Genomic DNA, 263567 nt, shown 5'->3' with positions numbered 1-263567 from the left:
ACACAAACCCAAACAAGCATACATTCCACGTACGGTTTGGGCCCAAGATGCCGGAAGCGTTAGGCATCGGACTGATTCTGTGCCGAATGCAACTTTGTGCCCGCGGATCTCGATTCATCCGGCGATGACAGAATCGATGTTACTGATGATCTCGTCTCCGCTGCATCAGAACGTGGAGACAACGGCAAATCTGCAGATACATCGGCCGTGGATGAGCAAAGTGAAGCAAGGCAAAGAAAACGAACCGAAGAACCAGCAACAACATAAAACGAACAAAGCAACACTAGGCGGGCTGATGCGGCGGATGGTTGGTTTGGATGGCGGATGAGTGGTGATTGCGATGGACGATGGAAACATGGGAAGCAAATATTTACTCACAACCAATCAAAGCGAACGAAATGCAATCGTCCTCATCGTCGATCGTTACGTTCCGGGCCATTCGTTGGTTGTGTTCCGGGCACTTCGGGCACGTTCGCTGCAGCGCTTTTTGCTGTGTCCACCACTAGGTACATCACCCGGCGAGCCTGTTGGCAATAATAAAATAATGAAAACTTCATAAATAGTGGGTAATTTATCTAAATCCCTACGGAACCAGCACCCAGGACAACGCGCATCGCCCCAATCGGGAATGCCTGAGAACGACAACCGCGGGTTCTCGTCCGGATTCTGCCGGCATGCCGCAACCATTCGCGAAGAGATATGAAAATTAAATGTAACAAATAAGAAACACGACAGCAGGCAATCGACAAACCGTTTGTCCGTCCCTATTGCACTAGCTTGCCCCATCGGGAGAGTTGGCCCGGGAGATAATTTACCCTAGGAGCGATGTCGAGCGTATGATTGGTTTGCACGATCAATGCGCATGATTAGCAAACATTGAAACAGACAGACAGAGGGACAAGTAAGAGGCAGTGACAGGGGTTGGTTAACAAATAATTTTTAACTTCACAAAACATAATAAGAAGAAATGGTGCATAATACGCACACCACACACACACTCTGCAACGTATTAATTTCTCAACACCGAAATGCATCCACCGTTTCTCGTGAGGTTCATTAATTTTGTGCCTTTCCCGAGCCCCCAAAATCATCATGCATAATCATGTTGATTCTTCACCCCGGACACTGCACCAATGTGCCAATTTCTCATCAACCGATCATCATCGACCGGCAGAACAACTCACTTCAGTTTTATTTCCGCACCCTACATGGGGCTTTTTGCCGTAGCCTATCGCCATCGTCCCAAAAACGAAACATCCCGCCATCGCCAGTTCATTGCCCTGGACTGGAACAACGGACTAACGAAACATTTTGGCAATAGCTCCTGTGCTGGGGGGAGCCCACCGGCCAAAAGGAGACCGGCATACAAAATGGACGGTGATGGATCTCATCCGTCAAAGTGCATCCAGACACACACATACACACGGTACAGTGCGTCACCAGGATTGCAGGATCAACCCCTGGATGCGTTCACTGCGAACGTTTCGGATGTGTATTTATTATCTTTCTTTTCGTGCGAGTTGTTGAGTCGTTGTTATTGTGGTGTAGCTGAGCTCTTTACGTCCAAACCGGCAGCACAGCAGCGAAAAGCGGTTTGCAGCTTGAAGTTCGGGATGTGATGGTTTGTTACGTGTTTTGCTCATCCTCGCTTTAGCCTCAACCTTTGCCAATACCAGACACACACACACACACACACACACACAGCCACCACACGGCGACGATCCACTTTTGCGTGCCCTTCGCACAAATGCTGCCGTTGAACTTGAAGCGAAAAACGCATATTTAATCAAATATTCATTTATTCATTTCACGAAATGATGCACTTTTCTCTGCGATCGGAGAGTGCACGGGAGACTTGTTTTTTGCGCACACACCGTCTGCCATCTTTCTTTTATTTACCTGCTCTGATACCCCACAGAAACTGAGTACGTTATTATCACTACGTACTGTGCTGTGTCATTCAGCGAAGGTATCCACCTTCACCGCATGCACTTGTTGCTGTTTACGTACTATCGGTGCAGCGGTTCAGCGCGTCCGCACGATGCTAACATTGAACGGTGACGTACGTGTGTGACAGGATCAGGCAGTCCGATTGACGGTTTTTGGAACTGCGAACTCATCGAACCGCGGCCCACGGCACAGTCTCGCAGGTCTCGCAGGAAGCGAACCGATGTTATCGATCGCATGGAAAACATGATGCCTGGATAACCCCCATTCCCAGGCAACCTGGCAAGGGATGGTGCCGAACAGCGAGTGGAGAGAGAAGAGAAAGAAAAGCCATCGAAGGGTTGGTGGGTTTGATCTGGTTTCTAAGCCGGTTTCGGTATGCGATTAACCTTTTGCAATGTGTTTTTTTTAGCGTTGTTACCATTTTCAGCCCAAACGATTACTGTTCGTGATGGATTTATGTACACGTTGCCGTGCGCATAATCATGAATTTCCCATGCTAATTGCAGGGAGTTAGATTATCTGTTTTTGTTTTATATCATGCACTGGGTATTGAGTGTGAAAACATTAAAATGAGATGAAAATGCAAACAATTTCGATTCCGAGATGAAAATTGCAAATTAAAACATTGGTCGCTAAATAAAGCAGATAAACTCAATCGATGGGTATTACTATAGTTCAATTTTAAATCAACCGTATAATGTAAACTGAAAGTAGAAAAAAGCATATAACTAAATAGAAAAAAGTTAGACAATGTAGAAATTGAAACCAAATAGGCAAGAAACGAAAGCTGTGCAGTAAAAGAAGAAAAATCGAAAAAAACAATTAAATAAAGCAGATAAAATAAGATTAATGATAATACCAAACTACTAAACTAAACTAACGTGCAATACAAAAATTACAATCATTTGATAAATCGAAAAAAAAACAAAAAAAGGAAACGAGAAGAAAGAACAAAAAATACGATAATAACAAAAACACAAAAAACAACAATATAAAATACAATGCAGTTAAACGATAAGTCAAAGAGTAATGTACAAATAAAAAAAGAATAAAATCGAAATTTGAAAAACAAGCAGCCAAAGATAAGTATTTGAAAAATCAAGCATATTACACAGGAACATAAATGAAAAAGTGAAACATACACCAACAATTGAAACATAGCAAGAGGAGAATTGCAACTAAATATAAACAATTAAATGATCCAGTCAACCAAACATTATTGAAATGAAATTCGTGTCAAAGCACCAATTATTTATTATTAAGTGGTTTGTTTAGTAACGCATGCGATAATGGCTAATACATTTTCTAATACATTTCATCTTGTTTTCTCAATTAGTTTTCGCTCCACGCATCACCTATCGATGGGGAGCAGTCAGCAGTGAACGCAGCAAAAGTGGCAGCATTCTATTCGTACCGTTCGGACGAATTAATTGGCAGTGGTCGTGAACTATTTGCCGAATCATTCAGACACATTTGCACGGTGGGTTTCGTGGGCCTGTCGCATCTTAAAATGTGCCCACTCATGGCGCCCAGCATCGGTCGGACAGCTCATCCTGAGCGTGTAGGGCACAGTGCATTCAAGGGACAGGTAGTAGCGGTAGTAGTCGCAGTAGTAGCCCCAGCACTCATCCCTATGCTTGACGTGAAACGCAACATTTACATGTTAACTATCGACTTTAGATGATAATCGATTAAGCTCGTGCGAGCCGGACAGCGGACGGCAGCGGACAGCAAATTACTTAGTCGTCGTCCCTACGGTCCCTAACTGCCCGACATCCAGCACAGTGTCCACAGTGCACGCGGTATGCATCGTTTGCCATTTGCCCCGGAGGGCCAAATTTGCGCGAATGGCAATTTGTTTGCACACTCGCACGATCTCGTCCCCTGGCTGCCTGGCGTGGCGCAGCTTTTTGCTGGACCGAACTGGACCGAAGCGTCCCTTTTATGCTGTCGCTTGGGACAGTAGAAGAAAAAGCACACGGTGTACGGCAAAACCCGCGGAAGCCGTACACACACACACGCATGGGTAGGGCTTTTGCACGGCGTTTTGTTACATTGCCTGCGGTCACACTAAACCACAATGCCCGAGCCCCACACATTCTCGGTCGTTGTGAAAAAAAACGAGAGCGCCTGGGTTGTCCGTTTTCGTGCACCTGTCCCTCCGGTCCGCGCTGCCCATTGCCCAAGCCCGGCAATCGGTCAATAAAAGGTAAAATGTCTTATTAAATGATTCACGCTTTTTTCCCACCTTTCTTTCCTCTTGCTGTCGCACTCTCTCGCTCGATCCGTTTTGCGATCCCGTTCGTACTGCGGTTCGTACACTTTGGGGCTCTCGGGCCACCTGCACCACACAACCGAGGGGGGTTCGGGGATGCGCCGGCCGACGCTAAATTGACACCCTCGTTTAGGTGTGCGAAACGATCCCGGCCCACGATCTGCGCGAGCTGGCGACGGTTTTTGCCCCGTGGGCAATCGCGCACGGAAGGTTCACCGCGGTGCGCCAGTGTGGTGGGCTCAATTATTGATGCACCATCCGGTCGCTCTCCGGTGCTCGGTTCGTTCCGTTTGCGCACGGCTATCGGTTGCGTTTTGATTTTTTGCTTCCAACCCATAATGTGTATGTGTGTGTGTGTGTGTCGCATAGGTTGTCCATTTTTGACAGCAATTTGTTCACCACCGGGTCTCACTTAATGAAGGATGGAAGCTTGGGAAAAGCCGTCGGGCTCCATTGGCTTGATCAGCCAGGCGGTACCGGTGGCATTTTTCCGTGTAGTGATTTCGCATGTGTATTCTTGTCGCGCGCATCATGAAGATGGAGAACAGGACAGAAATGAGGGAGAGGGGAGGGGGAAGCCATCGCTAACCCTGGGGGGCTGTTAAGTTGATAATTTGTGGGTAATTCAATTAAAATGCAATCTCGTCCTCGGGTGACGTTCAATTAAGACCGGTACCCACGATACCCGCTAATCAAGCGCAGGGTCCAAGCGCTACACGAAACGACACATCAATGTGTTCATTAGAAAGGCAATCATGGGGCGGCATAATGGGTGTCGCACTTTAGCGATGCATTGCTGGGCGTTTTTTTTTTCGCTTCCTTTATGTTTACTGATGATGTTATCATCTGCATACGCAGGTTGCCGAAGGTAGCCGGTACGGTCGGTCTGATTGCCAGGCTGACTGGGACATTAACACGTCATATCGTTAAGCGAACAGTGATCATTATTGGTTTTAATGTGCTCTGATTCGCTTATCGATTAAAATTCGATGGTACGGTTTTCGAGCGCCCAGTTGCGAAGCAACATGTTTGTGTAAATTGTTTTGCAGTTCAAAATTTGGTCTCTTTAATTTGGAGCCGTAGGAAAATACGTTATTAAATTTATTGCTTTAAACGTGATATTGTTCGTTAATGTGTGTGCGATAAACGAATGATTGACAGATCTATGTCATATATTAATTAAACAAACAGTTTTTGTTGCGCTTTTTGTTGTTAATGATAAGTCCCACCTCGATCGGATACACCTTTGAAGTCTTTGCCGAATTTTAATATTCTTGTAGTGTTCGCAACTCAACTGCATCATATCTTGTCAGTTCCACTCGGTCTTCATGACTGAAATTTCACATCTCATCAGATCTGATCTCATCTGCTCTGCGGAATCAATAACGATTGATCTCCGAACTGTAACTGCTGGTCCCACACGACAGGACCGACAAAATTCATCCCCGTCAATAGGGACTAACTATCCGGCTACATGGTTAAATAGAACTAGAAAGTCAGATAATATTAGTAATGTAAGGCAGGAATGACCTAGTAGATCATTATGCCAAGCAGTAGAGTCATAATTCGGACTGTTTTCTTGGCTTTTTTTCCTGGAGTGCAAATGACTGTGTCGATGGCAAAGGGGTTGATTTCAAATTAAAACAAATTTCTTTTATTTTTGTTTATTTAGGATTTTTTTTACAGAAGATTATCGTGCGTGTGTTTTAAATTATTCGATAATACTGATCTTCATAACACTTGTTACAATATTATTTAAACCAGTTTCCACGTAGATACTTGTGGTAAGTTAATAGCCGATAGTATTGTGAAAAAGTTTGGAAAAAATTGTGCTCTTTTATTAACTTTATAACCTAGTATGACAAAGTGCATTTGATTGAGGAGACAGAATATTCCGATCGGCTAGAAATCAATCCGTACAAAATCCCAGCAAACCCCTCTTATTTCCCAATTTCCCTTTGATGTTATTTAGGTAGTATTTCAAATTCAATCAAAAAAACTATTTCATTTCATAATAAAAGGAATAAAAACTGTTTCGAATTGAAACTAAAGAAAGGTACATGACATGCAATCAAATGAGGATCCTCACTCCATTATCTTGGCATTAAAGGCTCATATAGGAGGTGAATAAAAAAAAACTATTCATTAAACAAAGCAAACAACACTATCGCACAGCTTTGTATCAAATTTTCCGACCAATGTTACCCGAGCCGAACCGTCCGGTCTAGGTTAAACGATGGGCTCCGTTGGCTTTTCCCGTAATCCACCCATTAGAAACTGCCACATTTTAAAGCAGGAAAATCGTATGATTAAATTACATCCAGCGACACCCATATGTAAGGGCCGCAAGCACACAACTCATCCCTAAGTGTCCGTTTGTTCGTTCCACAACTTCGGAAGGCGGAAGTCCCGTTCCCGTACAACCCCTCTGCCCGTTTAATCCCATCATTAATCTCTGCACACATCCGGACGCAGGAGTGTAGTGCGTAATTGTTATCATGTCCTCAACGCACCTAGAAATGAGTTTGGCAAACAAACCGGCGGTACAGGAAGTGTTCCGAAAAAAAAACCGCACATGTGACCTCCCAGCACTCGGGACCCTAAATTAATCCCCTATTGTTTGTTGCGCAACCCCTTGGTTGTGTCAAATCGTCGGCACCCCCTTGCACCGGGAATGTACCATCCGGTACATGTACCAGCCCCAGGGTCAGAAAATGCACTTGTTCATCTTCACACACAGGCTGAATCCGGTGTACGAGCCGAGAGGGCGATCGTGAACACTTTGCAACCCAACCTGCCTGATAGTGTGTGCAGTAGCTCGAAAAAAGTGAAACTCTTTCCCTTTGCAAAATGCGCAAAACAAAACAAAAAAGAGCCCACATTCAATTCGAGTCTGATTCTATTTCCATCGCAAGTGTTTGTTCCCCGTTCGGCCTTTGTAGATTCATGGGGAAGGTTTTTAAATATTCATCAAGTGCACACAAAAAATACAACGCGCTTTTGATAGGCGAATCAAAAAAAATCCCTGACTACCGAGAGGGAAACGTGGCGTAAGCCGCACTCACTTTCATCAGATGCGCGCACCCTTGCGCCAGATGCGCCCAAAAAAAAACCTTCCAAATTCGGTGAAATATGAAATCTAGATCATTCGCGCATCATACAGTAAATTCCATTCGGATCAGCATTCGGAGAGGTGCGCGTCAATGTACGGGCGGCACAACAGCGAAGGTGATGCGGTTTGGAAGTTGTTGTGCGTAAAATCTCATCAAAGCCACACGAATCGTTCCGATAGGAAGGGCACTTTTCATTTCTTACACACGCGCACGGCCCGCCGGTTTCTACGCGTTGGCCGCCACCCTTTTACGCAAACGCCATTGATTGATAGATTGATTGATCGGATTTTATTTGGCGCTCGGTGGCTTTTGGTTCGGGCGCTACCGGGCGTCCCTTCACCGTCCTGCCGGCTGTGGTTGCGCGCGAAAACTCATCTTCTCAGGCGGCCACGTGCGGGTTTTGTGGTTTTTGAGGTGCGCGTTGCCTGCAACCGCGGCCGATGGTTTAGCGCTATTCGTATGTATTCGCCTGCGAACGGCACCGGGCGGGGAATTAGTTTTCGATTAGCTGCGCGTGAGGCCACGTAAGCTTTCCGCATTGCTTTCGGCTGCGTTTCGGGTGGTGATTTATGTAATATAGGTTAGGAGGATCGATTAAACGGTAGCGCACTCTGTTCGCGTGAGGGAAGCGGATTAAAGCGGTGATTTGAGTACCGAATCCGTTGCGCTTCGGGGGTGCCGCCGGAAAAAGCGGGATGCGGCTTACAGCCGGGATCTATCCAGCAACCAGAACGCCCCAGGGCGGAATGGATGGCCGAGGCCACCGAAAAGAGGAAATAAGTGGTCCAGTTTCAATGTGCGCAAAAGCACCCGGATGAAGGTTTTCGGTGCAGGAAGGCAAATCGCCGACCGTTAAGAGGCAGACAAAATACGAACAACGCAAAATCCAACTGCCGAAACGCCACAACGAAAGCGGAAAGGAATCGTTTTCTTCCGCTCGTCCAACTTACCCAAGCAAAGCAGAAAATCTCTGTCTGGATGAAATGAAAAGAGAAAATAAAACCAACTTCCAAGCGAATGAAACGACCTGCCCGGGGATGCTGGGATTAAAATCTCGGATGAAGAATGCCGGGCGTTTTGGATGCAAATGCCCCCGGGGGTGCCCGCGAACTGGACCTCGCCCACTAATTGCTTGCCGTCCCAGCACCGGTGGTAGTGCTGGGGGAGAAAAGGGCAACCCAAAAGGAAAATCCGGCAACAACCCGGTTGGAAAAACTGGAGCAAACGAACGACCTGCTGATCTTAATTTTCCCATAAATCTCCACATCCGATCGGCTCGAGTTATCCGGTTTCGATTGATGCTTGAACGGACTTGGTGTGTGTGATCGCGATCACGATCACTAAACAGTCTTGCACTATCCGAATTACCAAAGGGCTCTAGACATCGGGATGATCGATGGACCATGATTCAACATTCCCAAAACTCTGCGTTATCATAACGACTACATCACCAACGGTGTGCTACAAAGGGGAAAGAGATACAGGGTAAGACACAGGTGGACGAGAGGTACCAATTACGCGCTTACCATTGTGCTGGTAAGCGAGGATTTATTAGTGCGTTAGACAACAAAAAAGTGCCGAGGCAACACACAACATAGCAACAGATCGCTGCAAAGCAACAGAAAAAAAACAGGGGAAATGAAATTAAAAGTCACCATCCACTGTCTCGGGAAGGAGCAACGCTGAAAACAGAAACCTCTTAAAAGGCGTCGCGGGATCATTATCCTTCTTTTTACCTGCTTCTGAGGGTTTCTCGCTTCCTCGCTCATTTCAGTTACTGCGTCACGGAAGCGGTAATGAAGACGCTTCCCACATACTATCACCCTGGCGGGAAACGATCAATAATGGTCGATTGAACGCGGGCACGAACGTCGCGGTGAACGATGAATCGAACGAACTGGAACGGACACCAAGTGAAATCGAGTAGCGTCGGGATGCGCGGGATTGCGTTCCTTTCTTCTGGCAGCTGAAATGAAGCTGGACCTGGTGGTGTGTTGTGCACCGGAACGTGTCTAGCTTTTCCTGGTGCGTTGCATTCCTTTTTGGAGGCCGTGGCGGGGCAAGCTGATACCCCGGGCCGGAAGATGACTGTGCCTTCGACGATGATCGAAAGTCAAGCCACCTAATCTAACACTGCCACTTAGAACCCTTGTTTTTTTTCGCCTATCTTCCGAACCGGTCGGAAAAAATTAAAATTCGAAACGCTTATTATGATTAATTTGAATGATTCGGTCCGTTCGCCGTGTGTGCGAGTTGTTCACATGCCCCGAAAGGGTAAAAAGCAAAGAAAAACAACACACACACACAAGAACGTGCTAGCTTCCTTGGTTCAGTTTGGTGTCTATAGGAAGAAGTCTATTTCACGCTAGGAAAGAGCAGCACGCATTCTAAAGACGTTTTGCCGTCAACCATTTTGGCACGATGTAATGCGCTTCTCAACTGCGCGTGTTTCTTATTGTCGCGTACAGTTTTGTTCTCGCGCTGTGTTTATTGATGAGAACGGGATCCGAACTCATCTGTATGCAACTCGAACTCTGTTCCCGTTTAGAATGGATGCTTTCACACTCCGGCGCGGGTTAAGGATCATCATGCAACGTTCGTTAAGTGCGATGGCGGAAAAAGCTTTCTTTGTCGCCTTTGTGCCTTTTGGTGGGGTCATGTTCTAAGGCAAACGGTTAAATGAACTGGATAAATCGCACCGCGTACACACAAATGGCACGTTTTGGGTTCGTTGGCGACGTGGGTTTAGTAATCGCGTGGAGTTGTAGAGGGCGCTCGTATCGGTAGCCAATTTAGTAGACACAATTTTCTGGAAGTGAAGAAATTGTAGGTACAAAATCCCATCCGGATGAATCCCCCCCCTACGCAGGATTGACTATTCTTCTTCTTATTTATCGGCATAACAACCTCAAGAGATGAAGGTCTGCCATTTTTGGCTCTCTGTGACTTTATTTACCCGTAGCTCGCGAGTCGGTCCTGCGTACGGGGGATTGGTCCGGATGGGATTTTGGTACGGTCCGTTCGTGTGAAGACTGGCGCCGCTACCATCATGCCACGGGGCCACCCCATGGACTGACTATCCAGCTACGGGTAAATGCAGTCAAAGGAGACCAAGACTTTTTGAGGTTGTTGTGCTGATTAAGAAGAAGAAGAATCTCTAAGGCTCTGACTCAGAACAAGGATTTGAATGTATTGTGAATTTATTTATTTTTTTCAAAAATTATTTTTGTTATCTTATTTCATTCATCTGTTTTTTTTAAATAAATCTAAATTAATTAGTTAATTTGTTCGCCGTACATTGACCAAGGTTTGGCTATCAATAGGAGAGCTTATGTAACACACATCGCATTTAACAAAAATCCCCATGATATCTCATTGTACCACCTCCATGCTGCAAACAACAACAGAAGTCATCTTTTACGACCACCTCGACACATCTAACAACAATCGCCGCTCCTGGACAAAGTAACCGCCACCGTGGGCATTAGAGCCCGCTGCGCACATATGCGCAACTGGCCGGGGGGCTGGCCCAATGTAATTGCATATTGGACCCATTTTCCATAGTGTTAGCTTTTCGTTTTCTCATCATTTCATCATTCCCGCTTCTGGTCTGCTATGCCCCCCCAAGTTCGTGCCGCCACCGGTGGCGTCCCGCTGCCATGCGGCATTATGTCCGCATAACGATTTAATCTAGATAAGTAAAGGATCATTCTACGGAATTACTCACCATCGGTACCGTACCGTTACAGCACAGCACAAAACGCTAATGTAACACCGAACAGCAACATCCCCACAGGAGAGGTTACACCGAAAGATCACGAGAAAGCAGCCCAGAGTTCCTCCGACAGCATTGTTGTTTTTTTTGTGTGTGCTTTCCTGCCAGCCGACTTGGTTCGGTTCGGTGGGCGATTAATTTTCTCGTTGTTGCATCAACAAGCGGCGACGAAGATGACGATACTGCCGCCACGGTTGTGAAAATCAATTTCCTAGCAAATTCCATCCTTCACTAATTCGCTGCTCGTAAAACTACGATGCATTCTGGGCCGCTTTTCCCACCAAACACCCCAGCCGTTCGCATCGAGATCGGCACGTCCAACCAGTTGCTGTTGCATTGCCGAACCGCTGTTGCATCGGGTTGCGCGGGTTGCGCGGGTGTACCGAGGGACGGGGTTCGCCGCTGTTGCGCATTCGGTTCACGTTTTCGACACCCGGCCGCATGCAACGCGCGGCACTGTTGTTGCGGAAGGTTCGGGAGATTTATCTGCTCTATCGGGACACGACCGAGAATGAAAATTTGTTCTACTTTGAAGGCTTCGACGGAACCTGGCGGGATGAGTAGCGTTAAAATGTTGCTAAAGAGTTCGTGGAACCGTTGAGGATGATGCACGGGGGGATTTGTTTCTTAGGAAAGGCTTTAATTTAAAGACGAGATAAGAAACGTGAGAAGGCTCGAACGGTTGTGTTTTCAGATACTGGGTTGTACAGTAGACCTACTAAGCATTTTATGCGTTTGTATTGATAGTTACTTAATAAACAATTTTGATGAGCTGGAATTGATAATATTTTATTCCTCCAAAATGTCTAGACTGATAGATCCAATGGTCAATTAATTGATCTACGAAACTTCAACAACAAAGTATCACATTTTCCTAAGCTATTTCTTCAATAAGCCAAATTATTCTTCTTTAAATATTCCTCAATCATTCAATCCTTTCAAATAGTAATATTTAGAACAAGAATGTTGCTACATTCTATGTCACTCGTTTAAACGAACCTTCTCTACTGAGCCTCAAAACCAAAGCGGAGCAGCAAATGTTTTAACAATATGAACTTCAAAGCAGCCGTGACGATTTCCCATCGCGGTAGAATAATTCACGCACAATAACCATAGATCAGCAATTTAACATAATTGCTTTTCCACTTCCCCACTCAACTTCCCCCTCACCAAAACTCCTTTTCAAACTCCTACGCTCATCACCGATCCGCGCGATCGCACACAACCCGATCGTTGTTTCTCACCGTACCGAATCCGCGCGACGTAGGCGGGTAACAATGTCCTCGGTAGAAATAAGGTTTCCCTCCGCACCACCTGCGACACCACCGGACCACGTAGCACGTTGCCCATAAATCATCCATTTTTATCACACCACACCGGCCACAGCCAAGCTAGCGCTTCATCCCCTTCCCGCCGTCGAAATGCTTCTGACCGTCGTGCATCAAGATTCGCCATATTTGATGCCGAAGCCAATTAGAAAGTTTTCTCTGTCATCAACCGCGGCATTTTAACATTGATTTTATTTTATCTTTCTCTCCCTCTGTCCCTGTGTCTGTGGTGTCTTGTGTCTTTTATTTCCCTCCCATATGCATACGAATTACTCCCGCATGTGCGATCGTAAGGTGACGCTGGGCAAGAAATGGTGCGGCAAACTCCCAAAATATAATACAACCGATCTGTCTCATCCCGGCACGTTCGGATTCGGGGCCCGTGTTGCCGGTTTCATCTTAGCAGCAGCACCAGACCGGACCTGGTACGGTTGCTAAATTTTCAACCAACCGCGTTACCCTACTGATTACTTTCGTAAGCAGGCGTGAATGAGTTTATTGACAAGCTGTCCGTGCTGGCCTGCACGGATTGATGGGATTAAGGAAACGAACGGCCAAACACAACCAACAGCAACAAAAAGCATACAGAGCCATCGTCTGTGCATGCCAGATAGTACGTTCAACTTGGTATTGCTTCTTTTTTTTGCCTGCCGGCAACTAATTGTGGACAGATATTTTTATTTCCCTGCTAGACAACGACCCAGCGACCTTAACCCCACCGGTACAGTGAGCCGGCTCGGCGCGATGAATTGCGGTGTGAAATGCCTACGCGAGTTCTCGGGTCACGGAAGGCGATCGGAGGTGCGATTTTATGGTTGGAACTCCATTCCCGGTTCTGCTGCAAGTACATGTGGTAGCGCGATGGCATCAAAAGATGCTCGCGCCAAGAATCCAAAACGGTTGAGTTTGAACCCCGGGACAGAAACAAGCGCCCTCTGTCATGTGTTGCTGGATGCCGGTGCCGTAAGCATCTCATTTCCCTGAACTGAACGAACCGACTTTAGGATGGAAATTGATTTGAATAGGTTCTCGACCGGACAGCTGAGTAGGCTTCTGGACGAACGGAACCGGCCAGCAGCGAGGACACACCGGTGACGCAGCTCGGTGGAACCTGTCCATCCAAGAAGACGGCCCAAAAGCGGAATCGTGGAAAATAAGTGATCAATAAAAGTAATAAAACCTCCGAACAGGAACAACAGTTCCTTCAGGGCGAGGTGACACGATCGATCTGGCGGCGAATAGTGGAGCCCCACCAGTTGCTATTATTAGTGCCACGGGCGGATTTTTTCTCCTCTCCTGAGCCCCCCTCTGGCAATTGATCACTGTGTGACTGTGGAAAATGGGTGCACATTCTTGCACGGTTCGCGGCTCGGCTAACTCTTAGGTCGAGAATGCTCCAAACGTCCCGAACCACTCGTGATGGTTGGCCGAAAAATTGAATTCCAAACGGGCAAAGATTACTCGCCCCAAAATGCCCTGTCCCGATGCAAAGTACCCGGGGTCAGATTGATCGAAACCAAACCGCTCGCACCCGATCGAGGCCGGTGGTTGAGTAAACAGGACGTAAATTTAAATCAATTTTACTTGTTACCAGCGATGACACGGCATTATCATAGTCCCACGTTATTCTGCAACTGACCGATCCGCGGCTGGTTGGTCCCCGCTATTGTGCTGGACTACTTCTCCGCTGTTGTTTGTTTTTCTCTGTTTTGTTTTCCCCGCACTCGGAAGCACCAAGAACCTTAGCAGGAAGACCCAGAGCCGAAGCCAGAGCGGGAAAGATGGTGCCTTTGGCCGGTTCCCGGATTGGGACCCCTAAGCAGCCCGAACCGTGCTGAGGATGCTTAGACATCCCTGGTGCCTTCGGTGCCTCAAAAAACAACAGACCTGTCACTTACCTGCCTGCCCGGTCTAACAATGCTCGAATGCGCTGCCGTGCCCGTCAGCGTCGTGTTGTGGGTTCTTGCTCTGTTATTATCATTTTAATATAATAAATAATTAACATTTTAGTTGATCAACCTTCGTCGGACACCACGATTCGTGGTGGGCTAGCGGTGGAATCCGGCAGAAATTCTCACACCGCAATGCCGTGGAATGGGAGGAGATGTGAGAAGATCTCGAAATCCCTGGTGGACACCATGTATCAGCTCTATATGTTAATGAGCATCGAATGGCCACAACTGACCGGGCATGCACAAAACCACACACACACACGCGCACACCAAATGAAAAGACGCTCAGCTCGATTGATCAACGAGGACCACTTTTGTTATTCATTTCGCGGTCTCCACCTCAAACCCCCCGATTGTGTCATTCGTCCGGTTGGAAGTGATTGTGGCGACGGCATCCCGAGGTTCTTCTGCTGTTGCTCGCTGAGACTACACGCGGAAACTCACCCGCAACCGGCAACGGTCAGTTTGATTGGTTACCGAACAACGACGACAACGACTTGCGCCGATGATTGGGTCTGTGTAGTTGGAGTTTTCGGGAGATGCTCCACATTCGCACGGGCCATCATCGTACGTTTAACGGCTGTTTATGCGCAGGTGGTTCGTTCTGGATCGCTTTGGCCCGCGCGGGGAAGTGGCGGACTCCTTCGAGAATCTCGAGTCTCAAATTGATTAATTTGCATTTTGTGAGGTTAGGCTCAACCGGAGAGGGGCTTTTTTTTTGCTCTGCCGTGGTTGCTTTGATTGATTGATCTGACAGTGGGTCCCGAGATCGTGTTTAGCGATATCGATTCCAGTGGTCTGATGTATATGTTCTAGCTGCACAACAGCTTCTTACCTTCCGCTTCCAGACGGATGATGATGCGTACGCACACACACACCCCAACACAAGCGTTGTCCGCTCAATCCTGTCATTGGACTGGTAACTGAACCCATCACGGCTTCCGTCACGCCACATACTTACCCAACAACCACGGTTTTTGGTGAAGCGTATAAATTTCAATTTTTCCTCACCAGATAACAACCCCAACCGGCAGTACAACGAAAAAAAAACGACACACGAGAGAAGAAATCTTCCTCAACCGCGTAATTATCCCAATCGAATTTGACTTATTTCACTTCACTTTTCTGTGCGGACTTCCTGCGACACAACCCGCACACCTTGGGTGCGGACACCACCGAACGACTGGGAACGGCTTGGCCGAAGAGATGTGTGCATAAATATGTGGCCGGTGGTAGTTTGTTGCGCGAATGTGCACAGTCACGGCACCTTGAAGCGGAGCGGTACCATTGCTAGCGCTCCACTGCCCTCTGGCCTTCGGCGTTGTGACAGCGTTGCGAATGCCCGGCAATGCGTGCCCGACAGAACTTCTTGCCGGGTCGGGTGCCAAACAGAGCGAGAGAGAGGAACGGTGCTACGCGTCTAATAAGTGGCTAGGCATCTGTACGGTGCGGTTCGTGTAATATTCTTCCGTCAAGAACTGGGAAAGGCACCCATACGGGGTATCGAAGAAACGGAGGCATCATCCCGGGACCGGGCAAGTCACTGCCGCCGATCTATTGTGATTTCCTTGTCTCGAGAGCACCTTTGGTACCCTCTAGTTACGCCTAACCGACCCGACACACCGATTCCCCTTCCCACCACCCGTGTTCGGTGAGACGCATGTTTTAATTGGGAAAAATTAGTCGAACAATCGGTACCAAATCGGCTATGGGAATAATTTATAGCCTGCCGCAGAAGAGCCCACAGGCTCTCCACCAGATTGGGTCGCTTTAAGTTCGCATTGTTCTATTAGTACGGCGTCGTGCTTTAGGCTTCAATCATATTTCCCTTGGGTACATGAATCTTTTTTTTGCCGTACAGTTCCGCTCGGTTCTTCTTGAGGGCTTCTTTGTAAGGGGCGATTTGAATCTGGCCCGCACGTACCAGAAGATTTTTACGGCTCATTACACCTCCCGAGAACTGTCCACGTTGTGCTAGAACCCGTGCGAGCTTCATGTGACCGGTCCCAAACGGACCAACCCATTGGAATGTTTCACCTTCTTCCCAACGGAAAAATCCTTTCCCCTTCGCATTCCTTTCGCGCGTGAAAAGTTCACCACCAACACGCCGCGGAACGGCCATCGACATCGTGCGTTTCGAACCGTCCCATCCTTTCCGTCACATACCGAAGACTTTCTTGGTGTGGTTGTGTAATTTTTTTGTCTGTCTCTCAACCCACACACAAAATGATCGTGGAAATTACGTGGAACGCACCGACCCATCGGTTGTGTGCAATGCGTTCTAGGAGGTGTTATTATTGATAATTCACCGGTTTCTGTTTCTGTTCCCCGACCGTCGACGGTGGTAACGTTTCGAGCCTTTCTTTCTATTTAATTTGATGAGTCGTGAATCCGTGCCAATCGTTGCCTAATGAAGGGAACGGAAAAATCGGCCCATCCCCACCCGGGGCTCAAGAGGGTGCTTGGGAGAATTGCTAATTATCGCTACCGTGCCGCCGCACTGTGCGAGACAGCCCGGGTTTTGGAAGGAAGGAATAATTTCTATGATTGGGCAATGCCGGGGTTGGGTTGACTGTCATTTGGGAAGGGAAAAAATAAACTGTCATCGATCGTAATTCGTCAAAAAGATCATACCGATGAACCGTACCGTATTGCGCAGGGGCATCGCTGTTCCATTTGTTTCCTTCCCCAATTCGTTCGGTTTTGTCGATACATTCCGGTAGCAATCCTTGGATTGAAATGATTGACTACCACAATCCTTAATTACTAGACAAACTACCGAAGGGCAACAGGCGAGTTCCGCGCCGGAGAGGCAGGCAAGCTAATTAAAACTTAATGAAACCATAACTCAGCGATCGGTTCACGAAAGATTGTTGTTAATAAATAATAACACGGATCAGTGAGTCATCGATGGGTTGTGGCAACTGCGTGTACCGGCACGGCTTTAGAACGGCCATTTCCGAAGCGTCTTCGTGGCGCTGTACCGCCGACGAGGGTGATGATGAAATGAGAAGATAAATCTTTCAACAACCAACCGTCCGAACCATCCGCACCCTGGGAGGAATCCGATCCGGGTGGAAAATGAACAGGAAACGGTCGGAAACATTGAAAAGAAATTAAATGAAAGCAAATACCAACCTGCATGCATAGGCAGTGGAAGTGGAAAGGGCAGGAAAAACATATACCGACCTATGCCAGCGTTCTTGTCGTGTGTCAATGGACGAAACGAGAAGCCATAATTTTTGCAACCAAGATCGAATATCCTTTCTGGCGCCTGGTTGTAGAGTTGGGCTTGAGGTCAGTACGATCGGGTTTGATCGCACCTGGCCATAGAGAGCGATTATTTAAAATTTCAACCTTTTGTTACGCGGGTGATTTAGTTGCTAAAAGTTACATTAAATGATAACATTTTTTTATACTTCAAGAAGTATTTGTAATGACCAATAAGAGTTTCGTTTTAAATGATCGAAAAAAGAAATTAAATCAAATGAGTATTTATTTATTTTTCAGCGGTATTTATGATCTAAAATGTCAGGCAAAATAACTAAAAAAAATAAAAATAAATAAAATGTTTTAAATAACACGAGTTGTTAATTTTAGATTGCCCTTTGTTATACTACCTCTTAGTTGGTCAATTTTGGTCGATTGTATTGTGATTTGTAATGTGCACAGTTCGGATTAATTCGAGTCGAAATATTGAGCATCATTACTGTCACAAATAAGCATTTTAAGAAATTCGAGAGAGATTAAATTTGTGGGGAAATGATAAAATACGACTGGAAGTATATATTTTACAAAATTGGATTAAATTGAAAAAACACATTTCAAAGCAAAATAAAATTAGGACAAGGAAAATGTTGTACTTTAAATTTCTCTTAAATCCCAAAATGGACTATAAAAATTTATTAACACCTCATTAAAGGACATTTAAAGGATTACAAAGTTTCATGTCGTTTTGAATTAAGTTAAGTGGATAACCATCCCTCGGATGTAATCGGTTGATTTAAACCTAAGGCTTCTTTACACAGGAAATTAGGCCAAAAATGTTACTAAGCATAATTTACAAATAAAAAAAAACATTTGTTACGTTGTGTCTTAGAAGCAGTGTACAAAGTTATTGAACCATTTACCAACTTAACGGTCATTGCGATTTCCATGCGAAAAAAAACACACACACACTACCAGCACTTGAATAGGACAATTTCACACTTCTCACGATGACGCTGTCCATCGGGTAAGCTTTTGTACGCAGTTTGATGAAGAACGGTCGTTAGAGCCTTTTGCCAGCCTGTATACCTAAAATGGCTACTCCGTTTAATGCGGCCACTAACAAAACCATACCTTCAGAACGACACACTTCGCGTCCGCGGCACCCGGGCGATTGATTGGGTACACAACATTGTACAACCAGCTATGATCCGTGTAATGCGCACCTTTTCCCGTTCAACATGAACTGCAGGCACACTACGGGCGAAGCATAAAACGCCATCACTGTCGGGGCAAAATAAATAATCCTTCTGCTGCGAACCTCCCCGGTGCTTGGCAGCCACCGCGCTGCTACTACGGAACACGATCACAACCCTCTCCCCTTCTTCACGGTATGTTATAGCAAACAGGGTGCATACGAAACAAAACAAAAAACTGCATCAGATCGCGCCATGCATCCAGAGCCGTGCCATCCAAGACCGCCAGTTCGCACCGATTGGGAGCGTTTGAAGATTTATTGTAAAACAAAACGCATTCGCACGTCCATTGCACGTTTCTTTACACCCATCATCGTCTTCGTCGTCATCACACGAGTCGGTAGGGAAATGCACGAGAGCGTGGAAGAAATTATGAAAAACGACCCCAAAGCTTTACATTGGCTGTTTTTATTTTCTTCCCCCGATGGACGCGCGGGAAGTGTGGATGGGTGGCGAATGCGAATGCGCTGAGTGCATTTTCTTATTTTTGCATACATCATGCAGTGTGTGTCGGTAGATTCGAGCCGGGCGAGAATGGTAAACGCTGTACGTGTGTGGGGCGGACCCGAGCGAGGTAACATATGGTAACGTGCCGGCTTCCCATGGTTTTGGCCCCGATCGCTTTCAATCACGAATTGAACATTAAAGGTAGCCAACGTACCACTAATCGATCGACTACTACAGGAGTGTTTAGAAGAAATTATGCTTCGATGGGATCGTCGTTGGCGTTTGATTCTCCGTTGGCTGGAGTCGTGTCGATGTGCAGCCGCTCTAGGTTTGCTTCTCGCCATTTGTTCCGCGGCAGATAAACGGACCGGATCGATTCCAGCGGCAGGTTAAGGAGTTCGGGTAAATGGTGTAACCGAAAAATAAAAAAAAAAACCGGGCGGACCAAATGATTGCCATTCGGTCGTATGATCAAGCGCTGTTGTGAACCATTGCACGGACGAACCGTTTTGGGGGTCTCTCCCTTGCTCTGTGGGTTAGAAGCGATGACCCTGCTTAGAACGGCCTGGGTAATCGAGTTTGGCGGGTGATAATTAGAAGCTGCACAGCACAGCTGCATAAAGTTCATACGAAGGCTTCGGTTGTGGTTTGAGTGATTTGTTGGACGACCAAAAAAAACCAGAAACCTTGGTCGACAGTTGGCAAACGGGTGAAGCTTTGTGATCCTTTGTGTAAGGAGGTTGCAGGCAAGGGATTGAACTTTCCGCTAAATGCTGTTTGCAAAACCGTTGGTAGAGGTGGAGTTTAATTTGGGTGGTGAACAATTTTAACCCAACATTGGAATGTATGAAGCGAATTGCTGATTGAAGAGAGCTACAGTACCCAAATGTGGTTTGAATTGTATCCAGCTACGAATAGATCATAAGAATGATCTTTCAACAATTACAAGGTACGTAGATTCTTCTATAGAATGTACTACATCTCTTTGGAATTCTCTCAGTGCTTGTAACACACCACTACCAAAACACTTGTTGTTTTATTCCTCTGCCAGAGCCCTTCAAGCCGCTCGAAAATAAACACGTAGAATGAAGATGTTCATACAGTCTAGGTGAGTAATAACCAATAGGTTAAGAGACCAGACTTTAATGGTTGATATTAAAGGTGTTCAAAAACTCAATGATAAGTAGTAAACAAAAGGAATGTATTGAATTCCTAGATTTTTATTGAAATTAACACTACAAACAGGGAACTTCGACGCTACGATCACTTAAATAATAAATTTAAAAACTAAAAGTGATTTAAGAGGTTGAGCTCTAATGGCCTCCTGTTGTTTGGGTCTTGTTGATTTATTTCATCCCTTTTGTATTTTGATAATAGCAATTCTATAGATACATTTCTAACCCATTTTCACGCATTATATGATCGTCGTCGACATGTCAAGATTGATTAGTTTATAACATAGTTTAACATGAATCGTTGTGATTTATTGATGATTGATATCTATTATGATATATTAACTGCAACTCTAGCCTGTTACATCTTCATAAATCATTTCACTTACCAATGAAAGCAAGAATAGGTTACTAATCATAATAACGCTAGAAATTACAAAGGCATTCATCGACTATCTACATGAATTGCGAGAAACGCCATGATTTCGTTTTGTATGGCATAAATCCTTCTCAACACCTTTCACGCGGCAAAGTTTTACATTCTTTTAATGAAACTAACAACACAAAACAACAAAACTCAGGTATGTTGACAGTACCCTGCTTGATCCATGCACGGGCCGATCAACATGGTCTCTTCGGTTCCCATTTCACCCGGGGTGTATTACGCGAACTGCATTCGAGCTGCAATTAATTAGTGTGCTTAACTCGCTGTTGCAAACGCACAAAGCAGAACCGGCCGAAAAATGCGCTGACCATCTCCCCAACTGTGGACAGAATGAAATAAAAAAAAACACCACCCAACAAAAAACCAAAAACGGGTACTGTTTCAGACCTCCGAAGATGCGGTCGCACAGAGTTGTGTGCAGTGGAGAAGGTGTTCTTTTTTTCTGGGGGTCACTTTACGCTCCACCCTGCGTTTGCCATCGCATACAGGGACACGGAAAGGGACTCGATTTCCAAGAAATTTGTCCGCACTCATTATTTTCCACCCGGAACCGTCGCCGATCGTACTGGCCCGTGTACGTGACGTGTTGGGATATGGTAATTAATTTTCATTCTACAAAAGCGCGGCTGCTTTGCTCATCAAAGCGCAAGAACACCCGAGGAATCGGTGAATATCCTCGGACTGGGACGCTTTAATGTTTGCCATTCCTTTCCTTTCGGCGTTGCTTCACCGGTTTTGCACCGGGTGAAATTTGACAATTTTTGATCCTAATCTCGGAAATGAAACACGTTTCTCCTGTGTCTCACAGCCAAGGTGTATGTCCGTTCGGCTTAAGGGTGCTCGGGGTATTTGTTACTTGAAGCTGAACGTTTGGTTTTAAGTGTATTTCCTTCCCCCCTTTTTTTGGGACTGCGTTCGTTTTTGGGGTAGCATTCCTTGGATGAGATGCGAAAGGGGGTGGTTTCAGGGGATGGTGTTTAGCCCTGGCAACGAAAACCTCATACTGTGCAATACCACCGTAGATGAGAAATGGCACAAACACACACACACACACACACACATATACATTTACCGATGAAGTCCAGCGCCGTTTGGTCCGGAAACGGCACCATTCCTACCGTACTGACCCTTACCAGCGCTGTTGCATTCATCATGTCTTCTCAAAACCACCACCCTCTTTCAGTTCCCCTCCCTCAAACCCTCCCTTGCGAGGGTGTGCGTGTGTGGAAGGGAGTGATGTATGTAAAAACTTTATTACACAAATTTTTATACACTCCCAAGGAAAAGTGTAATTGCTTGTTATCTACCGTTTCTTGTGTCCCTTTCAACGTTTGTGCTGCCCTTTTCGTTCGTAGCGAGTGCAACGGTGCGGTGCAGGTTGCAGAATCGCGGACCGAGATCGAGGTGCCCGGGCTTCCCTGATGGTGAAGCTGAACCATACGTCCGAGGGGGTTGCCACCCTGGTTCGGTTTGGTGTGCTGGTAGAGTTATTATTAAAATTATACGTTCACTGGATGCATTTCCAGCGCAGAAGGGCCACAGCGAATCGTTTTGAGTGAGGCGCACGCGAAGTTTTGCAGTGTTTCTGTCTCGCCCCATACCAACCCGGCTGAAGATCGCATCGTAATGAACGCTCGCGAGCCGATCGATCGTTCCGAAGGCTCTCTCGGAAGGGTTTTTTTTCTTATGTTTCTGTTCTACGTTTCCGTACATCCTTGCTCCCATTCCTGCGAGAAGGAGCGAGAAGAAAGAAACCATCCCAGCTTCCCCCCATTTCATTCCAAACCCGGCACGGATCTGCTTGGTACAAATGAAATCTTTCAATAATCCGATTAAAATATAATAATCATACTTCGACGCGGTGCTGCATCGTGATCGCTTCCTCGCGTTCCCGTAACTACTCGCTTTCGCGTGCAACGCGAGCCTAAAGGTTGTGATTCTGCACCCTCACAATCTACGAGCAGATCCTTCCACTTTGCTGTTGCCTGTTTCTCGTTCGACACCGACCCGACCGATCGTAAACTGACCGCGCTGGATTTTTACCAGTACTGTACTGGGGACTGGGCGATGGAAAACCCATCCCACTCTGGCACTGGCCATACCCGTTTTCGGCCTTTTACCCCTTTGCTGTATATACGATCAACGGCCCCAACTCGATTGCACCTGGGTTTGCAACTTGCAACGAGCTGAACCACGGAACCGTTTGCTAGAAATGCATCATCGGGCACCGGCACCGGAGTCATTGGAATCTTGTTCGATCGATTCCATTACTGTTCACCGGTTGCTGCTGCCGTTTGGTTGCCGACGGTCTGATGATGTTGTTGCTGAGAAGAGGTCTAGTTCTGTTATTTATGATCGGTTTTTTTTGCCCCGCGAGGGCAGCCGTTTTGTAGTTGTGTTCCTTTTGCACTGTAAGTGTAATTCTTGTTTTTACTGCTCTGCAGCGACTTCGTCTTCGCACCGTGCTCGAAACAGAACTAATGAAATATCACGTAAAAAGTGAACCGTTTTCCCCCTTGTTCCATCCCGTTCGGGTGTGTTCAACGCTCGTGCAACAGCACGTTCACCTCTGTGGGTCAACCTCATCAGTTGGTGTGATTGGGGAAGGTAAAGTCTCCACCCGCTTCACTGATGATAGTTTACACGATTCACGTCTTCGAGCAAAGCGATTTGCGGGGTGCCTTTATATTGTGTGCTGCTGAATCCACTGCCGAGTGACATCCTGCCGATGAGATGAGAACAAACTCAACAAAAGAGTCGCCGGGTAAAACCCCTACTCCTAAAAAACGCATTGCATCGATCTCGGCATGGGTTGGGTCCATGGGTTTCAACCTTTCACTTTCAATGAGATCGAATGTAGATGAAGCTTTCAACGATATTGAGATCACGCAAAAGCCAACCCAACAGTTCCAGAATTCGTCCGAAAGTCGCCCGAACGATGTCAGTTGCAGTTACTTGGGTGAAGTTGCAGGACACACGCGTATACCTTGGATGATTACATTCACAGGGATTGCATGATTTTACTTTCACGCATCGTTGCCAGGATGAGTTTTTTTATCTCTCTCTTTCTCTCTCACACACACACACACACACACACACATTGTCTCCCTGTCTCTTTCTCTTACTCTCGCTTTCGAAGAGAAAATACCGAAGGGATTCGAAGGGGTTGCTATATCAAGTTGGGCCCAATTCCGGATTCTCTTCAAGTTGATCTGCAATGTGTTGAGGTAGATCTGGAATCCTTCATACTTTCCGAACCTCGTTCAACGCACACATTTGTAACACTTTCAGTATATCAGTCAAGATATCTTAGCAACTGAATTGATTCCAACTATTAAAAGTTTTATAAAATGAAGTCCAGTTGTCCAGAAGTCCAGATCGACCTTATCACATTCTAGTTCAACTTGAACAAAATCCAGACAGAGACTCTTCAACGCAAAAATAAAACCCTGTAATACCAACGGATATTGTAGTCCTTCATATTACATCAACGTACCGCTCACTATCAGACGAATGGGCCGGTTAACTATAAACGGAAAGTTCGCTTTGAATCCGTACGAAGTAGTTGTTACTACTTTCGGAAAACGTTATCTGATCGTAATCGCCACTTTACGTCGTAGCAGCAGCAAAAACTGTCTCAGAGGGTGTTCCAATTTTATTACACCACTACACCGTCTCCCTTTCGGCGCATCGAAACCAACTCCAACACCGAAAAACGAAGAAAAACCCATCAAAACATCCGAAAATCCATGAAAATGTGTATGCATCGATGCACGCCACCTTGCTGTACAAATTTGTAGCATGCAATCGTGTATTAACCAGCGATCGTTAAACGAGGAAAACAGTCCGTTTATGTGTCTTTTTTCCCCTTTAAGTATGCACTTGAATACCCTCACCCCCGCTGCTAATGCCAGCCGAAGTCGAAGTTATTAGCAGTGAATGCAAATTGAGCCTACCCTTACCGACGTGACGATACCCACCCGAGCTGGAAGGATTCTCGATGCAGAACGACCCCACGCAAATGGGAAGTATTTATTCCCTTTTTTTGTGTCTTCTTGTTTTATTTGGCCTTCCCGCAGTGGAGGGGCTTGTGTTGAGAGGGTGCAGGAATCGTGCGGAAGGTCAGTGGCCAAATGAGGATTATAAATCCCCGATCGTCTCGGGTGGTACTGTCGAAAGAGCAGCACTTTTTTGTTGTTGCAAGTTTTCAGATGAGATCAGCCTTTTTTTTTTGTTATTACCAATTCCTTTCCCATTCGGTTTGCTCCAGTTGCGGAGCCCGACGATGATGGGGCGCGCCACGTAATGAGCCGGTTTCCCGCAGTGATCGGCACGCTTATCATTCACCGATCACGACCGCAGGGGTGACGTAGATGCGAGGGCACTTTCCGGCGCTCTACCCAGGTTACAGTACCGTCAGCACGTCGGGATCGGCAACGGTGGACGGAACGACGACGCCCAGCGTAGAACAAATTCATTAATTCCACAATTAATGTAATGCAGTTGGCATCCTGTCGCGCCAGTGCGAGTGTGCGTGTGTGTTGTGCTGCACCATGTAACAGTGCTCTCCCTCCCAGCTTAAGATGCAACAGACAGCGGGAAGATAGAAGTCCCTTTCTCCCGGTTGCCAGCTGCTGCTAACACTCCTGTTGCGACGGTTCGTACAGGTGCAGGGTTCGAACCTTGAAAACTGTGCGCATAGACGAGGTTCGGAGACGGAGACAGGGAGACACCAGGCAGTAGCATTGATAAGGCGGCATCGACACAAAATACTAATTAGGTGAGGCAGGATCGATCGGTCCCGAGCGTGTAGCACACATTCCGGTCGAAAACGTCATTCGATTTTCTCCCGAACTGCATACAAGCGAGTCTGTATTATTGATGTGTGTGGAGATTTTTTTTTTTACAATCCTTCTCTGCCGCAGCCGGAAATGCAACGGAACGGAAAGTATAAATGAAACGCAAACTCACATACACACACACACACATACAATAAATGCATCAAGTGCAATTCACGAACAGGAAAAATCGATGCAGCCTATCACGGCAAAAATGCCAATCGAAGTCGCAGTGCGAATCGCGAACTGCCGAACCGATTGTACCGATGATAACGATCTTCGATCAATCATTTCGATTCACCGTGTGTTCTTGCCAAATCGTTCCTTCCCGAGCAGAGGGTTCTCTGCAACTGCCTGAATTCTGCAGCCTCTGGGTGTGTGTGTGTGTGTGCGTTTGTCAACCGTGTTAGTCGGATGAAACAGGAAACAGGAGACGGAATCGTTCACAAATGTATGTTAATTAATTCGATTGCAGGGAAAAATCATTAATGTCTCTTTAATATGGTTAATAATAATCATTTAATAACAATCCGATTCCCGTTTAATTTTGTACAGCGCGCGTGTGTACGCTTCGGGCTTGTCGTCTCGTGGCCACGAGACACTCACGGTCCTGGTCGGTCGTCGCGAATGTAAATTCTTCGCTTCGAACGTTTCAGCATTCAGCGACGAACGCTTTATACGAAAATGAATACCTTTCAAACGTTCAACCATCGGTCGGGATGGCGTTTCTTTTGCTTTCATTTGTGCGCGAGGATGCGTCAACGATCGTGATTCGTTGCGTTTGAGGGTACCTGCATCTAAGCCTGTGCCAATGTGCACCGGGACGATGCAGTCTCTGCTTGGTCATGGTTGCAAACATTTTGGTATCTGGTTTATTTCGAGTTTTACAAGCGTGTTTTGCTCCGTTTTAACGTTTGCACAGAAGGATAGGTTCCGGATGTCTCTTCTGGAGTGCATGTAAAGGAACCTGTTTGGAATGCACCGGATGCTTGTACACCGCTGTGTATTACAGTGTTCTTCACTCATCTTCTCTCGAGACCGCTCTGGTACACTAATATTTCAAACGGTTAACCCAAGAGCCAAGATTTGTGGACTATAAGCAATATTTTTTAATGATTAAACTGTGTCCTTAAACACATTTTTTAAAAGATATTTTAAGAAATACAGCCAAGTTCCTGTAGCTAAGACAGTGAGTTTGTTTCGTTAATAGCATTTAAGTCTCCAGTGTAAACATGTATTAATTAATTTATTGTTGTGTATTATATCCCACAAAATTAGTGTGAAATGTTATTAAAACATTCCTCTTTGTCATTTCCAGCAATTCTGCATTGGAACAGGTCTGGCACGAAACAACCACTTTACAGGTGTCTATTCAGTGCGGAGCTAACATACACAACAGCGAACGCGTGCAGACGGAACGGTCTAGGTGGGGCAAGACGAGCATCATCATCAACGTAGACAGTGACGACAACGATTGCAACTGCATCATCCGCAAGGCAAATCAAAGCAACAACGCAACAGAAAAACAACAACAAAAACCGTAACTGCATCCCCTACCCGACCCGGGCATTGGTCCGCGGGTCGGTCCTGGCACAGGTCAGCGTCTGCAAGTGTGTAGAAGTATAAGAAATGATAAAAAAAAACCAACACGCAAGAACGCTGCCGGCAAGGTAGGCCAGTTTTCCACCGAGCACGCAGTTTCGTTTGCGACTGTAGACGTGAGAGGCGAGGGCACCGAGGGCAGATTGGTGGCCTGCGAAATGGTTCACAAGAATCGTGTGGATGGTAGTCGAAAGCGGTGAACGACGGGAGAACGCACGTTCGTTGCCGCAGGAGTTGCAGTTGCGCGTCGTCTGCGGGACCTGCTGCTACTGCCAGACTTGGGAAGGTGGATTTACGGATGCATATAATGCAGGAATTCGTATTGCCGCTCGCATGAATGAAGGCATGCGAACGGTGCTCACCACTGATGGAGCCCCAGTGGGTTGTGGAATTTAGCACAATGACAATGTTCTCTATTGCGTAATAGTTACGATCGATCGATTGTCACATGATGGGCGGTCTGTGGCGCGTGTGAACTAACCGGTCTATCACACAAGGATCGAACACTCGGAGCCCAATGATCTACGAGCCTTCCGAGCCAGCCCGCTCGCTGGCATTGTGTTCTGAGATGTAACGTATTTTTACCACACAAAAATAAATAAAAAATAAATGATGATACCTGCAGATATCCTTCAAACGAGAGTATGCACCGCGTTCCTGGATTATTACTGAAATGTTGAGCAATATTTTACAATCAGCCCGTCGAGCGAGCGGTATCGATCGATTCCTCTGCGCAATTATGATTGCTCGCACGCAGAAAAAAAACCCGATGAAGTTACTATGTTGTTGGTTATTCTCTGACCATGTTTGCATGTTGCTGCTGGCTGCCTTCAAACGAACGGACGGCACAAAGCAACAAACGATTGGCGAAAAGTGGCGCGAGAATATCAGCATTTTTAAACCTTCTTCAACCACCTTCGAGCAGTGTTGTAAAACATAAAGCCGAAGCAGAAGATCAAAATATTGCATATAACATACACACACACGCACGCACCGAAGCACATGGAGTTGCATCGTTGCATCGAAATAATCCACTGCAGCAGGGTACAGGCAGTACACAGTCTAAATCAACCCCCGTCCGGTGGCATTTCTTCCATAGCGTGTTTTGGAGCGGTGGACTGCTTAATGTGAGGCGTCGTGCAGAGCATTTTCATTTTTCGGAAGATCAACCTCCATTGTAACTGCATCGGCACGAGAAACGGAATGTATCGGCCTGAAGGAAGTGGAAGTAACGCCCGAAAACCCATTTCCGACAGACACCCCCTTCTGAGCGTAAGCGCATTTTAGAATCATCATCGCTTCTGATGAGCTTTTATAGCGTTTATGATTTTAATTTATTTTAGAACCATTCCCGTACAACCCGTTCACCAGACCGTTCACCAGACCGGACGGGTGTGTGTGTACGTATTACGAAGGATCATGGATCATTGATCGGATCGGAAAAGGAGCAGAGCAGAAACCGAAAATTGGAAGAATGCACAAAACAAAACAACGCCAATGCATTTCGGGCTTCGTTTATCCCGGGTGGATGGAGTTTTTTATCGCTCCCTTCTGAATGTCGAAGTCCTGTTGGCCTTTAGCTTTCCGCACCGAAAAGTAAGAAATTTCGACTGATTACAGGCGAAAATTAATAACGCAATCATCAGTCATGTCGGAACTTCAAGGATAGCCAATGAGTAAGTGCGCACATTCTAACAACATTGTAGCGATCATTTTTTACTGGCACATCCTTTTTTTTACCACAACCGTGCCGGTTGAAACAAGAACTTTTGAAAGTATTAAAACTGCTTCGAACTCAATTGATCTAGTCCGCACTTGTTGCAAAGATTAATGTGAGTTCCCGTGTTTGTGTTTGTTGCAAAATTTGAACGATTTATCTCCCTTTTAGCCAGCGCTTCCACAATTAACAGTCCGTAATTCTTTTGCAACCAATCTGTGCTCAGAGATCGGCAAAATGTCACCGCTTACAGGAGTTTTCGCCAAGTCCGCTTGTTTTGCAAGCTCGCATCGAAGTATTGATTTAAAAATAAAACTAGACACATCATCGCGAACACCAGCCCCACCGATCGGATGATTACCTTGAAAACATAATTATTGAATGGATCGTGGACGCCGTTTCATTGAAAAGTTCGATACGCAATCCGACTGACGTACAGCGCCGTTCGGTTTCTAGCCATCTGGGGGGCGACAAAAAAATCCCTGGTCGTTGCCAATTCTCAAACGACGCAAGCAAAACCGGATGCGGTTGCCAGTTTTTTCCTACGCGCATCGCAACTTTCCGACGCAGGGCTGCGGCATTCAATTGGAATGTAAACTGATAAAGTCCTTTTTTTAGCTCTTGTTTCTCCCTTTCTCACACGTACCACCAACCCGATCGGATTCATTTTCAAGCAGCATCGTAACCACGCGCAGATATCGGCCCGTGAAGGGTAGATTGTTTTCTCTCGTTCTCGCTTCATATTATCCTGCATCCCGTACCAGGGCCAGGTTCTGCTGGTTGTCGGGCGCGATTGCCGCCATCTCGATTCGTTTATCATTCGCAAGTGCAATCGATCGACGGCCCCACCGCTTTATGCTAGTATGCAACGTTTAACAACATATACATACAATCAATCTGATTGTGATCTTGAAGAAAACCGATCGCCGGACCATGCCGACTGCCGTTGCGCATTTCGATATCCTGTGGAGTGTGTGTCCCTACCTTACACCCAGCCTGGAGGGCACTGCCCTGGGCCGGTCTTCTTTGCCGTGAGAGGAAACACACAAAAAAAAGAGTCTCACACAAACATTACAACACCGAAACGGTCAGCCCTAAACAGTCGCAGGCACGGGTAAACATATTGACAACACATTAATTACGGCGCAACATTCGCGATCGGCTAGGATAGTGGCGTTATCGGGTTGCAGGTTGAAGGACTCTGCACAAGGTACTCGTGAAATTGAGCTTTCCTCAACACGTGCGTGCAGATTTGCAACAGAAAACAGCGGGATAGAATGCAGAGGTTGAAGATTTTTGGAAGATCGACTTTTACTTACACACCTTTACCAAAATCGTGTATCCTTAAGGATAATAAAAAATAGGTTTAATAAAAAAAACCTTATTGAGAAAAGCGTATAAGCAAAACTTTATACACAAACTTGAAATAATGAATCTTTTGTATAATATCAGAATAAGAACTAATCACAACTTCACTTGCCTGAAGGATGACTCATTGATGTATCGATAATTACTATTTTCATCCAATTTCCTCTATCTCTCTCTTCTTTGGCTGACATATCGTACCCAATGTCCAGATATACAAAGCCCGTACTATACGATAGGTCGCGCAATTAATCGCTTTGATAAATGTCCACCAACGGTCGTGCGAATCCACACCGTCAGCAAACCGAACCGATTTACGAATGCACATAATTGTATTGCTTCAGCTCACGGTAGAAGGTTTTGCCTGCTGACGAGGACAACCGCCGAGGGTCCTGTTCGGCTTATCATCCGCCCAAGATCAGACTCCTTCAACCGAATGCAACCGGTCAGGGCGGGCGTGTTAATAGGAACGAAACCAACGGGGCTATCCATAAAACAATCACAACACACACAGCTACGCGCATTTCCAGCAAGAACCTCCAATAAAAACCATGGAAACAAACGGAAGCAAAATTAATGAGATGCACCAGAGTGAGCAGCAGCCGAGCAAAAAGCACCCCAAAAATGCGACCAAATTCTTTATCATACCGCTTTATCAAATCGTTATCGGCGCCGGGATTGGAATCAGTGCCAACAAAAAAAAAACCATGAACGCAATCGCAGAAACAGAAAAGCGAAGATGGAACCCCCCGTCTGCTGAGTCCATCTTTGCATCAGCGCCAAATGCACTTTGGCCCGCAAGGAGAGTAGTGCCCTTTTGCCAGCGGCCAGCTTCGTCCGTTCCGTGTGCGAACTGTGCGAAGAGCAGAAAACCAACCAGGCAAAAGAAAACCAGGACGCCCGAAAGTGAGCCCGCGAGAACGCTTGCAGCTCGGACGAGGTTAAACAGGCTCGCCGTGGTGTATCTTCAACCGGCTGGAAGGGAACTGGCCGGAATACTGGTTGGCAAAAGGAAAACGGGTTTTCTCCTAGAGGTCTGCGTGTGAACAAAACACACACCGGTATTTATGGCCGCAGCCGGTGTATTATTTCCACCGGGGCCATAAATATGTGCGCGCTCACGGGCACTAGCCTGTTCCGTTTTATAAGAATCAGAATTCCGTTTGCCGATGGTGCCTCTGATGCTGCTGCAAGTATGCTTCCTCGGGAGCCCAATCTCAGTTGGTAACTCGCGTTTCGCTCTTTCCGTGCTTCGCTCTATCCACTCCACGTCATCCTTTGTGTTTGCTACTCTGCAGCAGCATGCAGCAGCCAGCTGCTGGGTGCGAGGATCATCTGCGGCTAAGGTACCGCGATCGTGGAATCGGATGTAAAAGGCAAATCACAAACGCGATGCTCAGTGCTCTCCCATTTCCCATTCCCAGGGCGAGATGGGCAGAACAAGGAAGCATTAAACACTGTAAACGACCGTTGTGGACGCACACGAAGCAATAGATAAACTGTATCCGAGTTGATTTGATTTGATTTAACGTTGGTTCTAAATCGTAGAGTAGGGTTCCTTTCGAGCGAATTAGCAAAGCGCTCGTCTACACTAACCAGATCGATGTGTTTCCAGCGCCTCCTCGATCGGTTCATCGTTTCAACTTATCCTTTGACGATCGCGGTAAGAAAACTCCACGGAAAGAAGCTGTCAGCAACGATCTTTAAGCGAGATTTCTCTCTCTCTCTCTCTCTCTCTCCTCGTCGCGATTGCTCTCCGTGTTTGATCGATGTCGAAGATATTCTCCATCTCGCAGGCCTGTGTTTTGAAAGATACTGCGTGGAAATCAATCGCACGGGGGATAAAGTTTTTGTTTTGCGCGTTATCCAATGTGTGCTCTTTCTGTTGCATCATGATCGCTCTTTCATTCCTGTACAGCATCTTTCAGTGCTCGGTTTCTGCCCCAAACCTTCTGCTCCCCCCTCTAAGACACAGATCCAGAGCACCGGAGTTTTGGGGTTTGGATGTTATTAAGGGGTTTATAAACGAATTAAAAGCCTTCTGCCCCGAACGCGACCTCACGGTCTGCGAGTGAGAATCTATACTTATTGATGATTTTGCTTTCGATTCCTGGCTTTTATTGGTTTTAATTTCATTAGAACGCCGGCATTCCCGTACCGTGCTGCCGTCGTTCACCTTGCCGCGCGTTTTTTTCTTGCACCGTTTTATCTTTGTTTCCTTCCATGGTTTCTTGGCTCAATTCGAGAGTTCGGAATGTAGGCTTTGGTTATGTTGTTTCTGTTCTTCGCCAAGGAAATTTCAGATCCTCAGCATCCGCTATTCCTTTCAGGTCCTGGTTCACCAACGACGGCAGCAAGTGTTAATTTTAGTGCTTCTACGCACCATTTGCCACCACCAGCAATTCGTTGCTAGAAGTGCTCGTGTGAACGGGATCGTCTCACCGTAACCCTAACCACCGTTAAACCTTCCCGACTTTTTGCCCGTTGACGATCCTTGATCGATGACCAAATGCTTCCACATTCGAACCGCGCTCTAGGTGGCGTGTATCGCCACCAAACGTGCATACGTTCTCAGCTCTCTAACGCGCATCTCATTGCACCCGTATCCCTGATTATGACTGTTTTAGTTCACACGCCAACCGTTGTTCGGTGATTGAACAGTATCGACACGGTATCAATATCCGCAAAAATTACTTACCCAGAACACATGCAAGAACGCGCGCGATCTTCAAGCGCAGCAAAACATTGGTCGGCACGTCCCGAGGGTCTCGCGCAAGATCGTATGAAACGCTCAGCCAACCACACCGACCGGTAGAAAATTACGGGTTACGGGTCAAACAATTAATATTGGAAATAAATTGCGATTATACCGTATCACACTGAAATGGCCGGTACGAAGGAATGGGCAATATAAAAGGAGCACGTTGTTTTGCTAGGTCATTTCAGTTGGAACTGTAAAGCCTTTCGGTTCACCATTTCGCTTCACCAAGAAGGTGAGAAGGAGCGCCATAAAAAAAGGGGCTTCATCGGTGGATTCTGATGAGCGAAATGCACTCTCGGAATGTGCGGCTTAGCGATGATAATAAAAGCGTTGCGAGTGTTCGACACGGTTGCAATTCCCACCGGGAATGTTGGACGGTGCCCAAAAAGTGTTTACCGCGGTTACTCCCTTGCGGGGGTTTCTTTCTCACAAACACGATAGCGCTAGCAGATCGTAAGTGCAGCTAGATTTGGTACGGTATGATTGAGTTTACAACGGTCATACTATTTGAACTCATTGATTAGGTGCACTACGAGTGGGTCAACTGGGTAAAGCATAGAAATGGCATTGGGAAAAGGAAGGAATGTAAAATAACGCGAAAAATCCGATCTCTGGTCAATTCTATTGCAAAAGGGCGAGTTGGGAAAAGCAACTTAAACTAAAACTCCCGCCATAGGTTACGGGAAACCGTACTGGGAAGGTGGTAAGTATCCACCAACCAACAATCGGACCGATCGGAACATTGGCCACAGCTTCAATCACGTTTTCGAGTGGTGGCGTTGCTGGAGAAGATCTACGACACCATCGCGTTACATCGTGTGTGCACGACCGCCTGCCGGTCCGCCACGGACCATTGCAATTCCGCTCCACCGTCCACCAACGATAGCAACCGAGCGAATGAGCAAGCTTTTGCCATATGGTACACCATTGGCGCCTGTGATGATATTTCGACCCAAAGCCCCAGGGAACGTGTTGCACCCGTAAAGAACACTACACCGGCGACCTCCGCTTTCCGAGCTGCTGCACGAGATAAGCAAGACAAGTGCAACAACATCCAGCTCGTTCGATGTCATCCACTTCTTAGCTTCTGGCCACTCCTCCCGTTCTCCACACCGATGCACCAACCGATGCGCGACGGTCGGGAATTTCGGGCACGGGCAAGCAAAGATCCCAAAATCGCGCAGGTCAGATCAAACTCCAATTGTGGTGAATAGCGGAGCGCATTTTTTCGCCCGCCACCATGTGCACCCGTATCGTCTTCCGATGCGACAGGAAATAAAAACAGAACAAAACTCAGCCCCATGTAACGTCACAAGTGAATCGTGATGAAAATCCGATATGAATCGTGTTACGCTGCGAACATTTTTCTCCTGCTCCATTTCACCGCACTGTGGGATGGTTCGGCTTCGGTTTCGGCATTGAACTATAGGTAAGCGATAACTGATTTGGTTGATTGGTTTAATAAAGTTCAATTCCAATTTGAGTGTTACTGAGCGAAGATACCAGTCTGTGGTAGTGGTTAGTAGTGTTAAGGGAATCCGATTCAGATTCACGGATCTGAACGAAGCTTTGAACTTAATGAACGCATCTGAATCGCTACTCTGAAGATTTATGAGTCTGCAGAGATTCATACATCCTCACAGATTCATTAATCCTCAAAGATTAATAAATCCTCAGAGATTCATTAAGATTCCATGAACTCTTATAGATTCTTGAATCTCCTCGGAATCATGAGCTTAAGCCTATTTTATTTTTTTCATTCTTTCAACAATCATTAATCTCTGTGGATTTAGAAACCATTTGAATGATTCATTTGATTCTTCTCAAACGATTAAACAATATGCCATCAGGTCTTTGAACTCATTTTTCAACGAGTTCAATACATCAAGATTGTTATTTAAAAAGACAAATCTTGAGGTTAGCTTAGACAATAATAATATTTCCTCTAAATATTATTTTGTATTTCCAAACTACGTACATTTATCACGAAATCCTTCACGCTTTAAATACCCAAAAAAAGGCATTCTTACATTCCTCTGCAATGCTTTTTCCCGTATCCCGCACAATCTGTACTGTCGTGCAGCTGCAGAATGTTCATCTGTTTCAGCTTTTATCTTACGACAAGATTGTGTCACTTCTTCGCATGGTCCACGATTCGCTTCATCCATTCGATTCTTTTGCTCGCCATCAGTCAATGCACCGTAGGTCAGCAAAGGAAGGGCTAAGGCACGGAGAGTCGTACCAACGTGGCACGGAATATTAATAACAAATATTTAGTTGTAAAATGGCACAATAGATAAAGGATGCCACCGGCATCAACACACGATCGACGGATCGTGTTTTTGAAATCCCGCACAGGACACGCTGTGAGTATGTGGAAGATCTTCGCCAAACTCCTCTCTCATCCCACTGTTTATCGGGCCCAGCATATATGCGTGGTTTCACAGTGGTTGGCATCGCTTCATTCAGTCCCACTGCGCCTTGTGCATCGTGCAATGAATGGGCAGAGCTGGCAGGGTTAGCAAATCCTCGAGGGTGAGGTTTTGGAAGCACACTTTGACTACTCACCACACAACCCCCAGACGCTCACCCGGCGATAGGGGGAGGAAGGCACGAAAATAAAACTAATGTAATTACGGTGTTTAAGATTACCGCTGCCCGATACTGGCGAATAATATTCGTCGTCTACGTCGTCGACACACTCGGGAATGAAACATCGTGGTTAAGATTAGTGCGAGTTAGTTTGAGACATTAAAAATGTGCCCGGCCGTGGTATCGCAGCACCGGAAAGGAAGCAACAACAACAAAAAAAACTGATCACGAGCATAAGGTGTTGATCTTTACCCACCTCGGCCTATCACCCTCCAAACGAAAAAAGAACCCCCTGGAGCATTCGGTATCGGGATCAATTTTCGCCTTATCCTAAGCTGGCGAGGGAAAAACAAGCAAATGAAAAGGTGCGAAACTGTAGCCCTTTCACGGCGCTCGCACCGATACTGTCATAGCGAGAACTGTGTGCGGGTATGCAATGGTAGGAATATCGTGCCCAGCCTGTCTAGGGTAGAAGTTCGAGATTGGTAGCTTTCCTTGCGTGAAAATTTTCTCAAGAAATGAGTTCTTTCGATTAGGGTCAACAGTTTTCCTTAAGAAGAAAACCCAACCTAGCCCCCATTGCTATCCCCCACTAGCGTAGCTATATTTGCGTACACCAACGAATAGAAGTTGACCATCCGTTTAGAAGTACGTCGATTCCCGTCATACACCATTCTGAAGAGCCCCCTCTGGACCCTTATACCTTATCGCCATTCGCACACGCTCTGGGTGATGCTTGTTCTGCGACGAATTTTATGCTAGCATTCTTGATACCCTCAGGTACGCTCCGGTATCAAGCGTTGGCAGAGCATTTTACGCGTTCGTTCCGTGCCTTACCTGTTCGAGCGGGGACTACCACGCGAGATTTCACTTTACCGCCAGGCACTTATGCTAATTGATGGAACGCCGGTTGCAGAAACAAAACCCAACTAGCGTGGAGAGCGATGGAAAAGAAAGAACAGCCGTATCGGGTGCGAAAAAAAGGGTCATTGGAACATCTCACGCGCCGCGGTTCACCGAACTTCACCCGCAGCCGAGTGCGGGTACAATGCGAATGACCCTTCGGCCCTCGAGGCAGGATGGCAATTGGGTGAACTGTTTTTTTTTTTTGGGTGGAGTTGAGGAATTTTTACACCACCCCCAAGCGCCAACCAAGCGGGTGGCGAAGGTTTACCTTCCCGTTAGCGGTTCATTTGCGTCCGCGTGTGAGATGAACGACCGAAAGCACGTTCCGTTACGCTCGCGGGGTTGTGTGTTGCGTGGCCCACCCCGAACCCAGCATAGCTAAAGTCCTTGTGGGAAAGGCGAAATCCGATCCAATCTACGGCCCCGAAAAACGCGCGTATTAATGTAAATAAAAGTAATTGTCGGGCGACCCGGGTACCCAGGGGTTTATTTCTTCGCTTTTTTCGGGGTGAAATATGACTTGCCCTGGTTTTATTTTCACATGAACAAGAAGCATATTTCTTGTTTTGGCTTGTTTTTTTTCCTTCCTTTAGTAGCCACAGCTCTAGAGAAAGAGCTCGGTTTAAATTGTAACAATAATAATATGTCGCTCTTTGCTTGTATTTCGCTTAAAACTTTTCACAACTACCACCTACGGTTTTCATCACCTTTCACAAAGCGACCGGCATGACGAAATTTAAAACGAGTTATCAAACTTACACACAGGCTCTCGCTCACACATCGAGTGAAATATCTTTCGGCACTGGAGCACGAGTTTACCGAAATAAGATCACTTTCGTGCACAATCCCATCGACAAACAAAAAAAGAACGAGTTGCCCACTGTGAAGTTATTTTCGAATATCATGTGCAAGCATGAGCAGTTCCGGGGATGACCATGTGGTACCCGGTTAATGGTGGATCGATCCCAGACCCCTCGAAATATTGCATGCATGCAATCGAATTCGGCTGGGAAATAGATAAAAAAAGACAACCTCGAACCTGTTTCTTTTCCTTTATTGCCCGATGCAAGGCGGGCCCAAGCTGTGAATATCGAATTTGGAGCAGGAATATTACACACAATTCACACATAAGCGCGTGTACGGTCGAAGATTGACAAAAGCCAGACAAAAGTCGATTCCACCCAACCGTTCCAGCCCCCCTCCATACAAGGGGGATCGGTGGATCGTAATTGAACTGCACCGTTTGTACCGTTTTTACCCCATCCGCAGTGAGAGTGGAGGAGTCGCTTGGAGAATTACGATAAAGAACCCAAATTGCTTTAAATGTATGAGAGAGAGTAAGAAATAAACCCCAAATAAACAACCCCATAACGGAGTCAATCCGAAAAGGCACTCGAACCACGGAACGCTTATTGAGGCTCGATGCAATAAAAATCACACAGATCATAATAAAATCATAATCGTAAAATTGTTTCAAAGTGTATAAAGTCACTGTGCGGCCGCATCCTTCGTCTGTATTGCGGTTGTGCTTTTTTTTCGTTTACCTCTTTCAGTTGTTGTTGCTCCTTTTCCCTTTCCTTTACACGATCGCAATGCCGGTGTGTCGAAAATAAGCGAAAGGGACTTTAAATCGAGCACCGAAAAACTTGTGCCAGCGTATTTCGGCTAGCGTTCCACTGGTTACAGTACACATAAAGTTAAAACACCTCACCCCGTGTAGATGAAAAAGTTTATTTAAAAAAAAGGAACAGTAATCACGAGACAGCCACCCATTGGGCAAATGGGTGACCACCCGAGAGAGGAAGGAAAAAAAACACCAACAATCCAGTGAAGTACAAATGAAAGTAGATTTGATTTTATCCCTGTGCCCAAAAGTGCCCAATCCCACAAACATACATGTTTTAAGAAATTATTTCATTTTAAGTATCCGAATTTGGGGGTTTTGATATCGAAATGAAGCTATCGAGCACATCAGGACTGTCTGCAATGATTTGCTGGGTAAATATGTCTTAATTTTATTTGTGCATTTGCACAACTGCTTTAATTATGTTACTGCTCCAGTTTCTTTTTAAATACCCCTCTCCCAATAAAAAAAAAAACCTGATGCAAATGTTTCAATAGCATGACTAATGGAAAAGATAGCAGTGCGAAACCTTACCCGCCGGTAAGTAACCGATCGCAAGCAGCCCGTTCAGGAATGTTTTATCATACTTTTCGTTTGACTCACTTCAAGGAGCTTCAGGAACGGCACCAGCACCACCACAACAATCCGAAGTTCAAACAAATCTTCAGCCAAACTCCGGTGAAGGAACCCGGAGAGAAGGGAAGACCGCGTTGTTGCTGCCCAGCGGATGAAGCATTAAAGACGTCTACCGCAGCGCGGCTTAATGGTGAAAGAAATAAACCTGCGAGCGAAAGAAAGCACGAAATGAGAGTAAATGAAGTAATCGATTTTTTCGTCGCGTGGATGTTTGCGTTGTGTTGTGGTTATACTTTTGTTTGTCTCTCCGTTTTGGTGAGCTCCCCTCAAAATAAACCCTGTCCTCACGCCCCGCTTTGTACCTGTTGGTCGACACAAATCGACAAACTGGACACAGCCGGAGCAAAACGCTACCATTTGGAATTCGCTTGTAGCGATAAAGGTAGAACCTTCCCGCGAGGACACGTTTCACAAGAACTTCCTCAGGGTGTGTTTTACCGCATCGCAGTTCTGAAGTTTCATAGGAGGGAGGGTTTTGGGTGGGGATAACATTATCCCCCTTTGCCAGGAGCCAGGGAGACATGCTAGTGGCACATACACTCACAGATTACCAATTGCCGTGATTTTCCTCACGACCTTCCCGTAAGCGATCTCCTCAAGAAATTGCCCATAAGGAAAATCTCCTCTCGGGACAAACGAAAATAAACTTACCACCACCGGTGTGCTTGAAGGGCAGAAATAAAAACGCTCGCAGAACTGGATTTTCGTTGGTTCGCAGGATTTTTGCACTACGAAATCTCGTCTCATTCACTCGACGGCGACGTGGTGGACGGTGCAGGAGGATGTAGTAATACAGGCGGATGATTCGTGACGGAACGGTTCCTCCCGAACCGCGGAATTGGATTGGAGGAAGGACGGGAAAGGGACGCAATGACCGTTGTGTGCCGTTTGATGGGAAGCAATCCCGCGATACTTGGCGATCCTCAAAACCGATCATCTTTCGCAAAGCGAACCGGCAACAGCAGCAACAACATCAACCTCGCGCTTTGAAGCCGTCCGAACGGACGCTTGCTTCCCTTTACGATCGGGCACGGGCAGGGGTTTTTCGCAGCGAGCGAGGTTATCTGGCGTTTGTTTTTTCTTTGCCGTTTATCTGGGCCCTTTTTCTTTCACCTACCCGTGGCTCGACGCCACCTTCGGTCAGGTTGGCGTTATCGCGCGTTCTCTCCCCCCCGCCAGCCGAAGTTCGTGCAGTTTAATTTTGTGTGCCCTTCTTTTTATTTGCGTGCTGCTGGTGTGCAGTTTTGTTGCGCTTTTTTGTGTTTTTGTGTGGATTCGATTTATTAAATGCTTACCTTTCGCCTTGCAAAAGTGCAATCGGTCGGGTTTCTCGGACCTGGAGCTTGTGCAAAGATGATGAATCGTTCTAAAGCGATTTTGCGAACAACAAAGCATAAAAAACAACAACCGAACCTCAAAACTGGATTTTTACTGCGCAGCTTGGTGTGTGTTTTCGGTACGTTTGAAACACCGTTTTGATTTTGAGAAGATGTATTTAAACATGCTTTTTTTCCTAAAGGAAAAACTCCCTTCACCTTCAGGCTGGTGGATTGCGGAATGGTTTCTGGGTGCTACGCTTCCGAACGCTTTCGTGCCGTATCGCAATCATAATTTTCTTTTCGTTTCGCCATAAGAAACCTGTTCCCCAAAGCCAGCCGAAGGATGATCCCGGTGATGATTTGAGTTGGTGCTGGGTTTGGTTCCTTCCTTTAATTTTTCGTTGCTCCATCTCTGGTGTGTTGTTTTTTTCCCTACCACTGCCAAAACAAACGAAGGATTTGGAGCTTCTGCAGTCAGGCCAGCCGGTGTTGCTTGGCGCTGGTCACTTCTACTTCTATCTATCAATAACCTCGCCTAATAACAGCCAATAAGAACGTTGAATGCCTTCGGGCGATACAGTGGAGCCACCAGTTGATGCCAACAACCAGCGAAAAACCCGAAAAACAAAACCAAGCATGGGACGTCCTCGCCAACGGGAACACTAATTTCAACCTACCGAAACCATTCGAACTGCTTCCGTGGAGGATTATTAGCCACTGTAGCGCAGATTATCTCCAGACGCTTGCCAGGACGAGTCGTACAAATTGGGGAGCAAAAGTAAAAGCAAAAGGGCAACTAAAACGCCCAATCCGCCACAGCTAGACAGGTCGTTTCCAACATTTTCTCAATGAATTCATTCGCACCTGAGGAGCATGCTCACATCCAACGAACAGGAAAATGAGCCATATTACATGCAAATCGTTGTCTGTCCTTAAACGTACCCATGAATGGAATAGCGTGACCGATGCCTACTGGAAGCTGAAATAGCAACCGGCCGGTTTTAAAATTAAATCCTACGCAAAGCTACCACTTCCGGTTGAGCTGCTAACGGAGCCGTTCTGACCGAGCGGCAGACAGACAGAAGGTAAAGATTTATTTATCCGCTTACCGATCGATTGATTGGCTGGAAAGTGAACATGGCGAGTGTTCTCGGTGCTGCAGCTTCACATCTGTCCACTTGTCACTAGTCAATCATAAATATATCGCAGACGGAACTTCACCTTCTACTTCCGCCAGCGAATTCGACATGTGCAATGGTGCGAACCAAAGCTGTTGCAGTTTTGAAAGCTAATTTACATCCCTTCCGGGTTTTGTTTGTTCAAGAAGGGTGTTGCAGGATGCAAGTGTTTCTCATTGTGTGGGTTTTAAATGTTTCCCCAAAGGCACTTGATTAATACCGGAACCAGAATGCATGAATGATCTAATAATTTCCACCGCATAACAGTCAACCGTCACCCGGATTAAACTTACCCCCTGGAAGAGTAGATTTATGGTTAGGTGTGTGTGGTTTGCATCACCATCGCAACGAAGGGAGTGTGCGTGCTAATAAAAATGTTCCGGCACATTTGACCGCGATCACCGCGACGAATCTAGTTACCATTGATTTCGGAACAGGGATTAAAGGGACTCGTTGCGGACATTCGCCGGACCGAAGGGTGGTGTAATGGTTGTTCAAAAGATTAAAGAGAGCAGGGCAGGTTTCGGAGGGTGTAGAAAATATATACATTCATGTTTGTAGGTCAGGAAAAACAAATCTCCCGCACTCGCCGCTTTATGCCTCAGGGCAAAGGAAGCGCGCGATTGTGAATGGGGTGGAAAATTCATCCCTTTGGTTATGGTGAACTGTGAGGAAAATCACCCCAAGAAATATGTCCTTTCATTTTGCCCGAGCGAGAGCGAATCGACGGTTGATTTTGTAAACAAGCGAGAAAGCAAGAGTGAACGCAAACGAAAGAACGGGACAAGCAGATGTACGTGCCGAGAGCAATGCTCACGCTTGTACAGGGCCGTCAAACGAAATCATCGGATGGCATCTGTTTTAGCTTCCCGCAAACTGTAGTCTAACCTGTGCCACAAATACGAGTATATCAGGGGTTTTGGATACTTTTTATTATTTAAAAATTCTTTAATAACTAATTTACCATTTTTATATAAATTGAATATAAATACAAAAAAAAAATATAATTCCAAAAACCCTTATTAAAAACAACAAAACATAGCATCCGTTTATTCAATAGTTGAGAGCAATGTTTAGTGCATTTCGTTTTACCACATGGGTAGGTAAATATTTCATTTTATAATAAGATTGGAATTATTTACCCAATTTGAAGGTGATTGTGACAAAACACGGGATTTTTTTTCATGTTGATGTTTTTGAGTTTCTAAAAACCATGTCCGAACACATAACGAAATAGCATCATTACATCTGTGTAACATCCAACCAACCATCGGAGTTGGCTGCAGGCAACGGGAGAGAGTTCGTGTTTGACATACCTGCGCTTCACACAACACGTTTTTCTCACTCTAACCGCCCCGAGCATCAGTTTCGCCGCGGGTTGTTTTTCGCTCCGCATTTGTCGTTGTTCCGTCGAAGCGAAGGGTGCGTGTTTCGTGTCCAGCGTGTTTCCCGTCGTAGCGTAGCGCGTCAAGTGCACTCTGAAAAGATCGCATCCGCTAGCATTGGTTAGCTCGCTCGATACATCGTCTGATTCGGAGCGGTGCCGTGAGCCTTTTGCCGGGTGAAAAATCCAATGAGTACAATCGGTAAGCGTAAGGTTCCAATGCCACGGTTAGGGCCTCTACGGAGACAAATAACCGCAACCAAATTGTGTGTGACAAATCGTAACAAACAGTAAGCCGGCTTACTTAAACGTGATGCAAACCGCGCCTAACCGTAGTGCATCGTGTGACAATAATCGTTCCTTCATGATACATTCGTTTGAATTGGAATACTTCTTTGCCGGTGAGTGCATTTAAGAAAAAAAAACGAGTGATATTTCCCTGCGTGAAATTAAAGTGTTACAAGCAAGCAATTGCTTATGATTTTGGTCGATATCTTTAGAAAATTGTTTGAAAATTGTGCACAGTGTTTCTCACAAACGTAGCAAAAGAACCAGGCTATAAATTCAACAAAATAAAATCATAGCAAACCGTGGTGATAGCACCGATCCAACGAGAAGTGATAAAGTAGTGGATTAATTGCTTGATCGAGCATCTTCGATCGCGCAGCAAGCAAACGTGTTGCAGTGTTCGGAAACAAAAGGAAGAAGACCTTCTGGCCCCGGAGGGCCATGCAGGAAACCGGCACAACCAACATATTGTCCATGTGTGTTTTATAGTGCGTGTTCGTGTGTGTATGTGTGCATGTGCGTTGTGTTTATGTTTGTGGCAGCTCGTCCGCTAGTGGCCGAGTGTCTGAAGATAAAAAAGCAGGCCAACGTAGGCCACGAGATTTGCCGACGGCAAATTGGGGATACCGAACGCGCAAACGCGGCTGTGAGACGATCGTGATTTGATTTCCGCGCATCAGGTTCGCTTCCGCGGCACACTAATCCGGGTTCCCTACCCTTCGGGCGTTGATTATTATTTGCCTCGCCGCGTGGGGCGCGATTAGACGCACCGGCGTTACCAGCTCGCGATACGAATGCAAAACACTCACGTGTGCCTGTAACGAGGAAAACTAATTACTTCACGTGATCATTTTTCCCAACCCGAAGGTACCGCACAGGCTGGCTGCAAAGAAAATCGTGTCATTTCAAACCGCTGAAGGTTGGTTAATTGGGTGTTGCGTTTGCGTGTGCCGATTCTGTGTGTGTGTTTGCTTTTCCCTGGAAGAAGGCATCCGATTTTGGGCGTATAACAAACAGAATCGCCAGCGTTCGTGGTGATACACGGTGGAATAATTCATGATGACTAGTGCGCTAGTGAGCAAATGTGACCCGGAATGTTTCGCTCGGTGACGGTGCGATTGTGAAAGGCCATTTCATTCCTGTGTACACGCAGTGTCTGCCAAGTGCATGGTTTTATAGCTCGTTTTTTTTATTTCGGCTCGGTGCATTTCATCAGTGTAACGCACCCAGATCTTTAAAAGCGATCCCAACCCCCCGAAATATGACGGGGCTGTGGCTGTAGCGTGTGAAAGTGAATTTGTGCAGTGCAGTGTACGGGTGTGTTTGTGTGCGGTGCCAGTGATGAAAGATCTTGCCACACTCGATGTCCTTGCAAGCACATTCGTAGCAGTAACTATAGCCACCGGTGATACGCTCTCACTGGACAGGAATTCTATTCGACTAAAACACACCTCGACACGGGCGGTCGACAATTGCAGTTGCGCCTGATAAGCAGCGGCCGCCGACGCGTCCGTAGCGTGGCGTCCTAGGTACGCGCAGCGAAGCAAAACAACTATCCCGAGCGCGCAAGCATACGCCAGCGAAGCCGCGCAGGAAAGGCGAAAAGATGGGAATCGGCGACCTCCGCTCGTGGACCAGCGTCGTCGTCGTAATTCTCACCCTGATCTCAATGGTAAGCCAAAGCCCCAGTAAACGTCAATGTTTCGTATGCGACTTTTGTCCCCGTTTTTTTTCATTCCGAAGCCCGGCGATGTCCGGTGATCATCCCGTTAGCTTCGATCCGATCGGCAAAGGGAACGTCGGATCCCACGGTCACCGTATCGCGGGCTCTCTCTCGGCAGGTTCGTCACTTGTGGCATCGTTCGTGTTTAGCGTTTTGTTTCACGTCTTTCCTACTCGGTGCGGCGTTCGGCGACAGCGCCGAAGGAATGAAAACATCGATCGCATACTTTTAAACAAATCCCCTTTCACATTACCATCCCTCCCCTTGGGCCCTCCCAATCAGTTCCCTCCCCGTCCCCGGGCACGGTGCGAGGATAAGAAAGTAAAATTTTCAAACACCATTCGGAATTGTTGATTTGCTCCCGTCCTGCGCGTGTGTGTAACCAGTGCGGCTGAACAGTTACGGAGGCACGGATTCTCACTTCCCCGGTTTGCCAGCTGTTCGCTCCGCGCTTCGCGGCTCTGTAGCAAACCAATCTTATCAATATTTAATTCAGGTTTTATCCTCGTATTACACCTTCTTTCAAACCCGTGTTTCGTCTGTCGGTTCGATGATGAATGCGCATGGGCGCGTTTAGCGTTTTGGGGTACGCTAGTGACGTTCGCTACAACTCCGATTTCCCGTTCACTGGTTTCCGATGGCCGTTTCGCGTACCATATACGCCCGGGCAGCCCTATTTGAATATTAATGAAGTGTGAGAGAGTGATTTGGAGCGAAAAATCGCAAAATTGGTTCCTCGGGCTCGAGTAGCCCTGGTTCGGATGATGATGGCCGGCATTATCCATTCCCTCGGCTAATGGGTCTTGGATTTGGGATGGTAAATGGGAAGAGTTGAGAGCTGATATGTTTCGTCCACCTTCCCCCAGGTGGGTGAATGGGAGATAGCCAAAGGCATGCAACAATTGAGCAACAGTTGCAAGCATTAAATTGAATTACTGGTTACTGGTTCGACAATTTTCACTCGATATGTGCGGTGTGGAGTTACCGCCGAGTCAGCGATCGGTGGTGGGCGTAAAAGAAGCGGTTTCATTAAATTAATCATAGTCATATGCCACGGAATGGCCGTACGCTGGTGCATAATATCCAATCGTCTAGTCGAATGGAAACCCCGTGTAGCGAAGATAATTAATTAGATTAATTTTAGATTGCATCAATTAGGAGAGCTTCCATTTCATCGGAGTTCTGAAAAACGTAGACATAAACCGATTCTTCAACAAACCGTTTACTGGTTCTAGTACACTAATGACTCCGTATTGGTTACATTTTGCATAGTAATAGAAATTCATCAACGGAAAAGATTAACATCATTTATGCTACGATATCATTTCGTTCCAATTTTAACAATATTTCGATAAAAATATCCCCACAAACACTGTCGCCGTCGCCATCGCGCACCGGAATCAATATAAAGCAAACTGCACGATTATAGTCCACCATTCATCCTTTCAATCAGCACATTTCCCAATCGTGTGACTATTTTGTTGATACGATGTGATGACATCGACATTGGATTCTTTTTCTTCTCAACGTGCCTACCATTCGAGTTCCCCGCCGACCTTCTTCCCGCGGAAACAGTCAATTAATCCCAGCTGGAGTCGTACCGGGCTGGCGCGAGGGCTTTAAATACCAGATGACGAGAGAGTTACTGACTAGCTCGCACAAGCAAACAAAAAATTACCTCCACAACAAACAACATCAAAAGCAGAAACAATAAGCCTTCGGACATCACCACGGACCGCGGGGAAACGTTTTCCGAACGATTCAACGAACGATTTTGGCGGGTGATTTATCGTGATGGGACTGCGGTCACAAACGACAACGATTGTGGCCGAAGGCTGTCCATCTATATTTAACGATTGGTACATGCAAAAGCATCTAACTTTGAAGGAGGAAGTGCTTTCGGATCAAATTTCGTTGTGTGGTTTTTTGGTCGCTTTGTTTATGTTTCAGTTACACCTTAAGATGCTGTGGCTCTTTTAGCAAACAAATCTCACGTCATCGCGCTTAGAAGCTGTATAAATCATTTCCACATCGCAGCGGCACCGTTTGGCGCGACTTTGGCAAGAAGGTTTTAACCTCGTTAAAGGTGTATCGAACAAAACCCATTAATTAGCTGCCCCGATTAGCTACTGACCCGAATTAGCTGCTGACGCTAATGCAGCGATTATCAAATTAACACCGGCTCATGCTTAATCGCGCTGGGGACGATCTTCATAATTTAACATTAGCGCAGAAATGAACCACTCACTAATACAAACAGTTTACCGTGAGTGGTTGTTTTGCGATTGTGTACTGCAGTTCCGTTCATGGGATATACTTCTGTCAACCGGGATGACTTACGGCACACACAATCACCCCGGGTCAGTTGGCAAACCACCATCACGTTCAGACGTGTTCTGGTTCACACACATACAGCCTTCAATGGCTGTCCATGCTAAAAACGGCAGATCGTCTTTAAACGAATCCGATCAAATCGCGATTGGAAGATCGCGGGTCCGGGGTGCAACACAAATACAGAACCAAAACAAGCTCCCAGATAAATAATGAATAATTTCCTAATTAGTGGTTCGTATCTCGCTCTCCTCATGTTCGCGCAACGGATTGCGAGCCTCGGATCCCGGGTCTCGGACCCCGGAATCGAACGCCAAAGCATCGGACGGGAGTTTGTCGAGGTCGCGCGGCTTGCGTTTCTTGCGAGATTTCCAATTAAAAGCAGACCACCACCGCGTGTCCCGTGAATCTATCGATACGCGTTCCTTGCCCTACGCTCACCTTTGCGCTCTTTCCTACCGGGATGTAGCGAGATGATGATGATTTCCTGTCCTGTCCCTATACCTTGGTCGGATAAGCAATTGGTCGAATCGAAGCGGCCGTTGTGCTGCTCTCGTAATGTTTGTTTTTTTTTTCTCCTCTCACTGACACCCTTATGCCACGCACCTTTAACGGGCACTTTTCTGGGTTTCCAATACGGCAGCACTGCTTCTAATACGAAACGCCGGACAGATTCTTCCTAGAAAATGACATCAGCCCAAGCCTCAGACGGCCTGTAAAAACCGTACCACAGGTTAGGACACTAAAGTTCGATGGATAAAATAATAAAATAGCTCTATTAATTGTCCCTCAGCGAGTGTCATCCCCGTCCGGGTCTGGTTAGTAGGAACGGTGGGATCGAAACAAAATGCCGATCCCCGAACCATTGACCTGGAAGGCGACAGCTAAAAACAAAACGAGATGGTGGTCTGGCAGAAGACCCCAAAACCTAACACACACACACACCCTCAACCACACTTGCACAGCGCACCGTTTCGGGTGGTTCCGAGCCAAACAGATTCCGACCCATTATTCCGGTCGTCCGGCTGATGGGCTTAAGAGAGGCATTGATTAATAGCGTCCTATCGGCGATCGGTGAGGAAGAGTTTGGAAATGTCTTTTCCCGCGTCATCGCAAACCACCAGGGAACGGGTTTCGGTACGGGCGGTAACTTGGCGTGGTGGGGCACGGGATGAGCGATATCGATTTCACTCGCGATTCGTGTGTTTTCCTTCGGAGTTTAAGGTTGCTTTTTTTTTTGGTGGACAGAGATTCATTTGTTTGATGGTTGGAGTTTTTTGTGTGGTTGTATACCATGTCACCAACAGCACCACCGCATCACGAGGAGCCTACTGGGCCGTCCTGTTTGCTTACCCGCATTTTCGTTACGAGGCACTAAATATCTTATCAGCGCGCGGTGATCTTGAAAATGAAACGAAAATTTTGTCGATCTTTACGGAGGTTGGGTACAATGTTGGACAAAGTGGTTTTTCTTCGTTCTCATCTCGTCTTCATCGTGCAAACCGTATCTTGGAGGCCTCTGCGTTAAGTCATTCGGCTGTGCCCGTCCTCACAAATAAGCGCCCAAGCTCGCTTTTCTTTTGTTTCTTTATTTAACTCGTTATACGGTGTTTTTTTTGTTTCTCAACTGTGCTAAAGAGGTAAAATATTGATTGCGATGGTAATCGACGCCGATGGTCCGATAGTGGCGACGACGCTGATCGAATGAAACGCCACCGGACCGCCGTGATCGATGGATCAGGCGGAATCGGTGATATTGTCGCCGTCTGCTGTCACACTGCGGGGCAACATCGAAATGCTGAAATTTACGCACTTCCCGTTCAATCATCCCATAAAGCATAGGGCTCAGCATTTCAAGGTTCCTCGCTTGTACCATCGCGCCGTCATGATATCGTTTGTTTTACTTTTTGGCACAGAAATTAGGAAATATATTTCGGTCGTTTGACCAGTCTGCCCCGTGTGTTTTTCTTCAACACCTTTTTGGTGCTATTTTCCAATTCCATTCTCTTCCTTCGTTGTCCGTTAACGGGCCCCGGCAAATTCGTTTAAACCGGCCCGAAAATGAGAGCTCCATGAATATTATCACCCCTGCGGCATCGTCTAACTCTTTTGTGCTAAGTAACAAGACTTATACTTCACTTCCGCGCTCCTGATCTGATTACACAGATACCAAACACTCAATAACAACAACAGCAACACACAAAAAACGTAAATAAATAGGCAACCTTCGAGCACGGGATTCACGGGATGGTTACATTGGGCTGTATCAATGCATTGTGAGCATTATAGCCCACGATCGAGATCACACCAGACTGGCGTACGCTGGTGCTCTGCGTTCTCTTTATTATGGGGCTTTTTTTTTCAACCATATCTTCTTCCGTCGTTGCTGTGGTGGTGAGTAAAGATTATAATTTTATAATGAGATCATGCTCGAACAGCACCATTGATTCATTATTCGGCCACTAATTGAATTGGTGAATTATCATCTTTGCCCGATATATACCATGGCAGCAAAAGAATAGCATCGATCGAACTGGATTGTGGGTTTGATGCGAGGGCTGTTCCGGTACCGGAGGGCTTGCGTTTTGTGATGCTCGCCCCAGCACGGTGCGCAGCTTGTTCAAAGTTCCGAATGAAGCAAACCGGAGCGTGTTGTTTCGTTTCGTTGTTTTGCCCCTTTTTTCCTGCGCCCAATGTTATGCTTTCTTGTGATGGTGCTGTTGGTGTGTTAAATCTTAGAAAAAGGTACGAACAAAACTGTTGACTCATTACCCCAGCGAAGCACCACCTAGATGAATCTGAGTGTGAGTGAGCTTTGCGTACGAATTGTTTATCCTGTCCTGTTTGGATGAATGAGCAAGAAAAGCAAAAAGAATTTTCTCATAAAGTATCTAAGTTTCCACTCCCCTTTACATTCCAAAGACGCAAAAAATGTTAGAAACCTTCGGGATTCTTCAACAAGCAAAACTCCATTTTTGGCCATATTTTCTCTTGGTCTACCATCGTGCGGCAAGTTTCCTTTGGTTGGTCCTTTGCCAATAACAACAGCAGGATTTTGCGCCACTAACTTAATTTTTCGCGATGTTCTGTCTTGAAATGACTTCTCCCTTGATGGAAACAAAACCCAACGCGAAAAGAAACAAGGAAAGGGACAGGATTTTATATGTTCGTTTCTGCCTGAATCTCCTGCGGATGGAGGACTAAATAAAAAAAAACCCGTTGCGGGATCCTTCTTTGGTCTGAAGTCAGATGATTGCCTCGCCTTCGCGCGATTTCGCTTTCACACCGAAACCTCTCGTACGAGCAGTGTGTTTGTGTGTATCGGGTTTAATTTTATCTTAATTAGAATCTTCGTTCTACTTTTTTCCTCGATCTTCGTTCGTTTTGTATGCCTCCTTTCGGCACTGAGCCGCAATCGATCGCGTTCTTCTAGAGGCATATTCCCATTCTTGACTCAAAGAAGGAAGTGGCTGCAAGACCTTGAATGTGATTGCTTAATGAAACGGATCATCCCAATCGAATCAATTGTACCGGTTGGAAGTAGACAAAATAAACTTTACCAATAACTTTAACACTTGGTGATTTTGAAGGTCCTAACAATGAAATTGAATTCACCAACTTCAATGCAAAATTGAAGTGCAAATTACTGCCCCACGAAGATATCTGAGTGACGAAATCTCCCCAATCTGAGTGACTCATGCGCATTCGAATTGGTGGGTGATTAGTTATCAAAATAAATCACACACGCACGGACCGATCACTCAGCCTTTGATCATTCATCCGTCTGCCGATCGATGAATGTTGGCCGGACTCGCTCTTTAACTCACTGATGTTTTCGTTTACATTTTTTTGTGTTACGATTTGTTTGGCTGTTTTATGGCTGTATAAACAACGCAGGCTTCAAACTGCCTCGATGCCGAAAGGCGTTGTAAAGATATAAAATTTCATTTAATTAGATGCAATTTTGAATCGCTCGTGTGTCGATTGCTTGGCCGGCATGACGCACCCGAGTGGATACGAAACATGAACATAACTCGCGCCAAACTATGCAAAAGGTTGCGATGGGGACAAGCAACAAAAAAAACAACCTCAATGTGTGCATACCTATTTTTTATTAGTTCTCTCCGGTGTCCTTCTCTTTCTGGCTCACAGCATCGTGGCTCGTGTTTGTCCTATGCAAAGTGCATCTCATCCCGATCATCTTCCACGCCGCGGTACGATGGTAGGTGGATAGCGTATCATCCTGATCGATGATGTCTACAGTTGTGCGGATGTCTCTAGTTTGATTGCCCCGGCGAGATATTGGACAATATAGTTTTTTTTTTATTTTGTTGAATCCCCTTCTCGTTTCGTTGTTTCTCGAGTTCACATGGCAAAACGGGCCGAATGAAATTGTCGAAAAGCGAAACTACAAATAGCCAAGCGATCACATCACGGCGCAGAATATTTTATGGCCCAACCATGCGAAAGCGGCCTCCGATGCGCCAATTCGTTCGCCGAGCAGGGAAAATATTGATAGAATCAATATGCAAAGTAGATGTGCGCTAATTTTTGAACCAATCCGTACGAACGCCGGGTTGGTTCCCGATGCTCCAGGACCAACCGCACACCGAGCTTATGTGTCGCCAAAAGGTACGCTGCAACACGAAGCACGCGGCCCGTCGCATCAGTTTCCACAAATATATATATGCGCTACAGCGTGGTCGCGTAGGGAAACCGTTGCTGGCAGAATAAATCGAGGAAATATTTTGTAAAACTAAAACAAAATGCAAACAACAACCAAACTACGCCAACCCTAAGCAGCACCGCTCCGAGAAGAGCATCGTTTAAAGGTCTTTCGCATAAACGGCCCAGAGCTGTCGGGGCCCCAGGTTTGCGCGGCTCCCATCGGCCGGTCAGCAGAAGAACGCTTTGTTTTATTTTTATTTTCTGCATCTACTTTTAAAATTCTAAACTTTATCTCCTGTCCCCATTTGGGGGTTCCGTTTGACTTCGTTCCCATCCGTTTCGTTTTGTTGAATCTCATCGAACATTTTCCCTACCGCGATTGATGGCGATCTCGTGTTTGGACACATTCGAGAGCTTGAAGTCAGTGTGCGTGTGTGTTTTGGGGTGTTTTGGTTTCTTCTCTTCAACCAGACACTGGGTACGGTGGTACCGTGAACGATTTCATTGGCAAACTCCACGGCAAATGTTAACCTTTCGCGGCCGAAAGTGCGCCAACCCCAAACGCCAACTCCACGGTTGTTCGATCGCTTGGGGCGTGTGTGTCCAGTGCTGCTAAAAAGTCCCTCCACGGGTTTTTTGCTTACTCTCCGCGACTGAAGGTGGTTTTAAAAAACGCTATCCGAGCGGGAACCGACCGGGGTCGAACGCAATTAATTATCGTTTCTAATGAGGCTGAAAATAGTCAAAAGATAACCGAATTAATTAACCCTTTCGGAACAGCGAATAGGTGCGGGAGTATGCGAGATCAACACGACGTGGAGAATGATGAAGATGGAAATAAATCATGCCATCTTGACCGAGAGACGGCGATTTTCACAAATCCGTCCCACAAGGTTTCCGAACGGATTGATGGGGAGAAGGAGGGTGGGGGAGGCAGGGCAGAGATGGATATCCGTCTGTTTGGTGACCGGGAGACCGTTTGGGGAGGAACATTAATTTTACCGGCCACAATGCAATGCTCGGCGCGTCTGAAGGGCTGCCGGTGTTTTCTACTCGGGAAAGAATCAAACAATTAAACCACACAAACTATCCATATTTCGGGGTCAACATAGCGAGATAAATGCAGCTCCAGATTTGAAGGCCAATTTGGTCTTTCCAACTGGCAGAAGGACGGCAGTGAATTCCGGCTGCGGATGGCTGCTGGTCGGTACACAAACCCGGGCAGCTACAATCGCGCACCCACTTTGCAGCCGCGTGCCCTCCTTATCAGCACGTGCAGCGAACCCCGGCGATGGGTGGGTGGGTGTTCTAGAAAATAGAATTCCAGCACGAGCGCGCCACAGCATCGGCAGCATTCGCGCAATCGTAAATCTTTCCCTTGAAAAGCGAACTCGCCGCGCAATTCGCGTGACAGCCGAACGAGCTGTTTATAAATCAGGCGAAATTCACAGCTACTAAAAACTGAAGGTGCTGAAAAATTACGCCAACATGCTGTTTCAACAAACAACCGAAAAAAAAATCCCACCACAATCATCCAATGTGCGAGAGGAACGCGGTCACCACACGGACGAAAGTTAAACAAGCGACAAGCGTGGGGCATGAATTGGTCCGGACACAATTTTGGTGGCTTTACGATGCGCCGCATACACGTTGATCGCCACGGGAACTTACGGTGATGCTTCACCGTTCATAAAGTGGTCTTGCTGTTGGCGTTGTGTTGTTTTTATTGTGGCACTGTTTTTTTCCTCTCTCTCTCTCTGTCTCTACCTGTTTTACTATCATTCTACATCCCACGTCGCGGTGGCGGCAGATGTGACGAACTCGTTGGCTTGGACAACAACAAAAAAACCGCAGAATTATTCATAACTCTAATTAAATGTTGAACCCGAAACGATTTACGATGCCTCGGGCTGACAGGCGGGACGGAACCCAATCGGGGTGGGGAGCCGACGATCGAGCGGGCGCAGAAAGACTTCGACCATAGTTCCAGTCCATTTACCCTGCCCTGAAGTGGACCGACCCGAAACTGGTTCAACCTATCCAGCCGGTCCAAAAATGGCAGCTAATAGAATTAATTGACAACTTCCCATCAAACTCCAGTCGCCAAACCGAGCTGCCGGAACGGGAACTCCTAGACGCGTTTCCGTGCTTTGATTGTGCTCTTTTCTCTTTATCGTCTTCTGTCTTTGCTGTAAAACTGCATGTAAAGTGAACGAAGCAGTAGCCAGGAGGGAAAAATATGACAGATCTCGCAGGGGCGTACTAAAGTCACCGGGTATGTGATGCGCCTCATGAAACCAAACAAAAAATGGTACAGAACCCCGAGAGCCCAAAAACGGATACGTCATCACCTTTCCATTTCCGATATGGTTTGGGAAATGTGGCTGAAAACATAATAAATCTTGACCGAGATGTGTTAGCGGAGCGTGCACACTTCAAGCAGTGGCGATCAAAGTGAAAGGACTGGAATCGAAGTGACTTACCACTATTGCCAAGCATACATAGTAGACGGACGGACACACTGCAGTCGCCGTACGGGTAACGTGATCGTGATCATAGTCCACCGCGCAAGGGACAATTTTTGCAGCGGAACCGATGGCACCATATGTCGATGATAATTATGCCCGGGGCGAGAAAAGTCACTCACCAACCTCGCCACCGGGCACCAGGATGAACCACCGATGCGCGAAAGTGCAACTCGCAATCGCGGCCCAACGGTACACACTTGTCCGCAGTACACAATTACGGTGGAATGCTTGGACATGCGTGTGCGTTCGGTTTTTTTTTTGCCCTCCCTGTGACTGGTGTCGCGACATAAGGACCCGCTTTAGCGTCACCGGGCTGAATCCACCGGGGGGAAATAAATAATCTAAAGAAAATGGAATGTATTGTGAAGGAGAAGGAAATAAGAAAAACACGTAGCGACGCAATGGCTCGGCCTCAGCACGCACCATGCTAGAAATGCATCCCGTGAGACGCGTTTGTCATTTCTAGTTTTCCAAACGTCCATCTCATGCTCTCCCACTGACCCCAGCCGGTAAGACAATCTCAAGCTGACGTTTAATTGTTGTACAAATAAAACACTGCATCTCGAGCGGCATGTACGCGGTGGATCATCAACGGATCGCACTAATCGTGCGGACGAAGATCCAATCAGCCAGGAAACAGGTTCTGGATACAGGTTTAATAAGTGTTTTTGTTCTACGCCCAGCTCGAGTGCTAGTGTGACTTGTGATTGTGACCCTTCTTGGAACACTTTTCTCACAACTCGCCTCAACCGTTCGATCACAAAACAGCCGCGATCGACTGTTATTTTAATTTCTCTGTTTTACTATTGATCGCGTTCCCGGCACCGGCCGTACCGATGTGACAGCTACGCGACGTACTACAGAGCGCCATCGCCCTGTGGTCTGTGTCGCGGGATGACAGCTGCGTGTAAAACACGCCGGGAGACCAATCAATAACACCGTCGATTAAGTACGTTTTATTTGTTTTTTGTTTTGGTGTTTGTCTCTTTACGGGCCAGATGAAGATTTGTGTGGTGCTCGATTTCATGACCTCGGCCGCAACATTCAAGCGCTTTAACCTCTCGTTTGTGCTGTCCCACAGATTGTTGACGATTTTGGACGAGTCTCAGAAATTTGGATCATTACTGGGATGGGATTTTAATCGATATCTTCGGAGCGGCGACCGTTAATGTCACCAAGCAGAACTTGGTGCCCCAAAGGCGTGTGGTTTCTTGCGCTGAACGATCCCGTTTTCTTCCACCTCGCGCGCACATTGGATGTCGTCTGACGTTTATAGATATTCGGACACCGCACCAGGACACTATAAAACGTGATCTCTATTCGGATGGAGGGGGGCCAATTTATGCGAGTTCTTTAGTTCAGGCGTTACAACAGTACGCTCCGATTTCGAAACCACTGCACCGAATGAAAGTTCCCCTTATCCGATGGGGTTGAATCGCTTCGAACTGCTTCGTCCCTTTATTGCTAGCGATAAATAAAGTGGTAATTAATTTTAACTGATCGTTCCGTTCGGTACACGCAGTAATGAGTTTGTCCCCTTTACGAATTCGGACGACGGTGGGTGCAATTTGCACAGCCCAACCCCGGACGACATTTGCTGGGAGATTGCATTTCGATGCGTCATAAAAAAGTGCGTTCACTAGTGAGGAGGAAACATTGCCCACGGGAGTTGGGCAATTCTTTCCCGTGCCCCTAATGTAGTCATCATCACGATCTTCTATCGATCAATCGTTGGTGTCGACAAACAGAAAAGTGACAACTCCAGACGGAAAGAATTCCACGAACGAACTGGCCAACTTCACACTTCGAACAGCGGCTATAGAAATTGCAAATGAATCGCTCGGTAATAACATTATAAATAAACACTAATGGCTTGATTATCCGGGAAATAAAAAAAAGACGTTGAAGTACGTTGTCTTGATGAGAAACACGCACTCCAACGACAATCTTGCCAGGTGGAACTGTTCGAAGTTGCGAAGAAACGCAGCAAAACGGGGGAACAAAAAAAACTCAATTAGTATTCTAGGCGGAACTCGAGTGAAAACCCGACCGTTCTTAACACCCGCACGGAAACCATCCAAAACCTCGCAACCGTTCCCTTTTTGGAACGAGAAACATTCCGCCGGTCTGTGGCTTCGATCGCATAAGAAATGAAGAGCGCACTGGTTAGTCTCGGTACCACGTCCCGTGTTACCGGGGAACCTCTTGTTGACGGGTATTTTACATTTAAATTATATCTTTTGCTTGCCGCACTTGAACCACTGTACAGTGGAGGGACGCTATATTTGCCGGCACCCAACGGCATGTACTTCGGCCTGTCTTAGAGTGGCATTAAATGGCTACCTCGTCCACACTGGAGCTGTGTATGACTTTGAGCAATGCTTAAAGGATCTGGTGATCGTATGCTTTGTACTAAAGCCTTATGGGAATTTTGTGACATACCTACGTGCTCAAGGCTAAACAGTTCGGAATGCACGACTCTGGAACGTGCAGTAAATGCACATTTTTTGGGAATCTACTCTCGAAGGTGACATTCGTAGTTGAACTTGGTAAAAATCAACGACAACGAACCAAAAAAAAACAAACACAAGAAGTGAAACTTAAAACATGAACAGGAAGCCACAATACTACATCGTTTTTTCCCTCACGATCGCGTGAAACGGTTCGGTTTCGGACTGAATATATCGTGCGTAGGCCGTAGTGAATTTCCAGGATACAATAAAATCGTTCATCCATAAAACCGATCACCGAGTGTACGATAATTCGTGATTTCCTGCCCAAAAAACACCGAACAAAACCCAGCGCTTCGTTAGTCTATCACCCGACCCAAGTGCGCTTAACTCACCAGGCTTAAAACCATCGCTCCCTACGCCTGGAGGGCTTTTGCGGGGAGGATGTTTTTTTTCCCTCTGCCATACACCAAACAACGCACGAGATTGATGATCAGGCAAATAGTGTGCGAATCGGGAAAAAATTCGCACAACACCACGCACGGGTCAATAGTAGGGGCAACAGTGCAATAATGCTGCCTTTCGGATACACTCGCCATCCACCTGTTATTAATTCCTCCCTGTCGTGAGTAAGCGATAGCGAGAGGAAGCCAATCGGACGGGTCGCAGGCCCGATGGGAGCCGATTCGTAGAGCTCTTATTTATGGTCGCCACGATAGCTGCTGACCGGCTGGCTAAGCAAGAATCGTTCCTAGCTCGTTGTTTGGTGCTTTCTTTGTGCCGGTTTTTAGACGGGCACTGTACTGTTTTTCACCATATCCTGCCATAGCACGCGGTTCCGCTTTGCGTTGGCCCTCTACAGAGGTACCGCTAGCTTCCAATAAATCAACGATTTGCGGCGCACTGCACATCGGGCGATGAAGCGGCACCTGCACCGGGTTTAATCGCGCGGGTAAGCCACACAGCGTAGCAAAGAAAAAACATATGTAGATTGAAATCTTGGACACACACCACGAGAACGGAGAAACAACAGCAAACAACAACGAATAGAAAAAAAAACACCCTCAAATACTGGATAAGCTTCGCGGCATCTTTGTTCCAAACTCGGACCCCAAAAACCGAAGCTGTGAGGCGCAGACTCGCATTCTTGCAAGCTAGTCGCTACGTTAGGAGAAGTATTTTTCTTCTCTTCCTTCTTAAATAAGAATCTCAGTTCTTCTCTCTTTACATTGTACACCCCTGCCTGCCGCATGCCAATCGTGCTAGGAGGACTGGTGGTATGCGAGCTTTGCTGGAAGAAAGCATTTATCGCATCATTTCCTGTTTTATTTTATTTTAATCATACAGTACGCACCAAGCGCCCCTGCAATACCGAGCACCCCGGTGGCCTGCCGTACACTTGCTGTTCATTCGTTTTTTTTTCTCTCTCTCTCTCTCTCTCTCTCGCTCCCTCACTCTCTGTATGATCGTCGTGGTAGTACGGATGGTTCCACCCTCGAAAGGGAACTTCACAAACGCAGCGACGCCCTGAGGGGAAGTAACGTCTAAAGCCGCAGTCAAAAAAATTCATTTCCACCCCATCTCGCGCGGATGCATTGGCTCTCGGGTGGTTTTGAAACAGCAAACATTAACCATCAACCTTATGGCCTCCACCGGTCCCGAAAACCGGCCCTTACCCCACGTCCCGGCGGGAAGGATGCGACGGTGTGGTGGTCTCGGATGGTGGGGTGATGATGCTGATTAATTGAGAAGATTTTCCGTTCCGCTTTTTTCGCGTTTCCGAGGACCGGCGGCCGGTGTGGAATGCCGTTTCGTCCGATGCCAGGCTCCCACCAACACGCACCATTTGCGCGCTATCGGTTGCTCGCAGGCTGGTTCAAACCAGCTGCCACTAAGACATTCGCTAAGCGCTAAGATTCCATGCGCAGAATGGCAACTGAAGCTCGATTGTCTCCCGCCAGCACGATCAATGCGAGACGCAAGTGTTTTGGGCCATTCGGTCTCGGTGTCTACGTCAGTGGGTAGACGATAGAGGGTGAGATAGAGTGCGGGCCCTCGGTAACGACGCCGGGTGGCAAACTAATCTCGCAGGGCTGAAGTGCCTTTCTGCGATAAGCAAGAATGAGAACACGGTCGGGATGTTACGCCAATCTGGCAAAAGATTAGGCGTCATAATTGCAGTTTAGTGTCGTCGTCGTTCCCGGTGTCGTTTTAGATGAAGGTGAAGAACATTGCGGGAACAACGAGACACATTGCAATCTAGTTAGGGTGCCATGGAAGCGAGCATACGCTAAACGATCCGTAGTGACCGCCCGGTGAGAAGGAATTTCTGCTGTGCAATAAATAAGCGGAAGAGATTTGTAGATATTGCGTTGCAGGAAATCTCATTCCAAGATGTACTATTGAAGATATCGGTGCACACTTAATTACTCAGAAGTTTTAGTAATGCTGTAGTGATTTTTATATTATACATTTGTTTGTAGATGTAGATTTGTTGTAATATGCTACTGCTATTGTAGATAAATATTAAGGTATTGTGGACTAAGTCTTTTTGCAATTTTAACTTTAGCATATATCAAATGCGATTTATGCCTAAATTATTAGTGTAACACCGATAATCAAGACACTCGGATAAATGAAGTTCCATTGTACATTCTTATTCTAGTTTAATGTGAGTTATTTTTTATTAATTGATCTATTAATTTCAAACAATGAGCCCAACTACCTTCGCCCACTGAAAATTGATCTTCATCCACAGCGCCAATCCACCAACTAGCCGGCACATGGTCAAATCCCAATGAGTTAATTAATAATAAATACGTTTTCACTCCGGCATCGAACCCGTCAAGTGCAAACTGCACGACTCACAGTCACACACGGCCATTCACGAGGTTATTAATATCTTCACAAATTGATTTAGTCATTCCGTCGTCCACAACATCAGCGCGCTCCAGTTCAGTGCAGAACTTGCTGGAGCTCGTATGTGTGTGTGAAGTTGCAAGGGCATGCCGACCGAGCACTGCACTGCACACGGTGGGAACCGACAGCCTTTCGGGAACCTCCCAACCCTGGCTCATGCCAGCCCGCGGGCAGGTTTTCGCTCTCACACCCTAGCACCTGATCAGGCGCTGCAAGTCTGAACCCGCGACTCGATTAGCATATATCGAGTGTGCTTCGAGTCTCTGCACGATCGCATGCATTCCATTAGCCCACCAGAACCGCAACCGTATCCGCGTACTGTTCGAGCGCAGACCATTCGCTTCAAACCGATCGCTGGTGCGACGATCTGGTATTGTGGCTCGGTTGGTTGGTCTACATTTTGAGAAATTAAACATATGAACACGTGTTTCGTCACAGGACGGTCGAACTGCTCCGCGGTCCTGTCCTAACTTCACCCCAGCAAACGTTCGCTCATTTCACTTTCGATATTTCATTTCGGGCTCGCGCTGGCGACGGAGAGTTTCATTTCAATTGCACGAGCACACCCGCACCCGAGAGTGCATAAGCGGGTTCACGCACGCACGCACGATTCGCAATCAAGTGGAATCGGACCTGTTCCGAAAGTCCAAAGCTCCACATGGACTCAGCCATTGCCTTCCTTTTCGGTGCCGCGTGAAGGTGTAATAATCGCATCGTTAGCATTCAATAAATATGAAAATTTATTCCACAGCCTGACCCTCCCATCAGTGCCCTCCCATATTACCGAGCGTTCCCAGATGTGCTTAAATGTCTGGGCCCTGAGGTTTGCGTTCTGTGCGTGTGATTTGACAAAGCACATACACAGTTCGTGACGAACCGAAACTGATCGCCGAGCCGAGGGTGGGAAAATTGATGCTAAATTTGACATCTCCCGCACCGATCGCATACGCCTATGCGCAATCGGGGGGTTTTACAAATCCTTTCCCTTTTTTTCTTTTTTTTTTCTTTTTGCATCCCATTTCCATCGGGGTTGCCCTTTTTACCTCCGCGCCCTAAAATGGGAAGAAAAATGAAACGCATTGCGGCAAGTGCTCGATGTCCAATCAATCAAAATTAACGAAATTCTTCCACTTTCCTTTCGGCTGTTCGATGCACAACCGTGGCCGGTCGGTTTGGCGAACACTCGAACGTGAACAGCGCACTTCAGTTTGCGTGCCCTGCCGAACTGAACCGCGCAAACAAACAGATCTATTCACGGCACGAAAAAAAAAGGCATTCGGTCAACCGGGGCCGGATCGTCAAGTGATTGGAAATGGTTGTTTGTTTATTTGTTTGTCTGTTTGTACCCTTGTTTGCGCCCGTGTTTGTTTGCTTGCCCTGTGAAAGGTGTGTGCGCGTGCGCGAGCATAAACGGCCGACACTTTTGCCAAAGCTATTCAGTGTGATCGCAGAAGTGGATCGAATTATGTAGAATGTATCAACGAGTGAAGATGGATTAATGTTGGCGTATTTATTTCTTTATCTGCTCTTAATGTGGTCCATGCCTTCCTATTTGTCCTTCGAGTGGAAAGTAATGGATGGGTGATAGTATTGGATGCCAACTGTTATTTTTATTCGAACATAATATTCGTTTCATTGATATAGCTATATTGATGAATTGATATTATTTTGATTGGCAAATGGTGCAAATACCGAAAAAACATCAAAATTGACATAAAATGCACAAAACAAATTAAGATCACAAATTCAAAATCATCATTCGTACACCAGAAAAATGTTTAGCCCACCTGTAAAATTGGGTTTTTTCATTAACCAAAGGCGTGATCACCAAAATTTCCAACATCGGTGGGATTTTCCTACATCATAAGTAGACGATTTACTAATTCTTGGAATGCTCCAATCTCAATTTTAGATTTGTATATTTATGTATACAAATACAAGTTTGGCTCATCATATAAACATTAACATTCCAATGCAGTAAAATATAGGGATGAACAACGTTTGACTCATTTTGGAATGACCCAAGAACCAGTTACAGACGATGAAGTTTTGACATTCACGAATGTCGAAGGCGAATGACGAATTGGAGAATAATTTACTTACTTACTTACTTTCTTACTTTTTTAATGTCATTGAATATTGCTAAATAAAAGCAGCATAAGAAGGGCATCATTTCACGTTAAAGCACCAATTGGACACTCACAAGGATAAGGCAAACTCAACACACGGTATACACAAAAAGCACAAGTCATAACCGTTTCACACTACAATAAAGCAAGCATACGAAATGTGATACTAGCAAGCGAACACAGCACACATTTCTTATGGTACGATAAAAAAGGCGTACGAATCATCTCTTCTGAACTGTGAGAAAGAAACATCACCGTGGAAAAACACCATACAATACCACGGAGGAAACAAAACTTCAGACCACGACGCCCGAACAGCAATGTGGTAGTGATGAGCAAAAGCCTTGCGAAATGACCACTGTCACCCAAAACGCTCCAGAATGGTTCGGGAAGAACCTGTGAAATCTGAGGCGACGGTTCTGCACGAACGTGTGTACAATTTATCTTCGCTTTATGAAACTTCCAGCAAAAAAAAGCATGATCTTTTACCGAGTTGGATGATAACATTCGGTAAAGCTGAATATATGCAAAATCAATTGCCAGCGCAAACGCGTCTTCGAAATCGAGAACGTGTTGCAGCTATCGCGGCATTCGAATATCGTTGTTTTAATCAGCCCGGTCACATGCTATACTCGTCCGTGGCCGACGTGAGCGTCATTCGTTGCACTTTTTTGCACGCGGCCATAACGGCCGGCAATGTAATATGATCCTGCGCAGGATAAGTGTACGGTGCGTCGTCGACTCTCCGACTCCGCCGTCGAATGGGACTGAAGAAAGTATTTAAAACCGATGTGCAATCCGTACAGAAAGCACACTCCATGCGGGTTCGGGTGCAAATAAATATCCGATTTGCAACAGTCGTTGAGTGTTTTATGTGTTCATGGTGATTTCTCATGCGCCTGATATGAAGCATTTAGCGCATTCCGGTACACATCTGACCCACCGCTCCGGAATGGGAATGGTAATTTACTCAGTCAGCGCGTTTCGTTTTACATCACCCGGGCGGTTGTAAGCCGTTTCCACATTTTTCACACTCCCATCCAGGGAAAAGCAATTGCATTGCTTATGATGTTCGACTGCAAGACGGTTTTTATGCCGCCAGCTCGAACACAGCCGGCAAAATGATTTTGAACCTCAAGGTCAGCACGGATACAGCCCCCGGCCCCGGTTGGAAGCTTTTGTTTTCTTCTACCGTTGCTGCCGCTCAAAACTGTTCCATTTCGTGCGTTTCCAGCGCAATGGAACTTGATAATAAATGTTTTCTCCAGACACTCAGAAAGCCGAGCCGAGCTTGCTGGAAAAGCGCATCCCGGTTTTACGATGTTCTTGCTCACCGAATGTGATCTATGACCCCGTGGGGTCCCGGACAATGAACGCAATCGTTACGCTAGCGGTTACTGCTTTTCTAGCGTTAATTTTTTCGTCACTGTCATCGGGCGTAGAGAAGACTTTTTACCTCACACTTCGCATTCGCATGCTCTACGCGCCAATTCACGGTCACATGGAAGCGGAGATGAGGAGACAAAAAAAAGATGCTTGTTGACCCTGTAACTGTGTTGCTACCAGCCAGCAACAGTACACGTTTCAGGGTGAGGATCGTCGCTACTCAAGACGACGCCAGAATATACCCAGTTTGATTGCGCGTACGTTGGGGAAGAGGAGGCACACACCAAAAAAAAATCCTCGTAGACAGTCGGTTGCGTTAATGATTTTGTATGTTGATTCCCTTTTTTGGAGTCTCCCGCGTAAGGTATGGGCTTGGGCACAGCAGGGCAGCTAAATGAGCATAAAAAGAAAGGCACCAGGCCGGGTTGAGAAAAAGCGAGAGAGACCGTGTTATGGTGTGTGCTCGTTACAAAAAAGTGGCAGAAGAAAGAAGCAATTTAACGCTTACTTCACTTGATGCGCCTGTCCGGTTCGCATCATCCCGCGGAGGAGAAGAACCTCGTCTACTGCTCGTCGCCAAGGTGTCGTACCGTCTCGTCATTCGCACCGGCTGGGAATCAACCATGCCATGGCCGGTTGGGATATGAGGAAGTGATTGCCACGAAGATTCACCTATTGTATCGCATGTATGGTCCGAGCCTGGTTGGAGGCATTTGTACCTACACCGGCAGGACATATCCCGTTCTTGCTTGATGCTCCCCATGCTGCGCCATTCGCCACAGCACAAACACACTCGCAATCTTGCTGGTTTACGATCTTCTAGAGCTGTATAAGGTGATCACAGCACATGGTTGAGAAAAAGGGAGTAAATAGCGATCGCAGCGAGCGCAACACTGACTCACTGTACACTTTGAAGTTTCTCAAGTTTCCTCCGGTGAGACATTCCACAACACAACACAAACGCAAACAACAACAGAGAGCCCGGCCGTGAGACTGTAGGGACGGTGACGCTGACAGCGTATTCCTCCCCGGACACGATCGTACAGGCTGCAGAAGAAGTCTTTTTGGGCACCATTTTCGCGTCACCTTTTCGGTTCGAAATTAAAATTAAACTTCTACCGAGGGCTCCCAAAACGAAACGGTACCGGTAAGGAAGAAGGTGCGAAGGGGGTAAAATTGCTCCACCGAAAAAACAAGCAACAACTCCAACTCCGTACCCCAAATCAAAGCAAAGCGTAAATGCGAAAGGAACCAAACGGCGGATAGGAGCAGTACATGTTGGCGAACTGTACAACAAAAGTGAAGTTCTCCGGCCAGAACCGCTTCGAAAAGCGCACCAAGCTTCATCCGAAGCATCCGTGTAAAGCAACCCGCTAACAATCGCAGTTTGTTCATGGAATTTATTATTAATAGCTTAAGAAGCGCTATGACAATGTTGTTTTCACTCTTGGACGACACAGAAAAAAAATGACCACAAAAGTAGTTTGCTGGCGAGTGATTTAACTCGCTTACAATTAGTCCGTTTCCGGCGCTTTCCCATCGCATTTGTGCGGAAAATTATGAGACGCATTTATTTGGTTTGCTTGTAGTCAGCGATTAATTTCGTCAGTTGTTTTGTTAGTGCTGCTACCACCAAAAAAACGACATCTTATTCACACACCCTAATTGTTTCAATGTGCGTGCAATAAATTGTCGTTTATCTGTGGTTTTCAGTAGCTTCTTTTTTCTCATATTAAGCTCTTGCTTTGATATTAACTTACAACAAAAAAAAAGATTTAGAAATTTATTTTTTCTTGTACTTTCAGCTTTTAGTAATGCACATGCATTGACAGCTTTTGTATTTTTTTCTGTTTTTGCGTGTATGATTGCAGCAAAACAGTATTGTAGCTTCGGTCAACCTTCGTTGACAATAGGAAAATAACTGCATACCGATCGCATGATGATCCGGTTACTAGAAGGTTCACCAACGAAACGTCTATTTTGTTTCCAACCGAGTGAACAAATAACATTCCACGCTGGGACCTCCGAAATGCTAAAGTAGTACTCATGCTCGATACCTTTTTCCCATGGTTTGGCGGGAAGCCAAACAAAAAACTTCCACGCCACGCCATACCACGAACCGCCAGCGCAAAACCGACCTAAGCTGCTTTGTGCCGAAGTGCGGGCAAATGGGTTGAGTTCTTTTACGCGGTTAATGTAAGTGCTCCCTCCGTAACAAGCACCCATCACCGATGGGTAAATTCAGCAAACCACACTGAAATCATCTGCGCGCGTAATGAATGCGCAAAATGTAGCATCTTATTGTGTTGCTTATTTGCACCAACGAATGAAATCATCTACTGACGGAGGGTTCAATATTGCTCTTTGGAGACTGATGCTGCTGCAGTTCCGCCACCTTGACAATTGAGCTACAGGGTGTGCGTTCACCGTCTGTTCCTTAAGCAGAACCGTAAACACACTAATTATTGCACCCGAGGACATCCACGGAAGGTTTACCATTCGCCGTGAGCGATTCGGCAGCAGCGGGTGAGTTTGTAATAGGTACGGTCGTTTTCCATTCAGCGAGCACCGATTGGAGGATCGATTTCATACCGGGTATGGGATTTGCTAAAGCAGAGAAAAGTAAAACCTACCTTCTCCCCTGCGGCCATAACGAGCATCTCGTAAAGCTGATTAAGCCTAATATTGGTAATTAATTTGTTAATTAATTGCTGTGCCGTAACATGCACGCATGGAGAGTTTTCATTCTCATGTTTTTGTTGCCAATTTCAAATCAATGGAGAGGTTTTGGGTAGCTAGCCCCCCAAAATTCGACCGGTCGCTATTTATCGAACCGTGATCCATTACCGCTACCGATGGATGGAAATACGGGGTGGACGAATGAGCTTGGTTCCAGCAGGAGGGGCAAGCCATGCAGATACGGATCATTACGATCGTTCATTAATAATCACGATACACGAATACGCTGCTCCATGACCATAACACTACCTTCTCCAAAAAAAAAGCGATGAGAGACGATGCGAGAGAAAATAAAGTTAATGTCATTTTTAAATGTTCCGTTGGAAGGCACTGGTCGGCACGTATGGAATGGAGCTGGGTAGACGGGACAACGGGACCAACCGAGCTTAACAAAGATACCGTTGATCCCGTTTCCCTCACTTATTGAATGTTTTATTGGTGTTCATTTTACGGTTTTTATTATCGGTATCATCTCATCCTTTCGTACGAAAATTGGGTCTCAATTCAAACCACCCGTTTACCCGTCGCTTTGATTGTTCACATTCACTCATGTACGTGTGTTTCCTCTTCTCTCTGCAGGTATCTTCATCCGGCTTCTTTGAACTGCAAATACTGGAGATTTCAAACACAAACAGCCATCTACTGTCCGGATACTGCTGCGGTTTGCCACCGGAGAAACGACAGACCCAAACGACAGGTAACTCGAAGCGTTCTAACCGCCACATACGTGGTTTGTGGTTACCCACAATGCCGCACAACGGTTGGGATTTATCTATTGCCACCATGATGGATGCTAACAACAGTGTTGTTGTTCTTTTTTCCCCTTTCATCACACACACATACAAAATATAGGATGTCCGGCATGTGCGACCGCGTTCAGCTTGTGCCTCAAGGAGTACCAGGGCACGACGTCAAGCGTTCAGCAGCAACAAAAGCAGCTGAAACAGCCGGCCACAGCCATTGCCGTGGAACCACAACCGTCCGGTCTGTACGGTTGTGCGTTCGGTAACGCCAGCACGCCGGTCCTGGGTGGGTCGAGCTTCGTCCTGACTGACCCGGAAGTCGGTGGCATCACATTACCCTTTACCTTTCGGTGGACGGTGAGTCATGCAATATTTTATTCCACATTTACGCGTTATCATTCCCGAAGAGTTCCAACGAAACCTTCGGGTTCGTCGCTTGTGCTACATACTGCGTGCATTGAAGTCATTTGTTTCGAGCTCGAACGAATTACATCGCGAATCGTTGCGACTGCGGGTATTGGTTTTTAGCAGGTCCCCGCAAAACACTTTATCCCCACGATGCAAAACACAACAGTACAAACTATCTGCAGTTCACCTGCAAGGCTAAGATCGATGTTTCTGATAATTACTTCTTTGCAGGCACTTTTTTGTGTATACCTTGCATGCTCGAGGAATGTAAATCATTGAAATGCTTCGTGCGGGATAAAGAGCAAATGCTGAAATGGGATGGGAAGAAAAGAAACACGCAATTGACAGTATCGGAACTGGGTTTGATAATGGACTCCAATAACCAAAACGTACCTTCTACTGCACACTTCTGCGAATGCGTTGATTTATCCCGAAAAAAGACGATAAGAACGAATTAAGTATCGCTGACATGTATGCCTTATATTTCCTACCCTTTTTTCCGCCGTATTCTACATACCGATGATACGTGCGAGCACTAAGTATTTAACACGAGCACAGTGGAGTTTAAGACATTCATTTCTTCCTTTTTATTTCTGAGACATACGCGCTGTTCTCTTTCCTGTATGTAGTAGTGAAGGAAGGAAACTTTTTTTTGTTTGTTACAGCGAACAAGAAAACACCGAACCCTCGGGGCTTTCCATACGATGGACCACCCATACTTATTCCACGATTGCAATGATCACCACTACACACCAATTGCCTGGCGTCATGTTACGATCAGCAGCACATGCAGATCCGCTACGACACGATCGAACCATTTATGAAACACTCAATAACGATAATGAAAATATCTTGGATACTTTGTCAATATTAATCATATTCCTTCGTCCTAGATGGCTTCCCCGGACAGAGTTGCAATGGTGATCTGCCATCGTAAGCTTCCCACCACAAACTCTATGTAAAATATCGTTAAATTAACAGTTTAGTAGACACTTTTCTTGCACTCCGCGTTTACACGCGGCGTGCTCGTTTTAACCTTTTTCGGTGCAGGCTCCCGTTGCCGCGTTGCGCTAAACGTGGAGGCGAAACGATCGCAGTGCATTAAAATTGACTCGTTTCACGTTGACTTGACTGACTTGCCGATATGGACCGATCGCGATCATAGCTGCCCGAGCACTCCCTGTAACTGTCGTTTCGTAGAAACACGGTCAAAACCGCAGTATGTGCATGCATGGCGTACGGAACGGCTTCGAAGTAGATTAAAGATCTGCCTATATTTTCCCGCATTTACCATTCGAAACCGTCTCAATCATCTCCCCGAGGTTGCGAGGGATGGTTGTGCCATAAATTCTTCGCTGTATCAGTACCGCACACCTTCCGTAATGCCCGCAAATCGGTCCGATCTGTCAGGGGTGGTTTTCTTTTTTCCCGAACCCACAACCGACAGCCTTCTGCTCGAGTTAATCAGCATACTTCAACGATCTACACACATACACACATGTACGTGCATGCGATAATCCAGTCGCGATCTCACCGTCCATTCGCGAGACCTCAACTGTCCATCCACAAACGATCGATGCTGGCTTATGCCGCACAGTCGGATCACTTGCCGAGCGGGTGCAGGAATTCAATTCAAATTTTTCATTTGCCCTTTTTCGGTGGCAGTATTGCTTGATTTTGGATTGGAATTCGATTGAATTCAAATTAGATGCTTGTACTTACGACACGTTAGCAAGGACTCTCCTGCCGGCACTCCGATCACGTCGCGGCTACGCAGGCCTCGGATCGGGAGCAGCTCCTGTGTGGCGTTGCGATGAATATGGAGCGTGATTGATGCTGATGGTTGAGTTTCGTCATGTAAGCTGATTTGCTTTATATTTTCTGCATCATTTCTTCGGCTTTATTCGGAATAGCTTGCGGACACCTCGTACCGAAAAGGTTAACTGACACCAGAACGGGTCAATTTAAACTGAAGCGCAAGAATTTTCTTCCGGCAGGTAAAGATTTATGCTCACATTTTCATGCACAATCTGAACCGTATTGAACTGTGTTTTAGGACAAAGCTGCTCCTCACACAACGATGTTCTCAAGATTCAAATCTGTTTGATGATTAAATATATATATCCAAAATCCAACACAACACGGATAGTTCCAGTTCTACACATCCAACATAACAACGTTTATTTAACTCGATTTTACTTCAGTTGCACAAACATCAACAAATCGAAAAAAACGTCACGCGTAACATTTTGCTGCAGCACAAAAACTGTAATCAGTTTTGCTCCATCAGCGCTCAGTTCATCGTCATCGACACTCGTAATCATCATCGTCATCATCAGTTATTTTCTTCCCGCAAGCTTTACCCAGCAGCCTACCCATAGCGTTCCGTGCCCGCCAGGAGAACGGATAATCGGTGCTTGGCGATCGCTCTTATTAATTTCTCAAGACACACTCTTTGCCGGACCAGTGCTGACCAGTTCGGTGGGCCGTAAAATTAAAACGAACCAAGCGAACGAAACGCTTGCATGACTTGACGCTGCAAATCGACAACGAAACGCGAAAGAAAGCAAAACTCCCCACATCGGACGGGCGGAGTTTCTTTTAGCGATTACTTTAGAATGTTTTGTGCCATTGTGCCCGCTTCGGGGGGAAACCCGATGGCAATCCCACTGGGTGCAGTTGGGCTGCGGGCGCGGAAACGTTGATCGACTGGCTAGCTAATTTATCCGGAGTGCTCATTTTTCTTCGCTCTCTAACCTCGCAACTCGTCAAACGATGGTCGGTGGTTCTCATCACGATTGGCATTAGCAAACAACAGAAGCACAACAACAGAATAAAACCGTGGTAGGAAGTGCCTTTTGGCAGTGCGGTAGGATGCAGCACCTACAACCGACCGCTTCGAGAACTCGACTGCAGTTGCAAGTCGAGGGTGCGAACCCAAGCCCCCCGAGTGGGGGTTCGGATAAGACAAAAGCCTTTTTTGCTTGCAAAAAACGATCACCCGCAAAACGGGACGCATAACAGATTGAGCACATTTTGTGCAACTATATTTTATGCTTCAATTCGTTTTGCTTGTGCTATTTATTTTTTCGTCGCTGCTCCACCCGTTGAAGTCTCTCTTCGGGTAAAGACTGATGGTGCCCGGTTTGTTTGATATCTTCAGCCACCCTGTTTAGCTAGTCCGTACTGGTCGTCTTTTTTGTTTTGTTTGCTCCTCACGGATACTGCCGTTTTTGTGCTGACAAAAGTTGCATGATTTATGCGCGATCGTCTAAACGGCGGAAAGGTCTAAATTGAGCTTGCCCATTTAACGGAACAATAAGCTCGGCAGCCGTGGCAGAAGAAAATGCAACGCTGAGCTGTAATTAAAGAGATAAAAACACAAACCGTTGTCTGTCCGTACCGTTTTTCGCTGTACCTGGCATCTATCGATGCGATACTATCATCACCAGACAGGCCCGGACCAAATCCATTCAGGGGACATAATTTTATTCTTCTCCTCCCTCGAGAAGTTCATAGCTCAGCACAAAATTACAAACGATAAACGACCAGCTAAATGCTTCCCAACGTTATACACGGATTACACTAAACCTACCCCGAAGACAAAAACCAGCCCGACCGGTGATCACTATCAACATCAACCAAGCGTCGCCTTACGATCTAGCGTCGAATGTAGATCAATTGATTGTGTTGGAACCGCTTCAAGGAGATTGTTTTTTTTTGTATAGAAATTTTCTATTATACGACCATCGCGACGACATCTCAATTTCCTTCGCGTGCTAGTGCTGGCATAACAAAGCAACGCAAACAAAACAACAACAAAAAATCGGCCCTCCAATGCATTGCAATCAGCTTAGGTGCAGTTTTGCGAAGTTAATTAAATGTCTGCTTATTGCGCAGGGATTCAGACGAATGGTGGAGACTCGGTGGCGCTCCTCTTCCAGTCCGACATTGGAAGTAAGAAGCGACAAAAAAACCCCTATTTGCCTACTTGCAACGGCCCCTTCAACTTGGCATGCTTGATCGAAGATAGGTCTCAAAATATACCGCAAAACTACCGCCACCGTTACGGAACGAGCTCGTGTGTCCATACAAGCCCCGGCAAGATATTTCTATTAAGTATAAGTCCTTTATACCCGCACCGGGAAGGAAGCTGGGATCGAATTTATTACCGGGAACCTTCCGCAACACGCGCGATACAGCGGTTTCGATAAGCATTTGTCACATCGTTACAGCATATCCAGCAGTAACCCCGGGAGGAAATACATTCTTTCAACGCTCGCATTTTCCTGCCTCCAAAAAGCCATCGTTTTGCCCCCCAGGTATTGGTATGCTTCCGCTTTTGCTGACTAATGAGAGTGGGCATCTTTCTTTTTTTTAAGCGTTGTGTGTTGGCCGCGTTTGAATGGTTTACGAATTTACGAATATGCGATCTCCACTTACCCACCTGCTGTGTGATGAAGGAATCCTTCATCATCGTCCATCATTCAATCGTCATCAAATCAATAATGAGCGTGGACTGCGCATTCATCAGTTCGAGATTCGATTGTTCGGGAAAAGTTCACACAGAAGTCACACAAATTACACTGTCAGCGCATTACAATTCAATTCGTTCTCCCTAATTTGGGCAATATCTCATGTAGTTCACCTTTCGGGCAACCCGCGACACTCGAAGCGAGACAATAAAAACAATCACCAAATGGATTTTAATAAGTGTTTTATACGGCTCCCACTTCGGTGAGTGTTCCGCGGACGCCATCGAACAACAATCCACCGAACCAAAGCGGGAACGTGCGCCGATGCCCAAAATGAAGATGCTCCACCGTGGATCGATCGCGGCCTGGGTGTTTATTTTGCAGTGAATCGTTTTATTACCCCTTCGCATTTGCAACTATTGCAATCTCATTACCATATAATGGGCCGTGTAGAAGCAACGGGCAACTCACTACGGACGCCTCGAAACGGTTTCGCTTTCGGTGAGAAAATCGGTTCCTTTGGTAATACATATTTATATACTTCCTCTCCGTAAGTTCGCGTTTCGGTACTTTCCGTACTACGGCAGCCACTACCATCAACTGGCCGGCCGGCAGCAAGAATTCGACTTGCATTTTCGCCTTATCCTGTCCATCGCATCACCTGTGCGAAGTGAACCGAAAAAAATCGAAAGGGAATCGGTGTGCCTGTTTTTTTTTAGATTAATTCACCCAAGGAAAAAAGAAGAATTAACAAGCAGGCTTCCTTCAGTTCTTGACAGTGTTGGTATGTGCCATTGATTTGGGCTCGCGATTTCCGTGACACAGCAAACACAGGACGGGAGATAAAGAAGGAGAGAATATGCTTCACGTGTGCATTCGCGCTATCAAATTCGCCGGCACGGATGGACGAAACCGGTGTGGACGAGTGAAAAATAAATCGACAAAAAGCCAAAAATTCTCATGCAGATAAAACTGGCGAATATCGCGGAACCCCCCCAACAACCCCCCCAGACAGATTGAAAAAGCGGACGGACGAAACGAAAAATAACGCGTCGAGTTGCGTCGGTTGGGTCTTGGGAGCATACCTTAGACGAAAGAGTCTAACGCGAAGAGTGGGAGAAAGGAAACATAAGGAGAAAACCTTCTTTTTTTTGTTAAAGAGCGATGACGCACACCGCCATGCTGGAGCGGAGAACGAAGCGAAACATTTCGTCTCATTAAAATTCCTCACAACCGAAATTTATCTCCGGACGCGATTCCGAAATCATCCTAAATCGTTTTTCCACGCTTAAACACACACACACAAACACAAACGAGTCCACTCCATATAATGCACATTGATTTTGGAGGCACTTTCACGTGTGTCACCATCAAACATTTGACTCAAAGGTGTTTGACAGGCCTTTGATCATTGAAAGCTTTACTTAAGGGATTAATAGATTCTATCATACAGCAACTCAAAGCAATCATTGGAAATCACTTCATGTTAAAAGAAAGATCTAATGAATAAAACATCAATTTAAAGCAGTCTCCGACGTACACGTGATGCATTTTGGTGAACATTAAAAATTCGGAACCCGGAAGTATCCCCAATTTCCGGATATTCCAGGTGCAACATCCTTTATACTTGAAAATACAGAGTCAGCGTCACTTTTTAACTTGTAATGCAGTCAGAATTTTAAAACCTGTACTATAGATAAAATCCATGGAAGAAAAAGTGATATCTTTTGAGTGTTAGTAAGCTTCTTTTTCATACAAAAGTACTAAACAAATTACTATACCCGGGAAGGAAAAACGATCTAGTCAAAGATGTAATTTACTTCCCTTTTAAAGCATTGCCCGCTCGGTACGATGTGAATAAAATATGAAAGCTCATACCGCATCCCAATGCCTCGGTGTTTGACCGCTGGCCTCACGAAAATCTCGTTGCACGGAAACTGTCGTCGTGGTGTCGTCGCTGTGCTGGTAGTACACCCTGGTGAAAACGGAAGAATCCTCCGGTTGCTAACCGTTGCCAGCTGAACAACAACAGCAACAGAGCGAGTGGATTATTAGATCTATCAATGTTATTATCCAATATCTTTGCCGTTCTGTGGCCGCGTGATTTCCGCGCTTTCTTTCTACCAGCTTTTCATCCCGGCTTCCCGCACTCCTGTAAACGATCATTTCCTCGATGATGATCAACTCGTCCACCCGGCCCACCACTCCGATCGAGGGTGAAAAGCACCCCTGCATTCAACCCATAAGCCCGTGATAAACAGGAATGGGAGAGTAAATGTTATTACCATTTCATTGTATCGTCCATTATTTATGATTTTATAAATGGAACAAAAAGCAATTGAAAATGGCAGCCGGTTGGCCGGGGTGGGAAGTCTCCCCAACGGGAGCGGGACGAAGATGGCAAGCGATCTCGCGATCATGCAACGAAAACCCGCGGCACCGGTCACTTCTGCTGCTGCTCGATGATCTTCTGCCGCTGGCCTCGCTCGAAGACATGGCCAGCAGCAGCAGCAGCAGCAGCAAGATCGGCGGCAATATGCACCACGGCGCGGATAAATCATCCGATCGATGCGCATTGCGCACAGCGGAAACGAAATCGATATTTTATAAATGTATGAAATAACCTTCGCCCGAGAATGGACCGTTCCTCCCGGCCCAGCCCAGGGAACGTCCTCTCCACGCACGATTTTCTTCGACCCGCTTGGACTCGCGCTTTGGAAGCCGAATGGAATGAAATGCATCCATGACAAAAAAGCAGGGCACAGATTTACACTCTCCCGTTTGGCCGGAAAAGCACAAGCTTGGGGTGGGTTGAGGTTTTTCGAAAGGTTAGTGTGAAGTGTTTTTTTTTTACCGGACTTGTACTTAGTGACGTGCAACGAAACCGAATTACAGCACAAAATGTAGTTTCATGCCGTGGAAAACATTCCTTGGAACATGAGACAACTACACGTAGAACGGCAATACTTGCACTAACAAAACAGTCCCGAAATGACGATTATCAGATCTCGTTTGCGTTATCGATTACAGCGATTCGAATGTGTTGTTTTCTTTCCGCGTAATGTTCAAGCGAAGACACGTGAAAGGATGATTGTGGCCGACGATTGGTGTAAATGTTATGTACAGGGTTCCGCAATCGATACCATACAATAGAAGCACACAATATTAAATATGTTACACGGACATGACAATCGCGGCATTTGAAATTGAAACACAAGCCACTAAATGTTGGTTCGCGTGCATGGTTTCATAACCGTACTTTAGAGTGTCTGTAACGAATTGACAATCGAGGCAATTGATATTGAAACACAAGCCACTAGATATTGATTATTGTGCAAAGTTTGATGACTGTTGTGTACAACTGCTGTGTATATAGCTGTAAAATATAAACAGTAATAGAATTTTTATGAAACCCTGCAATAGTATTTTATCACAGTCTGTCACTGCCAATATAATAGACACAGATATTCGTGTAACGCATATGCCGGAAAATGCGAATGGTTGCAAGAAATTTAACTCATTTTATTGAATTGAATTTGATGGACATAATTAATCAACTTTATGGTCAAGCTTTATTCTCGTATGATAAATTTCAAAGAACTGTCAAGTTTCAAAATCCACATGCCTGCAAATGTCCAATATCTCGGAGACTTCCTACAATATGCTATGTATTGCGGAACCCTTTACCTTGCTGTTACTCTGCTAACCGGCTCGGTATCTTTAAATACCACAACGCATTGGAAGCTTCACCATTGCACAAAACAACACTCTGACGCGGCGAACGATGCGGACAAATGTGTAACAGGAAACTGCTGATATCGGACCGGTACCACCACCACGCTGCACGTACGATCGGCAATCGGGATTCGGGGACGTGATCGATCAGTTCGACCGTTCGAAACATAATTGTTTGTTACACCGGCCAGCATAGAAAACCACGTTCCCTACTGTTTTAGTTGATAGTAGTTTTTTGTTGTTGTTGTTATAACTACTCCACACAGCACTGGATGCAGGTGCCTCGCGTCGCCAGTGTGAGCGCCGTCTGGTCGCGCCAGCTGGCTTGCCGCGACAAGCCGGGGAAGCATAATTTTATCACATCGCACAGCGCAATGTTTAATTGCATTTTCTCGCATCGACCGTGGATCGGGGAGAGTGTGCGGGAAAACCCGCGCCATCAGGAAGATATATATATGTGTGTATAAATTAAAGATGAATCTGTACGGGAATGCCTTGTGGATGTGGGTTTCGTTTTCCTTTTTATCGCGTACAACGGCAAGATACGCGCCGTTACAGTCGGTATCTCGCTATCATACTGTCGATATCGCATTACACCACGGTTATGTGATGGCATTCGGGCGCTTTATGAGGTGAGTGGAAATGATAATGTGTACACCACCGCCGCCATACCACCGTTTTGCGTAGAACCCCCAAATGTCGGATGCTTCACATTGCCCAGCTAAATGGGTCCGAAGGGAATCGTTGATTGAAAAACAAGCAGGCTTATCTTCGTTTTTTGCCTCCATTTCTCGGTGCGTGTTAAGCAAAAATAAGCAAGAAAATGCGCTAAGCTTTCGTCCACAGCAATAAATTTCACCTCCCCCAATCGTTTCACCACCACGGTTGCCGTACGACGTCCGATAGTCCAAAGCAATCGGTTCGGCGATAATTGAACCTGCAGCGAGTGCACAGGGTAAAAGTGCAACCCGCAGTGGAAATCTTTCACAATCTTAAAAATTCACAACATTTCGAGATTACGATGCAATGTCCACCGGTGCACTCCATCGTTTGGCATCGGATTTTAATTGGAAACCTTTTGACGGTTATGATTAAGTTAGCGATTGTCCAAAGTGACAGCTGTCAATCAGCGGCCAAGTTTGTTCTTCTAAACATCGGGCAACGCACTGACATGAGAAGTACACACACACACACACACACGCGAAAGTATCCCCACATCTAAAACATCCAAACAGTACCCACGCTGTGGCTAGGACACCAACGCGCCCTGCTTGGCGTCTTACTTCGGTGGGCGTTGCACTCGGTTACCGCAATGAAGCAAAAGGGTAGAAAAAAAACGCACAGAGCAAATTAAAGCACTCCTTCCAACTGACGGGCCGGGTTCGCACGGATCTCCACAGCTCCACATGGGAAGCGGGCAATTATAGGGTTTTCAAAATCAATATCTCACACGTCAATCACGTCAACCACGGCTGTACGGTTCACTCTAGCGGCAAACTCACACGCGCTTAACTATTCGAACGAGCGGTTACGTTTCGGGATTCACTACTTCCCTGGCACGATGTTTATCAACAAAAACCGTCGCGGGGATTCATTCAAATGTTTGCCACATTCGCCATGCGCGCTTACGGAGATGGATTTTTAATTAAATCGAAACACACGTCCCAAAATCCAAACTGCACTGAAACGGGGCCTCTCTCTCTCCAGGTGAGCACGCAAGGAGCAGGCAACGCACGGTGCAGAAAAGGCCCCAGTACACAATGGGGTCCGTCCCGTCCGATCGGTTCTGTCTGATTTGTACTCGTTTGCGCTTTGCGTGTTCCATATTGATTCACAATTCAGCTCACCCGAAACCCGATTCGAGGCGGATGCTGGTTGTGCGGTAGCTGCTGCAGTTGCTTGCCCGATAGAGAGCAAGCGGCAAGCTTTGAAGAGCTTGCAGATCCCAGCCCCAAACCCAGTGCCGACCCGGGGGTCTGGGGCAGGATGAGATCTTTTCATCAAAGACAGACGACTACCGGCGAAGACGCCGTCGTCGTCGTCGTCGTCGGCTGATTGACTGACATGCGAACGGGAATGCTCAAGAAGCACAATGCCCCAAAGAACCGAGCACAGGTGCTGCACGCAAGGGACGGTGCTGCAAATCATCGAACACGATGGTTCAGTTAACATAACCACAAAGTGAAAGATACAAAGGGAGGCTCGAACGCAAACACACACACACGGTGGCAGACCTTGAGTGTGAGAAAGGTCCTGCCAATGTTAGCATAAGCAACAGAAAGTGAACCAAAACTACCCAAACGTTCCATTTTGTGAGGAGTGCATTCAAACACACGTTTCCTCACTCCCTGTGGCCACAACCCGTGTCCTTGCTTCCTTGTCAGCCCTTGCAAAAGCACTGGACACACTGTGCTCATTCCATCGCCATACCGATTCCATTCGAATTCAAGAATCGAACAGCGTGCTCAATCGCTCAATGTGTCCAATAGCCGGCCCAAGGAAGGTGTAGTGGAGCAGAAGAGTATGTGTGTGTATGTGTGTGCAGACGGGGGACTCCTGGGAGTAAAATTTTGGAGGAAACCGAATAAATTAACTCGATTCACTTAATTGGCTTCAATTTAATGCTTTCAACCGGTAGGCGGACGCTGGCGACGCGATCTTTAACGCGATCGCGCACCGTGCGTGGAGGCGAAGGACGACAACGAGAACGAAATGACAAACAACAAAACAGCGACAAGAAGTCAAACGTTAGCTTTCGTACCGAACTCGTCCGCAGCTCGGAGGAACCCGGAGTTCGGCCAAACACGACTCACCAATACTAATCAATTTGAAATATTTCCTCCGTTCAGCACTGTTCCTGTGATCCTTTACTTTTACTTCCCTTGATTGCTGCCAGTTCTTCGCTTTCAATCGATACCGAAATGGGGAAAAGTGACCAAAATGCCATCCAAAACCACCGCTTTTACTTCTTGCTGCGGTGGAATTCTGGATGGGAAAAATCACGTGAAACTGATTACGTGCAACTCTAATGATGGTCAGTTTTAATTATCCTTTTCTCACCTTTTCCCAAAATATTTGGCTGCTCGCTCCAGACGTCTAATAGCTCTGAATTATATCGCCTTTTCAATACGTTGATGCAACCGTGAATAATGGTACTTATTATTTTATTGGACAAACATACCTTGTGCTTAATGAATCTTTTGAGAAGCGTCATTGTATGAATATGAACCTTTAGAGCGGAGTTAATCAAATCAGAAGTCGACTCTCGAAAGAACCATGAATCTTCAAAGAACCATTGAGCGTTCATGAATTAACGAAGATAAATAACTCATTGACTCAAAAATTCAATTAATGGCTCTTCATAAATTCATGAATTCTCAAAGATCAGCCTAATTTTTGGAGTTTTTTTTTTGAAAATTTTAAAATTCAACCACTAATTTAAACAAAATAAATTCCAAAATTACATTTTGTTAGATGGTTTGACCGAATGAAACTGTTTATCAATGTCTTTTTATGATTAATAAAAGTTTTTCTACTTGTTTCACCTATAAAACGATTCTTACGGATTAAACAAAAAGAAACGAAAAATAATAACAACATCTTTGAGCGTTAATGAATTTCTGGTTTCTAGCTGCATAAGATTCAACCAACACTAGTTGAGATCTTGAAATTATGTACTAATTACGACATGAATATAATAACTATAGAATAAAGAAAAATCTAACAAACAACAAATTCGAAGTGAATCAAAATAACTCAAAAAAATGCAAAAATATTCACCTAATTTTTATTGCAAATAATCCCGCGAACAGTAAACAAAACAGACCCTTTCTCTCAATCCACAGTGACCATGAAGATGTTACAATAATACCATGGTCTATCTCATTCGGGAAGGAAGGCATTGCACTAAACCGTGTTATTATATTTTATGGCATGTTTTGAACTGCCTCAGGAGTTCGGCGGTTTTGTGGAATTGTTTCCCGATCCGCCCGATCACCCAATCGTCGCTCTGTTTTGCAACAAGTACACATGCTCGAACCGTTGTTTTCGGTTTTCTTACATTCAATTGTTCTGTGCTCGATACCTTCGGTGTGGTTTTTCCTTTTCGGCATGAACATCCGTGCAACTCGGGATTCAGCACAGGGCTGAAGCCTGAATAAAAGCACGTGGAAAACAATACATCTGGCGTATCAATAACCACAATGATTCGGTGTTCCGTGCAACCGAGCATCGGCACGGTTGCGCAGTTTTTGCAACTGGAAGAATTTGTGTGTTGCATTTTCTTTACGTTTCGCTTGCCTCGTTTGTCGCTTTTGTGTGTTGCGGGTCTTTTTGCAACACTGCCGCCACTATCTGAAGCCGACGGAAGAATGGTTTGTACGAGCACACACACATGTCAGCGCCGAACTCGTGAGAGAGAAAAAGGGTTTTACTACACTTTTCCCCGGGACACAGTATGGTTTCAAGACGATTAACAGAAATTTATTTTCCCATCATACGCCGTGGAAAGCTGTCTTGCACAGAACGAAAAACCCAAAAAAAACACAACGCATTCAAATGTGGCCGTTTGGAAGATTGAGAAGAAACGGCCGCATCAAACAAACGAAAAAATGACGCAAGGATAATGCAACGCGGGAAACATCATTCCCGTTCTAGAGAATGGGTTTCCTGCTGACGGCTTTCTTTACATGATCGCTACTAAGCTGCTCCATTCGAATCCCGACCTGGTCTCGGATGGCCGGGTTCGGTTATTCGCCCACTTGCCCCAGCGATCGTGCACGGTGGCTGCTGGCTGCCTATCAGCAAAACAGCTCCAGCGTCGAGGGCAACCGTCACGAAGAACACGTCGTCGTACCGGGCGCGACGTGGGCTACCTTTGAACCCGCACGGACAAGCTGCAACTGCACGCGCATCACGTTCCACACTCCACGTTTGCCCGTTCCGGATACCGGAATGTCAGCCGGAGACTCCTTTCTGCAAAGCGACAACCACTGCTGCGATGATGCGATCCTGCCGAACCGCGATAAAGCTCGATGAGTTCTGGTCGGACAAAGAAAGCGCTAGCGCTGCAAGTGTTTTGTTCTACCGGGGTGTGCAACCCCCGGGGGCCAATCGACGACAGCCATGGGCTCGTGCATATTCATGAGCTAGCACGCGAAGGTGTTTAGAAGTAGCGCCGAATGAAATTTGCATTTCGCCGGGTGCGCGCGCATGTTAGAGTTTATATCCTTCGCACTGCTAGATCACTGACACTTTCCTCCATGACTTTGGCGGGGGGCCAATATGGGTTGAACTTATGCCACTGCCCTTAAAAGGAACCTGCCCGATCCGTGCGAGACAATCCTCCGTTAGTTCGCTGTGTTCCACCGGTAACGCTACCAGTGCCCGATGGAAGTCGTCTATCTTCTGGCGAGATTGAGTTTGGCAAATTCTGTAACCTTTTCTGATGTCTAACGCATACGGAGAATAAAACAAACCCCACTTACCTACACATCGACACGAAAGCAAATAAAAAAGGGAATGCATCTGGTGCGAAACCGAGCTCGAAGTAAATCAGACAACCAATTATTCTCTTCCGTCCCAGGTCCGCTCGGTTATTCTCACGATCCCGCGTAAGGATCATTAAGTATTCATGATATCACTCAGAACCTCAATGAGAGGATGGTCACTATACACACACACACACACAAACACATATCTACACACAGCTCATCAACCCTTGTCGTGCCATATGCCGCTGGTTCGACCAGAAGCAATGGGGTTTTTGCAGCAATTTGCCGTCGGCTTCTTCGACATCGCGTGAGCTCCGACTCCACGAAAAACAAGTGGCGTTGATCGCCTTCCAGCAGATCAGTAACTCCGGACAAGGTCCGGAAATGTTTTCCACCCAGGGCGCATCCTTTGGCCTTGGGCGATCGAGCGAGAACGAAGCCACGCAGCAGCCGTTCTTTATGCGTGCCCGAGCTTTCTGCCTGTCACGAGCGCACGATCCACCCGGTATTGGCGAAGGATCATACACACAACCGGGCGATTAAGTTACGGTAATTAATACGTACCGGATCGCAGGATGAAGATGATGGTTGGTTGGCTTTGCGCACTTATTGCCCGTTCTTCCTTCCAAGAGTCCGGATCCGATACGGAGGCACTGCTGGAGAAAAGTTCCTTTCAATCACGGCGCGTGTTATTGCGAACTCCCGCATTTGGAGTGAAGGAAGCTGCACTCCACGCGAAGTGTTTATGAGTTTGTACATGCTTGTTTCCTAGCTCATTACAACAAACACTGCCGAAGTGTAGTCGCCGTCGCCGTGAAATACTGACCGTTTGCATGCAACCACTCGACGCAAAATGTGTGTCGAAGGAAACGGTGACGGTGTTCTTCTCCGAACGTCCCTAGACGCACTAGAGTCCCGGGTCCGTCACACCGCAAATGCTTTCTTCGGATGCCGTGTACCCAACGCTGTCGTTCTGCGCCGCTTTGTCCGCAAACAAACGAGGCGAAAGTCGTGAATCGCTTGTAATTGCACGGTAAATACGGTTAATTTTGTGCAGAATAAATCCACACGAAGGAAGTTCGTTGGAAGTTTACGCCACCAGTACGCGATCACAGCGGTCGCGGCGATAGGGGGTTTTGATACGGAGTCTACGGACGAACACTCGCACGAGGAAGCCACTGTGGGAGCCACGCAAAAGAGCAATCATTTTTCAAATAAATATCACTCCATTGCCGTTTGGAAGCTGGCAAAGGCAGCGCAGGGCCCCGGGTCCAGTCAGCAAGTCCATCCGTCCGTCAGTCAGTCGTCAGGTTATGGTATTTCCCGACCGGGACCCCGTACCGAATCCAAATGGTGTTTTAATATTTTCACCGTCCATCCATCGCGGATGCCACACGCTTCCAAAGCCCGCTACCGCGTCGTACTCCCGCTGTATTTGCCGTTCGTCTTCATGCGAAATCGCGTTCGCAAAACAAGGGACGGTAACGTACGATCCAAATGGCACATACACACACCGGGCGCGAAAGGTGCTTACATTATGCTGCGTTTTCGATGCAGTTAGTGGCAGCACGGCTTCTAGTGGCAATTACCATCGCATACATTATGCGCGTGGATTTGATTCGACCGTGCGGTAGAAATGGAGTCTGCGCTGTGAACTAAATGTGGCGCAAAGTAAAGCGCTTTTCCTGCCTTTTTGCCTCGCTTTTCTTCCATCGGAAGAAGGAAACGCACATTGCGGGCGGATGTGCATGAAAGCAGGTTAGAGCTAAAAAGGGTGGAGTACACAAACTAAGCAACAGCAAGCAAAAAAAAAATAACGAAACCCAACCAACTGAAATGTGAGCTTTTCACGAGTACTGGGCAATGGTCGATGGTTGTGGGGATGCTGTCTTAAGAGATCGTGATGTGATCGTCCGAACGTTGCAACACACCCAGAGCTGCCCTTCTCTGCGGTGTTGCTATTGTTATTTACCACTCACTTTTCGGTTCATTATTGGCACAGGAACAAATTTCTCGGTTAATTATCGTTTAGAAGCGCAATTTATTGATTCCCAAACCGCTGCATGTGTAGTGTTGGAAAGGAAACCCCAAAACTTCCGCCTGCTTCCTACCGGGTTTGTGTTGCATCGAAAGCGATGCAAATTGAAAGAGTTATTTCTATTTTTTACCACCAACAGTTGGAAAGTACCATTCAAACGAAGAGCAAAAACTACCACACGTTTGAGCGCACCGATTGCGCCATTCCCAGAACTTCGTCCAACGCTCAACACTGAATTGATCCCGTTGCTGTTTAGTTTCTAATTGAACCAATTCTGCTACCAGAATAACTGTTACCGTTCTCGAGCGATTCGGAAAAACGGTGGAGCACAAAAACAAGTCCACCAAATCAGACCACTTCCCTTTGCGCAGACATCGTGTCATATTAACGATTTTACACACGCATCGGGAATTAATCAAATTTCAAGGAATAATGCGAACACATTATACCCGTTCCCCTTTTCCATGATTTGGAGACCTTCTCTCGGTGTCCGCCCAGCAGAAGGATGAAAAAATCATCTCCAAGACTTCCACTGGCAGGAAGTAACTCTCGCCAGTCATTGAAGGACTGAGTGAAAGAAATCAAATTATACACCAATTTGGTGGCTTTCTGCTACCACTACCAGTGCTGGGGTTTTTTTATTCTTTATTCCAGCACGATCGGCTCTTGCGACTTCGATCCAAACACCCCGGCAATGCCCCAACTCATCCAACACAGAACCGTTGAGCCTGCTGGTTCTAAGCGCCTGGACTTCTTGCTCCGTCCGTTCCTTTTATTCGGTGGTTCCAGATTTTGCCTCGCTTGTTGTTTCGCCCTTGCTTCTCTGCCCAACACCACCAATTTTTCACAACCATGAACGGAGCGCTCATCAACGGGCGGCATGGATTATTTCGAGCACCACAGAACCAGAACGTCGTCGATTAACGATTCGAAATGCGAACACAAAAAGGCTGCCTGATTTGGGATAATAGTATTCTAATCACGAATTTAAATGGTATTATTGGAGGATTAGAGCGCGACCGGGTACGTGCGAGAAAACTAGTTTTGGGGTTGTTCCGTGCCCGAATTTGGCTCCCGTGCCGTTGTCAAGGTTTGCAAAAGGTGCCCCCGAGAACGACAATGCTGAATGCGATCCGCTTAATGCGTATGCGTATGTGTGCCGGAATTATTGACCTGTGCGCTTGGTCCATACTACCGAAATACATACCGCAGTGCCCTTTCGCACACAGAGGAACTCTAATGGAAAGGGTTTGTCCAATCTCGTCCAATCTCTTCTCGGTTTGGTTCACATGCCCCGAATGGAGATCAGAAACCGAGCGTCAGTTCTAGCGAGTGAGCTCTGCATCACGATCAAGTTCCACAAGAGCCGTTTAAGAAACGATCTGAGGGCAGGCTCAAAATCTTACCATCACCCGAAAACTCCCCAAAATTGCTCCCCGACAGATTAGCTCGCCGGAGATTGTTTCGCGTTAATTAAAATGATTCTTTGCAAATTCGCTACCTTCGGTGGCTTTTTTTTGTCTGCGCTTTCCGGAGTAGAATGGTTTGCCATCGTGGAAATGCCTGGCCAATGCCAATGCTGTCAAGTGTCCGATTTTTGGCGATCGCGATAATTTACATAAATCAATAAGGTGCCTACGAGCAGAAGATAAACGACGGTCACTATCTCAACACAGAAATAAAGCAGCTAAAGTTCAGCCAGAGAAAATGAGCAACAAAAGGAACACCACCGTGCAAAGCAGCAACGCGACACTCTACGGAATTGAGCGAACGATTTTCGGGGCGAGATTCACAGATTGAAATCTCGCCTTCTCGTACCACGGGAAACGTCCGATCGGCTTTCTTTCGGGAAACGCGATAACGGACGACGATAATGATGGATAAAAAGCGCTGCTGCTGGTTCAAATTCCTGGCGACGGTTCCGTATGCTTTGTTTTATGTTCAGTCACTGGCCAGTCCTATCACATCCCGGTTGGCCGGACCGTTGCGGGTGATCTGTTTTTTGTTTCTCTCCGTCCACCAATTCGGTGCTTTCAACAATACACATTTAATTAAGATGCATTCTCCACCCAACCAAACCAAAACTGACCCATTTGTCAACCCGGGGTGTGTGCGTTTCGGGGCCGGGGACCACCAAAATCATCACATAACTCCAACGTTTTGAGGAGAGTTCTCATTATGGAAGAATTGGATGGCTATTCGTTCGGGAGGGCTAAAATTATGTAGAAGTTTTATGCGACTCCTTTCGGTTTTGTTTAACCATATCCCAAACGTTCTGTTCCCCAGTGCCTGGGCTATTGTGCCGGTGTGTTCTGGTTTATGTTTCCTGGGGTAAGCTTCCACTCCTCCCACCCGCGAACAACGAACCCCCACTTGAAGCCAATTGGACGTTTGGTTGTAAAAACGTAACGAAACAGATCTTTTAACACTATGCAAAAACAAAGACAAAAAACTACATTAAGACTCCACCACGCCACAAAATACGTTCATGAGCATAAACCGCACTGGGCAACGGCACTGGTGAAAACCACCCAAAACCATTCCCGATCGTTATAGCAGCATTCTAGTCATTCTCACATTACCGCCGCGGGTTGCAGGATTAGTGCTAGCGATGGAGGACGCACGATTCATATTCCCTCGGTGACACAGCCGGGTCAATGCTGGCGTACATAATTCTTCCTTCTTCCGCCTCGAACTCTTCCGCAGTGCAATGTGCGCTTTTTTGTTTAATTTATTACCACCCGTACGCAGAGATTGGATGTCTGCTTTACCGAACCGAAACCGAAAGGCAGCAAGGAGGCACTGTTTTGCAACACAATCGCACACAAAGTACGAAGCACAATCGGCACCAAACATCGATGCAGATTCCGTGTGATCGAGCGCTTCAAATAAAAAGCGACAAACATTAAAAAAAAGTCCGCCGACGCCAAATTGATTTGCATTGACATTTACCACAAACAAAAGATATTGCGTGGTATCGGCGTCAGTGCTGATGGATGTTGTTGACATTCGCCTGTATTTGTAGTATTTCATTTCTATGTTGGTTCCTTTTTTTTGTTGCCTAGTTCGTTTGATTGCCGGTCCAGCCTTATGTCGTTTGCATTTGTTTCATCGATTCCCACCGAAGGGTGGGTGTCACACTCGCCCTACGCGGTACGCTTCGCCCTTTTCCTAACTTCCCCACCCGACTTTCCGCTATCGGAAAGTGAATCGCAAACCAACAATGGTGACCGATTGTGTGCCGCTTAGTGCCGCTTGGCTGTTGGCACGGTTTTGTTTTATATTTTCAATCAACTGTTTGCGTTACGAAATGTAACTATTTTCCCACAGCAAACCAAAAGCCACCACGTCAGAAGTCCGGATTTTGAGGGTACGGTACCGGTCTCGGATAAGGAAACATAATTACTGGATACATCCCAGCTACCAGCGGCGACTTCAGACTGGTTGGTTTACTTTCCCTGTTCAAATTGTGGCTTCTTTCATTGTGGCATCGTAAAGGATCGGTGTGTTGTGTTGAAGGAGAAAACAGGAAAACCCCCGCGTTTATTATCCCTTGCCCGTGCTTCACTAACAAGATACCGACCGACCGGCCTAGAAAGGCATCGGAATCGCTACGAAAAAGAAAACCTCCAAAAAGACGCCCATCATTATCGTTTCGTAATCGATGCTCTTTACGCTGCCTCGACAGCCTCAGAATTCGGCCTTCGATCAAATTGAAGATTTATCTCGAGTTCCCGCGTCGCACTTCTTCTCCTCCCCCTCGGGCCGGGGAAACGGGTAACATCTGTCCAGCCAGGAACAACGCGGGGACTCGAATTGATCGCGCGGTGGTCGCTCATAAATAACCGATCATTAATGGGACCTCCCTTTGGCGCTTCGGAATTGCACTGATCTTTACAGAATCGTGTCCATTCGGTACGCGATAGGGTTTTTGATTCCCTTCCCTTCCAGGGCTACGGGAATCGCGCGTCTCCCCGCGGTCGTGTCTAGCTCGCCCGGAAGCTCAAGGTTTCCTGCGGGTGTACGTCGGCGTCTATGATTTAGCCCAATGTTACCGATCGTAATGATCGACGTCAGTGTGCGCACGCAGCCTGCTGGATTATCCGTCTTCGTGAGCTTTACAGTCCTGATGCGACCGACGGAAATTCGTTCGAGAATCGTGACAAGAATAATGTACCAACACCAGTTGGCTGAATGAAAGAAAAAAAAAGGTTAATTAGCAGCTCCCAACTCCTCCGAAAGGTCCTCCTTAATGCGACCCATCATTAGGTGCAAGAGAAGCAATGTGCTTCGTCTACCACCTTTCTTTTTGATTCTCGATCAAAACGAGATCTCAAATCACGCGATACGCCAATCGCAAGCGGTTGGGCCGTCGGGGAACGTGACTTACCGTACCGCAGGCAGTACTGTGCCACGGGGACCAGCTAATTAACTCATTAACTTGACCGCGCGCGCAATACGAACCGAATGCAAGCTCGCGTGGAACGCAGCGGGAGGCCAGCCCAACTTTCCTTTATCGGAACGATTCCAGGTTTCGCGATCCGGCAATCGGCCGGACCGATCATGTTCAGCGATCGTTGCCGATAGGCTGAAATTGGCTTTTGGACCAAACCCCGCGGACAAACATAAACCTATCGCCAATCTTCGACACCATGCGGACACATTTCACGCATCCACGTAAGGACCTTGCATGGACATGGACAGGGGGTTGACTTCAATTATCACTTCCAAAACCAACACTGGCCAATTTTGTACATACGCCACCATCGGCCATTCTCCGCTTCAAGTCCAAGGAGGTATCATCTTCGCAGTGTGTTCCTTCTTCCGAAAAGGCCCATCGAAACATATCAATTAAAGATAAATCATTTCACAAACATACATTACGTACACTTTCCAACCCCGGGTGACAACAACCGTTAACTGCAAGGCAAGCAGTACCGAGCGAAACCAGCCATATTTGTGGCGATATTGTGCCTCCCCTAAAAGTGTTGACAAGTGATGGCATTCTTGTGACCTCCTTCCGGAATCTCGTTCCAACTCCAAGAATGGTTGTCATTAGGGATGGGGAAAAATGGTACGGTTGTTTTTTTATATATGCGATTGCCATTTGACAGCATATGAACTCGCCACCAAATCTAGTGTGCCAACATTGAAAATGACAAGTTATGGTGCGCTGCTGACGCGACAAAAGGCAGCCGCCTATATGTTGTTGTGCACGTTCCATTTTTCGAAACGTAAAGTGTACAAAGTTATGTTTTACAATTCGACCAGTTTAAGGCGGGCTGCGCATAAGGGCGGCCAGCATTTATTACTCTTTACCGTGGAATGTGCGTGCGTTGCGTAGAATAATAATGCCACTGTTGAGAGATATGGGATCAGTGAACTGTTCTTCGTTAAGGAATTTCGAACCTCATCAAACTCATAAAACTCTAGTCAAATCACCTTTTTATGAATGCGTTTCCATTCATCGCATTAATAAATCAGAAATACAAAAAAACCCACAGCGCGGTATGGAGCGCACCCAGCAGCGGAACTGTTTTCATAGGTAACACTGTTCAACCGATGGCCGACGTTCGGCTATCGACGCACGTAGCAACCGTAAAGTGAAATCCAAACAGCTACAAAAGGGCGCTTGAAAACAAAACGGAGACCCTAAGATAAACATCCCGGACAGTGCCGCTACCCTGGACCACACCCAACGTCCGAGAAAGAGAGCAGAAACCTTTTTTTTTGGAAACGAAAGAACCTCCTTCAAGGTAGTGTGAATAGCAGCTATCAAATATCTTTAAAAAAAAACATACACGAGCCTTCGGGATCGGATGAGTCTGGTTGAGAAGTTTGATATTGAAGTTCGAAAATGTTTTCGATTGCGCTCTGGTTGGGAATTAGTGCGAGTGCTGCTTGATCGGTATTTTATTATTTCGATTCTCATTTCTACGCAAGAGTCCTCAAAAATTCAAGCAGTTCAAGCACCACACCGCACGGAGGTGTCTCTTTAATGTTTAAGTACTTTTGAAGTGGACAGAATTTCAATGCGTTTCCTTCCTTACGACTGTGAAAGGTAGTGTGATTCCCAACTAGTGGTCGGAAAGAAAACGAAAAGAAGCTGACCAGTAAAATGGTTGGGCGATAATTAATTTTCCATAAACGCGTGCAACTCACCGGCCCTGGGATTGGACAACCGTGCTGGTCTGCTAGTCTTTCAACGGTTTTGGGATGATATCCCGGTCCGCTTCTCCCGACCATTTGCGCACCCAGATCCCGGATCATGCCGGTACGGCCAAACAATGAAGATTAGAGATCGGGGCCACACTTCTGCAATTATGGTCACACAATAGTTTCGTACGTGTCCGAATGTGTGTTTTGGGATCGTGATTGTACTCCCATTTTTTATTGCTCCCTCTTTTTTTCCGCACCCCGAACAAAACAACCGAACAATTCTACGCACACGTAGATTGGAAAACAAAACCATATAAACGACACCCATCCCATGAGGCCCCCGGCAATCGGACACACGATCGAGAACGCGGATCCCGGTGCCCAAGGTTTCTGGGGCTGATTAAGAGATTTCCTAATGCTCAATCGTGGGCTGCAACGGAGGAACCTAGACGCGCGGCCTAGCCAGGGTACGGAAACAAACGGGTTCTTTGTTTGCCGCGGCAGTTTTACCGCCCGTCGTGCACACGCAGTCCAGTTTGGACCACGCGGGTGATGGATCTCTTCTGGTCAGCTTGAATTGGAAAACGATGATGATGATGAAAACCAGAACCTCATCATCCTAGATGTTGGAACCCGTGGTGGTACAGGTTAGGGCTTTTATTTTTACGATACGCCTATCCACCGAACCACCCAATCCTGTCGCTTGGCTTTTGTCCTGCTCACCCACCCCCCGGGAATCCTCCCTCCTTACTCTCCAGCGACACACCCAACACGCTGATCGCTTTGGTTTCTGATTTTCCTTTTTTTTATTTTCGGGACGCTTTGGACGCCATTTGATTTCCAATTAACTTCACAGCATAAAATGCGAGTTCCGCGCACTGCGGGAGATAAAGCGTTCGCGTTAGGTAAACGCGCTCATAGATCGCTCGGTAGACCACGTTTTATCGGGTTGATGGCGGCTGCGTCGTACGTCAAACATTAGCTGTCCGTCCCGTCCCGTCGTAAAGGACGGGTGCACGATTGTATCGCAAGCTCATACCGTTTCCCGTTGCTGTGCGTCATGAGCTGCAAAACGTCGGACCGTCGAGCCCTTGCGGAACGTGTATTTCAACGCTGCGCTGCTATCACTTAAAGTTGGCAGCAGAAGCTACCAGCGATGAACATAATGGGGAAGAATTTGTGCTCAAGCGACCACATCCAGGTCGATGGTTTTTGGAGATCACTATGAACGTTGACTTTGAATATTTACAATACTTGTAACCTTCCACGATCGGATGATTTTTTTAATGTTATCCAAACACGACTCACCCCAACGAAAAAAAAAATACGGAAGGGACAACCTTCCGAGCAAATGCTAAACAAATTGTGCTTCCGTCACCTGCTATAAGCATTTTACGTTTTGTTTGTCCTGTCCGAACACCTAATGTGAAATTTACCACAAAAGAATGCATCCGGCTTCTGCTCGGCTTCGGCGTTCAATAACAGGTCCAATTATTTAAAGTACGCTTTAGAGTAATGAAATGCAACACGGGGGCCAACCTTTCTTGTGGGCTCCCTTGAAAAGAAGCAGCCAACTACCAAAAATTAACCACCAAAAAATAGAAGGTTCCATTACACGCCGGGAGAGAATGGAGAACCAAAAAAAAAACCCACCGAACCAAGGGCGCGCACGCACTAATTGTGCGGTCGTGCGTGCGCGGAAGCATAAATTAATACTCTCGTTAAGCTGCTCGGGATCGCCACCCGAGTGTCATAATGTTTGTACCGGTGGACAGACTCGCACATCCGCCGCTGGAGTGGCATTTGGAATGGTGCAAGAGCTCAGCCAAAAGGGAGGGTAGATAGTGATGGATACATTAATCTAGACTACCTTCCATTTCTACGATGCGCATGACGAAGACGACGACGATGATGATGATGACAGGGCAAGTGATCACCAGGCACCCCTCTGCCGAATGGGGAAGAACCCGCGCAGGGGGAATCCCTGGGAACACACGCGCCCGTCCGAAGACCACGAGGCAGGGAGAAAGAATAGAATACTTTTGTTATTGTTATCAACCGTTTTAATTCAATCATAATAAAAGCTCCTTGCGAGAGAGACCCAGATCGGTCTCGCTTAGATGCTATCGTGTGCCGCGAGACGTAACGATGCAACGAAACGAAAAAAGGTATCCTAACCGCGTCTTCGTCGTTTGCCATGCCATCGCCAAACGGTCGTTGTACGGGAGAGTTTACGTGGAACCCTTCCTGAATGGTGACTGAGATGGGTAGAAGCCGTTTTTGGGGGAAGGGGGGAAGTTATGTGCTGCGAGAAGGGCAGATATTATATTCAAATTAAATTACATTTTCCGGACATTTTTGTGTATGAGCAGTGCCTGCCACACCGCCGGTGGGCATCGCGATCTACCGGGACCGGGGAGATTCAGTATGAATGAAGGTATCGCTCGGAACAAGATATGTAAATTGCGGTTTACCGACATCTTTACCCTACGCTGCAACCGATCGCATTCGTGCAGGTGAAGGCAGAACAGCATGCTGATGAAGGAAGGCGAGGAACAGGAGATAGACGAAGGAATGGGTGCGCAGCTGGGTGAAAGGGATGGGTGACGAATCGGATGTTCTGTCACCGTGTTTACACACCTTACCCCTTAGTACGCTCCGGTTTCTCGGACACATTAAGTGAGAGATCACGCGATGAGACACTGTGGAGACAACTGTTTAGACATAAATGGAGTTCCCCGAGGAGTCGCCGGTACCGCCGACCGTCTGTTGGGGGTAGTTTGATGAAGTAGAAAACCATATTTAAGTGTATTGTTTTTTTTTTTTTATTTGCGCCTCCAGTCCCACCAGTTCCGGTGACTCCGAACGAGTACCGCCGATTACACCGACTTGTGCCGGTGACACATTAGCCAAGGTATCGCGATTTCATCCGCTGGTGCAAAACTTCCATGGTGCCGGGGGCCGATTGTACCACGCGTGGGGTGAACCGGGAGGGGGTGTTGAGTTATGATGTGTGAATACTACGTGCCATAACGAGCAGGAAACGACGATCTCACCCGATCACTGTCGTTCATTCGCATAGTTCGCACCAAGAGCGCCCGCACAGCTGTCGCTGCTCCATTGAATGTGTTTCTCGCTTCTAATGAACGATGGACGGCCATTGGCCCGCGACGGCACGATGCCGGTACTCGCCGGTAACGTTTATGAATGAATCTTTATGATGATCTCGCATATGTTTTCCCCAACACCTTCTACCCCAGCCGAGCCACCATCATTTAGCCGATCGCACGGTTTCACGATGGATTGGAGCTGAATCGTTTTAGTACGTGCGAAGACGACGACGTTGGACGGGGACGTGTGACGCACCGCACCGGACAAAACGTTGGAAAGATTTTTATCGATCACGCTTGTTTGTCAATTTGTTGAATTTCTCAAAAAGCTACCCGATCTTTCTTTTTTTTATGAGCCACGCTCTTAAATTAACACCCCACTTTGACGGATCAATCGATGTTCGGTACGATACCATCGAGATTTGGTGTTTGGACATTTGAGGCCGGGGGGAGAACACAGCGAATGTGTTTCATGTTTTCTAAATATCACATTAATTCGACACCCTTTCCTATCCCCCCAATCCATCCCAGATCCACCGTACATATGGGGGGGGGGGGGGGGAGACACTATCACCTAACAAGGATCTTCGAACATGGGCACACAAGTCTGGGTCAAACGTCGAGCTGAAGCGATCCACACACAAAAAAAAACAGCTAAGGGGAAAGTTTGGTAAAGATGGCGCTCACCGTTCACTGTCGTCAGCGTGTCAGTGACCCCACTGGTCAGGACCCACCAGCGACTGATCAAGAATTCCAGAAGCACTTCAACAGTGTTCTCCCATTCTCGAATTCCCTCGATTTGGTTCGCCATCAGGCCATTTCTTCCTGATTTGTAATTCATAGCGCCCGGGAGGCGACTACGTTTGGCCCCAGGGGCCGTAACAATAACAATTGTCGAAAAGTGTGAAATCACCAAATGAGGAACCGGGGTGTAAAATAACAGCAGCACACACAAAAACAAGAATTAAACGGAAAAGAAAAACGAGAGCATAACCGTTTCAATTCGTCTCTTTTCTGCTCTAATGATGCCGATGCCGAGACGGTGCCCGAAAGGAAAAAAAACGGGTCCGTCCGAAAATATTTTCCATCGGTTCGGCCCCGGTGTCCACACCCGGTGGCGGTGTGAGAATTATGTGTGGCAATCTCATTAATGTAAAAATTCTCACGATCTTTTCGGAAACCTTCGGACCTGGCAACGTACACGTTTTCGCTGAATGGCTCGTCTAGAATGTCCGATTAAGTGCGTAAACATTCTCATTGCCGGTCGGTCTACCTCGGTCAAGTGGGGCAAAAGGGGCCGTGCCGTTTTTGAGATCGGACCGAAACCCCTCTGAAGGTGGACCGATTCGGAAACATTTCACGGTTGCTTCACTACTTCATGTTTCATCTGTTAAATCATTGTTTCTTTTCGTTTTTTTTCCTACTTTCAGAAATCGTTCACACTTATCCTGCAAGCTTTAGACATGTACAACGAGTCATACTCGAGTAAGTATACGCTAAACACGACCCCGTGATATAAAATGGTTCAATATACTTTGCCCCCCCTCCCTTTATCCCGGTACCTGGGCGACTGTACGGACTACACCAAGACCTTTTACAATTAATTGTTGCTCCACTGGAGTAAAACAACGAGATAGATTGCATGAGGGTGATAACTGGACAACCAGTACTTCAAACATGTGTGAAACAACACACCACACCACGGTTGGCCTCGGTCAATTCGTGTGAATTAATGCAAGCGACGAACGTTAGGTGCAAGTGATGGACTCAACCACATCCACTCTAGTGTGCTACCGTGCACAGTAAAGCCCTGTGGTGGGCATTTGTTCGAGGTTTTTGAGTGGCGTTACTCCCGCATGCACTAACGTCAGACGTTAACTAAAAATTAGCATAACAATCTTTCATTTTTTGTTTGTTTTCTTTTTTTTTCTTCTTCAACTCTCCATCCTTTGGTGGCTTGGACCATCGGGACACGATCGGTACCAAAAGAAAATCCTCACAATATAACAATTTGTAGCGTTCCATGTTTAGCAAGGATCGTGCCATACATTTGCTATCACGTTCTTTCTCTGCGGCACATTTCTTGCTGTGATTTCTGACGCGGGCTGAATAATGTACTGAGTACATCCTACCCTTACTGTTTTCCTGATGCAGCGTATCTTCTGCCCTAACTAAACCAAAACCATCAACAGTGCTAATTAAAAAAATAAACCTGATTTCTCTATTTGACCCTTTTGCTAACCTTCCGTCATTAACGTTTCCTTTCGTTGTGTTTTGCAGTTTCCGAGCGACTTATTGATGAGACATCATTTTCTGGGGTTATTCTACCGTCGCACGATTGGAATACATTAGACCATATAGGCAAGAGCGCACGAATAACGTACCGGTAAGTACCGATCAACGAGCGAACATTTATCATACGCCCAAAATACTTTCGACGGCAGTAATTCGCAGTATACTCATGTGCAACACGTCGCTTTATTTGCAGTGTACGAGTACAGTGTGCGGACAACTACTACAACACAACCTGCACGACGTTCTGTCGGCCCCGGAATGATCAGTTCGGGCATTACACCTGCGGCAAGCAGGGCAATAAAGTGTGCCTTCCTGGCTGGCAGGGAGCGAACTGTGAAAAAGGTATGTGCCACTGCTTCTTTACCACTCAAGAAAGATTCTAAGCAATTTACGAAATCGAAACATTCGTGGTCAGGAAAATCTCAAATACATCATACGTTTTTAAGACCAATGTTCCAATGCAGCATTCCGACAAGATGTTATCATTTACACAAGATTAAGCCATGGAACGATTAACGAACCACACCAACCCCAACGAGAGCACCCATACAATGTCTAAATCTCACAGCAAAACACTGGTAGCAACCCGACCCGATGTGAAAGGTCAATTTATGTAATCGATCGGTCGAGGATCGTTTCGATGAAGATGCATTCGAGCGCTAGTGCGCGATCGAGCCCCGCGATTTGGTAGGAATCGTTTAGTGCGTTCGGTATACTTTTCTTTCGCGCGGTGGATAAGAGAACGCTCGCGAGATTAGACTAATGGAACTTTGAAGGGAAACCGAGCGCGGGAATGAGCTAAGAAAAAAACATCAACAACGACCTCCAAGCTGGCTGTTACCAAAGTTTACCAACGCGAACGGTGGTGAAAATTCGATTTCGGGTTTGTTTTTCCTTACGTTTGGAATTTTATTTCTTCATTACCTGGGCACTATCTTATCCGATCGTTGGGGTTTTATATTTGTTTCAACATGGATGTTTTCTACTTGCACGCATTGTCTTTTGGTGCGTCGCTCGGTGACGGGCCCGGCTCGAGGTTTTATATTGTATTTTATTTTACTTTCATTTTCCTTCGTTATCGCTCTGCTGCCCAGTTGGGCCTGTTGGTTCATTTTCACGTACCAGATACGTTTGAGGTTTTTCCTTTCACTCTCGCGCTGATTTTCTGCGTTACGTTTTATTTCATTTGATGTATGGTCGCCGAGTTTCCCTTTTAACACAATACTTACATTTTCTTACTGCGATTATGCCACTTTCAGCAATCTGCAAGCCAGGATGTGATCAAATACACGGCAAATGTGACCAGCCGGGCGAGTGCGAGTAAGTACCACTATGATGTTAGAAATGAATTTAAATACGAATTGCTGCCTAGGGAAGAATCCAAGTGTAATTTGATGACTTTATTAGCTGATGATGATGATCGTGAGGTACTTTGTATCCTCCGGATACAGCAGATCCTACTTTTTGAATATCCTTTCCTTTTTGGAGTAAGGTCAGATTATTGAATAGAAGCCTTGTCCCGGCTCCAAGACAGCAGACGTTTGCGTAAAGTGCCTTAAAATCCAAAGATAAAGATCGTAAGCAAAGTGATCTAATATCCCTGAAGGTCTAGGCAATTGATTAAAAACATTGGCGCACTGACTAACATTTGCGGAAGTGACTGAGAGGTAGATCAGAAGGTTCTGAAGGTTTTTGCTAATAATTTCACAGCGACTGGTTGAAGATACAAATGGAGGATCTACTCCACCAATTCTTGGCAATCGCCGAGCAAACTCATGTTAAATTTCAAAAGATTACTGTGATTATATGATACATGTATGTGCTCTAACATAGTCTTCCAAAACATTTTCCCCAAATACTTCATTTCCCTTCCACGGTTCCTATCATTTGCAACATTGCGACGCGAACTGCTTTCAACCAACGTTCCATTTTGTGACCGATGCAAAACCCAACCACCACTCCCACACGAAAGAATGCACCAGAGGAGGGTTACAAAACCCAAAACAACCTCCCCCAAAACCTCGAACCAATCACCGGTCGTGCAACAACCCAGGTACCTTCCGTCCGTCCGGGCAGTTCGCGGGCGAAAAATAACCAATGCCGTACCGTAAGCCCATCGGGACACGATCGCGACGTCGACGTGCGATCCTAAGTAGAACAAAGTAGGGCCGGAATGGCGATCGTGTCGGCACCCCATGAGACGACCCGTAGCCAATGAACGCGAATTTGCCGTTGACTCCTAGCCGATAGTTCCCATCCCAGAAGGGCCTGTGAGCATGGATGGGCCGGTCAGTTGTAGCTCCTTTAGCCAACAAACAAGCAAAAAAGGTGGAAATAAAAACAAAAAGCTCGGTCGTGATCGCACTGTGAATTGTTTTTCAACCCCCGTTTCAAATGCTTCGGTGCGAAAGTGGGTGATCGACGGGGATGTGTTTTTTTTGTTTTGTTTTTGCTTCACAAACGAACACGCGAAAACGGCTTGTAGCTGTAGCTGTAGTACCTTCTCTACCCTAATTAGCTCTTTCTTCTATTTTATTACAATCGAACAACGATTTGTTAGCCCTGCCAGCTCGCTCTCGTCTTCCTTCCCTGGTGCTCCTTGCTACCTTCGAAGATGGTTTAGCGCGTTTGGGTTAAAATTCCGTTTTGTACCGATCGGTTTGCATACATACATTTTTTATTCGATTCGATCTAAATTCGCACAGTTTAAAAACAAATACTACATCCGTACGACACGACGGCCACAACTACCGTACGAGCGATGCTCGTGCCCGCTACCGCTCGATGGCGCTGTACCGGTCGTTTGATCGTGTCCCGTGTAATATGTCTCCTCGAACTATCGAAATTACCGGTACCCCCGGTACCCATTGTTTCCTCTCGATGGGAAGAGCATATAGAAGGTGATCTTGCCGTGCCGATGAAACCCATGAATCGATAGTTCGAAATGGTTGTAAATTTTCGATACGGCAAACAAATGATCTTCGCGAGCGTACTCACCCAGGATGGGTGGTGGAACTGCGGTTCGGAAAACCATAGTTTAACCAGAAGGAAAATTCCGTGATTCCTTGAGGAATACAGCTTTTATACACCGCGCACCTCATGTGGAACAACACTGGCTCTAAAACCTTCTGCCCAATCTCCACACTTACTGCAAGTGCGACTGGCGGTGTTGGTTGGAAGCGGGTGGTACCGAAACATAAATTACATCCAACGGCCCTAGTAAATATTTTACACGCTACAAATAGGGGGTGCATACGGTAGCGCTGAATGAAGCGCTAAATAAGTCGCTGCAGAAGCACCCGACGGATGGAAGGTGGAGGATGGTTCGCTTGTTGTTGGCTAATAAAACACCTCGTACCGGTAGCACAGCACATTACAGAACTGAGCCCTCCACCCGGTGTACACGCACGCGTAAATAAACACTGGGAAAAAAGAGCATCGACGTTCGTTTGTCGACTTGGCTCTGGCTAATTTATCCTGCAATGCTTGAAACAATAGAATTGTTGCGAGGAAATTGCATCCACCGGTAGCACGGCCAGTGCTATTGGTTTACAACCATTACCGAAAAGAATGCCAGCCAATCCTCGTCCACCGCAAAGACTGCGCCTTCTGCAGCTTCCCATCGAACCCCCTGCTCCTAAACGAGCTCTGGTTAAAGCACCGGAAAATCGCCGCAATTATACTATTACACCTTTAGCGCCTGGCAATAAAAGGAACCGATCGTTCCATTTTTGGACTCATTTTCGTCCGCATGCGATGCGGAGCGGGTGTTGATGGTTAGTTAGTTGGGTAGTCTCGTCCACCGCACACGAAGGTTCGGACATCATTTCCACGAAAACTGACCATATCTTCACAACCACTGCTCGACTGGTTACTGGCAGAATTCGCACATGTTGCGTTTCATAAAAGTCCATCATCGTGTGCTCAGTGTGCAGTTTTTTTTTAACTTTTCCACAATCAATTAAGCTTCGCCGGTGCGCACACAGACTGTCCCTAATTGACGGCAACCTGTCAGCGCGGGGACAGCGGGTGACTTAATTTAGTCCGTCACCCGGCACTCCGCCACTCCCCGGTCCACTCGAGTTCGCGCGCAACCGTAAACGCACGTTTCAGTTGCCAAATGAGCGCAAAAGCCTACCGGCAAAACCCATCAACGTGATTATCGCGCACAAAACTGACAACACAAAAGACCCGACCCGGTTCCTTCTTCCGGACCCGTATTCCACAACGGCACACCACCCCACGGGTTTGGCGTTGGTCCCGGTAGGGCGGCATAGGTTGTCGACAACAAGCTTTTGCACAGAGATCGCTATCACTAAGCTCCATAGAAGGGGAGTAAACCGTTCGGGAGAGTGGAGACACCCTGTTGCAGAGCTTCTTTCCAGATGGCCCGAGATCCAGATTCCCATTTCATAATTATCGCGCCAGATCGCGCACCCTGCAATGGTGGTGGAGTAGCGCTCGTTGCTGGAGGCCCTAACTACTCTGGCGGTGGCATTGCGGTAGCGCACTCTGTCTCGCGGGTCCGATGTTAGTTACCTTTTACGTCATAATTAATTAATTTAATGAATTGAAATTTAAACCATCCAGCGTACGAGAATCGCGTGTTCTACGCTGGCGACGCACGGGAATGCAACTCTATCGCAAGCTCCCCCACATGGTGTCTAGCTTAATAGACTCAATTTGGTGCACAGCGAGTTAATATGGCGTGCGAATTCTCGCGCTCGGCAGCTGTCAAATGGCGGCGATCGATAAACGATCCCCAATGCGAGGGTGAGTGTCGTCGACCAGAGACACCGATTTGGACTAGGCCGGGACCGCCACTTGGCAGCGATCAAATCAAACGTCACTGCAAGTCCTGGAACTACCACACTCACACACGCGAAGGAGAGCAGTTTGATAACTTTCACATCGCTTCTCACGCCACGGTATCAATTTTCTTCTGATCCATAAATCTGTCACCGCTCGGTAGAAATTTCCACACCACTCGCGCGTTGCGGCACCCCTAACCACAATCGGATCGATCACACTTTTGTACCATCGGGCTATTGAGCACGTATCTTGATTTTCGCCTGCTAACTATCGCCAAAAAAGGGACGCTCTGTTGGAAGCATTGGAAATGCTTTTGAGCAGTGACTGTTCACTATCCGCACACTCTGTTCTGTCTGCCCGGCACGGTCCTTCGCGAACTGCTGCTGCTGGTGAGTACCTAAAACATCTATGCAACAAAACACAAAACTAGTGCAATCTACACGCCACAGCGTTCGCGTTCACGTGTTAATTCCCAGCGCGCTAAATACCAATCTGGAGAAAAAACGAATCCCTCCGTGTCGTGTGAAACGCGTCTATGCTCCAAACACCGGGCAGCTTCTCTGTACGATCGCGATTATTTTCCGTGCCAAAGCCACAAAATCCACCAAACGTCGCCAATCATCACTTCCCACATTTCAGACGTCGTTGGATGGGACCTAGATGGCAGCAGTAAAAACACTTCACAAACGGTTGTTTAATCATGTTCATAATGTTCCCGTGTTTACAACGCCAGCCAGCGGTAGGTGTCCGCTTGCGCTTCGGTTGTGTTGGTGGTGGCAATTACTTTCGGGGGTTTTTTTTTTCCTATTTTTTCCCGCCCGAAACGAACGATCGTTGCGAGCCGCGAAATGAACGCTTAATTATTCACGCCAAAGGATCGCGAACCATACGGTGCCACAAAACGGTGCAGCGGTTTCGTGCGACAGAATCCTTTCTCTCATCGCGTGACACTGTCCCTTCTCACATGCGAGATCGCTGTTCGATTGTGCAAACCCTCTGCCAGCCGGTGGTACCGCTTCTGCCGAACAACCGATCGCGGTAACAGCTCGATAAAACCACGCTAAACCGAACGCATTCGGTAGTCGCCAACCGCCGCATGGTAGCATAATAATAAATACATTAAAGATAAGACAGTAGCGATATGAGCGTCCGCGCTGCATTCATTAATATTAAGACGACTCGGCACTGTACTGTCGTTCAGGGTTGTTCTTTTTTTTTGTGTGTGCTGCTGTGTCCTTCTCAATACTCCCCTTAGTGGCCACGACGAAGACCTTTACAATCTGTCCCTATTTCAATGCTTTTTTTCCTCTGCCCATGCTGCTCCATGTTGTACCGCATGTAAGCAATCCTGGCGGACAAATGAACCATCAAGACATGTTGCCCAGCACCGTGGTACTGTCCTAACCGTGCTCTTGCTTCGACAATGTCTACAACGCAACAGCACCAGCCAAGTGAAGACAACTCACCCAGCATCCCAACAACAAGGAGGACTTCGGTACGTGTTCGTGAGCCCCGTTCGTTTGGAAACGCGAGCTTTCGTTACCCATATACCCAACAGTAACACACAACATACACCCAATGACAATCGATATGGCAAAATAATAGAAACATAGAGCGTGCATGAAAGCATTTCCTCCAACCGTGTCACGCGCAACCGGGCGGAAGCAAAAAATTTATTGACGGTATAGAATTAATTGATTTATCTCAACCTCGCAATCGCCCGCTGATGAACGTATGTATGCTAGGTAGGCAGGTCGGTTAGGCAAGTGGTGTATACGAAAAGCTTTGTAAATTTATAACAACAACAGCAGCAAAAAAAAAGCACCACCACCAATCAAACGCTTCCCATTGCTTAAATGAGATCCAACGAAACGAGTTTTGCAGTGTGCTCCGACGTGCAACAGGATTATGTTTTCGGTAATAATTAATAGCAAACCCGGAACGTGCGACCAAGCGCGAGAAATAACTCCACACCATTCCACATCCTGCGGTGCTGCGGTGCGAGAAACTTGATCAAGTCCTAGACCTTAGCCAAGCGAGGAAGAGGGGCAATCACGACGCAGCAAAAAAAAAGAGGGACGATTGAGCTCTTGGAACCTCACTGGGAAGAACGCGGTTCCTGCTGAAGCTGAAATGCTGAAGTTCCACGTGAAGCGTACGGAGTACAAATATAAACATATCATTACTTATTATTAGCTGCCTTCGGTTGGATGGGATCCGTTTTTATTTTGTTTTTATTTAACTCCCTACTCGCACCGTTCTTCCATTTAGCGCTCGCATGGAAAGGAAAGCCGAGTTCTTATCCATTCTTTCTCAGCCAGTTTAATGGTTATACGTGTTACTTTTGCACTTTTAAATACACACACACACTGGCGCGAGCGCGGCCGCTTATGGACGAGTAGCTACAAAATTGCAACCGCAATGGGGCGCAAGGGGTTGGCCGCAACAGCAGCAAACAGCATCACCACAGAAGCAGCAGGTTGCGAGATAGATGGGTCTAATTATCAGCCGCGGTCACTGATGGCGTTGGTTGGGAGTGAAAAATTGAACCCCGGAAAACAACCCTTCAGTGCGCGTACTGAATAAATATGGAAATGGGATTTGTTTTTCATTAACTATCGGTCGGAAAGAGAAAAGACCTAACGAAGTCTTCGGAAATTTTCATCATCGATAGACTCGTAACAAGCATTTATGTAACTTGATTGTAGACGCAACATAGGGACAGATTTTATTTACCATACAAGTGATATTTTTTCTAGGAAAAATTCACCCATGACGTTGCACTATGTCTTATCGCCATTATGGCATTAACCATTGTCACGTGGTTATTATTGCCGGGGAAGCGAAAGCACCCGGTAAACCTGTATCCGCATATTCATTATGCCCCGCATCTTCACGAAAGACCCTGCAGGTGCCCAGGGTGAATAGACTTATGATGAATGATAGGGGTTAAGAGAAGCTAAAAAACGTAAATAAATCTTTGCGATCGAGTAGAGGAGGACACACACAAAAAAACCCCACTATGTACAAGTAACATAACAAGAAACCAAAGTGAGCACACCGCAACGAAAAAACCTGCCCCGTAATGGGAATATATGCGACACTTGGCCGTGAGAAGAGATGGTGGGACACACGGGGCCTTTTTTTGTTGTTCCGCGGCCAAGGCATCCTTTGAGAACCGTGAGCGTAAGTCCCATCGCCCCCCTTAAAAAAAGACATCATACTAGCGTAGCATTTGCTTTGCGCCGGTGGTTGTGTGTCTAGAAATTTATCATCAATTTTTATTGAAATATAATTGGTAACTTGTAGTACGATGGCTAGTGTGCGCGGTCCTTTAACTGATCTTGCCAGTTGCGCCGATACGTTCGATACCGGGAGAACCGGGCTGTCTCGGAAGTATAAACCGCAGATCATAGATCGTACGATTGCCCACCAACAGGCGAAAAGGCCAACTTGATGCGTTTCGATGCATCGCAAGACCAAACACGAATGTATCATAATTATCCCAATCAAAAGAAAAACCTGTACAAGCTATTCGATAAACCTCGATGTAGTGGAGAGAAAACATAAAAACACAGGTTCCTTTCTTGCAGCTCTGCTATTCTTCTAACGTTCTTAGCGTTTCGTTAAGCTTTTCCGTGCGTTCGCGCTTTCTTTCGAACCATTTCGCCCGGACCGGATCGATGAGTTCTAATGAAGCGTGATGAAATGTTTAACCCCATTTCTGCGTGATATCGCCATTTTCCAGCGGCTCGGAAGCGTGACGGTACCTAATAGAACCGTGTACGATCGATTGTGCCCCTCTCCGGCCCAAAAAAAAACAACGAATGGACGAATCCGAACGGACCGGGACGCTCAAATTCGCTGCACGCCAGTAAGACAAAGCTGATAATGAAGCATAATCAACTGTACAGAATTGATGAACTCGAATTGTGTTGTGTCCGCGCTCTGCGAATGTCTGTGTGGGTAGTATGTGGACCAAACATGCTAAAAAGCTTAACATACAACCACCGGCTTATGGCACTTTATAAGGAATAAGCCCACAAACCCATAACCATCGGTGTTAAGCTTCTGTCTGTTTACGGTGCATCTATGTTTACCTCAGCGATTGATTTTTTTTATGTTGTTGTGTTTCCAATATTCTTCATCCTGCACGCACACCCATACAGACATCATCATAATTTTGAAGGTCTTCCACCATGTCTGAAGTCACTAGGAAGGAAGTGAGAAAATTGGAACTTTTCGACGCTTCAAAAAACTTACAAGTAACTAATTGAAAATTAATAGTAAATTACGTCGAAATAATCAAATCTATTAGAACGAGACAGAGCATCGCTTGGAATCGGACTCGGGCACTCCACACAGCAACAGGTTGAACGGTTAGCTTAGCCATGCCCTATGCTTTACTACTTGATGCCCGTCCAACGATGCCCCGACCGGCCTTTGACTGACGGTCGGGAAGCTTCAACGTCCGAAGGGCACAGACAGTCTAAATCCCGATTGCTATACACGCACACGTACAACAAAAACAAAACAGGTTCTTTGAAGAACGAACGCAGAACGGGGTAGTTGCGCAAAGTGTCTAAGCCGTCGGACCACGGGCGTTCCTTCTTCAGATTTGCTGAGCTGCAGAAGAAGCAGGAACAAGAACGGACGAACGGAGAGAATAATCAAAGCGAAACAGCATCAAACAAAACGATAATGACCCTAACGAATACGTTTGAACCTTACGCAGATTCACGCGTATCGAGGACGTTGGGAGAGCCTTTACTTTGTTTCGATTGACGATAGGACACACCGGAGCTTTACGATTTCTTACGCGATTAAGAGAAAGGTAGGGAGAAAAATAAATGAATACATACAAAAAGACAGTGTCAGTGTATATTAGAATCGTGAGCTGTTGAAACATTTCAAGCTGCATAGGATAGCTTGAATTTAAACCCCTTCAGCAAGACATTCCTATGCGAAAGGTAGATCAAGTGCAAACAAAACAAACACAGACAAACATTTTAATGAACCTTCCGCAGTATCATCATGGGATAGAATTCTACCATCTTCTAACGCAGCACAGCACCGAGACTGCTACTTGTAACTGAATCATCACACTAAAGGCGAATGCAGCGACATGTTCTATGCAAATTATAACACCCCGTACCTCCGCAAACCCCTGGCGTGCGATCCACTCCACCAGGTGGAACGGAATTCTAAAGAAAGGACAATTAAAATAGCGACAAGCGGGTGCGACTGTGTGCAGCCAATGCGCATTTTCCATTTCCCCCGATGAAAAGCGCCCCGTTACTAGGAAATCGCACACGTTACACCCGCCGCATCAAGCCGCAACCGGCCGGAATGCAAATCCATGCTCTCTGCGTGCCTGCACCAGGGCAGATTCACCGCACCGGGTCACGAACGGGGTCTAAGCACAGTTTCGTGGCTTCATTTCAGTGTACAGTGTCGGAACATTCGCTCATCCCCAACCTCTGGCTGGTGTCTTATGCTCATGCTACTCCTTTCGAACCTTTTTCTCTCCAGCTATCAATCGATCTCGGCTGGTCTACCACCGAGTCGGTGTTTTCACCCGGTGTTGGCAGGTATGTTTTGGCCTCAAAACGATCATTCGCGCAGGGAACACATCATTTATCAGAGGTTGGTCGGTCCTGTCGGGTGATGCGCACCGGTTTGAACCACTGGTGATGTTGGTCCCAGCGACAAGATCCCAGCATTACTCTACCCATGTTCCGACCCTTTTCGACAAGAAACAAAAGCTATCCGCGCATGGATAGCAGCGAAAACGACGTAAGGAAAGCAGTGTGTCACCCAGTGCCGATGAGATGGCCATCGCTTTGGCAGTGACAGTTGACGAAGTGGAAGTCATTCTTAAAAGTGTACGGAAGCGTAGTCTGCAGGCCTTAGTCGTGTGCAAATGAAGATAGTGACGAATTCCTGAACTTAAGGCAATCGGCAATATTTGTATGCCTCTCAAACTCAACTTGTACACTCAAACAAATTTGTGAGATTTGCTAACTTTCTTTTTTTTCTAAAAATTATATAATTTTTTTGTATACCAATACCAATTTTTCATACTTTTTCTTGCTCGTCGGTCTTGCTTTTTACGCTATCATGCGATCTCTCTAACGTCAGTTTCCGTAAGCAGCTGGAGCTATCCCACCGGGAATAACGCCGTTCCATGAAGATGCGCACACATGGTCTCACTTTAAAATCTCACCCCTTTTACGCGATGCTGCAACCTTTCGATGTGCCCTTGCCAATAAGTCACCGAAAGTGTTAAATGGGAAAACAGATAAAATAATTAACTCTCCGGCTATGCACTGGGCCCAACAGGCGCAAGATCGCGTTTCCCGCCCGGACCAGAACCGACCGGAAAATAAGCATTTCACGAAAACACGATACACATTCAATTCCGAAATGCATTTTGCTGGGGATGGCATCTCGAACCGTGGTCGAGCGACCGGTACACAGCCGCAGGTAACAGATTCTGTTACAAGATTGCCTATTTGGTGTTTCTTTTAATTAATTGCGTGATTTTAATTGAGTTCCGAGTGAAAGACGACGCGGTTTGGGGTTGGCCGTGTTTCGTGTTCGACTCGATGTGGACCACAGTGGCTGCGGCAGGCAAAAGATTGCAGCGAGCAGATGAACGGAAGCACCAACTCCACCTTCCGTGTGGGGAGCGCCGATGTGGCCTTTTTTTTTTGTTTGTAACTATAGAAAAAAAAATAAACGCTAAACTCAACCCGCTTTTTAAAGTAGCCACGACACAGCCGCAAATCCGGGCGGGCACATGTATCGATCCGTTTTGCTGCGGTACACTACAAAACCAATGGGGTATCCCACCCGGGCAGCCCACCATTCGGAATCGAAATGGCAAAATCCCAATCCAGGAACAGGCGTTCCTATCGCACGAATTGAATGCTCGCACCGATCGGTTTGCAGGGTGAGCTCAACCTACAAAAGAGGGGGGGAACAAAAAGATTCACGCGGACAAATGAATAATGGGACCGAGATCGGGTGCAGCCTAGGGCCGGCGACGAAGATTGCCATGTTTTCGAATTCAATTAAAACGACGTTACCAACTCGCAACTGTTGTTACCGTGCCCGCAACTGTGTGTGATACCTGCTTAAAGAGGTACGCGTTCCAGCAACATTCCAGCAAGATCAATATTGAATCCGCTGCCCTTACCTTCCTGCGGTAGATGGTAAAATGTTTATGTTGCAAGCATACTCCCCCGGGTCCGTCCGGTAGCTTCCGAACCTCCTGTGGCTATTTAAATTGTTCAATTAATTAAGATTCTATACGTATAATGTTGTTCTTGTTAGAAAGCCACCCGTTGCACCACAAACACTTCCCGCTGTCCCACTGACTGGCCCGTGATCGTGGCCACAACACGCTTCTGGCTTCTGTTTTGCTTGTTGGGTATTGTTTTCCGCATTGATCACCGACCACACTCGTGCTCCGGTTTGCCTGTGATCATCCTCGAACCATGGTAGAAACAAATCGTTTCGCTACGATTTAGGAACCGGTAGGTTTATTTTTCACACCAGGTCCGGACGGTTGGCTTTCTAGTACCGCATAAGGGAGTACGTACCACCAGCCTCTAAAACCACCGCAGAATGGTCTCAATAAATATTCTCTCCTTCAAAGACCTGGGAACTCTGAACAATTCCCCGTCCGCGAACATAGCACGGGTCAAAGTTGACATGGCAACTACGCGATGGGTACTGGAAAGAAAATCGTGTTCCCTTCGCAAGACGGCTAGTGAACCCAAATAGATCCCCAAACCCAGCTGTTCAAACAGCAGCAATAGCAGAGCGCCACGGTAGATCGATCGCGATCGGTGGTTGAATGTTGTGTCCAAAATTAAAAGTTCAAACGGGCAAACATCATTGGCTCCAGCCGGGAGGATACTCTCGTTCCAAACGGCGTCAACTCCACTTAGGAGTCAGTTTGGAATATCTGCCACAAAAAAAAAATTGATCCACCAAGACGCCCATTGGAAGCTTCCAGGTGACCTCCGACCACAGGAAACATCAAACAACCCCAAGCTGTTTCCAGGACAATCTGTGGACTGTGTTGCAAAACAGTTCCAGCAATCACGCGACGTGTCATCCAGCAACCCGGGCTCGCGCTAACATCGACCAACACAACCCTCGCGATTCCCGCCTGGAACCCAACCCGTGTAGACGTTATCGAGAAACTTGAACCGAGCTAGCCAGCGGAAGGAGTGAACTAATCTAACCCATTTCGGGCAGCCTCCTGCGCGTTTTCTTTCTTTACCGCGTTTGGGTTCCAACGCCTTTATGGACTAGACAAAGCCCATCGCTTTCGGAGCAATTCTGCTGATTGACCGTGGGATGCTGTAGCTTTTTGTTGGAGGTTATTTTTTTTCGCTGGCTCTTCTCCAGTGAGAGCTGCCCTCTTTGGCGAATAAAGAAGCATTTACATAATAAGACAAGGCTCAACAATTTATAAGACCACAAAACATCGCACCAGTCTTCGTTGCCTCCTCGCCACCCTTATTATTCATCTGGTTCCAACTCGTAGTCTTTAGTAGCCGAGGATATGCTGCATGTTTTTGGGATGGAAAACCTTGGTTGGTTTGGAACAGCGAAGTTTGGCGCAGTTTATCGGTGCGATGGATCGACTTTCGCCGTACACTACCCCGGGTCGGTTACGAAGCCGATCTTCGATGACCCGGCCGGACGACCCCGAACGGTGCATGTCTGCAGTGCTAGCAGCTGCAAGCTTTGCTAGAAGAAAAGAAACTACAACCATAATTTCTTTACCGATCCACCACAGGAGAGGAAGCGATCGAATAATACGCGGAAAGAAGGTTCCTTCTGCCTTCTTTGCCTGTTGTGAAGCGTAACATCGAGTGCTCGATTTTCGACCAACTAACGGTTGACACCCCATCCGGTGGCGCTCCATTCTTTAATTTTTTTTTTTCTATAATTCAACGCTTAGCTTGATCGTCCCGTGCCACCCGGTTATCATTATACAGTTTGCTTTCCCATCGAACACCAGGCCATGTTTTGTAGACCGTTTCCTGAGCTACGGAAACTTATGCGCGGAACTGAACGTTTAGTGCTTAGAGATTGGTTTATTATGATAACAAAAAAAAAACTATTCGCGAATTCGCGCTCGTTACTGCGGCTTTACCATCGACTCGATCTTTTCCTCGCACACCGTACCCGCATAGAACGGAACGTTAAGCTAGCGGCAAGATACAATCGCCCAAATTGAGATGTCCGCAGATCGGGTACTCGACGCTGGCGCAGGGAATAATTAACAAACAACGATGGGAAGACTCGCTAAATTGTAAACCAATATGTGCAGATGCAAGTACTGGCTCTGCTTGGGGTTTGGCGGTAAAACAACGACGAGTTCCGCAGCAGCCCAGTAAGGCTATCTGGATCTTCTCCCGCGGCCAACCAGAGTGTACCTAACCAACCCGCCAGCTATGTACCGTTTGCTTTATGTATCTCATTATATCTATCTCCCACATATCTCGATCGAAGCATGGTCGGATTGACAGTCGACTCTAAATATTTGCGCTAAATTCTTCACCTGGCGGGGGCCAGCCTTCGAGTACAGTCCTCCCCCGAAATAGACGGCTCACAACACCGTTCCTTCCAGTCGTCAGTTATTTTTTTTTTGTTTTTGACTAGCTCAAACATTCCGCCGGGATCTGGAAGAAAAACGATTGTGTAGGCGACGGTGAAATCTTGACCAAAGATTCTCACCCTCGCTCCTCCCAGTCCAGGTCCATGCGCTGCACTGTACGTTTTGAAACAAAAGTCCAAAATCAAACAACCAAGCAAACATACAAACATCGGCACCGTGGCACAGGGTGACGCAAGTAGCGACAGTCGAGGTGATGAAGATCATCACTACCACCGGTTTCGGGTGGGGGTAAAAGTCGAGCGATCGGGCATGATACCGCTTTGCATAGAGTTTCGGCTTTGTGGCAGGATTGTTTTACTTAACATTATTCACCCGCCCGCCACTGTCACTGTTTACATCGGTTAAACATTTGCCTTCAGCATTATTCCTCCCATGCCGTGCCGTCATTGCGAGCCAGTGCGCGGAAATGTGTCAATAAACGCGGACGAGAAGGAGCCAAATGAACGAAACCGCAGACCGGTGATGCACTTGATGATGTGCTTCTCGTGGAAGAAATGAGAAACGCAAACAACACAAACACGGGAAGACGATGGAAGTTGGTTGGGGGAGGGTGGACGAAAGGAGGGTACGAGAGCGTCGAGAAAGCTGTGTATTGATGCAGTTTTCCTGCCATGAAACCCACCAAACTCCGCACTGCCATGTGAAACAATAATTCGATTAGGCCACTTAAACGAGCACTTAAACGGAATGTGTTGTGTTTTTTTTTGTTGCGCTCTTAGTATGTGCATTTTTTGTCCACCTCCCATTCTTTCTCCCTCTCACACACTCTCGTTGTTTTATTTTCCTTCTCGAGGATCGTTCAAATTATCATACCCCCAGCGCAAAACCCGGGTGTGCTTTGATGGGGGCCACAAAATTACGTCCCGCGCAAACACCGGTTAAACATTGGCAGGATAACGCTCCCGCCATAGTTCCGCTGGGCGAGGTGTACTCAATGCCACGATTTCCTTGCCAAATGGGTACGCGCCAAAGGTACAAAATGTCAAGCAAAATAAATGCCCGCAAGCGCGGCAATAAATAATACCTAATGAAATATCAATAACACAATAATAACAATAACTACGATCAGGTAGAACCGCCGAACTACGGGATGGGACTTGGGGACTCTGCTCGGCTATAAATAAAGCGACGAACCCGCTGTCGTTTCTCGCCATCCATGTGGCCACGATCTGCTGCCCACACAACTGGTCCAAACCAGGTACTGGTCTGCGGTATGGGGCGCGTTCGGGGCGATCATGTATGCTTCATGTACCGACGTCGGTTCGTTCGTCGTTTTGCACAAGTCGACGTGTGTGCAATCTCGCCCGCGGCGTTTCGCTTACACCGTGCCGGCAGCAGAAGAACCTTCAGATTTCGACGCCCGCAATGCAGCGGGATACGACAATTGTGCTGATCTGGGCTGCGATACGGAGCTATGCTACACTCTACTTTCTTTCGGCGGAGTTTCCTGTGTCTTGCGCTCAACCTCAAGTGCTGCAGAGGACAATAGCACCCGGCCCAACATCGCTTCACCGGAGGAATCGTTTGTTTTTCCGACGGAGGACAGAAACTGAATGAGGGATGAGATTTTGCAACAAAACCCCCTACACTTTGAATGCTCCTCCTGGCTCCCGGACAAACCCCCATGCTCTTGCTGGGAAAGAACATTGATCATCATGTCCCGGGAGGGTCGGTTACAGATGAGAAGGAAGTATGAGCTATTATTGTCACCGAGTGGAACGGAGTAAATAGAAGCTACAGTATACCGTGCTGTAAGCGAAAGTGAGCGAAGAGACAGGCGGAAGCGTGTAGCTACAGAAGAGAACAACTCAAAACAAGGTCGGAAAACAGTCCCTTCGCTGAGGCTCCAACTCCCAACCTTCCGGACCCAGCGGACGAAATGGGTCCGTGATTGACATTTCGCACCGGTTTCAGCCGATTTTCGCCCAGGCTGCCAATTGTCATTTAAGTGTGGCAGCTTTGGCAACTTTGCAAACTACTCCAGGTGGGTGTGAGAGTGTACACACAATCCCAAACCATCTGCATCCACCCGCTCATCGGCACCACGGATTGTGAAGCGTGTTGCGTCTCCTGCGCACCAGACCGCGAAGGTTAAGCGAGTTCACCGACGGGGTGCCACGGTGGGGTTTTTTTGTTGTTGGTGCTGCAAAAGGTGTTGGTTTTTTTTATGCTCTTCCTTCTATTTCCATCCATCTGCTCTTCTGGCACACACTGCACCTCCCGTTCCTTCTTCACTAAGTGGTCGCGCGGAAGTGGCGGAAAGCGTGTGTAAGCAGACCGTCCACAGGGGCCGGCAGTAGATGCATGTCTGAGGGTGGCGGTGTCGGTGGTCGGATGGCCAATTACATCGAGGAACATTTTCCCACACCTGCGCAATACGCTCGGGGCTGCTTTTTGGGCGAAAACCAACGAAACAACAACAACAAAAAACTTGCAACCGAAATAACGAAGCAAAACAAAAGCTAACCTAAACGCCAAAACCACACATCTCGCTCTCTTCGTGCTTCCCTGTTGCGCATCACTCTCTCGATCTCCCCGACATAACTTTAGCTCCGAAAAGTAGGAACCACAACAGAAGGGTAACAAGAAACTAAAAGAACCACACACCAACCAAAAGGAAGCTGTTTCGCTCCCGAATAGCATACCGGTAGGCCCCAGAAGGGCATACCGCAATTCTATTCCCGAGGCTCTTCAGTGGGATGAGTGGGATCATCGCTGCCCGGAACGTACTCAGCCACTCAGCTAAGCGGATGTGATATTTGGATGTGAATTGCCGTACGCTTCGATGGGAGGTTCGCATTTGCTCACCCAGCCCCCGAAAATGGCACTGCGTCGTCACCGCGTGTGCTTTTGCCCAATAAAGTTGAGGTCCTTGGTAAGACGGGACCGACAGTGTTCGGTGGTAACTTTTGACAGCCGTCATCTCAAACAAAACTACCCCCCTTCGAAAATAATCGCCCCATAGTGGTAGAAAAGCATTGAGTTGCGTTCAAAAAGGTTGTGGCTTGAAAAGTCTTTTGCATAATAATTTAAATAGTGCTATACAATGTCGAACAGCTACCAGCGAACCCACTGCATACCATCATTATGGAGCTAGTTTCGCGTTTGGGATGAATTCAATTGTAGCAGAAGGCTCGCAGTGCTTTGGAGAAACAGTATTGACCGTACGCCCTACATAGCACCTGATTAAAATTGTGCAACACTGGGCCCAGCCGGGTTGGCAACTCGCTAATATAGCTCGCCAAACCTACAGTTACAGAGGTTAGGCGTAGTGATTTGCCGCCGTTTTGTTTCGCCTTGCGCCTTGACCCGAACCGCCAATACTGTATACTCCCTCGCTCGCACGCCAAGAAGCCTATCTATCTTCCACCAAGCACCGTAATTTTGTGGCTTCCCTTAGTGGGAAAACAGGTTTGATTGATAGCATTGTTATGCAACGTGCTATAAATCTCCGTGGCCAATGGTGTTGTGCATTCCGTTCCGAAAACAATAACCCACAACCGTGCCACCGTGCTGCATCCCATACCGGGTTCGGGGCACACTTGGAAGCCCGCGTCTTGAGCGGCAGGACAATTGTAAAATAAATTCACCATTTTATCGCGTTGTCATCGGGCAGGATGTCACAAACACACGGCACGACTAATAAACGAGCCCAATATTCCGATTCGGGCCACCGGACAAATGTGGTCGCCAAACAATAACACCTAAATCGCCACCGTGGATGGGCGCACATGCGCACCGCGAGAACTAGACCAATGTAGGAACATACACACATAGGTAGTGAAACCACCCAGGTTGGGGGTGTTTGCGATGATCTCGATCATGTTGCGATCATTTCCACCCTCGCCGGGCATAATCCCTTTCTCGCCATAGGCACATGGACGCTCGGGATGGAACACGTGTGACAATTTGCTTCCCATCTATGCACCTCATCCAACGACAGGGAAGCAAAAGGCGCATGGAAAATCTTGCACTCCCCGAGCAGCGGGAAAATTAATAACAAATAAATAAGCGCTTAATCATACATAATTGAACAAGCGGAACATTGTTTGAAAGTTTTAATTCTGCAATAAATCTAAAAACGCCCGCGCATCGACGCGATTTCGCGAAAGGAGCGCAAAGGGAAGCTCGAGCGGTTGATCGTGCGCGCACCCCGATCGCGAACGATCGCACCCCGATGTCGCGCTCATGTACACGGTGAAACTGCGGCGGGCATCGGGCCCATCACCGCGAGAGTGTGTCACCGTCTCCATCAACCGTGCAAGAGTTTCTTTCGGTACACCATCCACCCTCGAGGGTAGACATGCAGATTAGACACTGGTACCAACCAACTGGCGGGAAGATCGTGCGCGTGAGATCCGCACCGATCGGTAAGAAGCGGCGCCAGGAGATGCAGACACGGCGGAATCGGGACCCATGTCTCCTGTCTTGTCGAAGGATGATGTAAATCGTAACGATATGTGACGTGCTGGAGTGAACAACCCTGGTGTTTCCTGGCTCCGTGTAGGCTACGAGTTGCTGTTTGTTACCGGCATCGTCTAACCGCCAGCAGAACAAAACGGTTTGTCCTCTAAACAAAGCGGAACGTGGTTTCAAACCCCGAAAGGTACGGAGGCTGTTGGGATTGTCTAGCAAATAGCAAGTTGCACCTCTATATTAAGTTTCGAGCCTACCTTCGAACCTGGCTACCCCCGAGGGCCTCGGGTTCGTGAAGAATCACCAAGAAAATATCCCAAGTTGTGACTTTTCGCAACACCTTCAAAGGTATGCTTTACGAGACGCTAAACACCTCTCTCGCACGCTCACGCCGAACCGCACCGCAGCGCTTGAAAAGTTTCGATTTCAACATCGAGGAGCGACCGCTTCCTCCAAAAAACAAAAAAACGCCCGCCAAAGCCAACCCCTAGCGGTGAAAACAAAACCAAACAAAAAATGGGAAGCATTGTTATCTTTCGGTCAGTCGGTCGGGTTCACGTTGATCGACGCACTCGCCCAGAAACGATGGTGGCTCCCCTTCCGTGGGCACATAAATCATAAAACACCCGAAACGCGGTATCATTTTACGTGCCTGCCGGTCCGGTCGTCCCGATGGGGATCCATGTTTGTAATTGATTGTCCACCACCGGCCGCTGAAAGTTATTTGTACTGCCATCTTTTTTCTAAAGTACACAGTTCGCTCTTCTATTCCCCACACCCTGCTCAACATTGTGTAACCCGATTCCTTCGCACTGACAGGGACCCGTAAGCCGAAGTATTGGCGAGATGCAGGGGGAGCGCTTTGTTGGGGGAGTCGCTCCCAACGCTTCGTGGAGTAATTGTTTTTGGGGACTGTCACTGTCAGCGGCCAGCAAAGTGGTGCCGCTTCAAATCGGCTAAACATAACCCCATCAACTTCGTTCCTGATCCACGCCGGTGGCGCCGTCTGGCGGTGCACTTCGGAAGCATCTTGTTCAGATGGGCGCTGGAGAACTCGACTGGACATTTCCACTTCAACGCCCCTTTCGATGCTTTTGATCGTGCGAACTCATGTACACAGCGCGCTCTGCTCGTGTACTGCCGGTCGGTGCGCCGGTGCGTTGTATAATGTCGTGCTGCAATGCGGACTTGAGCGTTGTAATTGGATACTCGCTTCGTTCGATAGATGGGAGGGAGCGGTCAGCAGGATTTGATGATCGGGAATCGATCGGGAACCGTACCGGGCCCGTACACAAACGGCACCATGTTCAGGCATGCAATGCCAGATAGTATTTTGACAGCGGCGGGCAAAATCAAACGATCATGGAAACTGTACCCGAATTCGTTTTCCACCGTGGTGTTGCGTTGTTTGGGGTAGACAACAACCGAACTCCAAACAACGGCAACTCATTCTCACGATGGAGCGGTTCGAGGAATGCTATTCGCGGCAGGAATTGTAGATCTTGCGAATCAGATCATCCTTCCCACTTTACCCATTAGACAGATCGAAACGAATCGCACGATCGGTACATTTTTCAAATAGTCAGACACGGTTCTGTGTGCCCTGCTTCATCGAATGGACGAAGTAACGTCCGTTCCAGGATACCTCATTTAAATACGTCCTTACTCACCTTCTTTCCAACATTCCAACATTCGTACCACAGGCAATGAGCACCGATACTCGTTTTGCCGCAAATAAATGCCGCTCGCGGCATCGGTGTCCTGACGGACGGGAACAATACCTTCGCGAGCGTTATTAATTAACGTGCGCGAATGCAGCCGCCAAAGCAGTGCCAGGAATGTCGACGATCAGCAAAGAAGTGCTACGGAAACGTTCGAGAGAGAGAGAAAAAACTCCGAAACATACTACACCGAAAGGAAGATATTCAAATACTTTACCCAAGAGACAAAACTAACGCCGGTACCGGTCATCGGTTCGATGGTGGACATTTTATTTACCACCACACTATCCTCTCGTTCACTCGCCCTTTGGCTAGATAGTTTGACTCATTCGTTTGAACCTCGTTAAGCCCAAGACTAAATAAGAATACTGAAAGGCACAGGCGAAGAGAGTTAAAACACCCCAAAATCCGTTCCGCATAACCGGGCAGATGGTAGCGGTGGGATCACCTCGGTTTAGTGCAGTGTGTATTCTTTTCCGACATTTTTTTCCCGTGTCCTCACTGTCATCATTTTGGTGGTGGACCTCCGTCTGTTTGCTTCCTAAACCATCCTCATCTCGCCGTGTGTGAGTGTTTGTTAAAGAGCGCTGCTTCGTCCAACATCAAACAAAACACTTCTTTGCTTTATGAAGCGGCCCGGTGTTAGATTTTTGGCGTTCGGTGTATACGGCAACCCCCAACCCGGCTGGCAACAGCGGTGCGGGGTTTGAAACGATAAACAAACAGAAGCACAGCACTCCACTCCGCTCCACTTCCCTCTCGGCTGGCACAAATATCGCTAACCGTACCCCGTAAGCCGCCCGAAGAACATCAGCGCCTAAATCACGTCCCGATTACTGTCATTGCGTATTTTTTCCCACCACACGCTTCGACCAGACCCGGGGGTATCTGTGAACTCGGTGATGAGTCGCTGGTTGGACGGTTTTTTTTTCATACTCCTTCTTTGTTTTATCCAAAAAGATAAAGCTCAAGGCAACTGCAAATCGACGATGGTGGGCCCTGTTTCGTTCGCTGGTCGCAATCTTTGTCTTCCATCGATCGCGCGCGCACGTTTTTCTGTTTCGGCAGCGTTTGCTTTTATTTAATGATCTCATGAAAAGGCCATCGTTCATCATTGAGGACAGATCGATCCTTATCGATGGATCGATCACATTTTCGGCTAGTTTGTCACCATGCGCAGTGGGAAGTTTTGCGAGAGTTACTGACGAAATGGTTCAGCGATGTATATTGATTCCATCGGAAATAATGCTTCTTTCTTACCTTTTATAAGTTCTCCAAAAGTGAAACCGAATGCTCAATCGTTCACGCAAAGGCCTCCCCCCCATAAAAGGATGTCAAATTTTGTACCTCGTTACCGTGCGTACTTCCCTTAAGTAGCTACATAATTTACATTGCTCCCATCCCAACACTTGGCCTAACTTTCTTCGCAGCTTCACATTGTCGAATATGCGTTTTTTGTTTCTTTCTCCCGCTCGTCTTGATGATCTCTTCAAGCAACTCATCGACAGCAGTTCCCAATGCTGGTGCGTGCTAATTGTTAAACACCACAAACACCGCCGCCACAAAAGGGTACCATCCGGCGGGTACTTGGCGTACTTTAACGTATTTAACCGTAAACAACAACAACAAAAAACCCGGCCTCCCAAAATGCCACCCGACCCGGTTGTGCTTGAGCTGACCGGTGACCTAACGATCGCTCACCAACGCACCGAACCATCACACGTCCGGAATGAAATGTTCGGACCCATCGGGGGAAGTGACCTGCAGTTACCGGCAGATCTTTTATTGCCCAAAAACCATTACCCTATCGATTTCCTTCATATGGGCAATTTGGAATTTTTGGGTGCTTTACAGGAAAGCGTTCCGGTTTGGGGCAAGCTCTTGAAGTAGCCTGGCAAAAAGCGGCAATGGGAACTGCAAATATATACACACTTTTCTCAAAACCGAACTTCACGCAATTGTTTTGTGTGTAGTTTTATTTTTGGGGGATATCGCGGGTTAAGAAAAGACACAACAGCAAGAAGCACGCTTTTGTCACTTGCGCGGCACCACGTCTTGCGGTGCGAGTAATTGAAGGTTCACGTTGAATAATTACTCTCGAAACGGCTCCTTTTGATCGATGATTGTCCCCTGTGCTTGTGTGTTACATTTCCTATAGGTATTGGAATGCGTTTTTTTTGTTTTGGTCGTTTCGTTTCTCATGCACCATTCGCGCTTAAACGTTATCAATTCTAAAAATGTCTCTCATTTCTCATCGTTTTCCTTTACAGATGCCGCCCCGGATGGCGTGGTCCCCTGTGTAACGAGTGCATGGTGTACCCGGGCTGCCGGCACGGCTACTGCAACGGAAGTGCATGGCAGTGCATCTGTGATACGAACTGGGGTGGAATCCTCTGCGATCAAGGTAAGTTTCGATGTGGCAATCCACCTAAACCACTTCCGGATTTTCATCAAAGCATCCGGTTTACTTTCCCCAAGCACACGTACACCTGCGCGCCACTGGCGCACTGTGGTCGTGACCGCGTGCGCCTACATGCATCGATACCCTTATTCCCTAACCGTATCCTTTGCCGGCATTTTGGTTGCATCGTGGCGCACACTCGCGCGGTAACGAAGGTGTGTGGGGGTTGAGGAAATAACGCACCGATCCCACATAGCCTAATGCAAGCTCATTTAGATGAAAAATGAAATCGATTTCGATCGTACGTCTACCACACGACGCCCGGTGCAAGATCCGCTCGCTTCGGTAATTAAATACCGATCATTTCTGGGGTAATTACCGGGCACGACCGTGCTCGATCGAAAGAGCCGGACAACAAAATGGCGAAACTACGGGAGAAAGCATTAACGTGATGCCACACGCAAGAGGCTGGTCTACATGCGGTAGGGGGGGTTTCGGGTATTAAAACGCCTTTACAAGTCTTTTATAAAACCAACCCTTCGCGTGCACGATTAAGCAAAAACACAAAAAAAAACACCCAAAAAGCTCCCAAACTTCGTTTGAATTATAACCAACACACACACACACACCAAGAAACCATGTAATCGATGGATTTTCGTGCCCGCTATCAGAAGGCCACGGTCGCCATTACTTTTAATTAATCGATTAATAATAAATTTTCCTTGTTTTAACTCTCCATTTCGCTCGTCCCACCATGGACGCTACCATTCGGATGCGCGTTTTTTTCTGTTTCCAACGCTAAACCGAACCGCATGCACTATCCGTACGCACAATCTGAAACAACGTAAATGGGAACCCGATAATACCGAACGGGCAACTCGCCCCACCGACGGTGGAATGGAAAAGGCCTCGAAAAAAAACCTAATTAAGTTGAAAATTTAATTTTTATTGTTTAATCTTATCGCTCGACGATACGATATTGCCCTAAAACGTTTTCGTCTCGCATGTCTCGGATGAGAAAAAATGGAAACTCCGAAATGTTTGCCATCGTTGGCAGAAGCCAACACACATATCAGGCCCCCGTCGACCAATGAGTCGACGCCACACACGTCAATTTACGGTGCACGCTTGACTCGCTAATATATGTGACTTCCAGTGCAATTTTACATTCAACTTACCCGGTTTTAGGGCGCACCCCCATCGAAACAGGATATTATAGGTCATCGATTTAACCATCGAAGCGCGATCCTTTCGTAGGGTTCGCCCGTTGAAATTCAATAGCATCGCGACGAAATCAAACCAACGTTTGGGTCTGGCACACAACCGGGAAACTAAAGGGAAACCCCTTACAAAAAAAACCGGATGACCGGAAAACGAGACATTCTGTGGCTTGTTTTTGTGTACCGAAAATTCGGAAAGGGATGAGTTCGCGATGACAAATCCCATAAATCAGCTCCGTTCCTTACGAACTTCCACAGACAGTCGAAGGATGGGTCTTAAAAAAGGGTCCCTGAAATATATACCACCGAATGGCAAGTGTACACCGCATTTTCCCCCTTTTCCCATTGTGCATTACCTTTTTTCCGGTATTGGCTAGCTACTTCGGCACCGTATTCAGGGGTTTGTTTTTCGTCTATTCCCCCGGGGGAGGGAAACAGTAGAGCGCTAAAACACGGAAGTTGACTTACCGTTCTGACGGGCAATAAAGAACTGCGAATAAAAAAAATATACCAAAACAAATAAAAGGGTCCTACTGTCAAATCGATCAATCAGAGCGACGAAGGAAGGGGCACGAGGGCAGAAAGGGAGTGTTTTTTTTATCCACTTCCGAACACTTGTAAACCGGCGGTAGTTATGGTTTTGATCAACAACGGACAGTTGCCATCACCCCTGCATCCCCTACCAAGAGTAATTGCGATCAATTACATCCCTATTCATGTGCCATCATAATTGCCCGACGCGATTAACATATGCGGTGCACCGAGGGTCGCGAAACCCCTTCGAGACCCCTCCGGTTGCAGTGGCGTGTACCCGGCAAGGGGAAAATCTGCGTCCGATGTGCCGCAAGCGAAAACACTTTAACGCCCGTGTTCGTCTCATCTGGCGCCGATTAACGCACAGGTTGGTACATACACGCACGCGCGTGTGTTCTTGAGTGTTGTTGTTGGTTATGAGGCGCAGGCGAAGTGTGCGCACACGATCGCACTTGTGAGGGAAAAGAAAATCCAACAAGTGTCCGGATCGATTATGGACAACTGTTACCACTTCCGTGCGCAATACCAACTGTCCGCATATGCGTAAGCGTGTGTTCTCACGCCAAACTTTAAAAAACCCGCATTTGCGTTGAAGTGCGTATGTTCTTGTACACTGTTTATGAGCTTCCTATTTTATATTAATTTTAATAAAGGCTAGAATTCTTTGAGGAATATAAATGAGGTTGTTGCTGTTCGCAGACGTAGAATTCTCAGGAACTTCTAGTGTCTATTGTCTAATCTATACGCCGATAGATAACGAAGTTGCAGTCCGAGAAGTAAATGGCAATTCTGAAAGTTTCATTCAGCATTTAGCATACTAATATATTCTCGAAACATATGAAAAAAGGAAACTTAACAATGTTTTTGTTCTTGTACTTGGGAATAGCTTTTTTTCATTTTTATCTGTAGAGAAATCACTGGCAATTTTCTGGTCACGAATTTCATTGAAATCTTTCAATGTCTAAAGTATCTTTTCATAAATCCAAATTTGCCAAATTTAGTTCGAAATCATGAGCTTTGTTAAGGAAATCACTAGAATTTAATTAGATTTGACATTTTAGACTAGATTTTAGAAGATATACAAAACTTAAGGGTTCTGATCTTCATTTTGCGAGTAAAGACTTCACATCTATTCCTATATTCAAGGTATTTTTCTTAAAAAAAGGTCCTATATCTTAAGCTGTTGAGTGTATATCTGCGCCTAGTTCATCGGTTTAATCTCCTGTTTATACGTTTTAATTAAATAAACTTTTGGTTTTGACAAGCTTTTTTTTTAAACTATTTGATAAATTTCTCCTGCTCTTAGATCTCAACTACTGCGGAACGCACGAACCGTGCATGCACGGTGGTACGTGCGAAAACACTGCCCCGGACCAGTACCGGTGTACATGCGCGGAAGGACTTTCGGGCACACGGTGCGAAATCGTGGAACATCCGTGTGCGCCACAGCCGTGCAAAAATGGTGGTACTTGCACACTGACAGGAAGCGACAAACCGCCAACGGTCGCCTCCTCTACGGTAGCGTCCATCGTTGTCCGTGGTATGCGTGGCATGAGCTCGATGGGGAAACCGTTCGGCCGTAGTGTGGCCGGTAGTGGCACGGGGCCCAACTCTGCCGGTGCCAGTTCCGGTTCTGCGGAGTCTAACGATCAACCGAAATCGGGATCGTCTGCGGTATCCGGTGGACTTCCAGCACCATCGTCCAGTGGTCCACAACCGATGAAAGATTTCGTCTGTACCTGCGCACCCGGATGGACCGGCCCGACCTGTGAGATAAGTAAGTTCGAAACCATTCAACCTCCTCTATTTCAGCTGCTACGTACTACCGATGGGAACGCAGGCGGTTCCCCGTTGCAGGATCCACTCGGATCCAGCCCGTTCCGTACAGTGCGCTTCGCTACGTTTCATTTCAATTTCAAATTTCATCCATTAATCACACAACTGACAAATTTGAAGACCCCAACTTTTAGACATTGTGCGCTTATCTTCCCCCGTGCTTTCAACTCCTCCTGCGTAATGTTGTTTCTTTTTGGTGGTTGAACTTGCCAGCATTTGGATTGTAGTTTTCCTCGCACAGCGCAATAATACCAGTCACGATAGCTAACGAAGGACGTTGGGTGCCACCATGTCAGCTATTTCGTTCCATTACGATGTGATTTTGAGGGTGCTTTTTCAAAAACCAAAAAAGATTCCTAATTCTAGTTTGGTTCAGAGGTTCGGTCAACAAAGCGAAGAAACTCCAACGCTACGAAAATCTAACTGTACGCTAATTATTCTAAATTATTGTATTCATGACGCTGTACACATGCCGTTGAGCTAGGAACGGATTCTTTCGACAATGGAAAGAACTTCCCTCTTTTGGGTTGCTCCTTCAAACACTAACAAACCACCTTCGACCGCACGTAAGAAGGCACGACTTGTTATTTAAACATTAAAAACTTCCTTCGCCGAGACGGTGGACGGATAATCCGTTCGACACACGCGCCCCATTCTATGGTAAACTAGTGTGCCCGGAGCATCGATCACCGAACGTAGATTTATTAGCAATTTCACGGGCCACAGCGAGGTAGTGCGGGCCTGAGAAGCATCGGCAAATGAGAGCAATTTTGGTTGCTTTTGGGCTAGATTTTTCTTGCAAGCGCAACTAACGCGACCATGAAAAGTGCCGTTGATTTTCGTTTCATTAATGAAACGAACCGGCAAACCCATACCCACACACACACACACACTCATATGAGCGCAGAACAGGGAGACCGGAAAAGATCCAATCAGCATTCGTCGCGGACACATCAGTCCATAGCCAAACATACTCTTCACTTCCTTTTACCGCGAAGGATAGTTTTTTTTCTTTGGCTTCGGGAGTGGTGCCTTTTCTTCACATTTGCTTCTTTTGTGTGTGCGTGCTGATCATCAAACAGCACGCTTCCTCGTGAGACGCGAGACCGAACTTGTGCCCAACTGCGCCCCATATTTACATATTTCCGCGCCAGAACTCCGATCCGGAGCCGTGAAGACTTCATCATGGCCGCATTAAATGTATTATTTATTGCTCACTCATCGATCGCGTCGTCGTCGTCGTCGCCGCAGAGTCGAAGGCGAAAATGTTTAAAAGCTGGGACATTATTAAAAACCAATCATGATCAAGCGAAATGACGGATTTATGAAAGTGGCGCGTTAAGAAAACGGTGCAAATCGGTACCGTTTGCATAATTTTCAACGACATTCCCGCGCCCAACCCCGCGAGTCAGCGCTGCGGGTGCTCCAAAAAAAAAAATGTATATTGAAGAAGCAACCAATCTGCCAGCAACATTCTGCCGACTCCAGCGTCCAAATGTCCGACAAACGGTGCACACGCTAACAAGATCGATCGTTTAGCGGTAGCGCGATCACTCCACTCGTCGATCAATTATGACGATAATTGTTGCGCTTTGTGGCGGCAAACGCTAACAGGAACCTCTGGTCATTACTTTGGCTTCTTGTTTTCGCACCGTGTCGGGTTGTCGGGTGACATCTTGAAAAACCGTCCTCCATAATTGTTGCGTGAATTTATCGTTCTGCCGGGGGCGCGCGCGAGCGGACCAAGTGCGACAGTTCTCCGAACCAGTGCCGAACGATACCGGGAGAGCATAAATCTTCCACAAAACGGCACGATCCGTGGTCCACGCTCCTAATCGTTGTACAAATAGCATAACAACACCGTTACCGTCTGCCCGGTGGGAAGACTCTGTCGGGATGGATCTATGGGGCAGCTACGTGTGAGCGTTTGCATACCGATTCTTGTACATTTTTTTTTCTACTCAGATTTGTTCCGTGTCCGTCGCTATTGAATTCAACGACACTACGATCGGTAGGAAAAATACCGGTAGCTAACGAATGCCTAAAGAGTTCGCCTCTGCGACATGTAGTTGCAAGTCGCATACGAGCCAACCGAATCCAAATTAAACCAATCGCAGACAGGGCACCCGGTTCCCAACAATTCCATTCCGTCCGGATCGGGAATAGGCGAGGAAGATTTTACAACGAAGACCTATCGATATCAGCCCAGCCCGAGGAACGTGTGTATTTATTTCCCATTGAATTGTAAATATTTTTTAATTTGAATAAATGACTGGTGCAAGTTTGTCGCTCCGGTTCGGCAGACGATGGACGGTTAAAACTGCCGATTGGGCGCACGGGTAAAGGCGCAAGGATGTTGGCCGTGTGTGTGTCGTCTTCGCCACCAACGACGGTGCGCGATACAAAACCATTACGGACCCAGGTGCCGTAACGAGATGCCACCGACAGCTTCGTGGCGCTTCCAGCACCAGCTCGGCCATCGGGTTCTTGGTAGAAGAGGGTTGAACTGCTAGAAAATAAATTGTAATTTCCTCGAGCAGCACTCGCGGATGCATGTTTTAACCACACAGCGAGAGTCTGTGTGCAGCCAGCCGAAAGAAACTTGTGTGTATTTATGCTGATTGAATCAATCTCGTTACCAACAACCGCAAAGACCAATTGGCCGCCCCAGCCGCCAAGAATCGTCGCAGCGAAGGGCGAAGAAAAAAAACGGCACATTTAAAAGCAAAGCGATACCTTTCGCTCAAGACGCTACACGGGTGCGGTTTTTGCTGTGGTTTTGTGGTTCCTCTCTTGCATTCTGCAGCCAGCTCGCGAACGGGTATGGTTTTGTGCCGGCTGCCTCTTGTTTGCATCCCGCGCACATCAGCGACGATTTGTAGCGCAATCATCCTCCTTCGGGCAGAAATTGTTCTGTGGTTAGAAAACGGAGAGCAACAACAGCAAAAACTCCCATTCGTGCCAATCTCTCACACACCCAAAACCCCTACACAACGCGATGGCGACCCGTAACGAAAAACAGGGAGGTGAAGTCATGGAAACATGCCGAGCCATTGAGGCCTCCGAAGGCGGCAACATTGAGCAGTTTACTACTGCTTTGATTTCCTGCTCCTGGCTCAAAACTTCTGCAAGCTGACAGCCGCTTCCAATGCTTCGCCGAGAAGCAACAGAACAGAAGAAAAACATGCAAAATAAAATAAATACAAACACCAGCGGACGTGCCGTCAAGATGTACGAGCGCCCAATTAATCATCCATCAAAAAAACACGAGGAAACCCTACCCTCCCACCTTCCTTCCTCGAAACCAGACCGCACCACTCCACGGTGCGTGGAGTTTTTCAGGACGGGGATTGGAATTCTTGCCCAATCAAACCCAAAACAAAGCAACGCCACTTGACATCTGACATCCGGCCGCCATTTGCTTTCGTTAGAGGTAAATTCTCTAACTCTCCCCCCTCCGGAGAGCCTGAGATATTCAGGTCCGCTTTTGGCACGTACGTCAACCCAGCATCCGTGTTCGGCTGGGAACTATGCTGGCTTGAAAGGCATCCTTGCTTCGGGCCCGCCAAGTCAACAGGGATCTAGATCGTAGTCCCGTTCGCCGATTGGAGGTCATTCTGAGGCTGAGCTAATTACCACATCATGAACCCTCCACGTATGGTCAGTATGGCGGAATGGTAGTGCAACATACCCCTGGAGGTGAAGTTCAGGTTCAATCAACTCGGTACACGCTCCAACCCATCAACCCCAAAACGTCATAATACAGCCGTGTGATTTCGTTTGACATAGCCTGTGAAAGAGGACTCCCCCGGGACAGCCTGCCTGCAGCAGATCGTTCCACCGGATAACAGCAAAGATAACGGTCATGTTGTGCTTCCCGCCTTGATTGTACTATTTTATCGCCTCGATCGATCATAGCGCAGTCCGTGGAGACAGTTAGGGTCACTTAATTTACACCACCATTCATTAGCGCATGCGCATTCGTGTATCTGTGCGCAATTTAATTTCTTCCTCTTCTCTGCCCGTCTTCCCAGATATCGACGAATGTGCCGAGGCACCGTGCCGAAACGGTGGCACTTGTATCGATCTTATCGGCAAGTTTCGCTGCGAATGTCCACCACAGTGGACCGGGGACACCTGCCAGAATGGTGAGTGGTCGTCAGGTCGTCACCTGATCGATTTAGGAGCCGAACGCGCCTAACAACGCACTTTTCTTCCTACCCTCACAGATGTTGATGAGTGCGAATCGAACGTGGCGTCCGGGCTCGGGCCCTGCATCAATGCTGAATCATGCCGCAATCTGCCCGGTTCGTTCCAGTGCACCTGCCTCGAAGGTTGGGGTGGACCAACCTGCGCCAAGAACCTGGACGACTGCGTTGGCAAGTGCAAAAATGGCGCCACTTGCATCGACCTGGTGAACGATTACCATTGCGCCTGCGCCGTTGGATACACAGGTAATGAATGTTTGTCCCGCCGTAGGTAGCGTGAGGACTCACGGTCAAACAATTTGTCTCCCCCACGGAAGAGTTCATGATTTATGATGATCGACTACCAAGCTCGCTCGACTCGGACATAACGTTCGATTCCCAAACAAACAGACTAAATGAGATTACACGCGGACACATCCGCAACGCATAGCAGGCAAATCGCGTACCCACGGGTAGCACAGCTGGAAGTGCAATGATTCATCAATCAAGCGCTACCGACAGGATCCAAACGATCAAGCGACGAACCCGCTTGACTATTTGCCCCAAACGGCACCCGATTACCGGTACGTCACTCGGACGATCGTGCATGGTCAATCCCATTTGCCTTAATTTGTGCGGGAAATTCGTGCATCCTTCCCGAAAAGAAAATTGACTCACCTGCTGCTTTTGGCAGTCCGTTGTTGTACGGGCGTGATCTGTTGTTTATATATTCCATTCATTCCCGACCACCGTCCGACCGAGCACACACCGGCCTCGCCATGTCGTCTAGTTTCAATTAATCAAACCGGCAGCTAAAGGGCGGCATTCGGCCCGTTGATTGGAGTACCGCTGTGCGAGCGGGGCCACGATACCTGGGGGACTCTGGGGCACAGTATGCGGTAGCTCCCTGCGGGCCAGGATGCGCACCGATCTGCTTCTGCTGTCAATTAGAAGCGTAATTGTTGCGATGCCGGTGCCGGTCTGTCAAAATTGAAAACACTGCGGGCTGTCACATGCGGGGCAACCACGATCAATCGTACGCGGATCATTTCTTTCTTCACGGGATTTGCTCTCTCACGCAGCGATCGGTTTGACTTCCTCCACATTGTCTTGCGTGTGGGAAATGATACATATTCACATTCTCCTCTATTTTTCTCGTTTCCGTTCAGCGCGAGCGTTCACTCAGTGTGGACCGATGAGCTATTAAGTTAGTCACGATAATGTCTCACTAATGATAATTTCATTCAAACTGCATCCAATATGCAACCCCTAATCCGATCGTTTCCAATCGGTAATGAGCGGTGCGTTTACCACCTTCCCAACGAATTGCACCGCAAAGCGTTCGTTTTCCACCCCGCAAACAAATGTGGTTCGTTTAAATGTATTTAAAAATAATAATGCTTCCAATTTCTCATAAATGTAAAGACAAATTAACATCCATTCCGTGCCTCCGTGGCCGCGGCAGCTTAGCACCGTGCGCGTTGAATAACGAAAAGGATGAATACAACCGTAGCAACAGACGGTAGAAAAGAAATAAATAAATAAAACATCCCGAGAAACGAACTGTTGAGCGCGAAAAGATATTAATAAACTGTACCCTTTGCCGGACCACCGAGGGACCCATGATGCTGTATTCAAATTCGCCACAAACGATGGTTACGTTGCGGGAAGGGTTGTTTTTTCCCTCGCGCCACAAAACGATAATAATCATATTCCAGTAGCGTGCTTTTTATATTTTTGATTAATCTTGGGCTTTTTAAAATATCATCTATTAAAACGATCCGTTGAGCACACCGGCAGTGGGATGGACGGGGCTCGTCGGTGCACGGAACGGAACACGGCACCTGATAAAAACTGCCGACTGGGTTGTGCAAGAAAACGGGTGTGCTTTTGTTGTGACGATGAGCAGTCAGCAGTCGTGGGTTTTGTGAAGGAACGTCCATAGCTGGACGGAGCGTGAACAGTGAAAGAGAGTCGAAGAAAAGACGACCGAATGCCAAGGACTTAGGCCGATGAAATATGTTCATTACATTCAAACAAATTTTCATCTTGCTGCCTCTTTTGGTCGCAAAATGGGGGAAACATCAAGGTACGAACATTTTCCACTGCTGGCACCGTTCTTCCAACAACCTATTCACCCGATCACCACCGCTTAACGAGACGTTAAGCAGGATTAAAATCTACACAAATGCATCAGCTAGTAATGAAATCAACATTAAACTGTTCTGTATTAATCTTTCCTTCAGGTCGCGACTGCAGCACCGACATTAACGAGTGTGCCAACTTTCCCTGCCGGAACGGTGGCGAATGCGTAGATTTCATCGGCAACTTCAAGTGCATCTGCCCGCTCGGGTTTTCCGGCACATTGTGCGAGGTAAGTGACATCAATTGCTACGATAAAGTGTTTTTTTACTGTTCCTTAATTTCACTGTTGACGAAAATTGATGATAATTTATATGCAAAATCGGTTCGGCCACCTTACCGTTCACGTTTTTTTTGGGGGGGTTCGTTGCAGCTGTCGCATTGAAGTCTTTTCAAATTTTGAGCGACAATCGGCTGGTAACGTTGGGGTTTTTTCTTCTTCTAACGGTTCTAATATTACCCATCCAAAAGCGTAATGTATGATTATTTATTATGCTTGTTGTTGACAAGGTTTCCTCTTACTTTCGCTCCTCCGTTGACCATTTCCCTTCCTCTTGTATGCATTCAATCGCGCTAGCTAATTGGACCCAATCACCTACCAATCGTTCGTTCACTGTTTTTTTTTTCTTCATATTCCTGCGCATAAAGGGGACAGGAATTTTCAAGTCCCACTGATGGTGTTCACATCTTGTCAGCTTTGTCCCAAAGCTGTATTGCCTATCTCGCCCATAGCCATAGCACGGTACCCTACGCACAGGAACTCTGGCGTTATTTTGGAGCGAAGAAAAGAAACTGAAAATCAAAAGGCAGAACACCCCTACATATTGTCACCATTTGACGGATGACACCCACCACTCGCATCGCATATTACGACCGCAGGTCGAAAATGAGCAAAGCACAGAAGTATGGCGTATACGATTTAACATAATAATACTTCCGATAATTATGTGAACCTTTCGAAACGGGCCAGCAAACTGCATGGACGCGATACAAAAGCACAGATCTGGCACACGGCACAAGATGCGAGACGCGCCAGACCAGCGAAGCCCGCGATAACAAATAGGACGTTGGGCCATTTTTTTGTGTTAACCTCGTCGGATGACAGATTGACCATCGATCGAGTTGACAAACGAGGATTTCTGTTCCGCTCCGTGCCCACCTATAGCCAACCCCTCGGTTACCGCCATTTATCACAATACAACGTGTCAACATAATGCAACAAAACGCCAACACATCACACCGCGTCGGCCGGCCGCTGGGCCGGCCGTGGAGTATTTAAACGAACTTAACACACAATAATATCTTGTTACCTTTATGTTTTGCTCGTGTCGCAAAAGGGAGAATGGGTCGCCGACGCGTACGCGTAAATCGCTGGCGGGAAACCCGTTCCATGGGTAATCGCCAATCAATGGGACAACAGTGAAATCTGTTCAACGAAGCGTCCCGAAAATCGGGGCTCACCTCCCACACGGAGCGCACAGTTTCTCCATCCCTTTTCTTTCCTTGTCGCAGTTTCAATCTCGGCCCGTCCGGAATGCGTGTTGGTGCCCAAATTGCAGTGAAATGTTTTTCACCGATTTTATTTTCACCCCTTTTTTTAAAAACAGTCACCATTTTGGCGCTGTGCGCCGGTTCATTTGGCCGCAGCTAGTAGAATGGAAGTCCCTTTAAATATTTATGATTTGCGTGTCGTTTGAGCATCCTCCGCCAGCTTCTCGGCGATTGCGAGTTATCTTTTCGCGTTTCATCGTTTTGCCCTCCCCGTGCCAGAATCGTGCCCCATATAAATGAACGGTCATAAAATAAAAATTAATTTATAAAGATATAAAACCAGATAATAGCAAAACCGTTTTTTTGTGGGGGGGGGGGGGGGGGGGGGAGGCGAACCACTAGGAGACGGAATGGTCGCGGAATGGCGAAGCAAAACAAACGCTGAATGAGAAAAACATGAAGCTTATAGCCAAAATTGGCCATTAACGGCTTTGGGGCAAATGCGTGAACGTAAAGCGAGGAACAAAAACGGATAAATACACCGCCGGTGATGCTGATGACCATGATGATGATGATGATGAGTAACCAGCATACGGGGGAGCACCTCGGTATCAGGTTGGGACTAGTAGCCAACACAGTCTGGTCTGGTCGGCTGTGCGAGGATACGACGTGGGCAATTTGTCTTCGTGTTAAAACCATTTATCAGCTCATGAGCTCTTGAATTAACCGGTCGCCAGGGAATACCTTCCCAGGTTCGTCGCTGTCCGGATTGAAGTCACCTTCCGTTTGCAATAAAGTAAACGATCCATATGTCCAGAACAAACAGGCGAAAATAAGTTTGAACTAAAGTAAAAAAAGAAACACCTTTAACAACTAATCTGACAAATTGATAACAGGAGCTTTCATGTGCCAATGCTCCATTTCAAAAAATTTGTACATATTGAAATGAATTGTTCAATTAAACTGAAATTTGTGGGGCAGATATAGAATCCTTTACACTTTTCGGAATTTATTCAATTATGCTCAAAGTTATAAAGCTTTGCAAGAGTTTGAGTTGAGAAAGCTTTGCTTCCAGTTAAGCAAACTTTGAGAAAGGTGAATGGTTCCTAATCCGCCTCTACAGATATTACTTTAACTTAAAAAGATTCTAGAAATGGCTCCAAACTATTGAAAACTTTACAGAGAACTGTTCAACGAGAGATATGTTTTTCGAACTAGAGCCTTTTCTGGACACTTTCCAAGTTTAACTAGAGTGTAGCGGAGTTGATCTAGAATCCTTCCCACTTTCTAAACTTTGATCTTCTAGATCGGAATTTATTCTGCTCAGAGCTTTCTTATCCGGCGCGCTAAAAGTTTTGCCTATGAATAAATTGAGCTTGAACCACGACTGGAACTCGACGACTCAAGAAAGCTGCAAATGTTAATGTCATGTTGGTTTGACCTAAAAACAAACTTCAAGCTTAGAAAAGAATGTCATTTCAAGTGCCCTGCAGACATCCCGCAGTGCAACAAATATGGAACGGATATTAGAAATTCAGTAGCACATACACGCACCCCAGCAGTTTATGCCGATTGTGATGGCAATATCCTACCGCCTGTTGGCCATCGTGGCTCACCACATTCACTGCATCTCCCAGGATAGCGCTAGAGGCGCAAACAAGCGACACTTAATGAGTATGCAAATGGAACTATCGCTAATGCAGGTGTGACGGTTTCGTCTACTACACCTGAAGGGTCATCCGCAGTAAGGGTTCACATTGTCAAACGCAACTTTTGGGGCCACATCCCCAAACCCGTCTCATCCCTTTCCGAAGCCCCTTCCCACTGCGCCAGATGTCAATCCCTTCACCGAGAACTGTGTAAAAGCATTTAGCTTTTACGTTTGTGACGTTCTTCGAACCTGTTTCGTTGCTGCACTGATATTTGCTGCACTTGTTTCCCTGCACCACCCGTGTGATCCGGTGATCCGTTGTGGTGCTCCTGTTCGTTATTTTTTCTCACCGCTATCGCTTCCGCTCACCCCGCGGTGTGGTGTGCCTTCTTCCCTACCGCTCCGCATCGTACCTGTAGAGAGACCTAGAAGCCCGCGAGTGCTTGTAGAGAGTTATGTTGTGATGTCAATTTTTTTTTCTCCACCCTGCCCACACATACCCTTCCCATACGGCGTACGCATTGGCCGGGCAGTTTTTCGCGAATCCACCAAATGGTGGTGTGCAGTGGTTGGCTTTGCTTCGTACTACCGGTTTGCAGCGGGGATTGTACATCGCAGCACCGAACACACAGCCAAACGCACAGGAGAGAAAGAAGCAGCAATGAAAAAAAACGGCCACCGCGTCAACCATCGCAAAACGGCAACTGGCCTCCGGTGCGCAATCCCGTTGAAATGTTGACTAGAGTGACGGTTCAAGATTTAATATGTTATTCGCTCTTTTTATTATCTCTCACACTAGAGACTGTAACGCCACGCCACAGTTGTTGCGCGTGCACCCGGGCCTTTCCCTTCTGCCGTGGTGTCGCGGCGTTGCGAACCTGCTCGGCCAACTCCGATTTTTGCCCGTACGGTCGCACCCGATTACGAAATGGCACGGATTTCGTTTCACGCCGGCCCGGGGGGTTTGGGGCAGAAGGAATGGGAGAAGAACATGCGCGACATGCGAACAAACACGATGTGCTGCTGTGCTACCGATCGGTGCAGCAAATCGCACCAAGCAACCAAACGCGTTTTCCAAGCGTTAGTCGCACACCACCAGCCTCAAAGCCAGTCACCAGACGGCCATTCGGCTTTGAAATGAAATAAATAAATTATTTTAAATGTAATATAAAAATGCACATGTGCACCGCCGGCTCGGGACGGGTGGCCTCCGGAGCGGGTCTTAACAAGGGGTTGCCGTGACAACGAATGCACCTGCTATTAGAGTTGCACTTGCTGGCGGTGTTCGGTTGCAAACCGATCGATACAGTTTCGTTTGGCGATCGTCCGCCTGACGGCGGGTGGACGAAGCAAGTGTTCCCGCTGCCGGGGCAATTATGTACAACAAATCAAACTCACCTAAAGGTTATTTCGCAGCCACCTCAACGGTGACGGTGGCGACCTCGCGAAAGAAGCAAATGCGAAATCACCACCGGTGTGCACTTTTGGGATGGTGAAGAAAGCAAACAAACCGTTTGAGCTGCGAGTGAAGGATTTTTTGTGCGAGCACAAAACCCGAACTCCACACACCCAGCCCCGGGCGTGTGTGAACCGAGGTGTAGTTGGTACATTTTCCGGAAACTGGACAACCCATACGGGGCTCCCGGGGAAAAACGTGCGCTAGTTGACGCTAATTGATTAACATCTCTCCTCCGGTTATCGGTGGCACTTAAAGGCGCTTGTCACCGTTTGCTGGAGCATTTCATTACGCTGCTTGCGCAATAAAGGTGTCATGTTATCAACGGGACTGATATTTTCAACAAGTGCTTCAAGATCGAAAACGATTGGTTCGTCGCTTGCCAGTGACTTCAGTTCGTCTGCTTGCAGCTACAGCAACCAAAAAACACGTTCGTAAATGAGTTTTGATTGATCGCGGCACTGTCGGGAGTCTCCGCGGAGTCTTGGTGTTTTTTTTTTCAATTTATTTGCATGTATTCTGTTTCGCTTTCCAACCTAACCAGATCTATTCGACGATCTATTGATTGACGAAGTGCAGCTCGGTTGGAAGATGATGCATCCCATCATAAATAATAATTGGAATGTGAAACAGAACATCGATCATTCGGGAATGGAATCGCAGGCGAACCGATTTTGGTAGCCGATTTCACACCTACCGTTTGCAGCACACCTTCGGCACACCTGGCGTAACGGCCGTACCCTTAAATAGTGCGCCAAAACCAGCACGAACATTGCGGGTGGGTGATTGATTTTCACGCCAACTTCGCATGTCGACACGTTTGGAAGCGTTTCGTTAGCGAACCATCGGTCGTTAATCTTCCACCAAACATCGCGCACAATCGCTCGTACGAGAGCTGTAAGCTGATACGCACATCTGTCTCATCACATCACATCGCACCAGCAGCAATTAATCGCTTTTTTAACCAGTGTAACGTCCCACAAAAATCATCCCATATCAGACGGTTTTGGAGTTCGAAGAAACAAAAACAGAAAACAAGCAGAAACAAATCACCGCTCCCGCAACTTATCAAGGCACCAAGCCAAACAGAAAGGAAAGCGAAAAACCCCTCCCAGGAGAAAGGTTGCATTGGATGTTCAGTGAGAAAAATTTATCGCCCACCCCAGCAGCATCCGTTGGGTGTTCCGAATGTAAGAAGCAAACAAAAAAAACTCTCCCGAAACAGAAACCATCGTCACCAGCGAATTTCTCAGGTTCGGGTCTTTTCTGCTGCCATCGCTCTACCGCTTCCATGGCAATGTTTGTCCCTTTTGGCCGGTGGCATTCTACCCAAAAAAAAACGCCCTTACCGGCTGTTCCCAGCGGCACCGGAGCGAACCAAATACGGGACCAAATTAAATCATTGCTAACGAATTGAATCGCCTTCCCAGTGGATCATTAAATTAAATCACTCACTGTGAGTGAGTGCAAACTGTCCCGTTCCATGTGATACCTCCCGATTCCTGGAGCACCAAACAAGCGACAGATCGGAAGCGGTCGATGCCGCCGTGGGAGCACTCATCTTGGTGGCACGAATGACTGCACTAGACTCATTTAACAAGCAAACTGGATCTGTATCGAGAGGGAGGGTAATTTAAACCATACCCACCCGAACATACGTCGGCACCCACCAAACGGGGCCGTTCTTTTTGTTTTTTTTTTAGCTCGGGAGGAATTTCGTACAGCCTTCCTTCGAACACAACGCATTAAAGCTGGGCGATTGGTGTGAAAATCTCCCCCCCTCCCCACCGATTGGACTCGAAACTATCAACGAACGACAGCTCACACAGGACAGCTGAGCGAGAGGGTTGTCTGAATATGGGGAACGCATATTAAATATGGCGCGAATATCGATAATCGATTAAATCCTGATCCGGGCGCGATCACGTTTCTCGCCCGTTTTCGGGAACCGGGACGGCTTACTGTCAGTCAAGAAACAAAAGCTTGGAAAATGCAAAACCTTGCGTTAATGCGACAACCGACCACCACTCTCACACGCCGGTTGCTCCACGCTCTCGTTTGGCGTTCGGGTGACAACGGTGCCGGCCATCTTTCACTTCACGCTTTCCTTCTATATCGGTTGTTGGATGCTTTTTCTTTCTCCCCATTCCCAAAAATCCTTGGTTGTGTCCCGGCCATAAGTAGCTTTCAGCATTTCTTTTTTTTGGGTTTGTTTTGCTGGTCGATCGTCTTAAGACACCAAATATTGATTGACAATTTCCAGTGCGCAAGCTCGCCCAATCCATTTGGTGTTCGCGCCTAGTCTGCCTTCCTAGGGAGAGTGTCCGAAGGTGTTAAATGTAACAAGTGTCACGACACGGTCATTCTCACGCCACACCGTACAACAAGGCCGATTTATTATATTCCCGTAGTTTACTCTTGTTTAGTTGTTTGATTGCTTTTATTGGTCGCCTTATCTTCATCCCTCCTTCAGGACATCCCACCCCTCCCCCCTTATTTGATGACGCCCGACAAAACGTCAAACAGGCAACGATTAAAACGTCACCTGGCTGCTCGCCACCAGGCTGACCAGATATCCACATGTTCCACAAAATTGATCGCTAATCAGATTAACCCCGCAGAACGGGACCGAAGCGGTGCGTTTCGTGTCATAGAAGATGGTTTACTATTTTCGTGAGGAAGAAAAAAGCGCATTCTTCGCGCTATTCCAAAAGCCCCAGACCCGCTCCGATGGCCGAGCTTTCGTTTCGTTTGTTAATGCTACTTTTACCGCTGCTGTTAGATTCGGCGCTCAGCTGGACGCGATAATATCATAATCCGCCGCTCAGCGGTTGTTCGAATGTCGGGGCGGACCGGGGCTCCAATTAAAAACATGCTGCCGCATCCTTTGCCCACGGCGCGAACCTGTTTTTTTTTCCTTCGGTTCCTGTGTGCGGCGTTGGAGTTGGCGTTGTGGAGGTGGTGATAAAAGATGCTTGCGGGCCACTGTCTCTAACCGGTCGATTCGATTCGTATTTCGGGGCTGGTGATTAACATAAAAATTTGATTTTATGCTCGCGCAACATAAACAAAACTTCAAACCCCCAAAACGATTGCTTGCGCCGCTTCGATAGGTTTCCACCACCAATCGCCACCAGTGGTAAAACACTTTATGGCACACTATTGTGATGCTGTTCTAACCGTCGGATGTTCGGTGGCTCAATCCACAATTCGAGCAACCTTTTCCGTTTCCGCTGTTCGTTTTTTAATTTATCTATTTATTGTCATGTGTTTTCTTTCCCTTTTTTGCAGGAGGCCAAAGATCATTGCGTATCGTCACCGTGTATCGAGGGTCAGTGTCTCAATACGCCGGGCGGCTACTACTGCCACTGTCCGCCGGGACGTGCCGGACGACACTGCGAATTTCCACGCGTACCCTGCGAAAAGGGTGGCCCATGTGCAAATGGTAAGTGTTTCATGCATCCCTTTCGCATCTGGAAGATTCTTCGCTCTGTGGGCCGAATCTCCTGAACTCGCTAACACTGCGAATTTCCAAGGAATGTGTTAAAATCTACAACCCATACCATCGCGAAATCTTTGGAGGGTGGGGAGGTTTTTTCGGACAGGGTGTGACTTTCCAAGTGTCTAAATCAAACCAGATCAACAGACCTCGCTTCCCAACCCAAACGGCACATATTAGCATATTCGTGACATCCAATTTATTGTCCCATATACGCCACCGCGTTGACAGCCGCCACGGGTCGTGGAGCATCTTTCGTCGCTGGTCGAATATGAAGCGAAGGTGTCGCTGCCCCGTCCGGTATCGACCCGGAAAGATAACGGAGCAGGGCTGGTACACCGGAGCATCACCGAATATCGCAACGCCATCCAACGTCCAACACATAATTATAATAATAATACAATAATTCATTATAATATTTCAACGCGCTTGCACGGGCAACCGAGAGCGCCAGTGTGCCATTTCCATTCGCTCCCCGGACATGTTATGCTGTGAATGTTTTTATTTTCACAGCACTATCACACACTATCAGTAAGCATCAACATCAGCCGATGCGAGTTGCGTCCCTTTCCGTGTGCGCGAGGTGTCGAAATGCGAAAGAAGATCTCACCACCCCCGGTCCCCATATTCACGCCCCGGGGTTGGGCTTGACGGGGAGCAACCGCGAGGAGCGGAGGAACAACATTTGGATAATTTACAGCCAGCGCCGTATTTGGTGTATTTTATTGCCCACCATCAACCGCAACAACGGTCGCCAACGGCGATATTATGGTCTATCTGCACGGTGGGATCTGTGCCGATTCACCGGCGATTTCGGTGGCGATCGTTCGATTCCCACTCACGGGTCGCTCATCTTGCCAAAACAACGGCAAAAACATCAGAGGGATTTTTGTTTTTTTTTTTTGCGTTAACTCGTAAGGATCCGTCCAAGGAATGTGACAAGCAGTTGCCAATTCCAGACATGATCCTCTGCCGTCGATGCGTTTGGACGGTTTTGTCAGCCACCAGTACCAGCAACACAACCGCTATCACCGTCGAGTGAAATCGAGCGTTCAAGTTTATCATCAACAAACGGTGGTTTATTTACGTTTCGTTTTTTTGGTTTTCTCTTAGTTTTTTTTGGTTTCAAACTTGATTTCTCCATCACGAAAGTCGATGGGAAAATCTGTCAAATGCAATTTATTTTCTACGCCCGAACGCGCTGGGAACGCTCGCTCGGAACGGAAAACAGTTTCCTGTACGGCACACAGCCAAGCGCGTACAGGCATTGCCTAGCTGGGCACCCATCGAACGGCGCTATAAATTAGCATCATGTTGCACGATGTTCAGGTCAAGTTTCACTCGCCTTCTATCACTCCAGAGTGTTGGAGCGGAGCTTCGAGCTTTGGGAACGCTGACACTCGCAAGGACCTGTCCGGGAGGATGCCGCGCCGAAGTGATCCCGTTTCGTCCAAGAGCTGCCCGTCCATCGTCCTGACAGATGTCGGATCGGTTGTCTTGTCTGTGTAGCTCCCGCTGCAACCACCGGTCCGGCGTTTGTCTGCAGGTTCTCAAAGTGGGCAGTTAATTATCCCTTCCATTCGCCTGTGCCTAGGGTGGCTGCCACGCTTGGACGATGGGCACATACATATGGGCGTTCGCATCATCGATTGGAAAACGATCAAGCTGCGAAGTTCGGGTGAGCTCGGGCGCGCGCCCGCCGATTCAGATTGACGGTCACGATGGGCGCTGGGTTCGGTTTGGTGCAGCTTACAACTCGCAGCAGGAGAGACAGGATCGTTCACCGTACCCCAAAACTTCGGACCCTTGCCGTTGGAACATATTTATTACATCCCCCGTGAGTGTGTGGCTAGAATTGGCGCGATCGCTCATTTTCATCGCGTCGTCTAGCCACGATCCCGGTGAAACGCACACCGGAGGGGAAAGATGCAATGCAACGTGCCACAACGGGGCTCGTCCGGTTGACGGTTTGGAAATGCCAACGGGCCACCACCGTGATCGTGCCATAAGGAAGGGAATGAGAGTGGGTGGAAGGGGGAGGCGAGGGGTGGGGAGGGTGTAGAAGAGAGAAATGTCCGTTAACATGTTTATTTCAAGATATGATTGTCATTGTTGATCGTGCAGGAATCATCGGCTACACGGGCGCAGGATTATGCCCTTCGCGCCATCGGGTTCGCTAACAAATTGCCGTTCATGTACCCCTGTTGATCCAGATATACATCATCACTACGCCAGGCCCGTTCCTGGGAGACAACCGCGAACGTAAGCAATCGTAATGCATCCGTGTGCACCTTGCCCTCGCGTGAAAGCGAACGAATCCCGTTGAAAGGGGTGGGGAGGGGGAGGAGGAGTGAGTAAAAATCATGTCCGCGGGCCACGATCCAACCGGAGGTTCTCTGGGAGGCCGCGGTACAACGATCACTCGATTTAAATTAACAAGTTTGTTAACAGTTGTTCATCTGTCCAGCTCCATATCGTTCTACATCGCTCATAAGCGAATCGGGGTTATGCTGACCCCTTCCCTTTGGTATCATGTATGATCACCTGAGCACTATTGGTGCCTTTCACCAATGCCCGGGGAAGGATTATTGCTCTCGCCCCCTTTTCGGTCACCCCAATCTATTCATCCACCCGGCACAGCCAGACACACACTCGGTTGTCTAGCTGACGACACTCCACTGCGGCAAAATCGAACACTGATCAGTGCGATCGGTTTGCCACCTTGCCGCCGCCCGTTTTCTACCACCCTAGACATGGCCCCGGCCGCATGGCCAGAATGGCGCATTTATCGCACTTCGTTTTCGCAAACCATTCGTAATCCCTGCCTGCTCGACTTCAAATAATGATTCGCTTTTGTCTTTCCCGTGGCTCCTGCGCCAGCGACCATCGGTGAGGCTAGAACGCTCACCCGGTTTCGATCTCGCACGGGTCCAGGATTGTATAACATTAAGCTGTATGTCAAAACTGCCAATTTGCGGGCGATCCGTCGATCGATCGTCACCGTGCGATCGCGGCAATGGTACGCTCCGTTGGACAACCTCGCCCCCAAAACTGGAGGTTCGTTAGCGTGTTGGCGCGGTGGGAAAATAATCTAGCCAAAAATTGTACCCTCCAACTGACCGCTTCTTCGCGGTCTCCTCTCGCTCCCGGCTAGACAACATCTTGCCCAGGCAGGCTTTGTTTTCACGAGTGTTTGCCCAGATCGGGATATGGTCCATTCGTGCGTTACGGCGTTACCGAAGAAAGGCGAGAAAGACAAGCGAGATCCTCAGATTGTACACACCGATGATCTTGAGGGTGCGCACTCACCCCTCGGTACAGTTGGGGCCCCCGCAGTAAAAATGTCTTAGACACGCGGAAGAATAATTGACTCCTTGGATGGAAAATGTTGAATTATTTATTTGGGAAAGCATCGGCCAGTCGCTTCCCGACGACACCCAACACACACACACACACATACAACTGGGGTTGAGTCTTTGTTTGAGCGGCCGTACGTCCCTTGGCTAATCCGGGTGCGTCGCCTCGCAATACGGCACAGTTCTGGCTTGTGTTTGGTTCATCCGGCGAAAGGGTGCACCGCGCGTAAATTGACGATTTTTAAGTGTGAGTGAAAGAATTTTGATTGACACTCGATGGGTTTGGCTTGGGGAGCGAATATCCGAATATGCGGAACCGCTCCGTTCAATGCACGGGTCAGCAAATACCCGTAGAAGGCATTATTCGGTGGACGATTGCGTTAGGACGTCCGTTTGATTCGCCTTTCCACACCTTTCACGTCCGATCGTTCGCAGTTCCGGAAGTAAAACAGGCGTGGACGTTGTGAAGTTCCTGGCCAGCTTGTCGCCCCATTCCAGGCCGGTATCACCTTTAATTGCCCCGAGTGCATGAAATATTCCGTAGCTGGTTAATTGGATCCAACCGGACAGAGAAATTGGACGTTTGTTTGAGTGTAAATGCGCCTGTTGGTTAAATTATTTCCCCCACCCACCTCCACGTTCATAATGTTTGCCCAAAAACGTGGGAATTGATTTGAATTTCATAGGGAAACGGTAGGTCATGCTTCCCAATTATCTGCCCACGGGACACACGAGGGGGTTTTGCGAAACCTACTCAACCGCGCGTTTTCCGCCCTATTGGCACACACACACACCACAGCCATTATTAGTCACACTAGAAACACGGAGACATTTCGACGTTGTGTGCTTCGCTTCATCCCCTAATTCTATTCCTCTTTCCGCCCGCTTCTCATCTCATCCATCGCGCGGCGCATCTATTAATCACTACTTATGTTCTCACCCGGTAATTGAGTCGAAGGTAAGCAAACCGGAGGGGGGAAGTTTGAATTCGAAATTCAAACCGAAGCGCATCACGTGAATGAAAATCGTGGCGTGCGCAGATTCACACACACACACACACAAACGGTAGCATCGCGTCCCACGATGACACTTCCTGCGGCAGCTAACAAACGATCCAGTTCGTCGCTAGCGCACAGAGTGACTCACTCACTCACAGCTCGCAGGGCGCGTGTGGGATCGCACCGGTGCCTCCGCTGCCGGGGGGGAAAAAAAACGATGCGGAACATCGGAAATACAAACGCCGCAAAATGCTGTTCAATTATGTGCCGCGCCTCATTATTATGGCGGCCCGACTGTCCCGGCTCCTCCAGTGTCCCTGCAAATGGGATGTAAATATGAAATTTATATAAATTGAATTGAAATAATAAATAAATTTGCTGGTAAATCTTGCCCCTCTCCACCATCTCTCCCGTCCCCCATTCCCATGCCGCGAAGTGCCGGGGATGTAATGAGATGAAAGGAACGGTAACGGTTTTGAGAAATGACGTTTTGCAACCAGTCGGGTGCAGAGAGTTGCCGCCTCGTTACCGGAACGAAATTGCATGAATTGCAACAGCGGTGCGATGCATCGGATGCACCGATCACGAGACGTTGCGCGACGTGCGCGCGGAGACGCATCGCAAACATAAGCACCACCAGTTCGCCACCGTGTGTTTGCCAGAGCTCGTTGCCGAGGCGTGAGATCGAAGGAAATCAACGGTTCGCGCCGCTGCCCACTATCGCGACGGGCCCAACATTGCTCCAACCAAGCAGGCAGGAATGTGATGCAGCCCAATTGGCAAAAAAAAAACCACACCGCCCCATTGTGAAGCGGAGGCTCTGGGTGCCGTACACATAATTAACTTCCCTGGCTCCCGCGTTATAGGCACGGTCCCGGAAGATCCATCGGCCGTAGCGAGTGTCCTCGCTGACAGGCGTAACGCTTGAGCGGCCGGTGATTGTCAGTTAAATGAGAACGTTTTGATTTGCAGCAGAACATTGATCCTGCCCTGGCCGTTACGTGCTGCTACGACGGCAGTACGGAACTCTCGGGACCCTGCAAATATGTTGCCCGGCGTTGGCCCAATAGGCGATCTTTTGATTTCATCCGTGCCTTATTTTACCGTGCTACACCCCATCGCCCCGAAAGGACACACAGCACTCGGAAAATCCTGATGCCGACGGCTCTGATGAATAGGCAAATTTTTCCTCGACCTCCGTGCGGGGCGTGTTTGTCCATCCCGCTTGCGTAATTAGATGGCAAATGGCAGATGGCAGGGCATACGGCCAGGGGCAACTGCGCAAAACAAGCGTCACCGACCAAATGGATGCTAAATTGGATGGATTAACCCATAGATGGAATCGTTTTATTGGACTAATTCCTCTTTGATCCTGGCGCACTGGATGCGGCTATCTTGCCAGGTTGATCTACGAATGCCGGTAATGATGGGGAGGGTTAAATTCCTGAGGACATTTAATGCACCCAGCGTACATGATTATGAAGCTGGAAGCACATCAAGTCGAAGCTTTGCTAGATTATGAAGATGGACGTACTATTTTTAGATCAATTTAATTTGCATCCTACAATTCGTGAAAGATTCCAACATGACCATCGAAGTGAAGCGTGAAGCCAATAATCACCATCTGTTGTTGGGCTTGTCTAGTTTATCGGGAAACAAACAAAAACAAGCTAGGCTGGCTAGAAAAATCATAACCAATCCTCACACACACGTACACACCCGTGGGCGATCAATTCCGCTAACTAGTCTAACAAATGGTATACGGAAGGAGTCGCCGCAGGGTGAACCACACCGATGACTAATGATCGCTCGATCGCTCTTGCTCGATCGCTCACATGCGATGAATAATTAGGTTCCTAAATGCCTCGGTAATTAATACAATGCCGTTCCAAATTTAGAACCAAACCGTTCCCTATGTACCGCCCGATCGTAGTGCAAAGGATAGTAAAATAATGACAATATGATTGAGCTTTCCGTCCACTTCCAGCGGTCTTCACTCGGCCCATAGGTATCGCTTTGTCCCGATGGACCATTATGGTACGCTCGGATGCTGGTGTCGCCTTTTGACTGGATGTTTCAGTTTTGTCCGTACCGTTTGCTATGGCCACACTCACCCGTGAATGTACACACTCCATTGGCAGCTCCATCATCGGTGAAGCGATGTGGATGGAGCTGGTTGTGTGGAGTCGCCACAACCCCGGACCGATATTTGTATAATTAATGGAACTTTTTCTCCTACGGGGGAATCTTTTTTTTTGTTACGCTTAAGACACAAAACACAATGATGTTGCGAGAAGGAAAAAAAAGCGATGTTCCTCCATTTTCTTCACTTGGCCTGTTTTTGTTCGCTTGCTCGCGTATCGCGAAGGGTAAGCAAGGATATTAGTTAAACAGTGAGCAGAACAGAACGCGCTAAAGGCGCGAAAGATGAACAAAGTTGCTCAACGGCGAGGTAAAGATGATGCTGACGCTCGTAGGAACGCGGTTAAAGTTTACTCCTGCAATGTATTGGGATGGGTAGTGTGCCGGGTGAGTGAAAAATCCAACGGGCACAGGGCGAGAACCAGTAACTAAGGCATGTAAGATTTTGTGATTAATTTTTGATAAATTGTTTACAACTTACTTATGGCTTCGAAAAATTCCTATTCCTCCAATACAACGGTTTGAAATGATCAAACGAACGCACCACCAATTGAAAGGCAGCAAACATCCATTTGTCCTGTAAGTTTCACGCAACGCCGGTCGGCGACGTCGAAACGTTGATGCCGCATCCGACTGTGACTTGAGCCGTCAGGGTTTTTCCATGCAGAAGCAACCGCATGTACACCGGGGCCCAAGGGACTTTCGGTGGAGATGAAGATAAATTAACGATTACGGCCAATATTTGTCGTAGCTTATTGTAACGCCGCATTGCTGTGCTATGGGTTGCCTCGTTTGGTAACACAGGGAATGAAGACGAGTCACTGCAACGATGCTCCCAACATGGCCACATTGTTGCTGACCGTGTGGCTTTCTATTACTGTTTCCCAATTAAACACTCTCCCCATTTGCATTCAGTCTCTCTTTCCTGCTTACGGTGTTAATTTCTATTTGATTCTTCAATGCTCCTCTAAATTTTCGGACCAAAACGCACAAAAAGATCTTCCGCACAAAATGATGCCGACGGCGTAAAAATGGTCCAAGTACTTTTGCTGGAATTTGAGCCAACTATCCACAAAAAAACACTACGCCTTAATACAAAACCGTGGAGACATTCCGACTACCGGAAAGTTATCCCATCAATGGGCTCGGGAATAGAGTGTGGGGTTCTTCTTCTTTTCCCAGGTGAGGTCACCGTCAAGACCACAGAACGCACTCATTTATTAATGTAAATTGAAAAATCAAGCACCTCTGTTTTTCCCCCCATTTAACGATGTTTGCTAGTTTGTTTCTGGAGAAGGAAAGACAATGTGCCCGACACTACCGTAGCACAAATGAGGCCGAAAAAGGTTTCTACCACGGGGTGTCACTGGTTTCCAATTTAACCTCTCGCGAGTTGTAACCTATAAGGGAGGGCGGTGTAACAGCCACACACAAAAAAAAAACCTCCAGAGAAACCAAAAGAAAATTGTTCGTGTAAATAGTCCAGCACAGTGGGAAGAATGTTAATGTGCTGCAGACTCTCCGTCCAGTCGACGCGGCGGGATGGGAAAGTGAAGTAGTGAGTAGAGTACAAAAAAAGGGCACGCCAAACAAAACAACAAAAAAGACATTCACAAACGAGCCTCAATTCGTTAGCGAGTACCGCGGGGCACGCGGGATGCCAAGATGATAGAGAACCGGCCGATAACTAGCAATGCTTCTTGGGCATTAGCCTCGATTAAGATGCCGCACCGCCGTTTTGTGTCGACCGCAGTGAAGCTGTGCAGCTGTGCACCGTCTGCCAGGCATTATCTGTTTTCGAGTGTAGAACAAAATAACTTCATTCAGGTGTACAAAACAAACAGGTAAAAGAAGCGGCCAAACAACAATAAACAACAATTTATCTACAATAAAGCAAAAACAAAACAGCAAATAGATAAGCATCGATTCTGCCAAGGAAGCTTATAATAGGAACCAGAAGAAAAACAACAAGCAATAAATGCAAAGACACTGATTAAGCAATTAAAATGGCTCCCGCATTTGATCGCTTGCATTGCCGTTGCACTTTCGTTGTGCGCTGCACCCAGTGTGGGGCGGCAGGGAACGTCTGTGTAGCAGAGCAGCAGCTGGAAACTTTACTATTCGTTCACACTATTTATTACCATCATTTCTGCGGACACTTCTCGCTCGGTGTTTGATTGCTTCGCAATTCTTTCGCACCTTTTTTCCGCACCTACAGAACACGCGGATGTTATGAATTATTGCCCACGGCATGAAACAATCATTAATGAAGATGTTGAAGCATAAATGATCCCCCGTCCGCACGGGCCAGGAGCGTAATGATTCACTCGAAGAACGGATTGGCGTTGGAGTAATAAACACTTTTGCATTAATGTCATTGTTTTGTTTTGTTTTTTCACCATTTCCAGAAGGTGGTTGCACGATGCCTGCCAGCAACGATACGACGATTCTCGGTGGACAGATTGTGCCGATTCCGTGCAATGGGCGGGGTAAATGTGAGTCCGGTCCGATGGGTACGAGCTGCACCTGCCAAAGTGGATTCACCGGACCATTCTGTCAGCATAGTAAGTGTTTTGGTTCGATCGTCACTCTCATACTGAACGGATTTGTAGCGGTCCATCGAAAATCTGATTCACGTTCATGTATCTGACTGAATCTTCAAACTGAGTGAATGTCTCTGAAACTCTATTATGAAGAATCATGAATCTTAATGAATCTTCAACCCGAGCGAATGTCTGTGAGTCTCTATTATGAAGATGCACGAATCTCTGAACGTCTAAACAGTTTAGAATCTCTTAATAATCATGAATTTCCTTAGATTCATAATCAGAGATTCACAACTTTGCGGAGATTCAAGAATTTTTAGAGATCCAAAGATTAATAAATTATCAGAGTTTCTAGAATCTTCATCTCGTATATCTCCAGAGCTTTAGCAATACGACTAAGGTGTACTTCAAGACATTGGTCAGATGTGCATTAATCTTTCAAGGATTTACTCCCACTCGAAATAATATTTCACTACAGATTCATATTTATGACTCTTCTCGAAATTTTCATTAACCACAACACTTTTTACTGAGCATGCGTAATCTCTCTTTACTTCCAGACGTCAACGAGTGTACCTCGAACCCGTGTTCCAACAACGGTATCTGCATCGATGGCGAAGGTGATTATTCGTGCGAATGTCAACCGGGATGGACGGGGAAGACGTGCACGGAACGTGCGATCCAGTGTCTGCCCGGCCAGTGTTTGAACGGTGGTTCCTGCATACCGTCCCAGTTCGGTGGGGCACCGCACTGTCGCTGCACACTCGGCTGGGGTGGCCCGTTTTGCAGCGAACCGCTCGACCAATGCCAAGGACAACCCTGCCATAATGGCGGTACCTGTGAGTCCGGTCCGGGTTGGTTCCGGTGCCTTTGTGCGAAAGGATTCTCCGGCCCGGATTGTCGGATCAACGTCAACGAATGCTCACCACAGCCGTGTTTGGGCGGTGCGACCTGCAAGGATGGCATTGGAGGATTCACCTGCATCTGTCCGGTCGGACGACGTGGTGTGCGGTGTGAAATTCGTAAGTACTTCCGTTCAGCTACCTGGCGTATGCAGTCGATCGTTTTATATATGCCTTTCCCCATTTGCCTCCATTTCTAGTGCTCTCCGATCCATCGTCCGTCTGCTCGAATACGACCACCAATTCTCCGTACGATCCACTCGTTAGCAGTGATGCGCTCAACAAACCGAACGGCATGGGACCGAGCGGTACCACACCAGGGGCACCAGACGAAAGTAGCTGCAATTCGTGTATTTGCGTAAATGGGAAACCACGCTGTTCGAATCTTTGGTGCGGGCTAAGCAACTGTCTCAACCGGAACCAGTCGAATGGTGCCGGAGCGGTCTGCGAAAGCCACCAGGTGTGTGTACCGACATCGCAAGAATCCTGTCTAACGCCACCGTGCCAACCACGGGGAGACTGTCGTACGTTCGAACCCTCCAGGCGTGTGGCACCGCCAAAGATACCGGCACCGACCGACTGTTGGCCAAATCAGGTACGTATTTGAGTTACGCACCTACGCTCCACAGATACTAATTGTTACTTCCCTAACCCTAACCAGGCAACTCTTGGAACGGCTTGTGCCCGTGTATCGATACTGCTCGAGCTGAACCGACTCGTGCGTGGTACGTCGGTGGATGGACTGTGCCATCTGCTCCGGTTACAACTCGGCGAGAAACTCATCAAAAATCCATCCTTCGACGTGTCCGTCTTCATTGTCGTACTATGTGATCTCAAAACTGGAACGAACGATACGATTGAAGTGACACTGGTAAGTATTCGTAAGCCCCTCAGTTTTCTTTAACTTGACAAAGTCGTCAATAATTGACGTTACTTTTTAAATTTTCCTTCACAGTCTACTCCGACCGACCCGGTTGGTGGTGCGTCAAGCCTGACCGAAGCTGTCCGTTTGCTGGCGGAAATCCTCTCCCGACAGCAGGGCGTCCAGAACGATTCCTTTCAGACGGACCTCGTCGAGGCAGCCCCGCTCACCTCGATCCTGGAGGTGAAGGTCGAAACGGCACTGGTCAATGAAGGCACCAGCGGTTCCAACTATCTCATCGCGGTCGGTTTCGGCATCGCGATCGTAGCGCTCTGTCTAGGCGCAGTCGTCGCACTGCTTTGGCGCCAGCGGGTACACTCACACAGCGGTTCCGGTACCAACCTATCGCCCCACCTGGATCTATCCCGCGGCATGGACGAAGAAAAGTCCAACAATCTACAAAACGAGGAAAACTTTCGCCGGTACGCTAATCCACTGAAGGCGAGTTCCAGCTCGTTACGGGGCGCAATGGAACTCAGCCTCAATCCGGCACCGGAGATTAACCAGATAGCCGGCCCGAGCTCGGTACACCATCGATCGCAACAGCTCTACCCACCCTGCCCACCGGACGGGAGCGAGTTCGAGAAGGATCCCGACAAGCAGAAAACGGCCAACCGGAATTCGCACATACTGCTTCACAAAACGCAAAACGCCGACATCATGACGAAAAACATCGTCGGTGCGATCGACAGCCAGCACAAAGACTTTGGCAAACGATCGATCAACGATCATACCGCATCGTCAACGACGAACGTGAGTGCGGTGAGCGGATGTACACCGAGTGCGACCAGCGGGACATTGTCCGCCCATCCCGTACCGGATGCACCGAACGCCCCGAGCTCGTTGGCGCCCGATTCAGACGTCCTGACAGTGCACGTGTAGTAGCGTGCGGTGTCATCCTAATAAGCAAATCCTTAGCAAACCATTTGCGCGTTTCTTTGTATCTGTTTGCTGTACGCTTCGGTGCGACAGTGTGAAACATGCACGCAAACTTTGTAAGAAGCGCGGACTTGAGAATTCATTATTTTTATTAGTATATTTTTATACATGAGTAACTAATTTATTATTCGTCAACGCGCTTCACTGTTTGTTAACTGTCTGTCTGTCTATTGTCTCGTTTGTATTGTAAATATTTCACCTGACTTACATGCGATGCACGATCGAAACACGCAAATACGAAGCTCACAATTCACTAGATCTTCTTAACCCTTGTGCATTACTGTAGTTCGGAGAGTTAGCGGGAGCTTAGGGATAACAAACCAATTTCCGTTTGCCGTGCAATCAAACAACGTTCGCAATTCAATAATAACAGACATTACTACACACCCTGACAGACGTATAACTTCGACTGTTAAACGTTAGCAAATTGAGCCAGAAAATGAGGCAAAACCGGCCATTTCCAAGTAGGGACAGTGCTCCAGAATTGCTAAAACTGCAGAGCATAAATAAAAGTAAAGGACTGATCATGCGTATAACAACAGGGTGTTACAAGCTACTTATCTTCTTCTCAGCTTCCGATCCACACATTTGAATTCTTGGAACCTCATTTACGTACGCTCATAGACGGACGACATGTGCGCGCGCGTCGGAAGAACCCATCCGCATGGTACGGTTTTTTTTTGTTTTGTGGGCAGAAGTTAAATGTAATGTGATATTAAATAAGTGAATCAGATGAGGGATAGAATTGTTTTTTTGTTTGCGTTTAGATAAGCATTTAGGGCCATTTAGATACGTACGTGTAAAAAAAAACAGTTTTCTTACTAACTCGTAACGCAGCGAGTAAACGGACAGAATCTATAATGCATTCTGCTCAAAAGATCTATTCATTTCCGACCGATTGCATCATGTGGAGGCCAATTATTTCTGTCTGCCATTTTATGGGGAAGTTTTCTACTCGTACACACCCCGGTGAGGCATCTCGACTAGTAGACGTGTGTGCGCGCTTGGCAGGTTCGTTAGGGCTAGAATATAGTGGAATAAATAGTTCCTTGTTTAGTGTTTGTTTGTGAGTGTACAATTAAGCGATGTAGCAGTAGGATCGATAGGCAAAGTCACATCTCAATGGTTGGGACTCCATTTGCTGCGTTTGGGTGTTTTACATCAACCACGCGCACCAAAACCCGAATGTACATTATTACAAATACGAGAAAACAAAAACACATTAACGCAAACACAACGAAAAACATGTACTCAATAATATTTAAAAGTAGACAAACGTAGAATTGCACGATTCGAATGGCAGTAGGGAACAAACATAGGTTAATCTCGTTTTTGTTGTTTTCACAGCAATAACGAGAAGTGTGTGATTGTGTAAATAATGTAAAAAAAAAACAAAAAGACGAACAAAACTGAGTATAACATCTGACAAAACCACGCCCGCAGGCGGCAGACATTTTAAAGGAGATTAAAAACAAACGGAAACATCGTATGATTTAACGATTAAACAAAAAAAAGGCCAATCCTCGGTAGAATGGTAGGTGAAACAAAAATCCCGAGCGAACGATAACAGCACATTCCACTAGCAGGACTAAGGACGTACCGATCACGGGATCGGCATGCGTAACGTCCGACGACTCTCAACGTCATACAATCGGTAGTACATAGTACTTAAACTTAAGACGTCTCAACTCTCCCGCAGGATGACAGACCCGTTATTACATTTCATTTGTTCATCGTTTCATTATCGTTCATCAACACGTTCACGACTCATACACCGCACAACTAGAAACGGAAAGCCAGCAGTAGTAGCAGCAGCAAGGAACAAACGCATCAATTAGGGAGGAGAAAACCGAAAGCAATAAACATATTATGAAATGGAAAATTCAATACGAACCTGTGTCCCTGCGTTTATCTTCTGCCCCCTCCTTTCGCTGGCTTCACGATCGGTGGTTCAGTGGGATGTTTGGTTAGATATTTTCGTGCCATCGCACCCGTATCTACCAATTTCTTCGGTACTTCAAACGCATCCATCAGTGCCTCGACCAGGGACCGATCAAGCTTGACGCGAAAACGCTTCACTACGAGCAAAAATTCTTCACGCGCCAGGATCGTATTTTCTGCCGCCGCTAGCTGCAGCATCAGGTGACCGATATCACGCTTCAGTTTTATCTTCTTCGGTTTCAGCGCCAGGAATCGGCAACGTTCCAGCAACATTTCCTGCACGTCTACCGGACGTGCCGGTTCCGCTCTGAGCACTCCTTGATAGATAATCATTTTGGTGGGATTTTTGCGCAAGCCCAATCGGCACAGCTTGGCAACGGCTTGTGAAACGAAGTGAAATGATCCTAAAGAAAGCACATTCAACGTTGGATGTCGTACGAAGGTTCGCACGAGATCGAGTGTGACGTTGTCCTCGAACATATTGCTGCCGAGCCAAAGCTGCTCTAGTGTTTCACTTTTCTTCATCATCCGTGCAACAAAGGACATCTCCAGACCGCGTAATAGATTATGTTCCAGCTTTAGTCGTTTCAGTTTGGTTTGTGGAATGGCCTTCAGTATTGCGCGACCGAACTCTTCACCGCGCAAACCGTTCCAAGAGAGATCCAGATGCTCCAGTGTATCGTTACCGATGGTGCCTACCAAAAGTGGAACAATACATTGTTCTCCGTGGTACAAATGATTCCCAATCAGGACTAGTTCTTTTAACGTTCTTTGCGTGGAAAGAAACCGTCCAATTGCTGGTCCACTAGAAATGTCAAGATGGTTCCAGCTGAGATCGATCGACTCGATACAATCACTGTACATTAGCGCACCGAACAGTAATGAACCGGCTCGATCGGAAATTTGACAGTAAGCTGCTTCCAGCAGACAAACACCCGAGTTGGACAACGCATTACACAGGATCCCCATGCACTCATCGTTGATCGTATTGTAGGAAAGCGTTAGCTGTACTATCGTCTGCAACTCCTGCAATACATTTGCCACCAAACAGGCTAACGAGGAATTAAACAATCGGTTCCGGCACAAATCCAAACGAGTCAGACACTGGGGACGAGTCCGGAGCACTGCATCCAGAGCAATTTGGATATGCAGATTTGTGTAACCACAGCGCTGAAAAACATAAATGGTAAAAAAAACCCGCTTATATTACCTGTCTGGCTAGTTTCTTCAATCGGCATACTTACGTTCCAATCCAGTTCCACATTTGCCGATGGGTTTTGCTCGATTGATTGTAGCAATTCTTCGATGTTTCGGAATGTCGTCGCGCTGTAGATGAAACATTGCCTTCGATACCATTCTGAGACAGTGTGCGGTTCATCATCTCCGTCAGTACTGGCCAACCTGCTGCATGGATCTTCCAAAAATGCAAACTCTTCTGCATCGTCCACAACCGACGACTGTGAGCTAACACGGAATGGGCAAATTTGTTGTTTTTCTTCAAAGTTGACTTCTAATTTGGATGACATTTTTTTGTTGCTATTTTATCGTACCAAAAATTTTATCACAATTAAACATATATAAATACCTCTGGCTACTCGATAAAACGATATCGTACATGAACCGTCGCTGATAATCCGCCGGCTAGATACACCGTATTTAGCGACGTTGTCTGCGACCGCACGCATGGCAGACCAACGTATAGCGGATTTTCGCACGATAAGATATCGTATCCTATCGACACACGCCAGTACGTCTCGGGGGTATATTTTACACTGGGAAGATGGACAACGTCAGTTCAAAAGTGAAATTGTATCGACGGTACGGCTTTGGAGAAAGAAATTCACCAGCGTTCGCAGCATGGAAACAACTCCCGGTTGGAAGGAAAAATTGCAGAAACGATGGGACATCTTCTATCTACGGTGGCAAATCTACAGCATGACATATTTTCTCGAACCGTGGGAAAAGTGTCTAGTCAGTATCCTTTTCCAACAGTGATTCAAACTATTTGCATAACTTGTTTTAAAGTTCCACAAACATTGAAAAATATTAATCGAATAACCGTTTTATTTTAAAACCAGTGCGTGAAACTAACCTAATACCACTCGGTCCATGACATTCGGGCGAAATTAAACCCCACGCACACGGGCGAAACAGCAATGTCAAAACAGCTGCTGTTCTTGTTGCTATTCCAAGGTGTTGTTTTGATCGCTATCTGCGGAATAGCGTAAATAAACTTTTCATTCACATTCCCTTGCGGTGTCGTACTGAAATATTCGCTAATCTCCAAAGAATTATGTGATTTCTAAACAATTATAAGGATAATGTTGTATGGTGTAGTGATAAAAACTATTTTTTTTAATACGCATCCTAGTTTTTCTAGCACAGTTTTGAGAAGAATGCGCGCTATAGCTCAAGCCTATTTCGCTGCGTAAACCAAGCACATTCAACAGAGAAAAACAGCGATTTACGCTGCGTCAGCAGTTGTTATCAATTACCTGCCACGCAACACTGAATCATTGGATATCTAAAATTCGTCCCCTTCAATTTAGGACACCTGAAAAAAAAATCTACAGTCAATTGTGTACATATACCACTGATAAGGGAGTTGTCCCTCGCTGATTACGAAATAATACAACTCAGTACAACCCAACGGAAAGCCTAATCGTGTCCGATACTGATTCACGCCAGTGTACGTAAGAAGATTGAACCAAATCGTTGTTGACGCTGGATAATAGTTCTTGTGGCTGTTGTAATTATGTTTCGTAAAATATGGAAATCCATTACATCCGTGTATTTACTGTACGAACTCAATACCTGCATCTACATGCTCGACCCGTGGGAAAAGCGCTTCGTCAGTATCCTTTTCCTATTTGTGAATATATGAAAATCTCGCATTCGTCGGCATCTGACCCTATGTGTTAAATATTTCACCAACAGAAACATATTTCCTTAACCAACCCACCCGCAGATGCATTCATATTTGCCATTTTAGGACTGCTAATCTTCTCAAGCTACGCGTTCCTGCCGGGATACACACGGAAACTGGTTAATGCGTTCCTTCCTGCACACCCCGCTCTGTCCGACCTTGACATGGACCATCAACGGTCGATGGATTTCAACATACACTGACCGTAATGGATGGCTTGTTCCAAACGGTGGACCCTTTCCTGTAGTGCAGAACCCAAGGACCAAGCACGGACAAATTATCGCGCCGTGAAGCCAGTCAACGTGTGCTGGGCACAAATGTCGTAACACCACAAAACGTGAAAAGCTAAAAGTCATACCGTCGCAAAGAAAACAACGAATGCACGTAGTCAAAAACTGTGGTTATTTAGGTTAGAATGCTTGCTTCCGTTTGGTTATACGAGCGATAGCTATACAAAGTGGTACAAAGTAACGTTTTCAACGGTCTTCTCAAGCATTACGATGAGCTTGGAGTGATTTAAATATGTAAGACACAATACCCAAACGTGGGCATGTTCGGATACATTAAATAGAAATATCATTTTTATGGACAAACATGGTCTATAATTTACCGAACTGCAACTGTGTACGGGTTTTCGATACTTTCGCTCCGAAACGCGGCATAAGAAAGGTAACGTTTGTTATGTCAACACGCATATGTCAAACCGCTGGCGCTAATTCACATTCGTAAACAAATCACCACGATGGAGAACTTTTCGGAAATTTTCATCACCATTAAACCACTGTTCGACGCTGTTATTAAAAAACCTACCCAGGAAGGGATATTAAATCTTAACGAACATCTCAAGAAAGTCGACAACAATAGTGTGCAGATCTTGCAGAACATATTTCTACAACAGTTGATCATACTCGTCGATGCGGTACCGGGGCAGTAAGTGAATGTTGGCGGTGTGCATTAGTTTCATTTGCAGTACCATATTCCTTTGTTTTATACAGAAACCAAAACGAACTGAAAACACATCTGCTAGAATGCATCATCACCATTCTCCAGAAAGGCCGGCTGAAAAAGGCGGTAGCACTAAAAACAACACTTCTAGCCGCCCTGAAACTAATATACGACAAGGACACGGGTAAAATACGTCCCAACCTGTCCGAAGAATACAAACTAGCCGTGTTGAAAGTGCTCTCGTTTGCCTCTCGCCACATCCAGCCCGAACTGATAGAGGAAGTTTACGTCAAGGATAATTTAACCCTCCTTTCGCAAGCCATTTTTGTGTGCGTCCGCATAGTGGAAACAGAACGGGCACGAAAGCTACGTTTCCAAGCAGTCGATGCGATTCTATCGCTCCTACAAGTGCATGATGATTTCGACTTCAACGATATAGTTCTACGGTGTCAGGTGGCGGAACTGTTGTTCATTACACTGCCGAAACTGCTTACAATTTTCGTGTCCATTATCAATGGAGATGAAAAGCAGGGTACTGCCGTGTACCGGATGGCTATTAAAGCGCTAGGACGAACCCTCAGTCTTATCTTTGAAGACTACTCAAAAGATACAACCAACGATCAGTACTGCATCGAGCGATTTCGGCAACTGACTGAAAGCTTCACCGAAAAAGACAAAAATGCCAATGTGCTAGGTTTGGGTTTGCGTGCAGATGATAAAATCAAATACTTTAATGAGACGACACGTTCTCGCGAGTGGTTGCTGCAGGCGGACAAGAAAGTAGAGAAGGTACTTCAACTCATTCTCCATCTTCGTGGGCACGAGGAGGACCTTGTACGGTTGGAGTTTGCCAAAATGAACTGCGAACTGTTACGAAACTGTACTTAGTAAGTTTGTAAAAAAAACTCTCTGTTCGCCCTGATACAGCAAATATCGTTTCTCTTTCCAGCAATATGCCCTGCAGTACCGTCCACTATTTGCAGACCGTGATCGCCATGAGCCATGATGAATCGGAACGCGTTCGTGATATCTGCGAAAAGTGTCACCAATCGGTGCCCTTTTTTACAATATCTTTCGCTGGAAATCGTATTGATGAATTGTTTTACGATACACTTAACCAAATGCCTCGTATCATCTACCGCGGAGAAGAGCATGAACAAATATCGAACTTTCGACTGATTACGGGATTCCTTGGCTTCTTCTCCGAGCCGCAACTGACAAGCATTTTCTCGTGCCAAAACATACTGGAACAGTTCATCATGGTACTGTTGGCCGGAGCCGAGCTTGAGAGTGTCGATGAGCTTATACGTAGAGAGTACGTGTCGTACCGTTTCGAATACGAAGAAAGTTTCCACCTGCAAAAGGAAAAAAATGAATCCCGATGGATCGTCCTAAAGAACGTGTCGTCTCCTAGAGCTAGGCAATCGTTTCTCGATCTGATCCACACACTGCGAATGCACGATCAAGCGGTAAATACGGTGCTCATGTACATTCTGGACAACTTTTACGCTTCAAGGATAAATAGCAACGGATATCTATTCATTTTGAGTGAATTGATACCGGACACAATCGATTACAGCCCTTCGCAGCTGGAACCGTTCAAAACATTGCTCTCGGAAGTGCTGCAATCGCACCACTGGTTCTTGGAGTTGGACGATAACGAAAACATTGCCGACCAGAAGTATAATGCGTTGCATGTTTGCCTCGTCGTTCGAACCATCGCCCGAATTGCACGGTTAATGAAGGAACACTTTCACTGGTATCTGTACGATACGCTACGAATTCTTTTGCAATGTTGCGGCAATACGCTAAACTGTGTGAACGAATCAACAGAACTGGCCCTAGATATCGTAGCTCACTCGCAAGGCTTGTCCAGCATAGAACAGTTGATACACCACAATCTCGACTACATATCGCAACAAGTAACCCGGTGTTTAAGACGCAAGGAATACTTCCGGGATGGCATGACCATTCTGGAATCGGTGTTGCGTTTCGTACCGTACGAAACATCGGATGTGCTCGAATCAACGGTTACACCAATTGTCATGAATATTCTGGATAGTTACTCACAGTACGGCGAACGGAACTCGATCATTTGTTTGCGAGTATTGCAAATATTTATCCACTCCATAAGGCTACGTTATGAGCACGAAGAAACCAAATCACCGGAAGCTGCCAACGAAAAAGCGTCCGTTAATCTTACCGAGCAGATTGAACGGTTACAAAAATTGCTTCAACGAGAAATTGCAAACGAAGCGGAAGATGTGGAATTCAAACCAGATGAACTGGGCGAAGAAACGGACCATATGGATGAAGGCGATGAGGCAGAAAATGAAACCGAAACGGAGGCGAACAACGAAGAGAAATTACCTGCACACGTTAAGATAGTATTGCGCATCCTGACGGTTAACTTCAAACATCTCGCTTCGTCCAACGATGCCGAACGGATTGTTGCACTATGTACCCTGAACGAAGGAATATACGTGCTGCAAAGGTACGAAAATCAACTTCTACCGTTGGTGCACAATATTTGGTTTAATCTGACCGAACGGTTCTCCGATCGAAATCCCGCCGTGGTAAGCAATGCATTTGATTTACTGCTCACTATGGCCCGACTAGCAAAAGATTTCATACGCAACCGATCGCTGGCGTAAGTACATTCGGAAAGTAACGGTAGTAACGAGTATTCTAATTAACATTAAAATATTTTATTGTTCTTTTCATTACATCGAATTTCTCCGACGAAAAGTGATGTGCTTCCAAAACTGTACACATTTATGAAGGAACACTGGAATGCGGATGCTAGCGCACATCAGGTGTTTAAACTGCAATGCAAATTCCTCGCCTCAATAGACGATCTGGTGCGCAATCTTAATTTGAGTGAGAAACAACTCGACAATGTGCTTGAAGTTGTACGTCTGTACTGGGAAAAGGCTGAACGACGGGAGCTGAAAAAACGAGCCGCTGAATGTATGCAACGTATGAAAACCATTAATTCGCTTGCTGTATTTCTGAAATGTGGCTGTAAAGCTGTTTTACAGTAACATTGTTCGTGCTAAGCAACCCATGAGCATATAATGGGTAAGGGAATTGAAGCCGTGAAGTTAGTTTTGTACTTGGGCATGTTTTGAAAACATGTTCTCCAGTCAAAAAGTGGTTAAAACGAGTATAGCACACAATTCCGAACACAATAATTTGACAGCTTTGAAATGAAATTAGCGGAAGAACAAACTACGCAACAAGCAGTGAAGATAGTAAACCGAAGCGTTGAAACAATGCCTAGTTCTCGAACGATCAATGCATCCAAAATCGTTAGGCCCGGGGTTAGTCGAAAACGTTTAGTACCTTTATACGAAAAAACTAAAATGTGGCGTACCGTTCTGGAGAGGTAAGTAATAAAGCAACCAAACGGGCTTGATGCTATAAATATAATTAATTATTCTTCTGTCACGAAAACAGACGGTTAGATTTCTCTAACGTGGACCAATCGAATGCGCAATCGTTGCAAGAGAATACAGATCCATCGCTGGGAATACTGCAATCACACGAGATGGATTTTGGAAGCTTTCAGGCCAGTTACCAAAATAACAACCAGAAAGAAACCTCCAACTATTCCAACAGCATTTTAAGCGACGCACAGATGGCTTACAACAGCTTCGAAACATCCGGATCAAAGATCAATATAGATTATTTGCTAAAACGGTTACGAAATCAAATTATCCTACACAATACGCTGCTCGATGCGTCGGAAAAATTCCCAAAATCAGCTTCAATCGAAAATCTCGTAAAAGAGTGCATGAAAGGCACGAATGCACTCAATGCTCTAAAGCAGCGTGTAAGCGCATACAAAAATGCCAAACAATCCGCAAAATCTGTCGTACCAAAAGTAGCTTTACAAGAAATTCGCAGCATCATCCATAATACTATCAGCTGTGCTGAAGACTTACAAAAATTGTCCGAAGAAATTACTCAAATATCCGGCTCCATCGATGCAAACCTCATGAATCGAAGCTCCCTCACAGCGCAAACTATCAAGGATGCTTCCTCTCGCCTAAGGGAGATAGAACAGCTGTGGGCAAATATGCCCACACCGGAAGAGGAAGGTTCCTCGCTTGGGATTATACATGAGTCCATGCTGCAAAACTCTGAACATTTTCTTGATAGAGTGTCTACATCGTTGAACACTATGTTCGATCAGTTAAATCATTCGCTGGAAGAGGTTCTGCAAACACCTAATACACAAAGCTTGAACGATCTGAAGCAGAATTTGAAAGAGTGCAAAGAACTACTGTCGGATATCACCAGGAATCATTCGTTACTGATGGATGAAACTATGCCATCATTTGTAGAACCACAGGACGCGGGAGACATCTCGTTACTGAATATTGTTTCAGACGAACTGGATAAATCCTGTCAGTCAGAAATTGAAGCATTTCTTCAAATATGGAAAAAACCAGAGATGGAACAATTTCTGCACATTTCCAAACAGACCATTGATGACCTTTCCAACCTACAGGCCGAGGCGAAAGATATGTTGGAAAAAATGATATCTTCTAATGATCATGCCAAGCAAACTTCACATCGAAGGCAGTACCTAACGGACAGGTTAAATGTATTGCGGGATACTGCAGCAACGCAGAGGCCTATCTATACATCGATCATAATGAAAGATTACATCGATGAGGATGATTTGTGTGCCGAACAAGAGGGTGGTTTACTCCAAGAAATTGTCACTAAATCGGAACCAGCTCAGCGAACGGTTAAGTTTCTTGAACGTTTCGATAAATCTATACTTCCCGCTCCAAAATGCTCCCAAAATCCGGACCAGATGGACTTCGTAGAAAATCGGCTCCAAATTTTCATGCAAGAAATGGATAAATTTCAACAAAATTACCTAATCAACAAAGAGGAAAACACCGAGAATAACAGAGACATGGTGCTAATCGAGAAAAAGCTAGACGATCTAATGGCAATGATTTCTGAGGTGGTGCATACTCTACGGTCCAACTAAAATTGCAGTAAATCAAAAGTTATGCATTTAAAAATTACCCGTTCTCTTTCTGTCTTTCTTTTTTTTTTTAAATCCAAACTAATGTTCCGCATATTCAGCAACCAAAGTCAAAGCACAATTCAGCAGCTTATCTGCTGAATATGATCAGCTGTCATCGTTGACAGCAATCAGAACACCGATAAAAAGCAAGCATTGCGTGCATTACATTTTGTTCCGTTTTTTTGCCGTGCATTTTCTCTAGTTTATTCCTTACTTGACTCATTTGAGAAGCTGTTACAACCATGTCGTCTGCGACCGAAGATACGAATCATAAATCAGAAACGGCAGCACCAGCGCCGGCAGCACCGGAAAACAACACGCCCGAGGAAAATCCCTTGCAGGCGAAAGCCGACGAGCTCGGTGCTCGTGGGAATGAATATTTCAAGGGTAGGTATCTGGCGGCACGGCCAAAACACAATACAAAGGACGGATAAACGTTTTAAAGCATAACCATAAAGTTTGTAACATCCAACAACATTGACCGGTATCACTTCTCTTTACTTCAGAACAAAACTATGAGCAGGCAATTGCGCTCTATACGGAGGCTATCGAAACGTGCCCTAATGAGCGGTTCTATGCGAACCGTAGCTTTGCTCACTTTAAGAAAGAATCGTACGGTTACGCGTTGACCGATGCCGATAAGGCGATATCGATGAAAAATAGCTACACCAAAGCGTACTACCGCAGGGCTGCCGCCCTGATGGCGCTCGGAAGGTTTAAGAAGGCGCTGGCCGATTTGGAACTAGTGGCGAAACGATGTCCCAGCGCGAAGGATGCCCAGGACAAGTACACGGAATGTAAAAAGATGGTAAACAAGATCGCGTTCGAGAAAGCCATCTCGGTTCAGCATCAAGAAAAGAGTGTGGAAAAAATGTGCTGTGATCTGGAATTCGCGAGTGAGTGCTTCCCATTGGTTACTTTGCATCAGTGAATCATCAATGTTGTACAATCCGGTTGTTTTGTTATCATTTTGCAACAGCTATCGAGGACGACTATAATGGACCAAAGTTGGAAAATGGTAAGGTAACTTTGGAGTTCATGGAGAACCTGCTGGAGTGGTATAAGAAACAAAACAAGTTGCACAAAAACTTCGCCTATAGGGTAAGTTGAACAAACGTAATTTTTCATTTAAATAGCAAAACCACAAAATTCAAACACGTTTGCATCGCAGATTCTTTGTGACATGGAAACGCTCCTGAAAACGCAACCCTCCCTGGTGGAGATTACGGTGCCGGACGAACAAAAGTTTACCGTGTGCGGTGATATTCATGGTCAATTTTACGATCTGCTTCATATATTCGAAATTAACGGTTTGCCATCGCCCACTAATCCCTACCTGTTCAATGGGGACTTCGTAGACCGGGGCTCATTTTCGGTGGAATGTATTTTTACCCTGTTTGGATTCAAGTTACTGTATCCGAACCACTTCTTCCTGGCACGCGGAAATCACGAAAGCTTCAACATGAACCAACTGTACGGTTTTACTGGCGAGGTGGTTTCGAAGTACTCGCAAAACATGGCGGATATGTTCACGCTCGTTTACAACTGGCTGCCGTTGTGCCATTTGATCAATAAGAAGGTTCTGGTCATGCACGGCGGTTTGTTTTCGAAGGACAATGTAACGCTGGACGATTTACGCTCGATCGACCGCAACTGTCAACCGCCGGAGGAAGGATTAATGTGCGAACTGCTCTGGTCTGATCCACATCCGCAACCAGGACGCGTACCGTCGAAGCGCGGCGTCGGCATAGAGTTTGGACCGGATGTTACGGAAGCTTTCCTGAAGCACAACAGCCTGGACTATATTATCCGTAGCCACGAGGTGAAAGCGGAAGGCTATGAGGTAGATCATAATGGAAAATGCATTACCGTCTTTTCGGCACCTAACTATTGGTAAGTGTATTGTAACTTCATGACGCTCCATGCTAGTAGTTGGAATGTTAACGGTTTATCTTCCTTTTGCCAATAGCGACCAAATGAAGAATCTTGGTGCGTTCATCACACTGAAAGGAAACGATTTGACGCCGAAATTCACCACCTATTCGGAATCGGTAAGTATTAGAGTGGGAAATAGTTGAATCTGTTGTCCAAAAAATAGGTTGCATAACCGTGTTTATCTTATCTTTTTTCTTACACTTGTAGCCCCATCCCTCCATTCGGCCAATGGCTTACGCTTACAGTTTAATGGCATAGTACGACTGAGGTGTTTTGGACGGTATTGAACGATGTTTCAATAATTTTACACAGTTGCTATTGAAATTTTAGTTGGACATCTCCCGTTTTGCAATTTCACGGATCCAGTGATGATTAAAAACATCACGCATCCTTCGTGGTAGGTAACACAATTCGCATAAGTTCCTTTTTGTTTGTTTATTTGTTTATTCTCTTGGGACATCGGAAGCTAAAAAATATGCAGCTCTCAGAGCTCAGGTAAAGCGAATACCATTTGATTGGCTTCTGCAAAGTACAACAACACATCATATTTGAGTGAAAGTAAAACCCCACAGGCAAAGAAAGTGTTATGGAAAGTTATGCATTATCTCGTTCCCCTGAACAATGAAAAGTCTATTAACATAGTATCGTAATAGGAGAGAAATCTTTGAGAAGTATCCATCCCACTAAACATGCAATAGCAGACAGAGCTAAGGAAAAGACATTTTGTTTCAGTGCAGACAAGTCAGAATTTCAGTTGTGTAAATGGGTAGGTAAGCAAAATAGAATGGCTGAATGCTTTTGTAATATTACAATTTCCATTTTTTGGTTATATGTGAAGCCGAACCTGTATAGAACATTAGAATAGATGGACCCGTTGGAAAATAATGTGCAGAGACATACGATTTAGCTTTTGAATAATCCGAAACAATTTATTACACCATACGCTACATTATATACCCGCTCATTATCGCCTTATTACGTTTCGTTTTAGCAGTGTTTCGTTTCTAAATATTTGCAGTGGATTAAAGTGTTTGGCCAAACAGTCCGCCCAGCGAAAACAGAAGCCGGCAACAAAATCATTTCTTCAACTGTCAATTTAATGACACGTTTATAATGAAAGATTCAACGTTTGATGTTGAATTCAAGCTACAGCTAAACATTTCAATCATGTTCCGCCGAGAGAGATGGAGAGAGATAGCATGCACCAGAGAGAATACAAACAGCTTTGGATTAGAGCAATACCGTAGGATCGTGCCGGGGTAGAAGCGGTAAACAACAAGCTGCAAAAGGCAGAAATCGGTTCTTCTGTATTGAAAGTGCATTTCCTTTGCTTAGTTTAGAAAGCTACACGTTTCGGAAGTCCATTAATTGGAGTGTATCGTTATTACCGGCTGCAAAATTTCACGACAGCATCCTAACTGCACTGAAATCGGGGGCATCGAGGTTGTAATTGCCAATTGTTGACATTTTAATTAAATTCCCAAAGTGGATTCCCTACCTCGAAGCTTCAGCATCCCGCTGTAACACCAAGGGTGAACGACTGAAGCCCTGAAAGTTTGACCACCAATTGGGAGTAATCGTAACCAACGATCAGTGCATGTGGCTGCAGCTAGCATTCGTTACAGTTATTTTTCGCTCACGATCCCCTTGATCCGCGGCTATCCGTGAGATAGAGCCGCAGCTGAGAAGAGAACAGGAAAAAAAAAATCGAAAAGAAAACAAACACAACAGCAACATTTACTGTGGAAGGAAGGAACTGTATCGGGGGGCGAGTTGCGCTATCTTGCAAACGGGGATGCTTTGCAGATCAGGAACCTAGATAAACTTGAAAACTAGAACCGGTGGAAAGCATACTGGAAGAAAGCAATCGGACGATAGAGAGAGCAAAAACTGGTATCGGAAGGCTAACTAACCACCAACGCGTGGCAGCATAGTTCCAGTTTCACATAGCACACAGTCTGCAAAAGGTAGGCGCAGTGAAGACTTTCAGCTGGCTGGCTCACGGCTCGGACCTGGTTGGAAGAAAGAGCGGACGAAGTGCCGTTGTTTTACTTCTGACATTGTCTGTTGTGATCGCAAGGTGATAATTTGATCCACATCCACTCACTTTTCGGTCGTTGTCCAATACTTTGGTGATTGACGCGGGTTAGAAAATCTATCGGAAGACAACACAACAACATTTTGGAACATTCGGAAGAATAACCAATCCCTTGTGGGATAGTCTTTCTTACAACAGAATATTTTCACAGAAAAATGTCGTCAAACGGTTCGTACAACCTTACCGTCGACGGTGAGCTTCGATACGTCGTTCAGTGGTTCGGAGAGTGGAGTGATTTCCAGCGGGAAGACTTCGTGCCGTACCTGGTATCTTATCTGTCCCAGCAAGTCGGTGGAGGTGCTGTGTACGTGAACGGTCTTATCAGCGCAATGGCACAGATCAACCCCGGTCAGGACAAACCGATGAGCTTGTTTCAGTGCAGGGTAGGTTAAAACATTCAAACAGTTTCCCAAATTTGAATCATGAACTTAATATAAAACAAAACGATATCTTACTCTTTCAATTAATTGTTCTTCCAATTTCAGGTAAAGTTGTTCAACGAATGGTGCATCAAATGGCCGGAAGAGTTCAAAGGAAAGCTTCTCGAACGTCTAGAGCAGATTGATAATACATTTGGCGCACGAATACGTACAGAGCTGACGAATGGCACGAAGCCGATGAACGGTTGCATGGAGGAAACAGGCACACAGCTGGCAGATACTGAATCACTGAGAACTTTGGACGAAGAATCAGAGCCAACCGCTTTGATCGTGAATGTCGAATCGGTTGTAGCAGCACCAAATGCCATTCTCGTTGCAGATGAAGACTAGAAACTTACAACTGTACGATAGTATAATATCAACATTCCATTTCGGTACCTATCCATGGTCGGCTGTTTGAAAGCACAACCGTTCGTGAGCAGTGAGCATTTTCGTGGCTATGCCATTACAGTTGTGTAGCATATCGCAACAAATACTAATATTTATTAATTACTGAATCGTTGAAAGTAGCCATTCCAGCAGAGAGGGGTGGAAGGATAACGAATCCTCTATTCACAGTTCACAATTGCATTATTTAAATATTACATTTTTCCTAAACCATTCCAACAGTAGCTCTGTTGGTAACTGTTGAAACGAAACACGAAGAATCTCGCACCGCATTTGTAGTGTGTGGAATAAGAATCTAATAGTGGAAAACATGTAGACAGCAATAAAACTTTCTCATGCCATACACAATCCAACAGTCAAGCTTTGGCGGCTGTACAGCAGAACAAACCTGACTGAAGAACGGGACATGTTCCAACGTTTTTTTTAGAGGACCAGAAACGCAAAAACACACAGTAAATTGCATTATAATGGGGTTTCCTAGAATGCCACCTGCCCAAGCGTGATCGTTCTTCCGTTTACCGTTTATTGTAGGACTAGTGAGTAAGAAGCATATTGTGCGGAATAAAATATACATATTAACGTATCCCTTCACGAAACATCTTCGAACGCCCGTTGATATGCAATTTAATTAAATCATACTTTGATCACCGTTTCGCTGCCAAAGAAGAACCAACGACCTCTGTGCGCTGAAAAGTACAAGGAAGAATTAACGATGCATAAACATTGAGTTCATTGGCAGTGCTCAGTACTACGTACCAATGGATGTATTGCACTTTTCCGCTGTTCAGACTGCACTTTGACATAGTTTCAACTGAGACCGAATCAATCCAACATCCGTGTAGCGAAAGAACAAAGACGATGGAACAACTACGCGTTACTGCATCAGCGATCGCAAAACTTCAAAAGGCTGCGACCGCACAGCAAAAAGACCTCCGCCAAGAGCCTTCCCCCCAAAAGTAGAGTGCAATGTTTACATCCACACGAAGGAAGCTCAACACTTTACAAACCCTCATTGCAAGCCTCAGCTACAGGCGGCATCGAAACGGAACTAGAATGGTACGAAATTGATTGGCAAAGCTCTTGACAAAGGTAACATTGCCGCTTGAAAGCTACGGCAGCGCCAGGCAGCAAGAATGAACTATAATAGCTGCAAATACAAAAGGCAAATTATTATGTCCGCATCGTGTGTGCACCCCGTCGTCCACTCGAGGACCAATCACGGCCATCGAGGGAAATTGGACACCGCCTTTCGCGGTAGTCACACACCGTCCGGTTTGCTCAACTCGAAGGTCAGGGATGTCAGGGAGAAGCACTTGAACGTCTTATGCACGCGCACGGCTACCGAAAAACTCTCGAGAGCAAATCATTCGGGCCAATCAAACCCTCATCATCATACTCATCATGCTGGGTTGGGTTAGGGAGGCGAGTTTTAAACACCCATGTGTTGCTGGTCACCACTGAACACCTTGAACATGAAACAGCACACGAGAGGCCGAAATTGGGTATTCGATCTTGACGGAGTTTTCGATGCCTCGCCAGCGCAATGTGTGATGAGCGGGGAAAAAACGGCACACAACATTAGTTGCGCGCTGCGGTGGAGCATTCGACTGCCATCATCTGCAAGTATCGGGCGTTGTGCGCATCAAAGGTTAGTTAAATGGACAATGGTGAGAAGTGGAATACGAATCGCGTTCATCCGTAGCTCTCTGCGCCACGCGATCCGGGGTGTACGATGATGTTTGATCGATAGCGTTAACGATAGCGCAGATGTAATGATGTTTTGTTTTTCACAACAATCAAACAGCAAATTGGTATCGTGCGTGATTTACAGATTATGTTAGCTGCGTTGAAATCGCTACTTTAAAGTTTATGGGAAGATATACACTCAGAAGGTCCAAAGAAAAGGTCACATATTTGATCAGTAGTCTTTCTATCGCTTATCTGATGATCGATCAGGTGGCAGGTTTAACCTCGAGTTGGAGATTAACGAGGCAAAACCCTAATTGATGACCTGGTGGCCCTGCCAACATATCCTGATTGGATTCAGATGGGTGAATGCACCTTTGAAGTCGTCCAAAATCGCCCCCATCTTGGGACTTTCTACAGTCTAAGTCATTCACGTTAGCTGTCTACAATCTTAACAACCATCTTTACTCAAATACCTGTAGTTATGCTGGGACTATTCAGAACTTATTTAGTTCCAGCAATCACATACACGACATCTGATTCATGGAGTTTGTCTAAAACAGATTAAACCCGTCTTAGCCGCGTTCTATATGAAGATATTCCAGTGGAAGTTAGACCCCTTATGTGAGGAAGAACAATGGAGGAACTCCTGCAAAAAGAGCACTGCAAGCTTTTCGTTTGACTCACGCTAGTATTGCGAAATTAACCCGTCAGGCTATGGTGGGCTGGTCATGTCAGGAGAATGACACTGGAAAACCCAGCCCGTAAAGTCATTTTAGTTCGTCCACCTGGACAGAGAAGGCATGGTAGGCTGAAATTGAGGAGAAGCGTTGGCGTTGATGCGTCCACCCAAAATATTCGTATGGCAGACGACGGTGTTATATTGGTAACGACGCCAGTCTTCACATGACAAGATATCCTAAATTCCATCCAGACTTATCTCCTGTACGCAAGATTGACTATTCAGCTGCGGATAAATTAAGTTAAACAAAGTCAAACAAGGCTGGCGTAGACTTATTGAGGTTGTTGTGCCGATAAAGAAGATGGTGTTGATGCGTCCACCAGAAATACCGGAATATTAGATTGGAAGATGTCGGTGCCTGGCCTTGAGCGGTTCAAAAGACGCCTGCAACAAGACCGCGAAGGAGGTCTCCGAGAAATTCTAGGTATCGATGCGTAACACAATGCATCTGTTGGTATGTAGATTGGAAATTTCAACCAGAAATTGCTGACATCTGAAACTTCGGAATAATGAAATACAGACTTTCCAATTTTCTTCAACCAGCCAACCGTATATCTTCCCTTAAGGTACATTTAAGTACCGCAAAAAAAAAACAAGTCAAAATATGTACCGAAAGCATGGAAATTCTTCCAAATGCTAGCATCACCTGGGGTACCAAAGCAATGAAAGGACAAACTGTTACAGCAAATTAATCGAATGACATTACATCTCGAAATTGTGCTCCTATGTGCACCTGGGTCAAAACCAAACAGCATGTGAAAATGTGGAAAACCTTTCTGCGCGCCGCAGCCCGGCCAGACGCGTTTTGCTTTAATTGTATAAACTTCACGGCTACGGAAAGGACGCTTGTGCGATTAACTGTACGTCAGACTGCCTAATGCCACACACTACCCCATGTGTGACCCTCTCGGAGGAGTTGTACACGCAGTTTGAAGGTTTCGATTCGGACCCAGAACTAAGCGAGCGCATGCATGCACAAGCGGCCGTTTGCATTCATGTTTGCAGCTATGAACTATGAATATGATGCGCTAAGACTGGCCAGACACAGTGCTTTGTGAGAGGGTTTTCTCGGCACATTGAGGTTAGCAGCTCAAGACCATCCGAGCCGACGAAGTGATCTGTGGGTTGATGCACGTTTAATTGTGGGTTTTTTCTTTTTCGCTCATCGGAACAATCTTTTTTCAAGATGCGATATAGTTCTTTATCCGCTGCTAAGATATTTCATTCAGAGCGAGCTTGATCTACCGGATAGCTAGTACATCAATGTGGCGTGACTCAGGAATTGGTAATCCTATATCACCGTCCAGCATCGTCCCGTATCCTTGTCGCCAGATTGCAAAGATGTCACTCCCCAGGAAGTGAATGACACCCGCGATTAATGAACCAAAGATGGGGATTCCCACCACTGACCGAGATTCGAATTCTTGTCTTCGCGATGTCTTGGAGTACTCAAAGCGACTCGCACGGTGACTCAGCAGTTGAACCTATTCGTTTTCATTAAATCTGCAGCCAATTTCACGGCCTAATCGAACATGGTGCGGTAGAAAACGCGCGAGCACGAGGAAAGAATGAGCGAACGGACGGACGGCAGGAAGGAAAAAGTCCTCCGCGCTAGTGGAGAGTGTTGGGTTTTCCTTGAAGTGGCACCACTCACGGCGGACCGTTCTGGAGCAAGAGCCGCGAGCATGCGTGTGCAATGGTCGGGCGGCACTCAAACCGCTCCCTCTCTTCATGCGTGAGTGCAGAACAAAAAGGCAGAACCCAAACAAAATGCCCCCAACACGCGCCCCGCACATCTTGAGGCGCGCATGGTGGGGACTATATAAACATGATCACCGCTCGGGTCGGTTTCGATTGTGCGCGGAAAGACACATTGTGGCACAACGCTTGCTGCGGTGTGTTTGGTTTACTGTTGTGATCGGTGCGGAACAATACATTACGCTAGCGGTTTGAACAGTGTCATTGTTTTGTAATGGACCGTGTCCGTGATACAAAGCCGAAACCTATCGATGAATGACCGCGTTTGGTCTTAAACCTTCTCGAGTGAAGTACATCGGAGTAGTTCGGAAGCGGATCCTTTGAATAAAGTGGCTTACAGTGAGCTTGATCGATGTGTTTGTCGCGGGTAGTGCGATGGTTACTATTGAGGGGTGAAAACGTCAAACTGCCCAATCCAAGTTATCCATGACCACCGTGCACGGTAGACGAAAGCGAGAAGAGAGTTCTTAAAAACAGCGCGTAAGTGGCCACTTTCGAACCCCAAGTCGGCGGCAAGAGCCGTATGTATGCTTCAAGATCATACCGAACGGCAGTTAATACACCAACCAGTGGAAAAGTGAACCAAATCAAGGCCAGGATAGTGTTGAGCAGCAGTTTCTTCGACAGGGAGGCTTGATCGGGGCGAGTGGCCCGCAGTGGCCCGCAGCGTGTTTTCTGTGTGTGTTGTTTGGTTCTTTTTATTGCACCGTGCAAAACTTCTCAACGATCATCATGTGCAAAATTTCAACCCGCTCCAGTTCGGCGGCAACAATCGTGCTGGCCGCCACCATTCTGGCCGATCTTGGTGAGTGTCTCGTTTTGTGACGTGAAGCCGAACCACGTGCTCGGTCTAGGCGCGCGGAAAAAAAACGAAAGTGAAAACAATGCGGTCGGTAAACGCGTGAGCTACAGCACGGTTTTGCGGCACGGTACGCGCTTCAGTGATCGCTCGTGCATTATTCGGGGCCAGGAAAGAAGCCGCCGTGCCGTAATGTTGTGATCGCCCATGGTCACAACAATGTCCCACTTCGCGATAATGCAATAGTGCCCGCGCGGTGAACCATTCCAACTGTCAGACACTCGTTATCTGGGAGATTTGTCATCAAAAGACTTCAACGGTTGGCAGCGAGGGAAACCAAAAAACAAGCGACGAACCCTCGAAATCTTCAGTTTTGCGACATTCACGATCGTTAAAATGGAATGTGTTACTCACCAGCAAACGAACATGTTGATCACTGGCTTTAGTTAACATAAATTATTTGGTGACGCATCCCAACCGTGTTGTGGCGATTAGTTCTTTACGGGCGAAAGATGGCAAAGAGGAAATAGTTTTCATACCTCAAATGACGATAGAAACAAACAAGAACGATACATATTTTAATAGATTTCCGGTTGGTTTTATGCGGTAGCTCCAGATCAGTGTTGTTTGTTGTTCAGGAAAATCCAAGAAAATCCCGGTAATGGGCCATTGAAAAGTTTAAATTAACTGATTAACTGGCCGTTAGCATCGATTAGGTGTAATCATGTTGTGAAATCACTTTATTCTTAACCATGCTTACGAATGGTTACATTCACCTTGATAATGTTCTTGTAAGATTCCAAGAGCAAAACATCAATTCCAAAATTAGATAGCGCATGGTAACCCACCCTATTCGTTTTCGTGTTAATGTAGATCAGTGTCTAACTTATTCTAAATTCCAAGCTGCCTTATCGAGCTATTCCTGTCTGTCCGACCACGTTCGCATTCTAATATTTGGCGAACGATAGTCGACTACTTTCAAACGGGATCCATGACTGTCGCTAACCTTGGGTAACCCAAAAACCTGACCAGTGCTACCTTTAACTTTTTGAACAGACGTTAATCCATCACTATCGCCATCTGGTACCGGTTCGTTGGCCGAATAAGCAGTGTTGTTTCCTATTTGTTGCATCGTTGTGTGCTTGAGGTTTCGCAGCAACTTACGCTAATCACGATCCCACCGGTTATTGTACAAAGTTTAATCGATCTTGATGATTTTTTATTCCGTCTGGTTCTACCATTTTCTACTCCAAAGTTGTGCAAATCGACCGGATCGTGGTGGCTTTCTGTGTTTCCTCACCTTTAGCTGCGTAGCGAAACAGCAAAAAAAAACCCTCATATTGGGGGAAATGATTTACATCAGCCTAATTCAAGCATAACGACCATCTTCTGATTCCTTGGGGCCTGCTTTGCCCTTCGGACAGTCCGCTGTTACCTTGACCGTTCGGCTTCACATGCGTTCGCAAGCGAATCGCCCCGCTACAGCCGGCCACGATCTGCGCGTGTAAGGTAGTTTTGCGTACCAAAGCGTCCGAACTAATCACGAGACTTAACTTCCACCGCTTACGTCAATCCACATACGCCACAAGCTATATACGCTGTGCGGAAAGAACTGCTCTAGGGAAATCCCTCCGCTTGCACAGGTAGAACCGGGTATCGGGGTGTATTTATCGGTGGAAAAAGAAAATACACTCCAGCACAACCGGTTGTACCGGATGCGGGAATAATGTGCACCATGCTAACGCTTTTCGTTACGATTTGCTTTTGTTACAGTTTTCGCCACTCCTTGGGGGAATTATTACGAGTACGGTGGACATTCGACGGGACCGCAGCTGTATCAGTACAACCAGCGCATCGAGCATCACCGGACGGTGCCGGACAGTGTACCGGCATCGTCCGGCACGATCAATTGCCGCTGCACCAAACTTCGCTACTGCACCAAGATACTGGAAATGCTGCGTAATCCCAAATCGAGTTACGGTAGCTTCAACGCGAAGCTAAAGGAACTGGCCTGCGGCTATGGTACTGACAATGAGCCGAACATTTGCTGCCCGCTGGACGACAGCTGGTTGCGGGATGCGATCGACGACGACGGTGGTCATTCGTCCGAGGAGAATGATTCACATTCTGCCATCGGGTGGGACGAAGGCTACACGAACCGAAAATCGGACCGTGGACAACAGTGGTCGAAGGAACGGTTCAAGTACATACCGATGTCCGCGGAAAAGGATGTGAAGCGGATAAGCAACACCAGGACCAACGGTTCCACCAACTGGTGGAAGCCGCAACGGCCCCAGAAAAGCAACACGATCGCTCAGTTTGAAGATCCCAAAACGATGAAAAATTGCCCGCCAGAGATCTATCCGAACGAGGCGGAAGTGGCGTTGCGCCCCACAAAGGCGTACGTTGCGCCTATCATGAGAACTACCAAGCGCCCGGCTGCGGTGTTGGGAAGTAATCGTTTTGCCGAAACGACAACCGTACCCGTGACGACGGATTTGCCGCTGACTACAACAGACCTGATAACAACCGTATTACCAACGGTCGTACCCGACCAACCGATGATAAATGCACCGCTTTGTGGTCTTTCGGTTAATACGCGGATTATTGGGGGCGAAACGGAGGTACCTGGACAGTTTCCCTGGATGGCACGTTTGGCCTACCGGAATCGAAGTAAGTAGCGTGTTTCTATCCCGCAATAGCGCAACATCTTTTTCAGCAAATTAATTCGTTCATGTCTCTTACCCTGGCAATGTGAACTCCGGCAGCTTCCGGACGTGTAACGTATCGTTGTGCGGGATCTCTCATCACCAATCGGCACGTAATAACGGTAGCCCACTGTGTCACGAATCTCATCGATGAACTTCAGCTGTATGTATGCCAATGGGGCGGGAAACCCCAGCACAGAATCACTAATGCGCCTTCCATTATTAACATACAGAGTCAGCATTCGATTGGGTGATTTGGAGTGTAATGCGGTTACGGATACGCGTTGCAGTGCCCGGTACCAGGACTTTGCGATCGATCGGATACTGCCGCACGAAAGCTACGATACGCCAAAGTACGCCAACGATATCGCGCTGATAAAGTTGCGCGAAACGACGGAAACGTACAACATCATCAGCCCGCTCTGTCTGCCGACGGACCAGTACGCACCGTACGCCCTTAATCTTACCGGCCAGATGGGCATCATTGCTGGCTGGGGTTCGACCAGTAATCGTAAGTTCGCACACGGCCGAGTCGATCGTACGGTCACGACACTCACGACACTCTCCCCCGTTACAGGAAGCAACACACCGAGCCCCACGTTGCAGTGGTTACGGTTGCCGATAGTGGACACGGTTGGGTGTGCTAGCGCGTACGCCCGGTACAGCGTTAACTCGCGCAATCCCATCATCGTGTCGGACAGTCAGATGTGTGCCCAGGGCCAGGAGAACCGTGATGCCTGCCAGGGCGATTCCGGCGGACCGCTGATGAACGAGGCCATATCGACGCGTGACCGGTTCGTGCTGCTGGGGCTGGTGTCGTTCGGTCCACGGACGTGTGGCGTTTCCAACTTTCCGGGCGTGTACACGCGCATTTCGTCGTACATTGGTTGGATATTGACCAACGTGATGCGTTAGTCGCGGTCACCGCAGTTTTGGCCCTTCGGTGGCGAACGGATGCCATCGTCCGCACTGGGGACGGTGTATACTAACGGGACGGGGAGGGAATACGAGTACTTAGACGTAGAGGAAAGGAACTTAGTTTCTTTGTGTCCAGTTAGGTCTTTAAGCGAACCATATTGTGTTTTTTGTTTGTTTCGTGTTCGTGTTTCACGAGGTTACAAAGCTAGTGAAATTGAAATACAATCCATGACTGAATAGTGTGACACCGGTGTATTGTTTTTCATCTCTTGTGACAATCAATGATGTTTCGGGGTAAGTCTACTGCTAAGAGGACTTTTTCATCTACTTCCATCGAATAACTCTATTTTGGAACGTAAACTTCTGCAATTCCAAACATCTCATCCGCCAGCCAACCACAGTGCTTTGCGCTAGCCCACAACAGAGGGCGCCACGGAGAAACGGGCTTCTATCCGATGCCGAAATAAGCCTCTGTTTTGCGTTGGATTTATGCAAGTTTTACTGCTCCAGTGTAAACAACACTGCTTTCCACTTCTCCCAAACCACTTTTGTTCAGGAACTTTTTACCTGACCTTCACACGCTACCACCGCTTTGCCACGCGCATTTTGGGAAAGATTCGTGTAAGATTCAATCAGTTCGAATACAATCCTAGCGAACTTCGACGGGTCGAGACGGAATGCAGAAAACCAGTTTTATCACCTGAAACCGGTATTTTTGTAAACAAAATAACGCAGTCTCCTCTCGCCGATACTGTTGTACACAGCAGCGATCGGCTCCCTTTCGATCCGTGAACATTATTTCAGTTTTAATTAACACTAACATCACTAACTTCATTATCATTTCAAATTGCACCAAAACAAAATTTGATCGAATGTATCTTGCAATCGATCCATTTTAGTACAAAACAAGTTTTTTTTTCATTGATGACCAATGATTGTGTTGACTTAAAAGATGATCATCAGCCAATTGTATTGCATGGGTCTTTAGACCCCCACTCAAGTGGAGTAAACGTATGTTTGGCTTTGTTAAGGTTTATATCGGAAGAACTCGAACCCGGTGGAAGGGAACTACATAACGCGGGTTTGTGGGAGTTATGCATAAAGATTCACCTGACTTTGGGATTTCCGTTCGTACTCGCGGCAAATTCTCGCGAACAGGCTTTAGCTTTGATCAACACCCAGCGAAATGAGGCAAACAGAGAAAATAGATGCGAAAATCACACATGCATTGGATCGCGTTCGTACTCTTTCACGCCGATCTGCCTTCCAATGCCAGCAACAGAATGCTCCATCTCTATCCCACGCTCGATTGTGAGAGCGTCTCCACGATCGTGATCTTGGAAGAAGCCTCGCACAGCCCGACGATCGCACTATTAGCCGGGTTGCGCGTCATGGCACCGGATTAGTCATTCGTAGCGTTTCGTACAAATCGGATCGCTGGACACCGTACACGCGAGCTTCGACACCTGTGGGCAAACATGAGTACTTTCGGTCGCTTCGTGGGCTGTTCAGAACTGGTGCCGTTTCTACTGCTAGCTATTCTAAGCATCACAAGTGCCCGTAAGTGTGTGTGTGTGTGTCAACGGTTATCACTCGGACTCGAACAGGTCGCGTTCCGGTTGACCTCGAAGGGGAACGCGCTTCCAATCGCAATTGGAAACGTACTGTAAACACGGAAATCTACCGAATTTCAACGGCCCGAAGATGTGATCGGGAAAAGTACACCATTCTACGGCCACTTCATCTAACCTTCTTCCCATTTTTGCTGCAGAACAATGCACCCTACCGGATAATACGGCCGGCCAATGTATACTGCTGCGCGACTGTAATACCCTGTTGACGCTGATCAAGAAAAAACCACTGCCGGATGCCGACCGGATGTATCTACAGCGGACACAGTGCGGTTGGTCGACGGCGGACAACCATCCGCTGGTGTGCTGTTCCGATGGTGGGCTGGTCGCACCGGTTCGCGTTGGTGCCGGACTGTTGCCAACACCGGGACAGTGCGGTATACAGACGAGTGATCGTATCTTTGGCGGTGTAAATACACGCATTGACGAATTCCCGTGGATAGCGCTGCTGAAGTATGCGAAACGTACGTACGGTTGCTGTACGGTGTACATACAAAAAGCATCGTCGCACGGAGTACATAACACCTGTTCGCGTTATTTATCTGCTGTTTTACCTTCTCATTTTAGCAAATGACGTTTTCGGGTTCCACTGTGGCGGTGTGCTGATTAACGATCGCTACGTCCTTACCGCTTCGCACTGCGTCAACGGCAAAGACATCCCAAAAACCTGGAATCTGTGAGTACGCATTTGGATCCGACCGTGAGATCCATTCATTCCTCAGTTAGGTTATTCTTGTTGCACTACAGTTTACAATCTTCTCAGCAACGTGCCATTAAGTCCACTGGCTGCTTATATCTCGAAAAGATCGGAAACAATTATTGTAGCATTAAATGCGACTGTCGTAAAATTATTCGCCGCACTTAGAACTATTTCCGTTTAATTGTTTCCCACAGTGCGGAAGTTCGGCTCGGTGAATGGGACACCTCTACGGCACAGGATTGTGAAGGGCTGGGCGATGACGTGGACTGTTCGCCACCACCAATAGACGTCCCCATCGAGGGCAAAATACCTCATCCCCAATACGTACCAACATCGACCGAACAGTACAACGACATCGCACTGCTTCGGTTACAATATTCTGTGCCGTATTCGGACTTCATCAAACCAATCTGTCTGCCTACACAGCCCGAACTGAAGGTACGGGATTACGTTGGACTCCGGATGCAGGTGGCCGGTTGGGGCCGTACAGCCACCGCACGGTACAGCAATGTCAAGCAGAAGGTAGCCGTCGACGGGGTGTCGCTGGATGCGTGCAATAAGGTGTACCAGCGCGAACAGGTGCTGTTGCGCCAATCGCAGCTCTGTGCTGGTGGTGAAGCTGGCAAGGATTCCTGCCAGGGTGATTCCGGTGGCCCGCTGACGGGCACTCATACGACCGGCGGTGTGCAACACTGGTACCTGATTGGGTTGGTATCGTTCGGGCCGACCCCGTGCGGGCAGGCCGGTTGGCCCGGAGTTTACACGAAGGTTGACCAGTACGTAGACTGGATCACTGCCACGATTGTCGCTTAACACGGAGCGGGCGTGCGGTGTATGGATGGTAACAGAAAGATTTTAATAAATTGACATTTACATAAGTGCAAAATGAACAAACGCTCTGGCCTCTGTGTTCGGGCGGAATTTCTAATCACATATACAAAACAATTCGCTATTACCATTCTGATCATTTGGGGGTTTCCCCCACAGGTAACGCGATTCATCATGGAAAGCGCACGGGTTAATTAACTGACTCTACCGTAGCAGTAAATGGGAATTTCGGAACATATTACGAAACTTTTGTTTTCCGTATTCATATTCTTTGTTAAAATGTTGCTCCCTCTAGATAATATTCGCCTGTTATATGCACATATGAAGCGCATTGAAATTCTTACGCACTTGCCCTCTACACCATTCTCTGATCCGATATGCCCTTCAATGAGTTGGATATCTTGATCGTCTTATAATCGCTACGCAGCTGAATAAAATTCATCACTACCGATTTGTCGAGATAGTTCAACGTATCACCACCACAAACTTCCTGCAGATTTTCGTGCTTTACCAACAACAAATTGCACAACGCATGCAGCACATCGAACAGCTGCGTTACCAGCGGACTCTGCAGGACCCGTGCACTCTTCCGATATTCGTTCACGTCGCAAATGGCGCACATGGCACCGGCCGTATTATACTGGAACTGTTGCAAATGCTCGAAAACGACCCGATGGTAACGGATCCCAAACTCCGTCAGTACGGCAGCCAAATTTTCTCCATCTATTGTCTTCTGGATGAGGCCAATCAGTGGGTTTAGGTATTGTACCACGGCCAGGCACGCATTCGATGCCACCGTATCGACATCCGTGTCCGGCTTGAAGTCGGCTTTTTTCTGCTCATTTCCCAAGTATGTTTTCACCCAACCGAAGATGGCGTTTAGCGTACGCTCCAGACCCGTTTCAATCTTATTCTCCACCGTCTCCAGATAGGAGCGCTTCTTCTGTATGCAGTCCGTATACTGCGGGGTACCGATCACGTTCGGAATGACGCTTGCATTGTACGTCTTTTCCAGCAGGTGCACAATCGCGTTACATTTTTGTGCGACATCGAAGAAGTATATCTGCGGCACGCTTTTGCATTCCGCGATCGGGATCGCCTGCAGCCCAAGATCAAGCGCGTAATCACAGTGCTCGTGCAGCAGGTAACGCAACAGCGTGTCGGTAAGCTTAAGGATATTGCGCGGTAAATCGTTTTCCTTCGACAGCAAGCAACATCGTTCGAATGCGTGCGAAGACTGCTGCAACAGATTGATGGCAAGCTCCTCCGATAGGAACGTTTCGCCGCCATAGTCTTCGATCTGGGCAATGTTTATATTAGCCCTGCTGCCGATCAGTGCCTGCATGTCTCGCCTTAGCTCCTGGAACCGTTCCATCTGTTTCTTCTGGTGGTTTTTGTTTTCGTAGAATTTTTTCAATTCCACCTGACACTTTCCGTCTAGCGTGCGGTTTTCTACCTCGATGTAGGTGGCCAGATGGCGATCGAAAATGTTAGCCGTCAGCTTCTGCAACAGATCATCCTCGGAACCTTTGAAAAATTCTTGCAATTCTGCGCTTAGTTTCATCGTGCGGGAATACAGCTCGGACAGCGTTTTCAGATACTTGCCCTCATCCTTGCGATCGTCCAGCTTAGTCTGCACGAACTGGTTTATTTTAAGCTGATATATGTTCAGGATAAATTTGCTGATCACTTTATCCGGTGCATTGAACACCTGCTGTATGATTTTATAGTGCTTGTGACACAACGGCACTATTCCTTCGAACACATCCCGCCCACCGTATGTCGTGGCCTGGCTCTGCTCGATGTACACGTCGATTACCTGCGTGTAGCCCTTGAACTGGGACAGAATGTCCGACAGCTCTTTCATACGCTCGATATTTTCCATCTTCTGTGCCGTGGCAAATTCCTCTATCAGCTGCATCTCCACATCATCGTACTTGGATTCGATCTTTTTCTTTGCATTCGCAAACCGCTGCGCCGGAAGGTCTTGCGATATTTGAAACAGCTTCTGAATAATGTCAGCCGCCTCGTACAGCTTGCTTTTGTCGCTATAGATATCATTCACGATCGGACCGGGTGTGAGAAATTCTGTCATGTGGTTTAGCAACAATTGTGCTTCCACGGCACGACTGCGTGGCATATTTACATTTTGCAGCTGTTCACCGAGATGAATCACTTTTCCCGCTACTGAGTTGATCTTTTCATCCAGCTGATGAAAGTAGTCGACCGACACCTGATGTTTGGCAACGAACTTATCGATCGCCTTCACGAAGATTGCTTGCTCTTCTTTCAGGGCTTCTTCGAGCTTATCGCATTTCCGTTGCTGGCGCTCCTGTAGAATCTTCATATCCTTTATGGTTTCGACGAACGTTTCGTACAGCAGGTCCGGGTCGAACTGGTCCGAGCCGATTTCGTTGTTTGTCCGCCAGCACAGTCTTTCGATGAATTCTTCTACCTCGAATGGGTCCTAAAAGACCACAGAAAAGTACGTGATAATATAATAGGAGTTGATGGTAACAGCAGCATTACTTTACCTGTTCTAATTCTTCTACGTATTGCGATAACATGTTGGCGATTTGGGGAAAGTTTTTACGTAGAGTTTTTACACTAAAATACTCCTATCGATTTGCTGCTGTCGCGGATCGGCGATAAAAGTTTGTTGACAAATCGCACCAAATGACAGAACGTGGTCAAGATTGTTCAACGTTATCTGTTGGCGAGAAATACAAATTTCAATATTAAAATGATCATAAATTGTAGGAAAATCTATTTTACATGCAATCTGCAATTCTTGCATAATAAATGCAAATCCTTTTCGGTCAACAACTGCAACAAACGACCGTTCGTTGAAAATGTCCATCATTCATGTCTGTACCTTGGTCGGTAAAGTGACGTTTTCGATGAAGATGATGTGTCAGTGTCGCGCAAGGGAAGAAAGAAACCAGAAAACTTGGAAGTGTTGTACATTTTCATACCGATCTAAAATCTGCTCCGGGTTTCCGTCTTCTCTGTCCCGTGGCGTGAAAAACGGCGGACGTAAAAGTGAAATTCCGAATTGTGATACCTATTTTACTGCACATTGCCCCCACATTGTTAATCGCTAGTACAACGGTCGCTGCGTGAATCCGATTCGTCAGCGACTTCCGATCCGTGTTAATTTGGTGTGCTGGAAAGAAAATCGAAGCAAAAAAAGCCCCCTCGTCGTACCCGTGTGCCGTTCATACCCAGGAACTGAGTGAAGGAAACAGATTTTCCACGACCGACCATGAGTCCCGAATAGTAAGTGTCCGCTAGAAGTACGAATATCAGAGGGGGGAGTGTTACTTCGTAAAAAAGGTGTTCCTCCCCATCGTTCCTGCAATGCATCGAGTGTCGCTACTGCGTCAATCGGCTAGTGCTATTGGGGACAGTCCTCGTTGAGTTGGGCAGGAGTCATCGCGGTAGCAGAAGGAAACAAAGAACTATTCCCCGGTGGTATATCTCAATATAGCAAGGCAACGAAGGTGCAAGAAAACGCAAAGAACGTTTCTGTTTGCTTGCGAGATTTTTTTCTTCTTCCTCTGTCTCCACCGATAAGCGCAAACGGTGGATGATGATGACGAAGATATTCCGCTGTGGGCATTTTCTAAACTACACCACCACCATCTCATCGCCGCCCCGCGTAACCAAACCTACGTCGATGACGACGTCGAGCTTTCGCCGTCATCGTAATGCCATCGGCGGCACCCGCACCCGCGGAGATACGAATGGGCGAAAACGAGAAGGCAAATCGGGTATGGTGGATCGCGCTCGTTCATCGATTTTAATTCACTGTGTGATAATAAACGGACCACTGTCCGGGATGGAGTTATCCTAATCGCATAAACCATGCTGGGAATTGTGCATTTATCGGATCTCAGCTCGAAGATCGAATGTTATTTGTTTGGTTTTGTACTGTAAAAAAGGGGCAACCTTTTCGATGGATGGAGTGTGAAACCTTACGATAGAAAGAGACGGGCTGCTGTGTGGAGTAAACAACACGCTCGCGCACGCACACCTACACAAGTGCACAATGCGTTCTTGACACTGTTCAATCCACCTTATGGTCCGGTAGAGACTGGGAACGGTCATGCTAGCAACAAAAAAGGGGAAATCTAGAACATATAACGCCCATTCTTCCATTACTCAAAGCGATCGTGGAAAATCGTTATTTCCTGCTGTTTACATTTGAAGCATATTGATAAAGCAGCGCAAACCGTTATTGTTCTTTGTCCATTGCTGACTCTACATCTCCGTCATTAATGCTTCCCAGAACAATGAGTCATACGCACCCAGTGGAGAATATGTCATTTCCTTGGTTTAGCATGTAAAAAAATAATACCGTACGTGATGAAGGCCGATAGCGAATATAAACAAAACTTGTTTAACTAAATTTATGCTTTTTTGCAAGATCGTCGCAACTGGCAACGCGACTGGAATTGAACTTTAAACCAGGCAAAAAAAAACTCAAACGTGTCACGTCGCAATTAATTACACCGGGAGGATGCGATTAAATCGATCTCTGAACGGGTCAAGATTTTATTCATTTCCTCTGACAACGATCGCGACGTGCTAGTTGATTGCCTTAGTGTGGTTACTACGATCATAGAAATAGGTGCTTCTTTTATCACCTTTTCTTTCAAATCGATCGCTGTTTATTGTTGTATTGCGTTTAGCTGACTTAACATTATATGTTGCTTCCAAATGGTTCATATGGAGGGGCGTTTTTAGTTTATTTCGTTATCAACGTTAATGGTGGTTCACTTATTTGATTTTCGCTTTTTCTTTTTTGAACACCATTAGCGACTACTTGTTTAAGCTGCTGCTGATTGGTGATTCCGGTGTTGGAAAATCATGCCTGCTGTTAAGATTTGCCGTAAGTATTGCAATTGCACCATGAAATCATTCCCTTTTAAGCACGTACCGATGAACCGACAATTCTCGTTTTTTCAGGACGATACATACACGGAAAGTTACATCAGCACAATTGGTGTAGATTTTGTGAGTACTTTGTGTGACTATAAGCCGCAATAAAAGCGGTTGTAGAATTGGTTGACTCATAATATATTTTATTATTTGCAGAAAATTCGAACCATAGATCTGGATGGCAAAACAATCAAATTGCAAATTGTGAGTTGGGTTCGACGATCGATAACTATCACTTGATTTTAAAGCACCCTACAAACTCAAAATGTTATTCCATCTTTTAGTGGGATACTGCCGGTCAGGAACGCTTCCGCACGATAACGTCGTCCTACTATCGCGGTGCACATGGCATCATCGTGGTGTATGACTGTACCGATCACGATTCGTTCGAGAACGTAAAGCAATGGTTGGAGGAAATCGAACGCTACGCTTGCGACAACGTAAACAAACTGCTAGTGGGTAACAAGTGTGATCTGCAGACGAAGAAACGTGTCGATACTACAACCGCAATGGTAAGAATGGATCGCAACTAGATCACAACCCACATTGGAAATCTGAAACACTGCAAACAGCATGAAATGAAGTTGGTTTGAGGGCTAATGTTCTTTACGATATGGTTTGCAGGAATTGGCAAATCAGCTGGGCATTCCGTTCCTTGAGACTTCAGCAAAAAATGCCACCAACGTAGAGCAGGCATTCATGACCATGGCGGCCGAAATAAAGAATCGTGTCGGGCCCCCGTCCAGTGCCGCAGATCCGCCAAGTGCTGTAAAGATCGACAAGGGGCGCAACGTGGAGGCAAAGTCGGGCTGTTGCTGAACACCAGAATTGTTTCGGGTCAGCAGTTATTATTATGATTATCATCCTCTCAAACCGATCGACCACCACGCTCCTTTCCCCCTCTTTGAAAGCTACATGCCAGCCGCAACAGCAGCATGATTAAATAACAATAGACACATACACACACAGCGGAAACAAAGGTTCTAGAGAAAAAGGGATGCAAAAAACTGCTGAAGTAAGAAAAATCACCAACACTCATCCTCAAAAGCATACATCAAACTCTACCACCCAAAAACGGTTCCTTCCAATAAAAAGCTCGACAGATAGGGCATGAAACAACTAGCCAGGATAGGAAGGAAGGAACTCGATCACAGATTTTGGAGATGTTGGCTTTTTTTGTCCGTCTTTATGCGCAGCGTAATGTTTTCGGTTTTATGATCCCTCTTCACGTGTCCTGCAAGTATCAAACACACACAGACACTCACACACACACATCTTTGCTGGATAGATTATTACTATTATAATTATATCTTTATATGAGTTATCGAATACAACATACAACCTTTTTGTTGTGGGGAAAAATAACTCCTTGAGCGATATGGTCGTGTCCTGTAACGCAAAACAAAAAAAGGGAAGCAGCAAAGCGCAAACGTGTGTACACGTGGGTGCAATGCCTTTTTGCCTACGAAACGGTGGTAGAGCACGTGCATAGAGGGCGGGAGAGTGGGTGTCCATAAAAAAGAACGGTAGAAATATAAATATCATAAGATCGAAAACGGCTAACGCGTAAATGCTTGTGTGCATTATTGCATAATTTTTGTTTTTCGATTTTTCGGAAGCCTGTGGACAAGGGATTTAGTTAAAAGTTCTGTAACCATGATCCACGCAATTCAAGCATTCGATAGTAGCGGTTCATCGAAAGAGGTGCATATAGCAAACCCCACAAAAAACAATACAAAACACAACACACGTAAACAAAACAAGCAAACTAAAAGAGACATAATAAATAGTGGAAATTGGAGATGCTCTTCGAGCACGTGGCAAATCTGTTAATTTGGAAAGAACTATCCTTGTGGCTGATGCACGTATGCGGACATAATTCAAACACCTTTTTTTTTTTATTTGGGTGCGTTCGTTTTTGCTATTTGCCATTTATTAAATTTTGAAATTGCAACTTATGTAGTTTAATAGTACGTTATTCTTATGAATCATTTTTGGGCCTTCAGTTCATATGTTTGCCTCAATCGTTGAGGTAATACACACACGTTACACTACAATACGCATTGGTGGGTCGGTTGCAGACTGATGAAACAAAGTGCTGATCAATTTTTCTTTTACTAAATAAACTCTCAAACAGTGTAGATACAATACATTTGTAATGGAGAAATTTAAAAAAAAAACGTGGTAATTTGTAGACTTTCACAATTACCACTAATCTGATAATGCTTGAATTCGTCAATAATAATTATAATCCTTAAAAACCCTCGAATCTCTTTCCCTCAAGCATAACAAAACTCCAATTTGAACACATTCCATTTAAACATGAATGATGATTATCGTTTTTTTATTATCAAAAAAGTGGGTGATTGTTGACGCTTAACACAAATGGCAATATAAAATAATAAATAGTTACAGTCTAAGTTGAAGTGAATTTGTTTCCCGAAAAGGAAAAGATTGTAAAACGTATCTTAGCTACTACAATAAATCCGGATTCGGATCAGTCGGAATACAGGGCAAGGGAATGGAGGGATAGGCCGGACGATGGAGACTGGAAAATTAAGGTGGGGCAGGATCAAGGAGGTTTTTAGTTTCATAAACATGATATCTCGGAATAAAGTATGCACCTACGCTGTATTTCGCATCATTTTTCACGATGGAAATCATTACTTTTCCGCTTACTATTGGCACATGATTTTATCCTAAACATTGCACTATGACACACTGTTACGACATGTAAAATCTGGTTAATAATATGCTTCTTGCTGACCTTTCGCCCTTCCGTGTTAAGTACAGGGGGGGAAACAGGGCTAACATCAGATAAGGAGGCTTAAATTTCGAGGGCAACCAAAAAGCGGCAAATCACAAACTATGCATGCAAATGTTTCCTCGCTCCGTCACACATTCTTGACGAATCACGCAGCGGGGGACTATCTGATTCTAAAATTCGTCCTAGTTTCATTTCCAGAAAAATGCCTCAGTTCCCTTTTCCAAATACATCGTTTACATCTGTTGTAAAAGTTCCTCCGTATCCTTATTGTACAAATCATCCAGTTGGCCATCCTGCTCCTCTCTGGTAGCGGCATCATCTTCCTCGTGCGATTTCCGGTTGACCGTAGACATCATGCTGCTCGCGGATGTGGTTGTAGCACTGCGCTGCGTTAGCTGATACTTTGTCCGCTTTGGCAGCGTTCCATGATCGTCCGGATCCTGTGGATCGCTATCCACCAGAAATGGCTCGGAATCGCTCGTCCCTAGCAGCGAGGGCGATGGTCTGGGTTGGTCTTCCTCCCTTGCCAGCCGCCGTTCGAACTGATCCACGGCCGGTTCATTTCGCTGCTCCTCTTCCTCCTCTTCCCGCTCCCCTTCCGGTTCCTCATCCTCTTCGGCGAGCTTTTTCTTCAGATGGTTAATTACTTCCTTCTTCTCGTTCAGTATACTGATGCACTTGGTTATCAACTCTATCTCGTACAGCCGACTGTCTTCTTCCTGCTGGCGCTGTAACTCGAGCAGCTCCTCGTGCTCTTCCTTCAGTTCGTGCAGCACCTTATTTTTCAGCTGCACATCATTGCGCAGCCGGTTCTGGGTGCCAATCGAGTTCGACAGCACATCCGAGAGCAGACACTGGGACCGGAGCAGTATAACCGAACCGTACGCCACGGTTAACGCGGGCCCAACAATCTTACGCCACACGAAATTGTTTTCTTCGACCGCGTAACTAAACCCGTTCGCGCCACCCTCGGTACAAAGGGCCAGCTTCGTTTCGTGCAGAAAATCGTTCCATGGACGCTCTAATCGTATGGCCGTCTGCTGCAGCACCTCGTGGTCTATCTCGGACAGGAAGCTTAGAGGCGTATTGTACAGCGGGCTGAACACAATGATCTTCAGCAGTATCTTCCGCTCGCCCCAGGTGCTCTCGATGAATGCGTAATGGTTCCACGTTCCACCTTCGCTGCCCGTAGCGGCTACGATCGGAAGCTTGTTCAGAAATATGTTATCCAGCTCCATTCTTGGCATCCGTGGTATGCGACGCGACAAGAGAGAAGACTATATTTGAACGATGTTGTACAGTCTCGAAGTCTAATCAATAGGAAATAAGAAAAAATAAACAGTACGTAACTAATCACCACACAACTATCAACAATCCATGAATTGACTTGTATTGGGCATTTTCCGAAATGACAGCAACAGAGAGATTCTGTAGTTAATTTCACCAACCTTTTTCTTACCAGCCAAACCGTCCAGAGCAAGAAGACGGTGGTACAACGGTACAAATGCACTGTTCGGACGACGCGCACTTGTTTTTTCCTCCACTTTCTTGTTTAACAACTTTGCCCTGCTTCACCGCCGCGATTGTGCGTTTGCGTGCCCTTCTTTAGCGTTTCCCTATTTACTCTGGTTGAACTTGTACCAATGGAACAAACAGGTCCATCCTGGTTTTGGGGTGGTATGGGCGAGCTTTTTGGGGTGGTGTTTTTTTCTTTCTTTCTTCCTTCGCCACTGAACTGTCAAAAGAACTGTCAAGGCAAGTGACAGCTACCAAACCGCATGTGCTTACATTTCTTCGGCAAAACAATTTTACCAGCGAAAGTGGTGTTTTGTTAAATTCTTTCCCTTTTTTGGTGGTAGTTTCATTGCAAAGTTAAAGCAATCATGGACGTCGATGTTGTTGTTGAAACTATTCCGCAAGATTCATCTTCGCAAGAGAGTCGCAAGGCGAAAACTCCAAGAAAATCTAGTGAAATGAGGAAGGTGTTTATTCCACGCACACGGTAAGCATGCAGGCCCTCAGCGGATTCATTCCGAAGAAGTATCTAACAAAACAAAATATCCTTGCCTCGGTAGCAAAACGGCACTCAAAGAACATTGGATGAAGATCTTTACCCCAGTTGTTGAGCAATTGTCGCTAATGATACGATACAACGTTAAACTCAGCCAGGTACTTTGGGCTATGCCATTGGCAAAATGTTGAACACCGTAAACTTCTCGTAATGCTTCTGTTCTGCAGGTGGAAATAAAGGTAACTGCAGAAACGCCAGACCCAACGTACCTGCAGAAGGCGGCTGACTTTGTGCGTGCCTTTGCACTTGGTTTCGAAGTGGAAGATGCACTGGCACTGATTCGTTTGGACGATCTGTTCATCGAAAGCTTCGACGTTACGGATGTGAAAGCGCTCAAGGGTGATCACCTTAGCCGCGCGATCGGACGACTTGCCGGAAAGGGTGGACGAACAAAGTTCACAATAGAAAACACGACCAAAACTCGCATTGTACTGCAGGACTCAAAGATTCACGTCATGGGCAGCTACAAGTACATCCAGCATGCCAAACGAGCCCTCAGCCATCTGATTCTGGGGTCACCCGCCAGCAAGGTGTACGGTAATTTACGATCAGTAGCAGCAAATCAAAATTCACAACGAATGTGAAGGATGGTACATGTTTCTGAAGGACAGTTCTAGGACAGTCCAGTAATCTAGTTATTTAAGTAAGTTGATTATATGGATGCAACTAACAGGAGAAGGCTTGCAAACCATGTAATATAGTTTTTGTAACAACATAAAGCGAACGAACGGATTCAAAAAATAAAATAAATAATAAACGGTAAATGCGGAAAAATGCTCCCTGTATGGCTAAAATCTCGAACGAACGCTGTACTGATTCTTCTGCTATTGGTTATAATTGAAGACAACTGTAGTCAGGCATTAGGCAAGCCAGAACAACATCAATGAATATAAATGAATCACTTCAACGAGCGTATTTTGAAGTCCTCATGAAATGGTATACCTGCATGTGTATTTCGCGAATTCAAGTGCTAGTGCTAAACATTTTACCCTGTGTTGGTGTGGTGCGAATTGTTTGCTAGTGTGCGGATACATAGCAATGAAGCAAGTGTGTGACGAAATGAAATCAAAACAAAGTCTCCTCCACCCTGGACGCAATCATCCGCGCCCGACAACCCACACACAACGACTGCTTGGCGCGTTCGACATACATTGCGCCTTGTGACGACAGCCAAAATCCTACGCAATTAGTATGGCAGTGTGGTGCAGTGTGCGCGTCCTATCTTTTGTTTCGAGCGCGCTAAAGTGAAGCAACAAAAGTGGCTACGGAACAGTCGCCCGATTACAACCGCAATGCCAGAACCAGAACGACGATGAGCAGGTTTACGCTGCAGTACGGAGTGAGGGTTACACGCTTGTGTTTTACGCTCGTACCATGAGTTGTGTTCATTTCCAGCTGACTTTCAGACTGCTGTTGGATACAATCCAATTTGAACTGTGATGAATGGTGTTGTTGTTGATTGTAGTGCGTCGTACTGCGGAGCAAAGATATTCTGATTCGAACCCCTTCACGTAATATCGTGCGAGCTAAGTAAAGGGTTCCTTTGATCTGAACATCTTCATCAAACGGAACCTTCGATGAGAGGATCATTTTGCAAGAAAGTAGTGCACTGCTGCCCCGTAAATATTGACCTTGTGTAGTGTCGTGTGAAAGCCTTGTGCGCGCAAACATACTGACCAGGTAAGCACTCAGGTGCAATATAACCCCCCACCGTATGGTAAACACACCGCGTCCCTCACGATCACGATGGCTCTAGAAACGGCGGACCGAGTCATCGGCCAGTTGTGTGAGCTGTGGGCACAAATTTACGACAGTCACTCGTCAGTGGACATTTACCAGGTAAGTGAAATGCCGCAGCATACGCATAACTTCGCAGTTAGACACATTGTTCATTTACTGCGTTGATTGTTCTAGCGAAAAGCGGAGATTGAGCAGTTCCTCGAAGGGTTCAACCAGCTTACCGAGGGAGATCGTTTACATCTTGATCGTAGGAAGTAAGTAATACCCGGAGCGAATGTGGTTGAGCCGGTTTTCTCTTATCATCCGGCCCCGGAAGCAGTTATTCCAGTTTGGCTGGAGTTGCTGGTGTATGTTTTTACGTTCGCAGATAAGTTGACTGGGTCGATGATTCAATCGTCGGGATGCATCCCTTCCCCCTGTCTGCTTAATCCACACGCAAGCTTTAATCTGCGCCTTTTTTTTCTTTCTCTCACTCTATCTCCATGCTTGCTTGATCCGCATGCGATCCGTTTCACCAAATCGTCACCATAGCCGGTACGAGAACATCTCATCCGCCTTATCACGGCAGCTACTGTTGTTGATATACGAAATCTGTGATCCCACCGTAAAACGGTACGCTCGAGTTGATACAACGCCCTCGGCGGAAGTAACGCACAATAGTAATTCCTCTACTCTTCCACCCCACGACAATGTGGCGTCTGAGACGGGGAAATGTAACTCCAAGATAGACAGCAATTCAACTGAGGAAGATGTATGTACAAAAAATTACCCAAAAACTGAATGCACATTTGCACCGAAGAAACAGATGCCGTTAAGGGATGATACTATATTTACCGCCCCCGTTCTTATCTTCATTTCATACAATTATCTTTTCAGGTTGAATTACCCGCGCATGCGGAGGATAGCAGCGAAAGTCGTTGCCAGTGGTTGAAGGATTTCTTTCTCAATGGAATCGGTGGTCTGTTACTAAGGACGCTATCCAAAATTGGTGCCAAAGTAGGTGTAAAACAGCGTATTTTACAATAACGAACTAGAGTGTAGTGTAATTTTTAACTGATATTTCTCCTATATCCGCAGGACATTGCAAACAGTCGGGAGATAGCTGCGGTTCTGGTACGAATACTACCGACAACGAAGTGGAACACGGAACCTTATCCTACCATCGTGCCGCTACTATTGCCACAAGGATACGGGCAGTTTCTAAGAACTGTTTTAAAAATGCGTTCCTACAACGGTGAATGGCATCGCGATAGCATAAAGCGAAACACACAGAACAGACCAGCACAGTTATCGACGGCGTTCATGCGCCAGCTGAGCGGTCCCAATACATTCGCTTCTACAGTCGACTATTCCAAGGCGGCACAGCACTTGCACCGTCGCCCGATCAGCGAATCGGCGAAAACACTTACGCAAGACGAGTTTACGCTGACCGTTCTAAACCTGCTGGAAAGTTTGATCGTACACGAAAATGTGCTTACCATCGATGAGAACTCCGTAACTGTGTCCTGTTTGCGCGTTGCGCTCGAGCAACTAAAACGCCAGGAACGGTTCGAAGAAAGTATGGACAATCGGTTCGTTATACGCCACAAACTGCTCGGTCTTGTGATGCTGTGCCTGAACAATATGTTTTTTCTGCAAACGCTCGATTCGAACGATCTCAGCCTGCGCACAGTTGCTACGGATATGGTCGAGCTGCTAAAGGAAGAACTGCGCGACCAAAACTGCGATGCGCTTTCGACCGAGTTTACGTACAATCTCATCTACACGATTGTTTCCGCGGTAAATCAATCGTTTCTGCACTTTTGCGACAACGTTGTGAGTGAGCAATTGTTTTTAACGATATTTAAACTGCTTGAAAGTAATCTCGACATTGTGAAGCATACGTACAGCTTCCTGCAGCTCGGTTCGCGGATCGGTGCGATCGGTAATAACAACGGTGTCGTGGTACCGTGGATACAAACGATGCACTCGTGCTCTTCTGGGTTAGTTGAAATACTGATCACGATGTTGCAAAATTTCATCTTTGCTCTTGCACCTACTAGAGGCAACTGCAGAAGAACGCGCAAAAGCCGGTTCCGGCTGCATCATTCCCGGCAGGACGCACGGCACGGGTACGTGTGTGCACTGGAGAATCTGTTGCTAAATCTGTTCCCCCAGGTGAAGCACACCGACCAACGGTTAATGGTAAACTTCTTCAAGGTGTATCAACTATGCTGTTGCAACACGAACGCACACACGCTCGAGGTGCTAATGAAACTTTCGAACGATGAACTAATACCGAAGCTGCGGCTTAACTTTGCGAGTCGTGCCGTCGTCCATGCGATTTTCAACCGATCACAGTGCGCAACGTGCGAATCGGACCATGCGGCAAATACGTTCTACGAGCAGTTCTGCCGCACCCACCGGGAGGCGTTTGGTGAGTTCAAACGAATCGAGAATCGATCGCGCATGCCAACGTTTTTGCGTTACCTACTCGATATTGCCCGCGTTATCCCGTACCGATTGCGATCGTTTTTGCTACAGGAGCTGGTACAAAAGCAGCTGCAAAGTGAATTGCAGCGTTTGATCGAAAGGACGGAGTCGGAGCAGCTCGTCTACGGATCATCCCCCGAGGATGAAGGTTGGAAGGAGATTGTTAACGCGTGTCTGTTGATCATCTGTCGAGTCGTCGCTAAACAGGAACAACGGGAAATGAATTTGTTCTACCGCGATGAAAATCTAGTACTGTTGCGTGTTCTTAGCGGGCGTGTCGAGTTCGCACACAGTATGCACCTGATCATGACCACAGGCATTCGGGATGAATCGTTGCCCGAAGAGTTTGTGAACAAATTGGTCGAAATGCTTTTCGATCACTTGGATGAACAGATCACTTATATGGGAAACCTTTTTGCAACTATTTCCGACAGTAAGGTAGGCATTTCGCTTAAACCTGTTAGAAACACAGCGACAGTCATTAGAACACGATGTACGATTCCCCTGGAAACGATGCTTCAATTACATCTGGAGCACTGGAAAACAGTTCGACAGTTACTGAAGGAAAGCCATCGTTTCCTAAAACAATTCTTGCAACGTTATGATGGGGTAACTGGAGTCAAGCACTGTCTGGAGCTAGCGCACAACCTCGCTAGCATTTGTCTTTTCCACGGTGGCTCTATTACTTCGCATGAACCGGAAGCATTAGTCACCGAACCACCATTGGCAGCGAACCAGGCTGAAAATATGCAAAATTTTCAATACGAACCGGAACGTAAAAGCGTACTTAATATCTTTCATTTCAACGATCAACTTTTAGACGGTTCGTTATCTAGCGCAAGCTTGCACTACAGTGCTACCGGAGATTTAAGCAACATACATCGAGCAGGTGCGGAATCCACTACACCCACTACCGGTTGGTTGGAAGAGGAGGACGATTATTCTTTCTTGCGCGAACTGCAACTCGCCACGATCAATGACGAACTGCAAAGGGAATTTTTGTTCCCAGCTAGTCAATCAACTAATAACAGCAGCAAACTGGAAAAGAAATGGTCTCTATCGGAGCTGTTCAATATACGGCAGATCCTTAGCCACCTGATGGAAGATATTCTTGGCGGTTCGGACTCCGGACAGCGCGACCCAGTGGCCATCAAACGACGTCTGATGGCTTTGCCACTGGAGGCAAGAAAGCTGCTAGCGGATCCAGGGAATGCAAATGTTAAGAAAAAGTTAACAAACCTGCTCGAAACAATAATGGCCTCGATGCAGCTGCTTACGAATGGTTTAACCGATGGTGCTGATGAATGTGAAAACCTAAAACCGGAGCTTGGTAAGTTTAGCTTGATGTACGGTGGGTTGTATAAGAGGGCGAGGATAACGGCAGGGGGTTGTGGATCGAATGGAATTCGATCTGGTTGTGTTTCAATTGAATGTACTACTCACGGCCGTGTTCCTTTCTTTGTGTCGTTCGTATGATGTAGGGCGTTGTGTGGAAATCTTTAAACGTTCATATCGTTAGTGAAACCTTATAAATGAAAAAGCCCTCTACACACACATACAAACTTATTAAGAAAACGCTCACAGACGTTTGTACATTTGCTTTGCACTTCGGTTGAAACACTCTCATTCATTAGATGTGGTTCACGAGAGGACTGAGTTAAACTGGAGAGATTGTATTATATATTAAGTAACAATTTTTGCATTGATAAAGTGTTTCTTCTGTGCGTCTTTTTTACAGCAAACACGATGCAGGTTGCGTTAATCGAATTGAAAAAACTATTGTTGAACTGTGCTACGAAGGACTGGGACTGTCCTAACACGGCCAACAATGTTATCAATGTGCTACACGCGCTACTAAAGGTGGCAGAAATGCGCAAAGAATCAACCCAAGCACTGAACTTTATGCGGCAGGAAAACGATTCCGGACGGGAAAGGAACCATTACGCCAAAATGTCGCTGCAGGAGGATGAGATCGATTTGTTAACGGTGTCACTGTACCATGACGATGAGACCGATGATTTAAGCTCGACAGATGATTCGTATACAACGGCACGTGAAGATGGGTACGAGGGAGATGTAGAAATCGACGCTTACTGTCCAACGGAACTGAGCACAAGGAAAGAGACGGCTGGCGGAATGAAACAGTGCAGCACAAACCGTTTGGCAAACGAACAAATCTGTACGATCGTTACGGAAATACTGGTAGAACTGTCGCGCCGCTGTGTGGAACGTCCCGAACACTGGTGCCCCGTACTGGCACAGATGGTCGTGAAGCTAAACATCATACGCAACCATCTCGGAGGTTCGCTGTATCTCATCCGTGGCTTTGCAACGGTGCTGCAAACCAGTGACGCACGGCTAAAGGAGCTACAGGCTGCCATAGTTGATTTGATCGTCGATCTGGACGTGCCTGAGGTGCTGATCAAATTCATGCAACTGTTGAGCCATAAGGATCCCCCGGTGCAATTGATTCTTACCAAGCTAACGAACCTTTTCGAAGCCGGTTCCGTTGTCGAATGTTATCAGTGTGTGCAATTCCCAGTGCTGCACGCTGATCGCACATTTACTTCTTCATGCGATGTACTGTTGGCCAAGAAAATCACCTTCCTACGGGAACATCATTTCTGTTTCAATGTACACAGCGGCTTCACCGATGCTTCCACAATCGTACCAATGAATTACGCAAACTTCTACCCTTGGCACGGGAATGGATTTACCGTGTCGGCTTGGGTTCGGGTGGCACAGCTCGCGGATCGTCAGCAAACCGACTTTACGCACCTACTGTCCGTGGGCAGCGAGAAGCAAATGTTGTCGATATATTTCAACACTCAGCGTCAACTGGTGGTACGCTACAGTAAGCCGGACTGTCTAATAACACCCAGCAACACGAAGCAGTATCTCAGCAAAGCGATCAAAAGAACGGAATGCTGCGATAATTGTGCCAAAGAAATGCAACACTTGTGGATGTACAAACATTTGCTGCGTGGGATTACTGATGCGGCATCACACGCGTTTATGGTTGATACACCACGTGCGCAATGTGTGTATTGCTTCAAGCAACTACCCGTCGGACAGGGACGGAAGGATTCGACTGAGCAGGGCGTCGGGTTGACCCCACTGAAACGGGTAGACAATGCAACGATGGATGTGAATCTACGCCAGTGTACGGTCGGGCAGGATTGGTGTGTTCCCGAAGGTTGCTGGTCAATGCTAACCTTCGCCGTGCAGCAGAACGACGATGAAGTACAGGTAACGGTCATGAACGACGGTGTGCAGCAGTTGGCACAGTTTTCGCTCCCGAATCCCTGCAAGATACACATGGACACGGACCTAACCGTCCTCACCGTAGGCCACCGGGCTAGTGAATTGAATGAATGTTCCGTCGGGTATGGACTTGCAGTTGTTCACCTGTTCAGCCGTTGCATTACGGACGAAGCCGTGTTGGCGAATCTGTACGCAATCGGGCCAAATGTTACGAGCTTTGTAGCGTTCGCTACCGGTTACATGATTCCTAACTATGGCACGCTAAACTTATCCAAACTGTCCGTGAACGATCTACGCATGGTAGGTTCGCTGCAACTCCTAGAGCGAACTCACGTCGGGTACTTGACTCCCAACAAAATGGATTCTTTTGTGGGACGCCATCAGAACCTTGGTCTCATGTCGTTTGCCGGCAAGCTAAAAGCGATGGAAATCGAATCGCTGCAGCGATCGTTACTGATCGCTGGCGGTGTTTCCGTGATGCTCGTGTACTTCGCCCGTGTGGTAGAAATTAGCGATACACCGGCCCTACATGTTGCCGCGCTCAAGTTGCTGTTACGCGTCGCGCATTCTAATCAAGATTTCTTCAACGAGTTCGTACAGTGTAACTATCTCGAACTGATCGGAGTGGTGCTGAAGAGCAAAAAGTGTAACAAAGATATTGCACTGCTGACGGCGCTGTTGGAGCTGGCGTTTGACCAACCAATCGTGGCAAAGCGTGGTGACCACTACCGCGTACTGCCCACTTCATCTGCCCGCATTCGCTACCCAGGCATGATAACGTTCCTGTTGGAAAACTTTCAAATCTGGATCGATCAGTCGGAGGAGGTGCTTGATCTTCTACTATCCGCGCTGGCTACTGCCACACGCGATAAGCACCCGGGCATGATGTACAACTGCCAGCGCTTGCAGGACGCTTCGCTCGTTTCGGCCTTGATCGATTTTTGTCGCGTAAACTTCGTTATTCCGGCAAAAACGGTAAAAATCTCACGCAAAGCAGCAGATTTGCTCGTTTCGTTGATAGCGATCCTGTCTTCCACGCCGCCAAAGGTGGCACTGTTGAATGAAATCATGGAGCTATTGCTGCTGATGCATAAGCCCACCGACAGCTACGTGACGCACGATCGTCAAAAGTTTTACTTCAACATCAGCCCGAACCAGTTCGGGGGTGGGGGGAAACGCAGTGACCGGACGATTACGAGCAGTAGTGGCGCTAGCAGTGGACCACCAACCCCCAAGATGCAGCTTAGAGATCGCCGTCTTCGGCCACAGTCACAGCTGCGCAAAATTATACCACTTACGATCGGTGGAAGCAGTTCACTCGAGTCAGCAACAACGAGTTTCATTATAGACACCAGCCAGACCGCTTCGACGAATCCGAACAGCAGCACAGGGACGACGGTGTCGATCGATGAGAAGCATCGCAGTCCAGTAGCGAATGCACCGAAAAGTCCTAAACTAAACTCTCCCGATGGTGGTGTAGGTAGTGAGGAATATTACGAAAAGCTTAACATTGCCATTGCCGAAGGTAAGCTGAGGCGTAAAAGTTTGCTTGACGGTATCGACAAACGTGGAAACGGAAAGCGGAAGTTAAGGCGATTGAAAAGTTCACCCAATATAAGAGCAACCTCCGGCAGCAGAAAGAAACAATTCGGATCACCAAGGATTGCTGCCAGCGGTTCACCGAGATCTTGCCCACGGAATGATCTGAACCGGATCAGCGGTCAGCATCAAAGTCAATCGCATAGCGCACCAACCTCCTCATCATCGTCCGCAACGTCCGCTGCGATTCGGTACAAATTTTTCGAACAAAACTATTTCGCCACCGGGAATGACTTTTTACAGGAAAGTTTCCTGCGCATCATGTGCGACTTTCTGCTCATTCTGCCCGACCGGGATGCGTGTAAGTTCTTGAGTGGCGAAAACCGTATCCTCGAAACAATGCTCATTCTGGCGAATAATGGTAACATTCGCATTCGCACCATGCTGCTGAATCTGGTGGCGGTAATTGATGATCGGATTGACAGTGCCAGGATGGGTGGTAGTAGCCCTACTGGGAGTGCCATGGGTCAATCTGGTGGCGGTGTGTTATTGCAGCAGTACAGCGAAGAACAGTCGAAGGTGTTTTGGTACCATCTGGCTAATCAGATCGGGACGCACAGTGTGAATGCAGAGCTGCTCGGTAGTTGCTATCGGTGGATCACGAAATCGCATACACCGCTAGCGATGGATCGGGGCGAAGATCATCCATTGGCGACGCTATTGCAGGAAGGTTCGGTGGAAGTGGTGCGCGAGAATGGTCTGAACGTGTTAATAGCGATCCTGATACAGGCACACATCGATCCAACGCTGTTTCGCAGTGTGCTGCACGTGATTGAGTACATCTGTACGAAGCATCGTCGCCGTGCCGGTCAACATATGATCGATAACGGGCTCGTGTGGGCACTGGTAAAAACGGCGGCGAAGATGAACGAAAAGGAAGAACTCGTCCAAGAGGAAAGCCGAACCTACTTGCTTGAGTTTTTGACCAGCTTTTCGCATCTAATGATATTGAGCAATGTCGCTAATGTAAGTGTGTTTGGTCCTTGAAACAGTCAAACGATCGATAGTTGTTTAAATGATTTTCATTTTTTATTTGCAGCCATTTTGGGATTTATTAAACGGGCTAACGGTTGCGCAAAAACACAAGAACGAACGTGTAACGAAAGGGGTACGTGATCTTCATGCAGCACTACTACGCAATGTGCTCCAAATATTTATCTTTCGTCCAAAGCAATCAATCATTGGCAATAAGAATACTTGTAAGTATCGTTTTGTAAGAAGATGTTTATTCCGAGGATACATAAGCGTTTCTTGTGGCTTATGAATTGTAACCAAATAAACTTTGATTATCTTTCAACAGCTTTCACCGTCGAGCTGGTAGGATGTAATCTCTCGAAAGCTGAAATAAAGACACGTTTCAACCGACTGCACGATAAGGCAATACAATTCGTCACTAACAGTGATCCCGAAAGTGATCTCTCCGATGCAGAAATGGCCCTCGTCCGGCACTTGCTGAATCGTACATTGAACGGCAATCCGCGCGGTGGCAATATTATCCTTTGGTGCCTTTTACCAAAACGTACGATCCGGCTGAAAATCTACACCATCCGGCAGCTGGGACACTACCTAGAGAGTGGTGGCAACCATCTGTCGGCGATCTGTGACGTTAAAATGTTGAAGGTGTTTGTCCAGAGCATACTATTGCTTAATCAAAAGCACATCCCGCTGGAAGAATTGCGACTGGTCAATACGTTCTATCAATCCATTGACGGCGGGTTGTCGCACGGTGCCAGCTGGAACTTGACGCAGACGTTAAAAGATTTCGAATATTTGCGAGCGATCAGTATGAATGATCAGGAGCAAACGATTATGAAATCGATCGCACGGCAAGAGAAGCTAATCTACTCGTGTACGGTAGCGGCAATGCAAATAACACGTAATAGCGTCGAAAAGCAGAATCGGCTCCGTAAGGAGCTGATTATACAGCTGCGCAAGGATAACGATTATCGATTTTACGACCAATGGCACCAATTGGTCGGACGTATGACGCACGAAGATGCCCCGTGGTACGCTGCCCGGCATTACCCGAACTCATGGGAGCTGGACGATACGTTCGGGCCGGATATGGCGTTGAAACGAATGCGCCGCTGCCAGATGACTATCGATCGTCGATTTTTGCTAAAGGAAGCAATGCCGGAAAATAGTGATAAACAAGAAAACGAACGGGAACACACACCCTTGCTGGCGTATCTTTTCTCGAACGATTACCGTCATGAGTATTCGGTTGAGGATCAAGTACTGTACACGTTCACCGTGCGCAAAAGTTCCCCCAGCCGTGAACTGGAGTGTGAGTGTATAATAACGAGCACAGAATTGGTGCTGAAACCGTACGAAGCCGGTGAGCTAGAGATATACGACTTGCACGACATTACCAAGATATGGACCAAGCGGTTTGAGCATCAAGAATCCGCGGTGGAGGTGTTTCTCAAGTGCGGTAAGTCACTGTTCATCGTGTTCGACCGCGACCCGAGCGAACGAGATACATTTGAAGGATTTTTCCACGATCTCGTGGTACGGTGTGGTCGGCAGGAGTTGGACCAACACACGCAGCAGTGGCGCGAAGGTGCGCTCTCGAACTGGGAGTACCTGATGCTGCTTAATCAAATCTCCGGCCGAACGTACCACGACCTCATGCAGTATCCCGTGTATCCCTGGATACTGGCAAACTATGACACGAGGACGCTCGATCTTCTGGCCGAACGAAGTTTCCGTCTGCTGGAGAAGCCTATCGCGGTTCAGCATCGTGAGCTGGAAAAACATTACATCAACAACTACAACCACTTACGCCAGGCGGAGAGTGGCGATCCCGATGGTGGACGACGCAAGATTCAGCCGTACCATTACAGTTCACACTACTCCAATTCCGGCACGGTACTTCACTTTTTGGTGCGTGTCCTACCGTTTACTTCCCTGTTTTTGCAGTATCAAGACGATAGCTTCGACATACCGGATCGAACATTTCATTCACTGCAAACGACGTGGAATCTGGCGAGCAAGGATTCGCCGACGGATGTGAAAGAGCTGATACCGGAATTTTTCACCTTTCCCGAGTTCCTCGAAAATCAGGAGGGATTTGATTTTGGCACAAGACAGTCGGGAGAACCGGTAAACCACGTTGAGCTGCCCGCATGGTGCAACGGCTCCGCACGTTTGTTCGTGCTCATCCATCGACAAGCACTGGAGGCAAACATTGTACGGCGACAGCTGAGTCATTGGATAGATTTAATATTCGGATACAAGCAGACAGGCCAGGCAGCGATCGATGCTATCAATGTGTTCCATCCGGCGACTTACTGTGATTTTACGGCGGCCGATATTGACGATCCGGTCATGAAGCTGGCCCTCGAAACGATGGTTAAAACGTATGGACAGATGCCACTACGTCTGTTTGACACGGCCCATCCTCCCCCGGCAATGAATCCACTGCTAGCGAACCCTCCCAAAGTGTTGGAAACTGTCGTTGGACTACGGTGGGGATTGTACTGCGGCAGTCCCATACTGGCCGATCCAAAGCTCGTAGACGTGTGGGAAAAGCTATCGAAGGAATTGTTGGGAGTCGAGAGAGGCACACTACCACCTGCTTCATTGATTACGCTGGATGGACAAAAGGTATATGTTTTGCCAGAAAAGATGAATGTGTTTTGTGCGACAACACAGGGAACTGGAGCAAAAAAGCATTATACCATCAGCTGGGGTGAAACGGATGATCGGCTAAGGATTCGGTTGCTCCAGGATAGTGGACCAACAGAACGGTCGAGAGAATTGATTTACGGTAGTAGTAGCTTCGCCTACGATCCAATCACGGCCTGCGGTTCGGATCCGCACTGTACTAGTATCTTTTTTGGGCATCGTTCCGGGCGTATTGTCGTGTTTCATCAACGTTCCCGCAGAAGACGTGTTTCGTTTTTCAATCAGAATATGCAACCGGCGGTAACGATGATGTCACGATCGCGATCAAGCTCGTTCCGGCGATGGATCGATCGGAAGAGTGCCAATTTGCGGCGTCGGTTGGAAATGGATCCGGACGAACAGCAGCAACAAGCACAGTCCGAACAACGGATACCGCATGACGATCAGATGGAGTGGACATATCCGATACAATTGCTCAAACATCGTGCACCGATCAGTGCAATCCGTGTATCGATGGAATACAAGATCGTTGTGAGCGTGTCGATCGATGGATGCGCCGCCATTTGGGATGTGAATAGTTTAACGTACGTACGCGAAATACCCAGACCGGTCAATATGTTGCATTCGATGATCAGTCAAATCGCTATCAGTCCGACTTTGGGTGATATTGTGCTGGTACACTCTGCCAATGCCAGTCGGGGTCGTTCGTTTGGGGGACCTGAATCCTGGAGCAGTGCAACACTGGTAGAGGACGACGACAGTTTCGAGGTGACGGAAAATTATAATGCGGACTATGTGAACGTCACGATGGGTACGAATCGACGCGATCAGTTGCGCCTGTATACAGTCAATGCCCAATACGTTGAGCACGTGTTCGTCGAAAGTCCCATACAGGCGATAACGTACTCTTCGATCAAAGAAGGCTGCGGTGTGAATTGTATCGCAGTCGCACTCGAGAGCGGTATTGTGCGATTTTACTCAAGCTGGAACTTTGCACTCCTACGTGAGGTTAACGTCGAACCGAATGGGATCAAGTGGTAAGTTGGTCAAAAAAAGCATTCAGCTAAACGGAATTACACTAAAATGTATGTTATTTGTTGCAGTGCCCTTTTTTCTAAATACCAACATTTGCTGCTGCTCACAGCAAACAATACCGTTCAAACGTGGACAGCCGAAGGTCTTCCCGGTGTTTTGCCAAGTATACAGGAACCATATCAAAACGGTGTTTAAGTGATCGAAGAAAGCGTTGAAACGAGCATGAATTGGGTGAAAGTTAATTACGTTCACGAAACACCGTGGAATGTTTGTTGGGTAGTATGTACATTGTTAAGTGTTAAAGTTTGTTTTTCAATACTATTACAGCTGCAATACGTAACAATTGGATAATGTTAAGAATGAAATCAAAACTAAAGAAGTACAGTTCTAACGCATTGGTAATAATAATGGCTAACAATTTATTTCTCTCCGAATATGTCCATCATTGGTAAATCATCCAGCGTAATACCATTGCTAAGGAGAAGCTTAATCAACTCGACAGAGCTCATAACGGTGCCTGCTATCACGTGTGGAAAGTGTTGCACCTTACCTTCGTGGTAGATGAACGCAATTCGTTTGCTGAGAAAATCCGTATAGTATCCTAGCTCGGCAGCCTTTACGTACCTCTGATTTCGGTCATCAAACAGTTCAAAATCAACACGCATCGATTCGATTGGTCGAAGATCGGGTGCCGCCACTTGTACAATACGATAGCCGATGGGTAGCTGATCGTAGAATTGTTTATAGATCTGCACCATCTCGTCAAACATGTTCTCCGCTTCCTGAGCTGTTTTACAGGCTCCAAACGCCTGCACTTCATTCGATTGAGCCTTTTGGAAATGATAGCGCTTACCGCTAGCGACAAGCCGTAAAGGGAGCACAGAAGGAAACACCGACAGTTTGGTGAAGTATCCCAGAAAGCTTAGCAACGAACCTCCGCCACAGAGATGCAGTAAGTTCACCTTGTTCTCTGGCTCATCTTCTTCCCGAACAAGAAACAGCGATTCCTTACTGACCATGGCCGCCTCAACTAGAAAACTTCGTACAAAGTCAGGATTGCAGAAAATGATGCAATTATTTTGGCGAAACGTTTCACAACAATGCATCGGTAAGCGTAGATCCATCCAAGCCGCATCTCCCGTCATATACAGGCATGTCGGTCCAAATTCTTCTAATTGTTCCTGCATAAGATCGACGTTCGAAGTCCGTTTAAGCACAGTAGGTGCTGGTTTTTCGTGTATACATTTCTCCCGTTCTTCGGGCGTACGTTCATGCAGATCATTTGGAATGGACAGGAAATTGTTGGCAATAAATACGTCCGCCACTTTGTAGCTTTGCTCTTTGAGCCTTTTTAAGTCATCGCGTGCCAGAATGGCTCGTGATTTGAGCTGCTGCTGTTCCTCCTTGCACACCGATTGCTGGATGCGTTTCTGAAGGTCTACTCGGCACTGTTCGATGTCCTTTTTGCGCTTCTCTACATCCCGGTACAGTTCCCATTGGTGTTTGAGATTGTCGCAATCTAGTTGATGCTTACGAAGACGGATGTTCCGTTTCAATCGTTCGAAATCACCCAGTTTGTGTTTGAAATCGAGATATGGCACTAGCACAGCAAATTGCTCCCGTGCCTTATCGCCGGTTAGGTAGAGGGCTGAAGAGAAGAATCTTCCATTTGTTTTTGGTAATATGCTTAACATGTTCGTTGAGAGTGAATATTGTGCAAAACTACTGACTGATCGCCAGCAACATCTGGTAATGTTTGCACCGTAATTTACAATTGAAAGATTTGTTTATGCAACCGGCTACACATTGGTTGTTCACTCGGACTGTTTTGGTGGCATTTGTGAAGATTTTGATTGTACCATACGGAATTGTGATTTCTGTTTTTTAGCCTGTTTCTTAATTTTTATGCACAATATGTTTTGTAAGGAACGTGTTTATTACAAAAACCAAACTCTACTGCAGCACCATCCAAGAAAGGGACGATTTTTTCAAACGAATTCCACCATCCCAAAACGACTCACGACTGACACATCTACACGTAGCGCCAAGCAATCAACCAGCCAGTATAAGCACGTCGTTACGATGATGTAGCCAAGAGAAACGAAACACAATTTTTGGAAAAGCAATTCGGCCGCAACAACGTAGCTTTCGTGCGTGTTGTACTGTACTGTCGTGAATTGTGGTGTTTTTCAGATGTTTTACTTTAATTTTGTGTCGTGAAATTGCAAGGAGCGCGTACCGTGCAAAACAACCGACCCCACAATGCATGTGGTGTAAAACCAGTTCCAACGCTCCCGCAGCTGGTAGGGCCGCCGTTCCGTAATCCGTTTCGCACCACCATGGAGGATTTGTTTTTGTTTTCTCGGTCGCACTGCTAGCGAATTGTATGTGCTAATCCTCTGCCCTCGGTGTGTGCTGTATATTTGTGCACTGTAGTGTATATATTTTGTGACGATTGCTAATCCAACCTTCACCGTATCGTGTGTTTCAATGGTGAATCGTGCAACCAAACGGTTGGAAAGTTCGACATGTTCACCAAAAAGGCCAATATCGATTTGAAAAAGTCGACCCAAAAAATACAAGACAGCAAGAAAGATTCCGCTGCCCGTCTACGGCATCTGAAAACTATACTCGGTAAGCACGGGGAACCTTATCCGAATTTTAATCACCAATTTTCTAGGATATCGAAACACCAGCTAACTCTGGTTGGGTTTGGATTCGTGCCCGAGGTAGGCTTGACGACGACGAATGTTGTTGGATTCATTTACATATCTAGTCCGATGTTACACGTCGCCAGTAGGCGCTGAGGATGATGGCGGTATGGAGCAGACGGGAAAAGTGGACGTGAATCACACCTGTATGCGATGTTTCCAATCTTCCCACCGTCCCGCTACCTTTCGCATGCAAGTTCTGGCCTGCTGCGTTACTGCTTGGTGCTGACGAATCACGGGCAATGAGGAGGAAACATACGAACCTATCCCGTTCCTGGAGTGTGCATACCATATCGACGATTGCTCCACCGCAACGCACACGTTGCCAAACAATTAGATTTTCATGCTTACCATGGTGGATGTTGTCGAGAGTGGGGGGCTCGTTGCTGTACAACACAGCGAGACCAGTGAGAGCGTGTAGATGCGAACGGAGAATGGTAGTAAAAGCAATAGAAACGGGCACTGATGCAGCTGTGAGAAAAAAAAACGTTCGCATGTTTATTGTAGCGTACACGGGCAGTTGCGAGAGCACAAAGAGCGCAAAAATCACGAGAGCGAGAATAAAAAAAACGTAAACAATCCATTTACCACAAGTTCATGGTTCGCAGCAGCGACGTTCGCAGACGAGCCCGATGTGTGTATGGGATGTGAAAAGTTGATCCATTGTTTGATCATTCGCTTGGTACAGAAGTGATCCCAATAACTTGCTAATGTTACCACCAAACAACCGCCCTCACCATAACGATGTACGTACACCCATACACGCTCGCGCTGGTGGAATGCAAAGAAATACCACCCTTGAGAGAGCCAAAACGATCAACAACTATGCCGTTCCGCGACCGTTCGAAACCGACCACTTGGCGCAGATGGATGTGCCCTCTGTTTAATATGCAACACGAAAAAGAACGAACCTCTTTGCGTACTGATGACGGAACCGATTCCCAATTTGGTCGATGGCTTTGGTTTGGTCTATTTATTTGTCTCTATACCATCTAACTCATGTTTTTCTACATTTTTATTGCAGAACACGTGGACAGCGATGAGGCGAAAAATCTGTTCGAAGCTAACTACAGTCACGTCTACTACATCCTTTACGACACTTTCGTACAGGCCGAGGCGAATCTGAAGCAGCGTGGTAAGTGTTTGGTTCATGGTCAAGGCGGGGGTTACATGACCACTTCCAGTTCGGACAGCTAAAAAAAATACACCCACGGGTTGTTTCTCCAAATTGGGAGCATTCAGCATATTAACATACACTGTGGAATGCCACCATCCCACAAAGAGCAAAAAACCCCCACGCTGCTACTATGGCAACGGATAGGCAATTGGATGGGATTTTAAAAACTTTCATCTGTTCTATCGTTTCTTTATTCGTTATGTCGTCTGTATCGTCTTGTCCTGTAAACAAAACAAATCATTTTGTTGTTTATCATCTCATACACTTTACTCTCTATGAATGAATGAAACATGTGAAAAATTCTACATACCACGCCCCGATGCACGTTAAATATTGTACTATTTCTGGCAAAAATCTGGCAATATGGCATGCGTACTGAAATTGTTACGAAAAATACGATGGCAAATGCAATTATACTGATACTGTAATCTCTACCAGAACTATCCTTTCACATCGGTAAGTGAAACACGGGATACTGTGTTTTGGGAGTTCTATGCTAAACTATCACTATTATGGCTGGTTGCGTTTTTGCTTGCAGTTGCTTTGCTTAGTAGATATGATTTGTTTTCAGTTGATAGCACAAAGCGAGAAACATTTAAAACAAATGCATCAGATGACATGAGACATGAGCTTTGGAGATATAGTTTGCAACAATTAATAGCACAATTATGGCACATGATAATGCAACGCCTGTCAGGCAGTACCTGTAAAGTGCATTAAAGCGTTCAAATGGATAAAGGCCAGATGATGGATGTTTTGAACATAATAATTAATTACAGCATTTTTTACTAAATTCGGCATCTAAAGAGAGATCATAGTGCTTTACGTAAATATTACACAATAAATATTGCAAACTATCTATCTACTTTTAAACAATCAACTAACATCGTCTTACTGGCGTTGTGCTATTATGTGCTACAACTATGCTATCATCTGCTGCGATCTCTCGTTGCTATGCCTGTTGCTCCTGTCTTGTGTAATCTGCTGTATTTATTTTAATATTCAATTCCTTTGTTTTATCATCCCAGGAACACCAAAATGAAGGTCTTATCATGTTATTTCGAATGTTCTAAAATGCTCAATAATGCATGTTAATATTTTATCACATGCTTCGAATGTTTCGTTATGTTTTAAATATGCTAAAAATGATCCATGAAAGCATATTTTCCAAGGGCAATAAAATCATCGTATTTTCCATTACAAGCATTTAGTGCTGCGTATTGATAAATACTGCGGCTTATTTTAAGTAACTTATCTTTATTAGCGCTCATTTTAACGTTTAACAAGTAAATTACAGTTGTTTTTTTTTTGTTATGATGACTTTCTTTAACATTTTTCGAATTTCTGCAACCATTTGCAGTAGAAATATGCAGAAATTTGTTCGTTGGTTTTGTTTGTTTTATTTATAATATGTCTCTATTTGAATATGTACTGATATTGTATTCCTTTTTTCCACCTCATAGTACACAAAACGCACCGTGAGGAATTGGACGGATCGTTATGGCTACTGAGTAAAATACTATGCCTGCTGCCGGAGTTGGTCCAGCGACGATGGCAGTGTCATTCGCTCGGACGAATCCTTGCAAAATTACTGCATTACGGGAACAGCGTCAAGCTACGGCGCGAGGGCGTAAAATATTTCCTGCTCTGGTATCAGGCCCTCGGTGACAATGCACCGCCCTTCGTCCATGGAATGTTCACCGAGCTCGTGCCAGGACTGTCGGTACCGCAGCGTGGCAAAAATGCACCTGCCGTTCCATCAGACAGTGAATTCATCGCCACCGATTTGTTGAACCATCCAAACCTGAAAGGCGAGCTCGGTGGTTCCGTGTTTCACGACACAACAGCCACCCATCCGGTCAAATCACCCGAAATTCAACCGCTTATACCACCGAGCTCGAGCGAACGGACGGCTGCACCAGATCCACGCGATGGGCTCGAAATTCTGCTCGACTGCATGGTACAGTCGTGTGGGTGTTTGAAGTGGCGCGACAACAGTCCCCAGCGGCACATACGCACCTTCAACTTTTTGCTCACCAAGTTCCGCGAACAGTACCTGCCCGTGTTTTGCCCTTCGTTCGACTACAGCACGTCCGTGTACGAGCCGAAGCTCGATCTGCCCGTCATCCGGAGCGTTTCGAAGCGCGAGGAGGTGATGAGCTCGTGCGTGGTGGTGCTCATTATATGGATTGCGAAGTATACGCACGAGCGGCACGTAAACAACAAGCTGGAGCAGATTCTTTCCATCGAGGATGAACCGGGCGCGGGTTCCAGTGGTGGTTCGCTGGATCATGCCAGCTTGTTGTCCAATTTGCGACACATGGGTTACACACAAACGCAGCTAGTACGAGACGTATTGTACTCCAGCCGGGAGACGGTTAACTTTGTGCACGAAATTTACCGGCAGGCGTTCCTGATGGCCTTCACCTCGAAGTCGCAGATTGAAGCGATGCGTATCGCAATCTCTGTGTATCGCGACTGGATGAGCAGCATACCACCCCCACCGTTTCTACTGGAACCGGATCTGGAAGCGTTACCCGTCGTAGGAGGATCTCCCGGTGGTGCCGGGCCGGCGCTGGAGACCATCTCCCCGACCGCCAGCAATAGTCGACCGGGTAGCCAACGATTGCGTACCGATTCCTATCTGGGCGCAATGTTGATGACCAAGGAGAATGGTTCCATTCGTGCCGGTTTGCAGAATGTGCTGCAGGTGTTTGTAACGAATGCGGTAAACGTGTTTATGGTCAATACGGCGCACCTGAATTTACACTTTCAATCGAAAACAAACGCAGATGGGTACGCAACACCGCTTGACGAGCAGACCGATATTTGTAAGCGTGTGCTCAACATTTATCGCACGATGGTTATGAAGACGCGCATGGAAGCGAAGACGTGGGAGCAACTGTTGCTAGTACTGCTCCAGGTTACGTCCGTCATTCTACAGAACTCACCACCAAACGCGAAGAAAAACAATCTCGGAGGACGATTGGCACAGCCCATCTTCCAGACACTGATCGTTACGTGGATCCGAGCGCACACGAACGTTCCGGTCAATGCGGGACTGTGGGACCGGTTCCTAAAGGTGTTATCCTCTTTAACGCACCGAGAGGAACTGATTGTAGAGTGGGATAAAACAATGCAGACGCTTACACGTGTGCTCGCCAGGCAGGTGTACAATATTAATCTTTCCGACTTACCGCTGGATCGATTGGCCGAGCAGAAGGGCAAACGAAAGCGTGGAACACCGTCCAATTGGACGGCTAGCGAGAGCGGCCGTTCCGTGATGGCAAGAGATGGAATCGTTGGTGGAGTGAACAGTTCCGATAGACATGGCACAGGGATGCATGATATTACGTTTACCAACGGAAGTAATGTGGTTGCTACGATACCTTCGGATGGTGGTGCTACTCTTTTGCGCAGTAATCTCAATGGTGGTGGCAACGGTCAGAACCGATCGGGCTTGGATGATGATCGATTAACTAACGGATCCGGTGGTCCAATGGCGGTAACAACATCAACCGGGACGTCAACTACAGCAGGAGGAGGTGGTATGCGGACGGGAATGCCCAGAAGCATACCGGGTACACCGTCACTGAATCGAAGTTACAGCGAGGGAAGCCTGTTGTCTGCACCGTTTCGTAAATCTCGTGCCCGTCGACGTTTGCGCATCGCAGGACTTGGCTTAACAATGGGGAGCAATGCGCGGGAGCAAAATGCAGCAGCAGCAGAGCAACATCATCACACGGGCGATCATTCCTTTTCCCGGTTGCTTTCCAACACATCGACATTCCTCAGCATTAGCAGCGAGAACTTAGAAATGGCTTCATTTTCCGAATGCACCGAAACAATACCGCTCGGTGGTGAAGTACAAGCGGGATCAGGCATTGGTGGAAGCGTCCTGCGCCGTGCCGTATCACTCGATTCGGTCCGACCGGGTGGATCGGGTGGTTCGGGCAAAAAAGATCACCCTGATGATGACGGTTACCATCATCGCCATCATCGTGTTGGAGCGAGTTGTGAAGCCGGATCCCGCAGCCCATCACCGACAGCCTCGAGCGGAATCGAAAGTGGATCGATCAAAGACTCCCCAATGCAAATAGCGGATGCGCTTACCGCCGATAGCTCCAGTATCGATACGCAGGATGATCCTCAGTCGTTTGGTGGTTCATCTTCGTCCATGGCAGCGACGGCCGATCGTCGATCAATACTGGCTGGCGGGACGGCCAAAGGTTGGCTACCGGATGTAGCGGCCGTGATGTGGCGCCGTATGCTCGGTGCACTCGGCGACGTGAACAAAATCCTCAATCCGAAGCTGCACGCCCAGGTTTATCAGTATTTGGTAAGCATGACGGAAAGTTTGATCAAGATCCGCATGAACCAAGGCATTTCGCTTGATGGCAGTGGACATTCGTCGACTTCTACGCCGACACCGGCCAGTACGAATCTGGTACCGCCTGTGGCACTTGTGGCCCCCTGGTGTTATGGTGCACTCGCACTCGATGCCCAATACGCACAGGGCAAGCTCTACGCCATGCAGCTGTTGTGCACGATCGTTCAAAGCGGTGCCAGCTTGGGTAATCATCAGCTGCCACTGTTTTATCACGCGCTGCATCAAGCACTAACCGGAGAGGATCGTGCAATGGCCTACACAGCGCTACGTTATCTAGGTGGGCCAAGATTTCTCAGTCTACTGCTTCCGGGTCACACGCTTTTGCTGCTTGATCTGGTCCACGCAGCAACCGTAGTGCTCACGTCCTCGGAAACAGGCCCTCACGCTCCCCGTGCACATGTGGCCGGATTGCTAGGATCGCTTCTATGCTTTCCCCGAACTTCCCTTCCCGGGCCCGTGCTGCAACCGTCCGAACCTCACATTGATCTGATGGAGTGTCCCGATCTACAAGAGCACGTGTTGAATGTCGTACTGCGCTGTGCGCGTCGTGAACCGACGGCCAAAGCCCGCTGCATTGCAATCGCATCGCTCGGTCAGTGGATACTGCAGAATCTCACCAATCCTAGCGCTCAGCAGAGCGGTGATGGTGAAGCCGCATTTAAACAAAAAGTACCCCATCACAGCAGCGAAACCGGTTCCCGGCGCGAATCCATAACGAATAGCGTGAATCCACGGATTCGTGAAGCGTTTCAGGTCATCTTACAGGCGTTACAGTTCAAACATCACACCATTGCACGTCTAGCGTCTGAAACGTTGAAGCTTTGCGCCGAACAGGGAGCGCGGATCGAACAGATCGAGCGCCTTCCGCAACTGATTATCGACACGGTGTGTCTCTCCCTGGATATCCACAACGTTCCGCATCCAAAAGAATCGGATAAAACGGTACTAACCTCGCTGCTGTTGACACTAGGCGAGCTGTGCATGTCATTCTCGGTTCGCACACTGCAGCAACCAAAGCATCACGATTCAACGGAACCGCTTATACTGATTGTGTTTCGCATACTGTACAAAATAGCCACCGGGCTACAGAATGGCGAGCGCATTAAGCTGTTCACCACCGACGAAGATTTTGATTCGACCATCGTTGTGGACGATGTGCGTGAGAGCGGCATGGGGGAAACCGGCCCGTATCAAACATCCGAATCGATTGCCAGCTGTCAGTCGGCGATACGGTTGTGCGCTAAAACCGTGGCAATGCATCTCATCACCAATCTCGGCCACTTCCCGATGGGCATTGGTGCAACGCGGTTGAGTTCGTTGGTGGATGAGCAGGATGATTTGATGAGTATATCAGTCGCTACGGCACCGGTTCATCCGACCTCCGGTACAGGTCCATCCGTTGCAACGTTGCAGCGAGAGAATTCAATTGCGGGTGCCCGCGTTGATGCGATGGAGCATGTGTTAGCCTCTCCAAATTTACAGCTGCTTATGCTAAGTCCGGAACTGGTGGCGAGCTTTATTGAGTTACCTGCCCTGAAGCTACCAGGAGGTGGAGCTACCGCAGGACTTCTCACTGCAAACCGCCAGGTTCGTTTGCTGCTTCGTGATCTGAACGGGAAAGCGTGCTGGGATGCTTCGATACTGTATCAGGAACCATCGCTATCCGTTCCATCACCGACGTCAGTTGATTACGAACGAAATGCAACATTCCAAAGCTCAGCGCCAGTTTCGCGCCACTATGCGTATTCAACCTTACCCGCTGGGTCTGGTCAGATGGCGGGAAGCAACAGTGTGGCAGGAAGACATTTTGCCAGCGGCAGTACTTCGATCGATCCGCTAATGTCCACCGCTATTGGCTTGCCGATGTCGCACGGTCCACGGCATACTTTGCGACATCGGCCGGTACATCAGCTACCGGTTGCAAAGGATTTGGCGCCTGATTTAGACCAACTAGATGATGTAAGTACTGATGATGAAATGATTTCGATTGTTATGTCGTGTCGTTTACATTTATTAAAAATTGTAATTATATTAATGTGTATTGTTTCTTCATTCCTTAGCTACTGCAATATATTGGTTACACCAGCCCAGAATGTTTGGACAGTTCGGAAGTACCGTTGAATACAGCCGGCCCAAGCCCACTTGGTGCCGGCCTTGAAGGTCAAACTATTTCGATAATTCTAAACCAACGTACGATCGAAGCCGAAGCTGTTGCTCGTCAAAACTCGGGTTCGAACGGTTTACTGAATGTTGAACGATCATATTCTGGTGGTACGTCATCGTACCCGACACTGGTACCGAGCAGTGGTTACGGTAGTTATTCACCCGGCCAATCATACGCGGATGAATCCGGGACGGGAACCTTAACAAGAGCAGCTAACGCGATGCAGAACAGCCAACAACAACAACACGATACCGCCACGAAACCATTCCAACTCGGGCGCATTCTGTTCAACCAACTAGGTCTCGCCGGTTGGGAACGGCGCAAGCGAACACATCTGCTCCAGCGCACCGATAAGCTGTTGCGCGAGTTGCGCAATCTCGATAATCAAAAGTGCCGCGAAACGCACAAGATGGCTGTGATTTACGTGGCCAATGGGCAGGAGGATAAGGGCAGCATTCTACGAAATGGCTGCGGCAGCAGTACTTACGAAATGTTTGTATCCGCGCTGGGTTGGGAGGTAGAGCTTGAGTCGCACAACGGCTTTCTCGGTGGATTACCGCGGCAAGGTTGTGGTCAAACGGCTCCTTATTATGCGACCCCGTTCCTGGAGGTAATCTATCACGTGTCGACCCGAATGCCATCGGATACACCGGAGGCAATATTGAACAAAACGCGCCACCTTGGGAATGATGAGGTGCATATCGTATGGAGCGAACATAACCGTGATTATCGACGAGACATCTTGCCGACCGAGTTTTGTGACGTGCTAATCGTTATCTATCCGCTAAAGAGTGGTCTTTTCCGCGTGACGGTTAACAAAAAGCCCGAGGTACCGTGGTTTGGTCCTTTGTCGGACGAGATGGTTGTTGGAGGAGCGTGTTTGGCTAGTTTAGTGCGGGCATCAGCGATCAACGCAAGTCGAGCCAAGCGAAGTTCTCTTCCGCTATACCAACAGTAGTAAGTACAATCAAAACGGTTTCCATAGTACTAGTCAATAAGACGCCGTAATCATTTTACTAATGAATCATCTGTTTCCCATCGCTTTCAGTTACGAAGAGCGCAACCGATCAATCGACACAGTGGCGTTGCGCCATCGGGAAAATAGCACGTTCGAAGACTTTACAGCCCGTATCTTCTGTCCGATTGCGCAGCATAACGGTGGCAAAGTGGGTGGTGGGCCCAGTGGCACTGCCGGAGGATCGTCAATCGCTGCCGGTACGAATGCACCGGCCCCATTGGCGGCAGCTCTGATCGATCACCACAGCCGTGGACCATCGAAAAGTGGGTTTTACGCATGATTATGGAATCGGTCTTCTGCAATAGGACTAATTTCAATTCCTCCACTCCCCCTACTCCTCCCCCCAATGCTTTGCAGCGTGGATACACCATCCGGAAATGGTTGCTACGGCCCGTGAGGTGACACAACAAACGCTTGCGTCCGTATCACTGGACCAACCGTCCCCAAGGCCTCTACGCAAGCTGCACCATCCGTTCAAGGCGGTACCGAAAGGCAAAGCCAGCCAACAACCTGGTGGGGGATCGATGGGTAGTACGGTGGTCTATGGTTCTGGGATGTCGAATCCTGCGGCCGGTCTGATTGGAACTGGCGGTGTAGCGTGTACCACACCACCGGAAAGCCCAACCCTACCGGGACGGAAGATCAAATGAGATTGGTGGTAGCTTCGGGCTACCGCAATCGAGCTGTCTTTGTTGCAACGATCACAGACTAAGAATTCACGCGAACAAGGGAAGGCAACTGCCACCACCGTCACTGTTTTGACTAGCAATACTGATAGAAGTAATTATAACAACATTAATAATAGCGTTAGCTGTAACAATAACAACCAGATAGGCAGAAAGGATGCAAACGAAACGGAAGATCGATTGTTACCTTCCAGTTATGCACCGTTCATAAGCCAACAATACGATGTAACGATTGTGGCCAGAATAACAGCATGTTTTTGTGGAAAGTAGCAGCTACCGATAGCAGACAAGCACGATGTACAACATCAAACACAGGCAAGTGATTTACGGTTAGAAGACATTTTTTTCTATATTGCTGCTGGTACCCCTTTGTCTTTTTAAGGCCTTTGTCCAACAACTCATGGCAGCAGCTGACTCTAAAAACAAAAAAAACCTATTTCATTGTGCCCAATTCCCGTACCGTAAAAGATTAACCGGGACATAGAACACTTGGGTTGGAATAATGAAAAATAGTTTAAAAGCAACAAATTATTAGCTTTAACATGCCCCCGTAGTTAGATAGATCCTTTCCATTTGCCGTGAATCAGGAACGAGAAACGCCAAATGGGAAGGAGACAAAGATGATTTAATAGAGAGAGAAAGAGAGAGAGACGTATTCAGACATTTATATATTTATTTATTAACATTATTAACAAGGAAACATTGGGTAGGTAGGTGATTCGGATTATGTTACGAATGCGAACGAACCAGCGAAAGAATCAAAAGGTTAGGAAGGAAAAATATAGACGCAGGAATGTTGGGAATTGCGAAGCAGCAGTCACACAGACACACAGCACTCAGAAAATCGTCCATTACTGTTAGTAAAGCGTACCATAGTGTGAGGTATTAATTTGTTACTATTTTATTACTATTATTACGATTAGTATCTATAGAGTATTCGACACTTTTGTTTGTTTTTTACTTTTTTTTTACTTTTTTTTACTTCTCTTTTTTTTGTTTCAACACATTTACACACTACATAAATGTATTGAGTTTTGTTATGCACGCACGTCACACGTTTTATAGACGTTAAGTTAACGATAGGAATGGAAATCGAATGATAGAAGAGTATTTGAGGATCACATGTGGCAGTTTTTTTCACAATGACTAGCTGAATGTAGACATCCGGCTTTTTTTCATTATAAACAATCAAAAGTTATTGAACAATTCGAAAAAAGTGCTGTTCATCATTAAAAAAAAACTCGAGATTTAACATTCAAAACGGTACGCTACAAACGAATACTATCTCACAACAAAACAGCACCTATAGCTAGACACGCATATTTGTTTTTTTTTTATCGCAAGCCGTTTTGACGAAACAAAAGCAACGCAGAGCCCCCTTAAACGTGATTGATTGTACTGGTGCCCCGGAACCGAACTGGTGTAGATACGTGTTTTCGTTTTGTTCAACTGTACGCCTATGAGAGAAAGACAGATCTAAACAAAAAAAAACGTTTAATAGATAGTCACAGATATTGTTGTGAACAAATATAACAAAACAGATACATCAGCCAGCAATAGGAACAAGAAAACAGCACGAGAGCAGGTTTGCGAGGTGATAATTTGCTAAATATTGCACTCGCGTTGTCAGTATTTCCAAAGGGCAAGCAGCAATGACGATGGCCAATCGAGTGCATCGAAAATGCACTGCACTGTGCTGTTTGTTTGCTAACAAAGGCAAAGGTTAGCTCGCGCACACTTGTTCGCAATAATTTAATTCGGAATTGTATAAGGACACGTGTATATGCAACAGTTCCAAAACCGGTACAATGTACTAGAATGTCACTTAAATATCAACAACGTTTTCTCGTTTAACAGTGCTACCATCAAAAGCTACAACATAACTATTGACTATAACTTGCAAACTAATGCATAACGTTTAACTACAGAATTTTTGCACATTCAAGAACGGTAAATAAAAAAAAAGAAACACTCAATTTGCTACATAATAGACGATTAATTTGAAACCAAATTTTTGGAGCTATAATAAAATGCGCAAACCAAATAATCGCGCGCCCGTACTGAGCGTGGAGTGGTTCTGGCTTTTTTTTTTTTGTTAAGTTGTTTCCTCAAAATAAGTTCACGACAGCGTAATTTTTAATCATTCATGATTAGAGAATTCTTTACCGTTCGCACCGATGTTGTTGCAGGTGACTCTTGTGGTGGTGACTCTTGTGGTGGTGACTCCGTCAACCGCGTTGTCATGCATTCTGTTTAAAGTCCCCTAGAAAGCTAGCTGTCTCTAACTTTTTCTAGATGTAACGAGCTACTAGGTCATACCTACCATTTATGGCTTGCCAGACTTATTTTACCGCGTAACCGGATAGTCAGTATTTGCTACGGGGGATTGGTCCGAATGGGATTTTGGACCGGTCCGGTCGTTTGAAGATCAGCGTCGCTACTAATACCCCGCCGGACCTTAACAGTTGCCTCTAACGTAGTGATGTTGTGCTCAATTTACTAATATCACCCTACCTTGGGAGTTGGGTTGTCCTGTCTATCCGAAAGCTCTGATATGGCCAGATACTGCTCTGTACGCCGGAAAGCCTTCTAGAGCCTATCGAATCTATTCCTATACGAGCACACTGCCAACTGATCTTAAAACACGTAACATTAAGGGTTGGATTGAGGAACTATGTGGTGAAGACGAAATAATCTGTTTGCCGCAGGTTCCGACCATTATAGGGCCTGAGAAACGGAGTATCATCTGAGTAATGATCTGGAAATATTTGAAGCGTTATGAGAGATACAACCCGATAACAACCTAAACAATGAAACCCGGAGACGAATGGGTTATGGGCTCCACAAATTTCCATGATCTTGTTACGAATTGCCCAATACAACGCACGTTGTATGCTCAGTGCGGAAGACTGGACGATCTTGGGGCGGAAAACTGTGCCGATCTGTTTGGGCGAGGCAGAGAGGAAACCGTGCGGATTGTCCTGGAAACAGATTGGTGACTTTAAACCGATAAAAATAAAAAAAAAAACGAAAAACGCAGTAGAGCATATTACTTTTACCGCGTCTTTATTGCAAGCACATTATAGAACCGCCGTTGTCTTAATACATTGTAGTTTTTTTTTTGTTTGCGGGGAGCCAAAGCGCCAGATACGTTGCGCTAAAGATAACATGAGATAGACAATGGTTTATCAATTCCTCCAAAAATTTAACAAAACACACCATTGCACATATATTTGCATCCGTATATCCGTCACGCCATTACGGACACAATCCAAGTTATGTAAAAAAAAGCAATTCTCGATTAGCTATTAAACGACCCGCGTTTCTTCGGTTGTGTGGTGTTACTTTTAGGTGGTGTAAACTGTATTGTACTATGTCGCTGCGTACTTGCACGCATTTTGCTACGCCATGGTGGCGCCTTTACTAATCTTCTCAAAGAAAAACGGTGATTGCTTGTGTGTTCAGTGGTATTTTGTATCGGTGCTACACAAACTGCTCCTGGCCACTGTAGATCGCATCCGTTTATGGATATTTTTACAATATAAAATCAACCCGTGTCCTTTGGTTGAAATGCAAATAATTGAAATGCTAAACAAAAGCTAAAGGTGTCTACTTCTGGTTTTTGGGTGCTGGGTAGTTGGTGTAGAGGTGTTTTCTGGATGTTATTGTTTAAATCGAGTCACTTGAGTGATGTTTTTTTAAGGGGGTAAGTCATTCCGTCATCCGAACTAGCTGACCCATTCTCCGTTACTGTCCTTCTCCGCTGGGTACTATTCGCGGGTTACTGCGGCATGGATAGCGCGGGCAACGTATGCAACATTGCTTTCATTCAGCCCGCACATGCTGATGCGTCCAGTTTTCAGCAGATAAATGCTAAACTCCTTGATTAGTATCTGCACTTGGCTTTCTGCAAAATCGAAACGAAACGTTGGATGGATATGAGTCAATGGTTTACTTCTACAATCAATCCTCTCCCACACATCCTACCGTTGAGGCCGGTGTAGGAAAACATTCCAATTTGATTGGTAATGTGCTCCCAAGTGCCCGGCGTCTTCAGTGCCACGAGCTCATCGTACAGAGCCTTACGCATGGTGATGATACGCGAGCTCATCGTCTTGATGCACTCCATCCACTCGTTGCGTAGGTCCTTATCGTTCAGTACGCGACTCACGATACGGCTACCGAAAGCCGGTGGGTTCGAGTACATGCCACGGACGAGCAACGTAATCTGGGAAGCGACGGCGGCACTAGTGGTGGCCTCCTTTTGAACCACCGTTAAATTACCGATTCGCTCGTCTACAAGCATAAGAGAGAGAGCGAGAGCGTGATTAAAAGAACCCATTTTTCAAGTGTGTGTCTCCCCTTTATGGCACTCCATTATTTAAACTTACTGTAAAGACCAAAGTTCTTGGCAAAGCTTTGCGCACAAAACAGTTCAAATCCGCGGCTAACGAAATACCGCACGGCGAACGCATCCTTGTTGGGGTCACCGCTTGCAAAGCCCTGGTAGGCGGAATCGAAGAACGGGAACAGCTTACGCTTCTCACACACATCCGCAATCTGCTTCCACTGGTCTTCGGTCGGATCGATCCCGGTCGGATTGTGGGCACAGGCGTGCAGTATAACTACCGCGCCCTCCGGCGCATTTCCGAGATCCTCAATCATGCCGGCAAAATCAATTGCACGCGTTTCCTGGTGCCAGTACCGGTAGGTTTTCGGTTCCGTAAAGCCCGCGTACAGAAACACCTTGTGGTGGTTTTCCCACGTCGGGTCGGAATAGTAGAAGGTGGTGCGCTTAAGAATACGTGCCAGAAATTCGGCCCCAAGACGTAGCGCACCGGTACCGGACAGACACTGCACACCGAAGGCACGCTTGCTTTTGAGTGCATCGTTATCCTCGCCCAGTAGCAACGTGCTCGCCGCATTCGTTATGTTGTCCATACCGAGCACGGGCAAATATTCATGATTTAGCGACCCGTCGGCAACAATCGCTGCTTCGGCTTTTTTCACCACCGGCAGTATCCAGGGTTTGCCCTCGTTCGTTCGATAAGCTGCAAAAATAGAAAAAAAAAGCAGTATGTCATATGTTAGCACACTGGGGGGTTGGAGAGACAGCATAGAAACAACAATTGAGAATCCTTGAGTATTTAGTGGTTGACAGACAGCAGATTGGGTTCATTCGATTGCTTTGATAACGATTGGTGCGGTTGGGGCTGCGATGCCCCGTTTCCATCGCGATGTACTTCTTCCCAACAGCACCGGTGCGAGATATGTTCTCGCAATGTGGTTGCGGTTTGCGTAAGCATTTCTAGCAATCGACCAACAGGAGGAACAAAAAATATCGCGCATAACTTCACACCGACCTCGCAAAATTAGACATTTATTTCAAATCTTTCGTGACCTCGGTTAACCTTGACAGTCAGTCAACCATCGATAAGGAGGGGAGAAAGAAGAGAACATTGGCCGTGATGGAATGGGGGGTAAACGACCTAGCGCAACATGCATATTTTTGCTTACCTCCTACGCCAAGATTAACCTTGTTGGGGTTCGGATCTTCAATGCACGCCTTATTGAGGGCAAACACTTCCACCGGAGGACCCAATTCGACCGAAGCGAAAATGCTCATGATTGGACGTTTTGTTTTTCTACTGCCGCTGGAACGTAATTAACACGACACACTTGTACGTTAACTTAAATGCCACTTTCGAAGCACCACCGACCGCCAACGTTCACCGGAGATAAATGAATGAAATGGGATCGTTTTCCTAGTGAAACTGTGGTCCCACTGCTGGTTGCTCTTTCGCGTTGCGACTTTCTCGTCCGACCCTTTTGCTTCCGTTCGCAATTGTGTAACTTAATGTGCCGCTCCAACGCTCCAATTGCGAACCGGATAGTGGTGTGCGGGAATACAAACATACATGTAAACGTGTAAGAATTCCCTCCCCCCATCTTCTCCATCCCCACCATCTACTAACACCTGCTCCTATCATTGCGTACAAACATTTAAACGGAGCATTGGGAAGTTTCTCAGAAAACTCGAACGTGGGCTCTCTGTGTGTTTTGACCGGCTAACATTGCGATGTAGAACGTACAGCGTGAGAGCAAATAAAAAACCCCACACCAACACACGCGCACGTGGAATGATAAAAAAATTGGCAAACAACAACAGCATAATTTCACGCAGGTTTTGGTGGTGTAAGTTATTGGAACCGATATTTACAACACAGGGGTGTTATTGCATAATACATTTTCATTGAATCTTCATTGTTTGCTAATATTGTACAATATTTCTCTTTTCCTCACTGAAAGGTGATACACAACCCTGTCCAGCTGATAAGCAATGTAGCTTCCACAGCAACCCTGTCAAAATACCAAACGTCATCCAGATGGGCGAACCGTAAATAAACCAACAACGGCCAAGCAAACACAGTAGGCGTATTGCAATACGGAGCAAACACGGTGATGGAGCTGGAACCGAGTAAGATTGTGGACTTTCACTATGAATACACCAACGTGGACGATAAGCCGGCAAAGCTGGTGTACGCAATCGAAATCCCGTACAAAGGAAGTGTGGCCGAGTTGAGCCACCAGATCGTGTCCGTTCGGATGGATCCAATAATGAAGTTTCTCCGGGCGGATCGGAACCTTCTCCAAACGCTGGAATCATTTATCGAGCGTGAAAATCAAACGTTCTACGATGACCGGGATGAGCTGCTGTTGGAAAAGTTTCGCAATGGAACACCGGACGTGGACACGTTGGCGCTCGACACGGAGAAACTCTACCGGGAGGAGATACTCGAGTTTGCCGATCGGATTGGACCCACGGATGAGGAAATATTCGCCCAAAGCTACCATCAGCTGGTGCATTCGTCACTGCTGCCAGAAATATTGAGCAAAGAGCGCGAGTATGCACGTACCATTTCCAGTTTGGCCACACAAATGACACAGCAGATAACCACGATGAACACGCTGCATCAGGAGGAGATAGATTCGAAAATTAAACTGCTGGACATATCGATAACGCCGGAAAACATTAATCACATGTTGGCCAAGCAGTACGGCATGCAGAATATGATCCGGAAACAGTGCGAGTCGGAGCTGGAATCAACACGGGGACATCAGAAACACGAGTACCGGAACTGGGTAACGCAACATGTAGATGAAAGCTTTCTGGGCCATTCCGAAAGCCCGACCCAGATCGGTAACCGGTGGTCGATGATTTCCACCCAGGCCCCATCGATGGAGGAAAGCTTCACCATCCATCTGGGGTCACAGCTGAAGCATATGCACAATATACGCATTCTCAGTACGCGCGTGTCGGATCTATGCAGTCCGCTTTACGGTGATGCATCGTTCGGTGGACCAAATGTGGCATTGGGATTGTATTCCAGCTCACTGTGTGGTATCGTAGTGCTGACGCCGTCCGGTAAGATAACGCCCGATCGGGAGATACGACGAAATGCCAACATGTCGACGGAATTTCACTTCGATCAGATCGATCGACAGATTGAAAAGATACAGGAAGATTTGCGGAACCTTCAGCATGGTTCTGCGGTTGAGGCGGGTGGTGCACAAAGCCTAGCGGCTGCTGCTGGACGGCGACCAGATCGTACGGTGGTGACGGTAAAGCCGGGCGATGCATTTATAACGCGCCATTCCAATCTGTCCCACTCGCATGTCATCTTTCATCTCATATCGGATGAAACATTCCAAAGCCCGAGTGAAATAAATTCCCGCCATCCTGTGATATTGGGGTTACGCAATATATTGAAAATTTCCAGCCGGCATGACATCACCACGTTGACCATACCAGGTTTACTGAGGCACGAAATGTCCGAGGTGAGTGTTTCTGGCACCCCATTTCGTTTGAAAGGATGAACAGTTTTACTTTCATCTCGGTTTCTTTGTAGGATATGACCGTCAGCTGGTGCATAAGGCGTGCGGAGTTGGTGTTTAAATGTGCCAAAGGTTTCATGATCGAATCGGCCAGTTGGGGTGGAGCTGAACTGAACACGTTGCAGCTACTGTTACCACACGACATTTCGGAGGAGTTGTTCCGCACGCTCGCCGACATGGTACCACACGTGTTTCGTGTGGCAAATCCAAAAATTCTCCAATGAAGTGTAGCTGTTGAGTGTAGGAATCTCGGTAGAAAGGGAGTAACTATTGCAAATTGAAATGAAATATCTCCTATCGTAGCGGTTACAAATTGTACTCCAGAGAAAAGTAACTTCAACGAAAACTTAGCTATAATTGTAATATATTTGTGAACTCATTTATAAGCGCAACGGAGATTCTTTTCCGTTGTGATACGATATCAAATTAGTTAAATAATCCAATCATGCAAAATCACAATGCATTTTTTGGGGTGTTACTTATGTTACTATGTTTTATCAATTGTGCCGATTGGTTCGATTTTCAGAATTCTATTTCATGCTTCTCTTAAGGCAGTAAAAGTGCAAAAGCTGCTTACCGGTGGCGAAAGATTAGAATTAGTAAGAATTACAAAACGAAATGCAAAGATGTGCGATAGTCGGATATCCTACCCACTAGCCGATATGGGACTAATACAAATACGTATCAGGATGAAGTAAGCTGTGCACGCGACTCTCAGGCATTTTCATTGTTGCTCTTCGTCGAAAATGAACCATCTCTTGCAAAATTTACCAACAATTGCTAGTAGCTGCACTTGAACGCTATTGCTGATTCATGAGAATATTCAAAAAAATTTAAAAAAAAACGTTGAATTTGCTTGGAAAACTTGGGATCTTTCCAACTCAGTTACTGATTTGATGAACATCTTCGAATGTATAGTAAAATTTAATTTCAAGTACCATTCAAGTACCAAAGTATACCTGATTGTGTTTTATCATGTGCATTTTTATGATATTTGAGTCTTTGCTGCGAGCATCACCTAAATTTGGGGGTTTACAATGAGTGTGAAATTTGGCATTCATTCCAGCATACCTAATGTTGGTAGTTCTCAGACGATACCGGGAGGTTGGCTAGAGATACTTGATGGACATTTTTGTTCCACAGTTTTGTTTTACTAAAAAAATTTTCAGTGTACTTTGGATACTACGACACAATCAAACATCAACACTGACAAAGAGAACGACTATAAGTTGGAATCGAGCCCTGCTATTTGCAATGGCAATCATTTCACCAACACCAACGCAATCATTTACGAAGGCGAACGGTTGACATCTGTCAATTTTTCAAGCTGCTCGAAACTGAGACACAAAAAGCGCGTCGAGCAAAAGTTCAACGATTGTGGCCATTCAGATTCAGCCGATGTTGTTAAGCATTTCCGAAACATAATCCCTTTCAGCTCAAAAACATAAATTATCCAATGAAATCCGGATCCACTCAAGAAAGTTAAACACTTTAGTTGAATGTTCCGATTTGTAAAGGTAGTAAATAATTTACTTTATCATAGTCATTTATGTTAAATTACACATTTTAGATGAATGCTTCGTCAGGCCTAAAGGTTCGCTTGGAAGTTGTGCGACCAGTGTGAAGCAATTTCTACATGAAACGGTTTAAACACAGTTTTTTTTCATGATATGTATGTCTACAGCATGCTTTTGAGTCGTTTTACAACATTTATTCATCTCACAGTGAAAACTTTCCGCTTAATTTACCGGGAGATTAGGCAACTGCCCGAATGGTTAAATTTACAGCGCGTTGCTTGACTTGGTTGAAGCCTGTTCGAGCTGGCCAACGAGCCCTGTAGTATTTGACCGTCCATTTTCCCTGTCGACTGTCAAAACGGCCTTTCGACGAGGCCTGAATTTACACTGACTTGGGCTGGCCATTTGTTGCCAACAAGCAAAGTTCATCTCGGCTGGGCGCACGGAGGCACTGGAAGCGGGACTGGACATATTTTTGTTTATAATACATTTTAACTAAATCCCGATTGCGACAAGAGTGCGCAGCGAACGGAGTACGACGCATCGTCACCGTGAAGGAAAAGCCCCAGCACACGGATGCCGTTTGGTGCTCTGCGTAAGTTGGTTCCAACAACAGGGGTTGTTCGCAATGTATGGTGCCGTACGGGGATGGTAAGAGAGAAGCAGGAGGACCCCAGCAAAGCAGCAGCAGCGCCCGATGGTGTGTAGCTGCGGAGTACGCGCATGTGGTTGTGTGTGTGTTTGTGCGTGTGTTTCTCACATACGGCGTGTGTGTACGCGGACCCGAAAAACATATAGAACACTCCAAAAGAGCTGGTATGTCCAGCATTGTGGCTTGCATTATGTTGTCATTGAAACAATCGCACAGTGTGGTCTGACCGACGCGTCCAACATACGCAAACCAGTGAGTGTCGAAAGGACTGTTTAAAGACTCTTTAAAAGCGCTTGATCGCGTAAATGGGTGTATGAGCGCATCTCAGGAGTGGTATTTGAGTACGGTTGAAGTTCCAGTGTCCGTATAGTATTCGCCCGTGCGAATGGTGGGTCAATCGTGACTGCACTTTGTTTGACCCATCCTCATCCAACCCACCCCTTCCCCTCTCCGTCTTGCCCTCTATTGCGTGGTTCGATTATGGCAACATCGATGTCATTGCGAAGTGGTACCGTGACAGACAGCTTCAAACATCCAAGTGGCAGCAGGTGACGATCGCGTAGAAAGTAATGAACCATTTGGCTATATTACCAACACGGTAACGCACGGTCAGATCGTATTTCAGGAATGAACGAAAACACTCTTTTACAACATTCAGTGTCAAAAATTAAGCATCTCGCTGGAGTTAATGCCTAGGCATCATTGAATGGGGCTTTTTTTTGGTTTATTGTCAAACAAATTTACGCGTGGCACAGTGTTTCGGGGAGGACGCATTGCAAACCTGGAGTGTAAGTGGTCTCCCACCCAACCACCCCCTAATGCTGGTCGGAGCGTTCGGGAAAATGGGGGTGGGGGTAGTGTCTGCTTGCAGTTTGTATGCGCTACGATCATCGTCATCCCTTTCGCTTCCCGCAGTGACAGTTCTTGTTGGGTGGGAGAGCAAAAAAGGGGGATGCGTTTTTTGTTGTTGTTGTTTTTCTTCTTATTCTACCTATTTCTAATCGTTTTTGTCCTTTCATCTCTCTTTCTCCCTCTCACTTTCCCCCTCGTCCGCTTATAGTGACCGTGTGAAAAACATTCATCCCCCAATATACTCCCCCCTCACACACACACACACCCATTACGCTACGGAAAGTGTTGCAAGAAAGGAACGGAGCGAAGCCGAAGGGAAAAACAAAACATAAAAGCCTTCCGAAGGAGAAAGAAGGAGAGCGCGTAAAGCGGTGTGTGGAAAAGCGAAAGCGCTTGGTACCAAGCACACACGTACACACACGGCCATCGGTGAAGGAGACGGAAGATTGGCGTTAAATCTCAGCGCTGCGTGTGTGCAAGAGCGGTAAACGGAAAGACGCTCGCGTGTGCTAGAGCGAGAGCAAACACGCGAAAGAAACGACAAGGGCCCGAACGAAGCACAGAGCCAGAGCCTACTCATTCCATCAAAAAGATCCGTCAAAACCTTCCGTCGGAAATTGTGTGTGTGTGTGTGTTTTTTTTTGTTGGGATTCCATCGTGTAAATATACTCTAAAACTAAATTCCCGGTAGTAGAAGAGAAGGCACGGGAAAAAACACGCTGCTACGGCCCAATTCTTTAATGGCAAGTGGTTCCATTTGAACGCGCGACGCCCGGTGGCTTTTAATTTTCTCCGAACGTGTCGGCGTTTCGGAAGTTCGCGTCGCATTGTCACCATTCCACGTATAGTTAAATCTGCAAGACCTGGGACAGTTGAGGGCTCGGCAATATCGGGCTACGTAAAAAAAACCCACTCTCAAAGTCGCAAAGGATTGATCTAGTGTGTGCGCTTTTTTGTTGTTGATTGACCGGATCATTGATAACTATTGCTTGCCGGTTACACGATGGAGATGGATCCGCTACAGACACAGATTCAAACAGAGCTTCCCTTCTGTCGGTTGTGCTTTTCACAAGCGTGCGATTTGTACGAGTTGTTCCCGGGCGCAGGAAACGACAATGAATCTCTGCTGCTGAAGATACTCGAGTTGGTAAACGTCGCGGTAAGTAGAATGACTGGGTGAAGATGTGACCATTTGTATCTGCCAACATGAAAGTCTAACCTTTGATATGGTTGTTGTCCGTCACCACTTACAGATAAACTTCGATGAGGACCTAAACTCGTACATATGTGGCAAATGCGTAACGATGGTGGAGGATTTCTTCGAGTACAAGGAGAAGGTGAAGGAAAACGATCTGCTGCTGCGCGAGAAGCGCAAATCGGTCGATCATGCGGCGGCAATCTACAACGTTGTCAGCATGCAGCCGGACGCAACAAACAGTAGCGCCTCGAACGGTGCGACTGGCGCGGGTAGTGGTTCCGAGCTGGGTGCGGGCGGTATCGATGAACCACACGTTGGGATCGATCAGCGCATCTCGATCGACGGTGGTCCACCACTGAACGGTAACATAATCGAGTTCAAGAAGCAACTGTTCACTGCCTCACCGGCCCAGATCGGTATCTGGTTGTGTGTAGCGTCCGGCAGTGACATCCAGTGTCCGGCCGCGATCGAGGTGGACGATAACATACAGGTGGTGGCGGAGATAGGGCAACACAACCACGGGTTGCCCGTCTCGGTGCCGGAAAATCCGCCCGAAACGACACCGACGAAACAGCAGTCCCAGCACCAACAGCCACAGTCCCACCATCAGACACAGCATCATCAGCACACGCAAGAACACCATCCACACGAGGAGGATACGATCGTGGTGACGACAGATGGAACGCCGGCTATTTTATCTACCAGCACCGGCTCACCGGTAATCGCGAACAGCTCATCCCGCGGCGGTGTTGGTGGCCCCGGCAGCAAAGCATCCTCGACCTCGTCTTCGGCGAAGAAGAAAAAAACGCGTGACCAACCATCGAAGCGCAAGGTATCGAACGACATGCTGGTCGGCGATGGGTGGCTGACCGACGTCACCACGTACAAGCGCAACCACTACCAGCTCGTTACGAAAGATGGCTACCAAACGTTTCTCATCTACAACGGGTACCGGTTCCGGACGCAGCAAAAGATCCGCAACGGTATAGCGGCGTGGAAGTGTGCGTGGAACGGGCGGAAAGGTTGCCAGGCGATACTGCACATCACGGAGGACTACCAGAAGGTGCGGGAGGTCGGTTCACCCCACAACCACGAACCGTCGTTGCGCGATCGGATCATCTCGAACAAACCGACCAACGGGAACACATCGGACCAGAGCCTCATCATGCAATCGGACAGTGAGGAGCTGAGCGAGATGCACAAAATAACCGCCAGCACAAGCGTCGGTTCGACGAGCGGTGCCGGCGGTACGCTGGCGGGCGAAACGATAACGTTGGGCGGTGGTGCAACCGTGGTGGCCATCACCACAACCGGTGGGAACGCTTCCGTGAACAGTAGCACCTCGACGACGGCCAACGCCACGCTAGACCTTACCTCGGAGATGGATTTCGTGCAGCAGAGCAGTAACAGTGGCAGTGAGCTGATCACCACCACCACCACGACCAGCACGTCCGGTGGGTCGTCCTCCTCGTCAGCTGACCCGCAGGGTGGTGCGGCGACGGGGCACCATACACAGCACCATCATCACCATCATCATCCGCATCATTCTTCGCATGAGGTGGTGGGCGTGGTGGACGAAGTGGTCGGCAAGGACGATACCACCATGTCGATGGATATCGAGGAAATCATACGCCCGCACGTGGTACTGCATCCTAGCAGCGAGTAATCGGGTGGCCATCGGTGCGGAAAAAGGAATCAAATCGTGGCCCCGCCATTTTAATGCCACCATCAACACCTTCGCCATCAGGCACACTCCGCCTCCCGTCATCGTTCCAAAGATGCTGTACGGGGATGGAATGGCAAACCACCCGCATAAAGCTGATCTTTCGTCTCGGGCGATGTTGTGGAGCAGTAGTAAACTGTCGCTTTTCGCAATCGCAATGATTCTGTGGGGTAGCGCTCTCCCCACACGGGACGGTATGATGTGGGTAAGTGTCGCGAATCAGGCGATAAATGGGACATGTTTGATAGCAAGAAAACAAAAATGTAAAAAAGCCGCGCATTAGCAGTTAAGGGATCTCTCCCGCGGGGGAGGTGTTAGATTGGAATATTTTAGGGGTGGCCTTTTTTTCTTCCTTCTTTTGGACAAAATGCTCTTTGGTTGATGGCGGTGGGGCACAGCTACATTACGCTATTATATGTAATTCGATCGTTTTATTTTTGCATAAGTACATAATTGTATAATCCCCTGTTTTTCAAACCTCTCCCAAAAAAAAACCTACACGAGAAACCTTTGTAAGAACAGGCACCATTCTTACTACAACCAATCCTTATGCTGGTCGGAATCACACGAATAGTATGGTGTGTTATGGTGTGATAAGAATGGTCGATTTAAAAAACAAACAAACATTTAAACAAAAAATCATTGTGTAATACACTCACGCTCCCCATCTACATTACGAGGAATGATCAAGCTAGGCTAGGGACACAGGGTGGATTTTTCCTTCCTTTTTTTAACAAAAAAATCAGTTTGTATTAAGAACGCGCGTTTTATCTTTTACCATATCCCCACACAACTACACCGTTCTCCACCCCATCTCCGCCCGAAGGTCCTTCTTCTTTATTTCTCTTAGACCGTAAGTGCAAAATTTGTCATAGGTAGGCGTTAAGAAGGATGTGAAGAAATATATACATATAGTTATATATATATTATATACATAAATGCAAAACAGATACAGTTAAGGATTGATTGTACACACACACACCCACCCGCTCCATTTTCGCCAAAAAACGAGACACGCCACCACGGAGGTTGTCCCCTCGTTTTGTCCCCACACCACACACCTTTCCCCGGCCCATTATTAACACAATAAATCGGTCAAATCAATCGGTCATTTAGCTAAAAAAAACCCTCTGTCGGATGTGTAGTATTCGGATGAGAGAAATGGATAACGCCCTTCAGTCGTATTTCACATATTACACACCGTAGAACCGATGATTAATAATTAGTTTCACATTCTATTTTTTAATCGCCTTAATACTCTACTGTCGTCATACCGTGAGCGTCAAACTGTCGATTTGTCTCGACGTCTCGCCTTAGGAGACGCGGAAAATGTTGTCCTGTCGTTTCGAAATAAGCAGCATTATTACTGTTTGTTTTTGTACGTTCGTCCAACTACTGCAAGTTTCAACTTCTTGTTTTTGCTAATGTACACATCAACACGGGCACCGCCATACGCAATTCTCACGTGTTTGCTTCCTTTCTGATTCGTCTGTAAAACCTGTTTTCTTCCAACAAATCTTCCGCACATAATAATAGTTATCTGTAAATATATTCATATATGTATATATATATATATGTATCACAAAGTGGTTCCACTAATTCGCTCACAACATTCATATGTGTATCCTCTAGTTGTAACCGCTACTTTTCCGATTCCTGTTTATGCGAAATGAATTGACCCTGGGCAAAAAACAGCGCTATCTCGTCCGGTAGTTGCTAGAGAATATTTGCTTCCGTACCAGGGATGGGTTTTGAAGGATTGCACTTTCATTACCTAATGCATTGATGAAGCAGATTTACTGCAGGCTGCTCGTTAAATCGCTCTAACCGTTTTGGCTTAAGTTTTTGCTCCTAACAGACCTTTACACCATTCACTTGAGATCAGGGTGGTTTGGCAACGGTTTTCCAACAAAGAATGACAGATATTAATTGTTTGTTTTGGATTGCTGCCGACTGCCAAAAGACAGCCACCAAAGACTAAATTCGAACAACAGCATTTGAAAAAAAACACATCCATCTATAGTTGAGTCAGCGTCGGTGTGCCATAATCACGGGTAGTGGTTTATGGACTTGAACGACCCTAAAGTTATCAATTTTAGCTATATTTAAGTCTTCCGCGCCATACACGCCATGTTTGGCACCGGACAAATAATGATTGTTGGTGGAAGCTCAACGAGAACGGGGACAGGAGAAACAAAACACATTACCTACTGCACACGCATTCCACATGGCGCCTATAGAAAGTGGTTCCTACTACTGGTAAAACCCTATTTAAAACTCTAATACATCGGTTCTAAGTACATACAAATTTGCGCAACGCTACAGGGTAACACGTGGACGACAGCGTATGATATTCATTCTTTTACCACCATCACATCATGTTGTGAAACATCAACTCTCCTCCCGCCTACTGTGGTGCACTGTGCTGGGCTCCCTTCGTATCGATATCGTCCGGCAACACCATCGTAATGGCGCTAGCCGTGGAAGGACTCTGCTCACGGGGCAGTGAATACTTTTTCTTGAACGCCCGGTCAAAGTTGATCGGACGCGCAATATCCAGACTGATCGGTTTGATGATCGAGTTGGACGTCAGCGAATCCAGCTCGTGCGATTCGGACCCGACCAAATCACCGACCGCCGAGCTCGAATTTGATAGCAGCTGTTCCGACACAACACTCTGATGATGGTGCGACGTGTGGAAGTGATGATGATGGTGGTGACCCAACCGCGACGATCCGCCCGCTTCCAGTTGGGTGGTCACCTTGCACCCATCACCGCTGCGCAAACCGCTCCGCAGTTTGGGATAGCGAAATTGACCGAAACCATACTGCGGCCCAACCAGGCGTAACAAACTCATAAGAAAAAAGGTCGCATACACCCAACTGATGGACATGACGATCACCAGAAACACGCCAATCTGTATGTACGCTAGCACGCTCGAGGGTAACATCAGCGCACCGGCAATACCGGTCGTGATGGCGGCCATTGCCGTTGGTCCGAGCATTCGCTGCAGGGAGAAGCGCGTCGACGAACGTCGGTCCGGTTCGGTCGAGAGTCGGTAGTGGACACCGTAGTGTAGGCTAAAATCAACCGCCAGCCCAATCGCCGTACTGACCGCCACACTTTCCAGCACGTTCAGCTTCCAGCCCAGCAGCACAAGCATCGCTACCGTGGTGAGTATGGTGAGCGTTACGGTTACGATCGCGTACAGACTGATCAGCACGTTGAGCGTTACGAGCATCAGGACGAGGAGTGCGACGGCCATCGCCATCGCGATCGCTACCATCGTGCCGGTCGAGAGCGTGTCCTGCAGATCGAAAAACTCCAGCTCGCTGATAAACCACGCATTAGCCATTGTGGTCGGTGCATCGAGCAGCTGTTCGGCGAGCCAATGTTCGACCGTGCGCACGAACGATTCGATCTCGCGATAGGACATTGTGAATATTTGCGTACTTTCATACTCGATCACGACCGCCTTTACGATCTTGTCGTTAGGATGCGTCGACCTGGCGAACGGTACCGTTCCCAGCTGTTGTCCACTTGCCACAAACGAGCTACGGTCAAATTTGGGTCCTGCAACGCCCGGGATGAAAAACTCGCGCGGTGTCTCGTACAATGAAGATATCGACTCCGGCAAACACTGATCGAATATGTCGGGCGTAAACGGAAAGGGTGAAATTTCACAGCAAGGTGTCCGATCAATCTCACCCATCGAATCGTTACACCGCCGAGCCATCCAGCTAATGAAGTTCTCGATAAAACAGTTCGGCAACAGTAATCCGTAGCTCGTCTGGTAGAAGGTTTGGTTTTTAATACGACGACAAAACTGTAGCAACCACTGTTGCGATTCCGGTGCACTCATGTTAAATGAATCGTCAAAGTACAGGTCACCGCGCTGCTCCGGATCGAGAAAGTTCCCACGGTCGACGGGCAATACGCCCCAAACGAAGCGCAGGGGAATTTTGAGTGTTTCCGTCGTCTACAAAAAAGATGATTGGGATTTTGCAGGTATATAGTCAAAAGATAAGACGAAACACCCGGAACCAATTCATATATTCATACTTACTGTGTACATTTTCTCGAACCAAAACATATCCTTGTACTCACTGTCGTACCGCTCGAACGGATGGTTGCTGATAAATAGCTTAAAGTCGGGTGAGTCCGGTAGCCTCAACTTGGGCCAATGTAACACCAATATGCCGCTCATAATACCGATCGTTCCTGTACGAGAGATAGAATACATCAGTGAACATTTACTCCATGTCGCTTGTCCTCTTAAATCCTACCAAGTAAGGTGATCCACAGCCAGGGCAGGTTAATAATTAAGTCTATTATAGCATCTTCAACGCGTCTGCTAATGTGTGCGATCGAAATAAATGGGATCGTGCAGCGATGCGTTACACGAGCGAATGGTTTCAGCAGCATCAGGCAAGATATCCGCTCCGCGATCGATACGGCGGCCGGAAGCCAGGTGACCATTAGGAAATAATTCGCCATTACGGCCGTACCGGAAAATATGCTGTCGAACAAAGGGCAATGGAAGAAAGAACTCGACTGTTAACGATCCTTTGATGCTGAATATTTGCCAAACTAACTTACCCAAAGCACCGGACCGCCGTTATGGAGCTAACATAGGACGCATAGAACGCGGCCGCCGTTGTTAGAGACGTTACCAGCATCGATAAGGCCGCGTGTCGAAGTGTGCTGCCCATGATTTCCACTAATGTATCAGATGCACCGCGGGTCCCCGCCGTTCCACTTCCCTCCGAATTGCAGGACGATGTAGACGGTACGATTGGTATGACGATACCGCCGCCACATTTCACACGATCGGCAATGGTACATTGCCATATTTTCAGAAAGATAAAAGCATCATCGGCTCCAATGCCTGCGAAAGAGTTAATAATGTTACCGGTACAATCATCGATATCGACCGCTCGAATATTCGCTCATACTAACCTACAACCACAATAACAGCGAGCAGGTTCATGAACGGGAAGAAGGTAAGCTCGAAAATGAAGGAATAGATAAAGTAGGCAATTCCTAGGGAAAATGCCACCGCTAATACCGTCATAAGCGTGACAAACAGTGAGCCCGTGTATAGCCACATGCAGAGCACGACGAATATGCCACCGAGTCCGATCAGCCAACCATCGCGCAGCAAACATTCATCGAACAGTGCGTTCTTCAGGCCCATATCCATTGCAACAACCGATACGAGATCGTTGGCAAGATTACTGCAAAGATACAGGGTAAAGAAGAACGGTTAATGAGCGGCCAGGTTGTCTTTAACACTGTAACTACCGCCTGTGAGTCATGGATTTTGTACAAAACTGACGAAATCTTCTTAGCCTCGTTCGAGAGGAAGATGTTCAGAAGGATGTTTGGCCTCATATTTGTGGAAGGACCTTAGAGGAAATCTACGAACTGCACCAGCAGTGAATTATTATCATCAGGTCCTAATGTCTCGCTACGGTCGGTAATGCCATGAGAATGATACCAGACGACTCAACCGATAAAATTACTTCTAGGTCGTCCATATGGACAGAGGAGTGGTAGGGCCAAATTGAGATAACATGTTGGCATTGACACGAGCGTAGAAGACTGTAATTTGAAGTCAGATTATAACCATAATTCTGCCATACGATATGTATTGTAAAGTATGCAGTAAAAAAAGCTATTCCAGCTCTCCTTCAAACAACTGGGTAGTTCCAGTATTACGCTCAGTCGAAAAACTTACACTTGACTTAAGCTGTGATAAAACTGCATCGATTTTATGCTACGCGCAATCGGAAGAAATATCATAGTAGCGTTGAGAAATTCAGCAGACTCCTGTGCAAAAAGAAAGCGACAATGGATTAGAAAAAGATAGGTTACATTTTGTTAGGGACCCATTTCTAGGTAGGCTTACATTTTGTCGAATGAAATCCACATTCGTTAAATAGTGCAGTATATTGTACACCGCATTATGCTGTTTGCATTCACTCGGTGCAATACACCGAGAACCTATACAGTCATTGCTCAGCTTCATGTTGTGATAATACTGAAAGCAATCGTACAGCAGCGTCTTTACCATCGCTACATCTTCCTCGTTCAGTTCGAAGCAGGACGATTTGTTCGACAGAAACGTCACATAGTTTACGATGGACCACGGCCGGCAACAATTGTCCGATGTAAGTTCCCGCTGGCAAATGTCACCATAGTGCTCTACTTTTACCACTCTCTGCTCAAGTTCACACAGCGCCAAAAAGGCAATCAGCTCGAACATACTTTCGTTTAGGTTGTGATTTATTCGCTGCACTACCAGGTGAGCGTATTCTTTGTCTGCAAAAAGGTACATAAAATGATCCATAAATGTTTTAGAGGATATTGTTTACTAAGCCTTGGAATACTTACTCGGTGACTCGCAGAAGAATCCATCGGATGGTATGTGCGTTTCAATCGGTTCTGGCGGTGGTTTTAACTTCCGTAGCGTATCCCACTTTGCCCGTTTCTTTTCCATCGTCTTATTGCCAACCTCTTCCGTGTAGTACGATTGGTTACGACCGTACTCCCAAACTTCTTGCCTGCCACTCCGATGGGGCATTGTTTCGTTGTCATATTCTTCAAAGCTAATAATCTCCCCATTGGCCGCACTTTGGTTATGATACAGCTCCTTCAGGATGCGTATATTGTTGCTATACTTTTTTTGCTTTTTGGCCGATGTTTCTCCGTCCACGGTATTTAATGGTATTTTCTTTTTTGATTTATTCTTCCGTCGCTTGGGAAAACTGGCTTCGCCTGTAATGGGCCTGTGCAAGAGATTGTTCGTACCAAGCGTTAACTCTTTCGGATTGGCTACCAAGCGTCCGGCTGAGCCTGTTTCTTCTAACAGATTTCGCCATGCTGTCCATCGCTTGCCAATTGAAGTACCGCGTGCTTCGAATCCCTGTAGAGATTAAATCAGACAACACCATCAGAGAGTGCGTTGAGATGCGAAATTTGTAGCCAAATGCACGGTATCAAAACAGGCTTTGCTCTCTTATTGCTTACCAGTGTTGGATCATCGAAATCGGGCAGCTTTCGGGTGAACAGTGCGACAACGATGCAGGCCACGGAGAAAGTACCCACGGCCACCAGCACTAGCTGGGGACGGCGGGCCAAAAGTTTGTAATACCACTGCATGCTCTTCCTATTTGGTGCATCAAACAATCACATCCCCACAATGTCCTAGCGCACAAAGCTAGGGGCCGCTACTGTTCCGTGTGTGCCATGCGGTGTGGGAAGGAAGTGAAAAAAGGTGCATTCAAAACATGCTATTTACATTTCCTTACGCTCGATAGTGTACGCTACTGCTGCTTTTCACTCCCAAATAGTGTGCAATCACTATTCACTAACACGCGTACACACGCCAACACGCATCAGCGAAAGGACCTCCCCGGTACACCTGTATGAGTGTGCAAATATATGGTTCCGATTGCTTTTTTGCTTCTTCTGCTTCCTAAGCACGACGCCTTGGTCTAGCTCATGCTTGGTCAGCTTGGACAACAATTCGAAAAGGATTCATTTTGCGTGCTTTTACTAACCTGCTGGGTGGTGACTACACTGATTCAAACTGTTGAATCACTAAACTTTCATTACGGGAAAACCAACAAGTTGGTACTTGGCTACTCGATACCAGCGATCTCCGGAACATGGATACACATATTTTACTGCTTACGCTACACACTCTTACATAATTTCACTCACTTTTTCGGTGTACGGTAGCGTACGCTAGAATACATAGTATTCGCAACATACTTTTAACTAAATTGAACTCCAAAACACGGTATAAAGCGGAAAATTCACCCGCAGCAGTGCCGACCGTACGTGTGCTGCGTTCTTGCCTTTTCTTTGCTTGCATTCTCCTTCCTACCCTGCAAGTGTCGTCCCTTTCTCGCACCGTTTGACAGTTGTTTACGGATTTGTTTACATTTTTTCCATTCGTAAATAAATCAGTCCCAGATCGGGTGCGGATCGATAATGTCGCAGTAGGCGATGCAGATACGGTTCTAGGAATACGTCCTGCTTAATTTAACTCTATTACCACCATGACTACCGAGCTATATCGGTGTAGCTTCACATGGCCTCAGGTAGAAGGCAGCATAGAAAAACAAATAACGTTCCAAGTTGCCACATCTTCCGAACCAGATTTGTAAGTACCATTCCGGACTGTAACCCATTGGATATGCAACGTTGCTTTAATGGAAATGCATTTGTATTTTAGTGTTCCGCTGGAAGAACTTCTCGATTTGGACATGTGCTTGATTTTATCTGGAACCGATGAACAAGAGGCTTGCGAAATGCGCCTGACAATCGCTCCACTGTATTTACCCAGAGCCGTTTCGCTGGTGGTTGAATGTCCGGTAATAGAATGTTATTACGGCCGATTGAACGAGTACTACAGCACCTATCACGGTGAGCTGGTATATACGCTTGAAGATGTGAAAGTGTTCCGCTTTGATATACGCATTGCAACGGACATTGATGAGCTGCAGCTGAAATTCATCACGAACAAAAGTGAGCCGCTCTGTCTGTACGGTACCCGTTTGTATCTGTCGCGCAACACAGATCCCCTGCGTACGATGATGGCGATGATGGGAGGGAGAAAAATTAATCCCGTTGCTGTCGAGCATCGTTTGCAAGAAACGGACCTATCCGAGAAGGCGGAAAAATGCAAACGTTTGATTCTTGGTTCTATGCTTTCGTCGGAACAAAACATTGTTAATAACAATGCACAAACGGGAGAATCTACGGAACAGATGGCTACTTCACCCCCACAGGACAGGACGGATAGCAGTTTGCCGAATATTTTCAGCAAGATGGAACTTTCAACGGGCCTAACTCAGAACACTACACTAATGGAAGCTGCAATGAAGCAATACATAGATGCCAAGTTCATCGAATTACAGCAGATGCTTGATAACCGGCTGACCGTATTAGAAACTCGCCAAAACCGAAAGCTTGACCGGATATTAGCATTATTACAAGAGAACGCGAATGATTCTACAGCAAATGTACAATAAATGACCCCAGTTGCTCTGGTGTCCCATTGTGGGACAAATAGCTACGAAGGGATACGAGATATTTATTACATGAAGTGTGAGAAATTACTTGTAAATAACGTTCAGTTCTGTTCAAGCTGCAAAAATCCTAATAGTTAGCGGGTAACACCCGGTATAAACGAATGTTATTTTGTTTGTTTGTACATGCACAAAACTCCCATTTCACATCCGTTGTCGCACATTTGGTGGGAGGCGGACTAAGTAGTAATAAATACGGCAACAGATTCCGACCAAGTCCCGGTAGAACAATCAATGCCCTTCCTTAAAACGTATCCTACATATTGCCGATCGATGTTAGCGTTTCAGGCGTTTTCTTCGAGGCTGCAAAGACAGTACAACAGAACAACGACATTAGAAGGTTCTGCGTAACAACGCTATAGTAACGTGGTGCTTACGTGTTGTTGGGATCAAAGCAGTGCAACTGCTTACGCCAAACCCGTATCAGCCCGTCCCATGCACGGCGACTGTATTTCAGATGCTTTTGCGGTGTTGTGGGATGCTCCTTGGTGCGTTCATGTCTACATGAAAACCGTGGCAAAGAACAAACATTAATGACACTGACAAGATCGATGGTAACTTCCCCTCTTCACGCAGTCACGTACTTTGGTATTTGTTGGATATAGTTCTCATAACCCAGCGTATTCTTGCCGTAATCGATCTGCTTCTGACGACGGACCAGCACGGCCTCATCCGTTTCATACTCTAGCTGCTTGCGGCTGTTCTGACTAGACGCACCGGAGCTGGAACTTTCGCGCCGCAAGCGCCAACTACCGTGATCATTCTCGTGCCTTTTGCTTCGTTTCCACTGGCCACCACTTTGTTGACCCTCTACTTCCCCATCTGCATCGGGATCCATCCCAGGGGTCGTTTTCTCATCGGTTTCTTCACTGCTCGACTCGCCGGACAAACGTCGCTTGAAGGGAGATTTTATGAGTTCATTCTGTACCAACTTTTCGTACTTCTTTACATTGGCCGAATCTGCAATGATGCATGGTGTGATTAATGCCGGATGTTGGACCGGCGTGTGACATAGCAAGTAGAGCGGTACTACCAAACCACCATAACCTCAACCCAAAACCGTCTAGTGGTTGCTGCGGGATGATCTTCAGCCAGCAGCAGAAGTGCGTCACTTACCCAGAATATCGATCTCGATTTGTCGTCCATTGGATGCTTTATACAGGACGGACATTTCAGTCGATTGCACTTCCGGATTTTGGCCTTCCCCTTGGTCTGTTCCTTTCGGCTATTTGTTTGGTACGTTCCAAGATTTTCGACCATGCAAAAAAGGATACAAACTATTTTATGCACCAACTAGTAGCAGGCGACGTACGAAAGCGAGACAGACGTTTGCGACTTCACAAACACAACCATAACGCGATGAAGTTGATATACATACCGATGCAGTTTCGCACGACTTTTCGCGCTCCGATCGCAACATTTTTGCTGCCTTTTCTTCTTCTTCCGGTGTTGGTTCGTACCAGCTTGCCGTGAAATTAATGTTACTACTGAAATTCGTTTGTACTGCACTTGATGCAGACATTGTCCAAACGGCTATACGGAACGAATAAATCTTCAGCAATTACTGAATTGTCTACTGGTTGTTGTGGGGTGATGGTTTTTACAAATATCGTATGCAGTACACTATTCCAAGTCGTTCAATTTTTAAACTGCACAAATTTCTTCATCTGCTGCATAGATTGTGTATGCATTAATAGCGTTCACTGTTAAAATAACAAAATTTACAGCTAAAAGTTTGATACAATACGATTGTTTAGTTTATTTACTGCGTCCCTGATTGAAGATAAAACTAACTCTAGGTGCGTAAGGCACCAGGTTAAAGGTTTCAGTGACTATAAAACAAGCTTTCGGCCGAACGTTGCGCGCGGGAAAACAATCCCGCATCTGTGTGGCTGCCAGGTTGGTACATGATTTGTTCATAGTCTCACTAACACATCGACACGACATTTTTGACAGTTGTGAACAAACACAGTAGTGATATGCGGATCGATCCGAACCTATCCGGGACAGAGCACAAACCTTTCAAACCTATCTACAAACGACCGGAAGCGATGCTGGAGGTATAGTCCAGCGGGTAGTATCGCAAGTAGGTTCAAAAGGTGCAAGAGAGCATAACTGACTCCAACTTGGTGGTATACTGAGTATGAGTTGGAAACGAGTCAAAGTAGGTTCAGTAGGTGCAACAATTTCGGTTTGTACAATAAAGCATGAGCGACTCCGACATGTGGATACAGTCCAATTCCATTCAAAAACGGGTCTAAGAAGGTTTAGTAGGTGCAAAAAAACGACTTCGTGTCTTTGGTGCAGCGAGTTCTAGTCAGGACGAAGTAGGTTCGACACGAACTTGCTGCACGAACTGTTCTGTACAGAATTTACCTGTTCTCCGTCGGAACGAACCTGCTGTACCCACAGGTCAACTAAATGTATTTGCGCTTATGGGTCGACCAGACCTTGTTGCAGGTAAAACAGAAGAATAACACATGTGCCGGTTAAATAATTTAGCCGATGATGCAACACACGCCTAGTTTCGATTCAAATCTCGACCTGATTCCCACATAAATCTGAGTTTTCAATAACGTCGTGGATTCTAGTAGTGGAAGTAGTACGTAATAATAAGAAGTACTTTTAAATGACAAAAAAAAACACATGCAGCAACAACAGCCAGACTAAAAAGTCAGATTAATTAGTAGCTGGTAACATCTTAAAACATACTTTGAGAGTTGAAGATACATAGAAATTTGTAAACTTAGTGCATACAAGAGCATTTAAATTTTCGGGATTTAGAACAGAATATTATTTGAATAGTACTTGTGATGTGAAAAATGCTGTACCATTGACAGATGTCCAGTGAAAACCATACAACAATGCATACTGTCACTGAAGCGTTGATGTCAGTTCAATCGTTTGCATTAGCTGCAGCCAAGAATAACAATACGCACCGACGTTTTTTTTGAGTGTGTGTGCGAAGAAAGATTACGGAAAGAAAGGGGGAGGAAATTGATTGTTTGCGTTGGCAGGTGAGGGCGGTTGCAAGGATAAATAGAACGCATCAAACGCTAGAGCGCTGAAAGATTATACACCAAGCGCAATACAGCAGCAACAGCAGTAATATTCGGCTCCTAGGAGTGAGTAATGACGTAAATAATATGCTGGTAGCTTGAATTGCACGAAAAACGATCAATCGCGAAAAATCCCCTCGAAGTGTGTAGCGGAAGCCTAAAGATGAATCTGGTTGATTGCAACCCGTATGGCAATGGGTTGCTGTATGCTGGCTTTAATCAAGATCAGGGTAAGTGAGAACGATTTGTCATGGTATCTCTGTGTGTTACATGTCTCTGTCGCCTCATCGCCTACAGGTTGTTTCGCTTGTGCGACTGACAATGGCTTTCGTGTGTACAATAGTGATCCGCTAAAGGAGAAGGAGCGCCAAATCTTCCCCGATGGAGGTGTCGCTTACGTGGAGATGCTGTTCCGCTGCAACTATCTAGCGCTAGTGGGTGGTGGTTTGCGGCCACTCTATCCGCCGAACAAAGTGCTCGTATGGGACGATCTCAAGAAGGCACCTGCGATTTCGCTCGATTTTAATGCCCCCGTCAAGGGTGTACGGCTCCGCCGGGATCGTATCGTGGTGGTGCTGGAAGGAATCATCAAGGTGTACGCTTTCACACAGACACCTACCCAGCTGCACGTGTTTGAAACGTCCAAAAATCCACAGGGCCTGTGTGTGCTCTGTCCGAACAGCACCAAGTCGCTGCTCGCCTTTCCCGGTCGTCGTACCGGCCACGTGCAGATCGTTGATCTGGCCAACACGGAAAAAGCGCCCCATGAGATTATTGCCCACGAAGCGGCCATCAGCTGCATTGCACTGAACTTGCAGGGCACCCGGTTGGCGACGGCGAGTGATCGGGGCACGCTGATCCGCATCTTTGACACATCGAGCGGCGCAAAGGTGGCCGAACTGCGGCGCGGTTCGAACCAGGCAAAAATCTATTGCATTAACTTTAACCACCAATCGACGTCCGTGGTGGTATCGTCGGATCACGGCACCATCCATGTGTTTAATCTGGAGGAACCGAACAAGGGTCGGGATGGCGGTTCTTTGGGAACCGGTGTCGGTGGTTCTAGCCTGTTGACACGCTACTTCACCAGCCAGTGGTCGTTTTGCAAATTTTCTATCCCACAAGGCCCACCGTGCATCTGTGCTTTTGGATCTGAGAACAATTCCGTAATTGGTAAGTAGGTGGTAACTATGGTCGGTTCAATGTGGTACATGTAACCGTTTTTCTCGATCCTTTCCAGTGATATGTGCGGATGGGCATTATTACAAGTTTGTCTACAACAACAAAGGCGAATGTTCGCGAGAAGTTTGTACGCAGTTTCTTGAAATGTCTGACGATCAAACGTAAGTGTGGCGAAGCCGAACGACGCTGGATACCAAGGAGTTTATAAAACATTGCAGAAAGGAAAGAGAGCGGCGTTTTTTGGGAAGGAAACTATATTATGTATTTAGGTACGGATATGATTCTCTTGGAGAGCGAGCGGGTGGAACAAAGTCCTGGTTACAAAGCCACAGCAAGGAGTATTGATGGAAGGTTTAAGGAAAAATCTATTTCCTTCAGGTATATTTAAATAGCGATGCATATGTACTACATGAAGGAAGCGTTAAGCGCTAAGTAAATTAAATACATTTACATTGTGTTTTGATTCATCCGATAGCTGCATGCTAATACGTGATTGATTGTACCGTAAAGAAGCTGCATTTGTTTCGACATAATTTATCAAGCCCAAGTGGCTGACGTCATGGTTATATTTAGATTGCTTCATGGTAGTGCAATTGGGTGGTCTGATATGCGCGATGTGTAAAAAAGTTGTAATGTTCGTGTATCAGTACACGTACGTTGGGATATGTTCTGTATTGTTTTGCGTTTGAGTATTTATTATGGTTTTATTTTTATCGACCTCGGCTGATAAATGATGCAACGTACGTTTCGTTGTACTCTACATGGAATGTTCGGAAAGTTGTGTTCCATTTGAAGCTATGAGTAATGTAAATAATTCGTGGAAACACGATGCGTTAAAACTGTAACATTTACATTCAAGTTCATTTGATCATTTAAAAGATTTTGCTCTCAAAAAACACGAATTTTACCAGTTAATATAAGATAAAGGAAAATACCGGGTCTTTTCTAGTGTTCCATAACATGTTTTGGTATAGTAAATCTGATTATTTGCTGCTCCGCCAAATTTTATCATTCGATTGAATGTTCCAACAGTCAACTTGAATTGATTCTTACAGTTTGACAATTACTGTTGTCACATCGCACCCAACAAACATTTTTGACAGTGATGCATCACATTGTGTGCATCTGTTGCAAAAGCAAATTTGAACTTTTGTTTGTAAGTTTACTTATTTACTGTGTTGTCGAAATATCGTGTGCTTTAGGCATAGGTTTTATACTATTTTACAGCTAAATATACAAATGTTAGGTTTGTTTTCGTTGGCGCTGTGTGCAAGATTAAACGGTAAAGATGTGTTTTACCACACGGTCACAAACAACTATGGGCTGAAACTGTTGGATTCTGTCAAAAGATCGGTTGCTAGTGACAGCTGAGAATGGAAAACAAAATCATTCTCGTATTATGACTGGCCGCGAGCGTGTCGTGTGCCGATCGCAAAGTTTATTAAAGTTTGTGCAAGTTAAACCGTACAAAACAACACATCACAATGTTGTGATGTTTCGCGGCTGTTAGTCGGTGCCCCGTGTTGGACTAAGGATATACTATTCGCAAAGTTTTGCACTTATTATACGCACCGCCTTGAAAGGATAAGGTTTTGGTGCACGGAAATTCCTTTGCCAAATTTAAAACCAACACCTAACGTGTGTCAGGTAGTGTGCTTCGCTCAAACTAATTGGATTAAGGGTTACGGTGTGACCAAATACTTCACATACACACCTGTTTTTTTGGGGCGATTCGTTAGAAGTTCGAAGAAAGAAATTTCTTGGAATAACTAGTGATGCAGATACTTGATCAATATCAAGAAGTTATTACCAAGAAACGGGAAAGTAGGTAAAAGATTTGTTCTCCTCGTGGCAAATTCCCTAGAATGAATATATTCGAAGGAAAGGTTCAAAAGAAACTCCGGCCATCATTGTGGAATCTTGTCGCTGACGCTTTTCCATCGTGCGATCGATGAACGATCGCGGTTTTGGGGTTGGAAGAGTAGATCCGGACCCAGCACCTACCTTTCAGTGCGGCGTGTACTTGTCCGGGAGCGTGCCTGCGTTTGTGTGTGTAGGGAAAGCTAATGGAAGAGCGGAAGAAGCGATAGGAAGGGCAGCGTGAAGGTGCATTAAAGTAGCCAACCCACGGCGCGCGTCTCCGTCGAAAGCGGACAGCGGAGTGTGAGTGAGAAAGGCAGCGGGCAAGAGCAAGAAGGATAAAAAAGGGAAGCGAAAAGTAGCAAGCAAAAGCAGGTTTCACCACCAGCACGGGGTGGAGAAAGAAGGTGGTAAAGAAGTTTTGACCTGGCTGCTTAGATTGCCAGTGTGTGTGTGTGCGTGCTGGTGTTTTTCATCTTGCATACGAAGTGCGCTGGCTGTGTGTGTGCGTTGGTCAAGAAGAAGCCCAGAAGAAAGAGCGATCGAAGGGGTTTGTTTGCCTGTGCGCATCGAAGTCACCCGTGGCCGTTCTTGATGTGACCAAAGTAGGTGTGTGTATATATGTGTGTGTGTGCGTGAGCAGAAATAAAGCAAAAGTGGATTCGTGAACGCAAAGAGGCGGTGGAGTTGTCGAAAGGGTGGTCCCAGTTCCCAAACCCCGAAGTTACCCTCGCAGTTTTCGCGGCGTGTGTGTGTGTGTGTCTTTGCTAGGTTTGTTCTTAGCGGTGCGAAGAATTCGGAAGGGGTGCAAATTTTTATGCAGGTACGCGAAATTATATCGCAGAAAAAGAGGGAGCAAACGGCACCAACACAACGCCACGAAGGTGGTATTATTATAGCCCACGCTTGCGTTTTTCGGTGCAGCAGTCGACTCCCAACCCCCGCCCGCCCCCGTGGTGTGTCAAGGGTCGTGCGGGGTGTCGTGAGAGAGCCCTCCAAAAGCCTGCCGGAAAGTGGACTGTGTGTGTATGTGACGTGTGCAGCAGCAGAAGCAGAAGTTGCTGGAAGAAGCTTCCTGCAGACAGGGTGGAAAGAAACCGGAATAAGGCAAGACGTGTGACGGGCGAGTAGAGAGAAAACGGAAGAAAACATCGATTGGACAACGTTTAGGCAGCAGCAGCACCTTTTGCCCCGTGCCCAATCCAAACCAATAACGGAAGCCGGACTGGCGGTGAAAAGAATCGCTTTGAATGAACGGGCCCTGGAGGAGTATTGATGCCGTCGCCTTAGTAGACAGCAAAAAGCGCGTCGTCGTCACCATTAGCAACGTCAAAGTGTAGCACACAACAGCGACGCACGGTGCAAAACAGGAAAGGCAGACGTCGCGATTCGCGGAAATTAATCATACCAACGGTGCGGGGGATCGAAACTTCGGCCGCAAGATGTTGCGCTTTCTTAGCCGACGTAAGGGGCGCAGTGCGGCCGCCGATACGGTCGATAGCCAGATCAAGTCCCAGCGCATCCCGACCAACAAGAATTTGATCCCGTGCCGCGTGATACTGCTGGACAACACGGACCTTCCGGTTGATCTTACGGTAAGCGGGATCGTCACGACGGTGGTAGTGTTAGTAACCTTTTTGGTAACAGGAATATATAGGCCCAACATACCAATCCCGAAATGGGGGGATGGACGGGTAGCGTACGATGGCAAACATTTGTCCGGCCATTGTCTACGGAGGGACCGTCAGTATTGGTACCTCCTTCGTTAGGTTCTCTGTTTTTGGTGGGTAAATACGATCGATAAGATAAGAAAGGGGTGCAATTGTTGTTAGCTATTTGTTATGTTTGGCATCGTAACGCTGTGGCTACGTTCGTTACACGGCAATGTCATTACCAGCCCAGAAATAAGGTAGCGGAAGCGAAAAAGTAAAATATTTGTGTTTATTAATTTGATGTTTTTTTTTGAGTGACGTACACTCGGAAGCTCCGATGTTTGAAGAAGGGTGTCTGAGAGTGTCCTACCCGCGCGATTGGTATCGATTACGGCGGAATGTGCGTGAAGATAAACTATTTCCGGGATTGTGACTTTGAACATTTGATCGACTATTGGACACCTGCCCCCAGACCTGATTGAGCATCTGCGAAAGTATCGATAACAGGTGAATGGCGAAGTTAACGGCATACAGAAGGCGCGATGTATTGTTGATAATCAGATATTTGTGCAGGTTTAAGTTTCAGGAATTGTTTCAGGAAATTCTCGATGTATTTTTTAAAGGTGTTCTGGAAGTCTGGAACTCAGCAGAAGTTTATATTACGTACTTACTGATTACATCTCAATGTAAATATATAAACCTTGGGCATTGATTGTACATCTGCATGTATTAGTGATTGCATAAAAGCTACTTTAGACTGGAGTATTTGTAAGTAATCTTGAAGATCATTTCAAAACAGGTATTTAGTGGTTTGCAACTCAGAATTCTGCATAATTTGTCCCAGCTCTACGTGTGATAGAGCAAGACATGCGACAAGAATAAACCCAAGTAATCATATGGAGATGATCCATATTATTTTTTTTCTTTGCCGAGGTATTTGCATGGTACCTCACAGGAATCTGGACTTGCTGCATTTCTTCGAGGTTGTTTGATGGATTCCACGACTTCTATTAGTTTAGGCATCGGATACAAAGGCCATACGTTCTAAAGGATCTTCATTTGATTGTATAGAACGCACTGGAGGGCGTTCCGGTGGGGTATTTGGTAAAATCCCATCCGGCAAGGGCTGTCTATCCGGCTACGTGGTAAAATAAATGTAGTAAGCCAGAAATGGCAGGCATGACCTAGTAGGCCCCATCACCAAGAACAAGAACAAGACAATTTGATTCTGTCTGGCACCTCTCTGGACTCTCTAATCTTGAAGGATAATGCTATTTTTAACTAATACTACGATCACGTGCGATCGTACAAGACATGTGACAAGAAGAACAATCCTTGATCTTTGTTTTGAAACTCACAATATGATCCGCCTACATGCATACTTATCGGTTGTTACGGCTTTGCAATATCACAAGATCTCACCACCACGATACTAACAAAACATATCTGTGAAACATCATCGTCATCAAATGGGTCAAATTTGTCCTCCACAAAATGTATTTGGTTATCTTTTCCCAACCAATTAATTCTTGGTCGTTCGGAAAGCTTACTGAGGTTACTTCAGCGTGAAGTCCAGAACGAAAGCGGAAAATAATACGAGAAAAGTATAAAACATTTAAAAAAGCATTGCGAACAATTTGCAGCAAACAAAAAATAGCCAGCGTGCACTCTAGCATAGCCCAATATGCTTGATGAATTTATAAGAAAATGTAATCAACAGGTTTTACGTTATCACCTACTTCATGTGTCTCAAGTCTCGTTTGGAGTGTTTAGCCTGCAGCTTCAGTATTGCTTCTACTATCTGACCCTATTCGTGAAAGGGGTGCCGACCCCTGTTTTATAGTATTGGTTGTAAATTTTTAAATCTTGGTCTGTCTGTAAAGTTTGTACTGCTGCGTAGATCCATGATTAAGATAAGCTTCTTCGGTTTGAAGTGTATTTTAAGCAATCTTGGAGGTTTTTTGTTAGATTTATTTAATGTTTTGGAACTCATAATAATGATCGTTCAATCTGCATATATTCATGGTTACGATTAACTCATCAAAGCATGAAAACAATGCACATCAATGTATCTCTCGACTTAATGACGTTCTTTGAATGTCGGTCAAGTGTCGTGAGCATGTGTTCCGTTCGAACGGTGTAAATTAGGCCATCATTACGATCATTTTCCATGCAAGGTACCAATATGGGAACCATGCTGTAATGTCTGCCCCTTAACGACTCCGTACATCGGCGTCCGGGTGCCTGATTTAACCTCAAACGAGTAGGTTTTACGAAAATGTAAACCTGGGTGTTGGCAGCCTTGTAACACGCGTTTGCACGCACGGAACAGAAACATGCTTGCTTAACGGAAGTTGCAACGTGTGTGTGTGTGTGGTGTTGATTAACGTTATCCATGTTTTTTCCTCTCTGTTTTGGGTTGGAATTAATAGAAGCCCTCTTCATTTCCCTTCCCGTGCATAATCAGCGTAGGATTTTCATGCGAATCATCCGCTTGATTGCGGTTAGCCAATGGAAGGAAAACCGGTGGGGAATAGAAACGGGTGGTAGCCCATCGATGGATCATTAAGAGCGTCCTTTAAACCGCTTTGTCGCCACGAGGCCATGCTACTGAACTAACAGTAACTAACCCATTAAGGGTGGGCTGGTGATAATATGCAGCGCGTTGTTAACTCGTGCATTAAAGTGCTTGTCCAATGAGGGAGAGATGAGGCGTTGAAGAAGAGAAAAAAATGAACGCAAACAGTAGTAATGCACTCGATGCAGTCGATGCATTTTATTACCATCTGCCAATGTCAAGGTGTGGTGCTACCACTTCGGTGGGTGGTGTGTGCGCCTCGATAAGCTTGCCGTACCGTTGGGGCGAAGGTAAAGTAAGACGACACACTGTGCATGGTGCTGCACGGTAACAAAGCTGCGACAATGGTTGCCCTACAGCTGACCAAATAATTAGCTTTAAACGCCTTTTCTCCCCCAGTAGTATCGGCGTTGCGTTCAATATTGCTTTGTGTTGCAACGGTGTTGCGGGTTTGGTTGGGTCGCTTTGGAGAAGTTGAGATGAGCTAACCACACCGTACCGAAGTGGATCGAACAGTTGCTGTCCCACTTTAGCCGACCGGCGACGCAAGTTTCTACCATTACGCATTCCTCCAGGTAGGAGAATTCTTTCCCGTGGCTTCCCCCATCCGACAAAAAGACACCACACGGATGACGTCGTTTAGTGGCGGGGGTTCGTCGCCATTGACGTTGAAGTCTTTTTCGGTTTTGTTCTGTGGGGTTGGTGGGCAAGCTGCGCCATAGACACCGGTTGGACTCTGGCAAACACACGCATTGCACGCATCGACGTGAAACCCTCTGCGTGCTGAAGAAGAACGGTATATCATTTGATTAGCATGGCAAGGCATTAGAAACACTGGCCGTTATTTGTAGAGGGAAAGCAACAGTCGTGTCTGACTTGTTTGTTTGGCCAGATGCATGGTGTTCGTGTGAAAAGGTGTGTGTTTTGTTTATTTATTTATTTATTTGTCCTGTTTGCAGCTTGCACTTGGTGAAGAATTCTTTTGTGGTTATGGATAAGCCATTTATGTGGGTCACCGACTATCAAGGAATTTTATGAAGACTGTTTTTTCCAGTTTTATTCGGTTCTACAATTGTTGATGATCTTTGTTCAACCTTACCTACTGATGAATTGAATATTCTTCAATATTTTTGATACTTTTGGATTCTCTGGACTTCTGGTAAAGCCATGAGACTTGAATCCACATCGGGCGTGTTATTAAGTCGTGCCTTACTGGCACGTATTATGACACGTTGATTTCTCCGATTGTTCTCGTCCATATAAGCAGAGGAAAACAACCAGCGGCAGAAGAGAAACAAAAGACTCTGTGGGATCAGCTGTAAGCTCACTTCCCGCTTGCTTCTTCTGCGCCGGTTGCTCGTGAGATTCCGTTTCATCTCTCCCCCATAATTATAACCTTTCGAGCAAACGCAATCCATTCATTTCCTATTCCAGCGCCGGCTGGGACATTCATCGCTGCCATCCATGATTACGTGTGACAAACAATCCATCCGGGATCGCTCACCCAAAAAAGAAAGAAAAAAACAATCAAATCACACGATCAACCCCGGCATTGATGCCCCGTTAGAAGCCCTTTTTCCAAGCCAACCACACTCCCATGTCGGTGCGACAATAGCTTAAAAGGCCATGCGCACACCACCGCGTGGTTTGTGGTGGTTGATCGTGTTTGAATTTTCCGACACTGCTTAAAACGCGGCTGCCCGAACTTTCTGTACAGCGGATGACAAAAGTCGACGCGTGTCGTCAGCCTCTCCGGCACACTGTCATTAACGCAACGGAACGCACGCAAAAGGGCCCGCCGTGAGCGGTTTTGGTTTCGGATTAAATTCGTATTTTCTCATCCGTGCGGGATTGGCTACGAAGCCGAAAAATCCCCGGCACCACACTACCCAACCATTGACGGCACAAACAACAATCGAAGCGTCTAACGTTTGTTGGTGCGTTAGGGTTACCATGGTGTGCAAACGCTTCTGGCGCTCCTTTAGTGTAGGGGCCCGGGAATGAGAAAATGGTGGAAAACCCGTCCACAGTTGGAGTGAGTTGGAGGTTTTCGAGTGGGGTCCGGAGTTTTACAAGGAAGTAAGCGATACATCTTCACATGAAGGGATTGTCCCCCCCTACCACCTCCCCCCTGGCCGCACTGGTGCCGCTGGGGCAACGGCACCATCTACCGGAGCCAATCTTTTCCCTTCGGTGAATTCGTTCATCTTCCGGCCGAAAAACCGGCTGGATTTGCTGGGAGGGCATGGGCAGGCAGCGCAGTGTGTACGTCGATGGGTGAGAATAATAACAGTTTAATTGCCAGTGTTGGTTGTTGGTTTATTAAAATCTCAAACCTCATTTTCATCCCTCCTTCGGATTCTACCATCCAGACACGTATAGCGCAATCCTACCCTGCGATCGTCTTGCGCCGGTTGGCCCACCGTACGGGAAAAGGTCTTCTTGTGGAGGTTTTTCTTTCTCTCCTTTTCCCACCCGGTGTGGGTACACTTCCTACCGTAGATCAGTTACCTGCAGCATTTCCCATAAGGGGCACAATCGCTATGGCTGGCTGGTTGGCTGGCGGGTGGTTTGTTTGTTTTGTGCTCCCTTCCTATTAATGTTGTGGAATGTTTCGTTTACCTTCTTTTCCGTTTTGCCTTTTCTTTCGAATGCTTCGTTTTGTGGCCGTTCGTTCGCATTCTTGTCAAGGTGACTTCTAGATTTTTTTTCTCTCCCCCCGCATTTCCATGCCGAGACAGAAGAAATGATCTAGCGCTAAACGGTCGCCACGGTGTGCATTGAATATGGCTTTTTTGATGGTTGCGTTTGCGATAACGGCGAGCCTCTGGTACGATAGCACTGCTCTGCAGCTTGTTGCTGTCGAGATCTTTGGACTTTTGTTTTGTTAGGGAATGTTTGAACAGCTTAATCTCGTGTTCCATTTTTCTTACGTTCACAGGGGGAAGTGTACTCTGCAAGTCTGGCAAGATTGTGTTTTATAAAACCTTAGAAGTATGTATTTTATCATAAAATTAGAAATTTCTTGAGATTCTCCGTTGCAAAGGTACAGACCACTGGAAGGAAATGGAGCTTAACGTATTAAACACGAATATTTCATTTGATTATGTCCAACATGATGAAAATATTCTACGTGCAATGAAAGGAAGTTTATTGGAGGTTAAGGTGAAAACATTATTCAGAAAACAACATTAAGGAGAAAACAACAACTCTAATGGTGCGGTCTCTAAGATGTCCACCGATAAGAATGTTTCTGTCAGAGATCGCTGAATATAGCATACGAAGTTCGAACATACATTGTTTTTTTTATTATATTATTTTAAATAAAATAAAAAAATAAGAAGCATACAATTACAATACAATGCCACCAACATGCCGGAGAATAATAGGCAAGAACACGTGAAATGACTGAGTCCGCTTGAGGCCGATGAAAGCTACGTGATCATATTTTGTATTATACGGTTGTAAATTAAACACTGACAACCCGTTTAAAGTTAAACTAAAATGTATACTAATTGTGGTGCTTAACACAATTAAATACAGGGTTTCTTAGATGACAGAACAACGCAAGTGCCTATCACAATGGCAGCGCACCTTACCACAATACTCACATACGACGGTATCATCCAAGTATGCTCCGACCAGTATAAATGCGTTCTGGGAAGGATTTTGACAACTAAACGATGGTTGTTTTGAACCGAAGCAATATTTACTGCATTAATCAATACATTTATCTTATGCATTTTAAAATAGGTTACTAACAATTATCGTTTGGCTGTGATTCATCCTAGGACACGTTTATACTTCTCGAATTTTACTTCACTTCTACCGTCGTACTGGCGTTATGGTAAGCTGCGCTGCCATTGTGATATAATGTGCTTACATTGAGTTATGCCTGTTAGAATTATGGCATCTTGTTAAGGTCGTTGAAATGTCATGTGCTGCGCTTGTTGTGATAGACGCTTGCGTTGTTCTGTCATCTAAAAACCCTGTAAAGCAGTGCAGTGCTTTTGGTCGTATGATCAAATATCATTTACTACCTTTTCTTTCGATTTCTAAATGCAAATTCAGGTGTACAGTTACTACGTGTTCGCATGTATTCCGTTTATATCCTACGATTTACTTCTTCTATCCTAGTTTAGGTTGAAGGATCCTTTTCTCCGCTCTGTTAGTTCGCAACACTAATGATTCCATAGTATCATACGGGTCAGTAGCTATTGCTGTAATTTCCATGTTATGTCCATCAAAATGACAATGTTTCTCTGGAATTAGGGAAATTAGTAACAATTTGAAGAGTTTAATAAATCAATTTTAAAGTAATTTCTTTAGTTACCGATTTCTAGTGATCAGCGGTGTAAAGTAACCAATTTTCCTTTCGACCCAGTCCACTGCCCTAACGGGTCTTAATGATTCTTTGGGTTCGGTTTGTTTTAACCATGGTAAATCTTCAATTTCATTTGTTTGTTCGATGTAGTTTTATTCAGTTACACCAACAAAAAAAACCCCCCGGGTTTACTAATTTGACGGTTTGGTACCGTAACGCGATCCATATCTAACCAAACCATCGGGTTTGTTGTTGTGCCGGCACTCGCCATTCATACCACTGCCAGCAGAGAATGACCAGCCCGGCTGATTTGACAACGGATAAGTTCGCATGGTTTTTGACACGCTGTGAAAATATGGCTCGCATACAATGCACATTCCAAGGTTCCTTGGTGTGGTTCGCGGAATGCGAGTAAACCGGTGGCGTGGAAGAACTTAATTAAAATCGATTTCACAAAAATTAACGCTCCCAAGCACACAAGCAACAGCAGCAGAGCCCCCCTTAGACGCAAGCGACAACTTGTCGTGGGGTGGTGTCCGTTTGGCAACGGAGAGAGGTTGCGTTTTGTTCGCCGGTTTTGGCCGGTCGAAATGCAGCTGATAACAATGGTATCTGTTGCGAAAAGTGCCAAAAAGCAATTTCATTAACTTTTTTGTTTTGGAAGATGTTTCCACTGCCTTGCCAACTCCCAGCCAAACGGAGAAGAGATGTGTAACACAGTGTATTTTCCATTCGTCTTGCGATTGTTTCTGTTTTTTTTTGAGTAAAACAACCCGCAGCACAAGTACAGTAGTAGTGTGGTGAAAACAAAACAGCGGCTACCGCTATTACCATCCACGTGCAGCTGACCGGAAGAGAGTCACGTAGATTGTAGATCTCTCGGAAGTTTGGGGGTTTTGCACTGGTGCATCACTGGGTGGCGAACGGTCATGGCTTTGCGGTGCGATCGACCTAATGTCTAACCTTTCGCTTGCTTGCTACGAATATGCCAAAGGAGGAGGGAGGAGTAGGGGGGCCTGGGGGATTTTTTTGGAAGCGGAAAATTTCAAATCTGCTCCCCGAACGAAAGCAGTAATTATTTCCATAAGTAGAAAGTCATCTTACACCGTACCACAGGTATACGGTGCGAAGCGGAAGCGTGCGTGGGTTCGTATCGTCGCTTATGCTAACTACAGCGATGGATCACGTTTTGTTTTTTGGCTGTAAGGTTGTTTGAATTTGGAAAATGGATTTTCCCGTCCGGTAAGAGATGGTTGTATGAGGGATGTGTGTATGTGCCCGACCACGGGCGGGCTTTCTTTCAACTCCAGGCAGTGCAGAAAATGAGTTCGCCGAGAAATGAGTGGTTATGAATACGGAACGTATTGCAACGATTGCATTAATTACGAAGGATATTTTATGGTCAAATGTTGGCGTCCAAATCTTTCGAAATAGAGCACAGGGAATTGTGCGAGAAGAAAGAAATTTGCTGCAGGGATCATCTATTCATCCAAGAGAAATAATCATAGTTGGCGTCTATTATAGCTTAATTCTAGTTTTCCGTACGCGTTTTGAAGTTTGGCTTGTCCTTTTCTTGCCATACAAACTGGTAAACCAATTTAGACTCGGAATGTATGCTTTGATTGTTCTCCTCCTGATGAAATTGATTATTTTCCCAATGGATATTTCAATCATTTGACTGGAGAAAAAATCTGTTGGAGGAATGTCAAAACAAATCTTTTTTTGTACTAGGTTAGTTCTGGAAGTAATTTATTATGATATTAGTGTGAAAATAGTTTTATTTTTCATGATGTTTATCAAAGCAGATCAAAAGTTTCTATCAGAACCAAACAAATCCTTTGGCATAAACTAAAAGAGGAACCGCGTATCTCGGGCACTGTCTGTACCTGCTTCGAACGACGAAAGTCCATTCGACGCCCAACTGTCAAATCAGCATGCTTTCTCGTTTTTCTTAGTAAGGTAGAGTGAGAAGGATGTGCTGATTGGGTGTCGCATGGATTTTCGTCGTTCGAAGTAGGTAGCAAGCTATCTAACTTGTATGGTATGATAGATCCCCCGAATCAAGAACCTTAGGTGAACGAACTTCCATATATACAATTGATTTTTTTCGAAATTCGTAAAAAGGATTTTGTAATTCTGCCATAAATCCATAAGTTACGGTTAATCAACACCGCGTAACTGTGCATGAATTATTGCGTATCTATAAATTTTTACGTCAACGCGCGGTCCCCATACATTAAATGCATCCGGTCTGAAAACATAACCTCTTAGCACTTGTTTACGAACAGCAAACAGAAACAAACCACGGCGAGGGCCACGGTGGTCCATCCATCCATTTACACACGGTGCGCATTCGGGCGGATAATTCGTGTGCACGGGTTTATGGTGTATACGGCGGTTGCAAAACATTCCTTCACTGCCTGTATTCCCACCCATTATTGCCGCTAGCCGGCGATTGTTCCAATACCCGGGGACGTGCACGTGGAAATTAAATGTGAGATTTGTTACCTTTTTTTTAAAAAAAAATTTAGGCAATAGCTCACCGAAGATGACGGCGCCTCGTTCATGTTTCGAGATTGGCCTGTTGCCATCTCTATCGTCGTGTAAAGCACTAGATACGGAAGGTCACTCTCGGCCAGAGGCTCCCTCCAGCATGACGATACCGGTGCAGCATCATCGCGGCATCGTGGAATAATTTGGGGGAAAATGTAAAATAATTTGTTGCGCACGGTGGTGCACAAGCCCGGGGTCCGTATGCGTGCGTTACTGTGCGGAAAGAAAGCGGTAACACCCAATCCAAAAACTGATGACCCCGGCGTGGTGATGGTGTGCAAAATGCTTCTCCTTCAATGGTGGAATGTGTTGCAGTAAAAACTTCATCCGACATTCGAGATGGGTATTTGATGATTCGGGCCGATGCGGGCTTTACTTGCAATATCGGGAGCGGTATGAGATCTGGTTCGGTTGGCTACATGTTTATTATCATTTTTACCTTCTGCTGCTGTCTCCGCTTCTCTCTCGCCCCGTCCAAAAGTAGAAAGTGACTGCTTTGGGGTCCGCGATCTTCTGACCGGCTTGCCCGGGGCGCCATCCTATTTGCAGCTAATGACCGGTGGTGATGATTATTTTATTGCAACCCGTAACACTTTTCACCGTTGGGGTGGCGGCGCACACGATTGGAAGAAACCAAACGAGGTACCACGTGTGAGGATGAAAAGCTTGTTCAAGATGGACGAAAAATAAGAAATTAAATTGATGCAAAATTTCGATGCGGCACGAAATGCAGTGTAACGCGTAACAGCGTTATTTGAATGATTGTTTTTGATGCAGTCATCACTATCGAGAGGGGGGGGGGGGGGGGGGGGGGGGGGGAGCCGTTTTTAGCACTAAGGAATAAAATGAATCATTTGTTCGAAATAACCCTTGTGCTCGTGTTGCTGCTGGAGTGATGATTCCACACTGATTAGCATATATGCGCATTGAAAACAACTTCAATTTATGGCACAGACGATGATTCACCTGCGGGTAAAGCACCCTACAGTCATCACCGGTAAGCAGTTGATCATGCATCCGAATCTTGTGGCATTTGGAGAACGGGTTCTTCTAAGCATTTTTCAATTAACCGTCTGTTACCTTCAGGTGTTGAGATATTCAATTGAGATTCCCTACTCAGTACGGGTACGGTTCGTAACGGCTTCAACACCGGACCAATCGGAGTCGTCGTCTTTTGCTTCCAAATGTCATCCGGGGGACTGTGTCAGCTGGCTGGAAAACGAGTTTCGAAAGTGGTTTATCCAGATGAAAATGTAACTGGGTCTGGGGTTCTTTCACCTCTCGGCTCGGTACACTTTGGCGCTAGTAACACGGACAACATATTTTTTGGAAATGTAAAATATTGTGTCAAGCCAATTGCATGGCTGTGGGGCCAATCAGCAAAAGATTGTGCGCTGCCCACCATTGCAAGTTGATCCCCAAGTTTGACCATTTAAACGTTCCCAATAAAGCGATTAATGGATGTAATTGTAATTGTTTGCCAGGTCGCTAACTCGTCTGCAATCTGGCTGTCAGTGGCTGGTAGTAAAAGCGTTAGTTCATCAATAAGTGAAGAGTGAACGCGCCTCCACGTCGCATCGAACGATCGTGACGTTTGGCTTCGCTCGGACAAAGTTCGATCGCAAAAAAAAAACGCATGTTTTGTTGCGCGTGCTCTATTTGGTTCGGTCAGCCGTATCTCGCGCCGGGGTCCGTCTTGTAGGCGACGGAGCCGTCGTGCTGGGAAACCTTTCTGTGCACAACCCGATCCAAGTGGAGTGGCGCGGTCGTTGTGTTGTTTGGCGACGCGCACTGCATTAATCGTGCGACGGCAACCGCGCCAACGGTAACAACAAAGATCTGTTGGGGCCCGCGGTTTGGGAGTCTGCGTCTGTAAAGCAGGGCAAAAGCGCTGCTGCACAAATCACATAACCCCTTTACCGGTGCGATGGCGTGTGTGCAGCAGCAACGGGCCCATTACTTGTTGGCGTGTACGTCCGTAGACACCAGTACGCGGGCGAAGCATTACCATGAACACAAACCAACACAGTTTTCGCTGGCTTCGTCTGTTGTGCCGGTGTGGAGGATGGTGTGGCGTTCCAGCATGTTCTCGATGTTGCTGTGTGCCTGGGGTGACTATCCCAGGTGAGTCGAAGACACCTTATGGGACCACGGTATGAACTGTGTCACACGAGTTGATAAGTTAAGTTGAGAGGGAGTAGGTTAGTTTATTTAGACACTCACACAAAAACGCACACTAAAGCGACGACTTATAGCACATTTATAGCAACCTGTAAAGCTAATGCTTGAGATACACTATTATAGAGGACCGTGGAGGCTCACGTATCTTGAATTTAGGAATCTGGAAGCAATATAATTTATACAGGATAGGTATTAAGTGGGCGTCACTTATAAACTCATAATCCATTAAATATTTCGGATGAAAGTTTGAATACATTATTCGAACAATTTTAAAAAGTTTTTGGAAAGAATTAGACCTAGACCGAATCAGGCCGAGGCCTTATCTGGACATAAAATTACACAATAAAATATTTATTTTTTCTTTATTTACTCCATAATGACGGCATTTGCCGTATTATCAACATGGTGTTAAATATTTTACAAGGCATTTCCTCCTTGCGAATTGCCTTATCCCGGGCATACTCGGTTACATAATAAAATATGTGTATTATAAAATTTGGTTTGGAGTTATTAATCTGTTCATTTGGCTGTAAAATTTTAATATTTTCATATCTGCGTATATCGGATGTCACACATATTGGGGACTGTTTGAATGTTCATTTTATTTTTTTTAATTTGAACCATATGTTCCGTACCGCAAAAAAAATCATACTCGTCAAAATTGGGTCAATAAACTTCACCATGTAATTGGGTCGTTTATTACATTTTATTACCCAAACTTTACCGTTGCACACGGACGCATTGTTTATGATCAAACTTTGACGAAAAGATCATAGATTCCTTCGTCTGTGTGCCATTTGATGTAATATACTTCCCTTTCCTTTCACAGTTCAAGAATTGCAGACGAAAAGGTAATTATCGTTCAGGGTTTCCATTGCTTTAATCGGCCGGTTCTTTCGGCGAGACGACCGGGTATCGCGGCGTTAGTTACATAAACAAACCACACAAACATTATCATTGTTGTTGACAGTAAATAGTGTGGGCACTGCAGCAGTGCTCTTGCTCTGCGCCCTGATTGTCGAGCGGTGCGCTATTTGTGTTTATACTGCTGCGTTTTTGCTTTGATTTTTATCTCCGCTTCGTTACACACACTTCGGTGCGCTGTGACTTACGGCGGTGCCATAAAATAAAACTTAATTTTTGATTGCCGAACGCCGATAATAGAGGCGGTCGGTTGGTGAGTCGCACGCGGAACGGTGGAACTCGTTTGTAATTAGCACCAGTTTGCGTTGGGCCCGAGTTGGCCGTGTACATTTGGCATGATTGTTCAATTCAACCCGTCCGAGTGTTCAAATTTAGTTTGACACTGGTGATTGTTTCACGATTGTTTATTTTATTTACAGTTCTTCAATAAAAAACTTACAATTACGTAACTATCACCAGCTGGAAGATACGACTGCGACGATTCGAAATATTGCTAAATAAAAGGTGTACAAAAATCCACGTCAATTCACCGCACGTAGAAAGCGTTTAGTTTGTAATACACAGCCAACTATGTTTTTTCAACTAGGCACGGTTAGAACTTTTGTTGCTTGTCGTTTAATCGTCTGAAGCGATTAATAAGCAACAAACGAGCAAGTTATTTAACCGATGCTTTGTGGTCCGGATTTTATTATTATTTATTGCTCACTGGAGGAACATCGCACGGCCACCGGTTGCATTTGCTGCATTGCTCCGTGCCCGGCTGGCTGTTGGCCCCGAAAACCGATTACCTCAGCGGTTAGTTTTTTGCTCAGCTTTTGTAATGCCGGGTGCACACAGGCGACTTTATTGTTCGCCAGCCCGCTGGTTAAGGGCTATAAATACATACCGCGTGACGTCAGCGTTCGGGTCGCCGTTCGTTGGGGTTAGTGTCAGACTTGGATTTCCGATACGGTGTCACGCGGTTTTACGACCATCATATCCCCTTCCCTTGTTTTGCTATTATTGCGGTAGCTGTTGCCGATATGATGAACCTGCATCGGTTTGCTGATGGACGTGTGCGCTGTCTGCGCTGAGCAATGGCTGGAATGTGCTGGGCCGCCACGCATGCGGGGGTAAGAGCGGCGAAATGTTTTACGCCCCCTTTTGTCGCTGGCGTGGCGTTGGGTTTTGCGTTTATTGATAACTGTGCCACGCGCAATGACTCATGAACGACGCGATCACTGCAGCGATGCAGAACAATGGAGGGGTCGATCGTGTACGGTTGACAGATGAGAAATGCATTGTTTTTTTTTTTTTTTGTTTTGGGGTACGACCTAAAAGGTGCGGAACGAAAGGTAGCTCCGTGGACTGCGACATTGACATTGACCATTGGCGAAAAATTGGGAAACGATACGCAAACCATCCCGTGACCGTGTGACATCAACGCGCTACATTTATATTGATACTTTCAAGGGTCTAGGATGTGACTAATAGTGTGGAATAATGCAATATTTGTTTGGGATTGTACCAACTTCAACGATAAAGGGTCTCCAGTTGGACTGTATATACACAAAGATCAAAGCCAATAAAAAGCTAAGCCTACATCGTGAACTTCATATTTGGCTACAGTTGTGTCTAAAGAATCGCAATTACAGTGCACTATATGGACAATAATTGTGCTAATAAAACGCAGAATTGTCCGTCAAGCCGATCCTCAAGAAAGTAATCTTGAGATACTTTTGTTTCCCTTGGATGTTAACGGCGTTTGCTAGGTAGTACCAAATAGATTTTTTAAGTGCTTGCAGACGTCCTCAGGTTAAAGTGATCAGTGAATAGTCACGGAAACTGTCAAGTTTCTCTTTTTAAAGGCTTGTTCTGTGGAACTAATGATGCCCCAAGTATACTAGAACGTAAAAACATAGATAATTAAAACATCGACAGTTTTTATACCCTATCTCCTCTATGTCCATTGTGTTTATGATTCCATATATTAAATCTCCAAGATATTTGGAAACTTATTCAAGCACATCGTCTTTCACAAAATAGTAGTTGACCGCTCTTGGTGGATAAATGGCTATTTGTACATTGTAACTTAAGTGGTGTAAAGCCGAACTACTGCAACTACTTTTTCAAAAAGTACCAAGAATTACCTGCCTTACAAGAATCAAGAGTGACTACAGACAAAGAGCGACAACAAACCTTGTCCGGAATCGTCCGGAAAACTGGAACAAACGAAAGCGTTTTGTTGGGAACCCGTTTCCCGGCACCTTTTACCCCCGGCAAACGTACGGCTCACTTTCGATGACCGGAAAAAGAAGCCCTTGTATAGCTTTTTACCCCTGGTTTCACCCCTGCATTGGTGTTGTTGTAGAAAATGGAAGCAACAACGTAAGGCACCAATCAGCTCCAAAGAGCGTAATGCTGCGCCATCGATTAACGTTCCCTTTTGGGGGATGAGGGATGCGCAAAAGGGAATCGGTGTGGTCGGTTTTCCCTGCCGTTCGCCGTTCGTGCTTACAGGAAGAGTGCGATTATCTAGCAGCAAATGCAGCATTTTGTTAAGTTGTGTTGTGTGCGATCCATTAGGGTTTGGGCTGGGATCCGCCCGGTACTTAATAGCCGACCAATTCGAAGCGTATGTGCTTGTTGGAAAATTGGGCAACTTCTCTTTAGAAACTATCGCTTTCGCACGGCAGTAGCCCCAGTGTTTGACCTTCATTGTTGCACCATTTACCTACCTACCTGGCTTTGGTCGGTCGGTGAGAAGCGTAAAAGGGAACGCTATGCGAAGGGAACCAGATCGCCACGGGACGGAAGATGCATTTCTCAGACATCATCGTACGTGATCATCAGTCAATGGCGATACAGCGGCAGTCTTATGAAGATATGCAATTAGCCACAGTGTAACACATATTTGCGATGCATGCAGACGGTATTTCATGATCGTTTCTTTGGGTAATAACGTGCAAATAGATGGAATAAAGATAAATTCCTGGGATTAATAGTAGAAGAAAAATAAAATAGTTCCCAAAGCTCGTCAGTTCCTAAATATGTTAGCGTTACTGCGTCAGGGATCTGATGTTATTTCTGAAGGTATCGGTATGCGAATACTCGAATCGAATGCTCTAAGCGGATATGTCACTTGATATGATATGAAGAAACCCTACTGCGTGGTGGTGACGTTTACGGGCATCTTTTACTTTGTTAGCATTACGCCCCCCCCTTCCAGTACATACCTTTCACACACACGTGTACCATGTTGGAAACGAGGACAAACTACATCGTAAGCTGAGCATTTCTTTTTCTTTTTTTCCCATACAAATTTGCAAGGGCTTTGATTTTTACGACTGGTACATGCTGGTCTTGGGTTGCATAATGTAACTGTTTGTACACCAGTACGTGCTTTTGTGTGCCGATCGATACATTTTCCATACCCGCTGTCGATAATTTCGTGTCGGAAGAAAGTTTCTGCGACCGTTTGGTGTGATCCACATCCACAGGAGTAATTAAAATAATACGACCTGGCAGGTGAAAAGAAATCAGGATTTTCAACCGATGGAAGGCAGCAGCAGCGCGGCGAACTGAGGTGTAATTTTGTATGATTTGGTACGGACAAACGGACAAGCGTTTCTGTTGGGGGGGAAAGTTTAATTGCACTTGCAACTTTTCTCGCCCGCCGAAATCAACGGCCGCCTAATGGAGCAAATGTGTTTCCGTGCACTCTTTAACTAATTTTTTTTTGTTGTTGCTTTAATTGTACTTGCAGAAAAAGGCGATGGCCAGCGATCTGTACGAGCAGGTTTTCTATTCTCTCGATCTGATCGAGAAAGATTACTTCGGATTACAGTTTACCGATGCGAACAACGTGAAGCACTGGTTGGATCCGACCAAGGCGATAAAGAAGCAGGTGAAAAGTGAGTAAACTCTTCGGTGTATCTGTTTGGGACGAATATTACTAATTTACATTTGCTTTTCTGGTTTCATGTTTCAGTTGGTCCCCCATACACATTACGCTTGAAGGTTAAATTCTACTCATCGGAACCGAACACATTGCGCGAAGAGCTTACGCGCTATCAGTTTTTCCTGCAACTGAAGCAGGATTTGCTTGACGGCAGATTAGAATGTCCCGATCCGCAGGCATCCGAGCTGGCCGCCTTGGCTTTACAATGTACGTATTGATTGTATGCTTTTGGATTCTCGTTTATGCGTGTGACGTTAACACAATCGGTATCGTTTACAGCGGAACTGGGCGATTTCGAGGAGACCGTACATTCGGCGGCCACCGTGTCCGAGTTTCGGTTTGTGCCGAATCAAACCGAGGAGCTAGAGATCATGATACTGGAGGAGTACAAGAAATGCCGCGGTCTAACGCCCGCCCAGGCGGAAACGAGTTTCCTTAACAAAGTCAAATGGTTGGATATGTACGGTGTCGATATGCATACCGTTTTGGTAAGCAACTCCCATACGGGCAAACGTGATAAAAAGAAGGGTGTTAATTCTTTGTTTTTTTTTTTGTATGGTCACACACAACAGGGTAAAGACGGTTGCGAGTATCATCTCGGTTTAACGCCGACCGGAATCCTCGTGTTCGAGGGCATTCAGAAGATCGGTCTATTCTTTTGGCCAAAAATTGGAAAGCTAGACTTCAAGAAGAAAAAGCTCACGCTGGTGGTTGTGGAAGATGACGATCATGGACGAGAGCAGGAGCACACGTTCGTGTTTCGGCTGCACAACGAGAAAGCCTGCAAGCATCTGTGGAAGTGTGCGGTCGAGCATCATGCGTTCTTCCGGTTACGGGCACCGGTAAAGGGTCCGTCCGCGCGGCAGAACTTTTTTCGAATGGGATCACGGTTCCGGTACTCGGGCAAGACGGAGTTTCAGACCACGCAGCAAAACCGTGCCCGGCGGACGGTGCAGTTTGAGAGGCGGCCCTCGCAACGCTTCGCCCGCCGTCAGTCGCACGTGCTCCGTGAGCGCCAAAAGCAGCAAGCACCGCCATCATCGTCCACCGCAGATCTGCTGCACCAGCAGCAACAGCCTGCCGCACATTCGGTCAACATCGCCACCACCGCCAGCTGTTCTTCGGCCGATGAGGGCCAGCATTCCACCTCCGGCACATCGACCCCATCCGCGAACACGGTGATACACAACCATATGCCTGGGTCGGGTAGCAGTACCTCGGACATTGCACTCGGCGGTGGTGGCTTGCTAGCGGCGACCAACGCAGGAGGTGCAGGCCTGTTGTCGGTTGGGCTGATGAATGGCAATCTGCCCTCGCTGAGTTCGAACAAGTCTATCTCGTCGAGTGAAGATGTGGCTTATGGTAGCAAGCTCGGTTCCTTTGGTAAGGCGGGTCTTTCGCACATGTCCGCCAGCAGCAGATATGATGAATCGGGAAAACTGCCCACGGTCGAGCATGAAATGAGCACGTTTGGCCGGTTTGCCGGTGCTAACCATCACGGTGGTTCGTTCGGCAAGGCATCGATAAGCTCCGGGTTTAGCATTCACACTACGGCATCCTCCGATCGGGATAGTCAAATAGATACACTGCTGAAAACGATCGCCAAGGATCCATCGCCCTCGTTGCATGGAGTGGAGCTAAACGATGCTAGTAGCTTTAAGATCACAATCAACAAGACTTCCGAACTAGAGACTAACAACGATACGCTAAAGAAGCTGGCCACGTCACCGCACGCGGAAAAGCCGAACAATCAGATCAAACTGTCGAACAGTGCGGCGGCTGCTGCCGGTGGTGGCGTACCATTGCCGCCCGGTCAAATCAAGTGCAATATTTTGAAAGGTACGTTTGCGAGCAATGAAAATCCTTTTTCGTTCGGGAATAGGAGAGCGTTTGCTTGTTTGCCTCCCTCAAGTAAGCACACATGCACTACTAACAGCACTCGCTTACCCATTGCAGCACGCGTTGAGGAAGAATTGCATCCGAAGCTTACTAATCATCAACTATACGTGCCGAGCCAGCCACTACACGACGGTCCGGAGTCTCTGAATGCGGCAACATTCGTATCGGTGGTATGTATAGCTTTATGCGAACCGCGCCGAATACAGTCACAAACTTGCACCACATGTACACAACACACACACACATCTTTCGAAGCACGAACGCAATATAAAACAGGATCATTAATGCAATGTTTGCACCACAAATAATCATACCAACTCGAACCGAAAATGTATCATTACACCGACATATCCACGCATCACATACAGTTCTTGCCAGTCGAAATATCATCGGAGCACTTAAGTTTAAGCATAACGTTAATGTGTCCGTTCTCATGCATTTTGTGCAATGTCGTTTTATTGTGATCTACATTTTGTCTTGCTAGAGCGTTTGCTTATCCTGTACTTGTGTTGCCAATATGGTCGTATCGTGCTAACGTATGCTTGCAGCCTGAACGGATATGAGAAGGAACAATGTTTTATATCACGCACATGTGTGTTAATATTTCGTTCTTGAAATCAATCAATTTGTCTTGAATAATTTAAATAATAGACTTTCTACAAAGTTTATTTGATAAATATTATTAAAAAAAAAACAAAATTTTGTTCCAATTTCGGATCTCGTGTCAGGCTTGTAATTACAGTTTCGTACGATGCTACTTTCTGCTATATTATTATTATTTGAATTATAGAGACTTTGGCCTCCCGGCTGCATTCGTCTCTACACTTTCTGCTATATGTATGATATGTGTGCTCGTGTTTTTTTTTCATTATTTTAAAATAATTTGTCATGTCCTTTTATTTTTTCCGTTTTTCTTTTCTTCTTTCCATTACAAAATTCCCGTAATGCATAAAACCTTCCTAACCCCATACCGTTCCGTTATGGCTCTATTGTAAAATGTGTTATTGTTTTGCGGTTTTATGTATTGCGTGCGTGTGTGCGTGTCCCTTGTTTTAAACCATTCAACTGTTCCGTCCGGTTATGTTTGTAAAAATAATGAATGATAAATTTCTGGTAAACATTGTACCAAAATATCTGCACCTAAAAACCTGGTGGCACTTGCGATAATACAGGGTGGCGACAAGCTAACATTAAATCTAACCGGTACGACGACTATACCTACGAGTGGTAGTAGCCATACTACGATTACGACCATGATTGCCTCACCGAGCGCATCCACTCGTACGGCCACAACGCCAACTGGAGGTCCGGCCAGCAGTAGCTGCTTCCTGCCGGGACCACCGATAACGACCGTTTCCACCACTTCCGGCGGTGGAGCAGGCCAGATGAGCACGGTCGAATCACCTACGCTACCGTTTACCAACGGTATTGCGGCTCTACCCGCACCATCTCTCACAACTGATACCGTTACAGTCACGCACTTCTCCGAACAGAAGGGTGGCGTTGTGGAGAAAATCAGTGTACCTACCAATTCGCCTACATCGTCCCCTTTGAGTGGTTCATTGGTTACAGTCGATACGAACGGCGGCACCGTTGCAGCAACAGCAGCAGCACCTGAATCGGATCTCGACAAAACGTTGCTCACTCCGCTGCGCAACAATGCGAACAATCCGTTCTTGAATATGTCTAATCCTTCGTCACCGGTGCACACTAAATCGACCAACCCGTTCCATAACCTTTCCGGCGCATCCTCTTCCCCTCCACCTGCTGCTGGGCAGGTAGAGGACGAGCAGAATCCGCTGGCCGATACGACGTCGGATACCGGAGGAGAAAAGATAACATCCGCCCTTGTAAGCGAGTTTAAGAATAGTAATCCTTTCAAGATGGAATCGGAATCCGAACTGCTAGTTGGCGAAACAAAAAATGTAACGATACATCATACGCCTTATGGAACATCGACGAGCAATGGCGAAATACGCCAAGGACCGGTCGTTTCAGCTGCATCAACAACAAAATCGACTTTAGAGCGAGATGTGATTGATAGCAATGGTGTGGCAACAACCACGTCCACTGTCTTGTCCAGTGCAACTGCAAGTACCGCAACTTTAAAGGTTTGTGTTGAATTTTTGTGCTACGGGGTTGTACTATTGTAGAGAGGTTATTATTTACTAATCACTGCGAAGAGTGCCGAACAGTATGAGTAGCAAGCAAATGGGTAAGTAATTTATTACTAACACTGGTGATTGATCGTGTAAATATTGTGATGTGTAAACATACACACATACACATCGATATGTGTAATTGTTTGTAGCGCTAAAGCACGGCCTGAACTAGTGTTTAGAATGGATATGGGAATAGAGTTGTAGATCAATCACTGCCAACATGTTCATTAATGCAACATTATGAAACACCTTCATTAGTAGGAATAGAAAAACCATCAAAGTAAGTCATCAATACTATCAGCAAGTAGTAACTAAAATCCACTTCGTTTTATTCCCATTTCTATGGTACAGGATCGAATGAAGGAAAACAACAAACCATCGCCAGTGGACATATCGCCATGGTTAGTATCGTCCGATGTGGTCACTGGTCCGACCAAACCCAAGGAGGCAACGATTATTCGCAAATCGGTCATTACAACGCAGTTGTAACGAATCATCTCTAGGAACCGTGATGGGTGATGCAGTTAGCAGTTGGTACGATATTAATTTTAGGGAGTGCTTATTTTATATGTGCATAGAAAAGGCAAACACCACATTCCTGTCATTGTGTATGTTTTAATAGATTACATATTTGTACTGGTTTTTCGCTAGTTCGTCAGATGAGAGCAAACATTGTACTTAATATGAGGCGCGATAAGTGAGTGACTGATGAGTTGCGAATGAATAAAGAAAAGGGCTTTTTATGACGTCTCTGAGAATCAAAATAAGGCAAGGGTGCTTGTTTGGGAACATGCAAAAAGCTTTTGCGACGCTATTCGTATATTGTGTTCTTTGAATGGAAGTCCGAGGAAATAAAGGGGGCAACTGCATACTAGTATTACATGTGATCTCAGTACATTCCACTGCGGTGAATACAGTCCGGTCCGTTTCAACCCTGACTGAATTGCACTCGTTCCTCACCGCAAAAATACCTGCTACTGAACAGTATGAAACTATACAACGAATTTTAAACTTTTGAGCGTAATTGTGGGTGCCTGTCGGTGACATTATACTGTGCGACATCCAATGCATTTGTTAAGAAAAAACCTGTTTAATTTTAAATCTACAAGCTTAGCGCTATGGAATGAATACGAAATCTGCTGCGTTTTCGGGTGTCGCTTTTTTGTTTATTTGGTATCTGTCTTACGACTAACCAATGTGGGTGTTGATGAGTAGAAGTTTTAGTATTTTTGTTGTACGATGTATACTGCTAACCGTGAATGTGTTTCAACAAGTGACCTTATACAATAAGCAATGATGTGGAGCAAGAATGAATGGAAAGAGCGAGGGGAGCGATTCGATTGGAGCACATTGTGCATGCATTTGAAATGTTTCAGTATATAGTTTACTTCGGCTCTTTTCGTATATAAGTAGTAGTTGCAATTGAGAGTGCGTGAGGATGACGATGGTTAGACGGTTAAACAAAACAAACGCGGTTTGCAAAAGATAATTAATCAAAACTACATAGTAACTATGTGTGTGCCTCTGTTGTGTAAACTGATTATAGTGGAAAATGCTGACAAGTAGATGCATTATTTTAATACCTGGAGGAACTGTTCGATGAAGAGAATTTATTCGAGTTGTTGAATAAAAAAAACTGTATAAGTTATGTATCGCGGTGTTCCTTGGTAGCCACAATTTGAAATTCGACACAGACTGGAGATATCCGAACGGGAGCAAAGCATTAGTAGTACTCTAAGGTATGCAAGTTTAAACATAATTCCATAACGTTTTTCCATATATCTGTCAAAATTTTAACAATATCTGTAATTTTTAGTGTTAT

The 263567-nt window shown here is 46.5% G+C and overlaps 22 protein-coding genes and 1 pseudogene across 22 annotated transcripts; 16 read left to right on the top strand and 7 right to left on the bottom strand.

Moving 5' to 3' along the window:
* The first annotated feature begins 44736 nt into the window (after positions 1–44736).
* On the top strand, positions 44737–147275 carry LOC128709330 (protein serrate). The gene is made up of 18 exons (XM_053804318.1): positions 44737–44802; positions 66583–66700; positions 66856–67103; positions 93594–93648; positions 94444–94549; positions 94652–94800; positions 95718–95778; positions 117381–117514; positions 120572–121042; positions 125136–125249; positions 125331–125555; positions 127535–127662; positions 135320–135473; positions 144432–144587; positions 145130–145591; positions 145672–146066; positions 146133–146342; positions 146427–147275. The coding sequence occupies exons 1-18, from the start codon at positions 44737–44739 to the stop codon at positions 147273–147275; spliced, it is 4101 nt and encodes a 1366-aa protein (XP_053660293.1).
* Positions 147276–149240: 1965 nt separating this feature from the next.
* Positions 149241–150799, bottom strand: LOC128709088 (uncharacterized). Its single transcript, XM_053804071.1, has 2 exons — positions 150518–150799; positions 149241–150443 (listed from the first exon to the last, which is right to left on the bottom strand). The coding sequence occupies exons 1-2, from the start codon at positions 150797–150799 to the stop codon at positions 149241–149243; spliced, it is 1485 nt and encodes a 494-aa protein (XP_053660046.1).
* Positions 150800–152941: 2142 nt separating this feature from the next.
* Positions 152942–156188, top strand: LOC128708144 (TELO2-interacting protein 1 homolog). Its single transcript, XM_053803105.1, has 4 exons — positions 152942–153129; positions 153195–154031; positions 154094–155794; positions 155894–156188. Exons 1-4 carry the CDS (start codon positions 152942–152944, stop codon positions 156186–156188), a joined length of 3021 nt encoding a protein of 1006 aa, XP_053659080.1.
* Positions 156189–156221: 33 nt separating this feature from the next.
* LOC128716074 (uncharacterized) lies at positions 156222–158155 on the top strand (annotated as a pseudogene).
* A 281-nt stretch (positions 158156–158436) lies between these two features.
* LOC128709958 (serine/threonine-protein phosphatase 5) lies at positions 158437–160387 on the top strand. Its single transcript, XM_053804993.1, has 6 exons — positions 158437–158581; positions 158701–159090; positions 159174–159295; positions 159366–160087; positions 160164–160245; positions 160337–160387. Exons 1-6 carry the CDS (start codon positions 158437–158439, stop codon positions 160385–160387), a joined length of 1512 nt encoding a protein of 503 aa, XP_053660968.1.
* Positions 160388–162382: 1995 nt separating this feature from the next.
* On the top strand, positions 162383–162997 carry LOC128709959 (uncharacterized protein C14orf119). The gene is made up of 2 exons (XM_053804995.1): positions 162383–162610; positions 162713–162997. The coding sequence occupies exons 1-2, from the start codon at positions 162383–162385 to the stop codon at positions 162995–162997; spliced, it is 513 nt and encodes a 170-aa protein (XP_053660970.1).
* A 4975-nt stretch (positions 162998–167972) lies between these two features.
* Positions 167973–171662, top strand: LOC128710207 (CLIP domain-containing serine protease B9). Its single transcript, XM_053805251.1, has 5 exons — positions 167973–168045; positions 169813–170712; positions 170808–170910; positions 170981–171258; positions 171325–171662. Exons 1-5 carry the CDS (start codon positions 167973–167975, stop codon positions 171660–171662), a joined length of 1692 nt encoding a protein of 563 aa, XP_053661226.1.
* A 1481-nt stretch (positions 171663–173143) lies between these two features.
* LOC128716063 (serine protease easter) lies at positions 173144–174809 on the top strand. Its single transcript, XM_053810989.1, has 4 exons — positions 173144–173225; positions 173437–173760; positions 173864–173952; positions 174189–174809. Exons 1-4 carry the CDS (start codon positions 173144–173146, stop codon positions 174807–174809), a joined length of 1116 nt encoding a protein of 371 aa, XP_053666964.1.
* A 370-nt stretch (positions 174810–175179) lies between these two features.
* LOC128710206 (exocyst complex component 5) lies at positions 175180–177391 on the bottom strand. The gene is made up of 2 exons (XM_053805250.1): positions 177359–177391; positions 175180–177291 (listed from the first exon to the last, which is right to left on the bottom strand). The coding sequence occupies exons 1-2, from the start codon at positions 177389–177391 to the stop codon at positions 175180–175182; spliced, it is 2145 nt and encodes a 714-aa protein (XP_053661225.1).
* A 698-nt stretch (positions 177392–178089) lies between these two features.
* LOC128710208 (ras-related protein Rab-1A) lies at positions 178090–180667 on the top strand. The gene is made up of 6 exons (XM_053805252.1): positions 178090–178103; positions 179646–179718; positions 179796–179843; positions 179925–179972; positions 180053–180280; positions 180393–180667. The coding sequence occupies exons 1-6, from the start codon at positions 178090–178092 to the stop codon at positions 180585–180587; spliced, it is 606 nt and encodes a 201-aa protein (XP_053661227.1). The 3' UTR covers positions 180588–180667.
* A 2101-nt stretch (positions 180668–182768) lies between these two features.
* LOC128709284 (uncharacterized) lies at positions 182769–183782 on the bottom strand. Its single transcript, XM_053804271.1, has one exon. The coding sequence runs from the start codon at positions 183780–183782 to the stop codon at positions 182769–182771; it is 1014 nt and encodes a 337-aa protein (XP_053660246.1).
* Positions 183783–184418: 636 nt separating this feature from the next.
* On the top strand, positions 184419–185190 carry LOC128719767 (RNA-binding protein pno1). The gene is made up of 3 exons (XM_053813398.1): positions 184419–184537; positions 184611–184704; positions 184774–185190. The coding sequence occupies exons 1-3, from the start codon at positions 184419–184421 to the stop codon at positions 185188–185190; spliced, it is 630 nt and encodes a 209-aa protein (XP_053669373.1).
* A 1162-nt stretch (positions 185191–186352) lies between these two features.
* LOC128707505 (lysosomal-trafficking regulator) lies at positions 186353–198541 on the top strand. Its single transcript, XM_053802459.1, has 9 exons — positions 186353–186445; positions 186521–186600; positions 186878–187097; positions 187223–187342; positions 187424–190148; positions 190557–194647; positions 194721–194880; positions 194982–198348; positions 198415–198541. Exons 1-9 carry the CDS (start codon positions 186353–186355, stop codon positions 198539–198541), a joined length of 10983 nt encoding a protein of 3660 aa, XP_053658434.1.
* Positions 198542–198765: 224 nt separating this feature from the next.
* LOC128708814 (serine--tRNA synthetase-like protein Slimp) lies at positions 198766–200040 on the bottom strand. The gene has a single exon (XM_053803795.1). The coding sequence runs from the start codon at positions 200038–200040 to the stop codon at positions 198766–198768; it is 1275 nt and encodes a 424-aa protein (XP_053659770.1).
* An 834-nt stretch (positions 200041–200874) lies between these two features.
* LOC128719759 (probable Rho GTPase-activating protein CG5521) lies at positions 200875–210456 on the top strand. Its single transcript, XM_053813389.1, has 7 exons — positions 200875–200980; positions 202082–202192; positions 202673–202690; positions 203698–208583; positions 208685–209745; positions 209837–210069; positions 210164–210456. Exons 1-7 carry the CDS (start codon positions 200875–200877, stop codon positions 210454–210456), a joined length of 6708 nt encoding a protein of 2235 aa, XP_053669364.1.
* A 3806-nt stretch (positions 210457–214262) lies between these two features.
* On the bottom strand, positions 214263–216118 carry LOC128709970 (aspartate aminotransferase, cytoplasmic). Its single transcript, XM_053805009.1, has 4 exons — positions 216010–216118; positions 214884–215543; positions 214480–214788; positions 214263–214399 (listed from the first exon to the last, which is right to left on the bottom strand). Exons 1-4 carry the CDS (start codon positions 216116–216118, stop codon positions 214263–214265), a joined length of 1215 nt encoding a protein of 404 aa, XP_053660984.1.
* An 836-nt stretch (positions 216119–216954) lies between these two features.
* Positions 216955–218612, top strand: LOC128708486 (protein C12orf4 homolog). Its single transcript, XM_053803465.1, has 2 exons — positions 216955–218331; positions 218403–218612. Exons 1-2 carry the CDS (start codon positions 216955–216957, stop codon positions 218610–218612), a joined length of 1587 nt encoding a protein of 528 aa, XP_053659440.1.
* A 3800-nt stretch (positions 218613–222412) lies between these two features.
* LOC128708935 (uncharacterized) lies at positions 222413–224273 on the top strand. The gene is made up of 2 exons (XM_053803915.1): positions 222413–222568; positions 222663–224273. Exons 1-2 carry the CDS (start codon positions 222413–222415, stop codon positions 224271–224273), a joined length of 1767 nt encoding a protein of 588 aa, XP_053659890.1.
* A 2464-nt stretch (positions 224274–226737) lies between these two features.
* Positions 226738–231527, bottom strand: LOC128716052 (protein dispatched). Its single transcript, XM_053810978.1, is given in 9 exon segments — positions 226738–228309; positions 228397–228551; positions 228617–228849; positions 228930–229218; positions 229290–229567; positions 230071–230162; positions 230242–230654; positions 230727–231258; positions 231363–231527. Coding segments are annotated over 9 exon segments (3729 nt in total).
* An 872-nt stretch (positions 231528–232399) lies between these two features.
* On the top strand, positions 232400–233374 carry LOC128709057 (uncharacterized). The gene is made up of 2 exons (XM_053804043.1): positions 232400–232503; positions 232576–233374. The coding sequence occupies exons 1-2, from the start codon at positions 232400–232402 to the stop codon at positions 233372–233374; spliced, it is 903 nt and encodes a 300-aa protein (XP_053660018.1).
* A 341-nt stretch (positions 233375–233715) lies between these two features.
* LOC128716041 (histone RNA hairpin-binding protein) lies at positions 233716–234953 on the bottom strand. The gene is made up of 5 exons (XM_053810968.1): positions 234810–234953; positions 234548–234656; positions 234016–234391; positions 233809–233934; positions 233716–233734 (listed from the first exon to the last, which is right to left on the bottom strand). The coding sequence occupies exons 1-5, from the start codon at positions 234951–234953 to the stop codon at positions 233716–233718; spliced, it is 774 nt and encodes a 257-aa protein (XP_053666943.1).
* Positions 234954–236653: 1700 nt separating this feature from the next.
* Positions 236654–237837, top strand: LOC128708028 (WD repeat domain phosphoinositide-interacting protein 3). Its single transcript, XM_053802986.1, has 3 exons — positions 236654–236720; positions 236788–237663; positions 237731–237837. Exons 1-3 carry the CDS (start codon positions 236654–236656, stop codon positions 237835–237837), a joined length of 1050 nt encoding a protein of 349 aa, XP_053658961.1.
* Positions 237838–240974: 3137 nt separating this feature from the next.
* LOC128718973 (mucin-19) lies at positions 240975–262234 on the top strand. The gene is made up of 8 exons (XM_053812591.1): positions 240975–241127; positions 257490–257637; positions 257715–257891; positions 257964–258172; positions 258257–259523; positions 259641–259753; positions 260756–261694; positions 262097–262234. Exons 1-8 carry the CDS (start codon positions 240975–240977, stop codon positions 262232–262234), a joined length of 3144 nt encoding a protein of 1047 aa, XP_053668566.1.
* The last annotated feature ends 1333 nt before the right edge of the window (positions 262235–263567 follow it).

The sequence above is a fragment of the Anopheles marshallii genome, chromosome 2, assembly GCF_943734725.1.
Source record: "Anopheles marshallii chromosome 2, idAnoMarsDA_429_01, whole genome shotgun sequence".
Classification (NCBI taxonomy): domain Eukaryota; kingdom Metazoa; phylum Arthropoda; class Insecta; order Diptera; family Culicidae; genus Anopheles; species Anopheles marshallii.
This window is presented reverse-complemented; position numbering and strand designations above follow the sequence as displayed.

Bases quoted from the DNA above. Each gene is read 5' to 3' on its own strand.
- LOC128709330 (XM_053804318.1), top strand. From the start codon at position 44,737: ATGGGAATCGGCGACCTCCGCTCGTGGACCAGCGTCGTCGTCGTAATT. The intron at 93,649-94,443 runs GTAAGTATACGC...TGTGTTTTGCAG, and splicing joins GTACAACGAGTCATACTCGA to TTTCCGAGCGACTTATTGAT. The intron at 125,250-125,330 runs GTGAGTGGTCGT...CTACCCTCACAG, and splicing joins CGGGGACACCTGCCAGAATG to ATGTTGATGAGTGCGAATCG.
- LOC128709088 (XM_053804071.1), bottom strand. From the start codon at position 150,799: ATGTCATCCAAATTAGAAGTCAACTTTGAAGAAAAACAACAAATTTGC. The intron at 150,444-150,517 runs GTAAGTATGCCG...TATGTTTTTCAG, and splicing joins ATGTGGAACTGGATTGGAAC to CGCTGTGGTTACACAAATCT.
- LOC128708144 (XM_053803105.1), top strand. From the start codon at position 152,942: ATGGAGAACTTTTCGGAAATTTTCATCACCATTAAACCACTGTTCGAC. The intron at 153,130-153,194 runs GTAAGTGAATGT...TGTTTTATACAG, and splicing joins GTCGATGCGGTACCGGGGCA to AAACCAAAACGAACTGAAAA. The intron at 154,032-154,093 runs GTAAGTTTGTAA...TTCTCTTTCCAG, and splicing joins CTGTTACGAAACTGTACTTA to CAATATGCCCTGCAGTACCG.
- LOC128709958 (XM_053804993.1), top strand. From the start codon at position 158,437: ATGTCGTCTGCGACCGAAGATACGAATCATAAATCAGAAACGGCAGCA. The intron at 159,296-159,365 runs GTAAGTTGAACA...TTTGCATCGCAG, and splicing joins ACAAAAACTTCGCCTATAGG to ATTCTTTGTGACATGGAAAC. The intron at 160,246-160,336 runs GTAAGTATTAGA...TTACACTTGTAG, and splicing joins TCACCACCTATTCGGAATCG to CCCCATCCCTCCATTCGGCC.
- LOC128709959 (XM_053804995.1), top strand. From the start codon at position 162,383: ATGTCGTCAAACGGTTCGTACAACCTTACCGTCGACGGTGAGCTTCGA. The intron at 162,611-162,712 runs GTAGGTTAAAAC...TTCCAATTTCAG, and splicing joins TGAGCTTGTTTCAGTGCAGG to GTAAAGTTGTTCAACGAATG.
- LOC128710207 (XM_053805251.1), top strand. From the start codon at position 167,973: ATGTGCAAAATTTCAACCCGCTCCAGTTCGGCGGCAACAATCGTGCTG. The intron at 170,713-170,807 runs GTAAGTAGCGTG...GAACTCCGGCAG, and splicing joins TTTGGCCTACCGGAATCGAA to CTTCCGGACGTGTAACGTAT. The intron at 171,259-171,324 runs GTAAGTTCGCAC...CCCCCGTTACAG, and splicing joins CTGGGGTTCGACCAGTAATC to GAAGCAACACACCGAGCCCC.
- LOC128716063 (XM_053810989.1), top strand. From the start codon at position 173,144: ATGAGTACTTTCGGTCGCTTCGTGGGCTGTTCAGAACTGGTGCCGTTT. The intron at 173,761-173,863 runs GTACGTACGGTT...TTCTCATTTTAG, and splicing joins GCTGCTGAAGTATGCGAAAC to CAAATGACGTTTTCGGGTTC. The intron at 173,953-174,188 runs ATCCCAAAAACC...ATTGTTTCCCAC, and splicing joins ACTGCGTCAACGGCAAAGAC to AGTGCGGAAGTTCGGCTCGG.
- LOC128710206 (XM_053805250.1), bottom strand. From the start codon at position 177,391: ATGTTATCGCAATACGTAGAAGAATTAGAACAG. The intron at 177,292-177,358 runs GTAAAGTAATGC...GTGGTCTTTTAG, and splicing joins ACGTAGAAGAATTAGAACAG to GACCCATTCGAGGTAGAAGA.
- LOC128710208 (XM_053805252.1), top strand. The intron at 179,844-179,924 runs GTGAGTACTTTG...TATTATTTGCAG, and splicing joins GCACAATTGGTGTAGATTTT to AAAATTCGAACCATAGATCT. The intron at 180,281-180,392 runs GTAAGAATGGAT...TATGGTTTGCAG, and splicing joins TCGATACTACAACCGCAATG to GAATTGGCAAATCAGCTGGG.
- LOC128709284 (XM_053804271.1), bottom strand. From the start codon at position 183,782: ATGCCAAGAATGGAGCTGGATAACATATTTCTGAACAAGCTTCCGATC.
- LOC128719767 (XM_053813398.1), top strand. From the start codon at position 184,419: ATGGACGTCGATGTTGTTGTTGAAACTATTCCGCAAGATTCATCTTCG. The intron at 184,538-184,610 runs GTAAGCATGCAG...TTGCCTCGGTAG, and splicing joins GTGTTTATTCCACGCACACG to CAAAACGGCACTCAAAGAAC. The intron at 184,705-184,773 runs GTACTTTGGGCT...TCTGTTCTGCAG, and splicing joins ACAACGTTAAACTCAGCCAG to GTGGAAATAAAGGTAACTGC.
- LOC128707505 (XM_053802459.1), top strand. From the start codon at position 186,353: ATGGCTCTAGAAACGGCGGACCGAGTCATCGGCCAGTTGTGTGAGCTG. The intron at 187,343-187,423 runs GTAGGTGTAAAA...CTATATCCGCAG, and splicing joins TATCCAAAATTGGTGCCAAA to GACATTGCAAACAGTCGGGA. The intron at 190,149-190,556 runs GTAAGTTTAGCT...TCTTTTTTACAG, and splicing joins AAACCTAAAACCGGAGCTTG to CAAACACGATGCAGGTTGCG.
- LOC128708814 (XM_053803795.1), bottom strand. From the start codon at position 200,040: ATGTTAAGCATATTACCAAAAACAAATGGAAGATTCTTCTCTTCAGCC.
- LOC128719759 (XM_053813389.1), top strand. From the start codon at position 200,875: ATGTTCACCAAAAAGGCCAATATCGATTTGAAAAAGTCGACCCAAAAA. The intron at 208,584-208,684 runs GTAAGTACTGAT...TTCATTCCTTAG, and splicing joins ATTTAGACCAACTAGATGAT to CTACTGCAATATATTGGTTA. The intron at 209,746-209,836 runs GTAAGTACAATC...CATCGCTTTCAG, and splicing joins CTTCCGCTATACCAACAGTA to TTACGAAGAGCGCAACCGAT.
- LOC128709970 (XM_053805009.1), bottom strand. From the start codon at position 216,118: ATGAGCATTTTCGCTTCGGTCGAATTGGGTCCTCCGGTGGAAGTGTTT. The intron at 215,544-216,009 runs GTAAGCAAAAAT...CTATTTTTGCAG, and splicing joins GGTTAATCTTGGCGTAGGAG to CTTATCGAACGAACGAGGGC. The intron at 214,789-214,883 runs GTAAGTTTAAAT...TTATGCTTGTAG, and splicing joins CAAGAACTTTGGTCTTTACA to ACGAGCGAATCGGTAATTTA.
- LOC128708486 (XM_053803465.1), top strand. From the start codon at position 216,955: ATGGAGCTGGAACCGAGTAAGATTGTGGACTTTCACTATGAATACACC. The intron at 218,332-218,402 runs GTGAGTGTTTCT...GTTTCTTTGTAG, and splicing joins TGAGGCACGAAATGTCCGAG to GATATGACCGTCAGCTGGTG.
- LOC128708935 (XM_053803915.1), top strand. From the start codon at position 222,413: ATGGAGATGGATCCGCTACAGACACAGATTCAAACAGAGCTTCCCTTC. The intron at 222,569-222,662 runs GTAAGTAGAATG...CACCACTTACAG, and splicing joins TCGAGTTGGTAAACGTCGCG to ATAAACTTCGATGAGGACCT.
- LOC128709057 (XM_053804043.1), top strand. From the start codon at position 232,400: ATGACTACCGAGCTATATCGGTGTAGCTTCACATGGCCTCAGGTAGAA. The intron at 232,504-232,575 runs GTAAGTACCATT...TTTGTATTTTAG, and splicing joins ACATCTTCCGAACCAGATTT to TGTTCCGCTGGAAGAACTTC.
- LOC128716041 (XM_053810968.1), bottom strand. From the start codon at position 234,953: ATGTCTGCATCAAGTGCAGTACAAACGAATTTCAGTAGTAACATTAAT. The intron at 234,657-234,809 runs GTATGTATATCA...CCAAACAAATAG, and splicing joins AGTCGTGCGAAACTGCATCG to CCGAAAGGAACAGACCAAGG. The intron at 234,392-234,547 runs GTAAGTGACGCA...GCATCATTGCAG, and splicing joins AATCGAGATCGATATTCTGG to ATTCGGCCAATGTAAAGAAG.
- LOC128708028 (XM_053802986.1), top strand. From the start codon at position 236,654: ATGAATCTGGTTGATTGCAACCCGTATGGCAATGGGTTGCTGTATGCT. The intron at 236,721-236,787 runs GTAAGTGAGAAC...CATCGCCTACAG, and splicing joins TGGCTTTAATCAAGATCAGG to GTTGTTTCGCTTGTGCGACT. The intron at 237,664-237,730 runs GTAAGTAGGTGG...GATCCTTTCCAG, and splicing joins TGAGAACAATTCCGTAATTG to TGATATGTGCGGATGGGCAT.
- LOC128718973 (XM_053812591.1), top strand. From the start codon at position 240,975: ATGTTGCGCTTTCTTAGCCGACGTAAGGGGCGCAGTGCGGCCGCCGAT. The intron at 257,892-257,963 runs GTACGTATTGAT...TATCGTTTACAG, and splicing joins GGCCGCCTTGGCTTTACAAT to CGGAACTGGGCGATTTCGAG. The intron at 258,173-258,256 runs GTAAGCAACTCC...CACACACAACAG, and splicing joins TCGATATGCATACCGTTTTG to GGTAAAGACGGTTGCGAGTA.